The sequence below is a fragment of the Somniosus microcephalus genome, chromosome 3 (genome assembly GCF_052327205.1).
Source record: "Somniosus microcephalus isolate GS21.2 chromosome 3, FLI_Smic_1.0, whole genome shotgun sequence".
Taxonomy (NCBI): domain Eukaryota; kingdom Metazoa; phylum Chordata; class Chondrichthyes; order Squaliformes; family Somniosidae; genus Somniosus; species Somniosus microcephalus.
In genome coordinates, this window is record NC_140989.1 from 209775551 (window position 1) to 210063908 (window position 288358).

Sequence of the window (288358 nt, forward strand, 5' to 3'; positions counted from 1 at the left end):
ACTCTGGACAGGGGAGCACTCTGGACAGTGGAGCACTATGGACAGGGGAGCACTCTGGACAGGGGAGCACTCTGGACAGGGGAGCACTCTGGACAGGGGAGCACTCTGGACAGTGAATCACTCTGGAGAGTGGAACACTCTAGACAGGGAATCACTCTGGATAGGGATCTCTCTGGATGGGTGATCACTGGACAGGGATCACTCGGGACAGAGGATCACTCGAGAGTGTGGATCACTTAAGACAGGGATCACTCAGGACAGGGAATCACACTGGACAGTGGATCACTCAGGACAGGGAATCACACTTGTCAGTGGATCACTCAGGACAGGGAATCACACTTGTCAGTGGATTACTCAGGCAGGGAATCAGACTGGAAGTGGATCACTCTGGACAGAGAATCACTTTGGACAGGAAATCACTTTGGACAGGGTAACATTCTGGACACGGCTCACTGGGGTTAGGGAATCACTCCGAACAGTAGATCACTCTGGGCAGGAAATCACTCTAGGCAGGGATCACTCTGGAAATGAAAACAGTCTGGAGAGGGGATCACTCTGGAAAGTGAATCACTCTGGACGGGGATCACTCTGGACAGGGATCACTCAGGACAGGGAATCACTCTGGAGAGTGGATCACACTGGACAGGGAATCACTCTAGGCAGGGAATCACCCTGGACCATGGATTACTCTGGAAAGGGAATCACTCTGGACAGGGGATCATTCTGGACAGGGGAGCTCTCTGGATAATGGATCACTCTGGACAGGAAACCACTCTGGACAGTCGATCACTCTGGACAGGGATCAATCTGGACAGGGAAACACTCTGTATAGTGGATCCCTCTGGACAGGTAATCACTCTGGACAGTGGATCATTCTGGAACGGGATCACCCAGGGCAGTGGATCACTCCAGACAGGGATCACTCAGGTCAGGGAATCACACTGGACAGTGCCTCACTCTGGACAGGGAATCAGTCTAAGCAGTGAATCACTCTCAGCAGGGAATACTCTTGACAGTGGATCACTCTGGACAGGGAATCACTCTGGACAGGGAATCACCCTGAACAGTGGATAACTCTGGAGAGGTTATCACTCTGGACAGGCGATCATTCAGGACAGGGGATCACTCTGGACATGGATCTCTCTAGACAGGGAATCATTCTGGACAGGGAATCACTCTGGACAGAGGATCCCTCTGTACAGGGAAACACTCTGGACAGTGGATCACTCTGGACAGGGGATCACTCTGGACAGGGGATCACTCTGGACAGGGGATCACTCTGGACAGAGGATCACTCTGGACAGGGGATCACTCTGGACAGGGGATCACTCTGGACAGGGGATCACTCTGGACAATGGATCACTCTGGACATGGAATCACTCTGGACAGTGGATCAATCTGGACAGGGAAACAATTTGGACAGTGGATCACTCTGGACAGTGAATCACTCTGGACAGTGGATCACTCTGGACAGTTAATCACTCTGGACAGGGGATCACTCTGGACAGTGGATCACCCTGGACATGTAATCACTCTGGACAGTGGATCATTCTGGACAGGGGATCACTCGGGACAGTGAATCACCCTAGACAGGGATGACTCGGGAAAGGGAATCACACTGGACATGGGTCACTCTGGACAGGGGATCATTCTGGACAGGGAATCACTCTGGACAGGGAATCACTCTGGACAGGGAATCACTCTGGACAGGGAAGCATTCTGGACAGGGAATCACTCTGGACAGGGATCACACAGGACAGGGGATCACTCTGGACAGGGGATCACTCTGGACAGGGGATCACTCTGGACAGGGGATCACTCGGGACAGGGGATCACTCTGGACAGGGGATCACTCTTTACAGAGGATCACTCTGGACAGGGAATCACACTGAACCAGGGATCACTCTGGACAAGGAATCACTCTGGACAGGGAAGCATTCTGGACAGGGAATCACTCTGGACTGTGGGTCACTTGGACAGGGAATCACTCTGGACAGAGGATCACTCTGGACAGGGAATCACTTTGGAAAGGGGATCACTCTGGACAGGGGATTCCTCTGAATAGTGGGTCACCCTTGACAGGAGATCACTCTGGACAGTGCTTCACTCTGGACAGGGACTCACTCTGGACAGGGACTCACTCTGGATAGTTGATCACTTTGGACAGGGAATCACTCTGGAAATGGAATTACTCTGGACAGGGAATTACTCTGGACAGGGAATCACTCTGGACAGGGGAGCACTCTGGACAGGGGAGCACTCTGGACAGGGGAGCACTCTGGACAGGGGAGCACTCTGGACAGGGGAGCACTCTGGACAGGGGAGCACTCTGGACAGGGGAGCACTCTGGACAGGGGAGCACTCTGGACAGGGGAGCACTCTGGACAAGGGAGCACTCTGGACAAGGGAGCACTCTGGACAGGGGTGCACTCTGGACAGGGGAGCACTCTGGAAAGGGGAGCACTCTGGACTCTGGAGCACTCTGGACAAGGGAGCACCCTGGACAAGGGAGCACCCTTGACAGGGGAGCACTCTGGACAGGGGAGCACTCTGGACAGGGGAGCACTCTGGACAGGGGAGCACTCTGGACAGGGGAGCACTCTGGACAGTGGAGCACTCTGGACAGTGGAGCACGCTGGACAGGGAATCACTCTGAAGAGTGGATCCTTTTAGACAGGGAATCACTCTGGATAGGGATCACTCTGGATGGGTGAGCACCCTGGACAGGGAGTCACTCTGGAACGGGAATCACCCTGGACAGGGAATCACACTTGACAGGGGATCACTCTGGACAGGGATCACACAGGATAGGGAAACACACTGGATAGTGGATCACTCTGGACAGGGAATCACTCTGGACAGTGGATCACTCTGGACAGGGGATCTCTGGACAGGGATCACTCTGGACAGTGAACCACTCTGGAGAGTGGATCACTCTGGATAGGTAATCACTCTGGACAGGGTATCACTTGGGAGTGTGGATCACTTTAGACAGGGATCACTCAGGACAGGGAATCACACTGGACAGTGGATCACTCTGGACAGGGAATCACTCTGGACAGGGCATCACTCTAAACAGGGAAACACTCAGGGCACGTATAACTCTGGACACTGGATCACTCTGGACAGGAAATCACTCTGGACAGTGAATCACTCTGGACAGTGGATCACTCTGGACAGTTAATCACTCTGGACAGGGGATCACTCTGGACAGTGGATCACCCTGGACATGTAATCACTCTGGACAGTGGATCATTCTGGACAGGGGATCACTCGGGACAGTGAATCACCCTAGACAGGGATGACTCGGGAAAGGGAATCACACTGGACATGGGTCACTCTGGACAGGGGATCATTCTGGACAGGGAATCACTCTGGACAGGGAATCACTCTGGACAGGGAATCACTCTGGACAGGGAATCACTCTGGACAGGGAATCACTCTGGACAGGGATCACACAGGACAGGGGATCACTCTGGACAGGGGATCACTCTGGACAGGGGATCACTCTGGACAGAGGATCACTCTGGACAGGGGATCACTCTGGACAGGGGATCACTCTTTACAGAGGATCACTCTGGACAGGGAATCACACTGGACCAGGGATCACTCTGGACAAGGAATCACTCTGGACAGGGAAGCATTCTGGACAGGGAATCACTCTGGACTGTGGGTCACTTGGACAGGGAATCACTCTGGACAGAGGATCACTCTGGACAGGGAATCACTTTGGAAAGGGGATCACTCTGGACAGGGGATTCCTCTGAATAGTGGGTCACCCTTGACAGGAGATCACACTGGACAGTGCTTCACTCTGGACAGGGACTCATTCTGGATAGTTGATCACTTTGGACAGGGAATCACTCTGGAAATGGAATTACCCTGGACAGTGCTTCACTCTGGACAGGGACTCACTCTGGATAGTTGATCACTTTGGACAGTGAATCACTCTGGAAATGGAATTACCCTGGACAGGGAATCACTCTGGACAGTGCTTCACTCTGGACAGGGACTCACTCTGGATAGTTGATCACTTTGGACAGGGAATCACTCTGGAAATGGAATTACCCTGGACAGGGAATCACTCTGGACAGGGGAGCACTCTGGACAGGGGAGCAGTCTGGACAGGGGAGCACTCTGGACAGGGGAGCACTCTGGACAGGGGAGCACTCTGGACAGGGGAGCACTCTGGACAGGGGAGCACTCTGGACAGGGGAGCACTCTGGACAGGGGAGCACTCTGGACAAGGGAGCACTCTGGACAGGGGAGCACTCTGGACAGGGGAGCACTCTGGACAGGGGAGCACTCTGGACAGGGGAGCACTCTGGACAGGGGAGCACTCTGGACAAGGGAGCACTCTGGACAAGGGAGCACTCTGGACAGGGGAGCACTCTGGACAGGGGAGCACTCTGGACAGGGGAGCACTCTGGACAGTGGAGCACTCTGGACAAGGGAGCACCCTGGACAAGGGAGCACCCTTGACAGGGGAGCACTCTGGACAGGGGAGCACTCTGGACAGGGGAGCACTCTGGACAGGGGAGCACTCTGGACAGTGGAGCACTCTGGACAGTGGAGCACGCTGGACAGGGAATCACTCTGATGAGTGGATCCTTTTAGACAGGGAATCACTCTGGATAGGGATCACTCTGGATGGGTGATCACCCTGGACAGGGAGTCACTCTGGAACGGGAATCACCCTGGACAGGGAATCACACTTGAAATGGGATCACTCTGGACAGGGATCACACAGGACAGGGAAACACACTGGATAGTGGATCACTCTGGACAGCGAATCACTCTGGACAGTGGATCACTCTGGACAGGGGATCTCTGGACAGGGATCACTCTGGACAGGGAACCACTCTGGAGAGTGGATCACTCTGGATAGGTAATCACTCTGGACAGGGTATCACTTGGGAGCGTGGATCACTTTAGACAGGGATCACTCAGGACAGGGAATCACACTGGACAGTGGATCACTCTGGACAGGGAATCACTCTGGACAGGGCATCACTCTAAACAGGGAAACACTCAGGGCACGGATAACTCTGGACACTGGATCACTCTGGACAGGAAATCACTCTGGACAGTGAATCACTCTGGACAGTGGATCACTCTGGACAGTTAATCACTCTGGACAGGGGATCACTCTGGACAGTGGATCACCCTGGACATGTAATCACTCTGGACAGTGGATCATTCTGGACAGGGGATCACTCGGGACAGTGAATCACCCTAGACAGGGATGACTCGGGAAAGGGAATCACACTGGACATGGGTCACTCTGGACAGGGAATCACTCTGGACAGGGAATCACTCTGGACAGGGATCACACAGGACAGGGGATCACTCTGGACAGGGGATCACTCTGGACAGGGGATCACTCTGGACAGAGGATCACTCTGGACAGGGGATCACTCTGGACAGGGGATCACTCTTTACAGAGGATCACTCTGGACAGGGAATCACACTGGACCAGGGATCACTCTGGACAAGGAATCACTCTGGACAGGGAAGCATTCTGGACAGGGAATCACTCTGGACTGTGGGTCACTTGGACAGGGAATCACTCTGGACAGAGGATCACTCTGGACAGGGAATCACTTTGGAAAGGGGATCACTCTGGACAGGGGATTCCTCTGAATAGTGGTTCACCCTTGACAGGATATCACACTGGACAGTGCTTCACTCTGGACAGGGACTCACTCGGGATAGTTGATCACTCTGGACAGGGAATCACTCTGGAAATGGAATTACCCTGGACAGGGAATCACTCTGGACAGGGGAGCACTCTGGACAGGGGAGCACTCTGGACAGGGGAGCACTCTGGACAGGGGAGCACTCTGGACAGGGGAGCACTCTGGACAGGGGAGCACTCTGGACAGGGGAGCACTCTGGACAGGGGAGCACTCTGGACAGGGGAGCACTCTGGACAGGGGAGCACTCTGGACAAGGGAGCACTCTGGACAAGGGAGCACCCTGGACAGGGGAGCACTCTGGACAGGGGAGCACTCTGGACAGGGGAGCACTCTGGACAGGGGAGCACTCTGGACAGGGGAGCACTCTGGACAGTGGAGCACTCTGGACAGTGGAGCACTCTGGACAGTGGAGCAAGCTGGACAGGGAATCACTCTGAAGAGTGGATCCTTTTAGACAGGGAATCACACTGGATAGGGATCACTCTGGATGGGTGATCACCCTGAACAGGGAGTGACTCTGGAACGGGAATCACCCTGGACAGGGAATCACACTGGACAGGGGATCACTCTGGATAGGGATCACACAGGACAGGGAAACACACTGGATAGTTGATCACTCTGGACAGGGATTCACTCTGGACAGTGGATCACTCTGGACAGGGGATCTCTGGACAGGGATCACTCTGGACAGGGAATCACTCTGGAGAGTGGATCACTCTGGATAGGTAATCACTCTGGACAGTGGATCACACTGGACAGGGTATCACTTGGGGGTGTGGATCACTTTAGACAGGGATCACTCAGGACAGGGAATCACACTGGACAGTGGATCCCTCTGTACAGGGAAACACTCTGGACAGAGGATCACCCTGGACAGGGGATCACTCTGGACAGGGGATCACTCTGGACAAGGGATCACTCTGGACAGGGGATCACTCTGGACAGGGGATCACTCTGGACAGGGGATCACTCTGGACAGAGGATCACTCTGGACAGGGAATCACACTGGACCAGGGATCACTCTGGACAAGGAATCACTCTGGACAGAGGAGCACTCTGGACAGAGGAGCACTCTGGACAGAGGAGCACTCTGGACAGGGGAGCACTCTGGACAGGGGAGCGCTCTGGACAGTGGAGCGCTCTGGACAGGGGAGCGCTCTGGACAGGGGAGCTATCTGGACAGGGGAGCACTCTGGACAGGGGAGCACTCTGGACAGGGGATCACTCTGGACAGGGGATCACTCTGGACAGAGGATCACTCTGGACAGGGAATCACACTGGACCAGGGATCACTCTGGACAAGGAATCACTCTGGACAGGGAAGCATTCTGGACAGGGAATCACTCTGGACTGTGGGTCACTTGGACAGGGAATCACTCTGGACAGAGGATCACTCTGGACAGGGAATCACTTTGGAAAGGGGATCACTCTGGACAGGGGATTCCTCTGAATAGTTGGTCACCCTTGACAGGAGATCACTCTGGACAGTGCTTCACTCTGGACAGGGACTCACTCTGGATAGTTGATCACTTTGGACAGTGAATCACTCTGGAAATGGAATTACCCTGGACAGGGAATCACTCTGGACAGGGAATCACTCTGGACAGGGAATCACTCTGTACAGGGAATCACTCTGGACAGGGATCACACAGGACAGGGGATCACTCTGGACAGGGGATCACTCTGGACAGGGGATCACTCTGGACAGGGATCACACAGGACATGGAAACACTCTGGATAGTGGATCACTCTGGACAGGGATCACACAGGACAGGGAAACACTCTGGATAGTGGATCACTCTGGACAGGGATCACACAGGACAGGGGAGCACTCTGGACAGCGGAGCACTCTGGACAGGGGAGCACTCTGGACAGGGGAGCACTCTGGACAGGGAAGCACTCTGGACAGGGGAGAACTCTGGAAAGGGGAGCACTCGGGACAGGGGAGCACTCTGGACAAGGGAGCACTCTGGACAAGGGAGCACTCTGGACAGGGGAGCACTCTGGACAGGGGAGCACTCTGGACAGGGGAGCACTCTGGACAGGGGAGCACTCTGGACAGGGGAGCACTCTGGACAAGGGAGCACCCTGGACAAGGGAGCACCCTTGACAGGGGAGCACTCTGGACAGGGGAGCACTCTGGACAGGGGAGCACTCTGGACAGGGGAGCACTCTGGACAGTGGAGCACTCTGGACAGGGAATCACTCTGAAGAGTGGATCCTTTTAGACAGGGAATCACTCTGGATAGGGATCACTCTGGATGGGTGATCACCCTGGACAGGGAGACAATCTGGAACGGGAATCACCCTGGACAGGGCATCACACTTGACAGGGGATCACTCTGGACAGGGATCACACAGGACAGGGAAACACACTGGATAGTGGATCACTCTAGACAGGGAATCACTCTGGACAGTGGATCACTCTGGACAGGGGATCTCTGGACAGGGATCACTCTGGACAGGGAACCACTCTGGAGAGTGGATCACTCTGGATAGGTAATCACTCTGGACAGGGTATCACTTGGGAGTGTGGATCACTTTAGACAGGGATTACTCAGGACAGGGAATCACACTGGACAGTGGATCACTCTGGAAAGGGAATCACTCTAAACAGGGAAACACTCAGGGCACGGATAACTCTGGACACTGGATCACTCTGGACAGGAAATCACTCTGGACAGTGAATCACTCTGGACAGTGGATCACTCTGGACAGTGGATCACTCTGGACAGTTAATCACTCTGGACAGGGGATCACTCTGGACAGTGGATCACCCTGGACATGTAAACACTCTGGACAGTGGATCATTCTGGACAGGGGATCACTCGGGACAGTGAATCACCCTAGACAGGGATGACTTGGGAAAGGGAATCACACTGGACATGGGTCACTCTGGACAGGGGATCATTCTGGACAGGGAATCACTCTGGACAGGGAATCACTCTGGACAGGGAATCACTCTGGACAGGGAATCACTCTGGACAGGGATCACACAGGACAGGGGATCACTCTGGACAGGGGATCACTCTGGACAGGGGATCACTCTGGACAGAGGATCACTCTGGACAGGGGATCACTCTGGACAGGGGATCACTCTTTACAGAGGATCACTCTGGACAGGGAATCACACTGGACCAGGGATCACTCTGGACAAGGAATCACTCTGGACAGGGTAGCATTCTGGACAGGGAATCACTCTGGACTGTGGGTCACTTGGACAGGGAATCACTCTGGACAGATGATCACTCTGGACAGGGAATCACTTTGGAAAGGGGATCACTCTGGACAGGGGATTCCTCTGAATAGTGGGTCACCCTTGACAGGAGATCACACTGGACAGTGCTTCACTCTGGACAGCGACTCACTCTGGATAGTTGATCACTTTGGAAAGGGAATCACTCTGGAAATGGAATTACCCTGGACAGGGAATCACTCTGGACAGGGGAGCACTCTGGACAGGGGAGCACTCTGGACAGGGGAGCACTCTGGACAGGGGAGCACTCTGGACAGGGGAGCACTCTGGTCAGGGGTGCACTCTGGTCAGGGGAGCACTCTGGAGAGGGGAGCACTCTGGACAGGGGAGCACTCTGGACAGGGGAGCACTCTGGACAGGGGAGCACTCTGGACAGGTGAGCACTCTGGACAAGGGAGCACTCTGGACAGGGGAGCACTCTGGACAGGGGAGCACTCTGGACAGGGGAGCACTCTGGACAGGGGAGCACTCTGGACAGGGGAGCACTCTGGACAGGGGAGCACTCTGGACAAGGGAGCACTCTGGACAAGGGAGCACCCTGGACAGGGGAGCACTCTGGACAGGGGAGCACTCTGGACAGGGGAGCACTCTGGACAGGGGAGCACTCTGGACAGTGGAGCACTCTGGAGAGTGGAGCACTCTGGACAGTGGAGCACGCTGGACAGGGAATCACTCTGAAGAGTGGATCCTTTTAGACAGGGAATCACTCTGGATAGGGATCACTCTGGATGGGTGATCACCCTGAACAGGGAGTGACTCTGGAACGGGAATCACCCTGGACAGGGAATCACACTGGACAGGGGATCACTCTGGACAGGGATCACACAGGACAGGGAAACACACTGGATAGTGGATCACTCTGGACAGGGATTCACTCTGGACAGTGGATCACTCTGGACAGGGGATCTCTGGACAGGGATCACTCTGGACAGAGAATCACTCTGGAGAGTGGATCACTCTGGATAGGTAATCACTCTGGACAGTGGATCACACTGGACAGGGTATCACTTGGGGGTGTGGATCACTTTAGACAGGGATCACTCAGGACAGGGAATCAAACTGGACAGTGGATCCCTCTGTACAGGGAAACACTCTGGAAAGAGGATCACCCTGGACAGGGGATCACTCTGGACAGGGGATCACTCTGGACAGGTGATCACTCTGGACAGGGGATCACTCTGGACAGAGGATCACTCTGGACAGGGAATCACACTGGACCAGGGATCACTCTGGACAAGGAATCACTCTGGACAGGGAAGCATTCTGGACAGGGAATCACACTGGACAGGGGATCACTCTGGACAGGGAATCACTCTGGACAGAGGATCACTCTGGACAGGGAATCACTTTGGAAAGGGGATCACTCTGGACAGGGGATTCCTCTGAATAGTGGGTCACCCTTGACAGGAGATCACTCTGGACAGTGCTTCTCTCTGGACAGGGACTCACTCTGGATAGTTGATCACTTTGGACAGTGAATCACTCTGGAAATGGAAATCCCTGGACAGGGAATCACGCTGGACAGGGGATCACAGTGGACAGGGGAGCACTCTGGACAGGGGAGCACTCTGGACAGGGGAGCACTCTGGACAGGGGAGCACTCTGGACAGGGGAGCACTCTGGACAGGGGAGCACTCTGGACAGGGGAGCGCTCTGGACAGGGGAGCTCTCTGGACAGGGGAGCGCTCTGGACAGGGGAGCTATCTGGACAGGGGAGCACTCTGGACAGGGGAGCACTCTGGACAGGGGAGCACTCTGGACAGGGGATCACTCTGGACAGGGGATCACTCTGGACAGAGGATCACTCTGGACAGGGAATCACACTGGACCAGGGATCACTCTGGACAAGGAATCACTCTGGACAGGGAAGCATTCTGGACAGGGAATCACTCTGGACTGTGGGTCACTTGGACAGGGAATCACTCTGGACAGAGGATCACTCTGGACAGGGTATCACTTTGGAAAGGGGATCACTCTGGACAGGGGATTCCTCTGAATAGTGGGTCACCCTTGACAGGAGATCCCTCTGGACAGTGCTTCACTCTGGACAGGGACTCACTCTGGATAGTTGATCACTTTGGACAGTGAATCACTCTGGAAATGGAATTACCCTGGACAGGGAATCACACTGGACAGGGAATCACTCTGGACAGGGAATCACTCTGGACAGGGAATCACTCTGGACAGGGAATCACTCTGGACAGGGATCACACAGGACAGGGGATCACTCTGGACAGGGGATCACTCTGGACAGGGAATCACTCTGGACAGGCATCACACAGGACATGGAAACACTCTGGATAGTGGATCACTCTGGACAGGGATCACACAGGACAGGGAAACACTCTGGATAGTGGATCACTCTGGACAGGGATCACACAGGACAGGGAAACACTCTGGATAGTGGATCACTCTGGACAGGGATCACACAGGACAGGGAAACACTCTGGATAGTGGATCACTCTGGACAGGGAATCACTCTGGACAGGGAATCACTCTGGAAAGTGGATCACTCTGGATAGGTAATCACTCTGGACAGTGGACCATTCTGGACAGGGGATCACTCGGGCGTGTGGATCACTTTAGACAGGGATCACTCAGTACAGGGAATCACACTGGATAGTGGATCACTCTGGACAGGGAAACAGTCTGGACAGGGGATCACTCTGGACAGTGGATCACTCTGGACAGGGGATCACTCTGGACAGGGGATCACTCTGGACAGGGGAACACACTGGACAGGGATCACTCTGGAAAGGGAAACAGTCTGGACAGTGGATCACTCTGGACAGGGAATCACTCTGGACAGTGGATCACTCTGGACAGGGGATCACTCGGGATAGGGAATCATAGAAACATAGAAGATTGGAGCAGGAGTAGGCCATTCGGCCCCTCGAGCCTGCTCAGCCATTCAATGCGATCATGGCTGATCATCCAAATTCAGTACCCGGTCCCTGCTTTTTCCCCATACCCCTTGATCCCTTTAGCCTTAAGAAATATATCCAACTCCTTCTTGAATATATTTAATGAATTGGCCTCTACTGCCTTCTGTGGTAGAGAATTCCACAGGTTCACCACTCTCTGGTTGAATAAATTCCTCCTCATTTCTGTCCTAAATGGCCTACCTCTTATTCTTAGACTGTGACCCCTGATTCTGGACTCCCTGACCATTGGGAACATCCTTCCTGCATCTAGTCTGTCCAGTCGTATCAGAATTATATAAGCTTCAATGAGATCCCCTCTCATTCTTCTAAACTCCAGCAAGTACAAGCCCAATCGACCCAATCTCTCCTCAAACATCATTCCTGTCATCCCAGGTATCAGCCTGGTGAATCTTCACTGCACTCCTTCCATGGCAAGAACATCCTTCCTCAGATAAGGCGACCAAAACTGCACACAATACTCAAGATGTGGTCTCACCAAGACCCTGTACAACTGCAGCAAGACATCCTTGTTCCTGTACTCAAACCCTCTCCCTACGGAGGCCAACATCATATTTGCCTTCTTAACTGCCTGCTGCAGATTCCACATCATCAGAGCTAATATCCTTCCTTACAATTGTGTTAATCCTTTCTTCAACCAGCAATGCTACCCCACCTCCCTTTCCTTTTTGCCTATCTTTCCTGAATATTGAATACCCCTGGATGTTGAATACCCAACCTTGGCCACCCTGGAGCCATGTTTCCGTAATCCCAATCAAATCATATTTGTGCAGCTAATTCATCCACCTTATTACGAATGCTCCACGCAATAAGACACAAAGCCTTCAGGCTTGTATTTTTAACGCTCTTAGACCTATTAGAATTATTATTTATTGTGGCCATGTTTGATTTAAAGCATTGATTTCTCTGACTGCCACTTTTATTTATCTCCTTCCTATCTTATGCTTTTAGCAGAATCACTCTGGATAGCGAATCACTCTGGACAGGGGATCACTCTGGACAGTGGATCACTCTGGACAGTGGATCACTCTGGACAGTGGATCACTCTGGACAGTGAATCACTCTGGAGAGTGGATCACTCTGGACAGGGAATCACTCTGGATAGAGATCACTCTGGATGGGTGATCACTGGACAGGGATCACTCGGGACAGAGGATCACTCAGGAGTGTGGATCACTTAAGACAGGGATCACTCAGGACAGGGAATCACACTGGACAGTGGATCACTCAGGACAGGGAATCACACTGGACAGTGGATCACTCAGGACAGGGAATCACACTGGACAGTGGATCACTCTGGACAGGGAATCACTTTGGACAGGAAATCACTTTGGACAGGGGGTCAGTCTGGACAGGGATCACTCGGGACAGGCATTCACTCTGGATAGTGGATCACTCTGGACACGGGATCACACTGGACAGTGGATCACTCTATACATGGATAACTCTGGAAAGGGAATCACTCTGGACAGGGGATCATTCTGGACAGGGGAGCTTTCTGGACAATGGATCACTCTGGACAGGAAACCACTCTGGACAGTCGATCACTCTGGACAGGGATCAATCTGGACAGGGAAACACTCTGTATAGTGGATCCCTCTGGGCAGGTAATCACTCTGGACAGTGGATCATTCTGGAACGGGATCACCCAGGGCAGTGGATCACTCCAGACAGGGATCACTCAGGTCAGGGAATCACACTGGACAGTGCCTCACTCTGGACAGGGAATCAGTCTAAACAGTGAATCACTCTCAGCAGGGAATACTCTTGACAGTGGATCACTCTGGACAGGGAATCACTCTGGACAGGAAATCCCTCTGGACAGGGGATCATTCTGGACAGGGATCACTCTAGATGGGTAATCACTCGGGACATGGAATCACTCTGGACAGGGAACCACTCTGGAAGGGAATCACTCTGGACAGTTGATCACTCTGGACAGGGAATCACCCTGGACAGTGGATAAATCTGGAGAGGTTATCACTCTGGACAGGGGGTCATTCAGGACAGGGGATCACTCTGGACATGGATCTCTCGAGACAGGGAGTCATTCTGGACAGGGAATCACTCTGGACAGAGGATCCCTCTGTACAGGGAAACACTCTGGACAGAGGATCACTCTGGACAGGGGATCACTCTGGACAGGGGATCACTCTGGACAGGGGATCACTCTGGACAGAGGATCACTCTGGACAATGGATCACTCTGGACATGGAATCACTCTGGACAGTGGATCAATCTGGACAGGGAAACACTTTGGACAGTGGATCACTCTGGACAGTGAATCACTCTGGACAGTGGATCACTCTGGACAGTTAATCACTCTGGACAGTGGATCACTCTGGACAGTGGATCACCCTGGACAGGGGATCACTCTGGACAGGGGATCACTCTGGACAGTGGATCACCCTGGACATGTAATCACTCTGGACAGTGGATCATTCTGGACAGGGGATCACTCGGGACAGTGAATCACCCTAGGCAGGGATGACTCGGGACAGGGAATCACACTGGACATGGGTCACTCTGGACAGGGGATCATTCTGGAAAGGGAATCACTCTGGACAGGGAATCACTCTGGACAGGGAAGCACTCTGGACAGGGAATCACTCTGGACAGGGAATCACTCTGGACAGGGAATCACTCTGGACAGGGATCACACAGGGCAGGTGATCACTCTGGACAGGGGATCACTCTGGACAGGGGATCACTCTGGACAGGGGATCACTCTGGACAGAGGATCACTCTGGACAGGGAATCACACTGGACCAGGGATCACTCTGGACAAGGAATCACTCTGGACAGGGAAGCATTCTGGACAGGGAATCACTCTGGACTGTGGGTCACTTGGACAGATAATCACTCTGGCAGAGGATCACTCTGGACAGGGAATCACTTTGGAAAGGGGATCACTCTGGACAGGGGAGTCCTCTGAATAGTGGGTCACCCTTGGCAGGAGATCACTCTGGACAGTGCTTCACTCTGGACAGGGACTCACTCTGGATAGTTGATCACTTTGGACAGTGAAACACTCTGGAAATGGAATTACCCTGGACAGGGAATCACTCTGGACAGGGGATCACTCTGGACAGGGGATCACTCTGGACAGGGGATCACTCTGGACAGGGGAGCACTCTGGACAGGGGAGCACTCTGGACAGGGGAGCACTCTGGACAGGGGAGCACTCTGGACAGGGGAGCACTCTGGACAGGGGAGCATTCTGGACAGGGGAGCACTCTTTACAGGGGAGCACTCTGGACAGGGGAGCACTCTGGACAGGGGAGCACTCTGGACAGGGGAGCGCTCTGGACAGGGGAGCTATCTGGACAGGGGAGCACTCTGGACAGGGGAGCACTCTGGACAGGGGAGCACTCTGGACAGTGAATCACTCTGGAGAGTGGAACACTCTAGACAGGGAGTCAATCTGGATAGGGATCTCTCTGGATGGGTGATCACTGGACAGGGATCACTCGGGACAGAGGATCACTCGGGAGTGTGGATCACTTAAGACAGGGATCACTCAGGACAGGGAATCACACTGGACAGTGGATCACTCAGGACAGGGAATCACACTTGTCAGTGGATCACTCAGGGCAGGGAATCACACTGGAAGTGGATCACTCTGGACAGGGAATCACTTTGGACAGGAAATCACTTTGGACAGGGTATCTTTCTGGACACGGCTCACTGGGGTTAGGGAATCACTCCGAACAGTAGATCACTCTGGGCAGGAAATCACTCTAGGCAGGGATCACTCTGGAAAGGAAAACTGTCTGGAGAGGGGATCACTCTGGAAAGTGAATCACTCTGGACGGGGATCACTCTGGACAGGGATCACTCAGGACAGGGAATCACTCTGGAGAGTGGATCACACTGGACAGGGAATCACTCTAGGCAGGGAATCACCCTGGACCATGGATTACTCTGGACAGTGAATCACTCTGGACAGTGAATCACTCAGGGGAGCGGATCACTCTGGACAGGGATCACTCGGGACAGGCATTCACTCTGGATAGTGGATCACTCTGGACACGGGATCACACTGGACAGTGGATCACTCTATACATGGATCACTCTGGAAAGGGAATCACTCTGGACAGGGGATCATTCTGGACAGGGGAGCTCTCTGGACAATGGATCACTCTGGACAGGAAACCACTCTGGACAGTCGATCACTCTGGACAGGGATCAATCTGGACAGGGAAACACTCTGTATAGTGGATCCCTCTGGACAGGTAATCACTCTGGACAGTGGATCATTCTGGAACGGGATCACCCAGGGCAGTGGATCACTCCAGACAGGGATCACTCAGGTCAGGGAATCACACTGGACAGTGCCTCACTCTGGACAGGGAATCAGTCTAAGCAGTGAATCACTCTCAGCAGGGAATACTCTTGACAGTGGATCACTCTGGACAGGGAATCACTCTGGACAGGGAATCACCCTGAACAGTGGATAACTCTGGAGAGGTTATCACTCTGGACAGGGGATCATTCAGGACAGGGGATCACTCTGGACATGGATCTCTCTAGACAGGGAATCATTCTGGACAGGGAATCACTCTGGACAGAGGATCCCTCTGTACAGGGAAACACTCTGGACAGAGGATCACTCTGGACAGGGGATCACTCTGGACAGGGGATCACTCTGGACAGGGGATCACTCTGGACAGAGGATCACTCTGGACAGGGGATCACTCTGGACAGGGGATCACTCTGGACAATGGATCACTCTGGACATGGAATCACTCTGGACACTGTATCAATCTGGACAGGGAAACACTTTGGACAGTGGATCACTCTGGACAGTGAATCGCTCTGGACAGTGGATCACTCTGGACAGTTAATCACTCTGGACAGGGGATCACTCTGGACAGTGGATCACCCTGGACATGTAATCACTCTGGACAGTGGATCATTCTGGACAGGGGATCACTCGGGACAGTGAATCACCCTAGACAGGGATGACTCGGGACATGGGTCACTCTGGACAGGGGATCATTCTGGACAGGGAATCACTCTGGACAGGGAATCACTCTGGACAGGGAATCACTCTGGACAGGGAATCACTCTGGACAGGGATCACACAGGACAGGGGATCACTCTGGACAGGGGATCACTCTGGACAGGGGATCACTCGGGACAGGGGATCACTCTGGACAGGGGTCGCTCTTTACAGAGGATCACTCTGGACAGGGAATCACACTGGACCAGGGATCACTATGGACAAGGAATCACTCTGGACAGGGAAGCATTCTGGACAGGGAATCACTCTGGACTGTGGGTCACTTGGACAGGGAATCACTCTGGACAGAGGATCACTCTGGACAGGGAATCACTTTGGAAAAGGGATCACTCTGGACAGGGGATTCCTCTGAATAGTGGGTCACCCTTGACAGGAGAACACTCTGGACAGTGCTTCACTCTGGACAGGGACTCACTCTGGATAGTTGATCACTTTGGACAGGGAATCACTCTGGAAATGGAATTACCCTGGACAGGGAATCACTCTGGACAGTGGAGCACTCTGGACAGGGGAGCAGTCTGGACAGGGGAGCACTCTGGACAGGGGAGCACTCTGGACAGGGGAGCACTCTGGACAGGGGAGCACTATGGACAGGGGAGCAATCTGGACAGGGGAGCACTCTGGACAGGGGAGCACTCTGGACAGGGGAGCACTCTGGACAGGGGAGCACTCTGGACAGGGGAGCACTCTGGACAGGGGAGCACTCTGGACAAGGGAGCACTCTGGACAAGGGAGCACTCTGGACAGGGGAGCACTCTGGACAAGGGAGCACCCTGGACAAGGGAGCACTCTTGACAGGGGAGCACTCTGGACAGGGGAGCACTCTGGACAGGGGAGCACTCTGGACAGGGGAGCACTCTGGACAGAGGAGCGCTCTGGACAGTGGAGCACTCTGGACAGTGGAGCACGCTGGACAGGGAATCACTCTGAAGAGTGGATCCTTTTAGACAGGGAATCACTCTGGATAGGGATCACTCTGGATGGGTGATCACCCTGGACAGGGAGTCACTCTGGAACGGGAATCACCCTGGACAGGGAATCACACTTGACAGGGGATCACTCTGGACAGGGATCACACAGGACAGGGAAACACACTGGATAGTGGATCACTCTGGACAGGGAATCACTCTGGACAGTGGATCACTCTGGACAGGGGATCTCTGGACAGGGATCACTCTGGACAGGGAATCACTCTGGAGAGTGGATCACTCTGGATAGGTAATCACTCTGGACAGGGTATCACTTGGGAGTGTGGATCACTTTAGACAGGGATCACTCAGGACAGGGAATCACACTGGACAGTGGATCACTCTGGACAGGGAATCACTCTGGACAGGGCATCACTCTAAACAGGGAAACACTCAGGGCACGGATAACTCTGGACACTGGATCACTCTGGACAGGAAATCACTCTGGACAGTGAATCACTCTGGACAGTGGATCACTCTGGACAGTTAATCACTCTGGACAGGGAATCACTCTGGACAGTGGATCACCCTGGACATGTAATCACTCTGGACAGTGGATCATTCTGGACAGGGGATCACTCGGGACAGTGAATCACCCTAGACAGGGATGACTCGGGAAAGGGAATCACACTGGACATGGGTCACTCTGGACAGGGGATCATTCTGGACAGGGAATCACTCTGGACAGGGAATCACTCTGGACAGGGAATCACTCTGGACAGGGAATCAATCTGGACAGGGAATCACTCTGGACAGGGAATCACTCTGGACAGGGTATCACTCTGGACAGGGATCACACAGGACAGGGGATCACTCTGGACAGGGGATCACTCTGGACAGGGGATCACTCTGGACAGGGGATCACTCTTTACAGAGGATCACTCTGGACAGGGATTCACACTGGACCAGGGATCACTCTGGACAAGGAATCACTCTGGACAGGGAAGCATTCTGGACAGGGAATCACTCTGGACTGTGGGTCACTTGGACAGGGAATCACTCTGGACAGAGGATCACTCTGGACAGGGAATCACTTTGGAAAGGGGATCACTCTGGACAGGGGATTCCTCTGAATAGTGGGTCACCCTTGACAGGAGATCACACTGGACAGTGCTTCACTCTGGACAGGGACTCACTCTGGATAGTTGATCACTTTGGACAGGGAATCACTCTGGAAATGGAATTACCCTGGACAGGGAATCACTCTGGACAGGGGAGCACTCTGGACAGGGGAGCACTCTGGACAGGGGAGCACTCTGGACAGGGGAGCACTCTGGACAGGGGAGCACTCTGGACAGGGGAGCACTCTGGACAGGGGAGCACTCTGGGCAGGGGAGCTCTCTGGACAGGGGAGCACTCTGGACAGGGGAGCACTCTGGACAGGGGAGCGCTCTGGACAGGGGAGCGCTCTGGACAGGGGAGCGCTCTGGACAGGGGAGCTATCTGGACAGGGGAGCACTCTGGACAGGGGAGCACTCTGGACAGGGGAGCACTCTGGACAGGGGAGCACTCTGGACAAGGGAGCACTCTCTACAAGGGAGCACTCTGGACAGGGGAGCACTCTGGACAGGGGAGCACTCTGGACAAGGGAGCACCCTGGGCAAGGGAGCACCCTTGACAGGGGAGCACTCTGGACAGGGGAGCACTCTGGACAGGGGAGCACTCTGGACAGGGGAGCACTCTGGACAGGGGAGCACTCTGGACAGTGGAGCACTCTGGACAGTGGAGCACTCTGGGCAGTGGAGCACGCTGGACAGGGAATCACTCTGAAGAGTGGATCCTTTTAGACAGGGAATCACTCTGGATAGGGATCACTCTGGATGGGTGATCACCCTGGACAGGGAGTCACTCTGGAACGGGAATCACCCTGAACAGGGAATCACACTTGACAGGGGATCACTCTGGACAGGGATCACACAGGACAGGGAAACACACTGGATAGTGGATCACTCTGGACAGGGAATCACTCTGGACAGGGGATCTCTGGACAGGGATCACTCTGGACAGGGAACCACTCTGGAGAGTGGATCACTCTGGATAGGTAATCACTCTGGACAGGGTATCACTTGGGAGTGTGGATCACTTTAGACAGGGATCACTCAGGACAGGGAATCACACTGGACAGTGGATCACTCTGGACAGGGAATCACTCTGGACAGGGCATCACTCTAAACAGGGAAACACTCAGGGCACGGATAACTCTGGACACTGGATCACTCTGGACAGGAAATCACTCTGGACAGTGAATCACTCTGGACAGTGGATCACTCTGGACAGTTAATCACTCTGGACAGGGGATCACTCTGGACAGTGGATCACCCTGGACATGTAATCACTCTGGACAGTGGATCATTCTGGACAGGGGATCACTCGGGACAGTGAATCACCCTAGACAGGGATGACTCGGGAAAGGGAATCACACTGGACATGGGTCACTCTGGACAGGGGATCATTCTGGACAGGGAATCACTCTGGACAGGGAATCACTCTGGACAGGGAATCACTCTGGACAGGGAATCACTCTGCACAGGGAATCACTCTGGACAGGGATCACACAGGACAGGGGTTCACTCTGGACAGGGGATCACTCTGGACCGGGGATCACTCTCGACAGGGGATCACTCTGGACAGGGGATCACTCATTACAGAGGATCACTCTGGACAGGGAATGACACTGGACCAGGGATCACTCTGGACAAGGAATCACTCTGGACAGGGAAGCATTCTGGACAGGGAATCACTCTGGACTGTGGGTCACAGAAATCACAGAAATCACAGAAACCCCACAGTGCAGATAGAGGCCATTTCGGCCCATCGAGCCTGCACCGACAAATATCCCACCTGATCCCCGTAACCCCTACACCAAGACATGTCACACCCTATCCCCGTAACCCCACGTATTTAATCCCCCTAACACTAAGGGTCAATTTATCATAGCCAATCAACCTAACCCGCACATCTTTGGACTGTGGGAGGAAACCGGAGCACCCGGAGGAAACCCACGCAAACACGGGGAGAATGTACAAACTCCACACAGACAGTCACCCGAGGCTGGATTCGAACCCGGGTCCCTGGCGCTGTGAGGCAACAGTGCTAACCACTATGCCACCATGGACAAGGGAGCACTCTAGGCAGGGGAGCACTCTGGACAGGGGAGCACTCTGGACAGTGGAGCACTTTGGAAAGGGGAGCACTCTGGACAAGGGAGCACTCTGGACAAGGGAGCACCCTGGACAGGGGAGCACTCTGGACAGGGGAGCACTCTGGACAGGGGAGCACTCTGGACAGGGGAGCACTCTGGACAGTGGAGCACGCTGGACAGGGAATCACTCTGAAGAGTGGATCCTTTTAGACAGCGAATCACTCTGGACAGGGAAGTATTCTGGACAGGGAATCACTCTGGACTGTGGGTCACTTGGACAGGGAATCACACTGGACAGAGGATCACTCTGGACAGGGAATCACTTTGGAAAGGGGATCACTCTGGACAGGGGATTCCTCTGAATAGTGGGTCACCCTTGACAGGAGATCACTCTGGACAGTGCTTCACTCTGGACAGGGACTCACTCTGGATAGTTGATCACTTTGGACAGTGAATCACTCTGGAAATGGAATTACCCTGGACAGGGAATCACTCTGGACAGGGGATCACACTGGACAGGGGATCACTCTGGACAGGGGAGCACTCTGGACAGGGGAGCACTCTGGACAGGGGAGCACTCTGGACAGGGGAGCACTCTGGACAGGGGAGCACTCTGGACAGGGGAGCGCTCTGGACAGGGGAGCACTCTGGACAGGGGAGCGCTCTGGACAGGGGAGCTATCTGGACAGGGGAGCACTCTGGACAAGGGAGCACTCTGGACAGGGGAGCACTCTGGACAGGGGATCACTCTGGACAGGGGATCACTCTGGACAGAGGATCACTCTGGACAGGGAATCACTCTGGAGAGTGGATCACTCTGGATAGGTAATCACTATGGACAGTGGATCACACTGGACAGGGTATCACTTGGGGGTGTGGATCACTTTAGACAGGGATCCCTCAGGACAGGGAATCACACTGGACAGTGGATCCCTCTGTACAGGGAAACACTCTGGACAGAGGATCACCCTGGACAGGGGATCACTCTGGACAGGGGATCACTCTGGACAGGGGATCACTCTGGACAGAGGATCACTCTGGACAGGGAATCACACTGGACCAGGGATCGCTCTGGACAAGGAATCACTCTGGACAGGGAAGCATTCTGGACAGGGAATCACTCTGGACTGTGGGACACTTGGACAGGGAATCACTCTGGACAGAGGATCACTCTGGACAGGGAATCACTTTGGAAAGGGGATCACTCTGGACAGGGGATTCCTCTGAATAGTGGGTCACACTTGACAGGAGATCACTCTGGACAGTGCTTCACTCTGGACAGGGACTCACTCTGGATAGTTGATCACTTTGGACAGTGAATCACTCTGGAAATGGAATTACCCTGGACAGGGAATCACTCTGGACAGGGGATCACACTGGACAGGGGATCACTCTGGACAGGGGAGCACTCTGGACAGGGGAGCACTCTGGACAGGGGAGCACTCTGGACAGGGGAGCACTCTGGACAGGGGAGCACTCTGGACAGGGGAGCGCTCTGGACAGGGGAGCGCTCTGGACAGGGGAGCGCTCTGGACAGGGGAGCGCTCTGGACAGGGGAGCTATCTGGACAGGGGAGCACTCTGGACAGGGGAGCACTCTGGACAGGGGAGCACTCTGGACAGGGGAGCACTCTGGACAGGGGAGCACTCTGGACAGGGGATCACTCTGGACAGGGGATCACTCTGGACAGGGGATCACTCTGGACAGAGGATCACTCTGGACAGGGAATCACACTGGACCAGGGATCACTCTGGACAAGGAATCACTCTGGACAGGGAAGCATTCTGGACAGGGAATCACTCTGGACTGTGGGTCACTTGGACAGGGAATCACTCTGGACAGAGGATCACTCTGGACAGGGAATCACTTTGGAAAGGGTTCACTCTGGACAGGGGATTCCTCTGAATAGTGGGTCACCCTTGACAGGAGATCACTCTGGACAGTGCTTCACTCTGGACAGGGAATCACTCTGGAAATGGAATTACCCTGGACAGGGAATCACTCTGGACAGGGGATCACACTGGACAGGGGATCACTCTGGACAGGGGAGCACTCTGGACAGGGGAGCACTCTGGACAGGGGAGCACTCTGGACAGGGGAGCGCTCTGGACAGGGGAGCGCTCTGGACAGGGGAGCGCTCTGGACAGGGGAGCGCTGTGGACAGGGGAGCGCTCTGGACAGGGGAGCTATCTGGACAGGGGAGCACTCTGGACAGGGGAGCACTCTGGACAGGAGAGCACTCTGGACAGGGGAGCACTCTGGACAGGGGAGCACTCTGGACAGGGGAGCACTCTGGACAGGGGAGCACTCTGGACAGGGGCGCACTCTGGACAGTGGAGCACTCTGGACAGTGGAGCACTCTGGACAGTGGAGCAAGCTGGACAGGGAATCTCTCTGAAGAGTGGATCCTTTTAGACAGGGAATCACTCTGGATAGGGATCACTCTGGATGGGTGATCACCCTGGACAGGGAGTCACTCTGGAACGGGAATCACCCTGGACAGGGAATCACACTGGACAGGGGATCACTCTGGACAGGGATCACACAGGACAGGGAAACACACTGGATAGTGGATCACTCTGGACAGGGAATCACTCTGGACAGTGGATCACTCTGGACAGGGGATCTCTGGACAGGGATCACTCTGGACAGGGAACCACTCTGGAGCGTGGATCACTCTGGATAGGTAATCACTCTGGACAGGGTATCACTTGGGAGTGTGGATCACTTTAGACAGGGATCACTCAGGACAGGGAATCACACTGGACAGTGGATCACTCTGGACAGGGAATCACTCTGGACAGGGCATCACTCTAAACAGGGAAACACTCAGGGCACGGATAACTCTGGACACTGGATCACTCTGGACAGGAAATCACTCTGGGCAGGGAATCACCCTGGACCATGGATTGCTCTGGACAGTGACTCACTCTGGACAGTGAATCACTCAGGGGAGGGGTTCACTCTGGACAGGGATCACTCGGGACATGTATTCCCTCTGGATAGTGGATCACTCTGGAAGGGGATCACACTGAACAGTGGATCACTCTACGAGACAGGAATCACTCTGGAAGTGGAATCACTCTGGACAGGGGAGTTCTCTGGACAAGGGATCACTCTGGACAGGGAATCACTCTGGACAGTCGATCACTCTGGACAGGGATCAATCTGGACAGGGAAACACTCTGTACAGTGGATCCCTCTGTACAGGTAACCACGCTGGACAGTTGATCATTCTTCAAAGGGATCACCCAGGGTAGTGGATCACTCCAGACAGGGGTCACTCAGGTCAGGGAATCACACTGGACAGTGCATCACTCTGGACAGGGAATCACTCTAGACAGTTAATCACTCTCAGCAGGGAATACTCTGGACAGTGGATCGCTCTGGACAGGGAATCACTCTGGGCAGGGAATCACCCTGGACCATGGATTACTCTGGACAGTGAATCACTCTGGACAGTGGATCACTCAGGGGGAGTGGGTCACTCTGGACAGGGATCACTCGGGACAGGTATTCACTCTGGATAGTGGATCACTCTGGACAGGGGATCTCTGGACAGGGATCACTCTGGACAGGGAATCACTCTGGAGAGTGGATCACTCTGGATAGGTAATCACTCTGGACAGTGGATCACACTGGACAGGGTATCACTTGGGGGTGTGGATCACTTTAGACAGGGATCACTCAGGACAGGGAATCACACTGGACAGTGGATCCCTCTGTACAGGGAAACACTCTGGACAGAGGATCACCCTGGACAGGGGATCACTCTGGACAGGGGATCACTCTGGACAGGGGATCACTCTGGACAGGGGATCACTCTGGACAGGGGATCACTCTGGACAGAGGATCACTCTGGACAGGGAATCACACTGGACCAGGGATCGCTCTGGACAAGGAATCACTCTGGACAGGGAAGCATTCTGGACAGGGAATCACTCTGGACTGTGGGTCACTTGGACAGGGAATCACTCTGGACAGAGGATCACTCTGGACAGGGAATCACTTTGGAAAGGGGATCACTCTGGACAGGGGATTCCTCTGAATAGTGGGTCACCCTTGACAGGAGATCACTCTGGACAGTGCTTCACTCTGGACAGGGACTCACTCTGGAAAGTTGATCACTTTGGACAGTGAATCACTCTGGAAATGGAATTACCCTGGACAGGGAATCACTCTGGACAGGGGATCACACTGGACAGGGGATCACTCTGGACAGGGGAGCACTCTGGACAGGGGAGCACTCTGGACAGGGGAGCACTCTGGACAGGGGAGCACTCTGGACAGGGGAGCACTCTGGACAGGGGAGCACTCTGGACAGGGGAGCACTCTGGACAGGGGAGCACTCTGGACAGGGGAGCACTCTGGACAGGGGAGCACTCTGGACAGGGGAGCACTCTGGACAGGGGAGCGCTCTGGACAGGGGAGCGCTCTGGACAGGGGAGCTATCTGGACAGGGGAGCACTCTGGACAAGGGAGCACTCTGGACAGGGGAGCACTCTGGACAGGGGAGCACTCTGGACAGGGGATCACTCTGGACAGGGGATCACTCTGGACAGAGGATCACTCTGGACAGGGAATCACTCTGGAGAGTGGATCACTCTGGATAGGTAATCACTATGGACAGTGGATCACACTGGACAGGGTATCACTTGGGGTGTGGATCACTTTAGACAGGGATCACTCAGGACAGGGAATCACACTGGACTGTGGATCCCTCTGTACAGGGAAACACTCTGGACAGAGGATCACCCTGGACAGGGGATCACTCTGGACAGGGGATCACTCTGGACAGGGGATCACTCTGGACAGGGGATCACTCTGGACAGGGAATCACACTGGACCAGGGATCGCTCTGGACAAGGAATCACTCTGGACAGGGAAGCATTCTGGACAGGGAATCACTCTGTACTGTGGGTCACTTGGACAGGGAATCACTCTGGACAGAGGATCACTCTGGACAGGGAATCACTTTGGAAAGGGGAACACTCTGGACAGGGGATTCCTCTGAATAGTGGGTCACCCTTGACAGGAGATCACTCTGGACAGTGCTTCACTCTGGACAGGGACTCACTCTTGATAGTTGATCACTTTGGACAGTGAATCACTCTGGAAATGGAATTACCCTGGACAGGGAATCACTCTGGACAGGGGATCACACTGGACAGGGGATCACTCTGGACAGGGGAGCACTCTGGACAGGGGAGCACTCTGGACAGGGGAGCACTCTGGACAGGGGAGCACTCTGGACAGGGGAGCACTCTGGACAGGGGAGCACTCTGGACAGGGGAGCACTCTGGACAGGGGAGCACTCTGGACAGGGGAGCACTCTGGACCGGGGCAGCACTCTGGACAGGGGAGCAATCTGGACAGGGGAGCACTCTGGACAGGGGAGCACTCTGGACAGGGGAGCGCTCTGGACAGGGGAGCGCTCTGGACAGGGGAGCTATCTGGACAGGGGAGCTATCTGGACAGGGGAGCACTCTGGACAGGGGAGCACTCTGGACAGTGGAGCACTCTGGACAGGGGATCACTCTGGACAGTGGATCACTCTGGACAGGGAATCACACTGGACCAGGGATCACTCTGGACAAGGAATCACTCTGGACAGGGAAGCATTCTGGACAGGGAATCACTCTGGACTGTGGGTCACTTGGACAGGGAATCACTCTGGAAAGAGGATCACTCTGGACAGGGAATCACTTTGGAAAGGGGATCACTCTGGACAGGGGATTCCTCTGAATAGTGGGTCACCCTTGACAGGAGATCACTCTGGACAATGCTTCACTCTGGACAGGGACTCACTCTGGATAGTTGATCACTTTGGACAGTGAATCACTCTGGAAATGGAATTACCCTGGACAGGGAATCACTCTGGACAGGGGATCACACTGGACAGGGGATCACACTGGACAGGGGAGCACTCTGGACAGGGGAGCGCTCTGGACAGGGGAGCGCTCTGGACAGGGGAGCGCTCTGGACAGGGGAGCGCTCTGGACAGGGGAGCGCTCTGGACAGGGGAGCGCTCTGGACAGGGGAGCGCTCTGGACAGGGGAGCTATCTGGACAAGGGAGCACTCTGGACAGGGGAGCACTCTGGACAGGGGAGCACTCTGGACAGGGGAGCACTCTGGACAGGGGAGCACTCTGGACAGGGGAGCACTCTGGACAGGGGCGCACTCTGGACAGTGGAGCACTCTGGACAGTGGAGCACTCTGGACAGTGGAGCAAGCTGGACAGGGAATCTCTCTGAAGAGTGGATCCTTTTAGAAAGGGAATCACTCTGGATAGGGATCACTCTGGATGGGTGATCACCCTGGACAGGGAGTCACTCTGGAACGGGAATCACCCTGGACAGGGAATCACACTGGACAGGGGATCACTCTGGACAGGGATCACACAGGACAGGGAAACACACTGGATAGTGGATCACTCTGGACAGGGAATCACTCTGGACAGTGGATCACTCTGGACAGGGGATCTCTGGACAGGGATCACTCTGGACAGGGAATCACTCTGGAGAGTGGATCACTCTGGATAGGTAATCACTCTGGACAGGGTATCACTTGGGAGTGTGGATCACTTTAGACAGGGATCACTCAGGACAGGGAATCACACTGGACAGTGGATCACTCTGGACAGGGAATCACTCTGGACAGGGCATCACTCTAAACAGGGAAACACTCAGGGCACGGATAACTCTGGACAATGGATCACTCTGGACAGGAAATCACTCTGGGCAGGGAATCACCCTGGACCATGGATTGCTCTGGACAGTGACTCACTCTGGACAGTGAATCACTCAGGGGAGGGGTTCACTCTGGACAGGGATCACTCGGGACATGTATTCCCTCTGGATAGTGGATCACTCTGGAAGGGGATCACACTGAACAGTGGATCACTCTACGAGACAGGAATCACTCTGGAAGTGGAATCACTCTGGACAGGGGAGTTCTCTGGACAAGGGATCACTCTGGACAGGGAATCACTCTGGACAGTCGATCACTCTGGACAGGGATCAATCTGGACAGGGAAACACTCTGTACAGTGGATCCCTCTGTACAGGTAACCACGCTGGACAGTTGATCATTCTTCAAAGGGATCACCCAGGGTAGTGGATCACTCCAGACAGGGGTCACTCAGGTCAGGGAATCACACTGGACAGTGCATCACTCTGGACAGGGAATCACTCTAGACAGTTAATCACTCTCAGCAGGGAATACTCTGGACAGTGGATCGCTCTGGACAGGGAATCACTCTGGGCAGGGAATCACCCTGGACCATGGATTACTCTGGAGAGTGAATCACTCTGGACAGTGGATCACTCAGGGGGAGTGGGTCACTCTGGACAGGGATCACTCGGGACAGGTATTCACTCTGGATAGTGGATCACTCTGGACAGGGGATCACACTGCACAGTGGATCACTCTATACAGGGATCACTCTGGAAAGGGTATCACACTGGACAGGGGATCATTCTGGACAGGAGAGTTCTCCGGACAATGGATCACTCTGGACAGGGAATCACTCTGGACAGTCGATCACTCTGGACAGGGATCAATCTGGAGAGGGAAACACTCTGTACAGTGGACCCCTCTGGACAGGTAATCACTCTGGACAGTGGATCATTCTGGAAAGGGATCACCCAGGGCAGTGGATCACTCCAGACAGGGATCACACAGGTCAGGGAATCTCTCTAGACAGGGAATCACTCAGGGCAGGGATCACTCTGGACAGTGGATCACTCTGGACAGGAAATCACTCTGGGCAGGGAATCACCTTGGACCATGGATTGCTCTGGACAGTGACTCACTCTGGACAGTGAATCACTCAGGGGAGGGGCTCACTCTGGACAGGGAACACTCGGGACATGTATTCACTCTGCATAGTGGATCACTCTGGACAGGGGATCACACTGAACAGTGGATCATTCTACTAAACAGGAATCACTCTGGAAAGGGAATCACTCTGGACAGGGGAGTTCTCTGGACAAGGGTTCACTCTGGACAGGGAATCACTCTGGACAGTCGATCACTCTGGACAGGGATCAATCTGGACAGGGAAACACTCTGTACAGTGGATCCCTCTGGACAGGTAATCACTCTGAACAGTGGATCATTCTTCAAAGGGATCACCCAGGGCAGTGGATCACTCCAGACAGGGATCACTCAGGTCAGGGAATCACACTGGACAGTGCATCACTCTGGACAGGGAATCACTCTAGACAGTGAATCACTCTCAGCAGGGAATACTCTGGACAGTGGATCACTCTGGACAGGGAATCATTCTGGACAGGAAATCCATCTGGACGGGATCACTCTGGATAGGGATAACTCTGGATGTGTGATCACCCTGGACAGGGAATCACTCTGGAATGGGAATCACCCTGGACAGGGAATCACATTGGACAGGGGATCACTCAGGACAGGGATCACACAGGACAGGGAAACACACTGGATTGTGGATCAGTCTGGACAAGGAATCACTCTGGACAGTGGATCACTCTGGACAGAGGATCTCTGGACAGGGATCACTCTGGACAGGGAATCACACTGGAGAGTGGATCACTCTGGATAGGTAATCACCCTGGACAGTGGATCACTCTGGACAGGGGATCACTTGGGAGTGTGGATCATTTTGACAGGGATCACTCAGGACAGGGAATCACACTGGACAGTGGATTACTCTGGACAGGGAATCACTCTAGACAGGGAATCACTCAGGGAAGGGATCACTCTGGACAGTGGATCACTCTGGACAGGAAATCACTCTGGGCAGGGAATCACCCTGGACCATGGATTACCCTGGACAGTGATTCACTCTGGACAGTGGATCACTCAGGGGAGGGGCTCACTCTGGACAGGGATCACTCGGGACAGGTATTCACTCGGGATAGTGGCTCACTCTGGAAAAGGAACCACTCTGGACAGGGGAGTTCTCTGGACAATGAATCACTCTGGACAGGGAATCACACTGGACAGTCGATCACTCTGGACAGGGATCAATCTGGACAGGGAAACACTCTGTACAGTGGATCCCTCTGGACATGTAATCACTCTGGACAGTGGATCATTCTTCAAAGGGATCACCCAGGGCAGTGGATCACTCCAGACAGGGATCACTCAGGTTAGGGAATCACACTGGACAGTGCATCACTCTGGACAGGGAATCACTCTAGACAGTGAATCACTCTCAGCAGGGAATACTCTGGACAGTGGATCACTCTGGACAGGGAATCAATCTGGACAGCAAATCCATCTGGACGGGATCATTCTGGACAGGGATCACTCTCGATGGGTAATCACTGGGGACATGGAATCACTCTGTACAGGGAATCACTCTGGAATGGAATCACCCTGGACAGTGGATCACTCTGGGCAGGGGATCACTCTAGACAGTGCTTAGCTCTGGACAGTTGATCACTCTGGACAGGTAATCACCCCGGACAGTGGATAACTCTGGAGAGGGTATCGCTCTGGACAGGGGATCATTCAGGACAGTGGATCACTCTGGACATGGATCTCTCTGGACAGGGAATCATTCTGGACAAGGAATCACTCTAGACAGGGGAACATCCTGGACAGGGATTCACTCTGGACAGAGGATCCCTCTGGACAGGGAAACACTCTGGACAGGGATTCACTCTGGACAGAGGATCACTCTGGACAGGGAATCACTTTGGACAGGATTTCACTCTGGACAGTGGATCACTCTGGACAGGGAATCACTCAGGAAAGTGATCCCTCTGGACAGACGATCACTCTGGACAGGGGATCACTCTGGACCGGGGATCACTCTGGACAGTGGATCATTCTTCAAAGGGATCACCCAGGGCAGTGGATCACTCCAGACAGGGATCACTCAGGTTAGGGAAGCACACTGGACAGTGCATCACTCTGGACAGGGAATCACTCTAGACAGTGAATCACTATCAGCAGGGAATACTCTGGACAGTGGATCACTCTGGACCGGGAATCAATCTGGACAGCAAATCCATCTGGACGGGATCATTCTGGACAGGGATCACTCTAGATGGGTAATCACTGGGGACATGGAATCACTCTGGACAGGGAATCACTCTGGAAGGGAATCACCCTGGACAGTGGATCACTCTGGGCAGGGGATCACTCTAGACTGTGCTTAGCTCTGGACAGTTGATCACTCTGGACAGGTAATCACCCCGGACAGTGGATAACTCTGGAGAGGGTGTCGCTCTGGGCAGGGGATCATTCAGGACAGTGGATCACTCTGGACATGGATCTCTCTAGACAGGGAATCATTCTGGACAAGGAATCACTCTAGACAGGGGAACATTCTGGACAGGGATTCACTCTGGACAGAGGATCCCTCTGGACAGGGAAACAATCGACAGGGATTCACTCTGGACAGAGGATCACTCTGGACAGGGAATCACTTTGGACAGGGGATCACTTTGGGCAGTGGATTACTCTGGACAGAGGATCACTCTGGACAGGGAATCACTCTGGAAAGTGATCCCTCTGGACAGAGGATCACTCTGGACCGGGGATCACTCTGGACCGGGGATCACTCTGGACAGTGGATCATTCTTCAAAGGGATCACCCAGGGCAGTGGATCATTCCAGACAGGGATGACTCAGGTCAGGGAATCACACTGGACAGTGCATCACTCTGGACAGGGAATCACTCTAGACAGTGAATCACTCTAGACAGTGAATCACTCTCAGCAGGGAATACTCTGGACAGTGGATCTTTCTGGACAGGGGAGTTCTCCGGACAATGGATCACTCTGGACAGGGAATCCCTCTGGACAGTCGATCACTCTGGACAGGGATCAATCTGGAGAGGGATCACCCAGGGCAGTGGATCACTCCAGACAGGGATCACTCAGGTCAGGGAATCACTCTAGACAGGGAATCACTCAGGGCAGGTATCACTCTGGACAGTGGATCACTCTGGACAGGAAATCACTCTGGGCAGGGAATCACCTTGGACCATGGATTGCTCTGGACAGTGACTCACTCTGGGCAGTGAATCACTCAGGGGAGGGGCTCACTCTGGACAGGGATCACTCGGGACATGTATTCACTCTGGATAGTGGATCACTCTGGACAGGGGATCACACTGAACAGTGGATCACTCTACTAAACAGGAATCACTCTGGAAAGGGAATCACTCTGGACAGGGGAGTTCTCTGGACAAGGGTTCACTCTGGACAGTGAATCACTCTGGACAGCCGATCACTCTGGACAGGGATCAATTTGGACAGGGAAACACTCTGTACAGTGGATCCCTCTGGACAGGTAATCACTCTGAACAGTGGATCATTCTTCAAAGGGATCACCCAGGGCAGTGGATCACTCCAGACAGGGATCACTCAGGTCAGGGAATCACACTGGACAGTGCATCACTCTGGACAGGGAATCACTCTAGACAGTGAAATCACTCTCAGCAGGGAATACTCTGGACAGTGGATCACTCTGGACAGGGAATCATTCTGGACAGGAAATCCATCTGGACGGGATCACTCTGGATAGGGATCACTCTGGATGTGTGATCACCCTGGACAGGGAATCACTCTGGAATGGGAATCACCCTGGACAGGGAATCACACTGGACAGGGGATCACTCAGGACAGGGATCACACAGGACAGGGAAACACACTGGATAGTGGATCAGTCTGGACAAGGGATCACTCTGGACAATGGATCACTCTGGACAGGGGATCTCTGGACAGGGATCACTCTGGACAGGGAATCACTCTGGAGAGTGGATCACTCTGCACAGGGGATCACACTGAACAATGGATCACTCTACTAAACAGGAATCACTCTGGAAAGGGGATCACTCTGGACAGGGGAGTTCTCTGGACAATGGATCACTCTGGACAGGGAATCACTCTGGACAGTCGATCACTCTGGACAGGGTTCAATCTGGACAGGGAAGCACTCTGTACAGTGGATCCCTCTGGAATGGTAATCACTCTGGACAGTGGATCATTTTTCAAAGTGATCACCCAGGGCAGTGGATCACTCCAGACAGGTATCACTCAGGTCAGAGAATCACACTGGACAGTGCATCACTCTGGACAGGGAATCAGTCTAGACAGTGATTCTCTCTCAGCAGGGATTATTCTGGACAGTGGATCACTCAGGACAGGGAATCACTCTGGACAGGAAATCCATCTGGACGGGATCATTCTGGACAGGGATCACTCTAGAAGGTTAATCACTCGGGACAGGGAATCACTCTGGACAGGGAATCACTCTGGACAGTGTTTCACTCTAACAGGGGATCACTCTAACAGGGGATCACTCTAACAGGGGATCACTCTAACAGGGGATCACTCTAGACAGTGCTTAGCTCTGGACAGTTGGTCACTCTGGACAGGGAATCACTCTGGACAGTGGATAACTCTGGAGAGGGTATTACTCTGGACAGGGGATCATTCAGGACAGGGGATCACTCTGGACATGGATCTCTCTAGACAGGGAATAATTCTGGACAGGGAATCACTCTGGACAGAGGATCCCTCTGTACAGGGAAACACTCTGGACAGAGGATCACTCTGGACAGGGGATCACTCTGGACAGGGGATCACTCTGGACAGGGGTTCACTCTGGACAGAGGATCACTCTGGACAGGGGATCACTCTGGACAGGGGATCACTCTGGACAATGGATCACTCTGGACATGGAATCACTCTGGACAGTGGATCAATCTGGACAGGGAAACACTTTGGACAGTGGATCACTCTGGACAGTGAATCACTCTGGACAGTGGATCACTCTGGACAGTTAATCACTCTGGACAGTGGATCACTCTGGACAGTGGATCACTCTGGACAGTGGATCACCCTGGACAGTGGATCACTCTGGACAGGGGATCACTCTGGACAGGGGATCACTCTGGACAGTGGGTCACCCTGGACATGTAATCACTCTGGACAGTGGATCATTCTGGACAGGGGATCACTCGGGACAGTGAATCACCCTTGACAAGGATGACTCGGGACAGGGAATCACACTGGACATGGGTCACTCTGGACAGGGGATCATTCTGGACAGGGAATCACTCTGGACAGGGAATCACTCTGGACAGGGATCACCCAGGGCAGTGGATCACTCCAGACAGGTATCACTCAGGTCAGAGAATCACACTGGACAGTGCATCATTCTGGACAGGGAATCAGTCTAGACAGTGAATCTCTCTCAGCAGGGATTATTCTGGACAGTGGATCACTCAGGACAGGGAATCACTCTGGACAGGAAATCCATCTGGACGGGATCATTCTGGACAGGGATCACTCTAGAAGGTTAATCACTCGGGACATGGAATCACTCTGGACAGGGAATCACTCTGGACAGTGTTTCACTCTAACAGGGGATCACTCTAACAGGGAATCACTCTAACAGGGGATCACTCTAACAGGGGATCACTCTAGACAGTGCTTAGCTCTGGACAGTTGGTCACTCTGGACAGGGAATCACTCTGGACAGTGGATAACTCTGGAGAGGGTATTACTCTGGACAGGGGATCATTCAGGACAGGGGATCACTCTGGACATGGATCTCTCTAGACAGGGAATCATTCTGGACAGGGAATCACTCTAGACAGGGCAACATTTTGGACATGGATTCACTCTGGACAGAGGATCACTCTGGACAGGGAATCACTTTGGACAGGGGATCACTCTGGACAGTGGATTGCTCTGGACAGAGGATCACTCTTGACAGGGAATCACTCTGGACAGTGATCCCTCTGGACAGAGGATCACTCTGGACAGGGAATCTCTCTGGACTGTGGATCACTTGGACAGGGAATCACTCTGGACAGAGGATCAATCTGGACAGGGAATCACTTTGGACAGTGGATCACTCTGGACAGGAGATCATTCTGGGCAGGGAATCACCCTGGACCATGGATTACTCTGGACAGTGAATCACTCTGGACAGTGGATCACTCAGGGGAGGGGGTCACTCTGGAGAGGGATCACTCAGGACAGGTATTCACTCTGGATAGCGGATCACTCTGGACAGGGGATCACACTGGACAGTGGATCACACTATACAGTGATCACTCGGGAAAGGGAATCACACTGGACAGGGGTCATTCTGGACAGGGGAGTTCTCTGGACAATGGATCACTCTGGACAGGGAATCACTCTGGACAGAGGATCACTCTGGACAGGGAATCACTCTGGACAGGGAATCACTCTGGACAGTGGATAACTCTGGACAGAGGATCACTCTGGACAGGGAATGACTCTGGACCAGGGATCCCTCTGGACAGGGAATCACTCTGGACAGAGGATCACTCTGGACAGGGAATCACTCTGGACAGTGGATAACTCTGGACAGAGGATCACTCTGGACATGGAATCACTCTGGTCCGGTGATCACTCTGGACCGGGGATCACTCTGGACAGGGGATCACTCTGGACAGGGGATCACTCTGGACAGGGGATCACTCTGGACAGGGGATCACTTGGGAGTGTGGATCACTTTAGACAGGGATCACTCAGGACAGGGAATCACAATCGACAGTGGATCACTCTGGACAGCGAATCACTCTAGACAGGGAATCACTCAGGGCAGGGATCACTCTGGACAGTGGATCACTCTGGACAGGAAATCACTCTGGGCAGGCAATCACCCTGGACCATGGATTACTCTGGACAGTGAATCACTCTGGACAGTGGATCACTCAGGCGAGGGGGTCACTCTGGAGAGGGATCACTCGGGACAGGTATTCACTCTGGATAGTGGATCACTCTGGACAGGGGATCACACTGGACAGTGGATCACACTATACAGTGATCACTCAGGAAAGGGAATCACACTGGACAGGGGTCATTCTGGACAGGGGAGTTCTCTGGACAATGGATCACTCTGGACAGCGAATCACTCTAGACAGGTAATCACTCAGGACAGTGGATAACTCTGGACAGAGGATCGCTCTGGACAGGGAATCACTCTGGACCAGGGATCCCTCTGGACAGGGAATCACTCTGGACAGAGGATCACTCTGGACAGGGAATCACTCTGGACAGTGGATAACTCTGGACAGAGGATCACTCTGGACAGGGAATCACTCTGGACCGGGGATCACTCTGGACAGGGGATCACTCTGGACAGGGGATCACTCTGGACAGGGGATCACTCTGGACAGGGGATCACTCTGGACAGGGGATCACTCTGGAAAGGGATCACTCTGGACAGGGGATCACTTGGGAGTGTGGATCACTTTAGACAGGGTTCACTCAGGACAGGGAATCACAATCGACAGTGGATCACTCTGGACAGGGAATCACCCTAGACAGGGAATCACTCAGGGCAGGGATCACTCTGGACAGTGGATCACTCTGGACAGGAAATCACTCTGGGCAGGCAATCACCCTGGACCATGGATTACTCTGGACAGTGACTCACTCTGGACAGTGGATCACTCAGGGAAGGGGCTCACTCTGGACAGGGATCACTCAGGAGAGTTATTCACTCTGGATAGTGGATCACTCTGGACAGGGGATCACACTGAACAATGGATCACTCTACTAAACAGGAATCACTCTGGAAAGGGAATCACTCTGGACATGGGAGTTCTCTGGACAATGGATCACTGGACAGGGAATCATACTAGACAGTCGATCACTCTGGACAGGGATCAATCTGGACAGGGAAGCACTCTGTACAGTGGAACCCTCTGGACAGGTAATCACTCTGGACAGTGGATCATTCATCAAAGGGATCACCCAGGGCAGTGGATCACTCCAGACAGGGATCACTCAGGTCAGGGAATCACACTGGACAGTGCATCACTCTGGATAGGGAATCACTCTAGACAGTGAATCACTCTCAGCAGGGAATATTCTGGACAGTGGATCACTCTGGACAGGGAATCACTCTGGACAGGAAATCCCTCTGGACGGTATCATTCTGGACAGGGATCACTCCACATGTGTAATCACTCGGGACAGGGAATCACTCTGGACAGTGTATCACTCTAACAGGGGATCACTCTAGACAGTGCTTAGCTCTGGACAGTTGATCACTCTGGACAGTGAATCACTCTGGACAGTGGATAACTCTGGACAGGGTATCACTCTGGACAGGGGATCATTCAGGACAGGGGATCACTCTGGAAATGGATCTCTCTAGACAGGGAATCATTCTGGACAGGGATTCACTCTGGACAGAGGATCCCTCTGGACAGGGAAACACTCTGGACAGAGATTCACTCTGGACAGAGGAGCACTCTGGACAGGGAATCACTTTGGACAGGGGATCACTCTGGACAGTGGATTACTCTGGACAGAGGATCACTCTGGACAGGGAATCACTCTGGACAGGGAATCACTCTGGACAGGGAATCACTCTGGACAGGGAATCACTCTGAACAGTGATCCCTCTGGACAGAGGATCACTCTGGACAGGGAATAACTCTGGACCGGGGATCACTCTGGACAGGGGATCACTCTGGACAGTGGATCATTATGGACAGGGGATCACTCTGGACAGTGGATCATTATGGACAGGGAATCACTCTGGACAGGGAAGCATTCTGGACACGGAAGCACTCTGGGCAGGGAATCTCTCTGGACTGTGGATCACTTGGACAGGAATCACTCTGGACAGAGGATCAATCTGGACAGGGTTCACTCGGGACAGGTATTCACTCTGGATAGTGGATCACTCTGGACAGGGGATCACACTGGACAGTGGATCACTCTATACAGGGATCACTCTGGAAAGGGAATCACACTGGACACGGGATCATTCTGGACAGGGGAGTTCTCTGGACAATGGATCACTCTGGACAGGGAATCACTCTGGACAGTCGATCACTCTGGACAGGGGTCAATCTGGAGAGGGAAACACTCTGTACAGTGGATCCCTCGGGACAGGTAATCACTCTGGACAGTGGATCATTCTGGAAAGGGATCACCCGGGGCAGTGGATCACTCCAGACAGGAACCACTCAGGTCAGGGAATCACACTGGACAGTGCATCACTCTGGACAAGGATTCACTCTAGACAGTGAATCACTCTCAGCAGGGAATACTCTGGACAGTGGGTCACTCTGGACAGGGAATCACTCTGGACAGGAAATTCCTCTGGACAGGGGATCATTCTGGACAGGGATCACTCTAGATGGGTAATCACTCGGGACATGGAATCACTCTGGACAGGATATCACCTTGGAAGGGAATCACTCTGGAGAGTGGATCACTCTGGGCAGGGTATCACTCTGGACAGTGCTTAGCTCTGGACAGTTGATCACTCTGGACAGGGAATCACCCTGGACAGTGGATAAAACTGGAGAGGTTATCACTCTGGACAGGGGATCATTCAGGACAGGGGCTCACTCTGGATATGGATCTCTCTAGACAGGGAATCATTCTGGACAGGGAATCACTCTGGACAGGGGATCACTCTGGACAGAGGATCACTCTGGACAGGGGATCACTCTGGACAGGGGATCACTCTGGACAGGGGATCACTCTGGGCAGGGGATCACTCTGGACAGTTGATTACTCTGGACAGTTGATTACTCTGGACAGAGGAGCACTCTTGACAGGGAATCACTCTGGAACAGGGATCACTCTGGGCAGTGGATCAGTATGGACAGGGGGTCTCTCTGGACAGGGAAGCACTCTGGACAGGGAATCACTCTGGACAGGGGATTCCTCTGGATAGGGGGTCAAACTTGACAGGAGATCACTCTGGACAGTGGATCACTTTGGACAGGTGGGCACTCTGGACAGGGGCTCACTCTGGACAGGGAATCACTCTGGACAGTGGATCATTCTGGAAAGGGATCACGCGGGGCAGTGGATCACTGCAGACAGGGATCACTCAGGTCAGGGAATCACACTGAACAGTGCATCACTCTGGACAGGGAATCACTCTAGACAGTGAGTCACTCTCAGCAGGGAATACTCTGGACAGTGGATCACTCTGGACATGGATCTCTCTAGACAGGGAATCATTCTGGACAGGGAATCACTCTGGACAGAGGATCCCTCTGTACAGGGAAACACTCTGGACAGGGAATCACTCTAGACAGGGAATCACTCTGGACAGAGGATCACTCTGGACAGGGGATCACTCTGGACAGTGGATCATTCTGGACAGTGGATCACTATGGACAGGGAATCACTCTGGACAGGGAATCACTCTGGACAGGGAATCACTCTGGAGAGGGAATCACTCTGGACAGGGGATCACTCTAGACAGTGCTTAGCTTTGGACGGTTGATCACTCTGGACAGGGAATCACTCTGGACAGTGGATAACTCTGGAGAGGTTATCACTCTGGACAGGGGATCATTCAGGACAGGGGATCACTCTGGACATGGATCTCTCTAGACAGGGAATCATTCTGGACAGGGAATCACTCTAGACTGGGGAACATTCTGGACAGGGATTCACTCTGGACAGAGAATCCCTCTGGACAGGGAACACTCTGGACAGGGATTCACTCTGGACAGAGGATCACTCTGGACAGGGAATCACTCTGGACAGTGGATTATGCTGGACAGAGGATCACTCTGGACAGGGAATCACTCTGGACAGTGATCCCTCTGGACAGAGGATCAGTCTGGACAGGAAATCACTCTGGACCGGGGATCACTCTGGACAGAGAATCACTCTGGACAGGGAATCACTCTGGTCAGGAGATCACCCTGGACAGTGGAGCATTATGGACAGGGAGTCACTCTGGACAGGGAATCACTCTGGACAGGGAAGCACTCTGGAATGGGAAGCACTCTGGACTGGGAAGCACTCTGGACTGGGAAGCACTCTGGACTGGGAAGCACTCTGGACTGGGAAGCACTCTGGACTGGGAAGCACTCTGGACTGGGAAGCACTCTGGACTGGGAAGCACTCTGGACTGGGAAGCACTCTGGACTGGGAAGCACTCTGGACTGGGAAGCACTCTGGACTGGGAAGCACTCTGGACAGGGAATCTCTCTGGACTGTGGATCACTTGGACAGGGAATCACTCTGGACAGAGGATCAATCTGGACAGGGAATCACTTTGGACAGTGGATCATAGAAACATAGAAACATAGAAGATAGGAGCAGGAGTAGGCCATTCGGCCATTTGAGCCTGCTCCGCCATTCAACTTGATCTTGGCTGATCATCCAACCCTAGCACCCAGTCCCTACACCGACAACCATCCCACCCAAGCCCTATCCCCATAACCTCACATATTTAATCCCCTCTAACACTAAGGGTCAATTTTTTATCATGGCCAATCAACCTAACCCGCACTTTGGATAGGAAATCACTCTGGGCAGGGAATCACCCTGGACCATGGATTACTCTGGACAGTGAATCACTCTGGACAGTGGATCACTCAGGGGAGGGGATCACTCTGGACAGGGATCACTCAGGACAGGTATTCACTCTGGATAGTGGATCACTCTGGACAGGGGATCACACTGGACAGTGGATCACTTTATACAGGGATCACTCTGGAAAGGGAATCACACTGGACAGGGGATGATTCTGGACAGGGGAGTTCTCTGGACAATGGATCACTCAGGACAGTCGATCACTCTGGACAGGTAATCACTCTGGACAGTGGATCATTCTGGAAAGGGATCACCTGGGGCATTGGATCACTCCAGACAGGGATCATTCAGGTCAGGGAATCACACTGGACAGTGCATCACTCTGGACAGGGAATCATTCTAGACAGTGAATCACTCTCAGCAGGGAATACTCTGGACAGTGGATCACTCTGGACAGGGATCAATCTAGATGGGTAATCCCTCGGGACATGGAATCACTCTGGACAGGGAATCACTTTGGAAGGCAATCACTCTGGACAGGGGATCACTCTGGACAGTGCTTAGCTCTGGACAGTTGATCACTCTGGACAGGGAATCACTCTGGACAGTGGATAACACTGGAGTGGTTATCACTCTGGACAGGGGATCATTCAGGACAGGGGATTACTCTGGACATGGATCTCTCTAGACAGGGAATCATTCTGGACAGGGAATCACTCTGGACAGTTGATTACTCTGGACAGTTGATTACTCTGGACAGAGCATCTCTCTGGACAGGGAATCACTCTGCACCAGGGATCACTCTGGGCAGTGGATCATTATGGACAGGGAGTCTCTCTGGACAGGGAATCACTCTGGACAGGGAAGCACTCTGGACAGTGCTTCCCTCTGGACAGGGACTCACTCTGGACAGGGATCACACAGGACAGGGAATCACCCTGGACAGTGCTTCACTCTGGACAGCGACTCACTCTGGACAGGGAATCACTCTGGACAGTGGATCATTCTGGAAAGGGATCACCCAGGGCAGTGGATCACTCCAGACAGGGATCACTCAGGTCAGGGAATCACACTGGACAGTGCATCACTCTGGACAGGGAATCACTCTAGACAGTGAATCACTCTCAGCAGGGAATACTCTGGACAGTGGATCACTCTGGACAGGGAATCACTCTGGAAGGGAATCACTCTGGACAGTGGATCACTCTGGGCAGGGGATCACTCTGGACAGTGCTTATCTCTGGACAGTTGATCACTCTGGACAGGGAATCACCCTGGACGGTGGATAACTCTGGAGAGGTTATCACTCTGGACAGGGGATCATTCAGGACAGGGGATCACTCTGGACATGGGTCTCTCTATACAGGGAATCATTCTGGACAGGGAATCACTCTGGACAGAGGATCCCTCTGTACAGGGAAACACTCTGGACAGGGAACCACTCTGGACAGAGGATCACTCTGGACAGGGAATCACTCTGGACAGGGAATCACTCTGGACAGGGAATCACTCTGGACAGGGAATCACTCTGGACTGGGAATCACTCTGGACTGGGAATCACTCTGGACAGGGAATCACTCTGGACAGGGAATCACTCTGGACAGGGGATCACTCTGGACAGGGAATCACTCTGGACAGGGAATCACTCTGGACAGGGAATCACCTTGGACAGGGAATCACTCTGGACAGGGAATCACTCTGGACAGGGAATCACTCTGGACAGGGAATCACTCTGGACAGGGAATCACTCTGGACAGGGATTCACTCTGGACAGGGAATCACTCTGGATCAGGGATCACTCTGGACAGGGAATCACTCTGGACAGGGGATCACTCTGGACAGGGGATCACTCTGCACAGTGGATCACTCTGGACAGTGGATCACTCTGGACAGGGGATCACTCTGGACAGTGGATCACTCTGGACAGGGAATCACTCTGGACAGTGGATCACTCTAACAGGGGAAAACTCTAGACAGTGCTTAGCTCTGGACAGTTGATCACTCTGGACAGGGAATCACTCTGGACAGTGGATAACTCTGGAGAGGGATTCACTCTGGACAGAGACTCACTCCGGACCGGGAATCACTCCGGACCGGGAATCACTCCGGACCGGGAATCACTGCAGACCGGGAATCACTCCGGACCGGGAATCACTCCGGACCGGGAATCACTCCGGACCGGGAATCACTCCGGACCGGGAATCACTCCGGACAGGGAATCACTCCGGACAGGGAATCACTCCGGACAGGGAATCACTCCGGACAGGGAATCACTCCGGACAGGGAATCACTCCGGACAGGGAATCACTCTGGACAGGGAATCACTCTGGACAGGGAATCACTCTGGACAGGGAATCACTCTGGAAAGGGAAACAGTCTGGAGAGGGGATCACTCTGGACACTGGATCTCTATGAACAGGGGATCACTCTGGACAGTGAATCACTGTGGACAGGGGATCACTCTGGACAGGGATCACTCAGGACAGGGAATCACTCTGGACAGGGAATCACTCTGGAAAGGGAATCACTCTGGACAGGGAATCACTCTGGACAGGGATCACACAGGACAGGGGATCACTCTGGACAGGGGATCACTCTGGACAGGGATCACACTGGATAGTGGATCACTCTGGACAGGGAATCACTCTGGACAGTGGATAACTCTGGAGAGGTTATCACTCTGGACAGGGGATCATTCAGGACTGGGGATCACTCTGGACATGGATCTCTCTAGACAGGGAATCATTCTGGACAGGGAATCACTCTAGACAGGGGAACATTCTGGACAGGGATTCACTCTGGACAGAGAATCCCTCTGGACAGGGAACACTCTGGACAGGGATTCACTCTGGACAGAGAATCACTCTGGACAGGGAATCACTCTGGACAGTGGATTATGCTGGACAGAGGATCACTCTGGACAGGGAATCACTCTGGACAGTGATCCCTCTGGACAGGGGATCAGTCTGGACAGGAAATCACTCTGGACCGGGGATCACTCTGGACAGAGAATCACTCTGGACAGGGAATCACTCTGGTCAGGAGATCACCCTGGACAGTGGAGCATTATGGACAGGGAGTCACTCTGGACAGGGAATCACTCTGGACAGGGAAGCACTCTGGAATGGGAAGCACTCTGGACTGGGAAGCACTCTGGACTGGGAAGCACTCTGGACTGGGATGCACTCTGGACTGGGAAGCACTCTGGACTGGGAAGCACTCTGGACTGGGAAGCACTCTGGACTGGGAAGCACTCTGGACTGGGAAGCACTCTGGACTGGGAAGCACTCTGGACAGGGAATCTCTCTGGACTGTGGATCACTTGGACAGGGAATCACTCTGGACAGAGGATCAATCTGGACAGGGAATCACTTTGGACAGTGGATCATAGAAACATAGAAACATAGAAGATAGGAGCAGGAGTAGGCCATTCGGCCATTTGAGCCTGCTCCGCCATTCAACTTGATCTTGGCTGATCATCCAACCCTAGCAGCCAGTCCCTACACCGACAACCATCCCACCCAAGCCCTATCCCCATAACCTCACATATTTAATCCCCTCTAACACTAAGGGTCAATTTTTTATCATGGCCAATCAACCTAACCCGCACTCTGGATAGGAAATCACTCTGGGCAGGGAATCACCCTGGACCATGGATTACTCTGGACAGTGAATCACTCTGGACAGTGGATCACTCAGGGGAGGGGATCACTCTGGACAGGGATCACTCAGGACAGGTATTCACTCTGGATAGTGGATCACTCTGGACAGGGGATCACACTGGACAGTGGATCACTTTATACAGGGATCACTCTGGAAAGGGAATCACACTGGACAGGGGATGATTCTGGACAGGGGAGTTCTCTGGACAATGGATCACTCTGGACAGTCGATCACTTTGGACAGGTAATCACTCTGGACAGTGGATCATTCTGGAAAGGGATCACCTGGGGCATTGGATCACTCCAGACAGGGATCATTCAGGTCAGGGAATCACACTGGACAGTGCATCACTCTGGACAGGGAATCATTCTAGACAGTGAATCACTCTCAGCAGGGAATACTCTGGACAGTGGATCACTCTGGACAGGGATCAATCTAGATGGGTAATCCCTCGGGACATGGAATCACTCTGGACAGGGAATCACTTTGGAAGGCAATCACTCTGGACAGGGGATCACTCTGGACAGTGCTTAGCTCTGGACAGTTGATCACTCTGGACAGGGAATCACTCTGGACAGGGAATCTCCCTGGACAGTGGATAACACTGGAGTGGTTATCACTCTGGACAGGGGATCATTCAGGACAGGGGATTACTCTGGACATGGATCTCTCTAGACAGGGAATCATTCTGGACAGGGAATCACTCTGGACAGTTGATTACTCTGGACAGTTGATTACTCTGGACAGAGCATCTCTCTGGACAGGGAATCACTCTGCACCAGGGATCACTCTGGGCAGTGGATCATTATGGACAGGGAGTCTCTCTGGACAGGGAATCACTCTGGACAGGGAAGCACTCTGGACAGTGCTTCCCTCTGGACAGGGACTCACTCTGGACAGGGAGCACACAGGACAGGGAATCACCCTGGACAGTGCTTCACACTGGACAGGGACTCACTCTGGACAGGGAATCACTCTGGACAGTGGATCATTCTGGAAAGGGATCACCCAGGGCAGTGGATCACTCCAGACAGGGATCACTCAGGTCAGGGAATCACACTGGACAGTGCATCACTCTGGACAGGGAATCACTCTAGACAGTGAATCACTCTCAGCAGGGAATACTCTGGACAGTGGATCACTCTGGACAGGGAATCACTCTGGAAGGGAATCACTCTGGACAGTGGATCACTCTGGGCAGGGGATCACTCTGGACAGTGCTTATCTCTGGACAGTTGATCACTCTGGACAGGGAATCACCCTGGACGGTGGATAACTCTGGAGAGGTTATCACTCTGGACAGGGGATCATTCAGGACATGGGATCACTCTGGACATGGGTCTCTCTATACAGGGAATCATTCTGGACAGGGAATCACTCTGGACAGAGGATCCCTCTGTACAGGGAAACACTCTGGACAGGGAACCACTCTGGACAGAGGATCACTCTGGACAGGGAATCACTCTGGACAGGGAATCACTCTGGACAGGGAATCACTCTGGACAGGGAATCACTCTGGACTGGGAATCACTCTGGACTGGGAATCACTCTGGACAGGGAATCACTCTGGACAGGGAATCACTCTGGACAGGGAATCACTCTGGACAGGGAATCACTCTGGACAGGGAATCACTCTGGACAGGGAATCACTCTGGACAGGGAATCACTCTGGACAGGGAATCACCTTGGACAGGGAATCACTCTGGACAGGGAATCACTCTGGACAGGGAATCACTCTGGACAGGGATTCACTCTGGACAGGGAATCACTCTGGATCAGGGATCACTCTGGACAGGGAATCACTCTGGACAGGGGATCACTCTGGACAGGGGATCACTCTGCACAGTGGATCACTCTGGACAGTGGATCACTCTGCACAGGGGATCACTCTGGACAGTGGATCACTCTGGACAGGGAATCACTCTGGACAGTGGATCACTCTAACAGGGGAAAACTCTAGACAGTGCTTAGCTCTGGACAGTTGACCACTCTGGACAGGGAATCACTCTGGACAGTGGATAACTCTGGAGAGGGATTCACTCTGGACAGAGACTCACTCCAGACCGGGAATCAGTCCGGACCGGGAATCACTCCGGACCGGGAATCACTGCAGACCGGGAATCACTCCGGACCGGGAATCACTCCGGACCGGGAATCACTCCGGACCGGGAATCACTCCGGACCGGGAATCACTCCGGACAGGGAATCACTCCGGACAGGGAATCACTCCGGACAGGGAATCACTCCGGACAGGGAATCACTCTGGACAGGGAATCACTCTGGACAGGGAATCACTCTGGACAGGGAATCACTCTGGAAAGGGAAACAGTCTGGAGAGGGGATCACTCTGGACACTGGATCTCTATGAACAGGGGATCACTCTGGACAGTGAATCACTGTGGACAGGGGATCACTCTGGACAGGGATCACTCAGGACAGGGAATCACTCTGGACAGGGAATCACTCTGGACAGGGAATCACTCTGGACAGGGAATCACTCTGGACAGTGGATCACTCTGGACAGGAAATCACTCTGGGCAGTGAATCGCCTTGGATCATGGATTACTCTGGACAGTGAATCACTCTGGAAAGTGGATCACTCAGGGGAGGGGATCACTCTAGACAGGGACCACTCGGGACAGGTATTCACCCTGGATCATGGATTACTCTGGACAGGGAATCACTCTGGACAGGGAATCACTCTGGACAGGGAATCACTCTGGACAGGGAATCACTCTGGAAAGGGAAACAGTCTGGAGAGGGGATCACTCTGGACACTGGATCTCTATGAACAGGGGATCACTCTGGACAGTGAATCACTGTGGACAGGGGATCACTCTGGACAGGGATCACTCAGGACAGGGAATCACTCTGGACAGGGAATCAATCTGGACAGGGAACCACTCTGGACAGTGGATCACTCTGGACAGGAAATCACTCTGGGCAGTGAATCACCCTGGATCATGGATTACTCTGGACAGTGAATCACTCTGGAAAGTGAATCACTCAGGGGAGGGGATCACTCTAGACAGGGACCACTCGGGACAGGTATTCACTCTGGGTAGTGGATCACTCTGGACAGGGGATCACACTGAACAGTGGATCACTCTACTAAACAGGAATCACTCTGGAAAGGGAATCACTCTGGACAGGGAATCATTCTGGACAGGAAATCCCTCTGGACAGGGTATCATTCTTGACAGGGAATCACTCTGGAAGGGGATGACTCTGGACAGTGGATCACTCTGGAAGGCGGATCACTCTGGACAGCAGATCACTCTGGACAGGGGATCATTCTGGACAGGGGATCACTCTGGAAGGGAATCACTCTGGAAGGGAATCACTCTGGATGGTAGATCACTCTGGACAGGGGATCACTCTGGACAGTGCTTAGCTCTGGACAGTAGATCATTCTGGACAGGGAATCACTCTGGAAGGGAATCACTCTGGAGAGTAGATCACTCTGGACAGGGAATCACTCTGGACAGTGGATAACACTGGAGAGGGTATCACTGTGGACAGGGGATCACTCTGGACAGTGGATAACACTGGAGAGGGTATCACTGTGGACAGGGGATCATTCAGGACAGGGGATCACTCTGGACATGGATCTCTCTAGACAGGGAATCACTTTGGACAGGGGATCACTCTGGACAGGGAATCACTCTGGACAGGGAATCACTCTGGACAGGGAATCACTCTGGACAGGGAATCATTCTGGGCAGTGGATCATTATGGGCAGAGGATCACTCTGGACCGGGGTCACTTTGGAAAGGGGATCACTCTGGACAGGGGCTTCCTCTGGATAGGGGGTCACCCTTGACAGGAGATCACCCTGGACAGTGGATCACTTTGGACAGGGGATCAGTCTGGACAGGGATCACTCTGGACAGGGAATCACTCTGGAAGGGAATCACTCTGGACAGTGGATCACTCTGGGCAGGGGATCACTCTGGACAGTGCTTATCTCTGGACAGTTGATCACTCTGGACAGGGAATCACCCTGGACGGTGGATAACTCTGGAGAGGTTATCACTCTGGACAGGGGATCATTCAGGACAGGGGATCACTCTGGACATGGGTCTCTCTATACAGGGAATCATTCTGGACAGGGAATCACTCTGGACAGAGGATCCCTCTGTACAGGGAAACACTCTGGACAGGGAACCACTCTGGACAGAGGATCACTCTGGACAGGGAATCACTCTGGACAGGGAATCACTCTGGACAGGGAATCACTCTGGACAGGGAATCACTCTGGACTGGGAATCACTCTGCACTGGGAATCACTCTGGACAGGGAATCACTCTGGACAGGGAATCACTCTGGACAGGGGATCACTCTGGACAGGGAATCACTCTGGACAGGGAATCACTCTGGACAGGGAATCACCTTGGACAGGGAATCACTCTGGACAGGGAATCACTCTGGACAGGGAATCACTCTGGACAGGGAATCACTCTGGACAGGGAATCACTCTGGACAGGGAATCACTCTGGATCAGGGATCACTCTGGACAGGGAATCACTCTGGACAGGGGATCACTCTGGACAGGGGATCACTCTGCACAGTGGATCACTCTGGACAGTGGATCACTCTGGATAGGGGATCACTCTGGACAGTGGATCACTCTGGACAGGGAATCACTCTGGACAGTGGATCACTCTAACAGGGGAAAACTCTAGACAGTGCTTAGCTCTGGACAGTTGATCACTCTGGACAGGGAATCACTCTGGACAGTGGATAACTCTGGAGAGGGATTCACTCTGGACAGAGACTCACTCCGGACCGGGAATCACTCCGGACCGGGAATCACTCCGGACCGGGAATCACTGCAGACCGGGAATCACTCCGGACCGGGAATCACTCCGGACCGGGAATCACTCCGGACCGGGAATCACTCCGGACCGGGAATCACTCCGGACCGGGAATCACTCCGGACAGGGAATCACTCCGGACAGGGAATCACTCCGGACAGGGAATCACTCCGGACAGGGAATCACTCCGGACAGGGAATCACTCTGGACAGGGAATCACTCTGGACAGGGAATCACTCTGGACAGGGAATCACTCTGGACAGGGAATCACTCTGGAAAGGGAAACAGTCTGGAGAGGGGATCACTCTGGACACTGGATCTCTATGAACAGGGGATCACTCTGGACAGTGAATCACTGTGGACAGGGGATCACTCTGGACAGGGATCACTCAGGACAGGGAATCACTCTGGACAGGGAATCACTCTGGAAAGGGAATCACTCTGGACAGGGAATCACTCTGGACAGGGAATCACTCTGGACAGGGATCACACAGGACAGGGGATCACTCTGGACAGGGGATCACTCTGGACAGGGATCACACTGGATAGTGGATCACTCTGGACAGGGAATCACTCTGGACAGTGGATAACTCTGGAGAGGTTATCACTCTGGACAGGGGATCATTCAGGACTGGGGATCACTCTGGACATGGATCTCTCTAGACAGGGAATCATTCTGGACAGGGAATCACTCTAGACAGGGGAACATTCTGGACAGGGATTCACTCTGGACAGAGAATTCCTCTGGACAGGGAACACTCTGGACAGGGATTCACTCTGGACAGAGAATCACTCTGGACAGGGAATCACTCTGGACAGTGGATTATGCTGGACAGAGGATCACTCTGGACAGGGAATCACTCTGGACAGTGATCCCTCTGGACAGGGGATCAGTCTGGACAGGAAATCACTCTGGACCGGGGATCACTCTGGACAGAGAATCACTCTGGACAGGGAATCACTCTGGTCAGGAGATCACCCTGGACAGTGGAGCATTATGGACAGGGAGTCACTCTGGACAGGGAATCACTCTGGACAGGGAAGCACTCTGGAATGGGAAGCACTCTGGACTGGGAAGCACTCTGGACTGGGAAGCACTCTGGACTGGGATGCACTCTGGACTGGGAAGCACTCTGGACTGGGAAGCACTCTGGACTGGGAAGCACTCTGGACTGGGAAGCACTCTGGACTGGGAAGCACTCTGGACTGGGAAGCACTCTGGACAGGGAATCTCTCTGGACTGTGGATCACTTGGACAGGGAATCACTCTGGACAGAGGATCAATCTGGACAGGGAATCACTTTGGACAGTGGATCATAGAAACATAGAAACATAGAAGATAGGAGCAGGAGTAGGCCATTCGGCCATTTGAGCCTGCTCCGCCATTCAACTTGATCTTGGCTGATCATCCAACCCTAGCACCCAGTCCCTACACCGACAACCATCCCACCCAAGCCCTATCCCCATAACCTCACATATTTAATCCCCTCTAACACTAAGGGTCAATTTTTTATCATGGCCAATCAACCTAACCCGCACTCTGGATAGGAAATCACTCTGGGCAGGGAATCACCCTGGACCATGGATTACTCTGGACAGTGAATCACTCTGGACAGTGGATCACTCAGGGGAGGGGATCACTCTGGACAGGGATCACTCAGGACAGGTATTCACTCTGGATAGTGGATCACTCTGGACAGGGGATCACACTGGACAGTGGATCACTTTATACAGGGATCACTCTGGAAAGGGAATCACACTGGACAGGGGATGATTCTGGACAGGGGAGTTCTCTGGACAATGGATCACTCTGGACAGTCGATCACTCTGGACAGGTAATCACTCTGGACAGTGGATCATTCTGGAAAGGGATACATAGATACATAGATACATAGAAGATAGGAGCAGGAGTAGGCCATTCGGCCCTTCGTGCCTGCTCCGCCATTTAATGAGATCATGGCTGATCCTTTAATTCAGTATCCCGTCCCCGCCTTCTCTCCGTAACCCTTAACCCCTTTTGCCCGTAGAAATATATCTAATTCCCTCTTAAATATATTTAATGAGCTGGCGTACACTGCCCTCTGTGGCAATGAGTTCCACAGGTTCACCACTCTCTGAGTGAAGAAATTCCCCCTCATCTCTGTCCTAAATGGTTTAGCCCTTATCCTTAAATTATGTCCTCTAGTTCTGTTTTCACCCGCCAAGGGAAACATTCCTTCTGCATCCAGTCTGTCTAAACCTGTCAGAATTTTATACACTTCTATGAGGTCCCCTCTCAATCTTCTAAACTCCAGTGTGTACATCCCTAAACTACATAGTCTCTCCTCATAGGTCATTCCCGCCATTCCTGGTATCAGCCTGGTGAATCGCCGCTGCACCCCCTCCATGGCAAGAACATCCTTCCTCAGATGAGGCGACCAAAACTGTACACAGTACTCGAGGTGTGGTCTCACCAGTGCCCTGTACAGCTGCAGCAAGGTATCCCTGTTCCTGTATTCTAACCCTTTTGCTATGAAGGCCAGCATACCGTTTGCCTTCTTGACCGCCTGTTGCACCTGCATGCTCGCCTTCAGTGACTGGTGTACAAGAACACCCAGGTCTCTCTGTACTTCCCCCTCTCCCAATCTATTGCCATTTAAATAATAATTTGCCCTCCCGTTCCTGCACCCAAGGTGGATAACTTCGCACTTGTCCACATTATAGTGCATCTGCCATTTATCCGCCCAATCGCCCAGTCTGTCCAAATCGCTCTGGAGCTTCCTGGTCTCTTCCTCTGAGCCCACCCCACCTCCTAGTTTAGTGTCGTCTGCAAATTTGGAAATGCTGCATCCGACTCCCTGATCCAGGTCATTAATGTAAATTGTGAACAGCTGGGGGCCCAGGACAGATCCCTGTGGTACCCCACTTGTTACTGCCTGCCATTCAGAAAATGAGCCGTTTATTCCAACTCTCTGTTTTCTATCTGACAGCCAGTTCCCTATCCACGCCAAAACTTTCCCCTTTATCCCATGAGCCTCAATTTTCCATGCTAATCTTTTATGTGGGACCTTATCGAAGGCCTTTTGGAAGTCCAGGTACACCACATCTACTGGCTCTCCCCCATCTATTCTACCAGTTACTCCCTCAAAAAATTCCAATAGATTAGTCAAGCACGATTTACCCTTTGTAAATCCATGTTGACTCTGTCCTATCCTGTCCCCATTTGCTAAGTGCTCCGCTATTTCATCCTTAATGATGGACTCCAGCATTTTGCCCACAACTGATGTAAGGCTTACAGGTCTGTAATTACCTGCTTTTTCCCTACCCCCCTTTTTGAATAGTGGGGTAACGTTAGCTACCCTCCAATCCATCGGCACTGTTCCCGAGTCTAATGAATTCTGAAAAATCATCCTTAGTGCATCCGCTATCTCTAGGGCCACCTCCTTCAGTACCCTAGGATGCATGTTATCAGGCCCTGGGGATTTGTCCACCTTCAATCCCTTTAGCTTCCTTAACACCATATCCTTAGAGATATTGATTTGCGTCAGTTCCTCCTTTGCCAATGTCCCTATTTTTCCCGATATCCCAGGGAGGTTTTTTGTGTCTTCCTTCGTAAAGACTGACCCAAAGTATGCATTTAGTTGATCTGCCATTTCCTTATTTCCCATTATATATTCCCCCGTATCTGACTGCAATGGACCAACTTTGGTTTTCACCAGTCTTTTCCTTTTGATATATTTATAAAAGCTTTTGGAGTTAGTTTTTATATTTTCCGCCAGCTTGTTTTCGTAAGCTATTTTGCCCCTCTTGATCATGCCCTTTGCCCTCCTTTGCTCTATCTTAAACTGTTCCCAATCTTCCGCTCTGGCGCTTTTTTTGGCTATTTTATACGCCCTATCTTTGGATTTTATGCTGTCTCTAATTTCCCCTGTTATCCACGGTTGAGTCACCTTTTTAGATTTCCTTTTATGCCAGATTGGTATAAACAATTTTTGCAATTTTGTCATTCTATCTTTAAATGTTTGCCATTGTTTATCTACCTCCAGTCCTCTCAGGAACACCTGGGGCATTGGATCACTCCAGACAGGGATCATTCAGGTCAGGGAATCACACTGGACAGTGCATCACTCTGGACAGGGAATCATTCTAGACAGTGAATCACTCTCAGCAGGGAATACTCTGGACAGTGGATCACTCTGGACAGGGATCAATCTAGATGGGTAATCCCTCGGGACATGGAATCACTCTGGACAGGGAATCACTTTGGAAGGCAATCACTCTGGACAGGGGATCACTCTGGACAGTGCTTAGCTCTGGACAGTTGATCACTCTGGACAGGGAATCACTCTGGACAGGGAATCTCCCTGGACAGTGGATAACACTGGAGTGGTTATCACTCTGGACAGGGGATCATTCAGGACAGGGGATTACTCTGGACATGGATCTCTCTAGACAGGGAATCATTCTGGACAGGGAATCACTCTGGACAGTTGATTACTCTGGACAGTTGATTACTCTGGACAGAGCATCTCTCTGGACAGGGAATCACTCTGCACCAGGGATCACACTGGGCAGTGGATCATTATGGACAGGGAGTCTCTCTGGACAGGGAATCACTCTGGACAGGGAAGCACTCTGGACAGTGCTTCCCTCTGGACAGGGACTCACTCTGGACAGGGATCACACAGGACAGGGAATCACCCTGGACAGTGCTTCACTCTGGACAGGGACTCACTCTGGACAGGGAATCACTCTGGACAGTGGATCATTCTGGAAAGGGATCACCCAGGGCAGTGGATCACTCCAGACAGGGATCACTCAGGTCAGGGAATCACACTGGACAGTGCATCACTCTGGACAGGGAATCACTCTAGACAGTGAATCACTCTCAGCAGGGAATACTCTGGACAGTGGATCACTCTGGACAGGGAATCACTCTGGAAGGGAATCACTCTGGACAGTGGATCACTCTGGGCAGGGGATCACTCTGGACAGTGCTTATCTCTGGACAGTTGATCACTCTGGACAGGGAATCACCCTGGACGGTGGATAACTCTGGAGAGGTTATCACTCTGGACAGGGGATCATTCAGGACATGGGATCACTCTGGACATGGGTCTCTCTATACAGGGAATCATTCTGGACAGGGAATCACTCTGGACAGAGGATCCCTCTGTACAGGGAAACACTCTGGACAGGGAACCACTCTGGACAGAGGATCACTCTGGACAGGGAATCACTCTGGACAGGGAATCACTCTGGACAGGGAATCACTCTGGACAGGGAATCACTCTGGACTGGGAATCACTCTGGACTGGGAATCACTCTGGACAGGGAATCACTCTGGACAGGGAATCACTCTGGACAGGGAATCACTCTGGACAGGGAATCACTCTGGACAGGGAATCACTCTGGACAGGGAATCACTCTGGACAGGGAATCACTCTGGACAGGGAATCACCTTGGACAGGGAATCACTCTGGACAGGGAATCACTCTGGACAGGGAATCACTCTGGACAGGGATTCACTCTGGACAGGGAATCACTCTGGATCAGGGATCACTCTGGACAGGGAATCACTCTGGACAGGGGATCACTCTGGACAGGGGATCACTCTGCACAGTGGATCACTCTGGACAGTGGATCACTCTGCACAGGGGATCACTCTGGACAGTGGATCACTCTGGACAGGGAATCACTCTGGACAGTGGATAACTCTGGAGAGGGATTCACTCTGGACAGAGACTCACTCCGGACCGGGAATCAGTCCGGACCGGGAATCACTCCGGACCGGGAATCACTGCAGACCGGGAATCACTCCGGACCGGGAATCACTCCGGACCGGGAATCACTCCGGACCGGGAATCACTCCGGACCGGGAATCACTCCGGACAGGGAATCACTCCGGACAGGGAATCACTCCGGACAGGGAATCACTCCGGACAGGGAATCACTCCGGACAGGGAATCACTCTGGACAGGGAATCACTCTGGACAGGGAATCACTCTGGACAGGGAATCACTCTGGACAGGGAATCACTCTGGAAAGGGAAACAGTCTGGAGAGGGGATCACTCTGGACACTGGATCTCTATGAACAGGGGATCACTCTGGACAGTGAATCACTGTGGACAGGGGATCACTCTGGACAGGGATCACTCAGGACAGGGAATCACTCTGGACAGGGAATCACTCTGGACAGGGAATCACTCTGGACAGGGAATCACTCTGGACAGTGGATCACTCTGGACAGGAAATCACTCTGGGCAGTGAATCACCTTGGATCATGGATTACTCTGGACAGTGAATCACTCTGGAAAGTGGATCACTCAGGGGAGGGGATCACTCTAGACAGGGACCACTCGGGACAGGTATTCACCCTGAATCATGGATTACTCTGGACAGGGAATCACTCTGGACAGGGAATCACTCTGGACAGGGAATCACTCTGGACAGGGAATCACTCTGGAAAGGGAAACAGTCTGGAGAGGGGATCACTCTGGACACTGGATCTCTATGAACAGGGGATCACTCTGGACAGTGAATCACTGTGGACAGGGGATCATTCTGGACAGGGATCACTCAGGACAGGGAATCACTCTGGACAGGGAATCAATCTGGACAGGGAACCACTCTGGACAGTGGATCACTCTGGACAGGAAATCACTCTGGGCAGTGAATCACCCTGGATCATGGATTACTCTGGACAGTGAATCACTCTGGAAAGTGAATCACTCAGGGGAGGGGATCACTCTAGACAGGGACCACTCGGGACAGGTATTCACTCTGGGTAGTGGATCACTCTGGACAGGGGATCACACTGAACAGTGGATCACTCTACTAAACAGGAATCACTCTGGAAAGGGAATCACTCTGGACAGGGAATCATTCTGGACAGGAAATCCCTCTGGACAGGGGATCATTCTTGACAGGGAATCACTCTGGAAGGGGATGACTCTGGACAGTGGATCACTCTGGAAGGCGGATCACTCTGGACAGCAGATCACTCTGGACAGGGGATCATTCTGGACAGGGGATCACTCTGGAAGGGAATCACTCTGGAAGGGAATCACTCTGGATGGTAGATCACTCTGGACAGGGGATCACTCTGGACAGTGCTTAGCTCTGGACAGTAGATCATTCTGGACAGGGAATCACTCTGGAAGGGAATCACTCTGGAGAGCAGATCACTCTGGACAGGGAATCACTCTGGACAGTGGATAACACTGGAGAGGGTATCACTGTGGACAGGGGATCACTCTGGACAGTGGATAACACTGGAGAGGGTATCACTGTGGACAGGGGATCATTCAGGACAGGGGATCACTCTGGACATGGATCTCTCTAGACAGGGAATCACTTTGGACAGGGGATCACTCTGGACAGGGAATCACTCTGGACAGGGAATCACTCTGGACAGGGAATCACTCTGGACAGGGAATCACCTTGGACAGGGAATCACTCTGGACAGGGAATCACTCTGGACAGGGAATCACTCTGGACAGGGATTCACTCTGGACAGGGAATCACTCTGGATCAGGGATCACTCTGGACAGGGAATCACTCTGGACAGGGGATCACTCTGGACAGGGGATCACTCTGCACAGTGGATCACTCTGGACAGTGGATCACTCTGCACAGGGGATCACTCTGGACAGTGGATCACTCTGGACAGGGAATCACTCTGGACAGTGGATCACTCTAACAGGGGAAAACTCTAGACAGTGCTTAGCTCTGGACAGTTGACCACTCTGGACAGGGAATCACTCTGGACAGTGGATAACTCTGGAGAGGGATTCACTCTGGACAGAGACTCACTCCGGACTGGGAATCAGTCCGGACCGGGAATCACTCCGGACCGGGAATCACTGCAGACCGGGAATCACTCCGGACCGGGAATCACTCCGGACCGGGAATCACTCCGGACCGGGAATCACTCCGGACCGGGAATCACTCCGGACAGGGAATCACTCCGGACAGGGAATCACTCCGGACAGGGAATCACTCCGGACAGGGAATCACTCTGGACAGGGAATCACTCTGGACAGGGAATCACTCTGGACAGGGAATCACTCTGGAAAGGGAAACAGTCTGGAGAGGGGATCACTCTGGACACTGGATCTCTATGAATAGGGGATCACTCTGGACAGTGAATCACTGTGGACAGGGGATCACTCTGGACAGGGATCACTCAGGACAGGGAATCACTCTGGACAGGGAATCACTCTGGACAGGGAATCACTCTGGACAGGGAATCACTCTGGACAGTGGATCACTCTGGACAGGAAATCACTCTGGGCAGTGAATCACCTTGGATCATGGATTACTCTGGACAGTGAATCACTCTGGAAAGTGGATCACTCAGGGGAGGGGATCACTCTAGACAGGGACCACTCGGGACAGGTATTCACCCTGAATCATGGATTACTCTGGACAGGGAATCACTCTGGACAGGGAATCACTCTGGACAGGGAATCACTCTGGACAGGGAATCACTCTGGACAGGGAAACAGTCTGGAGAGGGGATCACTCTGGACACTGGATCTCTATGAACAGGGGATCACTCTGGACAGTGAATCACTGTGGACAGGGGATCACTCTGGACAGGGATCACTCAGGACAGGGAATCACTCTGGACAGGGAATCAATCTGGACAGGGAACCACTCTGGACAGTGGATCACTCTGGACAGGAAATCACTCTGGGCAGTGAATCACCCTGGATCATGGATTACTCTGGACAGTGAATCACTCTGGAAAGTGAATCACTCAGGGGAGGGGATCACTCTAGACAGGGACCACTCGGGACAGGTATTCACTCTGGGTAGTGGATCACTCTGGACAGGGGATCACACTGAACAGTGGATCACTCTACTAAACAGGAATCACTCTGGAAAGGGAATCACTCTGGACAGGGAATCATTCTGGACAGGAAATCCCTCTGGACAGGGGATCATTCTTGACAGGGAATCACTCTGGAAGGGGATGACTCTGGACAGTGGATCACTCTGGAAGGCGGATCACTCTGGACAGCAGATCACTCTGGACAGGGGATCATTCTGGACAGGGGATCACTCTGGAAGGGAATCACTCTGGAAGGGAATCACTCTGGATGGTAGATCACTCTGGACAGGGGATCACTCTGGACAGTGCTTAGCTCTGGACAGTAGATCATTCTGGACAGGGAATCACTCTGGAAGGGAATCACTCTGGAGAGTAGATCACTCTGGACAGGGAATCACTCTGGACAGTGGATAACACTGGAGAGGGTATCACTGTGGACAGGGGATCACTCTGGACAGTGGATAACACTGGAGAGGGTATCACTGTGGACAGGGGATCATTCAGGACAGGGGATCACTCTGGACATGGATCTCTCTAGACAGGGAATCACTTTGGACAGGGGATCACTCTGGACAGGGAATCACTCTGGACAGGGAATCACTCTGGACAGGGAATCACTCTGGACAGGGAATCATTCTGGGCAGTGGATCATTATGGGCAGAGGATCACTCTGGACCGGGGTCACTTTGGAAAGGGGATCACTCTGGACAGGGGCTTCCTCTGGATAGGGGGTCACCCTTGACAGGAGATCACCCTGGACAGTGGATCACTTTGGACAGGGGATCAGTCTGGACAGGGATCACTCAGGACAGGGAATCACTCTGGACAGGGGATCACTCTGGACAGGGGATCACTCTGGACAGGGGATCACTCTGGACGGGGATCACCCTGGACAGGGAATCACTCTGGAAAGGGAATCACTCTGGAAAGGGAATCACTCTGGAAAGGGAAACTCCCTGGACAGGGGGTCACTCTGGACAGGGGATCACTCTGGACAGGGGATCACTCTGGACAGCGGATCACTCTGGACAGGGGATCACTCTGAACAGGGGTCACTCTGGATAGGGATCACTCTGAATGGGTGATCACCCTGGACAGGGAATCACGTTGGAATGGGAATCACCCAGGACAGCTAATCACTCTGGACAGGGGATCACTCTGGAGAGGAATCACACAGGACAGGGAAACACTCTGGATAGTGGGTCACTCTGGACAGGGAATCACTCTGGACAGGGAATCACTCTGGACAGGGGATCACTGGACAGGGATCACTCAGGACAGGGTATCACTCTGGATAGGTAATCACTCTGGACAGTGGACCATTCTGGACAGGGGATCATTCGGGAGTGTGGATCACTTTAGACAGGGATCACTCAGGACAGGGAATCACACTGGACAGTGGATCACTCTGGACAGGGAACCACTGTGGACAGGAAGTCACTTTGGACAGTTGAACATTCTGGACACAGATCACTGGAGTTAGGGAATCACTCTGAATTGTAGATCACTCTGGGCAGGTAATCACTCCAGACAGGGAATCCCTCTAGACAGGGATCACTCTGGAAAGGATAACAGTCTGGACAGGGGATCACTCTGGACACTGGATCTCTATGAACAGATGATCATTCTGGACAGTGAATCACTCTAGACAGGGTTCACTCTGGACAGGGATCACTCAGGACAGGGAATCAATCTGGACAGTGGTCACTCTGGACAGCGAATCACTCTGGACAGTGAATCAACCTGGACTGTGGATTACTCTGGACAGTGAATCACTCTGGACAGTGGATGACTCAGGAGAGGGGATCACTCTGGACAGGGATCACTCGGGACAGGTATTCACTCGGGATAGTGGATCACTCTGGACAGGGGATCACACTGGACAGTGGATCACTCTATACAGTGATCACTCTGGAAAGGGATTCTCTCTGGACAGGGGATCATTCTGGACAGGGGAGTTATCTGCACAATGGATCACTCTGGACAGGGAATCACTCTGGGCAGTCGATCACTCTGGACAGGGAATCACTCTGGACAGTCGATCAATCTGGACAGGGAATCACTCTGGACAGGGATCATTCTGGAGTGGGGATCACTCTGGACAGGGAATCACTCTGGACAGTCGATCACTCTGGACAGGGAATCACTCTGGACAGGGATCACTCTGGACAGGGATCACTCTGGACAGGGAATCAATCTATATAGGGATCACTTAGAACAGGGATCACACAGGATGGAGAAACACTCTGGAATGGGGATCACTCTAGACAGGGACCACTCTGGCAAGGGAAACAGTCTGGAGAGGGGATCACTCTGGACACTGGATCTCTATGATCAGGGGATCACTCTGGACAGTGAATCACTCTGGATAGGGGATCACCCTGGAGAGGGATCACTCAGAACAGGGAATCACTCTGGACAGTGGCTCACTCTGGGCAGGGAATCACCCTGGACCATGGATTACTCTGGACAGTGAATCACTCTGGATAGTGGATCAGCCAGGGGAGGGGATCACTCTGGACAGGGATCACTCAGGACAGGTATTCACTCTGGATAGTGGATCACTCTGGAAAGGGGATCATACTGGACAGTGGATCACTCTATACAGGGATCACTCTGGAAAGGGAAACACTCTGGACAGGGGATCATTCTGGACAGGGGAGTTCTCTGGACAATGGACACTCTGGACAGGGAATCATTCTGGGCTGTCGATCACTCTGGACAGGGATCAATCTGGACAGGGAAACACTCTGTACAGTGGATCCCTCTGGACAGGTAATCACTCTGGATCATTCTGGAAAGGGAGCACCCACGGCAGTGGATCACTCCAGACAGGCACCACTCAGGTCAGGGAATCACACTGGACAGTGCATCACTCTGGACAGGGAATCACTCTTGACAGGAAATCCCTCTGGACAGGGGATCATTCTGGACAGGGATCACTCTAGTATAAACAAACAGTATAAAAAGACCAGTCCTACTGCGAGCAAGCACTGAGTGAAGTCAGCAGAGAGTGCTGTGAGTTTGGGTAAGTGTGAGTTAGGGTAAGTGGGGTGTTAGGTGCTCTTTTCTGTGACGGGGTGGGAGCCACGGGGCTGTGTAGACACGGGGCCGTGCTGTCCGGGTGAGGTAGGTTCTGGACCCAAGTGCAGAAACGAGGCGAGAGGCAAATATACAGTACTTTGTTTGAACTTTACTAGATTCACACATAACTAGATTCACACAAGGAACACAGCAACAAACATAAGAACTTAAGACAAGCTACCAAACGGCTAGTCAAGATAGGAACTCAGGACAGCTTCCATGAGGCAACCCACTTGTCCAAACAGAGCTCGAGATAAGCCACCACAAGGGCAACTGGCTTGCCGAGACGAGACTCAAGACAAGCTACCACAGGGGTAATCGGCTTATCAATACCGAGCTCAAGACAAGCTTCCACATAGCAACACGCTTGTCCAAATAGCACCTTATCAAGACTAAGCAACTTGTCAGAACCTAGTCAAGACCGAGAACAAAAGGCAGAACAACAGACTTAGATACATCTTAAATACAAGCAAGAACCATAGCAACCAGCTTGTCAAGGCAAGCTGCCACAGAGCAAAGGCTAGTCAAGACAGAGCACCTAGTCAAGACAGAGAACCTTGTCAAGACTAACTCCCTTGTGAGGACTGAGCACAGAGGGAAGAAACCATAGAACTTATATACTAACAAAACCAGGTGAAACCCATGAACAGATAACAGGCAGTTAACTAATAAACCCCAATTGACTAGAAACGATTAACCAAGGGAAACAAACAAGTGAAGATGCCATCTGGAGGCTACAGAAGGAACTGACTGGCACCCTCACACTTTTCAAACTTTAACTCTGTGAGTTGTAGTTAATAAGGCCTTTCTGGTGCAGAGTGACTGTTGGTGAACCACTTAACTGGTGTAATTAGAGGGATTGATTTAATTTAAATCCAATTAATTAAAGGGGATATTAGCATCTAAAATCAGGCAGAGGGTGTCCATAACTAACAATAAAAAATTTAATTAATTACATAGAATGGAGCAGGTGATGTGTTACTGTTGCAAGATGTGGGAGCCGGTGGACCCCATTGAGGCTCACGGTGATTACGTCTGTGACAAGTGTCTGCTGCTACAGGAAGACCAGCTCCGTGTTGATGAGCTGGAGTCTGAGCTTCAGACACTGTGACACATCAGGGAGGGGCAGAAGTATCTGGACTCTGTGTATCAGGAGGTGGTCACACCTATGAAGTTAATTAATTCAGATGTAGCCCATGGTCAGGGACAGGACAGTGTGACTACGAGTGAGGCAGGTACGGGGATCCAGGAGGTAGAGCTGGAGGAGCCGCAGCCCTTGCTCTTGTCCAACAGGTTCGAGGTTCTTACTCCCTGTGGGGACAGGAGCAGGAACTGCAGGGAGGATGAGCAACCTGGCCACAGCACCGTGGAATGGGGGGCCATTCAAGAGGGGGGAGTAAATAGGAATGTTGTCGTGGTAAGGGATAATATTATTAGGGGGATAGATAGCGTTCTTTGCAGCCAAGAGTGAGAGTCCCGAAGGTTGTGTTGCCTACCTGGTGCCAGGGTAAAGGACATCTCCTCTGGGCTGGAAAGAAACTTGCAGTGGGAGGGGGTGGATCCAGTTGTCATGGTCCATGTTGGTACAAATGACGTAGATAGGACTAGGAAGCTGATTCTGTTAAAGGAGTATGAGCAGCTAGTGGTCAAATTAAAAAACAGAACCTCAAGGATAATAATCTCTGGATTATTACGTGAGCCACGAGCGAGTTTGGCTAGGACAAATAAAATTAGAGACTTAAATGTGTGGCTCAAAGACTGGTGTGGGAGAAATGGGTTTTGCTTCCTGGGACACTGGCACCAGTACTGGGGCAGGAAGGAGCTGTTCCGTTGGGACAGGCTTCACTTGGCCAGTGCTGGGACTAGAGTCCTGGCGGATCATATAACTAGGGCTGTAGAGAGGGCTTTAAACTAACTAGTGGGGGGGAGGTTCCTAGAGAGCAAATAATAAAAATGACAACAGAGAAGGTCATAGACTTAGTTAGCAGAGGGAAAATTAAAAACCAGAGTGTGTCAGGAAGGGGCACAAGGTATGGAGTAAAAGGTAAAGTAATAAAAAGGGCAAAAGCAGGAACTAAGTGTCACAAAACATATTTGAAAGTTCTCTATCTGAATGCACGTAGCATTCGTAACAAAATAGATGAGTTAATGGCACAAATAACTACATATGGGTATGATCTTGTGGCCATTACAGAAACATGGCTGCAGGGTGACAATGCCTGGGAATTAAACATACCAGGTTATTTAACGATCAGGAAGGACAGGCAGGAAGGAAGGGGAGGTGGGGTGGCTATGTTAATAAAGGAAGGAATCACTGTAATACAGAGAAATGATATTGGGTCAAAAGATCAGGATAATGAAACAGTTTGGGTGGAGATAAGGAATAATAAGGGGAAAAAAACACTAGTGGGCATAGTCTATAGGCCTCCGAACTGTTGCAACTCTGTTGGACGGAGTATCAATCAGGAAATAGTTGAGGCTTGTAATAAGGGAACATCAATAATTATGGGGGATTTTAACTATCATATTAATTGGACAAATCAACTTGGGCAGGGCTGCCTTGAGGATGAGTTCATTGAGTGTATTAGGGATGGGTTTCTTGAGCAGTATGTAACTGAACCGACCAGGGGGCAAGCAACCTTAGATCTGGTCCTGTGTAACGAGACAGGATTAATTAAAAATGTCCTAGTAAAGGATCCCCTTGGAATGAGTAACCATAACATGGTTGAATTCCATATTCAATTAGAGTGTGAGAAGGTTGGATCTCAAACAAGCATGCTAAGCTTGAATAAAGGAGACTATGAAGGTATGAGATTGGAATTGAGTAGAGTGGATTGTGAAAATAGATTAAAGGGTAAGACGATACATGATCAGTGGTGTACATTTAAGGAGTTATTTTACGACTTCCAAAAAATATATATTCCACTGAGAAGAAAAGGGTGTAAAAGAAAAGACAGCCATCTGTGGCTAAGTAAAGAACTTAAGGATAGTATTCGACTAAAAACAATGGCATATAAGGTAGCCAAATCTAGTGGGAGGATAGAGGATTGGGAAAACTTTTAAAGACAGCAAAAAATAATAAAAAGATTGATTAAGAAAGGGAAGAAAAATTATGAAAGTAAATTAGAAAAAATATAAAAACAGATAGCAAGAGTTTTTATAGTTATAGGAATCCTCTGTCCAGAGTGAATCCCTGTCCAGAATGTTCCCCTGTCTAGAGTGATTCCCTGTCCAGAATGATTCCCTGTCTAGAGAGATCCATGTCCAGAGTGATCCACTGCCCTGGGTGATCCCTTTGCAGAATGATCCACTGTCCAGAGTGATTACCTGTCCAGAGGGATCCACTGTACATAGTGTTTCCCTGTCCAGATAGATCCCTGTCCAAAGTGATCGACTGTCCAGAGTGATTCCCTGTCCAGAGTGTTCCATTGTCCAAAGAACACCCCTGTCCAGAGTGATTCCCTTTCCAGAGTGATATCTGTTTAGTAGAGTGATCCACTGTTCAGTGTGATCCCCTGTCCAGAGTGATCCACTATCCAGAGTGAATACATGTCCCGAGTGATCCCTGTCCAGAGTGATCCCCACCCCTGAGTGATCCAATGTCCAGAGTGATTCACATTCCAGAGTAATCCATGGTCCAGGGTGATTCCCTGCCCAGATTAATTTCCTGTCCAGAGTGATCCACTGTCCAGAGTGATCCCTGCCCTGAGTGATTCCCTGTCTAGAGTGATTCCCTGTTCAGAATGATCCACTGTCCAGTGTGATTCCCTGTCCTGAGTGATCCCTGTCTAAAGTGATCCACACTCCCAAGTGATCCCCTGTCCAGAGACAGCCACTGTCCAGAGTGATTATCTATCCAGAGTGAACCACTCTCCAGAGTGATTCCCTGTCGAGAGTGATCCCTGTCCAGAGATCCCCTGTCCAGAGTGATCCACTGTCCAGAGTGATTCCCTCTCCAGAGTGATCCACTTTCCAGTGTGTTTCCCTGTCCTGTGTGATCCCTGTCCAGAGTGATCCCCTGTCCAGTGCGATTCCCTGTCCAGGGTGATCCCCTGTCCAGAGTGATTCCCTATCCTTTTTGATCTTTGTCCAGAGTGATCCCCTGTCCAGTGTGATCCCCTGTCCAGAGTGATTCCCTGTCCTGTGTGACCCCTGTCCAGAGTGATACCCTGTCCAAAGTGATCCACTGTCCAGAGTGATCTCCTGTCAAGGGTGACCCCCTAGCCAAAGGAATCCCCTGTCCAGAGTGATCCCCTTTCCAAAGTGATTCCCTGTCCAGAGTGTTCCTCTGTCCAGAGTGATTCCCTGTCCAGAGTGATTCCCTGTCCAAGTGACCCACAGTCCAGAGTGATTCCCTGTCCAGATTGCTTCCCTGTCCAGAGTGATTCCCTGTCCAGAGAGACTCCCTGTCCATAATGATCCACTGCCCAGAGTGATCTCTTGACCAGAGTGATCCCCTGTCCAGAGTGATTCCCTGTCCAGAGTGATCCCTGGTCCAGAGTGATTCCCTGTCCAGAGTGATCCTCTGTCCAGAGTAATCCACTGTCCAGAGTGATCCCCTGTCCAGAGTGATTCCCTGTCCAGAATGATTCCCTGTCTAGAGAGATCCATGTCCAGAGTGATGCCTTGTCCTGAATGATCCTCTGTCCAGAGTGATTCCCTGTCCAGAGTGTTTCCCTGTACAGAGGGATCCTCTGTCCAGAGTGATTCCCTGTCCAGAATGAATCCCTGTCTAGAGAGATCCATGTCCAGAGTGATCCCCTGTCCTGAATGATCCCCTGTCCAGAGTGATAACCTCTCCAGTGGGAGCAGTTTAGGAGTCAACAAAGGAGGACAAAGGGATTAATTAAGAAAGGGAAAATAGAATATGAGAGTAAGCCAGCAGGGAACATAAAAACTGACTGTAAAAGCTTTTATAGATATGTGAAGAGAAAAAGATTAGTGAAGTCAAGCGTAGGTCCCTTACAGTCAAAATCAGGGGAATTTATCATGGGAAACAAGGAAATGGCAGACCAACTAAATGCATACTTTGGTTCTGTCTTCACAAAGGAGGACAAAAATAACCTCCCAGAGATGCCGGGGAACATAGGGTCTGATGAAAGCGAGGAACTGAAAGAAATCAGTATTTGTAGTAAAATGGTGTTAGGAAAATTGATGGGACTGAAGGCCGATAAAACGCCAGGGCCTGATGGTCTACATCCCAGGGTACTTAAGGATGTGGCCCTAGAGATAGTAGATGCATTACTGATTAGCTTCCAGAACTCAATAGACTCTGGAACGGTACCCATGGATTGGAGGGTAGTTAATGTTACCCCACTATTCAAAAAGGTGGTTGAGAAAAAGCAGGGAATTATAGACCGGTAAGCCTGACATCGGAAGTGGGGAAAATGCTAGAGTCTATTGTAAAAGATGTAATAGCAGAGCACTTGGAAAGCAGTGACAGGATCGGACAAAGTCAACATGGATTTACAAAAGGTAAATCATACTTGACTAATCTACTGGAATTTTTTGAGGATGTAACTGGTAAAATAGATAAGGGAGAACCAGTGGATGTGATGTATTTGGACTTTCAGAAGGCTTTCGATAAGGTCCCACATAAGAGATTAGCGTGCAAAATTAAGGCACATGGGATTGGGGGCAAGGTATTGACTTGGATAGAGAACTGGTTGGCGGACAGAAAGCAAAGAGTTGGAATAAACGGGTCATTTTCCGAGTGGCAGGCAGTGACTAGTGGGGTACCGCAAGGATCGGTCCTAGGACCCCAGCTGTTCACAATATATATTAATGATCTGGACGAGGGAATTGGATGTAGTATCTCCAAATTTGCAGACGACACAAAGCTAGGCGGGAGGGTAAGCTGCGAGGAGGATGTCGGGAAACTCCAGTACGAATTGGACAGGTTGGGTGATTGGGCAGAAACATGGCAGATGCACTATAATGTGGATAAATGTGAGGTTATCCACTTTGGTGGCAAAAACAGGAAGGCAGATTATTATTTGAATGGCAATAGATGGGGAGAAGGGGAAGTGCAAAGAGACCTGGGTGTCCTTGTGGACCAGTCGCTGAAGGTAAGCATGCAGGTGCAGCAGGCGGTTAAGAAGGCAAATGGTATGTTGGCCTTCGTAGCAAGAGGGTTCGAGTACAGGAACAAGGATGTCTTGCTACAGTTGTACATGGCCTTGGTGAGACTGCACCTTGAGTATTGTGTGCAGTTTTGGTCACCTTACCTGAGGAAGGACGTTCTTGCCATGGAGGGAGTGCAGCGAAGATTCACCAGGCTGATACCTGGGATGGCAGGAATGACGTATGAGGAGAGATTGTGTCGATTGGGCTTTTACTCACTGGAGTTTAGAAGATTGAGAGGGGATCTCATCAAAACCTATAAAATTCTGTCAGGTCTGGACAGACTAGATGCAGGAAGGATGTTTCTGATGGCCGGGGAGTCCAGAACCAGGGGTCATAGTCTAAGGATAAGGGGTAAGCCATTTAGGACTGAAATGAGGAGGAATTTCATCACCCAGAGAGTGGTGAACCTGTGGAATTCTCTGCCACAGAGGGCGGTGGAGGCCAGTTCATTAAATATATTCAAGAAAGAGTTGGATATGTTTCTTGAGGCTGAAGGGATCAAGGGATATGGGGAAAAGGCAGGGACAGGGTACTGAATTTGGATGATCAGCCATGATCACAGTGAATGGCGGAGCAGGCTCGAAGGGCTGAATGGCCTACTCCTGCTCCTATCTTCTATGTTTCTATGGTTCTATGTTATCCACTGTCCAGGGTGATTCCCTCTCCAGAGTGATCAACTGTCCAGAGTGATCCCTGCCGAGAATGATTCACTGGCTAGAGTGATTCCCTGTCCAGAGTGATGCACTGTCCAGTGTGATTCCCTGACCTGAGTGATCCCTGTCTGGCGTGATCCACTGCCCCGGGTGATCCCTTTCCAGAATGATCCACTGTCCAGAGTGATTACCTGTCCAGAGGGATGCACTGTACAGAGTGTTTCCCTGTCCAGATTGATCCCTGTCCAGAGTGATCGACTGTTCAGAGTGATCCCTGTCCAGAATGATCCCCTGTCCAGAGTGATTCCCTTTCCAGAGTGATCCCTGCCTAGAGTGACCCACTGTCCAGTGTGATCCCCTGTCCAGAGTGATCTGCTATCCAGAGTGAATACCTGTCCCGAATGATCCCTGTCCAGAGTGATCACCTCCCCTGAGTGATCCACTGTCCAGGGTGATTCCCTGCCCAGAGTGATTTCCTGTCCAGAGTGATCCCCTGTCCAGAGTGATTCATTGTCCAGAGTAATCCACAGTCCAGGGTGATTCCATGTCTAGAGCGATTCCCTGTCCAGAATGATCCACTGTCCAGAGTGATTCCCAGTCCTGAGTGATCCCTGTCCAGAGTGATCCCCTGTCCAGAGTGTTCCCTGCCATGAGTGATTCCCTGTCTAGAATGATTACCTGTCTAGAGTGATCCACTGTCCATTGTGATTCCCTGTCCTGAGTGATCCCTGTCTAAAGTGATCCGCACTCCCGAGTGATCCCCTGTCCAGAATGGTCCACAGTCCAGAGTGATTACCTATCCAGAGTGATCCACTCTCCAGAGTGATTCCCTTTCCCAAGTGATCCACTATCCAGAGTGATTCCCTGTTCAGAGTGATCCACTATCCAGAGTGTTTCCCTGTCCTATGCGATCCCTGTCCAGAGTGATCCCCTGTCCAGAGTGATTCCCTGTCCAGGATGATTCTCATTCCAGAGTGATTCCCTGTCCCGGGTGATCACCCATCCAGAGTGATCCCTATCCAGAGTGATTCCCTGCCTAGAGTGATCCACACTCCAGAGTGATTCCCTGTCCAGAGTGATCCACTGTCCAGAGTGATCCCCTGTCCAGACCTATCCCCTGTCCAGAGTGGTTCCCTATCCAGAGTGATCCACTGTCCAGAGTGTTCCCTCCCCTGAGTGATCCCCTGACCAATGTGATTCCCTGTCTAGAGTGGTTCCCTGTCCAGAGTGACCAATGGTCCAGTGTGATTCCCTGTCCTGAGTGATCCCTGTCTAAAGTGCTCCACACTCCCGAGTGATCCCCTGTCCAGAATGGTCCATTGTCCAGAGTGATTACCTATCCAGGGTGATCCACTCTCCAGAATGATTCCCTGCCCCGAGTGATCCCTGTCCAGTGATCCCCTGTCCAGCATGATCCACTGTCCAGAGTGATTCCCTGTCCAGAGTGATCCAGAGTGTTTCCCTGTCCTGTGTGATCCCTGTCCAGAGTGATCCCCTGTCCAGAGTGATTCCCTGTCCAGGGTGATTCCCATTCCAGAGTGATTCACTGTCCAGGGTGATCACCCATCCAGAATGATCCCTATCTACAATGATTCCCTGTCCAGAGAGATCCACTGTCCAGAGTGATCCCCTGTCCAGAGTGATCACCTGTCCAGAGTGATTCCCTCTCCAGGGTGATTCCCTTTCCAGAGTGATTCCCTTTCCAGGGTTATCCCCCATCCAGAGTGATCACTGTCCAGAGTGATTCCCTGTCCAGAGTGATCCACTGTCCAGGGTGATCCCTGATCCAGATTGATCACTGTCCAGAGTGATCCCCTGTCCAGAGTGATCCCCTGTCCAGAGTGATTCCCTGCCCAGGGTGATTCCCTTTCCAGAGTGTTTCCCTGTCCAGAGTGATCCCCCATCCAGAGTGATCCCTGTCCAGATTGATTCCCTGTCCAGAGTGATCCACTGTCCAGGGTGATCCCCCATCCAGAGTGATCACTGTCCAGAGTGATTCCCATTCCAGTGTGAAGCACTGTCCAGAGTGATTCCCTGTCCTGTCTGATCCCTGTCCAGAATGATCCCCTGTCCAAAATAACCCACTATCCAGATTGATCTTCTGTCAAGGGTGACCTCCTATTCAGAGGAATCCCCTGTCCAGAGTGACCCCCTTTCCAAAGTGATTCCCTGTCCAGAGTGATCCTCTGTCCAGAGTGATTCCCTGTCCAGAGTGATTCCCTGTCCAGAGTGACTCGCTGTCCAGAGTGATTCCCTGTCCAGAGTGAACCCCACTCCAGAGTGATCCCTGTCCAGAGTGATTCCCTGTCCAGAGTGGTCGACTGTCCAGAATGATCCCCTGTCCAGTGTGAATCCTTTTCCAGAGTGATCCCTGTATAGAATGATCCACTGTCCAGTGTGATCCCCTGCCCAGAGTGATCCACTATCCAGAGTGAATACCTGTCCTGAGTGATCCCTGACCAGAGTGATCCCCTCCCCTGAGTGATCCACTTTCCAGAGTGATTCACTGTCCAGAGTAATCCACGGTCCAGGGTGATACACTGTCCATATTGATTCCCTGTCCAGAATGATCCACTGTCCAGAGTGATTCCCTGTCTAGAGTGATTCACTGTCCAGATTGATATCCTGTCCAGTGTGATTCCCTGCCCAGAGTGATCCCCTGTCCAGAGTGATTCCCTGTCCAGAGTGATCCCCGTTCCAGAGTGATTCCCTGTCCAGAGTGTGTCCCTGTCCAGAGGGATCCTCTGACCAGAGTGATTCACTGTCCAGAATGATTCCCTGTCTAGAGAGATCCATGTCCAGAATGATCCCCTGTCGACAGTGATACCCTCCCCAGTGTTATCCACTGTCCAGAGTGATCAACTGTCCAGAGCTAAGCACTGTCCAGAGTGATCCCCTGTCCAGAGTGATCCACTGTCCAGAGTGATTCCCTTCCAGAGTGATTCCATGTCCTGAGTGATTACCCATCTATAGTGATCCCTGTCCAGAATGATCCCCTTTCCCGAGGGATTTCCTGTCCAGAGTGATTCCCTGTCCTGAGTGATCTACTGTCCAGAGTATTCCCTGCTGAGAGTGATTCACTGTCTAGAGTGATTCCCTGTCCAGAGTGATGCACTGTCCAGTGTGATTCCCTGACCTGAGTGATCCATGTCTGGAGTGATCCACTGCCCTGGGTGATCCCTTTGAAGAATGATCCACTGTCCAGAGTGATTACCTGTCCAGAGGGATCCACTGTCCAGAGTGTTTCCCTGTCCAGATTGATCCCTGTCCAGAGTGATCGACTGTCCAGAGTGATACCCTGTCCAGAGTGATCCATTGTCCAGAGAACTCCCCTGTCCAGAGTGATTCCCTTTCCAGAGTGATACATGTATAGAGTGATCCACTGTCCAGTGTGATCCCCTGTCCAGAGTGATCCACTATCCAGAGTGAATGCCTGTCCCGAGTGATCCCTGTCCAGAGTGATCCCCTCTGCTGAGTGATTCACTGTCCAGAGTGATTCACTGTCCCGAATAATCCATGGTCCAGGGTGATTCCCTGTCCAGAGTGATTCCCTGTCCAGAGTGATTCCCTGTCCAGAGTGATTCCCTGTCCAGAGTGATTCCCTCTCCAGAGTGATTCCCTGTCCAGAGTGATTCCCTGTCCAGAGTGATTCCCTGTCCAAAGAGATTCCCTGTCCAGAGAGTTTCCCTGTCCAGAGTGATTCCCTGTCCAGAGTGATTCCCTGTCCAGAGTGATTCCCTGTCCAGAGTGATTCCCTGCCCAGAGTGATCCCCTGTCCAGTGTGATCCCCTGTCCAGAGTGATCCCCTGTCCAGAGTGATCCCCTGTCCAGAGTGATCCCCTGTCCAGAGTGATCCCCTGTCCAGAGTGATTCCATTTCCAGAGTGATCCATGTATAGAGTGATCCACTATCCAGTGTGATCCCATGTCCAGAGTGATGCAGATGGGCTGCTGAAGTTTTTAGTGTTTTTGTCATTTAAGTGGGGAAAAAAGTTACACTTCAAGTTTTAAAAGTTCTAAAAGTTAAATTTAACTTTAGTCTAAGTTAGCTCAGCTTAGTTTAGTTTAAGTTTAAGTTTAGTTTAGTTTAGTTTAAGTACCTAAGAAAAAGACCGCCAAAACGAGCGCCAAAGAGAAAAAAACCCGAAAAAAAGGGAAAAATGAAAAGGCAGCGAGAAAGAGTAAAATAAAACCGGGGGAAACCGGGATAGCGAGGCACCAAAGCAGAGCCCGAGCAGCAGCCGCAGCATGGAGCCTGAAGCCCAGGAAAGGCCCGAGGAGCCGGGCCACCAAAGCAGAGCCTGAGCAGCAGGCGCAGCACGGAGCCTGAAGCCCAGGAAAGGCCCGAGGAGCCGGGCCACCAAAGCAGAACCTGAGCAGCAGCCGCAGAACGGAGCCTGAAGCCCGGGAAAGGCCCGAGGAGCCGGGCCAAGACAGAGGCCCAGAGACCGCAGGGTCAGAGAGGGGGAGCGGCCTGAGCCAGGACAGTGAGTACGTGGCCTGGAGAAGGTGAACCCGGGAACCGAGGCCCAGAGACCGCGGGGTCAGAAAGGGGGAGCAGCCCGGAGGCACCAGGAAACAGCAGCTCCCAGACACAGACCGGGAGGGTCAGCCCGAACCCAGAGAGCGAGGAGGGGACACTAGTGGCGTAGTCTATAGGCCTCCGAACAGTTGCAACTCTGTTGGACGGAGTATCAATCAGGAAATAGTTGAGGCTTGTAATAAGGGAACATCTATAATTATGGGGGATTTTAACTATCATATTAATTGGACAAATCAAATTGGGCAGGGCTGCCTTGAGGATGAGTTTATTGAGTGTATTAGGGATGGGTTTCTTGAGCAGTATGTAACTGAACTGACCAGGGGGCAAGCAACCTTAGGTCTGGTCCTGTGTAAAGAGACAGGATTAATTAAAAATGTCCTAGTAAAGCAGCCCCTTGGAATGAGTGACCATAACATGGATGAATTCCATATTCAATTAGAGGGTGAGAAGGTTGGATCTCAAACAAGCGTGCTAAGCTTGAATAAAGGAGACTATGAAGGTATGAGAGTGGAATTGAGTAGAGTGGATTGGGAAAATAGATTGAAGGGTAAGACGATACATGATCAGTGGTGTACATTTAAGGAGTTATTTTACAACTTCCAAAAAATATATATTCCACTGAGAAGAAAAGGGTGTAAAAGAAAAGACAGCCATCCGTGGCTAAGTAATGAAATTAAGGATAGTATTGGACTAAAAACAATGGCATATAAGGTAGCCAAATCTAGTGGGAGGATAGAGGATTGGGAAAACTTTAAAAGACAGCAATAAATAACAAAAAGATTGATCAAGAAAGGGAAGATACATTATGAAAGTAAATTAGCAAAAAATATAAAAACAGATAGCAAGAGTTTTTATAGTTATATAAAAAGAAAAAGGGTGGCTAAAGTAAATGTTGGTCCCTTAGAGGATGAGACCAGGAAATTAATGGTGGGCAATATGGAGATGGCAAAAACACTGAATGAATATTTTGTATCAGTCTTTACAGTAGAGGACACTAAGAATATCCCAACACTGGACAAACAGAGGGCTATAGTGGGGGAGGAGCTAAACACGATCAAAATCACTAAGGAAGTGGTACTCGGTAGAGTAATGGGACTCAAGGCGGATAAATCACCTGGGCCTGATGGCTTACATCCTAGGGTCTTGAGGGAAGTGACAGTAGGGATTGTGGATGCATTAGTAATAATTTTCCAAAACTCCCTGGACTCAGCAAAGGTCCCGGCAGACTGGAAAACTGCTAATGTAACACCCTTATTTAAAAAGGGCAGTAGACAGAAGGCTGGAAACTATAGACCTGTTAGCCTAACATCTGTGGTAGGTAAAATTTTGGAGTCCATTATTAAGGAGACAGTAACAGGACATTTGGATAATCATAATTTAATAGGACAAAGTCAGCATGGTTTTATGAAGGGGAAGTCATGTTTGACAAATTTGCTGGAGTTCTTTGAGGAAGTAACATAAAGGGTGGATAAAGGGGAACCAGTGGACGTAGTGTATTTAGACTTCCAAAAGGCATTTGACAAGGTGCCACGCAAAAGATTATTGCTTAAGATAAAAAATCACGGGATTGGGGGTAATATTCTGGCATGGATAGAGGATTGGCTATCTAACAGAAGGCAGAGAGTTGGAATAAATGGTTCATTCTCAGACTGGCAATCAGTAACTAGTGGTGTTCCACAGGGGTCAGTGCTGGGTCCTCAACTCTTTACAATCTATATTAACGATTTGGAGGAGGGGACTGAGTGTAACATGTCAAAGTTTGCAGATGATACTAAGATGGGAGGGAATGTAGTGAGTGAGGAGGACATAAAAAACCTGTAAGGGGACATAGACAGGCTAAGTAAGTGGGCAGAGATTTGGCAGATGGAATACAATACTGGAAAGTGTGAGGTTATGCACTTTGGCAGGAAAAATCGTAGAGCAAGTTATTATCTTAATGGCAAGAAACTGGAAAGTACTGAAGTACAAAGGGATCTGGGGGTCCTGGTGCACGAAACTCAAAAGGTTAGTATGCAGGTGCAACAAGTGATTAAGAAGGCCAATGGAATGTTGGCTTTCATTGCTAGGGGGATAGAATATAAAAATAGGGAGGTATTGCTTCAGTTGTACAAGGTATTGGTGAGACCGCACCTGGAATGCTGCATACAGTTTTGGTGTCCATACTTAAGAAAAGACATACTTGCTCTCGAGTCAGTACAAAGAAGGTTCACTCGGTTAATCCCGGGGATGAGGGCATGGACATATGAGGAGAGGTTGAGTAGATTGGGACTCTACTCATTGGAGTTCAGAAGAATAAGAGGCGATTTTATTGAAACATATAAGATTGTGAAGGGGTTGGATCAGGTGGATGCGGGGAGGATGTTCCCGATGATGGGTGAAACTAGAACTAGGGGGCATAGTCTTAGAATAAGGGGCTGCTCTTTCAAAACTGAGATGAGGAGGAACTACTTCACTCAGAGGGTGGCAGGTCCATGGAATATGCTGCCCCAAAAAGCTGTAGAAGCTACATCATTACATAAATTTAAAACAGAAATAGACAGTTTCCTAGAAGTAAAGGGAATTAAGGGTTACAGGGAGCGGGCAGGAATTTGGACATGAGTCTAGGTTCGGATCGGACATGGTCCTGTGGGTAGCGGAGCGGGCCCAGGGGCCGTGTAGCCTGATCCTGCTCCTATTTCATGTGTCTAATTCTGTTAGATTCAGGAGATGGTTCCATGATAGTAGATTGGCGGTTAGGATCAGATCAGCCATGATCTTATTGAATGGCGGAGCAGGCTCGAGGGGCCGATTGGCCTACTCCTGCTCCTATTTCTTACATTCTTATGTTCTTATGGGTAATCACTCGGGACATGGAATCACTCTGGACAGGGAATCACTCTGGACAGGGGATCACTCTGGAGAGGGTATCACTCTGTACAGGAGATCATTCAGGACAGGGGATCACTCTGGACATGGATCTCTCTAGACAGGGAATCATTCTGGACAGGGAATCACTCTGGATAGGGATCACTCTGGATGGGTGATCACCCTGGACAGGGAATCACTCTGGAACGGGAATCACCCTGGACAGTTCTGCCCTGCATGCATTGTTTGTGGTTTTCCTCTGAGTCCGGAGGATACTTTTACAGAATTCTGTATGCAGGATTTCAATTGGGTGTTTGTCCCATTTTGTGAATTCTTGTTGTGTTAGCGGACATAAAGCAGATGCTCAGCATCCTCTGCTCCCGCCTTATGGATCAGGAAACATAATGACTAGCCCTTTTCACTTTTTCACACCTGAAAAAAAAAAGGGGTATGACTGTTGGAAAGAGTTGCAGATATGTACTGTCAGTATTTATAGACGCTTGAGGTGTTCTTTTTTCCCCCATTTAATACGACAAAGACACACACACCTATGACAGTAAAAGACCAAGCTAAACATGAAATCCTTGTGCATCTCAACCTGGAATATCCAAGGCCTACACTCTTCTGTGCTTGGCCTAAAAAGCAGTTTCCCAGAGTTCTGAGATAAAATCAAAGATCTGGACATTATCATTTTGCAAGAGACATGATGTAGAGGAGAAGGGCCCACTGGTTGTCCCCCTGGGTACACAGAGCTAGTGGTCCCCTCCAATAAACTACCAGGAGTAACCCAGGGCAGGGACTCTGGAGGCATACTGATTTGGTTTAAAGCAGAGCTTAGGAATTACATCGAATTTATAAAAAAGGGCGAAAACCACTTATGGCTCAAGATTAAGAAAGACATAATTTCTAGCATGCAAAATGTTTTCATTTGCACAATCTACATCCCCCCTATAGAATCCCCGTACTTCAAAGAGGACACCTTCTCCAACATTGAGAGGGAGATTAACCATTACCAGGACCATGGGAACGTGTTGATCTGTGGTGACCTCAACTCAAGAACTGGTGAAGAACCAGACTTTATCAGTACTCAGGGGAATAATTACATATTTGGGAATAACCAGTTTCATCTCCCTTTGCATTCACACAGGTGTAACTATGACTAACAGATAAATGCAAAAGATTTCCAGAAGGCTTTCGATTCTATTTGGCACGACGGTCTATTCTTGAAACTTATTGAAAGTGGGGTAGGGGGAAAAACATATGATGTAATTAAATCAATGTATACAAACAATAAATGTGCAGTTAAAATTGGAGACAAACAAACAAAATATTTCTCACAGGGGCGTGGAGTGGCGCAGGGCTCGTCTATCTCACCGACACTCTTTAATATTTACATAAATGAATTGGCAAAACTACTTGAACAATCTACAGCACCTGGCCTCGCCCAATATGACTCCACCCTTCAATCTATTTTCCCAATCCACTCTACTCAATTCCACTCTCATACCTTCATAGTCTCCTTTATTCAAGCTTAGCATGCTTGTTTGAGATCCAACCTTCTCACCCTCTAATTGAATATGGAATTCATCCATGTTATGGTCACTCATTCCAAGGGGCTCCTTTACTAGGACATTTTTAAATTAATCCTGTCTCTTTACACAGGACCAGATCTAAGGTTGCTTGCCCCCTGGTCAGTTCAGTTACATACTGCTCAAGAAACCCATCCCTAATACACTCAATAAACTCATCCTCAAGGCAGCCCTGCCCAGTTTGATTTGTCCAATTAATATGATAGTTAAAATCCCCCATAATTATAGATGTTCCCTTATTACAAGCCTCAACTATTTCCTGATTGATACTCCGTCCAACAGAGTTGCAACTGTTCGGAGGCCTATAGACTACGCCACTAGTGTCCCCTCCTCGCTCTCTGGGCTCGGGCTGACCCTCCCGGCCTGTGTCTGGGAGCTGCTGTTTCCTGGTGCCTCCGGGCTGCTCCCCCTCTCTGACCCCGCGGTCTCTGGGCCTCGGTTCCCGGGTTCACCTTCTCCAGGCCTCGTACTCACTGTCCTGGCTCGGGCCGCTTCCCCTCTCTGACCCTGCGGTCTCTGGGCCTCTGTCTTGGCCCGGCTCCTCGGGCCTTTCCCGGGCTTCAGGCTCCGTGCTGCGGCTGCTGCTCAGGCTCTGCTTTGGTGGCCCGGCTCCTCGGGCCTTTCCTGGGCTTCAGGCTCCATGCTGCGGCTGCTGCTCGGGCTCTGCTTTGGTGCCTCGCTATCCCGGTTTTCCCCGGTTTTATTTTACTCTTTCTCGCTGTCTTTTCATTTTTCCCTTTTTTTCGGGTTTTTTTCTCGTTGGCGCTCTTTTTGGCGGTCTTTTTCTTAGGTACTTAAACTAAACTAAACTAAACTTAAACTTAAACTAAACTAAACTGAGCTAACTTAGACTAAAGTTAAATTTAACTTTTAGAACTTTTAAAACTTGAAGTGTAACTTTTTTCCCCACTTAAATGACAAAAACACTAAAAACTTCAGCAGCCCATCTGCATCACTCTGGACATGGGATCACACTGGATAGTGGATCACTCTATACATGGATCACTCTGGAAATGGAATCACTCTGGACAGGGGATCACTCTGGACAGGGGATCACTCTGGACAGGGGATCACTCTGGACAGGGGATCACACTGGATAGTGGATCACTCTATACATGGATCACTCTGGAAATGGAATCACTCTGGACAGGGGATCACTCTGGACAGGGGATCACTCTGGACAGGGAATCACTCTGGACAGGGAATCACTCTGGACAGGGAATCTCTCTGGACAGGGAATCACTCTGGACAGGGAATCACTCTGGACAGGGAATCACTCTGGACAGGGAATCACTCTGGACAGGGAATCACCCTGGACCGTGGATTACTCTGGACAGTGAATCACTCCGGACAGTGAATCACTCAGTGGAAGGGATCACTCTGGACAGGGATCACTCGGGACAGGCATTCACTCTGGATAGTGGATCACTCTGGACAGGGGATCACACTGAACAGTGGATCACTCTATACATGGATCACTCTGGAAAGGGAATCACTCTGGACAGGGGAGTTTTCTGGCCAATGGATCACTGTGGACAGGGAATCACTCTGGACAGTCGATCACTCTGGACAGGGATCAATCTGGAAAGGGAAACACTCTGGACAGTGGTCCCTCTGGGCAGGTAATCACTCTGGACAGTGGATCATTCTGGAAAGTGATCACCCGGGGCAGTGGATCGCTCCAGACAGGGATCACTCAGGTCAGGGAATCACACTGGACAGTGCCTCACTCTGGACAGGGAATCACTCTAGACAGTGAATCACTCTCCGCAGGGAATACTCTGGACCGTGGATCACTCTGGACAGGGAATCACACTGGGCAGGGAATCACTCTGGACAGCGAATCACTCTGGACAGGGTATCACTCTGGACAGGGGATCACTCTGGATGGGGATCACTCTGGACAGGGGATCACTCTGGACAGGGGATCACTCTGGATAGGGATCATTCTGGATGGGTGATCACCCTGGAAAGGAAAGCACTCTGGAACGGGAATCAGCCTCGACAGGGAATCACTCTGGACAGGGGATCACTCTGGACAGGGATCACACAGGACAGGGAAAAACTCTGGATCACTCTGGACAGGGAATCACTCTGGACAGTGGGTCACTCTGGACAGGGGATCACTGGACAGGGATCACTCGGGACAGGGAATCACTCTGGAGAGTGGAAAACACTGGATAGGTAATCACTCTGGACAATGAACCATTCTGGACAGGGGATCACTCAGGAGTGTGGATCACTTTAGACAGGGATCACTCTGGACAGGGAATCACACTGGACAGTGGATCACTCTGGACAGGGAACCACTCTAGACAGGGAATCACATTGGTCAGGGGATCACTCGGGGCAGGGATCACTCTGGACAGTGGATCACTCTGGATAGGGAATCACTCTGGGCAGGGGATCAGTCTGGACAGGGGATCAGTCTGGACAGTGGATCACCCTGGACAGGGATTGCACAGGACAGGGAAACACTCTGGATAGTGGATCACTCTGGACAGGGAATCACTCCGGATAGTGGATCACTTGGGACAGGGAATCGGTCTGGAGAGTGGATCACTCTGGATAGGCAATCACTCTGGACTGTGGACCATTCTGGACAGGGGATCACTCGGGAGTGTGGATCACTCTGGAAAAGGATTCACTCTGGACAGGGAATCACAATGGACAGTGGATCACTCTAGAAAGGGAATCATTCTAGACAGGGAATCACTCTGGAGTGGGGATCACTCTGGACAGGGAATCACTCTGGACAGGGAATCACTCTGGACAGGGAATCACTCTGGAAAGGGAATCACCCTGGACAGGGAATCACTCTGGACAGGGGATCACTCTGGACAGGGGATCACTCTGGACAGGGGATCACTCTGGACAGTGGATCTCTCTGGACAGGGAATCATTGTAGATAGGGATCATTCTGGATGGGTGATCACCCTGGACAGGGAATCACTCTGGAATGGGAATCACCCTGGACAGGGAATCACGCAGGACTGGGAATCACTCTGGACAGTGGATCACTCTGGACAGTGGATCACTCTGGACAGTGGATCACTCTGGACAGGGAATTGCTCTAGACAGGGAATCACCCTGGAATGTGGATTACTCTGGACAGGGAATCACTCTTGACAGGGATCACTCTGGAAAGGGAAACAGTCTGGACAGGGGATCACTCTGGACACTGGATCTCTCTGAACAGAGGATCACTCTGGACAATGAATCACTCTGGACAGGGGATCACTCTGAACAGGGATCACTCAGGACAGGGAATCACCCAGGACAGGGAATCACACTGGAATGTGGATTACTCTGGACAGATGATCACTCAGGGGAGGGGATCACTCTGGACAGGGTTCACTCAGGACAAGTATTCACTCTGGATAGTGGATCACTCTGGACAGGGGATCACACTGGAAAGTGGATCACTATAACGGGGTCATTCTGGAAAGGTACTCACTCTGGACAGGGGATCATTCTGGACAGGGGAGTTCTCTGGACAATGGATCACTCTGGACAGGGCAACAATCTGGACAAAGATCAAAAAGGACAGGGAATCACTCTGGGCAGGGATCAGTCTGGAGGGGGGATCACTCAAGACAGGGAATCACTCTGGACAGGTTATTACTCTTGACAGGGAATCAATCTATATAGGGATCACTTAGGACAGGGATCACACAGGATGGGGAATCACTCTGGAATGGGGATCACTTTGGACACAGATTCACTCTGGACAGTGGATCTCTGGACAGGGGATCACTGGACAGGGATCACTCGGGACAGTGAATCACTCTGGAGAGTGGATCACACTGGATAGGTAATCATTCTGGACAGTGGACCATTCTGGACAGGGGATCACTCGGGAGTGTGGATCACTTTAGACAGGGAAACACTCTGTACAGTGGATCCCTCTGGACAGGTCATCACTCTGGACAGTGGATCATTCTGGAGAGGGATCACCCAGGACAGTGGATCACTCCAGACAGGGATCAATCAGGACAGGGAATCACACTGGACAGTGCATCACTCTGGTCAGGGAATCACTCTAGACAGTGAATCACTCTTGGCAGGGATCACTCTGGAAAGTGGATCACTCTGGGCAGGAAATCCCTCTGGACAGGGAATCATTCTGGACAGGGATCACTATAGATGGGTAATCACTCGGGACATGGAATCACTCTGGACAGGGAATCACTCTGGAAGGGAATCACTCTGGACAGTGGATCACTCTGGACAGTGGATCACTCTGGACAGTGGATCACTCTGGACAGTGCTTAGCTCTGGACAGTTGATCACTCTGGACAGGGAATCACACTGGACAGTGGATAACACTGGAGAGGGAATCACTCTGGACAGGGGATCATTCAGGACAGGGGATCACTCTGGACATGGATCTCTCTGGACAGGGAATCGTTCTGGACAGGGGATCACTCTGGACAGTGGATCACTCTGGACAGGGGAACATTCTGGGCAGGGAATCACTCTGGATAGAGGATCCCTCTGGACAGGGAAACACTCTGGACAGGGAAACAATCTGGACAGAGGATCCCTCTGGACAGGGAATCACTCTGGACAGGGGATCACTCTGGACAGGGGATTACTCTGGACAGGGGATTACTCTGGACAGAGGATGCTTCTGGACAGGGAATCACTCTGGACTGAGGATCACTGGACAGGGAATCACTCTGGACAGGGAAGCACTCTGGACAGGGAATCACTCTTGAAAGGGATCACTCTGGAAAGCAAAACAGTCTGGACAGCGGATCACTCTGGACACTGGTTCTCTCTGAACAGGGGATCACTCTGGACAGTGAATCACTCTGGACAGGGGATCACTCTGGACAGGGAATCACTCTGGAGAGGGAATCACTCTGGACAGGGAATAACTCTGGACAGGGAATCACACTGGACAGGGAATCACTCTGGACAGGGAATCACTCTGGACAGGGAAACACTCCGGACAGGGAATCACTCTGGACAGGGAATCACACTGGACCGTGGATTACTCTGGACAGTGGATCACTCAGGGGAGGGGATCACTCTGGACAGGGATTACTCAGGACAAGTATTCACTCTGGATAGTGGATCACTCTGGAGAGGGGATCACACTGGATAGTGGATCACTCTATAACGGGGTCACTCTGGAAAGGGACTCACTCTGGACGGGGAACATTCTGGAAAGGGGAGTTCTCTGGACAATGGATCACTCTGGACATGGAATCACTCTGGAGAAAGATCTAAAAGGTCAGGGAATCACTCTGGACAGGGATCACTCTGGAGGGGGGATCACTCAAGACAGGGAATCACTCTGGACAGGGTATTACTCTTGACAGGGAATCAGTCTATATAGGGATCACTTAGGACAGGGATCACACAGGATGGGGAATCACTCTGTAATGGGGATCACTCTGGACACAGAATCACTCTGGACAGTGGATCACTCTGGACAGGGGATCACTGGACAGGGATCACTCGGGACAGGGAATCACTCTGGAGAGTGGATCACACTGGATAGGTAATCACTCTGGACAGTGGACCATTCTGGACAGGGGATCACTCGGGAGTGTGGATCACTTTAGACAGGGAAAAACTCTGTAAAGTTGATCCCTCTGGACAGGTCATCACTCTGGACAGTGGATCATTCTGGAGAGGGATCACCCAGGACAGTGGATCACTCCAGACAGGGCTCACTCAGGACAGGGAATCACACTGGACAGTGCATCACTCTGGACAGGGAATCACTCTAAACAGTGAATCACTCTCGGCAGGGATCACTCTGGACAATGGATCACTCTGGACAGGGAATCACTCTGGGCAGGAAATCCCTCTGGACAGGGGATCATTCTGGACAGGGTTCACTCTAGATGGGTAATCACTCGGGACATGGAATCACTCTGGACGGGGAATCACTCTGGAAGGGAGTCACTCTGGACAGTGGATCATTCTGGACAGGGGATCACTCTGGACAGTGCTTAGCTCTGGACAGTTGATCACTCTGGACAGGGAATCACACTGGACAGTGGATAGCACTGGAGAGGGAATCACTCTGGACAGGGGATCATTCAGGACAGGGGATCGCTCTGGACATGGAACTCTCTGTACAGGGAATCATTCTGGACAGGGAATCACTCAGGACAGTGGATCACTCTGGATAGGGGAACATTCTGGGCAGGGAATCACTCTGGATAGAGGATCCCTCTGGACAGGGATACACTCTGGACAGGGGATCACTCTGGACAGCGAATCACTCTGGACAGGGAATCACTCTGGACAGGGAATCACTCTGGACAGGGGATCACTCTGGACAGGGGATCACTCTGGACAGGGGATCATTATGGACAGGGAGACACTCTGGACAGGGAATCACTCTGGACAGGGATCACTCTGGACAGGGGTTCACTCTGGACATGGGATCACTCTGGACAGGGGCTCACTCTGGACACTGGATCACTCTGGACAAGGGATCACTCTGGACAGGGGATCACTCTGGACAGGGGATCACACAGGGGAGGGGATCACTCAGGGGAGGGGATCACTCAGGGGAGGGGATCTCTCTGGACAGTGGATTACTCTGGACAGAGGATCACTCTGGACAGGGAAGCACTCTGGACAGGGAATCACTCTGGACTGTGGGTCACTTGGACAGCGAATCACTCTGGACAGAGGATCAATCTGGACAGGGAATCACTTTGGAAAGGGGATCACTCTGGACAGGGGATTCCTCTGGATAGGTGGTCACCCTTAACAGGAGATCACTCTGGACAGTGGATCACTTTGGACAGGGGATCACTCTGGATAGGGGAACATTCTGGGCAGCGAATCACTCTGGATAGAGGATCCCTCTGGACAGGGATACACTCTGGACAGGGGATCACTCTGGACAGCGAATCACTCTGGACAGGGAATCACTCTGGACAGGGAATCACTCTGGACAGGGATCACTCTGGACAGGGATCACTCTGGAAAGGGATCAATCTGGACAGTGATCACTCTGGACAGGGAATAAATCGGGAGAAGGAAGCACACTGGACAGGGTTTCACTCTTGACAGGGATCACTCTGGACAGGGATCACTCTGGACAGGGATCACTCTGGACAGGGAATCAATCTGGACAGTGGATCACTCTGGACAGTGAATCACTCTGGACAGGGGATCACTCTGGACAGCGAATCACTCTGGACAGGGGATCACTCTGGACAATGGATCACACAGGACAGGGAATCACTCTGGACAGTGCATCAACCTGGACAGGGAATCATTCTGGATAGTTGATCACTCTGGACAGGGGGTCACTCTGGACAGGGATAACTCAAGATAGGGAATCACTCTGGATTGTGGATCACTCTGGACATTGAATCACTCTGGACAATGGATAACTGTGGACAGTGGATCACACTGGACAGGAATTCATTCTGGACAGAGTAGCACTTTGGATAGGGAATCACTCAGGACATTGGATCACTGGACAGGGGACACTCTGGACAGGGGATCACACTGGACAGTGGATTACTCTGGTCAGTGGCTCACTCTGGGCAGGGAATCACTCTTGACAGGGATCACTCTGGACAGGGATCAACCTGGACAGGAAATCAATCTGGACAGGGAAGCACTCTGGGCAGGGTTTCACTCTAGACAGTGGATCACTCTGGAAAGGGAATCACTCCAGACAGGGGATCACTCTGGACAGGGAATCACTCTGGACAGGGAGTCACTCTGGAAAGGGGATCACTCTGGACAGGGAATTAATCTGGACAGGGGATCACTCTGGACGTGGAATCACTCTGGTCAGCGGCACATTCTGGATAGGACATCATTCTGGACAGTGGATAATTCTGGACATGGAATCACTCTGGACAGGGAAGCACTCTGGACAGGTGTTCACTCTGGACAGTGGATCACTCTGGACAGGGACTCACCCTGAACAGTAGTTCACTCAGGACAGGTAATCACTCTGGACAGGGAGTCAATCTGGACAATGGATCACGCTGGACAGGGGAGCACCCTGGATAGGGATCAGTCTGGACAAGGAATCACTCTGGACAGGGTAGCACTCTGGATAGGGAATCACACTGGACAGTGGATCACTCTGGACAGTGGATCACTCTGGACATGGAATCACTCTGGACAGGGATCACTCTGGACAGGGATCACTCTGGACAGGGAATCAATCTGGACAGTGGATCACTCTGGACAGTGGATCACTCTGGACAGGGATCACTCTGGACAGGGAATCAATCTGGACAGGGTATCCCTCTGGATAGGGGTCACACATGACAGGAGATCACCCTGGACAGTGTATCACTCTGGACAGAGAATCACTCTGGACAGGGGCTCACACTGGACAGTGGATTACTCTGGACGGTGGATCTCTCTGGACAGGGAATCACACTGGACAGGGATCAATCTGGACAGGGATCATTCTGGACAGGGAATCAATCTAGAGATGGAAGCACTCTGGACAGGGTTTCACTCTGGACAGTGGATCACTCTGGACAGGGAATCACTCTGGACAGGGGATCATTCTGGACAATGAATCACTCTGGACAGGGGATCACTCTGGACAGTGGATCACTCTGGACAGGGGATCACTCTGGACAGGGATCACACAGGACAGGGAATCACTCTGGACAATGCATCAATCTGGACAGGGAATCATTCTGGATAGTTGATCACTCTGGACAGGGGTTCACTCTGGACAGGGATCACTCTGGACATTGAATCACTCTGGACAATGGATCACTCTGGACAGGGGATCACACTGGACAGGCATTCATTCTGGACAGAGTATCACTCTGGATAGGGAATCACTCTGGACAATGCATCAATCTGGACAGGTAATCCTTCTGGATAGTTGATCACTCTGGATAGGGAATCACTCTGGACAGTGGATCACTCTGGACAGGGAAAGACCCTGGACAGGGAATCACTCTGGACAGAGGATCCCTCTGGACAGGGGAACACTCTGGACAGGGGATCACACTGTACAGTGGATTACTCTGGTCAGTGGATCACTCTGGGCAGGGAATCACTCTTGACAGGGATCACTCTGGACAGGGATCAACCTGGACACGAAATCAATCTGGACAGGGAAGCACTCTGGGCAGGGTTTCACTCTAGACAGTGGATCACTCTGGAAAGTGAATCACTCCAGACAGGGGATCACTCTGGACAGGGAATCACTCTGGACAGGGAGTCACTCTGGAAAGGGGATCACTCTGGACAGGGAATTAATCTGGACAGGGGATCACTCTGGACGTGGAATCACTCTGGTCAGCGGCACATTCTGGATAGGACATCATTCTGGACAGTGGATAATTCTGGACATGGAATCACTCTGGACAGGGAAGCACTCTGGACAGGTGTTCACTCTGGACAGTGGATCACTCTGGACAGGGACTCACCCTGAACAGTAGTTCACTCAGGACAGGTAATCACTCTGGACAGGGAGTCAATCTGGACAATGGATCACGCTGGACAGGGGAGCACCCTGGATAGGGATCAGTCTGGACAAGGAATCACTCTGGACAGGGTAGCACTCTGGATAGGGAATCACACTGGACAGTGGATCACTCTGGACAGTGGATCACTCTGGACATGGAATCACTCTGGACAGGGATCACTCTGGACAGGGATCACTCTGGACAGGGAATCAATCTGGACAGTGGATCACTCTGGACAGTGAATCACTCTGGACAGGGATCACTCTGGACAGGGAATCAATCTGGACAGGGTATCCCTCTGGATAGGGGTCACACATGACAGGAGATCACCCTGGACAGTGTATCACTCTGGACAGAGAATCACTCTGGACAGGGGCTCACACTGGACAGTGGATTACTCTGGACGGTGGATCTCTCTGGACAGGGAATCACACTGGACAGGGATCAATCTGGACAGGGATCATTCTGGACAGGGAATCAATCTAGAGATGGAAGCACTCTGGACAGGGTTTCACTCTGGACAGTGGATCACTCTGGACAGGGAATCACTCTGGACAGGGGATCATTCTGGACAATGAATCACTCTGGACAGGGGATCACTCTGGACAGTGGATCACTCTGGACAGGGGATCACTCTGGACAGGGATCACACAGGACAGGGAATCACTCTGGACAATGCATCAATCTGGACAGGGAATCATTCTGGATAGTTGATCACTCTGGACAGGGGTTCACTCTGGACAGGGATCACTCTGGACATTGAATCACTCTGGACAATGGATCACTCTGGACAGGGGATCACACTGGACAGGCATTCATTCTGGACAGAGTATCACTCTGGATAGGGAATCACTCTGGACAATGCATCAATCTGGACAGGTAATCCTTCTGGATAGTTGATCACTCTGGATAGGGAATCACTCTGGACAGTGGATCACTCTGGACAGGGAAAGACCCTGGACAGGGAATCACTCTGGACAGAGGATCCCTCTGGACAGGGGAACACTCTGGACAGGGGATCACACTGTACAGTGGATTACTCTGGTCAGTGGATCACTCTGGGCAGGGAATCACTCTTGACAGGGATCACTCTGGACAGGGATCAACCTGGACACGAAATCAATCTGGACAGGGAAGCACTCTGGGCAGGGTTTCACTCTAGACAGTGGATCACTCTGGAAAGTGAATCACTCCAGACAGGGGATCACTCTGGACAGGGAATCACTCTGGACAGGGAGTCACTCTGGAAAGGGGATCACTCTGGACAGGGAATTAATCTGGACAGGGGATCACTCTGGACGTGGAATCACTCTGGTCAGCGGCACATTCTGGATAGGACATCATTCTGGACAGTGGATAATTCTGGACATGGAATCACTCTGGACAGGGAAGCACTCTGGACAGGTGTTCACTCTGGACAGTGGATCATTCTGGACAGGGACTCACCCTGAACAGTAGTTCACTCAGGACAGGTAATCACTCTGGACAGGGAGTCAATCTGGACAATGGATCACGCTGGACAGGGGAGCACCCTGGATAGGGATCAGTCTGGAAAAGGAATCACTCTGGACAGGGTAGCACTCTGGATAGGGAATCACACTGGACAGTGGATCACTCTGGACAGTGGATCACTCTGGACATGGAATCACTCTGGACAGGGATCACTCTGGACAGGGATCACTCTGGACAGGGAATCAATCTGGACAGTGGATCACTCTGGACAGTGAATCACTCTGGACAGGGATCACTCTGGACAGGGAATCAATCTGGACAGGGTATCCCTCTGGATAGGGGTCACACATGACAGGAGATCACCCTGGACAGTGTATCACTCTGGACAGAGGATCACTCTGGACAGGGGCTCACACTGGACAGTGGATTACTCTGGACGGTGGATCTCTCTGGACAGGGAATCACACTGGACAGGGATCAATCTGGACAGGGATCATTCTGGACAGGGAATCAATCTAGAGATGGAAGCACTCTGGACAGGGTTTCACTCTGGACAGTGGATCACCCTGGACAGGGAATCACTCTGGACAGGGGATCATTCTGGACAATGAATCACTCTGGACAGGGGATCACTCTGGACAGTGGATCACACAGGACAGGGAATCACTCTGGACAATGCATCAATCTGGACAGGGAATCATTCTGGATAGTTGATCACTCTGGACAGGGGGTCACTCTGGACAGGGATCACTCTGGACATTGAATCACTCTGGACAATGGATCACTCTGGACCGGGGATCACACTGGACAGGCATTCATTCTGGACAGAGTATCACTCTGGATAGGAAATCACTCTGGACAATGCATCAATCTGGACAGGTAATCATTCTGGATAGTTGATCACTCTGGATAGGGAATCACTCTGGATAGTGGATCACTCTGGACATTGAATCACTCTGGACAGGGGATCGCACTGGACAGGCATTCATTCTGGACAGAGTAGCACTCTGGATAGGGAATCACTCGGGACATTGGATCACTCTTGACAGGGGATCACTCTGGACAGAGAACACACAGGACAGGGAATCACTCTGGACAGTGCATCAATCTGGACAGGGGTGCACACTGGATAGTGGATCATTTTAGACAGGTGACACTCTGGACAAGGAATCAATCTGGACAGTGGATCACTCTGGACAGGGGATCACCCTGAACAGGGAATCACTCTGGACAGGGATCACTCTGGACATGGATCATGCTGGACAGGGATTCACTCCGGACAGGGATCACATTGTACAGGGAATCATTCTGGACAGTGGATTACTCTGGAGAGGGAATCACTCTGGACAGGGGATCTCTCTGGGCAGGGAATCACTCTAGACAGGGATTCACTCTGGACAGGGGATCACTCTGGTCAGGGAGTCACTCTGGACAGGGGATTACTCTGGACTTTGAATCACTCTTGTCAGCGGATCACTCTGGATAGGAGATCAACCTGGACAGTGGATAATTCTGGACAGGGAATCACTCTGGACAGGGAAACTCTCTGGACAGGAGTTCACTCTGGACCATCGATCACTCTGGACAGGGAATCACACTGGACAGGAATCACTCAGGACAGGGAATCACTCTGAACAGTAGATCACTCTGGACAGGTAATCACTCTGGACAGGGAGTCACTCTGGGCAGTGGTTCACTCTGCACAGGGGATCACTCTGGACAGGGATCATTAGTCATAGTCATAGAGTTATACAGCACTGAAAGAGGCCCTTCGGCCCATCGTGTCTGCGCCATCCATCAAGCCCTGTCCAATCTAATCCTATTTTCCAGCATTTGGTCCATAGCCTTGTATGCAATGGCATTTCAAGTGCTCATCGAAATGCTTCTTGAATGTTGTGAGGGTTCCTGCCTCTATCACCCTTTCAGGCAGTGAGTTCCAGACTCCAACCACCCTCTGGGTGAAAAAGTTCCTCCTCAAATCCCCTCTAAACCTCCTGCCCCTTACCTTGAATCTATGCCCCCTTGTTATTGACACCCCTACTAAGGGGAAATGTTCCTCTTTATCTACCCTATCTATGCCCCTCATCATTTTGTACACCTCAATCAGGTCCCCCCTCAGCCTTCTTTGCTCCAAGGAAAACAACCCCAGCCAGTCTTTCTTCATAGCTGAGGCGCTCCATCCCAGGTAACATCCTGGTGAATCTTCTCTGCACCCTCTCCAAAGCAATCACATCCTTCCTATAGTGAGGCGACCAGAACTGCACACAGTACTCCAGCTGTGGCCTCACCAGCGTTTTGTACAGCTCCATCATAACCTCCCTGCTCTTATAATCTATGCCTCGGCTAATGAAGGCAAGTATCCCACATGCCTTTTTAACCACCTTATCTACCTGATCCGCTGCCTTCAGGGATCTATGTACATGTACACCAAGGTCCCTCTGACCCTCTGTGCTTCCTAGGGCCCTACCACTCATTGTGTATTCCCTTGCAATATTTTTCCGTCCAAAATGCATCACCTCGCACTTTTCAGGTTTAAATTCCATTTGCCACTTTTCCGCCCATCTGACCAACCCGTTTATATCGTCCTGTAGCCTGAGGCTTTCCTCCTCGCAATTTACCACCCCACCAATTTTCTTGTCATCTGCGAACTTACTGATCATACCTTTTACATTCTCATCCAAATCATTTATGTAGATCAAAAACAGCAATGGACCCAGCACCGATCCCTGAGGTACCCCACTGGACACAGGCTTCCAGTCACAAAAGCAACCTTCGACCATCACCCTCTGCCTCCTGCCACTCAGCCAGTTTATGATCCAACGTGCCAAGGCACCCTGGATCCCATGGGCTCTTACATTCTTGAGCAGTCTCCTATGCGGGACTTTGTCAAAAGCCTTACTGAAGTCCATGTATACCACATCCACAGCATTTCCCTCATCCACACACCTTGTCACCCCCTCGAAAAATTCAATCAGATTGGTCAGACATGATTTACCCTTGACAAAGCCATGCTGACTATCCCCGATTAATCCTTGCCTCTCCAAGTGGAGACTAATTTTGTCCCTCAGAATTTTTTCCAATAATTTCCCTACCACAGATGTTAGGCTCACTGGCCTGTATTTCCCTGGTTTATCCCTGCTACCCTTCTTGAATAATGGTACTACGTTAGCTGTTCTCCAGTCCTCTGGTACATCCCCTGTGGCCAGAGAGGTTCTGAAAATTTGTGTCAGAGCCCCTGCAATCTCCTCCTTTGCCTCACACAGCAGCCTGGGATACATCTCGTCTGGGCCTGGGTATTTATCCACTTTTTGGCCTGCTAAAACCGCTAGTACCTCCTCCCTCTCGATGCTAATATGTTCAAGTATATCACAGTCCCCTTGCCCGATTTCTATGTCTACATCGTCTTCCTCCATAGTGAACACAGATGCAAAAAATTCATTTAAAACCCCGCCTACATCATCTGGCTCTACACACAGATTGCCACTTTGTTCCCTAATGGGCCCTACCCTTGTGCTGGTTATCCTCTTGCCCTTAATATACTTATAAAACATCTAGGATTTTCCTTTATTTTGCTCGCCAGTGTTATTTCATGGCCCCTCCTCGCTCTCCTAATTTCTTTTTTAAGTATGCCCCTGCACTTTTTACACTCCTCTAGGGCTTCCTCCATCTTTAGTCTTTTGTAAATGCCAAAAGCCCCCCTTTTTTCCCTAATGCATTTTTGTATATCCCTTGTCATCCAAGGTTCCCTTTGCTTGTTGGTACCACCCGTGACCTTTACGGGAACAGGTTGGCGTTGTACTCTCTCTATTTCCCTTCTGAAAGTCTCCCACTGCTTTGAGGTGGATTTTCCTATAAGTAGCTGCTCCCAGTCCACTTTGGCCAGATCCTGCCTTATCATATTAAAATCGGCCTTCCCCAATTTAGAACCCTTATTTCCGGGCCGTCTTTGTCTTTTTCCATGACCACCTTAAATCTCACCGAATTATGGTCACTGTCGCCAAAATGCTCTCCTACTGACACTTCCACCACTTGCCCGGCTACATTCCCTATAATTAGGTCCAGTACCGCCCCCTCTCTTGTAGGACTTTCTACACGCTGGCTCAAAAAGCTCTCCTGGATGCACTTTAAGAATTCTGCACCCTCTAAGCCTTTCACACTCTGACTATCCCAATTAATATTGGGGAAGTTGAAATCCCCCACTATTATTACCCTATTATTTTCGCACTTCTCTGAGATTTGCCTACATATCTGTTCCTCTATCTCCCCCTGACTGTTTGGGGGCCTATAGTACACTCCCAGCAAACTGCTTGCCCCCTTTTTGTTTTTAAGTTCTACCCATATGGCCTCATTAGAGTAACCCGCTAATATATCATCCCTCCTTACAGCAGTAATTGACTCCTTAATTAATATTGCAACACCCCCTCCCCTTTTACACCCCCCTCTGTCTCACCTGAAGATTCTATACCCCGGAATATTGAGCTGCCAGTCCTGACCCTCCTTCAACCATGCCTCCGTGATAGCAACAATATCGTACTCCCATGTGTTCAACAACAACTTCAGTTCATCCAGCTTATTTGCAAGACTCCTTGCATTAAAATAAATGCCTTCCAGCCTTGCCATATTCCCTTTTGCCTTCACATATTTGCTCTGCCTTCCCAGCTGACTTGTTTTTTCCTCTGTATTTGGCTGTAATTCACCCCCTACTATAGCTCCACTCTGTACCCCATCCCCCTGCCAAGTTAGTTTAAACCCCCCCAACAGTGCTAGCAAACCTCCCCGCAAGGATATTGGTCCCCCTCTGGTTCAGGTGTAAACCATTCGACTTGTACAAGTCCCACCTTTCCCAGAAGCAGACCCAGTGATGCAGGAAACTAAAGCCCTCCCTCCTGCACCAACTCTTTAGCCACGCATTCATCTGTTCTATCTTCCTATTCCTATACTCACTGGCACGCGGCACCGGGAGTAATCCAAAGATTACAACCTTTGAGGTCCTGCTCTTTAATCTTCTACCTAGCTCCCTAAATTCTTGCTGCAGGACCTCATCCCTCTTTTTACCTATGTCGTTGGTACCAATGTGGACCACGACCTCTGGCTGTTCGCCCTCCCCCTCCAGAATGCCCTGCAGCCACTCAGTGACATCCTTGACCCTGGCACCAGGGAGGCAACAAACCATCCTGGATTCACGTCTACGGCCACAGAAATGCCTATCTGTTCCCCTTACTATAGAATCCCCTACCACTATTGCTCTCCCACTATTTTTCCTCCCTTCCTGGGCAGCAGGAGCGCCCCCAGTGCCAGGAAGTTGGCTGCTGCTGCCTTCCTCTGGTAAGTCATCCCCCTCAACAGTATCCAAAGTGGTATACCTGGTTGAAAGGGGGATGGCCACAGGGGTCTCCTGCACTACCTGCCTGCTTCTATTGTTCCACCTGGTGGTCACCCATTTCCCTTCTGCCTGTGCAGCCCTACCCTGCGGTGTGACCAACTCACTGTACGAGTAATTCGCGACCCTCTCAGCATCGTGAGTGCTCCACAACCCATCCACCCACAGCTCCAGCGCCACAAGATGGCCCGTTAGTAGCTGCAGCTGGATGCATTTCTGGCACACGTGTTGGTCAGTGACACTGGCAGCGTCCCTGAATTCCCACATAGAGCAAGAGGAGCACATCATGGGGCTGGGCTCTCCTGGCATGACTTACCCCTTTAATCAACTTAAATTAACTTAGTTCAATACCACCAGTAAAGTAAGCCTTACCTGGTCTCTGGAGCCCTTTGTAGGCCTGCTCTGCTGCTGAAGCACCCGCCGAAGCTCTGAGGCCTTGCCTCACCAAACTCCCTGACTCACCCAACTCTCAACAACCAGTTAAGACTCCCTGACTCACCCAACTCTCAGCACTCTGTTGAAAATCTCTCTCAGTGCAAAATCGCACTTCAAAGCCTGTTTTTATAGGCCCTGAAACAAAGACTTGCAGAGCTGAGCCCAGCTACAGGAGAACCAGGTTAACCAGATTACTCCAGTTTCCCTTGTTAACGGCCTTCAGCTGCTCTGAGTTGTAGGACTTGTTTATCCCTTTTTAACCCTGCTTAATGCTGGGAAATTTAGATCTTAAACAGTAAACAGTACACAGTAAATGTGGAACAAACAAAAGTTTGATTTCAGCAACCTTCTGGAAAGGGAATCAGCAACCTTCTGGAAAGGGAATCAGTCTGGACAGGGGATCCCTCTGGACAGTGGATCACTCTGGACAGGGAATCATTCTGCGCATGGTAGCACTCTGGATAGGGAATCACACTGGACAGTGGATTACTCTGGACGGTGGATCTCTCTGGACAGGGAATCACACTGGACAGGGATCAATCTGGACAGGGATCATTCTGGACAGGGAATCAATCTAGAGATGGAAGCACTCTGGACAGGGTTTCACTCTGGACAGTGGATCACCCTGGACAGGGAATCACTCTGGACAGGGGATCATTCTGGACAATGAATCACTCTGGACAGGGGATCACTCTGGACAGTGGATCACACAGGACAGGGAATCACTCTGGACAATGCATCAATCTGGACAGGGAATCATTCTGGATAGTTGATCACTCTGGACAGGGGGTCACTCTGGACAGGGATCACTCTGGACATTGAATCACTCTGGACAATGGATCACTCTGGACCGGGGATCACACTGGACAGGCATTCATTCTGGACAGAGTATCACTCTGGATAGGAAATCACTCTGGACAATGCATCAATCTGGACAGGTAATCATTCTGGATAGTTGATCACTCTGGATAGGGAATCACTCTGGATAGTGGATCACTCTGGACATTGAATCACTCTGGACAGGGGATCGCACTGGACAGGCATTCATTCTGGACAGAGTAGCACTCTGGATAGGGAATCACTCGGGACATTGGATCACTCTTGACAGGGGATCACTCTGGACAGAGAACACACAGGACAGGGAATCACTCTGGACAGTGCATCAATCTGGACAGGGGTGCACACTGGATAGTGGATCATTTTAGACAGGTGACACTCTGGACAAGGAATCAATCTGGACAGTGGATCACTCTGGACAGGGGATCACCCTGAACAGGGAATCACTCTGGACAGGGATCACTCTGGACATGGATCATGCTGGACAGGGATTCACTCCGGACAGGGATCACATTGTACAGGGAATCATTCTGGACAGTGGATTACTCTGGAGAGGGAATCACTCTGGACAGGGGATCTCTCTGGGTAGGGAATCACTCTAGACAGGGATTCACTCTGGACAGGGGATCACTCTGGTCAGGGAGTCACTCTGGACAGGGGATTACTCTGGACTTTGAATCACTCTTGTCAGCGGATCACTCTGGATAGGAGATCAACCTGGACAGTGGATAATTCTGGACAGGGAATCACTCTGGACAGGGAAACTCTCTGGACAGGAGTTCACTCTGGACCATCGATCACTCTGGACAGGGAATCACACTGGACAGGAATCACTCAGGACAGGGAATCACTCTGAACAGTAGATCACTCTGGACAGGTAATCACTCTGGACAGGGAGTCACTCTGGGCAGTGGTTCACTCTGCACAGGGGATCACTCTGGACAGGGATCATTAGTCATAGTCATAGAGTTATACAGCACTGAAAGAGGCCCTTCGGCCCATCGTGTCTGCGCCATCCATCAAGCCCTGTCCAATCTAATCCTATTTTCCAGCATTTGGTCCATAGCCTTGTATGCAATGGCATTTCAAGTGCTCATCGAAATGCTTCTTGAATGTTGTGAGGGTTCCTGCCTCTATCACCCTTTCAGGCAGTGAGTTCCAGACTCCAACCACCCTCTGGGTGAAAAAGTTCCTCCTCAAATCCCCTCTAAACCTCCTGCCCCTTACCTTGAATCTATGCCCCCTTGTTATTGACACCCCTACTAAGGGGAAATGTTCCTCTTTATCTACCCTATCTATGCCCCTCATCATTTTGTACACCTCAATCAGGTCCCCCCTCAGCCTTCTTTGCTCCAAGGAAAACAACCCCAGCCAGTCTTTCTTCATAGCTGAGGCGCTCCATCCCAGGTAACATCCTGGTGAATCTTCTCTGCACCCTCTCCAAAGCAATCACATCCTTCCTATAGTGAGGCGACCAGAACTGCACACAGTACTCCAGCTGTGGCCTCACCAGCGTTTTGTACAGCTCCATCATAACCTCCCTGCTCTTATAATCTATGCCTCGGCTAATGAAGGCAAGTATCCCACATGCCTTTTTAACCACCTTATCTACCTGATCCGCTGCCTTCAGGGATCTATGTACATGTACACCAAGGTCCCTCTGACCCTCTGTGCTTCCTAGGGCCCTACCACTCATTGTGTATTCCCTTGCAATATTTGTCCGTCCAAAATGCATCACCTCGCACTTTTCAGGTTTAAATTCCATTTGCCACTTTTCCGCCCATCTGACCAACCCGTTTATATCGTCCTGTAGCCTGAGGCTTTCCTCCTCGCAATTTACCACCCCACCAATTTTCTTGTCATCTGCGAACTTACTGATCATACCTTTTACATTCTCATCCAAATCATTTATGTAGATCAAAAACAGCAATGGACCCAGCACCGATCCCTGAGGTACCCCACTGGACACAGGCTTCCAGTCACAAAAGCAACCTTCGACCATCACCCTCTGCCTCCTGCCACTCAGCCAGTTTATGATCCAACGTGCCAAGGCACCCTGGATCCCATGGGCTCTTACATTCTTGAGCAGTCTCCTATGCGGGACTTTGTCAAAAGCCTTACTGAAGTCCATGTATACCACATCCACAGCATTTCCCTCATCCACACACCTTGTCACCCCCTCGAAAAATTCAATCAGATTGGTCAGACATGATTTACCCTTGACAAAGCCATGCTGACTATCCCCGATTAATCCTTGCCTCTCCAAGTGGAGACTAATTTTGTCCCTCAGAATTTTTTCCAATAATTTCCCTACCACAGATGTTAGGCTCACTGGCCTGTATTTCCCTGGTTTATCCCTGCTACCCTTCTTGAATAATGGTACTACGTTAGCTGTTCTCCAGTCCTCTGGTACATCCCCTGTGGCCAGAGAGGTTCTGAAAATTTGTGTCAGAGCCCCTGCAATCTCCTCCTTTGCCTCACACAGCAGCCTGGGATACATCTCGTCTGGGCCTGGGTATTTATCCACTTTTTGGCCTGCTAAAACCGCTAGTACCTCCTCCCTCTCGATGCTAATATGTTCAAGTATATCACAGTCCCCTTGCCCGATTTCTATGTCTACATCGTCTTCCTCCATAGTGAACACAGATGCAAAAAATTCATTTAAAACCCCGCCTACATCATCTGGCTCTACACACAGATTGCCACTTTGTTCCCTAATGGGCCCTACCCTTGTGCTGGTTATCCTCTTGCCCTTAATATACTTATAAAACATCTAGGATTTTCCTTTATTTTGCTCGCCAGTGTTATTTCATGGCCCCTCCTCGCTCTCCTAATTTCTTTTTTAAGTATGCCCCTGCACTTTTTACACTCCTCTAGGGCTTCCTCCATCTTTAGTCTTTTGTAAATGCCAAAAGCCCCCCTTTTTTCCCTAATGCATTTTTGTATATCCCTTGTCATCCAAGGTTCCCTTTGCTTGTTGGTACCACCCGTGACCTTTACGGGAACAGGTTGGCGTTGTACTCTCTCTATTTCCCTTCTGAAAGTCTCCCACTGCTTTGAGGTGGATTTTCCTATAAGTAGCTGCTCCCAGTCCACTTTGGCCAGATCCTGCCTTATCATATTAAAATCGGCCTTCCCCAATTTAGAACCCTTATTTCCGGGCCGTCTTTGTCTTTTTCCATGACCACCTTAAATCTCACCGAATTATGGTCACTGTCGCCAAAATGCTCTCCTACTGACACTTCCACCACTTGCCCGGCTACATTCCCTATAATTAGGTCCAGTACCGCCCCCTCTCTTGTAGGACTTTCTACACGCTGGCTCAAAAAGCTCTCCTGGATGCACTTTAAGAATTCTGCACCCTCTAAGCCTTTCACACTCTGACTATCCCAATTAATATTGGGGAAGTTGAAATCCCCCACTATTATTACCCTATTATTTTCGCACTTCTCTGAGATTTGCCTACATATCTGTTCCTCTATCTCCCCCTGACTGTTTGGGGGCCTATAGTACACTCCCAGCAAACTGCTTGCCCCCTTTTTGTTTTTAAGTTCTACCCATATGGCCTCATTAGAGTAACCCGTTAATATATCATCCCTCCTTACAGCAGTAATTGACTCCTTAATTAATATTGCAACACCCCCTCCCCTTTTACACCCCCCTCTGTCTCACCTGAAGATTCTATACCCCGGAATATTGAGCTGCCAGTCCTGACCCTCCTTCAACCATGCCTCCGTGATAGCAACAATATCGTACTCCCATGTGTTCAACAACAACTTCAGTTCATCCAGCTTATTTGCAAGACTCCTTGCATTAAAATAAATGCCTTCCAGCCTTGCCATATTCCCTTTTGCCTTCACATATTTGCTCTGCCTTCCCAGCTGACTTGTTTTTTCCTCTGTATTTGGCTGTAATTCACCCCCTACTATAGCTCCACTCTGTACCCCATCCCCCTGCCAAGTTAGTTTAAACCCCCCCAACAGTGCTAGCAAACCTCCCCGCAAGGATATTGGTCCCCCTCTGGTTCAGGTGTAAACCATTCGACTTGTACAAGTCCCACCTTTCCCAGAAGCAGACCCAGTGATGCAGGAAACTAAAGCCCTCCCTCCTGCACCAACTCTTTAGCCACGCATTCATCTGTTCTATCTTCCTATTCCTATACTCACTGGCACGTGGCACCGGGAGTAATCCAAAGATTACAACCTTTGAGGTCCTGCTCTTTAATCTTCTACCTAGCTCCCTAAATTCTTGCTGCAGGACCTCATCCCTCTTTTTACCTATGTCGTTGGTACCAATGTGGACCACGACCTCTGGCTGTTCGCCCTCCCCCTCCAGAATGCCCTGCAGCCACTCAGTGACATCCTTGACCCTGGCACCAGGGAGGCAACAAACCATCCTGGATTCACGTCTACGGCCACAGAAATGCCTATCTGTTCCCCTTACTATAGAATCCCCTACCACTATTGCTCTCCCACTATTTTTCCTCCCTTCCTGGGCAGCAGGAGCGCCCCCAGTGCCAGGAAGTTGGCTGCTGCTGCCTTCCTCTGGTAAGTCATCCCCCTCAACAGTATCCAAAGTGGTATACCTGGTTGAAAGGGGGATGGCCACAGGGGTCTCCTGCACTACCTGCCTGCTTCTATTGTTCCACCTGGTGGTCACCCATTTCCCTTCTGCCTGTGCAGCCCTACCCTGCGGTGTGACCAACTCACTGTACGAGTAATTCGCGACCCTCTCAGCATCGTGAGTGCTCCACAACCCATCCACCCACAGCTCCAGCGCCACAAGATGGCCCGTTAGTAGCTGCAGCTGGATGCATTTCTGGCACACGTGTTGGTCAGTGACACTGGCAGCGTCCCTGAATTCCCACATAGAGCAAGAGGAGCACATCATGGGGCTGGGCTCTCCTGGCATGACTTACCCCTTTAATCAACTTAAATTAACTTAGTTCAATACCACCAGTAAAGTAAGCCTTACCTGGTCTCTGGAGCCCTTTGTAGGCCTGCTCTGCCGCTGAAGCACCCGCCGAAGCTCTGAGGCCTTGCCTCACCAAACTCCCTGACTCACCCAACTCTCAACAACCAGTTAAGACTCCCTGACTCACCCAACTCTCAGCACTCTGTTGAAAATCTCTCTCAGTGCAAAATCGCACTTCAAAGCCTGTTTTTATAGGCCCTGAAACAAAGACTTGCAGAGCTGAGCCCAGCTACAGGAGAACCAGGTTAACCAGATTACTCCAGTTTCCCTTGTTAACGGCCTTCAGCTGCTCTGAGTTGTAGGACTTGTTTATCCCTTTTTAACCCTGCTTAATGCTGGGAAATTTAGATCTTAAACAGTAAACAGTACACAGTAAATGTGGAACAAACAAAAGTTTGATTTCAGCAACCTTCTGGAAAGGGAATCAGCAACCTTCTGGAAAGGGAATCAGTCTGGACAGGGGATCCCTCTGGACAGTGGATCACTCTGGACAGGGAATCATTCTGCGCATGGTAGCACTCTGGATAGGGAATCACTCTGGACAGTGGATCACTCTGGACAGGGAAACACTCTGGACTGTGAATCACTCTGGACAGGGAATAATTCTGCACATGGTAGCACTCTGGATAGGGAATCACTCTGGACAGTGGATCACTCTGGACAGGGAAACACTCTGGACTGTGAATCACTCTGGAGAGGGAATAATTCTGCATATGGTAGCACTCTGTATAGGGAATCACTCTGGACAGTGGATCACTCTGGACAGGGAAACACTCTGGACAGTGAATCACTCTGGTCAGAGGATTACTCTGGACAGGGGAGCACTCTGGACAGGGGATCACTCTGGAGAGGGGCTCACACTGGGCAGTGGTTACTCTGGAAAGTGGATCACTCTGGACAGGGAGTCACTCTGGACAGGGATCATGCTGGACAGGGATTACTCTGGACAGGGATCACTCAGATAGGGAATCAATCTGGACAGATATTCACTCTGGACAGAGGATCACTTTGGACAGGGGATCACTCTGGACAGGGGCTCACACTGGGCAGTGGATTACTCTGGAAAGTGGATCACTCTGGACAGGGAATCACTCTGGACAGGGATCACTCTGGACAGGGATTACTCTGGACAGGGATCACTCGGATAGGGAATCAATCTGGACAGCGAAACACTCTGGACAGTGAATCACTCTGGACAGGGAATAATTCTGCACATGGTAGCACTCTGGATGGGGAATCACTCTGGACATTGGATCACTCTGGAAAGGGATCACACAGGACAGGGAATAATTCTGCACATGGTAGCACTCTGGATAGGGAATCACTCTGGACAGTGAATCACTCTGGTCAGGGAATAATTCTGCACATGATAGCACTCTGGATAGGGAAACACTCTGGACAGTGACTCACTCTGGACAGGGAATAATTCTGCACATGGTAGCACTCTGGATAGGGAATCACTCTGTACAGTGCATCAATCTGGCCAGGGAATCATTCTGGATAGTTGATCACTCGGGACAGGGGGTCACTCTGGGCAGGGATCACTCAGGATAGGGAATCACTCTGGATAGTGGATCACTCTGGACATTGAATCACTCTGGACAATTGATCACTCTGGACAGTTTCATTCTGGACAGAGTAGCACTCTGGATAGGGAATCACTCGGGACATTGGATCACTCTGGACAGGGAAAGACTCTGGACAGGGAATCACTCTGGCCAGGGGATCCCTCTGGATATGGGGTCACACTTGACAGGAGATCACACTGGACAGTGGATCACTCTGGACAGGGGATCACTCTGGACAGGGAACACACAGGACAGGGAATCACTCTGGACAGTGCATCAATTTGGACAGGGGTGCACACTGGATAGTGGATTATTCTAGACAGGTGACACTCGGGACAAGGAATCACTCTGGACAGTGGATCACTCTGGACAGGGATCACCCTGGACAGGGATCATTCTCAATTTGGAATCATTCTGGACAGGGTGGCACTCTGGATAGGGAATCACTCTGGACAGTGGATCACTCTGGACATGGATCACCCTGGACAGGGGATCACCCTGGACAGGGATCACTCAGGACAGGGAATCATTCTGGGCAGGGTAGCACTCTGGATAGGGAATCACTCTGGACAGTTGATCACTCTGGACAGGGGATCACTCTGGACATGGAAGCACTCTAGACAGGATTTCACTCTGGACAGTGGCGCACTCTGGACAGGGTTTCACTCTGGACAGGGAATCACTCTGGAAAGGGAGTCACTCTAGACAGGCGATCACTCTGGACAGGGAATCTCTCTGGACAGGGGATCCCTCTGGATAGGGGGTCACACTTGACAACAGATCACTCTGGACAGTGGATAACACTGGACAGGGGATCACTCTGGACATGGATCACACAGGACAGGGAATCACTCTGGAAAGTGCATCAATCTGGACAGGGAATCATTCTGGATAGTTGTTAACTCTGGACAGGTGGTCACTATGGACAGGATCACTCAGGATAGGGAATCACTCTGGATAGAGGTTCACTCTGGACAGGTAATAACACTGGACAGTCGATCACTCTGGACAGGGGATCCAACTGGACGGTGGATCATTTTAGACAGGTGGGAATCAGGAAAGGGAATCACTCTGGCATTGGATCACTCTGGACAGGGGATCACCCTGGACAGGGATCACTCAGGACAGGGAATCATTCTGGATAGGGTAGCAATCTGGATAGGGATTCACTCTGGGCAGGGGATCACACTGGACAGTCGAGTACTCTGGACAGTGGATCACTCTGGACAGGGAATCACTCTTGACAGGGATCAGTCTGGACAGGGATCATTCTGGACAGGGATCACTCTGGACAGGCATCACTCTGGACAGGGAATCAATCTGGACAGGGAAGCACTCTGGACAGGGTTTCACTCTGGACAGTGGATTACTCGGGATAGGGATTCACTCTGGACAGGGGATCACTCAGGACAGGGAATCACTCTGGACAGGGAGTCATTCTGGACAGCGGATCACTCTGGACAGGGAATCACTCTGGAAAGGGGATTCCTCTGGAATTGGAATCACTCTGGTCAGTGGCTCACTCTGGATAGGAGATCAATCTGGTCAGTGGATAATTCTGGACAGGGAATCACTCTGGACAGGGGAGCAGTCTGGACAGGAGTTCACTCTGGACAGTGGATCACTCTGGACAGTGGCTCACTCTGCACAGAGCATCACTCTGGACAGGGATCATTCTGGAAAGGGAATCACTCTGGACATGGGATCACTCTGGACGGGGGATCACTCTGGAAAGGGGCTCACACTAGACAGTGGATTACTCAGGACAGGGAATCACTCTGGACAGGGATCACTCTGGACAGGGATCATCTGGACAGGGATCACTCTGGACAGGGAATCAATCTGGACATGGAATCACTCTGGACAGAGGATCACTCTGGACAGGGGATCACTCTGGACATGGAAGCACTCTAGACAGGATTTCACTCTGGACAGTGGTGCACTCTGGACAGGGAATCGCTCTGGACAGGGAATCGCTCTGGTCAGGGAATCGCTCTGGTCAGGGAATCACCCTGGGCAGTGGATCATTCTGGACAGGGAAGCACTCTGGACAGTGAATCACTCTGGACAGGGGATCGCTCTGGATAGGGGATCACCCTGTACAGGAGATCACTCTCGACAGTGGATCACTCTGAAGAGGGTATCACTCTGGACAGTGAATCACTCTTGACTGTGAAACACGCTGGACAGGGAATCACTCTGGACAGAGGAACACTCTGGACAGGGTATCACTCTGGACAGGGAATCACTCTGTACTGGGATCACTCTGGACACGGATCACTCTGGGCATGGATCACTCTGGACAGGGATTCACTCTGGACAGGGAATCAATCTGGACAGAGGAACCCACTAGACAGTGGATTATTCTGGACAGTGGATCACTCTGGACAGGGAATCACTCTTGACAGTGATCACTCTGGACAGAGATCACTCTGGACAGGGATCACTCTGGACAGGGGAACACTCTGGACATGGAATCACTCTGGACAGGGAATCACTCTGGACAGGGGATCACTCTGGACAGGGACTCACTCTGGACAGGGGATCACTCTGGACATAGAATCACTCTGGACAGGGAATCACTCTGGACAGGGAATCACTCTGGACTTTGAATCACTCTGGTCAGCGGCTCATGATGGATAGATCAGTCTGGACAGTGGTTCATTCTGGACAGGGAATCACTCTGGACAGTGGATCTCACTGGACAGTGGATCATTCTAGACAGGTGGCACATGGGACAGGGAATTACTCTGGACAATAGATCATGCTGGACAGGGGAACACTCTGGACAGAGATCACACTGGACAGTGGAGTATTCTGGACAGTGGATCACTCTGGACAGGGAATCACTCTTGACGGTGATCAATCTGGGCAGGGATCACTCTGGACAGGGATCACTCTAGACAGGGAATCAATCTGGACAGGGAAGCACTCTGGACAGGGTTTCACTCTGGACAGTGGATCACTCTCGAGAGGGAATGACACTGGATAAGGGATCACTCTGGACAGGGAATCACTCTGGACAGGGGATCACTCTGGACAGGGGATCACTCTGGACATGGAAGCACTCTAGACAGGATTTCACTCTGGACAGTGGCGCACTCTGGACAGGGTTTCACTCTGGACAGGGAATCACTCTGGATAGGGAAAGACTCTGGACAGGGAATCACTCTGGCCAGGGGATCCCTCTGGATATGGGGTCACACTTGACAGGAGATCACACTGGACAGTGGATCACTCTGGACAGGGGATCACTCTGGACAGGGAACACACAGGACAGGGAATCACTCTGGACAGTGCATCAATTTGGACAGGGTGCACACTGGATAGTGGATTATTCTAGACAGGTGACACTCGGGACAAGGAATCACTCTGGACAGTGGATCACTCTGGACAGGGATCACCCTGGACAGGGATCATTCTGAATTTGGAATCATTCTGGACAGGGTGGCACTCTGGATAGGGAATCACTCTGGACAGTGGATCACTCTGGACATGGATCACCCTGGACAGGGGATCACCCTGGACAGGGATCACTCAGGACAGGGAATCATTCTGGGCAGGGTAGCACTCTGGATAGGGAATCACTCTGGACAGTTGATCACTCTGGACAGGGGATCACTCTGGACATGGAAGCACTCTAGACAGGATTTCACTCTGGACAGTGGCGCACTCTGGACAGGGTTTCACTCTGGACAGGGAATCACTCTGGAAAGGGAGTCACTCTAGACAGGCGATCACTCTGGACAGGGAATCTCTCTGGACAGGGGATCCCTCTGGATAGGGGGTCACACTTGACAACAGATCACTCTGGACAGTGGATAACACTGGACAGGGGATCACTCTGGACATGGATCACACAGGACAGGGAATCACTCTGGAAAGTGCATCAATCTGGACAGGGAATCATTCTGGATAGTTGTTAACTCTGGACAGGTGGTCACTATGGACAGGATCACTCAGGATAGGGAATCACTCTGGATAGAGGTTCACTCTGGACAGGTAATAACACTGGACAGTTGATCACTCTGGACAGGGGATCCAACTGGACGGTGGATCATTTTAGACAGGTGGGAATCAGGAAAGGGAATCACTCTGGCATTGGATCACTCTGGACAGGGGATCACCCTGGACAGGGATCACTCAGGACAGGGAATCATTCTGGATAGGGTAGCAATCTGGATAGGGATTCACTCTGGGCAGGGGATCACACTGGACAGTCGAGTACTCTGGACAGTGGATCACTCTGGACAGGGAATCACTCTTGACAGGGATCAGTCTGGACAGGGATCATTCTGGACAGGGATCACTCTGGACAGGCATCACTCTGGACAGGGAATCAATCTGGACAGGGAAGCACTCTGGACAGGGTTTCACTCTGGACAGTGGATTACTCGGGATAGGGATTCACTCTGGACAGGGGATCACTCAGGACAGGGAATCACTCTGGACAGGGAGTCATTCTGGACAGCGGATCACTCTGGACAGGGAATCACTCTGGAAAGGGGATTCCTCTGGAATTGGAATCACTCTGGTCAGTGGCTCACTCTGGATAGGAGATCAATCTGGTCAGTGGATAATTCTGGACAGGGAATCACTCTGGACAGGGGAGCAGTCTGGACAGGAGTTCACTCTGGACAGTGGATCACTCTGGACAGTGGCTCACTCTGCACAGAGCATCACTCTGGACAGGGATCATTCTGGAAAGGGAATCACTCTGGACATGGGATCACTCTGGACGGGGGATCACTCTGGAAAGGGGCTCACACTAGACAGTGGATTACTCAGGACAGGGAATCACTCTGGACGGGGATCACTCTGGACAGGGATCATCTGGACAGGGATCACTCTGGACAGGGAATCAATCTGGACATGGAATCACTCTGGACAGAGGATCACTCTGGACAGGGGATCACTCTGGACATGGAAGCACTCTAGACAGGATTTCACTCTGGACAGTGGTGCACTCTGGACAGGGAATCGCTCTGGACAGGGAATCGCTCTGGTCAGGGAATCGCTCTGGTCAGGGAATCACCCTGGGCAGTGGATCATTCTGGACAGGGAAGCACTCTGGACAGTGAATCACTCTGGACAGGGGATCGCTCTGGATAGGGGATCACCCTGTACAGGAGATCACTCTCGACAGTGGATCACTCTGAAGAGGGTATCACTCTGGACAGTGAATCACTCTTGACTGTGAAACACGCTGGACAGGGAATCACTCTGGACAGAGGAACACTCTGGACAGGGTATCACTCTGGACAGGGAATCACTCTGTACTGGGATCACTCTGGACACGGATCACTCTGGGCATGGATCACTCTGGACAGGGATTCACTCTGGACAGGGAATCAATCTGGACAGAGGAACCCACTAGACAGTGGATTATTCTGGACAGTGGATCACTCTGGACAGGGAATCACTCTTGACAGTGATCACTCTGGACAGAGATCACTCTGGACAGGGATCACTCTGGACAGGGGAACACTCTGGACATGGAATCACTCTGGACAGGGAATCACTCTGGACAGGGGATCACTCTGGACAGGGAATCACTCTGGACAGGGGATCACTCTGGACATAGAATCACTCTGGACAGGGAATCACTCTGGACAGGGAATCACTCTGGACTTTGAATCACTCTGGTCAGCGGCTCATGATGGATAGATCAGTCTGGACAGTGGTTCATTCTGGACAGGGAATCACTCTGGACAGTGGATCTCACTGGACAGTGGATCATTCTAGACAGGTGGCACATGGGACAGGGAATTACTCTGGACAATAGATCATGCTGGACAGGGGAACACTCTGGACAGGGATCACACTGGACAGTGGAGTATTCTGGACAGTGGATCACTCTGGACAGGGAATCACTCTTGACGGTGATCAATCTGGGCAGGGATCACTCTGGACAGGGATCACTCTAGACAGGGAATCAATCTGGACAGGGAAGCACTCTGGACAGGGTTTCACTCTGGACAGTGGATCACTCTCGAGAGGGAATGACACTGGATAAGGGATCACTCTGGACAGGGAATCACTCTGGATAGGGGATCACTCTGGTCAGGAGATCACTCTGGGCAGTGGATCATTCTGGACAGGTATTCACTCTGGACAGGGATCATACAGGTCACGGAATCACTCTGTACAGTGCCACAATCAGGACATAGAATCATTCTGGATAGTTGATCAATCTGGACAGGGAGTCACTCTGGACAGAGATCACTGAGGACAGGGAATCACTCTGGATAGTGGATCAGTCTAGACAGGTAATCACACTGGACAGTGGATCGCTCTGGACAGGGGTGCACACTGGATAGTGGATCATTCTAGACAGGTGATACTCGGGACAAGGAATCACTCTGGACAGTGGAACACTCTGGACAGGGGATCACCCTGGACAGGGATCATTCCGGAGTTGGAATCATTCTGGACAGGGTGGCACTCTGGATAGGAAATCACTCTGGACAGTGGATCACCCTGGACAGGGAACACTCAGGACAGGGATACATTCTGTGCAGGGTAGCACTCTGCATAGGGAATCACTCTGGACAGGGGATCACTCAGGACAGGGAAACACTCTGGACAGGGAATCACTCTGGACAGAGGATCACTCTGGACAGGGGATCAATCTGGACATGGAAGCACTCTAGACAGGATTTCACTCTGGACAATGGCGCACTCTGGACAGGGAATCGCTCTGGACAGGGAATCGCTCTGGTCAGGTAATCACCCTGGGCAGTGGATCATTCTGGACAGGGAAGCACTCTGGACAGGGAATCACTCTGGACAGGGGACCACTCTGGATAGGGGATCACCCTGTATAGGAGATCACTCTCGACAGTGGATCACTCTGGGGAGGGTATCACTCTGGATAGTGAGTCACTCTGGACTGTGAAACACGCTGGACAGGGAATCACTCTTGACAGAGGAACACTCTGGACAGGGAATCATTCTGGACAGGGAATCACTCTGTACTGGGATCAATCTGGACAGGGATCACTCTGGGCATGGATCACTCTGGGCAGGGATTCACTCTGGACAGGGATCACATTGTACAGGGAATCACTCTGTACAAGGATCACTCTAGACAGGGATCACTCTGGGCAGGGATTCAATCTGGACAGGGAGTCACTCTGGGCAGTGGAACATTCTGGACAGGGAATCACTCTGGACAGGGAATCACTCTGGACAGGGAAGCACTCTGGACAGGGAGTCACTCTGGACATGGGATCGCTCTAGATAGGGATCACATTGAAAAGGAGATCACTCTCGACAGTGGATCACTCTGGAGAGGATATCACTCTGGACAGTGGTCACTCTGGACTGTGAAACACTCTGGACAGGGAATCACTCTGGACAGAGGAACACTCTGGACAGGGGCTCACATTGAACAGTGGATTACTCTGGACAGTGGATCATTCTGGACAGGGAATCACTCTTGACAGGATTAACTCTGGACACGGATCACTCTGGATAGGGATCACTCTGGACAGGGAATCAATCTGGACAGTGTATCCCTCTGGATAGGGGGTCACATATGACAGGAGATCACCCTGGACAGTGAATCACTCTGGACAGAGGATCACTCTGGACAGGGGCTCACACTGGACAGTGGATTACTCTGGACTGTGGATCTCTCTGGACAGGGAATCACTCTGGACAGGGATCAATCTGGACAGGGAATCACTCTGGACAGGGGATCACCCTGGACAGGGATCACTCAGGAAAGGGAATCATTCTGGACAGATTAGCTCTCTGGATAGGGAACCACTCTGGACAGTGGATCACTCTGGACAGAGAAAGACTCTGGACAGGGAATCACTCTGGTCAGAGGAACACTCTGGATAGGGGATCACTCTGGACAGAGGTTCCCACTGGACTGTAGATTACTCTGGACAGTGGAGCACTCTGGACAGGGAATCACTCTTGACAGGGATCACACTGGACAGGGATCTCTCTGGACAAAGGTCACTCTGGACAGGGGATTAATCTGGACAGGGAAGCACTCTGGACAGTGTTTCACTCTGGACAGTGGATCACTCGAGACAGGGAATCACTCCGGACAGGGGATCACTCTGGACAGGGAATCACTCTGGACGGGGAATCACTCCGGGCAGGGGATCACTCTGGACCGGGAATCACTCTGGACAGGGAGTCACTCTGGACAGGGAATCACTCTGGACAGGGAGTCACTCTAGACAGGGGATCACTCTGGACAGGGAATCACTCTGGTCGGGGATTACTCTGGACTTGGAATCACTCTGGTCAGCAGCACACTATGGCTAGGAGATCAGTCTGGACAGTGAACCACTCCGGACAGGGAATCAGTCTGGACAGGGGATCACTGTGTTCAGGAGATCACTCTGGACAGGGGATCACACTGGACAGTGGATCATTCTAGACAGGTGGCACACGGGACAGGGAATTACTCTGGACAGTGGATCACTCTGGACAGGGGATCATCCTGGACAGGGAACACTCAGGACAGGGATTCATTCTGGACAGGGTAGCACTCTGGATAGGGACTCACACTGGACAGTGGGTCACTCTGGACAGGGAATCACTCTGGACAGGGAATCACTCTGGACAGAGGATCACTCTGGATAGGGGATCACTCTGGACAGGGATCACACCGGACAGTGGAGTACTCTGGACAGTGGATCACTCTGGACAGGGAATCACTCTTGACAGTGATCACTCTGGACAGGGATCACTCTGGACAGGGAACACTCTGGACAGGGAATCAATCTGGACAGGGAAGTACTCTGGACAGGGTTTCACTCTGGACAGTGGTTCACTCTGGAGAGGGAATGAATCTGGACAAGGGATCTCTCTGGACAGGGAATCTCTCTGGACAGTGGATCACTCTGGTCAGGAGATCACTCTGGGCAGTGGATCATTCTGGACAGGGAATCACTCTGGACAGGGAAGCACTCTGGACAGGGAAGCACTCTGGACATGAAATCACTCTGGACAGGGGATCCCCCTGGATAGGGGATCACACTTGACAGGAGATCACCCTGGACAGGGATCACTCTGGACAGGGAACACTCTGGACAGGGAATCAATCTGGACAGGGAAGCACTCTGGACAGGGTTTCACTCTGGACAGTGGTTCACTCTGGAGAGGGAATGACTCTGGACAAGGGATCACCCTGGACAGGGGATCTCCCTGTACAAGGATCACTCAGGACAGGGAATCATTCTGGGCAGGGTAGCACTCTGGATAGGGAATCACTCTGGACAGAGGATCACTCTGGACAGGGAATCACTCTGGACAAGGAATCACTCTGGACAGCGAATCACTCTGGACAGGGGATCACTCTGGACAGGGATCACACAGGAGAGGGAATCACTCTGGACAGTGCATCAATCTGGACAGGGAATCGCTCTGCTCAGGTAATCACTCTGGACAGAGGAACACTCTGGACAGGGAATCACTCTGGACAGTGGATCACTCTGGACAGGGGATCACCCTGAACAGGGAATCACTCTGTACTGGGATCACTCTGGACAGGGATCACTCTGGGCATGGATCACTCTGGACAGGGATTCACTCTGGACAGGGATCACATTGTAAAAGGAATCACTCTGTACAAGGATCACGCTAGACAGGGATCACTCTGGACATGGATCACTCTGGGCAGGGAATCACTCTGGAGAGGGAGTCACTCTGGGCAGTGGATCATTCTGGACAGGGAATCACTCTGGACAGGGAATCACTCTGGACAGGGAAGCACTCGGGACAGGGAATCACTCCGGACAGGGGATCACTCTGGACAGGGAATCACTTTGGACAGGGGATCACTCTGGTCAGGAGATCACTCTGGGCAGTGGATCATTCTGGACAGGGAATCCCTCTGGACAGGGAATCACTCTGGGCAGGGAATCACACTGGACAGGGGATCACTCTGGACAGGGAATCACTCTGGACAGAGTGTCACTCTGGATAGCGAATCACTCAGGACAGGGAAGCACTCTGGACAGGTATTCACTCTGGACAGTGGGGCACTCTCGACAGGGAATCGCTCTGCAGAGGCGATCACTCTGGACAGGGAATCACTCTTGACAGTGATCACTCTGGACAGGGATCACTCTGGACAGGGAACACTCTGGACAGGGAATCAATCTGGACAGGGAAGCACTCTGGACAGGGTTTCACTCTGGACAGGGGATCACTCTGGACAGGGAATCACTTTGGACAGGGGATCACTCTGGTCAGGAGATCACTCTGGGCAGTGGATCATTCTGGACAGGGAATCCCTCTGGACAGGGAATCACTCTGGGCAGGGAATCACACTGGACAGGGGATCACTCCGGACAGGGAAACACTCTGGACAGGGAATCACTCTGGACAGAGTGTCACTCTGGATAGCGAATCACTCAGGACAGGGAAGCACTCTGGACAGGTATTCACTCTGGACAGTGGGGCACTCTCGACAGGGAATCGCTCTGCAGAGGCGATCACTCTGGACAGGGAATCACTCTTGACAGTGATCACTCTGGATAGGGATCACTCTGGACAGGGAACACTCTGGACAGGGAATCAATCTGGACAGGGAAGCACTCTGGACAGGGTTTCACTCTGGACAGTGGTTCACTCTGGAGAGGGGATGACTCTGGACAAGGGATCACTCTGGACAAGGAATCTCTCTGGACAGGGATCACTCTGGGCAGTGGATCATTCTGGACAGGGAATCACTCTGGACAGGGAAGCACTCTGGACAGGGAAGCACTCTGGACATGAAATCACTCTGGACAGGGGATCCCCCTGGATAGGGGGTCGCACTTGACAGGAGATCACCCTGGGCAGTGGGTCACTCTGGAGAGGGGATCACTCTGGACAGGGATCACACAGGTCAGGGAATCACTCTGTAGAGTGCCACAATCACGACATAGAACCATTCTGGATAGTTGATCACTCTGGACAGGGAGTCACTCTGGACAGAGATCACTCAGGACAGGGAATCACTCTGGATAGTGGATCACTCTAGACAGGTAATCACACTGGACAGTGGATCACTCTGGACAGGGGTGCACACTGGATAGTGGATCATTCTAGACAGGTGAAACTCAGGACAAGGAATCACTCTGGACAGTGGATCACTCTGGACAGGGGATCACCCTGGACAGGGATCATTCTGGAAATGGAATCATTCTGGACAGGGCGGCACTATGGATAGGGAATCACTCTGGACAGTGGATCACTCTGGACAGTGGATCACCCTGGACAGGGGATCTCCCTGTACAAGGATCACTCGGGACAGGGAATCATTCTGGGCAGGGTAGCACTCTGGATAGGGAATCACTCTGGACAGAGGATCACTCTGGACAGGGAAACACTCTGGACAAGGAATCACTCTGGACAGCGAATCACTCTGGACAGGGGATCACTCTGGACAGGGATCACACAGGAGAGGGAATCACTCTGGACAGTGCATCAATCTGGACAGGGAATCGCTCTGCTCAGGTAATCACCCTGGACAGTGGATCATTCTGGACAGGGAAGCAGTCTGGACAGGGAAGCACTCTGGACAGGGGATCGCTCTGGATAGGGGATCACCCAGTACAGGAGATCACTCTCGAAAGTGGATCACTCTGGAGAGGGTATCAATCTGGACAGTGAGTCAGTCTGGACTGTGAAACACGTTGGACAGAAAATCACTCTGGACAGAGGAACACTCTGGACAGGGAATCACTCTGGACAGTGGATCACTCTGGACAGGGGATCACTCTGAACAGGGAATCACTCTGTACTGGGATCACTCTGGACAGGGATCACTCTGGGCATGGATCACTCTGGACAGGGATTCACTCTGGACAGGGATCACATTGTAAAAGGAATCACTCTGTACAAGGATCACGCTAGACAGGGATCACTCTGGACATGGTTCACTCTGGGCAGGGAATCACTCTGGAGAGGGAGTCACTCTGGGCAGTGGATCATTCTGGACAGGGAATCACTCTGGACAGCGAATCACTCTGGACAGGGAAGCACTCGGGACAGTGAATCACTCCGGACAGGGGATCACTCTGGACAGGGAATCACTTTGGACAGGGGTTCACTCTGGTCAGGAGATCACTCTGGGCAGTGGATCATTCTGGACAGGGAATCCCTCTGGACAGGGAATCACTCTGGGCAGGGAATCACACTGGACAGGGGATCACTTCGGACAGGGAAACACTCTGGACAGGGAATCACTCTGGACAGAGTGTCACTCTGGATAGCGAATCACTCAGGACAGGGAAGCACTCTGGACAGGTATTCACTCTGGACAGTGGGGCACGCTCGACAGGGAATCGCTCTGCAGAGGCGATCACTCTGGACAGGGAATCACTCTTGACAGTGATCACTCTGGACAGGGATCACTCTGGACAGGGAACACACTGGACAGGGAATCAATCTGGACAGGGAAGCACTCTGGACAGGGTTTCACTCTGGACAGTGGTTCACTCTGGAGAGGGAATGACTCTGGACAAGGGATCACTCTGGACAGGGAATCTCTCTGGACAGGGGATCACTCTGGTCAGGAGATCACTCTGGGCAGTGGATCATTCTGGACAGGGAATCACTCTGGACAGGGAAGCACTCTGGACAGGGAAGCACTCTGGACATGAAATCACTCTGGACAGGGCATCCCCCTGGATAGGGGGTCACACTTGACAGGAGATCACCCTGGGCAGTGGGTCACTCTGGAGAGGGGATCACTCTGGACAGGGATCACACAGGTCAGGGAATCACTCTGTAGAGTGCCACAATCACGACATAGAACCATTCTGGATAGTTGATCACTCTGGACAGGGAGTCACTCTGGACAGAGATCACTCAGGACAGGGAATCACTCTGGATAGTGGATCACTCTAGACAGGTAATCACACTGGACAGTGGATCACTCTGGACAGGGGTGCACACTGGATAGTGGATCATTCTAAACAGGTGAAACTCAGGACAAGGAATCACTCTGGACATTGGATCACTCTGGACAGGGGATCACCCTGGACAGGGATCATTCTGGAAATGGAATCATTCTGGACAGGGCGGCACTATGGATAGGGAATCACTCTGGACAGTGGATCACTCTGGACAGCGGATCACCCTGGACAGGGGATCTCCCTGTACAAGGATCACTCGGGACAGGGAATCATTCTGGGCAGGGTAGCACTCTGGATAGGGAATCACTCTGGACAGAGGATCACTCTGGACAGGGAATCACTCTGGACAAGGAATCACTCTGGACCGCGAATCACTCTAGACAGGGGATCACTCTGGACAGGGATCACACAGGAGAGGGAATCACTCTGGACAGTGCATCAATCTGGACAGGGAATCGCTCTGCTCAGGTAATCACCCTGGGCAATGGATCATTCTGGACAGGGAAGCAGTCTGGACAGGGAAGCACTCTGGACAGGGGATCGCTCTGGACAGGGATCACACAGGAGAGGGAATCACTCTGGACAGTGCATCAATCTGGACAGGGAATCGCTCTGCTCAGGTAATCACCCTGGGCAGTGGATCATTCTGGACAGGGAAGCAGTCTGGACAGGGAAGCACTCTGGACAGGGGATCGCTCTGGATAGGGGATCACCCAGTACAGGAGATTACTCTCGACAGTGGATCACTCTGGAGAGGGTATCACTCTGGACAGTGAGTCAGTCTGGACTGTGAAACACGGTGGACAGGGAATCACTCTGGACAGAGGAACACTCTGGACAGGGAATCACTCTGGACAGTGGATCACTCTGGACAGGGGATCACCCTGAACAGGGAATCACTCTGTACTGGGAACACTCTGGACAGGGATCACTCTGGGCATGGATCACTCTGGACAGGGATTCACTCTGGACAGGGATCACATTGTAAAAGGACTCACTCTGTACAAGGATCACGCTAGACAGGGATCACTCTGGACATGGATCACTCTGGGCAGGGAATCACTCTGGAGAGGGAGTCACTCTGGGCAGTGGATCATTCTGGACAGGGAATCACTCTGGACAGGGAATCACTCTGGACAGGGAAGCACTCGGGATAGGGAATCACTCCGGACAGGGGATCACTCTGGACAGGGAATCACTTTGGACAGGGGATCACTCTGGTCAGGAGATCACTCTGGGCAGTGGATCATTCTGGACAGGGAATCCCTCTGGACAGGGAATCACTCTGGGCAGGGAATCACACTGGACAGGGGATCACTCCGGACAGGGAAACACTCTGGACAGGGAATCACTCTGGACAGAGTGTCACTCTGGATAGTGAATCACTCAGGACAGGGAAGCACTCTGGACAGGTATTCACTCTGGACAGTGGGGCACTCTCGACAGGGAATCGCTCTGCAGAGGCGATCACTCTGGACAGGGAATCACTCTTGACAGTGATCACTCTGGACAGGGATTACTCTGGACAGGGAACACTCTGTACAGGGAATCAATCTGGACAGGGAAGCACTCTGGACAGGGTTTCACTCTGGACAGTGGTTCACTCTGGAGAGGGAATGACTCTGGACAAGGGATCACTCTGGACAGGGAATCTCTCTGGACAGGGCATCACTCTGGTCAGGAGATCACTCTGGGCAGTGGATCATTCTGGACAGGGAATCACTCTGGACATGAAATCACTCTGGACAGGGCATCCCCCTGGAAAGGGGGTCACACTTGACAGGAGATCACCCTGGGCAGTGGGTCACTCTGGAGAGGGGATCATTCTGGACAGGGATCACACAGGCCAGGGAATCACTCTGTAGAGTGCCACAATCATGACATAGAACCATTCTGGATAGTTGATCACTCTGGACAGGGAGTCACTCTGGACAGAGATCACTCAGGACAGGGAATCACTCTGGATAGTGGATCACTCTAGACAGGTAATCACACTGGACAGTGGATCACTCTGGACAGGGGTGCACACTGGATAGTGGATCATTCTAGACAGGTGAAACTCAGGACAAGGAATCACTCTGGACAGTGGATCACTCTGGACAGGGGATCACCCTGGACAGGGATCATTCTGGAAATGGAATCATTCTGGACAGGGCGGCACTATGGATAGGGAATCACTCTGGACAGTGGATCACTCTGGACAGTGGATCACCCTGGACAGGGGATCTCCCTGTACAAGGATCACTCGGGACAGGGAATCATTCTGGGCAGAGTAGCACTCTGGATAGGGAATCACTCTGGACAGAGGATCACTCTGGACAGGGAATCACTCTGGACAAGGAATCACTCTGGACAGCGAATCACTCTGGACAGGGGATCACTCTGGACAGGGATCACACAGGAGAGGGAATCACTCTGGACAGTGCATCAATCTGGACAGGGAATCGCTCTGCTCAGGTAATCACCCTGGGCAGTGGATCATTCTGGACAGGGAAGCAGTCTGGACAGGGAAGCACTCTGGACAGGGTATCGCTCTGGATAGGGGATCACCCAGTACAGGAGATCACTCTCGACAGTGGATCACTCTGGAGAGGGTATCACTCTGGATAGTGAGTCAGTCTGGACTGTGAAACACGGTGGACAGGGAATCACTCTGGACAGAGGAACACTCTGGACAGGGAATCACTCTGGAAAGTGGATCACTCTGGACAGGGAATCACCCTGAACAGGGAATCACTCTGTACTGGGATCACTCTGGACAGGGATCACTCTGGGCATGGATCACTCTGGACAGGGATTCACTCTGTACAGGGATCACATTGTAAAAGGAATCACTCTGTACAAGGATCACGCTAGACAGGGATCGCTCTGGTCATGGATCACTCTGGGCAGGGAATCACTCTGGAGAGGGAGTCACTCTGGGCAGTGGATCATTCTGGACAGGGAAACACTCTGGACAGGGAATCGCTCTGGACAGGGAAGCACTCGGGACAGGGAATCACTCCGGACAGGGGATCACTCTGGACAGGGAATCACTTTGGACAGGGGATCACTCTGGTCAGGAGATCACTCTGGGCAGTGGATCATTCTGGACAGGGAATCCCTCTGGACAGGGAATCACTCTGGGCAGGGAATCACACTGGACAGGGGATCACTCCGGACAGGGAAACACTCTGGACAGGCAATCACTCTGGACAGAGTGTCACTCTGGATAGCGAATCACTCAGGACAGGGAAGCACTCTGGACAGGTATTCACTCTGGACAGTGGGGCACTCTCGACAGGGAATCGCTCTGCAGAGGCGATCACTCTGGACAGGGAATCACTCTGGACAGGGAATCACTCTGGACAGGGAATCAGTCTGGACTGGGAAGCACTCTGGACAGGGAATCACTCTGGTCATGGGATCGCTCTGGATAGGGGGTCACCCTATACAGGAGATCACTCTCGACAGTGGATCATGCTGGAGAGCGTATCACTCTGGACAGTGGTCACTCTGGACTATGAAACACTCTGTACAGGGAATCACACTGAACAGGGAATCACTCTGTACAGGGATCACTCTGGAAAGGGATCATTCTGGACACCGATCATGCTGGACAGGGATTCACTCTGGACAGGGATCACATTGTATGGGGAATCATTCTGGAGACTGGATCACTCTGGCCAGTGGAACACTCTGGACAGGGAATCACTCCGGACAGGGGATCACTCTGGACATGAAATCACTCTGGACAGGGGATCAATCTGGTCAGGAGATCACCCTGGGCAGTGGATAATTCTGGACAGGGAATCACTCCGGCCAGGGAATCACTCTGGACTGGGAAGCACTCTGGACAGGAAATCACTCTGGACAGGGGATCCCTCTCGATAGGGGGTCACACTTGACAGGAGATCACTCTCGACAGTGGATCACTCTGGAGAGGGTATCACTCTGGATAGCGAATCACTCAGGACAGGGAAGCACTCTGGACAGGTATTCGCTCTGGACAGTGGAGCACTCTCGACAGGGAATCGCTCTGCAGAGGGGATCACTCTGGACAGTGAATCACTCTGGACAGGGAATCACTCTGGACAGGGAATCACTCTGGACTGGGAAGCACTCTGGACAGGGAATCACTCTGGTCATGGGATCGCTCTGGATAGGGGGTCACCCTGTACAGGAGATCACTCTCGAGAGTGGATCACGCTGTAGAGCATATCACTCTGGACAGTGGTCACTCTGGACTATGAAACACTCTGGACAGGGAATCACTCTGGACAGAGGAACACTCTGGACAAGGAATCACTCTGGACAGGGAATCACTCCGGACAGGAGATCACTCTGGACATGAAATCACTCTGGACAGGGGATCAATCTGGTCAGGAGATCACTCTGGGTAGTGGATCACTCTGGACAGGGAAGCACGCTGGACAGGAAATCACTCTGGACAGGGGATCCCTCTAGATAGGGGTCACACTTGACAGGAGATCACCCTGGACAGTGGATCACTCTGGACAGGGGAGCACACTGGACAGGGTCTCACAGTACAGGGAATCACTCTGGTCAGTGCCTCAATCAGGATAGGGAATCATTCTGGATATTTTACCACTCTGGACAGGGGGTCACTCTGGACAGGAAATCACTCTGGACAGGGAATTACTCTGGGTAGTGGATCACTCTAGACAGGTAATCACACTGGACAGTGGATCACTCTGGATAGGGGAGCACACTGGGCAGTGGATCATTCTGGACAGGTCAAACTCAGGACAGGGAATCACTCTGGACAGTGGATCACTCTGGACAGGGGATCACCCTGGACAGGGATCATTCTGGACATGGAAAATTCAGGACAGGGTAGCACTCTGGATAGGGAATCACTCTGGACAGTGGATCACTCTGGAAAGGGAAACACTCTGGTCAGGGAATCACTCAGGACAGGGGATCACTCTGGACTTGAAATCATTCTGTGCAGCAGATCACTCTGGATAGGAGATCAATATGGAAAGTGCATAATTCTGTACAGGGAATCACTCTGGACAGGGAAGCACTCTGGACAGGAAATCACTCTGGACAGGGAAGCACTCTGGACAGGAAATCAATCTGAACAGGGGAATCCCTCTGGATAGGGGATCATACTTGACAGGAGATCACCCTGGACAGTGGATCACTCTGGACAGGGGATCACCCTGGACTGGGACCATTCTGGACATGGAATCACTCTGGATAGGGAATCACTCTGGACAGGGAAGCACTCTGGACAGGTAATCACTCTGGACAGGGAATCACTCTGGACAGGGAAGCACTCTGGACAGGGAATCACTCTGGACAGGGGATCGCTCTGGATAGGGGATCACTCTGGGCAGGGAATCACTCTGGACAGGGGATCAGTCTGGACAGGACATCACTCTGGACAGTGGATCATTCTGGACAGGGAATCACTCTGGACAGGGAATCACTCTGGACAGGGAATCACTCTGGACAGGACATCACTCTGGAAAGGAAATCACTCTGGACAGTGGATCACTCTGGACAGGGGATCAGTCTGGACAGGAGATCACTCTGGACAGTGGATCATTCTGGACAGGGAATCACTCTGGACAGGGAAGCACTCTGGGCAGGGAATCACTCTGGACAGCGGATCGCTCTGGATAGGGTATCACTCTGGGCAGTGAATCACTCTGGACAGGGGATCAGTCTGGACAGGAGATCACTCTGGACAGTGGATCATTCTGGACAACGAATCACTCTGGACAGGGAATCATTCTGGACAGGGTCGCACACTGGATAGGGAATCACTCTGGACAGAGGATCATTCTGGACAGGGAATCACTCTGGTTAGGGAAACATTCTGGACAGGGTCACACTCTGGATAGTGAATCACTCTGTGCAGCAGATCACTCTGGATAGGAGATCCTTCTGGACAGTGGATAAGTCTGGACAGGGAATCACTCTGTACAGGGAAGCACTCTGGACAGGAGTTCACTCTGGACAGTGGATCACTCTGGACAGGGGATCACACTGGACAGGAATCACTCAGGACAGTGAATCACACTGAACAGTAGATCACTCCGGACCGTTAATCTCTCTGGACAGGGATTTACTCTGGACAGTGGTTCACTCTCGACAGTGGATCACTCTGGACAGGGGATCACACTGGACAGGAATCACTCGGGACAGGGAATCACACTGAACAGTAGATCACTCTGGACAGGTAATTTCTCTAGAGAGGGAGTCACTCTGGACAGTGGTTCACTCTGGTAAGGGAATAACTCTGGACAGGGCATCACTCTGGACAGTGGATCACTCTGGACAGGGAAACACTCTGGACAGTGAATCACTCTGGTCAGAGGGACGCTCTGGACACAGGATCATTCTGGACACGGGATCACTCTGGACAGGGTATCTCACTGGACAGTGGATCACTCTGGACAGGGAATCACTCTGGACAGGGAATCACTCTGGACAGGGATCATTCTGGACAGGGATTACTCTGCACAGGGAATCATTCTGGACAGGGAAGCACTCTGGATGGGGTTTCATTCTGGACAGTGGATCACTCTGGACAGGGAATCACTCTGGGCAGGGGATCACTCTGGACAGGGAATCACTCTGGGCAGGGGATCACTCTGGTCAGTAGATCACTCTGGGCAGTGGATCATTCTGGTCACGGAGTCACTCTGGACATGGAATCACTCTGGACAGAGGATCACTCTTGACAGGGATCACTCTGGAGAGGGAATCACTCTGGACAGAGATCACACTTGACAGGGTTTCACTCCTGACCATGGAACCCACTGGACAGGGAATCACTCCGGACAGGGGATCACTGGACAGGAAATCACTCCGGACAGAGGATCACTCTGGTCAGGAGATCAATCTGGAGAGTGGATAATTCGGGACAGGGAATCACTCTGGAAAGGTCAGCACTCTGGACAGGAAATCACTCTGGACAGGGGAATCCCTCTGGACAGGGGCGCACTCTGGAAAGGGATCACACGGGACAGGGAATCACTCTGGACAGGGATCACCTAGGACAGGGAACCACACTGGATAGTGGATCACTCTGGACAGGTAATCACACTGGACAGTGGATCACTCTGGACAGGGGAGCACACTGGACAGTGGATCATTGTAGACAGGTGAAACTCGGGACAGGGAATCACTCTGGACAGTGGATCACTCTGGACAGGGGATCACCCTGGACTGGGACCATTCTGGACATGGAATCATTCTGGACAGGGTAGCACTCTGGATAGGGAAGCACTCTGGACAGGGAATCACTCTGGACAGGGAAGCACTCTGGACAGATAATCACGCTGGACAGGGAATCACTCTGGACAGGGGATCGCTCTGGATAGGGGATCACTCTGGGCAGGGAATCACTCTGGACAGGGGATCGCTCTGGATAGGGGATCACTCTGGACAGGACATCACTCTGGAAAGGAAATCAGTCTGGACAGTGGTTCACTCTGGAAAGTGGATCAGTCTGGAAAGGAGGTCACTCTGGACAGTCGATCATTCTGGACAGGGAATCACTCTGGACAGGGAAGCACTCTGGGCAGGGAATCACTCTTGTCAGGGGATCGCTCTGGATAGGGTATCACTCTGGGCAGTGAATCACTCTGGACAGGGGATCAGTCTGGACAGGAGATCACTCTGGACAGTGGATCATTCTGGACAGCGAATCACTCTGGACAGGGAAACATTCTGGACAGGGTCGCACTCTGGATAGGGAATCACTCTGGACAGAGGACCATTCTGGACAGGGAATAACTCTGGCTAGGGAATCATTCTGGACAGGGTCGCACTCTGGATAGGGAATCACTCTGTGCAGCAGATCACTCTGGATAGGAGATCCATCTGGACAGAGGATATGTCTGGACAGGGAATCACTCTGTACAGGGAAGCACTCTGGACAGGAGTTCACTCTGGACAGTGGATCACTCTGGACAGGGGATCACACTGGACAGGAATCACTCAGGACAGTGAATCACACTGAACAGTAGATCACTCCGGACCGTTAATCTCTCTGGACAGGGATTGACTCTGGACAGTGGTTCACTCTCGACAGTGGATCTCTCTGGACAGGGGATCACACCGGACAGGAATCACTCGGGACAGGGAATCACACTGAACAGTAGATCACTCTGGACAGGTAATCTCTCTGGAGAGGGAATCACTCTGGACAGTGGTTCACTCTGGTAAGGGAATAACTCTGCACAGGGCATCACTCTGGACAGTGGATCACTCTGGACAGGGAAACACTCTGGACAGTGAACCACTCTGGTCAGAGGGACACTCTGGACACGGGATCACTCTGGACAGGGTATCACACTGGACAGTGGATCACTCTGGACAGGGAATCACTCTGGACAGGGAATCATTCTGGACAGGGATCATTCTGGACAGGGATTACTCTGCACACGGAATCATTCTGGACAGGGAAGCACTCTGGACAGGGGTTCACTCTGGACAGTGGATCACTCTGGACAGGGAATCACTCTGGACAGGGGATCACTCTGGACAGGGAATCACTCTGGGCAGGGGATCACTCTGGTCAGTAGATCACTCTGGGCAGTGGATCATTCTGGTCAGGGAATCACTCTGGACATGGAATCACTCTGGACAGAGGATCACTCTGGACAAGGGATCACTCTGGACAGGTAATCACTCTTGACAGGGATCACTCTGGAGAGTGAATCACTCTGGACAGAGTTCACACTTGACAGGGTTTCACTCCTGACCATGGAAACCACCTGACAGGGAATCACTCCGGACAGGGGATCATTGGACAGGAAATCACTCCGGACAGAGGATCACTCTGGTCAGGAGATCACTCTGGGCAGTTGATCATTCTGGTCAGGGAATCACTCTGGACATGGAATCACTCTGGACAGGGAAGCACTCTGGATAGTGAATCACTCTGGACAGTGGATCACTCTGGACAGGGGATCACACCAGACAGGGATCATTCTGGACATGGAATCATTCTGGACAGGGTAGAACTCTGGATAGGGAATCACTCTGGACAGAGGATCACTCTGGACAGGTGATCACTCTGGACAGGGGATCACACTGGTCAGTGGGTTACTCTGGACAGTGGATCACACTGGACAGGTAATCATTCTTGACAGGGATCACTCTGGACAGGGATCACTCTGGAGAGGGAATCAATCTGGAGAGGGAAGCACTCTGGAAAGTGTTTCACTCCTGAACATGGATCCCTCTGGACAGGGAATCACTTCGGACAGGGGATCATTCTGGATAGGGAATCACTCTGACAGTGGATCACTCTGGACAGGGAAACACACTGGATAGAGGATCACTCGGGGCATTGGATCACACTGGACAGGGAATCGCTCAGGAGAGGGGATCACTCTGGACAGGGAATCACTCTGGGCAAGGGATCACTCTGGTCAGGAGATCACTCTGGGCAGTGGATCATTCTGGACAGTGAATCACTCTGGACAGGGAAACACTTTGGACAGGGAAGCACTCTGGACAGGGAATCACTCTGGACAGGGAATCACTCTGGACAGGGGATCGCTCTGGATAGGGGATTACTCTGGGCAGGGAATCACTCTGAAAAGGGGAACAGTCTGGACAGGAAATCACTCTGGACAGGGGTTCACTGGGGAAAGGGAGTGACTCTGGACAGGGAATCACTCTGGTCAGGGAATCACTCAGGACAGGGGATCACTCTGGACTTGAAATCACTCTGTGCAGCAAATCACTCTGGACAGGAGATCAATATGGACAGTGGATAATTCTGTGCAGGGAATCACTCTGGACAGGGAAGCACTCTGGACAGGAAATCACTCTGGACAGGGAAGCACTCTGGACAGGAAATCACTCTGGACAGGGGAACCCTCTGGATAGGGGATCATACTTGACAGGAGATCACCCTGGAGAGTGGATCACTCTGTACAGAGGAGCACTCTGGACAGGGATCACACAGGCCAGGGAACCAGTCTGGACAGTGCATCAATCTGGACAGGGAATCATTCTGGATAGTTGATCACTGGACAGGTTTTCACTCTGGACAGGGATCACTTAGGACAGGTAATCACTCTGGATAGTGGATCACTCTGGACAGGTAAACACACTGGACAGTGGATCACTCTGGACAGGGGAGCACACTGGACAGTGGATCATTCTAGACTGGTGAAACTCGGGACAGGGAATCACTCTGGACAGTGGATCACTCTGGACAGTGGATCACCCTGGTCTGGGATCATTCTGGACATGGAATCATTCTGGACAGGGTAGCACACTGGATAGGGAATCACTCTGACAGTGGATAACTCTGGACAGGGAAACACTCTGGACAGGGATGCAGTCTGGACAGTGGATCACTCAGGACAGGGGAGCACACTGGACAGTGGATCATTCCAGAGAGGTGACACTCAGGACAGGGAATCACTATGGACAGTGGATCAATCTGGATAGGGGATCACTCTGGACAGGAGATCACTCTGGACAAGGAAGCACTCTGGACAGGTCATCACTCTGGAAAGAAAATCAGTCCGGACTGTGGATCACTCTGGAGAGGGAATCACGTTGGATAGGGGATCACTGTGGACAGGGCGTCACTCTGGACAGGGGATCACTCTGGCCAGGGAATCACTCTGTACAGGGGATCACTCTGGACTTGGAATCACTCTGTGCAGCGGATCACTCTGGATAGGAGTTCAATCTGGAGAGTGGATAATTCGGGACAGGGAATCACTCTGGAAAGGGAAGCACTCTGCACAGGAAATCACTCTGGACAGGGGAATCCCTCTGGACAGGGGCGCACTCTGGAAAGGGATCACACAGGACAGGGAATCACTCTGGACAGTGCATCAATCAGGACAGGGAATCATTCTGGATAGTTGATCACTGGACAGGTGTTCACTCTGGACAGGGGTCACTTAGGACAGGGAATCACACTGGATCACTCTGGACAGGGGAGCACAATGGACAGTGGATCATTGTAGACAGGTGAAACTCGGGACAGGGAATCACCCTGGACAGTGGATCTCTCTGGACAGGGGATCACCCTGGACTGGGACCATTCTGGACATGGATTCACTCTGGACAGGGAATCACTCTGGAGAGGGAATGACTCTGGACAGGGGATCGCTCTGGATAGGGGATCACTCTGGGCAGGGAATCACTCTGGACAGGGGATCAGTCTGGACAGGAGATCACTCTGGACAGTGGATCATTCTGGACAGTTAATCACTCTGGACAGGGAATCACTCTGGGCAGGGAATCACTCTGGACAGGGGATCGCTCTGGATAGGGTATCACTCTGGGCAGTGAATCACTCTGGACAGGGGATCAGTCTGGACAGGAGATCACTCTGGACAGTGGAGCATTCTGGACAGCGAATCACTCTGGACAGGGAATCATTCTGGACATGGTCGCACTCTGGATAGGGAATCACTCTGAACAGAGAATCATTCTGGACAGGGAATCACTCTGGTTAGGGAATCATTCTGGACAGGGTCGCACTCTGGATAGGGAATCACTCTGTGCAGCAGATCACTCTGGATAGGAGATCCATCTGGACAGTGGATAAGTCTGGACAGGGAATCACTCTGTACAGCGAAGCACTCTGGACAGGAGTTCACTCTGGACAGTGGATCACTCTGGACAGGGGATCACACTGGACAGGAATCACTCAGGACAGTGAATCACACTGAACAGTAGAACACTCCGGACAGTTAATCTCTCTGGACAGGGATTCACTCTGGACAGTGGTTCACTCTCGACAGTGGATCACTCTGGACAGGGGATCACACCGGACAGGAATCACTCGGGACAGGGAATCACACTGAACAGTAGATCACTCTGGACAGGTAATCTCTCTAGAGAGGGAGTCACTCTGGACAGTGGTTCACTCTGGTAAGGGAATAACTCTGGACAGGGCATCACTCTGGACAGTGGATCACTCTGGACAGGGAAACACTCTGGACAGTGAATCACTCTGGTCAGAGGGGCGCTCTGGACACGGGATCACTCTGGACACGGGATCACTCTGGACAGGGTATCACACTGGACAGTGGATCACTCTGGACAGTGAATCACTCTGGACAGGGAATCACTCTGGACAGGGATCATTCTGGACAGGGGTTACTCTGCACAGGGAATCATTCTGGACAGGGAAGCACTCTGGGCAGGGAATCACTCTTGTCAGGGGATCGCTCTGGATAGGGTATCACTCTGGGCAGTGAATCACTCTGGACAGGGGATCAGTCTGGACAGGAGATCACTCTGGACAGTGGATCATTCTGGACAGCGAATCACTCTGGACAGGGAATCATTCTGGACAGGGTCGCACTCTGGATAGGGAATCACTCTGGACAGAGGATCATTCTGGACAGGGAATCACTCTGCTAAGGGAATCATTCTGGACAGGGTCGCACTCTGGATAGGGAATCACTCTGTGCAGCAGATCACTCTGGATAGGAGATCCATCTGGACAGTGGATATGTCTGGACAGGGAATCACTCTGTACAGGGAAGCACTCTGGACAGGAGTTCACACTGGACAGGAATCACTCAGGACAGTGAATCACACTGAACAGTAGATCACTCCGGACAGTTAATCTCTCTGGACAGGGATTCACTCTGGACAGTGGTTCACTCTGGTAAGGGAATAACTCTGGACAGGGCATCACTCTGGACAGTGGATCACTCTGGACAGGGAAACACTCTGGACAGTGAACCACTCTGGTCAGAGGGACACTCTGGACACGGGATCACTCTGGACAGGGTATCACATGGGACAGTGGATCACTCTGGACAGGGAATCACTCTGGGCAGGGAATCACTCTGGACAGGGATCATTCTGGACAGGGATTACTCTGCACAGGGAATCATTCTGGACAGGGAAGCACTCTGGACAGGGTTTCACTCTGGACAGTGGATCACTCTGGACAGGGAATCACTCTGGACAGGGGATAACTCTGGACAGGGAATCACTCTGGGCAGGGGATCACTCTGGTCAGTAGATCACTCTGGGCAATGGATCATTCTGGTCAGGGAATCACTCTGGACATGGAATCACTCTGGACAGAGGATCACTCTGGACAAGGGATCACCCTGGACAGGTAATCACTCTTGACAGGGATCACTCTGCAGAGGGAATCACTCTGGACAGAGATCACACTTGACAGGGTTTCACTCCTGACCATGGAACCCACTGGACAGGGAATCACTCCGGACAGGGGATCACTGGACAGGAAATCACTCCGGACAGAGGATCACTCTGGTCAGGAGATCACTCTGGGCAGTTGATCATTCTGGTCAGGGAATCACTCTGGACAGGGAATCACTCTGGACAGGGAAGCACTCTGGATAGGGAATCACTCTGGACAGTGGATCACTCTGGACAGGGGATCACACCAGACAGGGATCTTTCTGGACATGGAATCATTCTGGACAGGGTAGAACTCTGGATAGGGAATCACTCTGGACAGAGGATCACTCTGGACAGGTGATCATTCTGGACAGGGGATCACACTGGACAGTGGGTTACTCTGGACAGGGATCACTCTGGAGAGGGGATTAATCTGGAGAGGGAAGCACTCTGGAAAGTGTTTCACTCCTGAACATGGATCCCTCTGGACAGGGAATCACTTCGGACAGGGGATCACTCTGGATAGGGAATCACTCTGACAGTGGATCACTCTGGACAGGGAAACACACTGGATAGAGGATCACTCGGGGCATTGGATCACACTGGACAGGGAATCGCTCTGGAGAGGGGATCACTCTGGACAGGGAATCACTCTGGGCAAGGGATCACTCTGGTCAGTAGATCACTCTGGGCAGTGGATCATTCTGGACAGGGAATCACTCTGGACAGGGAAACACTCTGGACAGGGAAGCACTCTGGACAGGGAATCACTCTGGACAGGGAATCACTCTGGACAGGGGATCGCTCTGGATAGGGGATTACTCTGGGCAGGGAATCACTCTGGACAGGGGATCAGTCTGGACAGGAAATCACTCTGGACAGGGGTTCACTGAGGAAAGGGAGTGACTCTGGACAGGGGATCACACTGGTCAGGGAATCACTCTGTACAGGGGACCACTCTGGACTTGGAATCACTCTGTGCAGCGGATCACTCTGGATAGGAGATCAGTCTGGAGAGTGGATAATTCGGGACAGGGAATCACTCTGGTAAGGGAAGCACTCTGCACAGGAAATCACTCTGGACAGGGGAATCCCTCTGGACAGTGGCGCACTATGGAAAGGGATCACACAGGACAGGTAATCACTATGGACAGTTCATCAATCAGGACAGGGAATCATTCTGGATAGTTGATCACTGGACAGGTGTTCACACTGGACAGGGATCACTTTGGACAGGGAATCACGCTGGATCACTCTGGACAGGGGAGCACAATGGACAGTGGATCATTGTAGACAGGTGAAACTCGGGACAGGGAATCACTCTGGACAGTGGATCACTCTGGACAGGGGATCACCCTGGACTGGGATCATCCTGGACATGGAATCACTCTGGACAGGGAATCACTCTGGACAGGGAAGCACTCTGGACAGGTGATCACTCTGCACAGGGAATCACTCTGGACAGGGAAGCACTCTGGACAGGGAATCACTCTGGACAGGGGATCGCTCTGGATAGGGGATCACTCTGGGCAGGGAATCACTCTGGACAGGGGATCAGTCTGGACAGGAGATCACTCTGGACAGTGGATCATTCTGGACAGGGAATCACTCTGGACAGGGAATCACTCTGGACAGGGAATCACTCTGGACAGGACATCACTCTGGAAAGGAAATCACTCTGGACAGTGGATCACTCTGGACAGGGGATCAGTCTGGACAGGAGATCACTCTGGACAGTGGATCATTCTGGACAGGGAATCACTCTGGACAGGGAAGCACTCTGGGCAGGGAATCACTCTGGACAGGGGATCGCTCTGGATAGGGTATCACTCTGGGCAGTGAATCACTCTGGACAGGGGATCAGTCTGGACAGGAGATCACTCTGGACAGTGGATCATTCTGGACAGTGAATCACTCTGGACAGGGAATCATTCTGGACGTGGTCGCACTCTGGATAGGGAATCACTCTGGACAGAGGATCATTCTGGACAGGGAATCACTCGGGTTAGGAAATCATTCTGGACAGGGTCGCACTCTGGATAGGGAATCACTCTGTGCAGCAGATCACTCTGGATAGGAGATCCATCTGGACAGTGGATAAGTCTGGACAGGGAATCAGTCTGTACAGGGAAGCACTCTGGACAGGAGTTCACTCTGGACAGTGGATCACTCTTGACAGGGGATCACACTGGACAGGAATCACTCAGGACAGTGAATCACACTGAACAGTAGAACACTCCGGACAGTTAATCTCTCTGGACAGGGATTCACTCTGGACAGTGGTTCACTCTCGACAGTGGATCACTCTGGACAGGGGATCACACCGGACAGGAATCACTCGGGACAGGGAATCACACTGAACAGTAGATCACTCTGGACAGGTATTCTCTCTAGAGAGGGAGTCACTCTGGACAGTGGTTCACTCTGGTAAGGGAATAACTCTGGACAGGGCATCACTCTGGACAGTGGATCACTCTGGACAGGGAAACACTCTGGACAGTGAATCACTCTGGTCAGAGGGGCGCTCTGGCCACGGGATCACTCTGGACACGGGATCACTCTGGATAGGGTATCACACTGGACAGTGGATCACTCTGGACAGGGAATCTCTCTGGACAGGGAATCACTCTGGACAGGGATCATTCTGGACAGGGGTTACTCTGCACAGGGAATCATTCTGGACAGGAATGCACTCTGGACAGGGTTTCACTCTGGACAGTGAATCACTCTGGACAGGGAATCACTCTGGACAGGGGATCACCCTGGACAGGGACTCACTCTGGACAGGGGATCACTCTGGTCAGTAGATCACTCTGGGCAGTGGATCATTCTGGTCAGGGAATCACTCTGGACATGGAATCACTCTGGACAGAGGACCACTCTGGACAAGGGATCACTCTGGACAGGTAATCACTCTTGACAGGGATCACTCTGGAGAGGGAATCACTCTGGACAGAGATCACACTTGACAGGGTTTCACTCCTGACCATGGAAGCCACTGGACAGGGAATCACTCCGGACAGGGGATCACTGGACAGGAAATCACTCTGGACAGAGGATCACTCTCGTCAGGAGATCACTCTGGGCAGTTGATCATTCTGGTCAGGGAATCACTCTGGACAGGGAATCACTCTGGACAGGGAAGCACTCTGGATAGGGAATCAGTCTGGTCAGTGGATCACTCTGGACAGGGGATCACACCAGACAGGGATCATTCTGGACATGGAATCATTCTGGACAGGGTAGAACTCTGGATTGGGAATCACTCTGGATAGAGGATCACTCTGGACAGGTGATCACTCTGGACAGGGGATCATACTGGACAGTGGGTTACTCTGGACAGTGGATCACACTGGACAGGTAATCATTCTTGACAGGGATCACTCTGGACAGGGATCACTTTGGACATGGATCACTCTGGAGAAGGTATCAATCTGGAGAGGGAAGCACTCTGGAAAGTGTTTCACTCCTGAACATGGAACCCTCTGGACAGGGAATCACTTCGGACAGGGGATCACTCTGGATAGGGAATCACTCTGACAGTGGATCACTCTGGACAGGGAAACACACTGGATAGAGGATCACTCGGGGCATTGGATCACACTGGACAGGGAATCGCTCTGGAGAGGGGATCACTCTGGACAGGGAATCACTCTGGGCAAGGGATCACTCTGGTCAGGAGATCACTCTGGGCAGTGGATCATTCTGGACAGGGAATCACTCTGGACAGGGAAACACTCTGGACAGGGAAGCACTCTGGACAGGGAATCACTCTGGACAGGGAATCACTCTGGACAGGGAATCGCTCTGGATAGGGGATTACTCTGGGCAGGGAATCACTCTGGACAGGGGATCAGTCTGGACAGGCAAGCACTCTGGACAGGGGCTCACTGAGGAAAGGGAGCCACTCTGGACAGGGGATCACTCTGGTCAGGGAATCACTCAGGACAGGGGATCACTCTGGGCTTGAAATCACTCTGTGCTGAAGATCACTCTGGATAGCAGATCAATATGGACAGTGGATAATTCTGTGCAGGGAATCACTCTGGACAGGGAAGCACTCTGGACAGGAAATCACTCTGGACAGGGAAGCACTCTGGACAGGAGATCACTCTGGACAGGGAAGCATTCTGGACAGGTCATCACTCTGGAAAGAAAATCAGTCCGGACAGTGTATCACTCTGGAGAGGGAATCACGTTGGATAGGGGATCACTGTGGACAGGGCGTCACTCTGGACAGGGGATCACTCTGGTCAGGGAATCACTCTGTACAGGGGATCACTCTGGACTTGGAATCACTCTGTGCAGCGGATCACTCTGGATAGGAGATCAATCTGGAGAGTGGATATTTCGGGACAGGGAATCACTCTGGAAAGGGAAGCACTCTGCACAGGAAATCACTCTGGACAGGGGAATCCCTCTGGACAGGGGCGCACTCTGGAAAGGGATCACACAGGACAGGGAATCACTCTGGACAGTGCATCAATCAGGACAGGGAATCATTCTGGATAGTTGATCACTGGACAGGTGTTCACTCTGGACAGGGATCACGTAGGACAGGGAATCACACTGGATCACTCTGGACAGGGGATCACAATGGACAGTGGATCATTGTAGACAGGTGAAACTCGGGACAGGGAATCACTCTGGACAGGGGATCACCCTGGACTGGGACCATTCTGGACATGGAATCACTCAGGACAGGGAATCACTCTGGACAGGGAAGCACTCTGGACAGGTAATCACTCTGGACAGGGAATCACTCTGGACAGGGAAGCTCTCTGGACAGGGAATGACTCTGGACAGGGGATCGCTCTGGATAGGGGATCACTCTGGGCAGGGAATCACTCTGGACAGGGGATCAGTCTGGACAGGAGATCACTCTGGACAGTGGATCATTCTGGACAGAGAATCACTCTGGACAGGGAATCACTCTGGACAGGGAATCACTCTGGACAGGACATCACTCTGGAAAGGAAATCACTCTGGACAGTGGATCACTCTGGACAGGGGATCAGTCTGGACAGGAGATCACTCTGGGCAGTGGATCATTCTGGTCAGGGAATCACTCTGGACATGGAATCACTCTGGACAGAGGATCACTCTTGACAGGGATCACTCTGGAGAGGGAATCACTCTGGACAGAGATCACACTTGACAGGGTTTCACTCCTGACCATGGAACCCACTGGACAGGGAATCACTCCGGACAGGGGATCACTGGACAGGAAATAACTCCGGACAGAGGATCACTCTGGTCAGGAGATCACTCTGGGCAGTTGATCATTCTGTTCAGGGAATCACTCTGGACAGGGAATCACTCTGGACAGGGAAGCACTCTGGATAGGGAATTACTCTGGACAGTGGATCACACTGGACAGGGGATCACACCAGACAGTGATCATTCTGGACATGGAATCATTCTGGACAATGTAGAACTCTGGATAGGGAATCACTCTGGACAGGTAATCATTCTTGACAGGGATCACTCTGGACAGGGATCACTCTGGACAGGGATCACTCTAGAGAGGGAATCAAACTGGAGAGGGAAGCACTCTGGAAAGTGTTTCACTCCTGAACATGGATCCCTCTGGACAGGGAATCACTTCGGACAGGGGATCACTCTGGATAGGGAATCACTCTGACAGTGGATCACTCTGGACAGGGAAACACACTGGACAGAGGATCACTCGGGGCATTGGATCACACTGGACAGGGAATCGCTCTGGAGAGGGGATCACTCTGGACAGGGAATCTCTCTGGGCAAGGGATCACTCTGGTTCGGAGATCACTCTGGACAGGGATCACTTTGGACATGGATCACTCTGGAGAGGGTATCAATCTGGAGAGGGAAGCACTCTGGAAAGTGATTCACTCCTGAACATGGAACCCTCTGGACAGGGAATCACTTCGGACAGGGGATCACTCTGGATAGGGAATCACTCTGACAGTGGATCACTCTGGACAGGGAAACACACTGGACAGAGGATCACTCGGGGCATTGGATCACACTGGACAGGGAATCGCTCTGGAGAGGGGATCACTCTGGACAGGGAATCTCTCTGGGCAAGGGATCACTCTGGTTCGGAGATCACTCTGGACAGGGATCACTTTGGACATGGATCACTCTGGAGAGGGTATCAATCTGGAGAGGGAAGCACTCTGGAAAGTGATTCACTCCTGAACATGGAACCCTCTGGACAGGGAATCACTTCGGACAGGGGATCACTCTGGATAGGGAATCACTCTGACAGTGGATCACTCTGGACAGGGAAACACACTGGATAGAGGATCACTCGGGGCATTGGATCACACTGGACAGGGAATCGCTCTGGAGAGGGGATCACTCTGGACAGGGAATCAATCTGGGCAAGGGGTCACTCTGGTCAGGAGATCACCCTGGGCAGTGGATCATTCTGGACAGGGAATAACTCTGGACAGGGAAGCACTCTGGACAGGGAAGCACTCTGGACAGGGAATCACTCTGTACAGGGAATCACTCTGGACAGGGACTCGCTCTGGATAGGGGATTACTCTGGGCAGGGAATCACTCTGGACAGGGGATCAGTCTGGACAGGCAAGCACTCTGGACAGGGGCTCACTGAGGAAAGGGAGTCACTCTGGACAGGGGATCACTCTGGTCAGGGAATCACTCAGGACAGGGGATCACTCTGGGCTTGAAATCACTCTGAGCAGAAGATCACTCTGGATAGGAGATCAATATGGACAGTGGATAATTCTGTGCAGGGAATCACTCAGGACAGGGAAGCTCTCTGGACAGGAAATCACTCTGGACAGGGAAGCACTCTGGACAGGAGATCACTCTGGACAGGGAAGCACTCTGGACAGGTCATCACTCTGGAAATAAAATCAGTCCGGACAGTGTATCACTCTGGAGAGGGAATCACGTTGGATAGGGGATCACTGTGGACAGGGCGTCACTCTGGACAGGGGATCACTCTGGTCAGGGAATCACTCTGTACAGGGGATCACTCTGGACTTGGAATCACTCTGTGCAGCGGATCACTCTGGATAGGAGATCAATCTGGAGAGTGGATAATTCGGGACAGGGAATCACTCTGGAAAGGGAAGCACTCTGCACAGGAAATCACTCTGGACAGGGGAATCCCTCTGGACAGGGGCGCACTCTGGAAAGGGATCACACAGGACAGGGAATCACTCTGGACAGTGCATCAATCAGGACAGGGAATCATTCTGGATAGTTGATCACTGGACAGGTGTTCACTCTGGACAGGGATCACTTAGGACAGGGAATCACACTGGATCACTCTGGACAGGGGAGCACAATGGACAGTGGATCATTGTAGACAGGTGAAACTCGGGACAGGGAATCACTCTGGACAGTGGATCACTCTGGACAGGGGATCACCCTGGACTGGGAACATTCTGGACATGGAATCACTCTGAACAGGGAATCACTCTGGACAGGGAAGCACTCTGGACAGGTAATCACTCTGGACAGGGAATCACTCTGGACAGGGAAGCACTCTGGACAGGGAATGACTCTGGACAGGGGATCGCTCTGGATAGGGGACCACTCTGAGCAGGGAATCACTCTGGACAGGGGATCAGTCTGGACAGGAGATCACTCTGGACAGTGGATCATTCTGGACAGGGAATCACTCTGGACAAGGAATCACTCTGGACAGGGAATCACTCTGGACAGGACATCACTCTGGAAAGGAAATCACTCTGGACAGTGGATCACTCTGGACAGGGGATCAGTCTGGACAGGAGATCACTCTGGGCAGTGGATCATTCTGGTCAGGGAATCACTCTGGACATGGAATCACTCTGGACAGAGGATCACTCTTGACAGGGATCACTCTGGAGAGGGAATCACTCTGGACAGAGATCACACTTGACCGGGTTTCACTCCTGGCCATGGAACCCACTGGACAGGGAATCACTCCGGACAGGGGATCACTGGACAGGAAATCACTCCGGACAGAGGATCACTCTGGTCAGGAGATCACTCTGGGCAGTTGATCATTCTGTTCAGGGAATCACTCTGGACAGGGAATCACTCTGGACAGGGAAGCACTCTGGATAGGGAATCACTCTGGACAGTGGATCACACTGGACAGGGGATCACACCAGACAGGGATCATTCTGGACATGGAATCATTCTGGACAGGGTAGAACTCTGGATAGGGAATCACTCTGGACAGAGGATCACTCTGGACAGGCGATCACTCTGGACAGGGGATCACACTGGACAGTGGATTACTCTGGACAGTGGATCACACTGGACAGGTAATCATTCTTGACAGGGATCACTCTGGACAGGGATCACTCTGGACAGGGATCACTCTAGAGAGGGAATCAATCTGGAGAGGGAAGCACTCTGGAAAGTGTTTCACTCCTGAACATGGATCCCTCTGGACAGGGAATCACTTCGGACAGGGGATCACTCTGGATAGGGAATCACTCTGACAGTGGATCACTCTGGACAGGGAAACACACTGGACAGAGGATCACTCGGGGCATTGGATCACACTGGACAGGGAATCGCTCTGGAGAGGGGATCACTCTGGACAGGGAATCTCTCTGGGCAAGGGATCACTCTGGTTCGGAGATCACTCTGGACAGGGATCACTTTGGACATGGATCACTCTGGAGAGGGTATCAATCTGGAGAGGGAAGCACTCTGGAAAGTGATTCACTCCTGAACATGGAACCCTCTGGACAGGGAATCACTTCGGACAGGGGATCACTCTGGATAGGGAATCACTCTGACAGTGGATCACTCTGGACAGGGAAACACACTGGATAGAGGTTCACTCGGGGCATTGGATCACACTGGACAGGGAATCGCTCTGGAGAGGGGATCACTCTGGACAGGGAATCAATCTGGGCAAGGGGTCACTCTGGTCTGGAGATCACTCTGGGCAGTGGATCATTCTGGACAGGGAATCACTCTGGACAGGGAAGCACTCTGGACAGGGAAGCACTCTGGACAGGGAATCACTCTGGACAGGGGATCAGTCTGGACAGGGGATCACTCTGGACTTGGAATCACTCTGTGCAGCGGATCACTCTGGATAGGAGATCAATCTGGAGAGTGGATAATTCGGGACAGGGAATCACTCTGGAAAGGGAAGTACTCTGGACAGGAAATCACTCTGGACAGGGGAATCCCTCTGGACAGGGGCGCACTCTGGAAAGGGATCACACAGGACAGGGAATCACTCTGGACAGTGCATCAATCAGGACAGGGAATCATTCTGGATAGTTGATCACTGGACAGGTGTTCACTCTGGACAGGGATCACTTAGGACAGGGAATCACACTGGATCACTCTGGACAGGGGAGCACAATGGACAGTGGATCATTGTAGACAGGTGAAACTCGGGACAGGGAATCACTCTGGACAGTGGACCACTCTGGACAGGGGATCACCCTGGACTGGGACCATTCTGGACATGGAATCACTCTGGACAGGGAATCACTCTGGACAGGGAAGCACTCTGGACAGGTAATCACTCTGGACAGGGAATCACTCTGGACAGGGAAGCACTCTGGACAGGGAATGACTCTGGACAGGGGATTGCTCTGGATAGGGGATCACTCTGAGCAGGGAATCACTCTGGACAGGGGATCAGTCTGGACAGGAGATCACTCTGGACAGTGGATCATTCTGGACAGGGAATCACTCTGGACAGGGATTCACTCTGGACAGGGAATCACTCTGGACAGGACATCACTCTGGAAAGGAAATCACTCTGGACAGTGGATCACTCTGGACAGGGGATCAGTCTGGACAGGAGATCACTCTGGGCAGTGGATCATTCTGGTCAGGGAATCACTCTGGACATGGAATCACTCTGAACAGAGGATCACTCTTGACAGGGATCACTCTGGAGAGGGAATCACTCTGGACAGAGATCACACTTGACAGGGTTTCACTCCTGACCATGGAACCCACTGGACAGGGAATCACTCCGGACAGGGGATCACTGGACAGGAAATCACTCCGGACAGAGGATCACTCTGGTCAGGAGATCACTCTGGGCAGTTGATCATTCTGTTCAGGGAATCACTCTGGACAGGGAATCACTCTGGACAGGGAAGCACTCTGGATAGGGAATCACTCTGGACAGTGGATCACACTGGACAGGGGATCACACCAGACAGGGATCATTCTGGACATGGAATCATTCTGGACAGGGTAGAACTCTGGATAGGGAATCACTCTGGACAGAGGATCACTCTGGACAGGCGATCACTCTGGACAGGGGATCACACTGGACAGTGGATTACTCTGGACAGTGGATCACACTGGACAGGTAATCATTCTTGACAGGGATCACTCTGGACAGGGATCACTCTGGACAGGGATCACTCTAGAGAGGGAATCAATCTGGAGAGGGAAGCACTCTGGAAAGTGTTTCACTCCTGAACATGGATCCCTCTGGACAGGGAATCACTTCGGACAGGGGATCACTCTGGATAGGGAATCACTCTGACAGTGGATCACTCTGGACAGGGAAACACACTGGACAGAGGATCACTCGGGGCATTGGATCACACTGGACAGGGAATCGCTCTGGAGAGGGGATCACTCTGGACAGGGAATCTCTCTGGGCAAGGGATCACTCTGGTCAGGAGATCACTCTGGGCAGTGGATCATTCTGGACAGGGAATCACTCTGGACAGGGAAACACTCTGGACAGGGAAGCACTCTGGACAGGGAGTCACTCTGGACAGGGAATCACTCTGGACAGGGGATCGCTCTGGATAGGGGATTACTCTGGGCAGGGAATCACTCTGGACAGGGGATCAGTCTGGACAGGAAATCATTCTGGACAGGGGTTCACTGAGGAAAGGGAGTCACTCTGGACAGGGGCTCACTCTGGTCAGGGAATCACTCAGGACAGGGGATCACTCTGGACTTGAAATCACTCTGTGCAGCAGATCACTCTGGATAGGAGATCAATATGGACAGTGGATATTTCTGTACAGGGAATCACTCTGGACAGGGAAGCACTCTGGACAGGAAATCACTCTGGACAGGGGAATCCCTCTGGATAGGGGATCATACTTGACAGGAGATCACCCTGGACAGTGGATCACTCTGGACAGGGGAGCACTCTGGACAGGGATCACACAGGCCAGGGAATCTGTCTGGACAGTGCATCAATCTGGACAGGGAATCATTCTGGATAGTTGATCACTGGACAGGATTTCACTCTGGACAGGGATCATTTAGGACAGGGAATCACTCTGGATAGTGGATCACTCTGGACAGGTAAACACACTGGACAGTGGATCACTCTGGACAGGGGAGCACACTGGACAGTGGATCATTCTAGACTGGTGAAACTCGGGACAGGGAATCACTCTGGACAGTGGATCACTCTGGACAGGGGATCACTCTGGACAGGAGATCACTCTGGACAGGGAAGCACTCTGGACATGTCATCACTCTGGAAAGGAAATCAGTCCGGGCAGTTGACCACACTGGAGAGGGAATCACTTTGGATAGGGGATCACTGTGGACAGGGCGTCACTCTGGACAGGGGATCACTCTGGTCAGGGAATCACTCTGTACAGGGGATCACTCTGGACTTGGAATCACTCTGTGCAGCGGATCACTCTGGATAGGAGATCAATCTGGAGAGTGGGTAATTCGGGACAGGGAATCACTCTGGAAAAGGGAAGCACTCTGGACAGGAAATCACTCTGGACAGGGGAATCCCTCTGGACAGGGGCGCACTCTGGAAAGGGATCACACAGGACAGGGAATCATTCTGGACAGTGCATCACTCAGGACAGGGAATCATTCTGGATAGTTGATCACTGGACAGGTGTTCACTCTGGACAGGGATCACTTAGGACAGGGAACTTCACTGGATAGTGGATCACTCTGGACAGGTAATCACTCTGGACATTGGAGCACTCTGGACAGGGGAGCACACTGGACAGTGGATCATTGTAGACAGGTGAAACTTGGGACAGGGAATCACTCTGGACAGTGGATCACTCTGGACAGGGGATCACCCTGGACTGGGACCATTCTGGACATGGAATCATTCTGGAGAGGGTAGCACTCTGGATAGGGAAGCACTCTGGACAGGGAATCACTCTGGACAGGGAAGCACTCTGGACAGGTAATCATGCTGGACAGGGAATCACTCTGGACAGGGACGCACTCTGGACAGGGAATCACTCTGGACAGGGGATCGCTCTGGATAGGGGATCACTCTGGGCAGGGAATCACTCTGGACAGGGGATCAGTCTGGACAGGAGATCACTCTGGACAGTGGATCATTCTGGACAGGGAATCACTCTGGACAGGGAATCACTCTGGACAGGACATCACTCTGGAAAGGAAATCAGTCTGGACAGTGGATCACTCTGGAAAGTGGATCAGTCTGGACAGGAGATCACTCTGGACAGTGGATCATTCTGGACAGGGAATCACTCTGGACAGGGAAGCACTCTGGGCAGGGCATCACTCTTGTCAGGGGATCGCTCTGGATAGGGTATCACTCTGGGCAGTGAATCACTCTGGACAGGGGATCAGTCTGGACAGGAGATCACTCTGGACAGTGGATCATTCTGGACAGCGAATCACTCTGGACAGGGAATCATTCTGGACAGGGTCGCACTCTGGATAGGGAATCACTCTGGACAGAGGATCATTCTGGACAGGGAATCACTCTGGCTAGGGAATCATTCTGGAGAGGGTCGCACTCTGGATAGGGAATCACTCTGTGCAGCAGATCACTCTGGATAGGAGATCCATCTGGACAGTGGATATGTCTGGACAGGGAATCACTCTGTACAGGGAAGCACTCTGGACAGGAGTTCACTCTGGACAGTGGATCACCCTGGACAGGGGATCACACTGGACAGGAATCACTCAGGACAGTGAATCACACTGAACAGTAGATCACTCCGGATAGTTAATCTCTCTGGACAGGGATTCACTCTGGACAGTGGTTCACTCTCGACAGTGGATCACTCTGGACAGGGGATCACACCGGACAGGAATCACTCGGGACAGGGAATCACACTGACCAGTAGATCACTCTGGACAGGTAATCTCTCTGGAGAGGGAGTCACTCTGGACAGTGGTTCACTCTGGTAAGGGAATAACTCTGGACAGTGAACCACTCTGGTCAGAGGGACACTCTGGACACGCGATCACTCTGGACAGGGTATCACACTGGACAGTGGATCACCCTGGACAGGGAATCACTCTGGACAGGGAATCACTCTGGACAGGGATCATTCTGGACAGGGATTACTCTGCACAGGGAAGCATTCTGGACAGGGAATCACTCTGGACAGGGGATCACTCTGGACAGGGAATCACTCTGGACAGGGGATCACTCTGGTCAGTAGATCACTCTGGGCAGTGTATCATTCTGGTCAGGGAATCACTCTGGACATGGAATCACTCTGGACAGGGGATCACACTGGACAGTGGATTACTCTGGACAGTGGATCACACTGGACAGGTAATCATTCTTGACAGGGATCACTCTGGACAGGGATCACTCTGGACAGGGAAGCACTCTGGACAGGAAATCACTCTGGACAGGGAAGCACTCTGGACAGGAAATCACTCTGGACAGGGGAATCCCTCTGGGTAGGGGATCATACTTGACAGGAGATCACCCTGGACAGTGGATCACTCTGGACAGGGGAGCACTCTGGACAGGGATCACACAGGCCAGGGAATCTGTCTGGACAGTGCATCAATCTTGACAGGGAATCATTCTGGATAGTTGATCACTGGACAGGTTTTCGCTCTGGACAGGGGTCACTTAGGACAGGGAATCACTCTGGATAGTGGATCACTCTGGACAGGTAAACACACTGGACAGTGGATCACTCTGGACAGGGGAGCACACTGGACAGTGGATCATTCTAGACTGGTGAAACTCGGGACAGGGAATCACTCTGGACAGTGGATCACCCTGGACAGTGGATCACCCTGGTCTGGGATCATTCTGGACATGGAATCATTCTGGACAGGGTAGCACACTGGATAGGGAATCACTCTGACAGTGGATAACTCTGGACAGGGAAACACTCTGGACAGGGAAGCAGTCTGGACAGTGGATCACTCAGGACAGGGGAGCACACTGGACAGTGGATCATTCTAGAGAGGTGAAACTCAGGACAGGGAATCACTCTGGACAGTGGATCACTCTGGACAGGGAAGCACTCTGGACAGGTCATCACTCTGGAAAGGAAATCAGTCCGGACAGTTGATCACACTGGAGAGGGAATCACTTTGGATAGTGGATCACTGTGGACTTGAAATCACTCTGTGCAGCAGATCACTCTGGATAGGAGATCAATATGGACAGTGGATAATTCTGTACAGGGAATCACTCTGGACAGGGAAGCACTCTGGACAGGAAATCACTCTGGACAGGGAAGCACTCTGGACAGGAAATCACTCTGGACAGGGGAATCCCTCTGGATAGGGGATCATACTTGACAGGAGATCACCCTGGACAGTGGATCACTCTGGACAGGGGAGCACTCTGGGCAGGGATCACACAGGCCGGGGAATCTGTCTGGACAGTGCATCAATCTGGACAGGGAATCATTCTGGATAGTTGATCACTGGACAGGTTTTCACTCTGGACAGGGATCACTTAGGACAGGGAATCACTCTGGATAGTGGATCACTCTGGACAGGTAAACACACTGGACAGTGGATCACTCTGGACAGGGTAGCACACTGGACAGTGGATCATTCTAGACTGGTGAAACTCGGGACAGGGAATCACTCTGGACAGTGGATCACTCTGGACAGTGGATCACCCTGGGCTGGGATCATTCTGGACATGGAATCATTCTGGACAGGGTAGCACACTGGATAGGGAATCACTCTGACAGTGGATAACTCTGGACAGGGAAACACTCTGGACAGGGAAGCAGTCTGGACAGTGGATCACTCAGGACAGGGGAGCACACTGGACAGTGGATCATTCTAGAGAGGTGACACTCAGGACAGGGAATCACTCTGGACAGTGGATCACTCTGGACAGGAGATCACTCTGGACAGGAGATCACTCTGGACAAGGAAGCACTCTGGACAGGTCATCACTCTTGAAAGGAAATCAGTCCGGACAGTTGATCACACTGGAGAGGGAATCACTTTGGATAGGGGATCACTGTGGACAGGGCGTCACTCTGGACAGGGGATAACTCTGGTCAGGAATCACTCTGTACAGGGGATCACTCTGGACTTGGAATCACTCTGTGCAGCGGATCACTCTTAATAGGAGATCAATCTGGAGAGTGGATAATTTGGGACAGGGAATCACTCTTGAAAAGGAATCACTCTGGACAGGAAATCACTCTGGACAGGGGAATCCCTCTGGACAGGGGCGCACTCTGGAAAGGGATCACACAGGACAGGGAATCACTCTGGACAGTGCATCAATCAGGATAGGGAATCATTCTGGATAGTTGATCACTGGACAGGTGTTCACTCTGGACAGGGATCACTTAGGACAGGGAACCACACTGGATACTGGATCACTCTGGACAGGTAATCACACTGGACAGTGGATCACTCTGGACAGGGGAGCACACTGGACAGTGGATCATTGTAGACAGGTGAAACTCGGGACAGGGAATCACTCTGGACAGTGGATCACTCTGGACAGTGGATCACCCTGGACTGGGAACATTCTGGACATGGAATCATTCTGGACAGGGTAGCACTCTGGATAGGGAAGCACTCTGGACAGGGAATCACTCTGGACAGGGAAGCACTCTGGACAGGTAATCACGCTGGACAGTTAATCACTCTGGACAGGGACGCACTCTGGACAGGGAATCACTCTGGACAGGGGATCGCTCTGGAAAGTGGATCAGTCTGGACAGGAGATCACTCTGGACAGTGGATCATTCTGGACAGGGAATCACTCTGTACAGGGAATCACTCTGGACAGGACATCACTCTGGAAAGGAAATCAGTCTGGACAGTGGATCACTCTGGAAAGTGGATCAGTCTGGACAGGAGATCACTCTGGACAGTGGATCATTCTGGACAGGGAATCACTCTGGACAGGGAAGCACTCTGGGCAGGGAATCACTCTTGTCAGGGGATCGCTCTGGATAGGGTATCACTCTGGGCAGTAAATCACTCTGGACAGGGGATCAGTCTGGACAGGAGATCACTCTGGACAGTGGATCATTCTGGACAGCGAATCACTCTGGACAGGGAATCATTCTGGACAGGGTCGCACTCTGGATAGGGAATCACTCTGGACAGAGGATCATTCTGGACAGGGAATCACTCTGCTAAGGGAATCATTCTGGACAGGGTCGCACTCTGGATAGGGAATCACTCTGTGCAGCAGATCACTCTGGATAGGAGATCCATCTGGACAGTGGATATGTCTGGACAGGGAATCACTCTGTACAGGGAAGCACTCTGGACAGGAGTTCACTCTGGACAGTGGATCACTCTGGACAGGGGATCACACTGGACAGGAATCACTCAGGACAGTGAATCACACTGAACAGTAGATCACTCCGGACAGTTAATCTCTTTGGACAGGAATTCACTCTGGACAGTGGTTCACTCTCGACAGTGGATCACTCTGGACAGGGGATCACACCGGACAGGAATCACTCGGGACAGGGAATCACACTGAACAGTAGATCACTCTGGACAGGTAATCTCTCTGGAGAGGGAGTCACTCTGGACAGTGGTTCACTCTGGTAAGGGAATAACTCTGGACAGGGCATCACTCTGGACAGTGGATCACTCCGGACATGGAAGCACTCTGGACAGTGAACCACTCTGGTCAGAGGGACACTCTGGACACGGGATCACTCTGGACAGGGGATCACACTGGACAGTGGATCACTCTGGACAGGGAATCACTCTGGACAGGGAATCACTCTGGACAGGGATCATTCTGAACAGGGATTACTCTGCACAGGGAATCATTCTGGACAGGGAAGCACTCTGGACAGGGTTTCACTCTGGACAGTGGATCACTCTGGACAGGGATTCACTCTGGACAGGGGATCACTCTGGACAGGGAATCACTCTGGGCAGGGGATCACTCTGGTCAGTAGATCACTCTGGGCAGTGGATCATTCTGGTCAGGGAATCACTCAGGACATGGAATCACTCTGGACAGAGGATAAGTCTGGACAGGGAATCACTCTGTACAGGGAAGCACTCTGGACAGGAGTTCACTCTGGACAGTGGATCACTCTGGACAGGGGATCACACTGGACAGGAATCACTCAGGACAGTGAATCACACTGAACAGTAGATCACTCTGGACAGGTAATCTCTCTAGAGAGGGAGTCACTCTGGACAGTGGTTCACTCTGGTAAGGGAATAACTCTGGACAGGGCATCACTCTGGACAATGGATCACTCTGGACAGGGTATCACACTGGACAGTGGATCACTCTGGACAGGGAATCACTCTGGACAGGGAATCACTCTGGACAGGGATCATTCTGGACAGGGATTACTCTGCACAGGGAATCATTCTGGACAGGGAAGCACTCTGGACGGGGTTTCATTCTGGACAGTGGATCACGCTGGACAGGGAATCGCTCTGGGCAGGGGATCACTCTGGACAGGGAATCACTCTGGGCAGGGGATCACTCTGGTCAGTAGATCACTCTGGGCAGTGGATCATTCTGGTCACGGAATCACTCTGGACATGGAATCACTCTGGACAGAGGATCACTCTTGACAGGGATCACTCTGGAGAGGGAATCACTCTGGACAGAGATCACACTTGACAGGGTTTCACTCCTGACCATGGAACCCACTGGACAGGGAATCACTCTGGACAGGGGTTCACTGGACCGGAAATCACTCCGGACAGAGGATCACTCTGGTCAGGAGATCACTCTGGGCAGTTGATGATTCTGGTCAGGGAATCACTCTGGACAGGGAATCACTCTGGACAGGGAAGCACTCTGGATAGGGAATCACTCTGGACAGTGGATCACTCTGGAGAGGGGTTCACACCAGACAGGGATCATTCTGGACATGGAATCATTCTGGACAGGGTAGAACTCTGGATAGGGAATCACTCTGGACAGAGGATCACTCTGGACAGGCGATCACTCTGGACAGGGGATCACACTGGGCAGTGGATTACTCTGGACAGTGGATCACACTGGACAGGTAATCATTCTTGACAGGGATCACTCTGGACAGGGATCACTCTGGACAGGGATCACTCTGGAGAGGGAATCAATCTGGAGAGGGAAGCACTCTGGAAAGTGTTTCACTCCTGAACATGGATCCCTCTGGACAGGGAATCACTTCGGACAGGGGATCACTCTGGATAGGGAATCACTCTGACAGTGGATCACTCTGGACAGGGAAACACACTGGACAGAGGATCACTCGGGGCATTGGATCACACTGGACAGGGAATCGCTCTGGAGAGGGGATCACTCTGGACAGGGAATCACTCTGGGCAAGGGATCACTCTGGTCAGGAGATCACTCTGGGCAGTGGATCATTCTGGACAGGGAATCACTCTGGACAGGGAAACACTCTGGACAGGGAAGCACTCTGGACAGGGAATCACTCTGGACAGGGAATCACTCTGGGCAGGGGATCGCTCTGGATAGGGGATTACTCTGGGCAGGGAATCACTCTGGACAGGGGATCAGTCTGGACAGGAAATCACTCTGGACAAGGGTACACTGAGGAAAGGGAGTCACTCTGGACAGGGGATCACTCTGGTCAGGGAATCACTCAGGACAGGGGATCACTCTGGACTTGAAATCACTCTGTGCAGCAGATCACTCTGGATAGGAGATCAATATGGACAGTGGATAATTCTGTACAGGGAATCACTCTGGACAGGGAAGCACTCTGGACAGGAAATCACTCTGGACAGGGAAGCACTCTGGACAGGAAATCATTCTGGACAGGGGAATCCCTCTGGATAAGGGATCATACTTGACAGGAGATCACCCTGGACAGTGGATCACTCTGGACAGGGGAGCACTCTGGACAGGGATCACACAGGCCAGGGAATCTGTCTGGACAGTGCATCAATCTGGACAGGGATTCATTCTGGATAGTTGATCACTGGACAGGTTTTCACTCTGGACAGGCATCACCTGGGACAGGGAATCACTCTGGATAGTGGATCACTCTGGACAGGTAAACACACTGGACAGTGGATCACTCTGGACAGGGGAGCACACTGGACAGTGGATCATTCTAGACTGGTGAAACTCGGGACAGGAAATCACTCTGGACAGGGGAATCCCTCTGGACAGGGGCGCACTCTGGAAAGGGATCACACATGACAGGGAATCACTCTGGACAGTGCATCAATCAGGACAGGGAATCATTCTGGATAGTTGATCACTGGACAGGTGTTCACTTTGGACAGGGATCACTTAGGACAGGGAACCACACTGGATAGTGGATCACTCTGGACAGGTAATCACACTGGACAGTGGATCACTCTGGACAGGGGAGCACACTGGACAGTGGATCATTGTAGACAGGTGAAACTCGGGACAGGGAATCACTCTGGACAGTGGATCACTCTGGACAGGGGATCACCCTGGACTGGGACCATTCTGGACATGGAATCATTCCGGACAGGGTAGCACTCTGGATAGGGAAGCACTCTGGACAGGAAATCACGCTGGACAGGGAATCACTCTGGACAGGGACACTCTCTGGACAGGGAATCACTCTGGACAGGGGATCGCTCTGGATAGGGGATCACTCTGGGCAGGGAATCACTCTGGACAGGGGATCAGTCTGGACAGGAGATCACTCTGGACAATGGATCATTCTGGACAGGGAATCACTCTGGACAGGGAATCACTCTGGACAGGACATCACTCTGGAAAGGAAATCAGTCTGGACAGTGGATCACTCTGGAAAGTGGATCAGTCTGGACAGGAGATCACTCTGGACAGTGGATCATTCTGGACAGGGAATCACTCTGGACAGGGAAGCACTCTGGGCAGGTAATCACTCTTGTCAGGGGATCGCTCTGGATAGGGTATCACTCTGGGCAGTAAATCACTCTGGACAGGGGATCAGTCTGGACAGGAGATCACTCTGGACAGTGGATCATTCTGGACAGCGAATCACTCTGGACAGGGAATCATTCTGGACAGGGTCGCACTCTGGATAGGGAATCACTCTGGACAGAGGATCATTCTGGACAGGGAATCACTCTGCTAAGGGAATCATTCTGGACAGGGTCGCACTCTGGATAGGGAATCACTCTGTGCAGCAGATCACTCTGGATAGGAGATCCATCTGGACAGTGGATATGTCTGGACAGGGAATCACTCTGTACAGGGAAGCACTCTGGACAGGAGTTCACTCTGGACAGTGGATCACTCTGGACAGTGAATCACACTGAACAGTATTTCACTCCGGACAGTTAATCTCTCTGGACAGGGATTCACTCTGGACAGTGGTTCACTCTCGACAGTGGATCACTCTGGACAGGGGATCACACCGGACAGGAATCACTCGGAACAGGGAATCACACTGAACAGTAGATCACTCTGCACAGGTAATCTCTCTGGAGAGGGAGTCACTCTGGACAGTGGTTCACTCTGGTAAGGGAATAACTCTGGACAGGGCATCACTCTGGACAGTGGATCACTCTGGACAGGGAAACACTCTGGACAGTGAACTACTCTGGTCAGAGGGACACTCTGGACACGGGATCACTCTGGACAGGGTATCACACTGGACAGTGGATCACTCTGGACAGGGATCATTCTGAACAGGGATTACTCTGCACAGGGATTCATTCTGGACAGGGAAGCACTCTGGACAGGGTTTCACTCTGGACAGTGGATCACTCTGGACAGGGAATCACTCTGGACAGGGGATCACTCTGGACAGGGAATCACTCTGGACAGGGGATCACACTGGACAGGAATCACTCAGGACAGTAAATCACACTGAACAGTAGAGCACTCCGGACAGTTAATCTCTCTGGACAGGGATTCACTCTGGACAGTGGTTCACACTCGACAGTGGATCACTCTGGACAGGGGATCACACCGGACAGGAATCACTCGGGACAGGGAATCACACTGAACAGTAGATCACTCTGGACAGGTAATCTCTCTAGAGAGGGAGTCACTCTGGACAGTGGTTCACTCTGGTAAGGGAATAACTCTGGACAGGGCATCACTCTGGACAATGGATCACTCTGGACAGGGTTTCACACTGGACAGTGGATCACTCTGGACAGGGAATCACTCTGGACAGGGAATCACTCTGGACAGGGATCATTCTGGACAGGGATTACTCTGCACAGGGAATCATTCTGGACAGGGAAGCACTCTGGACGGGGTTTCATTCTGGACAGTGGATCACTCTGGACAGGGAATCACTCTGGGCAGGTGATCACTCTGGACAGGGAATCACTCTGGGCAGGGGATCACTCTGGTCAGTAGATCACTCTGTGCAGTGGTTCATTCTGGTCAGGGAATCACTCTGGACATGGAATCACTCTGGACAGAGGATCACTCTTGACAGGGATCACTCTGGAGAGGGAATCACTCTGGACAGAGATCACACTTGACAGGGTTTCACTCCTGACCATGGAACCAACTGGACAGGGAATCACTCCGGACAGGGGTTCACTGGACAGGAAATCACTCCGGACAGAGGATCACTCTGGTCAGGAGATCACTCTGGGCAGTTGATCATTCTGGTCAGGGAATCACTCTGGACAGGGAATCACTCTGGACAGGGAAGCACTCTGGATAGGGAATCACTCTGGACAGTGGATCACTCTGGACAGGGCATCACACCAGACAGGGATCATTCTGGACATGGAATCATTCTGGACAGGGTAGAACTCTGGATAGGGAATCACTCTGGACAGAGGATCACTCTGGACAGGCGATCACTCTGGACAGGGGATCACACTGGACAGTGGATTACTCTGGACAGTGGATCACACTGGACAGGTAATTATTCTTGACAGGGATCACTCTGGACAGGGATCATTCTGGAGAGGGAATCAATCTGGAGAGGGAAGCACTCTGGAAAGTGTTTCACTCCTGAACATGGATCCCTCTGGACAGGGAATCACTTCGGACAGGGGATCACTCTGGATAGGGAATCACGCTGCCAGTGGATCACTCTGGGCAGGGAAACACACTGGACAGAGGATCGCTCGGGGCATTGGATCACACTGGACAGGGAATCGCTCTGGAGAGGGGATCACTCTGGACAGGGAATGACTCTGGGCAAGGGATCACTCTGGTCAGGAGATCACTCTGGGCAGTGGATCATTCTGGACAGGGAATCACTCTGGACAGGGAAACACTCTGGACAGGGAAGCACGCTGGACAGGGAATCACTCTGGACAGGGAATCACTCTGGACAGGGGATCGCTCTGGATAGGGGATTACTCTGGGCAGGGAATCACTCTGGACAGGGGATCAGTCTGGACAGGAAGTCACTCTGGACAGGGGTTCACTGAGGAAAGGGAGTCACTCTGGACAGGGGATCACTCTGGACTTGAAATCACTCTGTGCAGCAGATCACTCTGGATAGGAGATCAATATGGACAGTGGATAATTCTGTACAGGGAATCACTCTGGACAGGGAAGCACTCTGGACAGGAAATCACTCTGGACAGGGAAGCACTCTGGACAGGAAATCACTCTGGACAGGGGAATCCCATGGATAGGGGATCATACTTGACAGGAGATCACCCTGGATAGTGGATCACTCTGGACAGGGGAGCACTCTGGACAGGGATCACACAGGCCAGGGAATCTGTCTGGACAGTGCATCAATCTGGACAGGGAATCATTCTGGATAGTTGATCACTGGACAGGTTTTCACTCTGGACAGTGATCACTTGGGACAGGGAATCACTCTGGATAGTGGATCACTCTGGACAGGTAAACACACTGGACAGTGGATCACTTTGGACAGGGGAGCACACTGGACAGTTGATCATTCTAGACTGGTGAAACTCGGGACAGGGAATCACTCTGGACAGTGGATCACACTGCACAGTGGATCACCCTGGTCTGGGATCATTCTGGACATGGAATCATTCTGGACAGGGTAGCACACTGGACAGGGAATCACTCTGACAGTGGATAACTCTGGACAGGGAAACACTCTGGACAGGGAAGCAGTCTGGACAGTGGATCACTCAGGACAGGGAAGCACACTGGACAGTGGATCATTCTAGAGAGGTGAAATTCAGGACAGGGAATCACTCTGGACAGTGGATCACTCTGGACAGGGGATCACTCTGGACAGGAGATCACTCTGGACAGGAGAACACTCTGGACAGGGAAGAACTCTGGACAGGTCATCACTCTGGAAAGGAAATCAGTCCGGACAGTTGATCACACTGGAGAGGGAATCACTTTGGATAGGGGATCACTGTGGACAGGGCGTCACTCTGGACAGGGGATCACTCTGGTCAGGGAATCACTCTGTACAGGGGATCACTCTGGACTTGGAATCACTCTGTGCAGCGGATCACTCTGGATAGGAGATCAATCTGGAGAGTGGATAATTCGGGACAGGGAATCACTCTGGAAAGGGAAGCACTCTGGACAGGAAATCACTCTGGACAGGGGAATCCCTCTGGACAGGGGCGCACTCTGGAAAGGGATCACACAGGACAGGGAATCACTCTGGACAGTGCATCAATCAGGACAGGGAATCATTCTGGATAGTTGATCACTGGACAGGTGTTCACTCTGAACAGGGATCACTTAGGACAGGGAACCACACTGGATAGTGGATCACTCTGGACAGGCAATCACACTGGACATTGGATCACTCTGGACAAGGGAGCACACTGGACAGTGGATCATTGTAGACAGGTGAAACTCGGGACAGGGAATCACTCTGGACAGTGGATCACTCTGGACAGTGGATCACCCTGGACTGGGACCATTCTGGACATGGAATCATTCTGGACAGGGTAGCACTCTGGATAGGGAAGCACTCTGGACAGGGAATCACTCTGGACAGGGAAGCACTCTGGACAGGTAATCACGCTGGACAGGGAATCAGTCTGGACAGGGACGCACTCTGGACAGTGAATCACTCTGGACAGGGGATCGCTCGGGATAGGGGATCACTCTGGGCAGGGAATCACTCTGGACAGGGGATCAGTCTGGACAGGAGATCACTCTGGACAGTGGATCATTCTGGACAGGGAATCACTCTGGACAGGGAATCACTCTGGACAGGACATCACTCTGGAAAGAAAATCAGTCTGGACAGTGGATCACTCTGGAAAGTGGATCAGTCTGGACAGGAGACCACTCTGGACAGTGGATCATTCTGGACAGGGAATCACCCTGGACAGGGAAGCACTCTGGGCAGGGAATCACTCTTGTCAGGGGATCGCTCTGGATAGGGTATCACTCTCAGCAGTAAATCACTCTGGACAGGGGATCAGTCTGGACAGGAGATCACTCTGGACAGTGGATCATTCTGGACAGCGAATCACTCTGGACAGGGAATCATTCTGGACAGGGTCGCACTCTGGATAGGGAATCACTCTGGACAGAGGATCATTCTGGACAGGGAATCACTCTGGTTAGGGAATCATTCTGGACAGGGTCGCACTCTGGATAGGGAATCACTCTGTGCAGCAGATCACTCTGGAGAGGAGATCCATCTGGACAGTGGATATGTCTGGACAGGGAATCACTCTGTACAGGGAAGCACTCTGGACAGGAGTTCACTCTGGACAGTGGATCACTCTGGACAGGGGATCACACTGGACAGGAATCACTCAGGACAGTGAATCACACTGAACAGTAGATCACTCCGGACAGTTAATCTCTCTGGACAGGGATTCACTCTGGACAGTGGTTCACTCTCGACAGTGGATCACTCTGGACAGGGGATCACACCGGACAGGAATCACTCGGGACAGGGAATCACACTGAACTGTAGATCACTCTGGACAGGTAATCTCTCTGGAGAGGGAGTCACTCTGGACAGTGGTTCACTCTGGTAAGGGAATAACTCTGGACAGGGCATCACTCTGGACAGTGGATCACTCTGGACAGGTAAACACTCTGGACAGTGAACCACTCTGGTCAGAGGGACACTCTGGACACGGGATCAATCTGGACAGGGTATCACACTGGACAGTGGATCACTCTGCACAGGGAATCACTCTGGACAGGGAATCACTCAGGACAGGGATCATTCTGGACAGGGATTACTCTGCACAGGGAATCATTCTGGACAGGGAATCACTCTGGGCAGGGGATCACTCTGGACAGGGAATCACTCTGGGCAGGGGATCACTCTGGTCAGTAGATCACTCTGGGCAGTGGATCATTCTGGTCTGGGAATCACTCTGGACATGGAATCACTCTGGACAGAGGATCACAATGGACAGTGGATTACTCTGGACAGTGGATCACACTGGACAGGTAATCATTCTTGACAGGGATCACTCTGGACAGGAATCACTCTGGACAGGGATCACTCTGGAGAGGGAATCAATCTGGAGAGCGAAGCACGCTGGAAAGTGTTTCACTCCTGAACATGGATCCCTCTGGACAGGGAATCACTTCGGAAAGGGGATCACTCTGGATAGGGAATCACTCTGACAGTGGATCACTCTGGACAGGGAAACACACTGGACAGAGGATCACTCGGGGCATTGGATCACACTGGACAGGGAATCGCTCTGGAGAGGGAATCATTCTGGACAGGGTCGCACTCTGGATAGGGAATCACTCTGTGCAGCAGATCACTCTGGATAGGAGATCCATCTGGACAGTGGATATGTCTGGACAGGGAATCACTCTGTACAGGGAAGCACTCTGGACAGGAGTTCACTCTGGACAGTGGATCACTCTGGGCAGGGGATCACACTGGACAGGAATCACTCAGGACAGTGAATCACACTGAACAGTAGATCACTCCGGACAGTTAATCTCTCTGGACAGGGATTCACTCTGGACAGTGGTTCACTCTCGACAGTGGATCACTCTGGACAGGGGATCACACCGGACAGGAATCACTCGGGACAGGGAATCACACTGAACTGTAGATCACTCTGGACAGGTAATCTCTCTGGAGAGGGAGTCACTCTGGACAGTGGTTCACTCTGGTAAGGGAATAACTCTGGACAGGGCATCACTCTGGACAGTGGATCACTCTGGACAGGGAAACACTCTGGACAGTGAACCACTCTGGTCAGAGGGACACTCTGGACACGGGATCAATCTGGACAGGGTATCACACTGGACAGTGGATCACTCTGGACAGGGAATCACTCTGGACAGGGAATCACTCTGGACAGGGATCATTCTGGACAGGGATTACTCTGCACAGGGAATCATTCTGGACAGGGAATCACTCTGGGCAGGGGATCACTCTGGACAGGGAATCACTCTGGGCAGGGGATCACTCTGGTCAGTAGATCACTCTGGGCAGTGGATCATTCTGGTCAGGGAATCACTCTGGACATGGAATCACTCTGGACAGGGGATCACACTGGACAGTGGATTACTCTGGACAGTGGATCACACTGGACAGGTAATCATTCTTGACAGGGATCACTCTGGACAGGAATCACTCTGGACAGGGATCACTCTGGAGAGGGAATCAATCTGGCGAGGGAAGCACTCTGGAAAGTGTTTCACTCCTGAACATGGATCCCTCTGGACAGGGAATCACTTCGGAAAGGGGATCACTCTGGATAGGGAATCACTCTGACAGTGGATCACTCTGGACAGGGAAACACACTGGACAGAGGATCACTCGGGGCATTGGATCACACTGGACAGGGAATCGCTCTGGAGAGGGGATCACTCTGGACAGGGAATCACTCTGGGCAAGGGATCACTCTGGTCAGGAGATCACTCTGGGCAGTGGATCATTCTGGACAGGGAATCACTCTGGACAGGGAAACACTCTGGACAGGGAAGCACTCTGGACAGTGAATCACTCTGGACAGGGAATCACTCTGGACAGGGGATCGCTCTGGATAGGGGATTACTCTGGGCCGGGAATCACTCTGGACAGGGGATCAGTCTGGACAGGAAATCACTCTGGACAGGGGTTCACTGAGGAAAGGGAGTCACTCTGGACAGGGGATCACTCTGGTCAGGGAATCACTCAGGACAGGGGATCACTCTGGACTTGAAATCACTCTGTGCAGCAGATCACTCTGGATAGGAGATCAATATGGACAGTGGAAAATTCTGTACAGGGAATCACTCTGGACAGGGAAGCACTCTGGACAGGAAATACTCTGGACAGGGAAGCACTCTGGACAGGAAATCACTCTGGACAGGGGAATCCCTCTGGATAGGGGATCATACTTGACAGGAGATCACCCTGGACAGTGGATCACGCTTGACAGGGGAGCACTCTGGACAGGGATCACACAGGCCAGGGAATCTGTCTGGACAGTGCATCAATCTGGACAGGGAATCATTCTGGATAGTTGATCACTGGACAGGTTTTCACTCTGGACAGGGATCACTTAGGACAGGGAATCACTCTGGATAGTGGATCACTCTGGACAGGTAAACACACTGGACAGTGGATCACTCTGGACAGGGGAGCACACTGGACAGTTGATCATTCTAGACTGGTGAAACTCAGGACAGGGAATCACTCTGGACAGTGGATCACTCTGCACAGTGGATCACTCTGGTCTGGGATCATTCTGGACATGGAATCATTCTGGACAGGGTAGCACACTGGATAGGGAATCACTCTGACAGTGGATAACTCTGGACAGGGAAACACTCTGGACAGGGAAGCAGTCTGGACAGTGGATCACTCAGGACAGGGAAGCACACTGGACAGTGGATCATTCTAGAGAGGTGAAATTCAGGACAGGGAATCACTCTGGACAGTGGATCACTCTGGACAGGGGATCACTCTGGACAGGAGATCACTCTGGACAGGAGATCACTCTGGACAGGGAAGCACTCTGGACAGGTCATCACTCTGGAAAGGAAATCAGTCCGGACAGTTGATCACACTGGAGAGGGAATCACTTTGGATAGGGGATCACTGTGGACAGGGCGTCACTCTGGACAGAGGATCACTCTGGTCAGGGAATCACTCTGTACAGGGGATCACTCTGGACAGGGAATCACTCTGGACAGGGGATCGCTCTGGATAGGGGATTACTCTGGGCAGGGAATCACTCTGGACAGGGGATCAGTCTGGACAGGAAATCACTCTGGACAGGGGTTCACTGAGGAAAGGGAGTCACTCTGGACAGGGGATCACTCTGGTCAGGGAATCACTCAGGACAGGGGATCACTCTGGACTTGAAATCACTCTGTGCAGCAGATCACTCTGGATAGGAGATCAATATGGACAGTGGAAAATTCTGTACAGGGAATCACTCTGGACAGGGAAGCACTCTGGACAGGAAATCACTCTGGACATGGAAGCACTCTGGACAGGAAATCACTCTGGACAGGGGAATCCCTCTGGATAGGGGATCATACTTGACAGGAGATCACCCTGGACAGTGGATCACTCTGGACAGGGGAGCACTCTGGACAGGGATCACACAGGCCAGGGATTCTGTCTGGACAGTGCATCAATCTGGACAGGGAATCATTCTGGATAGTTGATCACTGGACAGGTTTTCACTCTGGACAGGGATCACTTAGGACAGGGAATCACTCTGGATAGTGGATCACTCTGGACAGGTAAACACACTGGACAGTGGATCACTCTGGACAGGGGAGCACACTGGACAGTTGATCATTCTAGACTGGTGAAACTCAGGACAGGGAATCACTCTGGACAGTGGATCACTCTGCACAGTGGATCACTCTGGTCTGGGATCATTCTGGACATGGAATCATTCTGGACAGGGTAGCACACTGGATAGGGAATCACTCTGACAGTGGATAACTCTGGACAGGGAAACACTCTGGACAGGGAAGCAGTCTGGACAGTGGATCACTCAGGACAGGGAAGCACACTGGACAGTGGATCATTCTAGAGAGGTGACATTCAGGACAGGGAATCACTCTGGACAGTGGATCACTCTGGACAGGGGATCACTCTGGACAGGAGATCACTCTGGACAGGAGATCACTCTGGACAGGGAAGCACTCTGGACAGGTCATCACTCTGGAAAGGAAATCATTCCGGACAGTTGATCACACTGGAGAGGGAATCACTTTGGATAGGGGATCACTGTGGACAGGGCGTCACTCTGGACAGGGGATCACTCTGGTCAGGGAATCACTCTGTACAGGGGATCACTCTGGACTTGGAATCACTCTGTGCAGCGGATCACTCTGGATAGGAGATCAATCTGGAGAGTGGATAATTCGGGACAGGGAATCACTCTGGAAAGGGAAGCACTCTGGACAGGAAATCACTCTGGACAGGGGAATCCCTCTGGACAGGGGCGCACTCTGGAAAGGGATCACACAGGACAGGGAATCACTCTGGACAGTGCATCAATCAGGACAAGGAATCATTCTGGATAGTTGATCACTGGACAGGTGTTCACTCTGAACAGGGATCACTTAGGACAGGGAACCACACTGGATAGTGGATCACTCTGGACAGGCAATCACACTGGACATTGGATCACTCTGGACAGGGGAGCACACTGGACAGTGGATCATTGTAGACAGGTGAAACTCGGGACAGGGAATCACTCTGGACAGGGGATCACTCTGGTCAGGGAATCACTCAGGACAGGGGATCACTCTGGACTTGAAATCACTCTGTGCAGCAGATCACTCTGGATAGGAGATCAATATGGACAGTGGATAATTCTGTACAGGGAATCACTCTGGACAGGGAAGCACTCTGGACAGCAAATCACTCTGGACAGGGAAGCACTCTGGACAGGAAATCACTCTGGACAGGGGAATCCCTCTGGATAGGGGATCATACTTGACAGGAGATCACCCTGGACAGTGGATCACTCTGGACAGGGGAGCACTCTGGACAGGGATCACACAGGCCAGGGAATCTGTCTGGACAGTGCATTAATCTGGACAGGGAATCATTCTGGATAGTTGATCACTGGACAGGTTTTCACTCTGGACAGGGATCACTTAGGACAGGGAATCACTCTGGATAGTGGATCACTCTGGACAGGTAAACACACTGGACAGTGGATCACTCTGGACAGGGGAGCACACTGGACAGTTGATCATTCTAGACTGGTGAAACTCAGGACAGGGAATCACTCTGGACAGTGGATCACTCTGCACAGTGGATCACTCTGGTCTGGGATCATTCTGGACATGGAATCATTCTGGACAGGGTAGCACACTGGATAGGGAATCACTCTGACAGTGGATAACTCTGGACAGGGAAACACTCTGGACAGGGAAGCAGTCTGGACAGTGGATCACTCAGGACAGGGAAGCACACTGGACAGTGGATCATTCTAGAGAGGTGAAATTCAGGACAGGGAATCACTCTGGACAGTGGATCACTCTGGACAGGGGATCACTCTGGACAGGAGATCACTCTGGACAGGAGATCACTCTGGACAGGGAAGCACTCTGGACAGGTCATCACTCTGGAAAGGAAATCAGTCCGGACAGTTGATCTCACTGGAGAGGGAATCACTTTGGATAGGGGATCACTGTGGACAGGGCGTCACTCTGGACAGGGGATCACTCTGTACAGGGGATCACTCTGGACTTGGAATCACTCTGTGCAGCGGACCACTCTGGATAGGAGATCAATCTGGAGAGTGGATAATTCGGGACAGGGAATCACTCTGGAAAGGGAAGCACTCTGGACAGGAAATCACTCTGGACAGGGGAATCCCTCTGGACAGGGGCGCACTCTGGAAAGGGATCACACAGGACAGGGAATCACTCTGGACAGTGCATCAATCAGGACAGTGAATCATTCTGGATAGTTGATCACTGGACAGTTGTTCACTCTGGACAGGGATCACTTAGGACAGGGAACCACACTGGATAGTGGATCACTCTGGACAGGTAATCACACTGGACAGTGGATCACTCTGGACAGGGGAGCACACTGGGCAGTGGATCATTGTAGACAGGTGAAAGTCGGGACAGGGAATCACTCTGGACAGTGGATCACTCTGGACAGGGGATCAGTCTGGACAGGACATCACTCTGGACAGTGGATCATTCTGGACAGCGAATCACTCTGGACAGGGAATCATTCTGGACCGGGTCGCAATCTGGATAGGGAATCACTCTGGAAAGAGGATCATTCTGGACAGGGAATCACTCTGCTAAGGGAATCATTCTGGACAGGGTCGCACTCTGGATAGGGAATCACTCTGTGCAGCAGATCACTCTGGAAAGGAGATCCATCTGGACAGTGGATATGTCTGGACAGGGAATCACTCTGTACAGGGAAGCACTCTGGACAGGAGTTCACTCTGGACAGTGGATCACTCTGGACAGGGGATCACACCGGACAGGAATCACTCGGGACAGGGAATCACACTGAACAGTAGATCACTCTGGACAGGTAATCTCTCTGGAGAGGGAGTCACTCTGGACAGTGGTTCATTCTGGTAAGGGAATAACTCTGGACAGGGCATCACTCTGGACAGTGGATCACTCTGGAGAGGGAAACACTCTGGACAGTGAACTACTCTGGTCAGAGGGACACTCTGGACACGGGATCACTCTGGACAGGGTATCACACTGGACAGTGGATCACTCTGGACAGGGAATCACTCTGGACAGGGAATCACTCTGGACAGGGATCATTCTGAACAGGGATTACTCTGCACAGGGATTCATTCTGGACAGGGAAGCACTCTGGACAGGGTTTCACTCTGGACAGTGGATCACTCTGGACAGGGAATCACTCTGGACAGGGGATCACTCTGGACAGGGAATCACTCTGGACAGGGGATCACACTGGACAGGAATCACTCAGGACAGTAAATCACACTGAACAGTAGAGCACTCCGGACAGTTAATCTCTCTGGACAGGGATTCACTCTGGACAATGGTTCACACTCGACAGTGGATCACTCTGGACAGGGGATCACACCGGACAGGAATCACTCGGGACAGGGAATCACACTGAACAGTAGATCACTCTGGACAGGTAATCTCTCTAGAGAGGGAGTCACTCTGGACAGTGGTTCACTCTGGTAAGGGAATAACTCTGGACAGGGCATCACTCTGGACAATGGATCACTCTGGACAGGGTTTCACACTGGAGAGTGGATCACTCTGGACAGGGAATCACTCTGGACAGGGAATCACTCTGGACAGGGATCATTCTGGACAGGGATTACTCTGCACAGGGAATCATTGTGGACAGGGAAGCACTCTGGACGGGGTTTCATTCTGGACAGTGGATCACTCTGGACAGGGAATCACTCTGGGCAGGGGATCACTCTGGACAGGGAATCACTCTGGGCAGCGGATCACTCTGGTCAGTAGATCACTCTGGGCAGTGGATCATTCTGGTCAGGGAATCACTCTGGACATGGAATCACTCTGGACAGAGGATCACTCTTGACAGGGATCACTCTGGAAAGGGAATCACTCTGGACAGAGATCACACTTGACAGGGTTTCACTCCTGACCATGGAACCCACTGGACAGGGAATCACTCCGGACAGGGGTTCTCTGGACAGGAAATCACTCCGGACAGAGGATCACTCTGGTCAGGAGATCACTCTGGGCAGTTGATCATTCTGGTCAGGGAATCACTCTGGACAGGGAATCACTCTGGACAGGGAAGCACTCTGGATAGGGAATCACTCTGGACAGTGGATCACTCTGGACAGGGCATCACACCAGACAGGGATCATTCTGGACATGGATTCATTCTGGACAGGGTAGAACTCTGGATAGGGAATCACTCTGGACAGAGGATCACTCTGGACAGGCGTTCACTCTGGACAGGGGATCACACTGGACAGTGGATTACTCTGGACAGTGGATCACTCTGGACAGGGATCACTCTGGAGAGGGAATCAATCTGGAGAGGGAAGCACTCTGGAAAGTGTTTCACTCCTGAACATGGATCCCTCTGGACAGGGAATCACTTCGGACAGGGGATCACTCTGGATAGGGAATCACTCTGACAGTGGATCACTCTGGGCAGGGAAATACACTGGACAGAGGATCGCTCGGGGCATTGGATCACACTGGACAGGGAATCGCTCTGGAGAGGGGATCACTCTGGACAGGGAATCACTCTGGGCAAGGGATCACTCTGGTCAGGAGATCACTCTGGGCAGTGGATCATTCTGGACAGGGAATCACTCTGGACAGGGAAACACTCTGGACACGGAAGCACGCTGGACAGGGAATCACTCTGGACAGGGAATCACTCTGGACAGGGGATCGCTCTGGATAGGGGATTACTCTGGACAGGAAATCACTCTGGACAGGGGAATCCCTCTGGACAGGGGCGCACTCTGGAAAGGGATCACACAGGACAGGGAATCACTCTGGACAGTGCATCAATCAGGACAGGGAATCATTCTGGATAGTTGATCACTGGACAGGTGTTCACTCTGGACAGGGATCACTTAGGACAGGGAACCACACTGGATAGTGGATCACTCTGGACAGGTAATCACACTGGACAGTGGATCACTCTGGACAGGGGAGCACACTGGGCAGTGGATCATTGTAGACAGGTGAAAGTCGGGACAGGGAATCACTCTGGACAGTGGATCACTCTGGACAGGGGATCACCCTGGACTGGGACCATTCTGGACATGGAATTATTCTGGACAGGGTAGCACTCTGGATAGGGAAGCACTCTGGACAGGGAATCACTCTGGACAGGGAAGCACTCTGGACAGGTAATCACGCTGGACAGGGAATCACTCTGGACAGGGATGCACTCTGGACAGGGAATCACTCTGGACAGGGGATCGCTCTGGATAGGGGATCACTCTGGGCAGGGAATCACTCTGGACAGGGGATCAGTCTGGACAGTAGATCACTCTGGACAGTGGATCATTCTGGACAGGGAATCACTCTGGACAGGGAATCACTCTGGACAGGACATCACTCTGGAAAGGAAATCAGTCTGGACAGTGGATCACTCTGGAAAGTGGATCAGTCTGGACAGGAGATCACTCTGGACAGCGGATCATTCTGGACAGGGAATCACTCTGGACAGGGAAGCACTCTGGGCAGGGAATCACTCTTGTCAGGGGATCGCTCTGGATAGGGTATCACTCTGGGCAGTGAATCACTCTGGACAGGGGATCAGTCTGGACAGGACATCACTCTGGACAGTGGATCATTCTGGACAGCGAATCACTCTGGACAGGGAATCATTCTGGACCGGGTCGCAATCTGGTTAGGGAATCACTCTGGAAAGAGGATCATTCTGGACAGGGAATCACTCTGCTAAGGGAATCATTCTGGACAGGGTCGCACTCTGGATAGGGAATCACTCTGTGCAGCAGATCACTCTGGAAAGGAGATCCATCTGGACAGTGGATATGTCTGGACAGGGAATCACTCTGTACAGGGAAGCACTCTGGACAGGAGTTCACTCTGGACAGTGGATCACTCTGGACAGGGGATCACACCGGACAGGAATCACTCGGGACAGGGAATCACACTGAACAGTAGATCACTCTGGACAGGTAATCTCTCTGGAGAGGGAGTCACTCTGGACAGTGGTTCATTCTGGTAAGGGAATAACTCTGGACAGGGCATCACTCTGGACAGTGGATCACTCTGGACAGGGAAACACTCTGGACAGTGAACCACTCTGGTCAGAGGGACACTCTGGACACGGGATCACTCTGGACAGGGTATCACACTGGACAGTGGATCACTCTGGACAGGGAATCACTCTGGACAGGGAATCACTCTGGACAGGGATCATTCTGAACAGGGATTACTCTGCACAGGGATTCATTCTGGACAGGGAAGCACTCTGGACAGGGTTTCACTCTGGACAGTGGATCACTCTGGACAGGGAATCACTCTGGACAGGGGATCACTCTGGACAGGGAATCACTCTGGACAGGGGATCACACTGGACAGGAATCACTCAGGACAGTAAATCGCACTGAACAGTAGAGCACTCCGGACAGTTAATCTCTCTGGACAGGGATTCACTCTGGACAGTGGTTCACACTCGACAGTGGATCACTCTGGACAGGGGATCACACCGGAGAGGAATCACTCGGGACAGGGAATCACACTGAACAGTAGAGCACTCTGGACAGGTAATCTCTCCAGAGAGGGAGTCACTCTGGACAGTGGTTCACTCTGGTAAGGGAATAACTCTGGACAGGGCATCACTCTGGACAATGGATCACTCTGGACAGGGTTTCACACTAGACAGTGGATCACTCTGGACAGGGAATCACTCTGGACAGGGAATCACTCTGGACAGGGATCATTCTGGACAGGGATTACTCTGCACAGGGAATCATTCTGGACAGGGAAGCACTCTGGACGGGGTTTCATTCTGGACAGTGGATCACTCTGGACAGGGAATCACTCTGGGCAGGGGATCACTCTGGACAGGGAATCACTCTGGGCAGGGGATCACTCTGGTCAGTAGATCACTCTGGGCAGTGGATCATTCTGGTCAGGGAATCACTCTGGACATGGAATCACTCTGGACAGAGGATCACTCTTGACAGGGATCACTCTGGAGAGGGAATCACTCTGGACAGAGATCACACTTGACAGGGTTTCACTCCTGACCATGGAACGCACTGGACAGGGAATCACTCCGGACAGGGGTTCACTGGACAGGAAATCACTCCGGACAGAGGATCACTCTGGTCAGGAGATCACTCTGGGCAGTTGATCATTCTGGTCAGGGAATCACTCTGGACAGGGAATCACTCTGGACAGGGAAGCACTCTGGATAGGGAATCACTCTGGACAGTGGATCACTCTGGACAGGGCATCACACCAGACAGGGATCATTCTGGACATGGAATCATTCTGGACAGGGTAGAACTCTGGATAGGGAATCACTCTGGACAGAGGATCACTCTGGACAGGCGATCACTCTGGACAGGGGATCACACTGGACAGTGGATTACTCTGGACAGTGGATCACACTGGACAGGTAATCATTCTTGACAGGGATCACTCTGGACAGGGATCACTCTGGAGAGGGAATCAATCTGGAGAGGGAAGCACTCTGGAAAGTGTTTCACTCCTGAACATGGATCCCTCTGGACAGGGAATCACTTCGGACAGGGGATCACTCTGGATAGGGAATCACTCTGACAGTGGATCACTCTGGGCAGGGAAACACACTGGACAGAGGATCGCTCGGGGCATTGGATCACACTGGACAGGGAATCGCTCTGGAGAGGGGATCACTCTGGACAGGGAATCACTCTGGGCAAGGGATCACTCTGGTCAGGAGATCACTCTGGGCAGTGGATCATTCTGGACAGGGAATCACTCTGGACAGGGAAACACTCTGGACAGGGAAGCACGCTGGACAGGGAATCACTCTGGACAGGGAATCACTCTGGACAGGGGATCAGTCTGGACAGGAAATCACTCTGGACAGGGGTTCACTGAGGAAAGGGAGTCACTCTGGACAGGGGATCACTCTGGACTTGAAATCACTCTGTGCAGCAGATCACTCTGGATAGGAGATCAATATGGACAGTGGATAATTCTGTACAGGGAATCACTCTGGACAGGGAAGCACTCTGGACAGGAAATCACTCTGGACAGGGAAGCACTCTGGACAGGAAATCACTCTGGACAGGGGAATCCCTCTGGATAGGGGATCATACTTGACAGGAGATCACCCTGGATAGTGGATCACTCTGGACAGGGGAGCACTCTGGACAGGGATCACACAGGCCAGGGAATCTGTCTGGACAGTGCATCAATCTGGACAGGGAATCATTCTGGATAGTTGATCACTGGACAGGTTTTCACTCTGGACATGGATCACTTGGGACAGGGAATCACTCTGGATAGTGGATCACTCTGGACAGGTAAACACACTGGACAGTGGATCACTTTGGACAGGGGAGCACACTGGACAGTTGATCATTCTAGACTGGTGAAACTCGGGACAGGGAATCACTCTGGACAGTGGATCACTCTGCACAGTGGATCACCCTGGTCTGGGATCATTCTGGACATGGAATCATTCTGGACAGGGTAGCACACTGGACAGGGAATCACTCTGACAGTGGATAACTCTGGACAGGGAAACACTCTGGACAGGGAAGCAGTCTGGACAGTGGATCACTCAGGACAGGGAAGCACACTGGACAGTGGATCATTCTAGAGAGGTGAAATTCAGGACAGGGAATCTCTCTGGACAGTGGATCACTCTGGACAGGGGATCACTCTGGACAGGAGATCACTCTGGACAGGAGATCAATCTGGACAGGGAAGCACTCTGGACAGGTCATCACTCTGGAAAGGAAATCAGTCCGGACAGTTGATCACACTGGAGAGGGAATCACTTTGGATAGGGGATCACTGTGGACAGGGCGTCACTCTGGACAGGGGATCACTCTGGTCAGGGAATCACTCTGTACAGGGGATCACTCTGGACTTGGAATCACTCTGTGCAGTGGATCACTCTGGATAGGAGATCAATCTGGAGAGTGGATAATTCGGGACAGGGAATCACTCTGGAAAGGGAAGCACTCTGGACAGGAAATCACTCTGGACAGGGGAATCCCTCTGGACAGGGGCGCACTCTGGAAAGGGATCACACAGGACAGGGAATCACTCTGGACAGTGCATCAATCAGGACAGGGAATCATTCTGCATAGTTGATCACTGGACAGGTGTTCACTCTGAACAGGGATCACTTAGGACAGGGAACCACACTGGATAGTGGATCACTCTGGACAGGCAATCACACTGGACATTGGATCACTCTGGACAGGGGAGCACACTGGACAGTGGATCATTGTAGACAGGTGAAACTCGGGACAGGGAATCACTCTGGACAGTGGATCACTCTGGACAGTGAATCACCCTGGACTGGGACCATTCTGGACATGGAATCATTCTGGACAGGGTAGCACTCTGGATAGGGAAGCACTCTGGACAGGGAATCACTCTGGACAGGGAAGCACTCTGGACAGGTAATCACGCTGGACAGGGAATCACTCTGGACAGGGACGCACTCTGGACAGGGAATCACTCTGGACAGGGGATCGCTCGGGATAGGGGATCACTCTGGGCAGGGAATCAATCTGGACAGGGGATCAGTCTGGACAGGAGATCACTCTGGACAGTGGATCATTCTGGACAGGGAATCACTCTGGACAGGGAATCACTCTGGACAGGATATCACTCTGGAAAGGAAATCAGTCTGGACAGCGGATCACTCTGGAAAGTGGATCAGTCTGGACAGGAGATCACTCTGGACAGTGGATCATTCTGGACAGGGAATCACTCTGGACAGGGAAGCACTCTGGACAGGGAATCACTCTTGTCAGGGGATCGCTCTGGATAGGGTATCACTCTGGGCAGTAAATCACTCTGGACAGGGGATCAGTCTGGACAGGAGATCACTCTGGACAGTGGATCATTCTGGACAGCGAATCACTCTGGACAGGGAATCATTCTGGACAGGGTCGCACTCTGGATAGGGAATCACTCTGGACAGAGGATCATTCTGGACAGGGAATCACTCTGGTTAGGGAATCATTCTGGACAGGGTCGCACTCTGGATAGGGAATCACTCTGTGCAGCAGATCACTCTGGATAGGAGATCCATCTGGACAGTGGATATGTCTGGACAGGGAATCACTCTGTACAGGGAAGCACTCTGGACAGGAGTTCACTCTGGACAGTGGATCACTCTGGACAGGGGATCACACTGGACAGGAATCACTCAGGACAGTGAATCACACTGAACAGTAGATCACTCCGGACAGTTAATCTCTCTGGACAGGGATTCACTCTGGACAGTGGTTCACTCTCGACAGTGGATCACTCTGGACAGGGGATCACACCGGACAGGAATCACTCGGGACAGGGAATCACACTGAACTGTAGATCACTCTGGACAGGTAATCTCTCTGGAGAGGGAGTCACTCTGGACAGTGGTTCACTCTGGTAAGGGAATAACTCTGGACAGGGCATCACTCTGGACAGTGGATCACTCTGGACAGGGAAACACTCTGGACAGTGAACCACTCTGGTCAGAGGGACACTCTGGACACGGGATCAATCTGGACAGGGTATCACACTGGACAGTGGATCACTCTGGACAGGGAATCACTCTGGACAGGGAATCACTCTGGACAGGGATCATTCTGGACAGGGATTACTCTGCACAGGGAATCATTCTGGACAGGGAATCACTCTGGGCAGGGGATCACTCTGGACAGGGAATCACTCTGGGCAGGGGATCACTCTGGTCAGTAGATCACTCTGGGCAGTGGGTCATTCTGATCAGGGAATCACTCTGGACATGGAATCACTCTGGACAGGGGATCACACTGGACAGTGGATTACTCTGGACAGTGGATCACACTGGACAGGTAATCATTCTTGACAGGGATCACTCTGGACAGGAATCACTCTGGACAGGGATCACTCTGGAGAGGGAATCAATCTGGAGAGGGAAGCACTCTGGAAAGTGTTTCACTCCTGAACATGGATCCCTCTGGACAGGGAATCACTTCGGAAAGGGGATCACTCTGGATAGGGAATCACTCTGACAGTGGATCACTCTGGACAGGGAAACACACTGGAAAGAGGATCACTCGGGGCATTGGATCAAACTGGACAGGGAATCGCTCTGGAGAGGGGATCACTCTGGACAGGGAATCACTCTGGGCAAGGGATCACTCTGGTCAGGAGATAACACTGGGCAGTGGATCATTCTGGACAGGGAATCACTCTGGACAGGGAAACACTCTGGACAGGGAAGCACTCTGGACAGGGAATCACTCTGGACAGGGAATCACTCTGGACAGGGGATCGCTCTGGATAGGGGATTACTCTGGGCAGGGAATCACTCTGGACAGGGGATCAGTCTGGACAGGAAATCACTCTGGACAGGGGTTCACTGAGGAAAGGGAGTCACTCTGGACAGGGGATCACTCTGGTCAGGGAATCACTCAGGACAGGGGATCACTCTGGACTTGAAATCACTCTGTGCAGCAGATCACTCTGGATAGGAGATCAATATGGACAGTGGATAATTCTGTACAGGGTATCACTCTGGACAGGGAAGCACTCTGGACAGGAAATCACTCTGGACAGGGAAGCACTCTGGACAGGAAATCACTCTGGACAGGGGAATCCCTCTGGATAGGGGATCATACTTGACAGGAGATCACCCTGGACAGTGGATCACTCTGGACAGGGGAGCACTCTGGACAGGGATCACACAGGCCAGGGAATCTGTCTGGACAGTGCATCAATCTGGACAGGGAATCATTCTGGATAGTTGATCACTGGACAGGTTTTCACTCTGGACATGGATCACTTGGGACAGGGAATCACTCTGGATAGTGGATCACTCTGGACAGGTAAACACACTGGACAGTGGATCACTTTGGACAGGGGAGCACACTGGACAGTTGATCATTCTAGACTGGTGAAACTCGGGACAGGGAATCACTCTGGACAGTGGATCACTCTGCACAGTGGATCACCCTGGTTTGGGATCATTCTGGACATGGAATCATTCTGGACAGGGTAGCACACTGGACAGGGAATCACTCTGACAGTGGATAACTCTGGACAGGGAAACACTCTGGACAGGGAAGCAGTCTGGACAGTGGATCACTCAGGACAGGGAAGCACACTGGACAGTGGATCATTCTAGAGAGGTGAAATTCAGGACAGGGAATCTCTCTGGACAGTGGATCACTCTGGACAGGGGATCACTCTGGACAGGAGATCACTCTGGACAGGAGATCAATCTGGACAGGGAAGCACTCTGGACAGGTCATCACTCTGGAAAGGAAATCAGTCCGGACAGTTGATCACACTGGAGAGGGAATCACTTTGGATAGGGGATCACTGTGGACAGGGCGTCACTCTGGACAGGGGATCACTCTGGTCAGGGAATCACTCTGTACAGGGGATCACTCTGGACTTGGAATCACTCTGTGCAGTGGATCACTCTGGATAGGAGATCAATCTGGAGAGTGGATAATTCGGGACAGGGAATCACTCTGGAAAGGGAAGCACTCTGGACAGGAAATCACTCTGGACAGGGGAATCCCTCTGGACAGGGGCGCACTCTGGAAAGGGATCACACAGGACAGGGAATCACTCTGGACAGTGCATCAATCAGGACAGGGAATCATTCTGGATAGTTGATCACTGGACAGGTGTTCACTCTGAACAGGGATCACTTAGGACAGGGAACCACACTGGATAGTGGATCACTCTGGACAGGCAATCACACTGGACATTGGATCACTCTGGACAGGGGAGCACACTGGACAGTGGATCATTGTAGACAGGTGAAACTCGGGACAGGGAATCACTCTGGACAGTGGATCACTCTGGACAGTGAATCACCCTGGACTGGGACCATTCTGGACATGGAATCATTCTGGACAGGGTAGCACTCTGGATAGGGAAGCACTCTGGACAGGGAATCACTCTGGACAGGGAAGCACTCTGGACAGGTAATCACGCTGGACAGGGAATCACTCTGGACAGGGACGCACTCTGGACAGGGAAACACTCTGGACAGGGGATCGCTCGGGATAGGGGATCACTCTGGGCAGGGAATCAATCTGGACAGGGGATCAGTCTGGACAGGAGGTCACTCTGGACAGTGGATCATTCTGGACAGGGAATCACTCTGGACAGGGAATCACTCTGGACAGGATATCACTCTGGAAAGGAAATCAGTCTGGACAGTGGATCACTCTGGAAAGTGGATCAGTCTGGACAGGAGATCACTCTGGACAGTGGATCATTCTGGACAGGGAATCACTCTGGACAGGGAAGCACTCTGGGCAGGGAATCACTCTTGTCAGGGGATCGCTCTGGATAGGGTATCACTCTGGGCAGTAAATCACTCTGGACAGGGGATCAGTCTGGACAGGAGATCACTCTGGACAGTGGATCATTCTGGACAGCGAATCGCTCTGGACAGGGAATCATTCTGGACAGGGTCGCACTCTGGATAGGGAATCACTCTGGACAGAGGATCATTCTGGACAGGGAATCACTCTGGTTAGGGAATCATTCTGGACAGGGTCGCACTCTGGATAGGGAATCACTCTGTGCAGCAGATCACTCTGGATAGGAGATCCATCTGGACAGTGGATATGTCTGGACAGGGAATCACTCTGTACAGGGAAGCACTCTGGACAGGAGTTCACTCTGGACAGTGGATCACTCTGGACAGGGGATCACACTGGACAGGAATCACTCAGGACAGTGAATCACACTGAACAGTAGATCACTCCGGACAGTTAATCTCTCTGGACAGGGATTCACTCTGGACAGTGGTTCACTCTCGACAGTGGATCACTCTGGACAGGGGATCACACCGGACAGGAATCACTCGGGACAGGGAATCACACTGAACTGTAGATCACTCTGGACAGGTAATCTCTCTGGAGAGGGAGTCACTCTGGACAGTGGTTCACTCTGGTAAGGGAATAACTCTGGACAGGGCATCACTCTGGACAGTGGATCACTCTGGACAGGGAAACACTCTGGACAGTGAACCACTCTGGTCAGAGGGACACTCTGGACACGGGATCAATCTGGACAGGGTATCACACTGGACAGTGGATCACTCTGGACAGGGAATCACTCTGGACAGGGAATCACTCTGGACAGGGATCATTCTGGACAGGGATTACTCTGCACAGGGAATCATTCTGGACAGGGAATCACTCTGGGCAGGGGATCACTCTGGACAGGGAATCACTCTGGGCAGGGGATCACTCTGGTCAGTAGATCACTCTGGGCAGTGGGTCATTCTGATCAGGGAATCACTCTGGACATGGAATCACTCTGGACAGGGGATCACACTGGACAGTGGATTACTCTGGACAGTGGATCACACTGGACAGGTAATCATTCTTGACAGGGATCACTCTGGACAGGAATCACTCTGGACAGGGATCACTCTGGAGAGGGAATCAATCTGGAGAGGGAAGCACTCTGGAAAGTGTTTCACTCCTGAACATGGATCCCTCTGGACAGGGAATCACTTCGGAAAGGGGATCACTCTGGATAGGGAATCACTCTGACAGTGGATCACTCTGGACAGGGAAACACACTGGAAAGAGGATCACTCGGGGCATTGGATCAAACTGGACAGGGAATCGCTCTGGAGAGGGGATCACTCTGGACAGGGAATCACTCTGGGCAAGGGATCACTCTGGTCAGGAGATAACTCTGGGCAGTGGATCATTCTGGACAGGGAATCACTCTGGACAGGGAAACACTCTGGACAGGGAAGCACTCTGGACAGGGAATCACTCTGGACAGGGAATCACTCTGGACAGGGGATCGCTCTGGATAGGGGATTACTCTGGGCAGGGAATCACTCTGGACAGGGGATCAGTCTGGACAGGAAATCACTCTGGACAGGGGTTCACTGAGGAAAGGGAGTCACTCTGGACAGGGGATCACTCTGGTCAGGGAATCACTCAGGACAGGGGATCACTCTGGACTTGAAATCACTCTGTGCAGCAGATCACTCTGGATAGGAGATCAATATGGACAGTGGATAATTCTGTACAGGGTATCACTCTGGACAGGGAAGCACTCTGGACAGGAAATCACTCTGGACAGGGAAGCACTCTGGACAGGAAATCACTCTGGACAGGGGAATCCCTCTGGATAGGGGATCATACTTGACAGGAGATCACCCTGGACAGTGGATCACTCTGGACAGGGGAGCACTCTGGACAGGGATCACACAGGCCAGGGAATCTGTCTGGACAGTGCATCAATCTGGACAGGGAATCATTCTGGATAGTTGATCACTGGACAGGTTTTCACTCTGGACAGGGATCACTTAGGACAGGGAATCACTCTGGATAGTGGATCACTCTGGACAGGTAAACACACTGGACAGTGGATCACTCTGGACAGGGGAGCACACTGGACAGTTGATCATTCTAGACTGGTGAAACTCAGGACAGGGAATCACTCTGGACAGTGGATCACTCTGCACAGTGGATCACTCTGGTCTGGGATCATTCTGGACATGGAATCATTCTGGACAGGGTAGCACACTGGATAGGGAATCACTCTGACAGTGGATAACTCTGGACAGGGAAACACTCTGGACAGGGAAGCAGTCTGGACAGTGGATCACTCAGGACAGGGAAGCACACTGGACAGTGGATCATTCTAGAGAGGTGAAATTCAGGACAGGGAATCACTCTGGACAGTGGATCACTCTGGACAGGGGATCACTCTGGACAGGAGATCACTCTGGACAGGGAATCACTCTAGGCAGGGGATCACTCTGGTCAGTAGATCACTCTGGGCAGTGGATCATTCTGGTCAGGGAATCACTCTGGACATGGAATCACTCTGGACAGGGGATCACACTGGACAGCGGATTACTCTGTACAGTGGATCACACTGGACAGGTAATCATTCTTGACAGGGTACACTCTGGACAGGAATCACTCTGGACAGGGATCACTCTGGAGAGGGAATCAATCTGGAGAGGGAAGCATTTTGGAAAGTGTTTCACTCCTGAACATGGATCCCTCTGGACAGGGAATCACTTCGGAAAGGGGATCACTCTGGATAGGGAATCACTCTGACAGTGGATCACTCTGGACAGGGAAACACACTGGACAGAGGATCACTCGGGGCATTGGATCACACTGGACAGGGAATCGCTCTGGAGAGGGGATCACTCTGGACAGGGAATCACTCTGGGCAAGGGATCACTCTGGTCAGGAGATCACTCTGGGCAGTGGATCATTCTGGACAGGGGATCGCTCTGGATAGGGGATTACTCTGGGCAGGGAATCACTCTGGACAGGGGATCAGTCTGGACAGGAAATCACTCTGGACAGGGGTTCACTGAGGAAAGGGAGTCACTCTGGACAGGGGATCACTCTGGTCAGGGAATCACTCAGGACAGGGGATCACTCTGGACTTGAAATCACTCTGTGCAGCAGATCACTCTGGATAGGAGATCAATATGAACAGTGGATAATTCTGTACAGGGAGTCACTCTGGACAGGGAAGCACTCTGGACAGGAAATCACTCTGGACAGGGAAGCACTCTGGACAGGAAATCACTCTGGACAGGGGAATCCCTCTGGATAGGGGATCATACTTGACAGGAGATCACCCTGGACAGTGGATCACTCTGGACAGGGGAGCACTCTGGACAGGGATCACACAGGCCAGGGAATCTGTCTGGACAGTGCATCAATCTGGACAGGGAATCATTCTGGATAGTTGATCACTGGACAGGTTTTCACTCTGGACAGGGATCACTTAGGACAGGGAATCACTCTGGATAGTGGATCACTCAGGACAGGGGAGCACACTGGACAGTGGATCATTCTAGAGAGGTGACACTCAGGACAGGGAATCACTCTGGGCAGTGGGTCACTCTGGACAGGGGATCACTCTGGACAGGAGATCACTCTGGACAGGGAAGCACTCTGGACAGGTCATCACTCTGGAAAGGAAATCAGTCCGGACAGTTGATCACACTGGAGAGGGAATCACTTTGGATAGGGGATCACTGTGGACAGGGCGTCACTCTGGACAGGGGATCACTCTGGTCAGGGAATCACTCTGTACAGGGGATCACTCTGGACTTGGAATCACTCTGTGCAGCGGATCACTCTGGACAGGGAAGCACTCTGGACAGGTCATCACTCTGGAAAGGAAATCAGTCCGGACAGTTGATCACACTGGAGAGGGAATCACTTTGGATAGGGGATCACTGTGGACAGGGCGTCACTCTGGACAGGGGATCACTCTGGTCAGGGAATCACTCTGGACAGGGGAATCCCTCTGGACAGGGGCGCACTCTGGAAAGGGATCACACAGGACAGGGTATCAGTCTGGACAGTGCATCAATCAGGACAGGGAATCATTCTGGATAGTTGATCACTGGACAGGTGTTCACTCTGGACAGGGATCACTTAGGACAGGGAACCACATTGGATAGTGGATCACTCTGGACAGGTAATCACACTCGACAGTGGATCACTCTGGACAGGGGAGCACACTGGGCAGTGGATCATTGTAGACAGGTGAAACTCGGGACAGGGAATCACTCTGGACAGTGGATCACTCTGGACAGGGGATCACCCTGGACTGGGACCATTCTGGACATGGAATTATTCTGGACAGGGTAGCACTCTGGATAGCGAAGCACTCTGGACAGGGAATCACTCTGGACAGGGAAGCACTCTGGTCAGGTAATCACGCTGGACAGGGAATCACTCTGGACAGGGATGCACTCTGGACAGGGAATCACTCTGGACAGGGGATCGCTCTGGATAGGGGATCACTCTGGGCAGGGAATCACTCTGGACAGGGGATCAGTCTGGACAGTAGATCACTCTGGACAGTGGATCATTCTGGACAGGGAATCACTCTGGACAGGGAATCACTCTGGACAGGACATCACTCTGGAAAGGAAATCAGTCAGGACAGTGGATCACTCTGGAAAGTGGATCAGTCTGGACAGGAGATCACTCTGGACAGTGGATCATTCTGGACAGGGAATCACTCTGGACAGGGAAGCACTCTGGGCAGGGAATCACTCTTGTCAGGGGATCGCTCTGGATAGGGTATCACTCTGGGCAGTGAATCACTCTGGACAGGGGATCAGTCTGGACAGGACATCACTCTGGACAGTGGATCATTCTGGACAGCGAATCACTCTGGACAGGGAATCATTCTGGACCGGGTCGCAATCTGGATAGGGAATCACTCTGGAAAGAGGATCATTCTGGACAGGGAATCACTCTGCTAAGGGAATCATTCTGGACAGGGTCGCACTCTGGATAGGGAATCACTCTGTGCAGCAGATCACTCTGGAAAGGAGATCCATCTGGACAGTGGATATGTCTGGACAGGGAATCACTCTGTACAGGGAAGCACTCTGGACAGGAGTTCACTCTGGACAGTGGATCACTCTGGACAGGGGATCACACCGGACAGGAATCACTCGGGACAGGGAATCACACTGAACAGTAGATCACTCTGGACAGGTAATCTCTCTGGAGAGGGAGTCACTCTGGACAGTGGTTCATTCTGGTAAGGGAATAACTCTGGACAGGGCATCACTCTGGACAGTGGATCACTCTGGACAGGGAAACACTCTGGACAGTGAACCACTCTGGTCAGAGGGACACTCTGGACACGGGATCACTCTGGACAGGGTATCACACTGGACAGTGGATCACTCTGGACAGGGAATCACTCTGGACAGAGAATCACTCTGGACAGGGATCATTCTGAACAGGGATTACTCTGCACAGGGAATCATTCTGGACAGGGTAGCACACTGGACAGGGATCACACAGGCCAGGGAACCAGTCTGGACAGTGCAACAATCTGGACAGGGAATCATTCTGGATAGTTGATCACTGGACAGGTTTTCACTCTGGACAGGGATCACTTAGGACAGGTAATCACTCTGGATAGTGGATCACTCTGGGCAGGGAATCACTCTGGACAGGGGATCAGTCTGGACAGGAAATCACTCTGGACAGGGGTTCACTGAGGAAAGGGAGTCACTCTGGACAGGGGATCACTCTGGTCAGGGAATCACTCAGGACAGGGGATCACTCTGGACTTGAAATCACTCTGTGCAGCAGATCACTCTGGATAGGAGATCAATATGAACAGTGGATAATTCTGTACAGGGAGTCACTCTGGACAGGGAAGCACTCTGGACAGGAAATCACTCTGGACAGGGAAGCACTCTGGACAGGAAATCACTCTGGACAGGGGAATCCCTCTGGATAGGGGATCATACTTGACAGGAGATCACCCTGGACAGTGGATCACTCTGGACAGGGGAGCACTCTGGACAGGGATCACACAGGCCAGGGAATCTGTCTGGACAGTGCATCAATCTGGACAGGGAATCATTCTGGATAGTTGATCACTGGACAGGTTTTCACTCTGGACAGGGATCACTTAGGACAGGGAATCACTCTGGATAGTGGATCACTCAGGACAGGGGAGCACACTGGACAGTGGATCATTCTAGAGAGGTGACACTCAGGACAGGGAATCACTCTGGACAGTGGGTCACTCTGGACAGGGGATCACTCTGGACAGGAGATCACTCTGGACAGGGAAGCACTCTGGACAGGTCATCACTCTGGAAAGGAAATCAGTCCGGACAGTTGATCACACTGGAGAGGGAATCACTTTGGATAGGGGATCACTGTGGACAGGGCGTCACTCTGGACAGGGGATCACTCTGGTCAGGGAATCACTCTGTACAGGGGATCACTCTGGACTTGGAATCACTCTGTGCAGCGGATCACTCTGGACAGGGAAGCACTCTGGACAGGTCATCACTCTGGAAAGGAAATCAGTCCGGACAGTTGATCACACTGGAGAGGGAATCACTTTGGATAGGGGATCACTGTGGACAGGGCGTCACTCTGGACAGGGGATCACTCTGGTCAGGGAATCACTCTGGACAGGGGAATCCCTCTGGACAGGGGCGCACTCTGGAAAGGGATCACACAGGACAGGGTATCAGTCTGGACAGTGCATCAATCAGGACAGGGAATCATTCTGGATAGTTGATCACTGGACAGGTGTTCACTCTGGACAGGGATCACTTAGGACAGGGAACCACATTGGATAGTGGATCACTCTGGACAGGTAATCACACTCGACAGTGGATCACTCTGGACAGGGGAGCACACTGGGCAGTGGATCATTGTAGACAGGTGAAACTCGGGACAGGGAATCACTCTGGACAGTGGATCACTCTGGACAGGGGATCACCCTGGACTGGGACCATTCTGGACATGGAATTATTCTGGACAGGGTAGCACTCTGGATAGCGAAGCACTCTGGACAGGGAATCACTCTGGACAGGGAAGCACTCTGGTCAGGTAATCACGCTGGACAGGGAATCACTCTGGACAGGGATGCACTCTGGACAGGGAATCACTCTGGACAGGGGATCGCTCTGGATAGGGGATCACTCTGGGCAGGGAATCACTCTGGACAGGGGATCAGTCTGGACAGTAGATCACTCTGGACAGTGGATCATTCTGGACAGGGAATCACTCTGGACAGGGAATCACTCTGGACAGGACATCACTCTGGAAAGGAAATCAGTCTGGACAGTGGATCACTCTGGAAAGTGGATCAGTCTGGACAGGAGATCACTCTGGACAGTGGATCATTCTGGACAGGGAATCACTCTGGACAGGGAAGCACTCTGGGCAGGGAATCACTCTTGTCAGGGGATCGCTCTGGATAGGGTATCACTCTGGGCAGTGAATCACTCTGGACAGGGGATCAGTCTGGACAGGACATCACTCTGGACAGTGGATCATTCTGGACAGCGAATCACTCTGGACAGGGAATCATTCTGGACCGGGTCGCAATCTGGATAGGGAATCACTCTGGAAAGAGGATCATTCTGGACAGGGAATCACTCTGCTAAGGGAATCATTCTGGACAGGGTCGCACTCTGGATAGGGAATCACTCTGTGCAGCAGATCACTCTGGAAAGGAGATCCAATCGGACAGTGGATATGTCTGGACAGGGAATCACTCTGTAAAGGGAAGCACTCTGGACAGGAGTTCACTCTGGACAGTGGATCACTCTGGACAGGGGATCACACCGGACAGGAATCACTCGGGACAGGGAATCACACTGAACAGTAGATCACTCTGGACAGGTAATCTCTCTGGAGAGGGAGTCACTCTGGACAGTGGTTCATTCTGGTAAGGGAATAACTCTGGACAGGGCATCACTCTGGACAGTGGATCACTCTGGACAGGGAAACACTCTGGACAGTGAACCACTCTGGTCAGAGGGACACTCTGGACACGGGATCACTCTGGACAGGGTATCACACTGGACAGTGGATCACTCTGGACAGGGAATCACTCTGGACAGAGAATCACTCTGGACAGGGATCATTCTGAACAGGGATTACTCTGCACAGGGAATCATTCTGGACAGGGTAGCACCCTGGACAGGGATCACACAGGCCAGGGAACCAGTCTGGACAGTGCAACAATCTGGACAGGGAATCATTCTGGATAGTTGATCACTGGACAGGTTTTCACTCTGGACAGGGATCACTTAGGACAGGTAATCACTCTGGATAGTGGATCACTCTGGACAGGGGAGCACACTGGGCAGTGGATCATTCTAGACAGGTGAAACTCGGGACAGGGAATCACTCTGGAAAGTGGATCACTCTGGACAGTGGCTCACCCTGGTCTGGGATCATTCTGGACATGGAATCATTCTGGACAGGGTAGCACACTGGATAGGGAATCACTCTGACAGTGGATAACTCTGGACAGGGAAACACTCTGGACAGGGAAGCAGTCTGGACAGTGGATCACTCAGGACAGGGGAGCACACTGGACAGTGGATCATTCTAGAGAGGTGACACTCAGGACAGGGAATCACTCTGGACAGTGGATCACTCTGGACAGGGGATCACTCTGGACAGGAGAACACTCTGGACAGGGAAGAACTCTGGACAGGTCATCACTCTGGAAAGGAAATCAGTCCAGACAGTGGATCACTCTGGAGAGGGAATCACGTTGGATAGGGGATCACTGTGGACAGGGCGTCACTCTGGACAGGGGATCACTCTGGTCAGGGAATCACTCTGTACAGGGGATCACTCTGGACTTGGAATCACTCTGTGCAGCGGATCACTCTGGATAGGAGATCAATCTGGAGAGTGGATAATTCGGGACAGGGAATCACTCTGGAAAGGGAATCACTCTGGACAGGAAATCACTCTGGACAGGGGAATCCCTCTGGACAGGGGCGCACTCTGGAAAGGGATCACACAGGACAGGGAATCACTCTGGACAGTGCATCAATCAGGACAGGGAATCATTCTGGATAGTTGATCACTGGACAGGTGTTCACTCTGGACAGGGATCACTTAGGACAGGGAACCACACTGGATAGTGGATCACTCTGGACAGGTAATCACACTGGACAGTGGATCACTCTGGACAGGGGAGCACACTGGGCAGTGGATCATTGTAGACAGGTGAAACTCAGGACAGGGAATCACTCTGGACAGTGGATCACACTGGACAGGGGATCACACTGGACTGGGACCATTCTGGACATGGAATCATTCTGGACAGGGTAGCACTCTGGATAGGGAAGCACTCTGGACAGGGAATCACTCTGGACAGGGAAGCACTCTGGATAGGGAAGCACTCTGGACAGGGAATCACTCTGGACAGGGAAGCACTCTGGACAGGTAATCACGCTGGACAGGGAATCACTCTGGACAGGGATGCACTCTGGACAGGGAATCACTCTTGACAGGGGAACGCTCTGGATAGGGGATCACTCTGGGCAGGGAATCACTTTGGACAGGGGATCAGTCTGGACAGCAGATCACTCTGGACAGTGGATCATTCTGGACAGGGAATCACTCTGGACAGGGAATCACTCTGGACAGGACATCACTCTGGAAAGGAAATCAGTCAGGACAGTGGATCACTCTGGAAAGTGGATCAGTCTGGACAGGAGATCACTCTGGACAGTGGATCATTCTGGACAGGGAATCACTCTGGACAGGGAAGCACTCTGGGCAGGGAATCACTCTTGTCAGGGGATCGCTCTGGATAGGGTATCACTCTGGGCAGTAAATCACTCTGGACAGGGGATCAGTCTGGACAGGAGATCACTCTGGACAGTGGATCATTCTGGACAGCGAATCGCTCTGGACAGGGAATCATTCTGGACAGGGTCGCACTCTGGATAGGGAATCACTCTGGACAGAGGATCATTCTGGACAGGGAATCACTCTGGTTAGGGAATCATTCTGGACAGGGTCGCACTCTGGATAGGGAATCACTCTGTGCAGCAGATCACTCTGGATAGGAGATCCATCTGGACAGTGGATATGTCTGGACAGGGAATCACTCTGTACAGGGAAGCACTCTGGACAGGAGTTCACTCTGGACAGTGGATCACTCTGGACAGGGGATCACACTGGACAGGAATCACTCAGGACAGTGAATCACACTGAACAGTAGATCACTCCGGACAGTTAATCTCTCTGGACAGGGATTCACTCTGGACAGTGGTTCACTCTCGACAGTGGATCACTCTGGACAGGGGATCACACCGGACAGGAATCACTCGGGACAGGGAATCACACTGAACTGTAGATCACTCTGGACAGGTAATCTCTCTGGAGAGGGAGTCACTCTGGACAGTGGTTCACTCTGGTAAGGGAATAACTCTGGACAGGGCATCACTCTGGACAGTGGATCACTCTGGACAGGGAAACACTCTGGACAGTGAACCACTCTGGTCAGAGGGACACTCTGGACACGGGATCAATCTGGACAGGGTATCACACTGGACAGTGGATCACTCTGGACAGGGAATCACTCTGGACAGGGAATCACTCTGGACAGGGATCATTCTGGACAGGGATTACTCTGCACAGGGAATCATTCTGGACAGGGAATCACTCTGGGCAGGGGATCACTCTGGACAGGGAATCACTCTGGGCAGGGGATCACTCTGGTCAGTAGATCACTCTGGGCAGTGGGTCATTCTGATCAGGGAATCACTCTGGACATGGAATCACTCTGGACAGGGGATCACACTGGACAGTGGATTACTCTGGACAGTGGATCACACTGGACAGGTAATCATTCTTGACAGGGATCACTCTGGACAGGAATCACTCTGGACAGGGATCACTCTGGAGAGGGAATCAATCTGGAGAGGGAAGCACTCTGGAAAGTGTTTCACTCCTGAACATGGATCCCTCTGGACAGGGAATCACTTCGGAAAGGGGATCACTCTGGATAGGGAATCACTCTGACAGTGGATCACTCTGGACAGGGAAACACACTGGAAAGAGGATCACTCGGGGCATTGGATCAAACTGGACAGGGAATCGCTCTGGAGAGGGGATCACTCTGGACAGGGAATCACTCTGGGCAAGGGATCACTCTGGTCAGGAGATAACTCTGGGCAGTGGATCATTCTGGACAGGGAATCACTCTGGACAGGGAAACACTCTGGACAGGGAAGCACTCTGGACAGGGAATCACTCTGGACAGGGAATCACTCTGGACAGGGGATCGCTCTGGATAGGGGATTACTCTGGGCAGGGAATCACTCTGGACAGGGGATCAGTCTGGACAGGAAATCACTCTGGACAGGGGTTCACTGAGGAAAGGGAGTCACTCTGGACAGGGGATCACTCTGGTCAGGGAATCACTCAGGACAGGGGATCACTCTGGACTTGAAATCACTCTGTGCAGCAGATCACTCTGGATAGGAGATCAATATGGACAGTGGATAATTCTGTACAGGGTATCACTCTGGACAGGGAAGCACTCTGGACAGGAAATCACTCTGGACAGGGAAGCACTCTGGACAGGAAATCACTCTGGACAGGGGAATCCCTCTGGATAGGGGATCATACTTGACAGGAGATCACCCTGGACAGTGGATCACTCTGGACAGGGGAGCACTCTGGACAGGGATCACACAGGCCAGGGAATCTGTCTGGACAGTGCATCAATCTGGACAGGGAATCATTCTGGATAGTTGATCACTGGACAGGTTTTCACTCTGGACAGGGATCACTTAGGACAGGGAATCACTCTGGATAGTGGATCACTCTGGACAGGTAAACACACTGGACAGTGGATCACTCTGGACAGGGGAGCACACTGGACAGTTGATCATTCTAGACTGGTGAAACTCAGGACAGGGAATCACTCTGGACAGTGGATCACTCTGCACAGTGGATCACTCTGGTCTGGGATCATTCTGGACATGGAATCATTCTGGACAGGGTAGCACACTGGATAGGGAATCACTCTGACAGTGGATAACTCTGGACAGGGAAACACTCTGGACAGGGAAGCAGTCTGGACAGTGGATCACTCAGGACAGGGAAGCACACTGGACAGTGGATCATTCTAGAGAGGTGAAATTCAGGACAGGGAATCACTCTGGACAGTGGATCACTCTGGACAGGGGATCACTCTGGACAGGAGATCACTCTGGACAGGGAATCACTCTAGGCAGGGGATCACTCTGGTCAGTAGATCACTCTGGGCAGTGGATCATTCTGGTCAGGGAATCACTCTGGACATGGAATCACTCTGGACAGGGGATCACACTGGACAGCGGATTACTCTGTACAGTGGATCACACTGGACAGGTAATCATTCTTGACAGGGTACACTCTGGACAGGAATCACTCTGGACAGGGATCACTCTGGAGAGGGAATCAATCTGGAGAGGGAAGCATTTTGGAAAGTGTTTCACTCCTGAACATGGATCCCTCTGGACAGGGAATCACTTCGGAAAGGGGATCACTCTGGATAGCGAATCACTCTGACAGTGGATCACTCTGGACAGGGAAACACACTGGACAGAGGATCACTCGGGGCATTGGATCACACTGGACAGGGAATCGCTCTGGAGAGGGGATCACTCTGGACAGGGAATCACTCTGGGCAAGGGATCACTCTGGTCAGGAGATCACTCTGGGCAGTGGATCATTCTGGACAGGGGATCGCTCTGGATAGGGGATTACTCTGGGCAGGGAATCACTCTGGACAGGGGATCAGTCTGGACAGGAAATCACTCTGGACAGGGGTTCACTGAGGAAAGGGAGTCACTCTGGACAGGGGATCACTCTGGTCAGGGAATCACTCAGGACAGGGGATCACTCTGGACTTGAAATCACTCTGTGCAGCAGATCACTCTGGATAGGAGATCAATATGAACAGTGGATAATTCTGTACAGGGAGTCACTCTGGACAGGGAAGCACTCTGGACAGGAAATCACTCTGGACAGGGAAGCACTCTGGACAGGAAATCACTCTGGAGAGGGGAATCCCTCTGGATAGGGGATCATACTTGACAGGAGATCACCCTGGACAGTGGATCACTCTGGACAGGGGAGCACTCTGGACAGGGATCACACAGGCCAGGGAATCTGTCTGGACAGTGCATCAATCTGGACAGGGAATCATTCTGGATAGTTGATCACTGGACAGGTTTTCACTCTGGACAGGGATCACTTAGGACAGGGAATCACTCTGGATAGTGGATCACTCAGGACAGGGGAGCACACTGGACAGTGGATCATTCTAGAGAGGTGACACTCAGGACAGGGAATCACTCTGGACAGTGGGTCACTCTGGACAGGGGATCACTCTGGACAGGAGATCACTCTGGACAGGGAAGCACTCTGGACAGGTCATCACTCTGGAAAGGAAATCAGTCCGGACAGTTGATCACACTGGAGAGGGAATCACTTTGGATAGGGGATCACTGTGGACAGGGCGTCACTCTGGACAGGGGATCACTCTGGTCAGGGAATCACTCTGTACAGGGGATCACTCTGGACTTGGAATCACTCTGTGCAGCGGATCACTCTGGACAGGTCATCACTCTGGAAAGGAAATCAGTCCGGACAGTTGATCACACTGGAGAGGGAATCACTTTGGATAGGGGATCACTGTGGACAGGGCGTCACTCTGGACAGGGGATCACTCTGGTCAGGGAATCACTCTGGACAGGGGAATCCCTCTGGACAGGGGCGCACTCTGGAAAGGGATCACACAGGACAGGGTATCAGTCTGGACAGTGCATCAATCAGGACAGGGAATCATTCTGGATAGTTGATCACTGGACAGGTGTTCACTCTGGACAGGGATCACTTAGGACAGGGAACCACATTGGATAGTGGATCACTCTGGACAGGTAATCACACTCGACAGTGGATCACTCTGGACAGGGGAGCACACTGGGCAGTGGATCATTGTAGACAGGTGAAACTCGGGACAGGGAATCACTCTGGACAGTGGATCACTCTGGACAGGGGATCACCCTGGACTGGGACCATTCTGGACATGGAATTATTCTGGACAGGGTAGCACTCTGGATAGCGAAGCACTCTGGACAGGGAATCACTCTGGACAGGGAAGCACTCTGGTCAGGTAATCACGCTGGACAGGGAATCACTCTGGACAGGGATGCACTCTGGACAGGGAATCACTCTGGACAGGGGATCGCTCTGGATAGGGGATCACTCTGGGCAGGGAATCACTCTGGACAGGGGATCAGTCTGGACAGTAGATCACTCTGGACAGTGGATCATTCTGGACAGGGAATCACTCTGGACAGGGAATCACTCTGGACAGGACATCACTCTGGAAAGGAAATCAGTCTGGACAGTGGATCACTCTGGAAAGTGGATCAGTCTGGACAGGAGATCACTCTGGACAGTGGATCATTCTGGACAGGGAATCACTCTGGACAGGGAAGCACTCTGGGCAGGGAATCACTCTTGTCAGGGGATCGCTCTGGATAGGGTATCACTCTGGGCAGTGAATCACTCTGGACAGGGGATCAGTCTGGACAGGACATCACTCTGGACAGTGGATCATTCTGGACAGCGAATCACTCTGGACAGGGAATCATTCTGGACCGGGTCGCAATCTGGATAGGGAATCACTCTGGAAAGAGGATCATTCTGGACAGGGAATCACTCTGCTAAGGGAATCATTCTGGACAGGGTCGCACTCTGGATAGGGAATCACTCTGTGCAGCAGATCACTCTGGAAAGGAGATCCATCTGGACAGTGGATATGTCTGGACAGGGAATCACTCTGTACAGGGAAGCACTCTGGACAGGAGTTCACTCTGGACAGTGGATCACTCTGGACAGGGGATCACACCGGACAGGAATCACTCGGGACAGGGAATCACACTGAACAGTAGATCACTCTGGACAGGTAATCTCTCTGGAGAGGGAGTCACTCTGGACAGTGGTTCATTCTGGTAAGGGAATAACTCTGGACAGGGCATCACTCTGGACAGTGGATCACTCTGGACAGGGAAACACTCTGGACAGTGAACCACTCTGGTCAGAGGGACACTCTGGACACGGGATCACTCTGGACAGGGTATCACACTGGACAGTGGATCACTCTGGACAGGGAATCACTCTGGACAGAGAATCACTCTGGACAGGGATCATTCTGAACAGGGATTACTCTGCACAGGGAATCATTCTGGACAGGGTAGCACCCTGGACAGGGATCACACAGGCCAGGGAACCAGTCTGGACAGTGCAACAATCTGGACAGGGAATCATTCTGGATAGTTGATCACTGGACAGGTTTTCACTCTGGACAGGGATCACTTAGGACAGGTAATCACTCTGGATAGTGGATCACTCTGGACAGGGGAGCACACTGGGCAGTGGATCATTCTAGACAGGTGAAACTCGGGACAGGGAATCACTCTGGAAAGTGGATCACTCTGGACAGTGGCTCACCCTGGTCTGGGATCATTCTGGACATGGAATCATTCTGGACAGGGTAGCACACTGGATAGGGAATCACTCTGACAGTGGATAACTCTGGACAGGGAAACACTCTGGACAGGGAAGCAGTCTGGACAGTGGATCACTCAGGACAGGGGAGCACACTGGACAGTGGATCATTCTAGAGAGGTGACACTCAGGACAGGGAATCACTCTGGACAGTGGATCACTCTGGACAGGGGATCACTCTGGACAGGAGAACACTCTGGACAGGGAAGAACTCTGGACAGGTCATCACTCTGGAAAGGAAATCAGTCCAGACAGTGGATCACTCTGGAGAGGGAATCACGTTGGATAGGGGATCACTGTGGACAGGGCGTCACTCTGGACAGGGGATCACTCTGGTCAGGGAATCACTCTGTACAGGGGATCACTCTGGACTTGGAATCACTCTGTGCAGCGGATCACTCTGGATAGGAGATCAATCTGGAGAGTGGATAATTCGGGACAGGGAATCACTCTGGAAAGGGAATCACTCTGGACAGGAAATCACTCTGGACAGGGGAATCCCTCTGGACAGGGGCGCACTCTGGAAAGGGATCACACAGGACAGGGAATCACTCTGGACAGTGCATCAATCAGGACAGGGAATCATTCTGGATAGTTGATCACTGGACAGGTGTTCACTCTGGACAGGGATCACTTAGGACAGGGAACCACACTGGATAGTGGATCACTCTGGACAGGTAATCACACTGGACAGTGGATCACTCTGGACAGGGGAGCACACTGGGCAGTGGATCATTGTAGACAGGTGAAACTCAGGACAGGGAATCACTCTGGACAGTGGATCACACTGGACAGGGGATCACACTGGACTGGGACCATTCTGGACATGGAATCATTCTGGACAGGGTAGCACTCTGGATAGGGAAGCACTCTGGACAGGGAATCACTCTGGACAGGGAAGCACTCTGGATAGGGAAGCACTCTGGACAGGGAATCACTCTGGACAGGGAAGCACTCTGGACAGGTAATCACGCTGGACAGGGAATCACTCTGGACAGGGATGCACTCTGGACAGGGAATCACTCTTGACAGGGGAACGCTCTGGATAGGGGATCACTCTGGGCAGGGAATCACTTTGGACAGGGGATCAGTCTGGACAGCAGATCACTCTGGACAGTGGATCATTCTGGACAGGGAATCACTCTGGACAGGGAATCACTCTGGACAGGACATCACTCTGGAAAGGAAATCAGTCAGGACAGTGGATCACTCTGGAAAGTGGATCAGTCTGGACAGGAGATCACTCTGGACAGTGGATCATTCTGGACAGGGAATCACTCTGGACAGGGAAGCACTCTGGACAGGGAATCACTCTTGTCAGGGGATCGCTCTGGATAGGGTATCACTCTGGGCAGTGAATCACTCTGGACAGGGGATCAGTCTGGACAGGAGATCACTCTGGACAGTGGATCATTCTGGACAGCGAATCACTCTGGACAGGGAATCATTCTGGACAGGGTCGCACTCTGGATAGGGAATCACTCTGGACAGAGGATCATTCTGGACAGGGAATCACTCAGCTAAGGGAATCATTCTGGACAGGGTCGCACTCTGGATAGGGAATCACTCTGTGCAGCAGATCACTCTGGATAGGAGATCCATCTGGACAGTGGATGTGTCTGGACAGGGAATCACTCTGTACAGGGAAGCACTCTGGACAGGAGTTCACTCTGGACAGTGGATCACTCTGGACAGGGGATCACACTGGACAGGAATCACTCAGGACAGTGAATCACACTGAACAGTAGATCACTCCGGACAGTTAATCTCTCTGGACAGGGATTCACTCTGGACAGTGGTTCACTCTCGACAGTGGATCACTCTGGACAGGGGATCACACCGGACAGGAATCACTCGGGACAGGGAATCACACTGAACAGTAGATCACTCTGGACAGGTAATCTCTCTGGAGAGGGAGACACTCTGGACAGTGGTTCACTCTGGTAAGGGAATAACTCTGGACAGAGCACCACTCTGGACAGTGGATCACTCTGGACAGGGAAACACTCTGGACAGAGAACCACTCTGGTCAGAGGGACACTCTGGACACGGGATCACTCTGGACAGGGTATCACACTGGACAGTGGATCACTCTGGACAGGGAATCACTCTGGACAGAGAATCACTCTGGACAGGGATCATTCTGAACAGGGATTACTCTGCACAGGGAATCATTCTGGACAGGGAAGCACTCTGGACAGGGTTTCACTCTGGACAGTGGATCACTCTGGACAGGGAATCACTCTGGATAGGGAATCACTCTGGGCAGGGGATCACTCTGGTCAGTAGATCACTCTGGGCAGTGGATCATTCTGGTCAGGGAATCACTCTGGACATGGAATCACTCTGGACAGAGGATAAGTCTGGACAGGGAATCACTCTGTACAGGGAAGCACGCTGGACAGGTGTTCACTCTGGACAGTGGATCACTCTGGACAGGGGATCACACTGGACAGGAATCACTCAGGACAGTGAATCACACTGAACAGTAGATCACTCCGGACAGTTAATCTCTCTGGACAGGGATTCACTCTGGACAGTGGTTCACACTCGACAGTGGATCACTCTGGACAGGGGATCACACCGGACAGGACTCACTCGGGACAGGGAATCACACTGAAGAGTAGATCACTCTGGACAGGTAATCTCTCTAGAGAGGGAGTCACTCGAGACAGTGGTTCACTCTGGTAAGGGAAAAACTCTGGACAGGGCATCACTCTGGACAATGGATCACTCTGGACAGGGTATCACACTGGACAGTGGATCACTCTGGACATGGAATCACTCTGGACAGGGATCATTCTGGACAGGGATTACTCTGCACAGGGAATCATTCTGGACAGGGAAGCACTCTGGGAAGGGGATCACTCTGGACAGGGAATCACTCTGGGCAGGGGATCACTCTGGTCAGTAGATCACTCTGGGCAGTGGATCATTCTGGTCAGGGAATCACTCTGGACATGGAATCACTCTGGACAGAGGATCACTCTTGACAGGGATCACTCTGGAGAGGGAATCACTCTGGACAGAGATCACACTTGACAGGGTTTCACTCCTGAGCATGGAACCCACTGGACAGGGAATCACTCCGGACAGGGGATCACTGGACAGGAAATCACTCCGGACAGAGGATCACTCTGGTCAGGAGATCACTCTGGGCATTTGATCATTCTGGTCAGGGAATCACTCTGGACAGGGAATCACTCTGGACAGGGAAGCACTCTTGATAGGGAATCACTCCGGACAGTGGATCACTCTGGACAGGGGATCACACCAGACAGGGATCATTCTGGACATGGAATCATTCTGGACAGGGTAGAACTCTGGATAGGGAATCACTCTGGACAGAGGATCACTCTGGACAGGCAATCACTCTGGACAGGGGATCACACTGGACAGTGGATTACTCTGGACAGTGGGTCACACTGGACAGGTAATCATTCTTGACAGGGATCACTCTGGACAGGGATCACTCTGGACAGGGATCACTCTGGAGAGGGAATCAATCTGGAGAGGGAAGCACTCTGGAAAGTGTTTCACTCGTGAACATGGATCCCTCTGGACAGGGAATCACTTCGGACAGGGGATCACTCTGGATAGGGAATCACTCTGACAGTGGATCACTCTGGACAGGGAAACACACTGGACAGAGGATCGCTCGGGGCATTGGATCACACTGGACAGGGAATCGCTCTGGAGAGTGGATCACTCTGGACAAGGAATCACTCTGGGCAAGGGATCACTCTGGTCAGGAGATCACTCTGGGCAGTGGATCATTCTGGACAGGGAATCACTCTGGACAGGGAAACACTCTGGACAGGGAAGCACTCTGGACAGGGAATCACTCTGGACAGGGAATCACTCTGGACAGGGGATCACTCTTTATAGGGGATTACTCTGGGCAGGGAATCACTCTGGACAGGGGTTCAGTCTGGACAGGAAAACACTCTGGACAGGGGTTCACTGAGGAAAGGGAGTCACTCTGGACAGGGGATCACTTTGGTCAGGGAATCACTCAGGACAGGGGATCACTCTGGACTTGCAGCAGATCACTCTGGATAGGAGATCAATATGGACAGTGGATAATTCTGTACAGGGAATCACTCTGGACAGGGAGGCACTCTGGACAGGAAATCACTCTGGACAGGGAAGCACTCTGGACAGGAAATCACTCTGGACAGGGGAATCCCTCTGGATATGGGATCATACTTGACAGGAGATCACCCTGGACAGTGGATCAATCTGGACAGGGGAGCACTCTGGACAGGGATCACATAGGCCAGGGAATCTGTCTGGACAGTGCATCAATCTGGACAGGGAATCATTCTGGAAAGTTGATCACTGGACAGGTTTTTACTCTGGACAGGGATCACTTAGGACAGGGAATCACTCTGGATAGTGGATCACTCTGGACTTGGAATCACTCTGTGCAGCGGATCACTCTGGATAGGAGATCAATCTGGAGAGTGGATAATTCGGGACAGGGAATCACTCTGGAAAGGGAAGCACTCTGGACAGGAAATCACTCTGGACAGGGGAATCCCTCTGGACAGGGGCGCACTCTGGAAAGGGATCACACAGGACAGGGAATCACTCTGGACAGTGCATCAATCAGGACAGGGAATCATTCTGGATAGTTGATCACTGGACAGGTGTTCACTCTGGACAGGGATCACTTAGGACAGGGAACCACACTGGATAGTGGATCACTCTGGACAGGTAATCACACTGGACATTGGATCACTCTGGACAGGGGAGCACACTGGACAGTGGATCATTGTAGACAGGTGAAACTCGGGACAGGGAATCACTCTGGACTGTGGATCACTCTGGGCAGGGGATCACCCTGGACTGGGACCATTCTGGACATGGAATCATTCTGGACAGGGTAGCACTCTGGATAGTGAAGCACTCTGGACAGGGAATCACTCTGGACAGGGAAGCACTCTGGACAGGTAATCACGCTGGACAGGGAATCACTCTGGACAGGGACGCACTCTGGACAGGGAATCACTCTGGACAGGGAATCACTTTGGACAGGGAAGCACTCTGGACAGGTAATCACGCTGGACAGGGAATCACCCTGGACAGGGATGCACTCTGGACAGGGAATCACTCTGGACAGGGGATCGCTCTGGATAGGGGATCACTCTGGGCAGGGAATCACTCTGGACAGGGGATCAGTCTGGACAGGAGATCACTCTGGACAGTGGATCATTCTGGACAGGGAATCACTCTGGACAGGGAATCACTCTGGACAGGACATCACTCTGGAAAGGAAATCAGTCTGGACAGTGGATCACTCTGGAAAGCGGATCAGTCTGGACAGGAGATCACTCTGGACAGTGGATCATTCTGGACAGGGAATCACTCTGGACAGGGAAGCACTCTGGGCAGGGAATCACTCTTGTCAGGGGATCGCTCTGTATAGGGTATCACTCTGGCAGCAAATCACTCTGGACAGGGGATCAGTCTGGACAGGAGATCACTCTGGACAGTGGATCATTCTGGACAGCGAATCACTCTGGACAGGGAATCATTCTGGACAGGGTCGCACTCTGGATAGGGAATCACTCTGGACAGAGGATCATTCTGTACAGGGAATCACTCTGGTTAGGGAACCATTCTGGACAGGGTTGCACTCTGGATAGGGAATCACTCTGTGCAGCAGATCACTCTGGGTAGGAGATCCATCTGGACAGTGGATATGTCTGGACAGGGAATCACTCTGTACAGGGAAGCACTCTGGACAGGAGTTCACTCTGGACAGTGGATCACTCTGGACAGGGGATCACACTGGACAGGAATCACTCAGGACAGTAAATCACAATGAACAGTAGATCACTCCAGACAGTTAACCTCTCTGGACAGGGATTCACTCTGGACAGTGGTTCACTCTCGACAGTGGATCACTCTGGACAGGGGATCACACCGGACAGGAATCACTCGGGACAGGGAATCACACTGAACAGTAGATCACTCTGGACAGGTAATTTCTCTAGAGAGGGAGTCACTCTGGACAGTGGTTCACTCTGGTAAGGGAATAACTCTGGACAGGGCATCACTCTGGGCAGTGGATCACTCTGGACAGGTAAGCACTCTGGACAGTGAACCACTCTGGTCAGAGGGACACTCTGGACACGGGATCACTCTGGACAGGGTATCACACTGGACAGTGGATCACTCTGGACAGGGAATCACTCTGGACAGGGAATCACTCTGGACAGGGTTCATTCTGAACAGGGATTACTCTGCACAGGGAATCATTCTGGACAGGGAAGCACTCTGGACAGGGTTTCACTCTGGACAGTGGATCACTCTGGACAGGGAATCACTCTGGACAGGGGATCACTCTGGGCAGCGGATCACTCTGGTCAGTAGATCACTCTGGGCAGTGGATCATTCTGGTCAGGGAATCACTCTGGACATGGAATCACTCTGGACAGAGGATAATTCTGGACAGGGAATCACTCTGTACAGGGAAGCACTCTGGACAGGAGTTCACTCTGGACAGTGGATCACTCTGGACAGGGGATCACACTGGACAGGAATCACTCAGGACAGTGAATCACACTGAACAGTAGGTGACTCCGGACAGTTAATCTCTCTGGACAGGGATTCACTCTGGACAGTGGTTCACACTCGACAGTGGATCACTCTGGACAGGGGATCACACCGGACAGGAATCACTCGGGACAGGGAATGACACTGAACAGTAGATCACTCTGGACAGGTAATCTCTCTAGAGAGGGAGTCACTCTGGACAGTGGTTCACTCTGGTAAGGGAATAACTCTGGACAGTGCATCACTCTGGACAATGGATCACTCTGGACATGGTATTACACTAGACAGTGGATCACTCTGGACAGTGAATCACTCTGGACAGGGAATCACTCTGGACAGGAAATCACTCTGGACAGGGGAATCCCTCTGGATAGGGGATCATACTTGACAGGAGATCACCCTGGACAGTGGATCACTCTGGACAGGGGAGCACTCTGGGCAGGTATCACACAGGCCAGTGAATCTGTCTGGACAGTGCATCAATCTGGACAGGGAATCATTCTGGATAGTTGATCACTGGACAGGTTTTCACTCTGGACAGGGATCACTTAGGACAGGGAATCATTCTGGATAGTGGATCACTCTGGACAGGTAAACACACTGGACAGTGGATCACTCTGGACAGGGGGGCACACTGGACAGTGGATCATTCTAGACTTGTGAAACTCGGGACAGGGAATCACTCTGGACAGTGGGTCACTCTGGACAGGGGATCACTCTGGACAGGAGATCACTCTGGACAGGGAAGCACTCTGGACAGGTCATCACTCTGGAAAGGAAATCAGTCCGGACAGTTGATCACACTGGAGAGGGAATCACTTTGGATAGGGGATCACTGTGGACAGGGCGTCACTCTGGACAGGGGATCACTCTGGTCAGGGAATCACTCTGTACAGGGGATCAATCTGGACTTGGAATCACTCTGTGCAGCGGATCACTCTGGATAGGAGATCAATCTGGAGAGTGGATAATTCGGGACAGGGAATCACTCTGGAAAGGGAATCACTCTGGACAGGAAATCACTCTGGACAGGGGAATCCCTCTGGACAGGGGCGCACTCTGGAAAGGGATCACACAGGACAGGGAATCACTCTGGACAGTGCATCAATCAGGACAGGGAATCATTCTGGATAGTTGATCACTGGACAGGTGTTCACTCTGGACAGGGATCACTTAGGACAGGGAACCACACTGGATAGTGGATCACTCTGGACAGGTAATCACACTGGACAGTGGATCACTCTGGACAGGGGAGCACACTGGGCAGTGGATCATTGTAGACAGGTGAAACTCGGGACAGGGAATCACTCTGGACAGTGGATCACTCTGGACAGGGGATCACCCTGGACTGGGACCATTCTGGACATGGAATCATTCTGGACAGGGTAGCACTCTGGATAGGGAAGCACTCTGGACAGGGAATCACTCTGGACAGGGAAGCACTCTGGACAGGTAATCACGCTGGACAGGGAATCACTCTGGACAGGGATGCACTCTGGACAGGGAATCTCTCTGGACAGGGGATCGCTCTGGATAGGGGATCACTCTGGGCAGGGAATCACCCTGGACAGGGGATCAGTCTGGACAGGGAATCACTCTGGACAGGGAATCACTCTGAACAGGACATCACTCTGGAAAGGAAATCAGTCTGGACAGTGGATCACTCTGGAAAGTAGATCAGTCTGGACAGGAGATCACTCTGGACAGTGGATCATTCTGGACAGGGAATCACTCTGGCCAGGGAAGCACTCTGGGCAGGGAATCACTCTTGTCAGGGGATCGCTCTGGATAGGGTATCACTCTGGGCAGTGAATCACTCTGGACAGGGGATCAGTCTGGACAGGAGATCACTCTGGACAGTGGATCATTCTGGACAGCGAATCACTCTGGACAGGGAATCATTCTGGAAAGGGTCGCACTCTGGATAGGGAATCACTCTGGACAGAGGATCATTCTGGACAGGGAATCACTCTGCTAAGGGAATCATTCTGGACAGGGTCGCACTCTGGATAGGGAATCACTCTGTGCAACAGATCACTCTGGATAGGAGATCCATCTGGACAGTGGATATGTCTGGACAGGGAATCACTCTGTACAGGGAAGCACTCTGGACAGGAGTTCACTCTGGACAGTGGATCACTCTGGACAGGGGATCACACCGGACAGGAATCACTCAGGACAGGGAATCACACTGAACAGTAGATCACTCTGGACAGGTAATCTCTCTGGAGAGGGAGTCACTCTGGACAGTGGTTCACTCTGGTAAGGGAATAACTCTGGACAGGGCATCACTCTGGACAGTGGATCACTCTGGACAGGGAAACACTCTGGACAGTGAACCACTCTGGTCAGAGGGACACTCTGGACACGGAATCACTCTGGACAGGGTATTACACTGGACAGTGGATCACTCTGGACAGGGAATCACTCTGGACAGGGAATCACTCTGGACAGGGATCATTCTGGACAGGGATTACTCTGCACAGGGAATCACTCTGGACAGGGAATCACTCTGGACAGGGGATCACTCTGGACAGGGAATCACTCTGGGCAGGGGTTCACTCTGGTCAGTAGATCACTCTGGGCAGTAGATCATTCTGGTCAGGTAATCACTCTGGACATGGAATCACTCTGGACAGGGGATCACACTGGACAGTGGATTACTCTGGACAGTGGAACACACTGGACAGGTAATCATTCTTGACAGGGATCACTCTGGACAGGGATCACTCTGGACAGGGATCACTCTGGAGAGGGAATCAATCTGGAGAGGGAAGCACTCTGGAAAGTGTTTCACTCCTGAACATGGATCCCTCTGGACAGGGAATTACTTCGGACAGGGGATCACTCTGGATCGGGAATCACTCTGACAGTGGATCATCTGGACAGGGAAACACACTGGACAGAGGATCACTCGGGGCATTGGATCACACTGGACAGGGAATCGCTCTCGAGAGGGGATCACTCTGGACAGGGAATCACTCTGGGCAAGGAATCACTCTGGTCAGGAGATTACTCTGGGCAGTGGATCATTCTGGACAGGGAATCACTCTGGACAGGGAAGCACTCTGGACAGGGAATCACTCTGGACAGGGAATCACTCTGGACAGGGGATCGCTCTGGATAGGGGATTACTCTGGGCAGGGAATCACTCTGGACAGGGGATCAGTCTGGACAGGAAATCACTCTGGACAGGGGTTCACTGAGGAAAGGGAGTCACTCTGGACAGGGGTTCACTCTGGTCAGGGAATCACTCAGGACAGGGGATCACTCTGGACTTGAAATCACTCTGTGCAGCAGATCACTCTGGATAGGAGATCAATATGGACAGTGGATAATTCTGTACAGGGAATCACTCTGGACAGGGAAGCACTCTGGACAGGAAATCACTCTGGACAGAGAAGCACTCTGGACAGGAAATCACTCTGGACAGGGGAATCCCTCTGGATAGGGGATCATACTTGACAGGAGATCACCCTGGACAGTGGATCACTCTGGACAGGGGAGCACTCTGGACAGGGATCACACAGGCCAGGGAATCTGTCTGGACAGTGCATCAATCTGGACAGGGAATCATTCTGGATAGTTGATCACTGGACAGGTTTTCACTCTGGACAGGGATCACTTAGGACAGGGAAACACTCTGGATAGTGGATCACTCTGGACAGGTAAACACACTGGACAGTGGATCACTCTGGACAGGGGATCACTCTGGACAGGAGAACACTCTGGACAGGGAAGAACTCTGGACAGGTCATCACTCTGGAAAGGAAATCAGTCCAGACAGTGGATCACTCTGGAGAGGGAATCACGTTGGATAGGGGATCACTGTGGACAGGGCGTCACTCTGGACAGGGGATCACTCTGGACAGGGGAGCACACTGGGCAGTGGATCATTCTAGACTGGTGAAACTCGGGACAGGGAATCACTCTGGACAGTGGATCACTCTGGACAGTGGCTCACCCTGGTCTGGGATCATTCTGGACATGGAATCATTCTGGACAGGGTAGCACACTGGATAGGGAATCACTCTGACAGTGGATAACTCTGGACAGTGGATCACTCAGGACAGGGGAGCACACTGGACAGTGGATCATTCTAGAGAGGTGACACTCAGGACAGGTAATCACTCTGGACAGTGGATCACTCTGGACAGGGGATCACTCTGGACAGGAGAACACTCTGGACAGGGAAGAACTCTGGACAGGTCATCACTCTGGAAAGGAAATCAGTCCAGACAGTGGATCACTCTGGAGAGGGAATCACGTTGGATAGGAAATCACTCTGGACAGGGGAATCCCTCTGGACAGGGGAACACTCTGGACTTGGAATCACTCTGTGCAGCGGATCACTCTGGATAGGAGATCAATCTGGAGAGTGGATAATTCGGGACAGGGAATCACTCTGGAAAGGGAATCACTCTGGACAGGAAATCACTCTGGACAGGGGAATCCCTCTGGACAGGGGCGCACTCTGGAAAGGGATCACACAGGACAGGGAATCACTCTGGACAGTGCATCAATCAGGACAGGGAATCATTCTGGATAGTTGATCACTGGACAGGTGTTCACTCTGGACAGGGATCACTTAGGACAGGGAACCACACTGGATAGTGGATCACTCTGGACAGGTAATCACACTGGACAGTGGATCACTCTGGACAGGGGAGCACACTGGGCAGTGGATCATTGTAGACAGGTGAAACTCGGGACAGGGAATCACTCTGGACAGTGGATCACTCTGGACAGGGGATCACACTGGACTGGGACCATTCTGGACATGGAATCATTCTGGACAGGGTAGCACTCTGGATAGGGAAGCACTCTGGACAGGGAATCACTCTGGACAGGGAAGCACTCTGGACAGGTAATCACGCTGGACAGGGAATCACTCTGGACAGGGATGCACTCTGGACAGGGAATCACTCTGGACAGGGGATCGCTCTGGATAGGGGATCACTCTGGGCAGGGAATCACTCTGGACAGGGGATCAGTCTGGACAGGAGATCACTCTGGACAGTGGATCATTCTGGACAGGGAATCACTCTGGACAGGGAATCACTCTGGACAGGACATCACTCTGGAAAGGAAATCAGTCTGGACAGTGGATCACTCTGGAAAGTGGATCAGTCTGGACAGGAGATCACTCTGGACAGTGGATCATTCTGGACAGGGAATCACTCTGGACAGGGAAGCACTCTGGGCAGGGAATCACTCTTGTCAGGGGATCACTCTGGATAGGGTTTCACTCTGGGCAGTGAATCACTATGGACAGGGGATCAGTCTGGACAGGAGATCACTCTGGACAGTGGATCATTCTGGACAGCGAAAAACTCTGGACGGGGAATCATTCTAGACAGGGTCGCACTCTGGATAGGGAATCACTCTGGACAGAGGATCATTCTGGACAGGGAATCACTCTGCTAAGGGAATCATTCTGGACAGGGTCGCACTCTGGATAGGAGATCCATCTGGACAGTGGATATGTCTGGACAGGGAATCACTCTGTACAGGGAAGCACTCTGGACAGGAGTTCACTCTGGACAGTGGATCACTCTGGACAGGGTATCACACTGAACAGGAATCACTCAGGACAGTGAATCACACTGAACAGTAGATCACTCTGGACAGGTAATCTCTCTGGAGAGGGAGTCACTCTGGACAGTGGTTCATTCTGGTAAGGGAATAACTCTGGACAGGGCATCACTCTGGACAGTGGATCACTCTGGACAGGGAAACACTCTGGACAGTGAACCACTCTGGTCAGAGGGACACTCTGGACACGGGATCACTCTGGACAGGGTATCACACTTGACAGTGGATCACTCTGGACAGGGAATCACTCTGGACAGAGAATCACTCTGGACAGGGATCATTCTGAACAGGGATTACTCTGCACAGGGAATCATTCTGCACAGGGGAGCACCCTGGACAGGGATCACACAGGCCAGGGAACCAGTCTGGACAGTGCAACAATCTGGACAGGGAATCATTCTGGATAGTTGATCACTGGACAGGTTTTCACTCTGGACAGGGATCACTTAGGACAGGTAATCACTCTGGATAGTGGATCACTCTGGACAGTGGCTCACCCTGGTCTGGGATCATTCTGGACATGGAATCATTCTGGACAGGGTAGCACACTGGGCAGTGGATCATTCTAGGCTGGTGAAACTCGGGACAGGGAATCACTCTGGACAGTGGATCACTCTGGACAGTGGCTCACCCTGGTCTGGGATCATTCTGGACATGGAATCATTCTGGACAGGGTAGCACACTGGATCGGGAATCACTCTGACAGTGGATAACTCTGGACAGGGAAATACTCTGGACAGGGAAACAGTCTGGACAGTGGATCACTCAGGACAGGGGAGCACACTGGACAGTGGATCATTCTAGAGAGGTGACACTCAGGTCAGGGAATCACTCTGGACAGTGGATCACTCTGGACAGGGGATCACTCTGGACAGGAGAACACTCTGGACAGGGAAGAACTCTGGACAGGTCATCACTCTGGAAAGGACATCAGTCCAGACAGTGGATCACTCTGGAGAGGGAATCACGTTGGATAGGGGATCACTGTGGACAGGGCGTCACTCTGGACAGGGGATCACTCTGGTCAGGGAATCACTCTGTACAGGGGATCACTCTGGACTTGGAATCACTCTGTGCAGCGGATCACTCTGGATAGGAGATCAATCTGGAGAGTGGATAATTCGGGACAGGGAATCACTCTGGACAGGGGAATCCCTCTGGACAGGGGCGCACTCTGGAAAGGGATCACACAGGACAGGGAATCACTCTGGACAGTGCATCAATCAGGACAGGGAATCATTCTGGATAGTTGATCACTGGACAGGTGTTCACTCTGGACAGGGATCACTTAGGACAGGGAACCACACTGGATAGTGGATCACTCTGGACAGGTAATCACACTGGACAGTGGATCACTCTGGACAGGGGAGCACACTGGGCAGTGGATCATTGTAGACAGGTGAAACTCGGGACAGGGAATCACTCTGGACAGTGGATCACACTGGACAGGGGATCACACTGGACTGGGACCATTCTGGACATGGAATCATTCTGGACAGGGTAGCACTCTGGATAGGGAAGCACTCTGGACAGGGAATCACTCTGGACAGGGCAGCACTCTGGACAGGTAATCACGCTGGACAGGGAATCACTCTGGACAGGGATGCACTCTGGACAGGGAATCACTCTGGACAGGGGATCGCTCTGGATAGGGGATCACTCTGGGCAGGGAATCACTCTGGACAGGGGATCAGTCTGGACAGGAGATCATTCTGGACAGTGGATCATTCTGGACAGGGAATCACTCTGGACAGGGAATCACTCTGGACAGGACATCACTCTGGAAAGGAAATCAGTCTGGACAGTGGATCACTCTGGAAAGTGGATCAGTCTGGACAGGAGATCACTCTGGACAGTGGATCATTCTGGACAGGGAATCACTCTGGACAGGGAAGCACTCTGGACAGGGAATCACTCTTGTCAGGGGATCGCTCTGGATAGGGTATCACTCTGGGCAGTGAATCACTCTGGACAGGGGATCAGTCTGGACAGGAGATCACTGTGGACAGTGGATCATTCTGGACAGCGAATCACTCTGGACAGGGAATCATTCTGGACAGGGTCGCACTCTGGATAGGGAATCACTCTGGACAGAGGATCATTCTGGACAGGGAATCACTCTGCTAAGGGAATCATTCTGGACAGGGTCGCACTCTGGATAGGGAATCACTCTGTGCAGCAGATCACTCTGGATAGGAGATCCATCTGGACAGTGGATATGTCTGGACAGGGAATCACTCTGTACAGGGAAGCACTCTGGACAGGAGTTCACTCTGGTCAGTGGATCACTCTGGACAGGGGATCACACTGGACAGGAATCACTCAGGACAGTGAATCACACTGAACAGTAGATCACTCCGGAGAGTTAATCTCTCTGGACAGGGATTCACTCTGGACAGTGGTTCACTCTCGACAGTGGAAATCTCTGGACAGGGGATCACACCGGACAGGAATCACTCGGGACAGGGAATCACACTGAACAGTAGATCACTCTGGACAGGTAATCTCTCTGGAGAGGGAGACACTCTGGACAGTGGTTCACTCTGGTAAGGGAATAACTCTGGACAGGGCATCACTCTGGACAGTGGATCACTCTGGACAGGGAAACACTCTGGACAGTGAACCACTCTGGTCAGAGGGACACTCTGGACACGGGATCACTCTGGACAGGGTATCACACTGGACAGTGGATCACTCTGGACAGGGAATCACTCTGGACAGAGAATCACTCTGGACAGGGATCATTCTGAACAGGGATTACTCTGCACAGGGAATCATTCTGGACAGGGTTTCACTCTGGACAGTGGATCACTCTGGACAGGGAATCACTCTGGATAGGGAATCACTCTGGGCAGGGGATCACTCTGGTCAGTAGATCACTCTGGGCAGTGGATCATTCTGGTCAGGGAATCACTCTGGACATGGAATCACTCTGGACAGTGGATATGTCTGGACAGGGAATCACGCTGTACAGGGAAGCACGCTGGACAGGAGTTCACTCTGGACAGTGGATCACTCTGGACAGGGGATCACACTGGACAGGAATCACTCAGGACAGTGAATCACACTGAACAGTAGATCACTCCGGACAGTTAATCTCTCTGGACAGGGATTCACTCTGGACAGTGGTTCACACTCGACAGTGGATCACTCTGGACAGGGGATCACACCGGACAGGACTCACTCGGGACAGGGAATCACACTGAACAGTAGATCACTCTGGACAGGTAATCTCTCTAGAGAGGGAGTCACTCTGGACAGTGGTTCACTCTGGTAAGGGAAAAACTCTGGACAGGGCATCACTCTGGACAATGGATCACTCTGGACAGGGTATCACACTGGACAGTGGATCACTCTGGACATGGAATAACTCTGGACAGGGAATCACTCTGGACAGGGATCATTCTGGACAGGGATTACTCTGCACAGGGAATCATTCTGGACAGGGAAGCACTCTGGACGGCGTTTCATTCTGGACAGTGGATCACTCTGGACAGGGAATCACTCTGGGAAGGGGATCACTCTGGACAGGGAATCACTCTGGGCAGGGGATCACTCTGGTCAGTAGATCACTCTGGGCAGTGGATCATTCTGGTCAGGGAATCACTCTGGACATGGAATCACTCTGGACAGAGGATCACTCTTGACAGGGATCACTCTGGAGAGGGAATCACTCTGGACAGAGATCACACTTGACAGGGTTTCACTCCTGAGCATGGAACCCACTGGACAGGGAATCACTCCGGACAGGGGATCACTGGACAGGAAATCACTCCGGACAGAGGATCACTCTGGTCAGGAGATCACTCTGGGCATTTGATCATTCTGGTCAGGGAATCACTCTGGACAGGGAATCACTCTGGACAGGGAAGCACTCTTGATAGGGAATCACTCTGGACAGTGGATCACTCTGGACAGGGGATCACACCAGACAGGGATCATTCTGGACATGGAATCATTCTGGACAGGGTAGAACTCTGGATAGGGAATCACTCTGGACAGAGGATCACTCTGGACAGGCAATCACTCTGGACAGGGGATCACACTGGACAGTGGATTACTCTGGACAGTGGATCACACTGGACAGGTAATCATTCTTGACAGGGATCACTCTGGACAGGGATCACTCTGGACAGGGATCACTCTGGAGAGGGAATCAATCTGGAGAGGGAAGCACTCTGGAAAGTGTTTCACTCGTGAACATGGATCCCTCTGGACAGGGAATCACTTCGGACAGGGGATCACTCTGGATAGGGAATCACTCTGACAGTGGATCACTCTGGACAGGGAAACACACTGGACAGAGGATCGCTCGGTGCATTGGATCACACTGGACAGGGAATCGCACTGGAGAGGGAATCACTCTGGACACGGAATCACTCTGGGCAAGGGATCACTCTGGTCAGGAGATCACTCTGGGCAGTGGATCATTCTGGACAGGGAATCACTCTGGACAGGGAAACACTCTGGACAGGGAAGCACTCTGGACAGGGAATCACTCTGGACAGGGAATCACTCTGGACAGGGGATCGCTCTGGATAGGGGATTACTCTGGGCAGGGAATCACTCTGGACAGGGGATCAGTCTGGACAGGAAAACACTCTGGACAGGGGTTCACTGAGGAAAGGGAGTCACTCTGGACAGGGGATCACTTTGGTCAGGGAATCACTCAGGACAGGGGATCACTCTGGACTTGCAGCAGATCACTCTGGATAGGAGATCAATATGGACAGTGGATAATTCTGTACAGGGAATCACTCTGGACAGGGAGGCACTCTGGACAGGAAATCACTCTGGTCAGTGAAGCACTCTGGACAGGAAATCACTCTGGACAGGGGAATCCCTCTGGATATGGGATCATACTTGACAGGAGATCACCCTGGACAGTGGATCTCTCTGGACAGGGGAGCACTCTGGACAGGGATCACATAGGCCAGGGAATCTGACTGGACAGGGCATCAATCTGGACAGGGAATCATTCTGGATAGTTCATCACTGGACAGGTTTTTACTCTGGACAGGGATCACTTAGGACAGGGAATCACTCTGGATAGTGGATCACTCTGGACAGGTTAACACACTGGACAGTGGATCACTCTGGACAGGGGAGCACACTGGTCTGGGATCATTCTGGACATGGAATCATTCTGGACAGGGTAGCACACTGGATAGGGAATCACTCTGACAGTGGATAACTCTGGACAGGGAAACACTCTGGACAGGGAAGCAGTCTGGACAGTGGATCACTCAGGACAGGGGAGCACACTGGACAGTGGATCATTCTAGAGAGGTGACACTCAGGACAGGGAATCACTCTGGACAGTGGATCACTCTGGACAGGGGATCACTCTGGACAGGAGATCACTCTGGACAGGGAAGCACTCTGGACAGGTCATCACTCTGGAAAGGAAATCAGTCCGGACAGTTGATCACACTGGAGAGGGAATCACTTTGGATAGGGGATCACTGTGGACAGGGCGTCACGCTGGACAGGGGATCACTCTGGTCAGGGAATCACTCTGTACAGGGGATCACTCTGGACTTCGAATCACTCTGTGCAGCGGATCACTCTGGATAGGAGATCAATCTGGAGAGTGGATAATTCGGGACAGGGAATCACTCTGGAAAAGGAAACACTCTGGACAGGAAATCACTCTGGACAGGGGAATCCCTCTGGACAGGGGCGCACTCTGGAAAGGGATCACACAGGACAGGGAATCACTCTGGACAGTGCATCAATCAGGACAGGGAATCATTCTGGATAGTTGAACACTGGACAGGTGTTCAGTCTGGACAGGGATCACTTAGGACAGGGAACTACACTGGATAGTGGATCACTCTGGACAGGTAATCACACTGGACATTGGATCACTCTGGACAGGGGAGCACACTGGACAGTGGATCATTGTAGACAGGTGAAACTCGGGACAGGGAATCACTCTGGACTGTGGATCACTCTGGGCAGGGGATCACCCTGGACTGGGACCATTCTGGACATGGAATCATTCTGGACAGGGTAGCACTCTGGATAGTGAAGCACTCTGGACAGGGAATCACTCTGGACAGGGAAGCACTCTGGACAGGTAATCACGCTGGACAGGGAATCACTCTGGACAGGGACGCACTCTGGACAGGGAATCACTCTGGACAGGGGATCGCTCTGGATAGGGGATCACTCTGGGCAGGGAATCACTCTGGACAGGGGATCAGTCTGGACAGGAGATCACTCTGGACAGTGGATCATTCTGGACAGGGAATCACTCTGGACAGGGAATCAGTCTGGACAGGACATCACTCTGTAAAGGAAATCAGTCTGGACAGTGGATCACTCTGGAAAGCGGATCAGTCTGGACAGGAGATCACTCTGGACAGTGGATCATTCTGGACAGGGAATCACTCTGGACAGGGAAGCACTCTGGGCAGGGAATCACTCTTGTCAGGGGATCGCTCTGGATAGGGTATCACTCTGGGCAGTAAATCACTCTGGACAGGGGATCAGTCTGGACAGGAGATCACTCTGGACAGTGGATCATTCTGGACAGCGAATCACTCTGGACAGGGAATCATTCTGGACAGGGTCGCACTCTGGATAGGGAATCACTCTGGACAGAGGATCATTCTGTACAGGGAATCACTCTGGTTAGGGAATCATTCTGGAGAGGGTCGCACTCTGGATAGGGAATCACTCTGTGCAGCAGATCACTCTGGGTAGGAGATCCATCTGGACAGTGGATATGTCTGGACAGGGAATCACTCTGTACAGGGAAGCACTCTGGACAGGAGTTCACTCTGGACAGTGGATCACTCTGGACAGGGGATCACACTGGACAGGAATCACTCAGGACAGTGAATCACAATGAACAGTAGATCAATCCAGACAGTTAATCTCTCTGGACAGGGATTCACTCTGGACAGTGGTTCACTCTCGACAGTGGATCACTCTGGACAGGGGATCACACTGGACAGGAATCACTCGGGACAGGGAATCACACTGAAAAGTAGATCACTCTGGACAGGTAATTTCTCTAGAGAGGGAGTCACTCTGGACAGTGGTTCACTCTGGTAAGGGAATAACTCTGGACAGGGCATCACTCTGGGCAGTGGATCACTCTGCACAGGGAAGCACTCTGGACAGTGAACCACTCTGGTCAGAGGGACACTCTGGACACGGGATCACTCTGGACAGGGTATCACACTGGACAGTGGATCACTCTGGACAGGGAATCACTCTGGACAGGGAATCACTCCGGACAGGGATCATTCTGAACAGGGATTACTCTGCACAGGGAATCATTCTGGACAGGGAAGCACTCTGAACAGGGTTTCACTCTGGAAAGTGGATCACTCTGGACAGGGAATCACTCTGGACAGGGGATCACTCTGGACAGGGAATCACTCTGGGCAGCGGATCACTCTGGTCAGTAGATCACTCTGGGCAGTGGATCATTCTGGTCAGGGAATCACTCTGGACATGGAATCACTCTGGACAGAGGATAAGTCTGGACAGGGAATCACTCTGTACAGGGAAGCACTCTGGACAGGAGTTCACTCTGGACAGTGGATCACTCTGGACAGGGGATCACACTGGACAGGAATCACTCAGGACAGTGAAACACACTGAACAGTAGATCACTCCGGACAGTTAATCTCTCTGGACAGGGATTCACTCTGGACAGTGGTTCACACTCGACAGTGGATCACTCTGGACAGGGGATCACACCGGACAGGAATCACTCGGGACAGGGAATCACACTGAACAGTAGATCACTCTGGACAGGTAATCTCTCTAGAGAGGGAGTCACTCTGGACAGTGGTTCACTCTGGTAAGGGAATAACTCTGGACAGGGCATCACTCTGGACAATGGATCACTCTGGACAGGGTATTACACTAGACAGTGGATCACTCTGGACAGTGAATCACTCTGGACAGGGAATCACTCTGGACAGGAAATCACTCTGGACAGGGGAATCCCTCTGGATAGGGGATCATACTTGACAGGAGATCACCCTGGACAGTGGATCACTCTGGACAGGGGAGCACTCTGGACAGGGATCACACAGGCCAGGGAATCTGTCTGGACAGTGCATCAATCTGGACAGGGAATCATTCTGGATAGTTGATCACTGGACAGGTTTTCACTCTGGACAGGGATCACTTAGGACAGGGAATCACTCTGGATAGTGGATCACTCTGGACAGGTAAACACACTGGACAGTGGATCACTCTGGACAGGGGGGCACACTGGACAGTGGATCATTCTAGACTGGTGAAACTCGGGACAGGGAATCACTCTGGACAGTGGATCACTCTGGACAGTGGATCACCCTGGTCTGGGATCATTCTGGACATGGATTCATTCTGGACAGGGTAGCACACTGGATAGGGAATCACTCTGACAGTGGATAACTCTGGACAGGGAAACACTCTGGACAGGGAAGCAGTCTGGACAGTGGATCACTCAGGACAGTGGAGCACACTGGACAGTGGATCATTCTAGAGAGGTGACACTCAGGACAGGGAATCACTCTGGACAGTGGGTCACTCTGGACAGGGGATCACTCTGGACAGGAGATCACTCTGGACAGGGAAGCACTCTGGACAGGTCATCACTCTGGAAAGGAAATCAGTCCGGACAGTTGATCACACTGGAGAGGGAATCACTTTGGATAGGGGATCACTGTGCACAGGGCGTCACTCTGGACAGGGGATCACTCTGGTCAGGGAATCACTCTGTACAGGGGATCACTCTGGACTTGGAATCACTCTGTGCAGCGGATCACTCTGGATAGGAGATCAATCTGGAGAGTGGATAATTCGGGACAGGGAATCACTCTGGAAAGGGCATCACACTGGACAGGAAATCACTCTGGACAGGGGAATCCCTCTGGACAGGGGCGCACTCTGGAAAGGGATCACACAGGACAGGGAATCACTCTGGACAGTGCATCAATCAGGACAGGGAATCATTCTGGATAGTTGATCACTGGAAAGGTGTTCACTCTGGACAGGGATCACTTAGGACAGGGAACCACACTGGATAGTGGATCTCTCTGGACAGGTAATCACACTGGACAGTGGCTCACTCTGGACAGGGGAGCACACTGGGCAGTGGATCATTGTGGACAGGTGAAACTCGGGACAGGGAATCACTCTGGACAGTGGATCACTCTGGACAGGGGTTCACCCTGGACTGGGACCATTCTGGACATGGAATCATTCTGGACAGGGTAGCACTCTGGATAGGGAAGCACTCTGGACAGGGAATCACTCTGGACAGGGAAGCACTCTGGACAGGTAATCACGCTGGACAGGGAATCACTCTGGACAGGGACGCACTCTGGACAGGGAATCACTCTGGACAGGGGATCGCTCTGGATAGTTGATCACTCTGGGCAGGGAATCACTCTGGACAGGGGATCGCTCTGGATAGGGGATCACTCTGGACAGTGGATCATTCTGGACAGGGAATCACTCTGGACAGGGAATCACTCTGGACAGGACATCACTGTGGAAAGGAAATCAGTCTGGACAGTGGATCACTCTGGAAAGCGGATCAGTCTGGACAGGAGAGCACACTGGGCAGTGGATCATTGTAGACAGGTGAAACACGGGACAGGGAATCACTCTGGACAGTGGATCACTCTGGACAGGGGATCACCCTGGACTGGGACCATTCTGGACATGGAATCATTCTGGACAGGGTAGCACTCTGGATAGGGAAGCACTCTGGACAGGGAATCACTCTGGACAGGGAAGCACTCTGGACAGGTAATCACGCTGGACAGGGAATCACTCTGGACAGGGAAGCACTCTGGACAGGTAATCACACTGGACAGGGAATCACTCTGGACAGGGTTGCACTCTGGACAGGGAATCACTCTGGACAGGGGATCGCTCTGGATAGGGGATCACTCTGGGCAGGGAATCACCCTGGACAGGGGATCAGTCTGGACAGGAGATCACTCTGGACAGTGGATCATTCTGGACAGGGAATCACTCTGGACAGGGAATCACTCTGGACAGGACATCACTCTGGAAAGGAAATCAGTCTGGACAGTGGATCACTCTGGAAAGTGGATCAGTCTGGACAGGAGATCACTCTGGACAGTGGATCATTCTGGACAGGGAATCACTCTGGCCAGGGAAGCTCTCTGGGCAGGGAATCACTCTTGTCAGGGGATCGCTCTGGATAGGGTATCACTCTGGGCAGTGAATCACTCTGGACAGGGGATCAGTCTGGACAGGAGATCACTCTGGACAGTGGGTCATTCTGGACAGCGAATCACTCTGGACAGGGAATCATTCTGGACAGGGTCGCACTCTGGATAGGGAATCACTCTGGACAGAGGATCATTCTGGACAGGGAATCACTCTGCTAAGGGAATCATTCTGGACAGGGTCGCACTCTGGATAGGGAATCACTCTGTGCAGCAGATCACTCTGGATAGGAGATCCATCTGGACAGTGGATATGTCTGGACAGGGAATCACTCTGTACAGGGAAGCACTCTGGACAGGAGTTCACTCTGGACAGTGGATCACTCTGGACAGGGGATCACACCGGACAGGAATCACTCGGGACAGGGAATCACACTGAACAGTAGATCACTCTGGACAGGTAATCTCTCTGGGGAGGGAGTCACTCTGGACAGTGGTTCACTCTGGTAAGGGAATAACTCTGGACAGGGCATCACTCTGGACAGTGGATCACTCTGGACAGGGAAACACTCTGGACAGTGAACCACTCTGGTCAGAGGGACACTCTGGACACGCGATCACTCTGGACACGGTATCACACTGGACAGTGGGTCACTCTGGACAGGGAATCACTCTGGACAGGGAATCACTCTGGACAGGGATCATTCTGGACAGGGATTACTCTGCACAGGGAATCACTCTGGACAGGGAATCACTCTGGACAGGGGATCACTCTGGACAGGGAATCACTCTGGGCAGGGGATCACTCTGGTCAGTAGATCACTCTGGGCAGTGGATCATTCTGGTCAGGTAATCACTCTGGACATGGAATCACTCTGGACAGGGGATCACACTGGACAGTGGATTACTCTGGACAGTGGATCACACTGGACAGGTAATCATTCTTGACAGGGATCACTCTGGACAGGGATCACTCTGGACAGGGATCACTCTGGAGAGGGAATCAATCTGGAGAGGGAAGCACTCTGGAAAGTGTTTCACTCCTGAACATGGATCCCTCTGGACAGGGAATCACTTCGGACAGGGGATCACTCTGGATCGGGAATCACTCTGACAGTGGATCACTCTGGACAGGGAAACACACTGGACAGAGGATCACTCGGGGCATTGGATCACACTGGACAGGGAATCGCTCTCGAGAGGGGATCACTCTGGACAGGGAATCACTCTGGGCAAGGGATCACTCTGGTCAGGAGATTACTCTGGGCAGTGGATCATTCTGGACAGGGAATCACTCTGGACAGGGAAGCACTCTGGACAGGGAATCACTCCGGACAGGGAATCACTCTGGACAGGGGATCGCTCTGTATAGGGGATTACTCTGGGCAGGGAATCACTCTGGACAGGGGAACAGTCTGGACAGGAAATCACTCTGGACAGGGGTTCACTGAGGAAAGGGAGTCACTCTGGACAGGGCTTCACTCTGGTCAGGGAATCACTCAGGACAGGGGATCACTCTGGACTTGAAATCACTCTGTGCAGCAGATCACTCTGGATAGGAGATCAATATGGACAGTGGATAATTCTGTAGAGGGAATCACTCTGGACAGGGAAGCACTCTGGACAGGAAATCACTCTGGACAGAGAAGCACTCTGGACACGAAATCACTCTGGACAGGGGAATCCCTCTGGATAGGGGATCATACTTGACAGGAGATCACCCTGGACAGTGGATCACTCTGGACAGGGGAGCACTCTGGACAGGGATCACACAGGCCAGGGAATCTGTCTGGACAGTGCATCAATCTGGACAGGGAATCATTCTGGATAGTTGATCACTGGACAGGTTTTCACTCTGGACAGGGATCACTTAGGACAGGGAATCACTCTGGATAGTGGATCACTCTGGACAGGTAAACACACTGGACAGTGGATCACTCTGGACAGGGGAGCACACTGGACAGTGGATCATTCTAGACTGGTGAAACTCGGAGCAGGGAATCACTCTGGACAGTGGATCACTCTGGACAGTGGATCACCCTGGTCTGGGATCATTCTGGACATGGAATCATTCTGGACAGGGTAGCACGCTGGATAGGGAATCACTCTGACAGTGGATAACTCTGGACAGGGAAACACTCTGGACAGGGAAGCAGTCTGGACAGTGGATCACTCAGGACAGGGGTGCTCACTGGACAGTGGATCATTCTAGAGAGGTGACACTCAGGACAGGGAATCACTCTGGACAGTGGATCACTCTGGACAGGGGATCACTCTGGACAGGAGATCACTCTGGACAGGGAAGCACTCTGGACAGGTCATCACTCTGGAAAGGAAATCAGTCCGGTCAGTGGATCACTCTGGAGAGGGAATCACTTTGGATAGGGGATCACTGTGGACAGGGCGTCACTCTGGACAGGGGATCACTCTGGTCAGGGAATCACTCTGTACAGGGGATCACTCTGCACTTGGAATCACTCTGTGCAGCGGATCACTCTGGATAGGAGATCAATCTGGAGAGTGGATAATTCGGGACAGGGAATCACTCTGGAAAGGGAAGCACTCTGGACAGGAAATCACTCTGGACAGGGGAATCCCTCTGGACAGGGGCGCACTCTGGAAAGGGATCACACAGGACAGGGAATCACTCTGGACAGTGTATCAATCAGGACAGGGAATCATTCTGGATAGTTGATCACTGGACAGGTGTTCACTCTGGACAGGGATCACTTAGGACAGGGAACCACACTGGATAGTGGATCACTCTGGACAGGTAATCACACTGGACAGTGGATCACTCTGGACAGGGGAGCACACTGGACAGTGGATCATTGTAGACAGGTGAACTTCGGCACAGGGAATCACTCTGGACAGTGGATCACTCTGGACAGGGGATCACCCTGGGCTGGGACCATTCTGGACATGGAATCATTCTGGACAGGGTAGCACTCTGGATAGGGAAGCACTCTGGACAGGGAATCACTCTGGACAGGGCAGCACTCTGGACAGGTAATCACGCTGGACAGGGAATCACTCTGGACAGGGACGCACTCTGGACAGGGAATCACTCTGGACAGGGGATCGCTCTGGATAGGGGATCACTCTGGGCAGGGAATCACTCTGGACAGGGGATCAGTCTGGACAGGAGATCACTCTGGACAGTGGATCATTCTGGACAGGGAATCACTCTGTACAGGGAAGCACTCTGGACAGGAGTTCACTCTGGACAGTGGATCACTCTGGACAGGGGATCACACTGGACAGGAATCACTCAGGACAGTGAATCACACTGAAAAGTAGATCACTCCGGACAGTTAATCTCTCTGGACAGGGATTCACTCTGGACAGTGGTTCACTCTCGACAGTGGAAATCTCTGGACAGGGGATCACACCGGACAGGAATCACTCGGGACAGGGAATCACACTGAACAGTAGATCACTCTGGACAGGTAATCTCTCTGGAGAGGGAGTCACTCTGGACAGTGGTTCACTCTGGTAAGGGAATAACTCTGGACAGGGCATCACTCTGGACAGTGGATCACTCTGGACAGGGAAACACTCTGGACAGTGAACCACTCTGGTCAGAGGGACACTCTGGACACGGGATCACTCTGGACAGGGTATCACATGGGACAGTGGATCACTCTGGACAGGGAATCACTCTGGACAGGGAATCACTCTGGACAGGGATCATTCTGGACAGGGATTACTCTGCACAGGGAATCATTCTGGACAGGGAAGCATTCTGGACAGGGTTTCACTCTGGACAGTGGATCACTCTGGACAGGGAATCACTCTGGACAGGGGATCACTCTGGACAGGGAATCACTCTGGGCAGGGGATCACTCTGGACACGGGATCACTCTGGACAGGGTATCACACTGGACAGTGGATCACTCTGGACAGGGAATCACACTGGACAGGGAATCACTCTGGACAGGGGATCACTCTGGATCGGGAATCACTCTGACAGTGGATCACTCTGGACAGGGAAACACACTGGACAGAGGATCACTCGGGGCATTGGATCACACTGGACAGGGAATCGCTCTCGAGAGGGGATCACTCTGGACAGGGAATCACTCTGGGCAAGGGATCACCCTGGTCAGGAGATCACTCTGGGCAGTGGATCATTCTGGACAGGGAATCACTCTGGACAGGGAAACACTCTGGACAGGGAAGCACTCTGGACAGGGAATCACTCTGGACAGGGAATCACTCTGGACAGGGGATCGCTCTGGATAGGGGATTACTCTGGGCAGGGAATCACTCTGGACAGGGGATCAGTCTGGACAGGAAATCACTCTGGACAGGGGTTCACTGAGGAAAGGGAGTCACTCTGGACAGGGGATCACTCTGGTCAGGGAATCACTCAGGACAGTGGATCACTCTGGACTTGAAATCACTCTGTGCAGCAGATCACTCTGGATAGGAGATCAATATGGACAGTGGATAATTCTGTACAGGGAATCACTCTGGACAGGGAAGCACTCTGGACAGGAAATCACTCTGGACAGGGAAGCACTCTGGACAGGAAATCACTCTGGACAGGGGAATCCCTCTGGATAGGGGATCATACTTGACAGGAGATCACCCTGGACAGTGGATCACTCTGGACAGGGGAGCACTCTGGACAGGGATCACACAGGCCAGGGAATCTGTCTGGACAGTGCATCAATCTGGACAGGGAATCATTCTGGATAGTTGATCACTGGATAGGTTTTCACTCTGGACAGGGATCACTTAGGACAGGGAATCACTCTGGATAGTGGATCACTCTGGACAGGGGAGCACTCTGGACAGGGATCACACAGGCCAGGGAATCTGTCTGGACAGTGCATCAATCTGGACAGGGAATCATTCTGGATAGTTGATCACTGGACAGGTTTTCACTCTGGACAGGGATCACTTAGGACAGGGAATCACTCTGGATAGTGGATCACTCTGGACAGGTAAACACACTGGACAGTGGATCACTCTGGACAGGGGAGCACACTGGACAGTGGATCATTCTAGACTGGTGAAACTCGGAGCAGGGAATCACTCTGGACAGTGGATCACTCTGGACAGTGGATCACCCTGGTCTGGGATCATTCTGGACATGGAATCATTCTGGACAGGGTAGCACGCTGGATAGGGAATCACTCTGACAGTGGATAACTCTGGACAGGGAAACACTCTGGACAGGGAAGCAGTCTGGACAGTGGATCACTCAGGACAGGGGTGCTCACTGGACAGTGGATCATTCTAGAGAGGTGACACTCAGGACAGGGAATCACTCTGGACAGTGGATCACTCTGGACAGGGGATCACTCTGGACAGGAGATCACTCTGGACAGGGAAGCACTCTGGACAGGTCATCACTCTGGAAAGGAAATCAGTCCGGTCAGTGGATCACTCTGGAGAGGGAATCACTTTGGATAGGGGATCACTGTGGACAGGGCGTCACTCTGGACAGGGGATCACTCTGGTCAGGGAATCACTCTGTACAGGGGATCACTCTGCACTTGGAATCACTCTGTGCAGCGGATCACTCTGGATAGGAGATCAATCTGGAGAGTGGATAATTCGGGACAGGGAATCACTCTGGAAAGGGAAGCACTCTGGACAGGAAATCACTCTGGACAGGGGAATCCCTCTGGACAGGGGCGCACTCTGGAAAGGGATCACACAGGACAGGGAATCACTCTGGACAGTGTATCAATCAGGACAGGGAATCATTCTGGATAGTTGATCACTGGACAGGTGTTCACTCTGGACAGGGATCACTTAGGACAGGGAACCACACTGGATAGTGGATCACTCTGGACAGGTAATCACACTGGACAGTGGATCACTCTGGACAGGGGAGCACACTGGACAGTGGATCATTGTAGACAGGTGAACTTCGGCACAGGGAATCACTCTGGACAGTGGATCACTCTGGACAGGGGATCACCCTGGGCTGGGACCATTCTGGACATGGAATCATTCTGGACAGGGTAGCACTCTGGATAGGGAAGCACTCTGGACAGGGAATCACTCTGGACAGGGCAGCACTCTGGACAGGTAATCACGCTGGACAGGGAATCACTCTGGACAGGGACGCACTCTGGACAGGGAATCACTCTGGACAGGGGATCGCTCTGGATAGGGGATCACTCTGGGCAGGGAATCACTCTGGACAGGGGATCAGTCTGGACAGGAGATCACTCTGGACAGTGGATCATTCTGGACAGGGAATCACTCTGTACAGGGAAGCACTCTGGACAGGAGTTCACTCTGGACAGTGGATCACTCTGGACAGGGGATCACACTGGACAGGAATCACTCAGGACAGTGAATCACACTGAAAAGTAGATCACTCCGGACAGTTAATCTCTCTGGACAGGGATTCACTCTGGACAGTGGTTCACTCTCGACAGTGGAAATCTCTGGACAGGGGATCACACCGGACAGGAATCACTCGGGACAGGGAATCACACTGAACAGTAGATCACTCTGGACAGGTAATCTCTCTGGAGAGGGAGTCACTCTGGACAGTGGTTCACTCTGGTAAGGGAATAACTCTGGACAGGGCATCACTCTGGACAGTGGATCACTCTGGACAGGGAAACACTCTGGACAGTGAACCACTCTGGTCAGAGGGACACTCTGGACACGGGATCACTCTGGACAGGGTATCACATGGGACAGTGGATCACTCTGGACAGGGAATCACTCTGGACAGGGAATCACTCTGGACAGGGATCATTCTGGACAGGGATTACTCTGCACAGGGAATCATTCTGGACAGGGAAGCACTCTGGACAGGGTTTCACTCTGGACAGTGGAACACTCTGGACAGGGAATCACTCTGGACAGGGGATCACTCTGGACAGGGAATCACTCTGGGCAGGGGATCACTCTGGACACGGGATCACTCTGGACAGGGTATCACACTGGACAGTGGATCACTCTGGACAGGGAATCACACTGGACAGGGAATCACTCTGGACAGGGGATCACTCTGGATCGGGAATCACTCTGACAGTGGATCACTCTGGACAGGGAAACACACTGGACAGAGGATCACTCGGGGCATTGGATCACACTGGACAGGGAATCGCTCTCGAGAGGGGATCACTCTGGACAGGGAATCACTCTGGGCAAGGGATCACCCTGGTCAGGAGATCACTCTGGGCAGTGGATCATTCTGGACAGGGAATCACTCTGGACAGGGAAACACTCTGGACAGGGAAGCACTCTGGACAGGGAATCACTCTGGACAGGGAATCACTCTGGACAGGGGATCGCTCTGGATAGGGGATTACTCTGGGCAGGGAATCACTCTGGACAGGGGATCAGTCTGGACAGGAAATCACTCTGGACAGGGGTTCACTGAGGAAAGGGAGTCACTCTGGACAGGGGATCACTCTGGTCAGGGAATCACTCAGGACAGTGGATCACTCTGGACTTGAAATCACTCTGTGCAGCAGATCACTCTGGATAGGAGATCAATATGGACAGTGGATAATTCTGTACAGGGAATCACTCTGGACAGGGAAGCACTCTGGACAGGAAATCACTCTGGACAGGGAAGCACTCTGGACAGGAAATCACTCTGGACAGGGGAATCCCTCTGGATAGGGGATCATACTTGACAGGAGATCACCCTGGACAGTGGATCACTCTGGACAGGGGAGCACTCTGGACAGGGATCACACAGGCCAGGGAATCTGTCTGGACAGTGCATCAATCTGGACAGGGAATCATTCTGGATAGTTGATCACTGGATAGGTTTTCACTCTGGACAGGGATCACTTAGGACAGGGAATCACTCTGGATAGTGGATCACTCTGGACAGGGGAGCACTCTGGACAGGGATCACACAGGCCAGGGAATCTGTCTGGACAGTGCATCAATCTGGACAGGGAATCATTCTGGATAGTTGATCACTGGACAGGTTTTCACTCTGGACAGGGATCACTTAGGACAGGGAATCACTCTGGATAGTGGATCACTCTGGACAGGTAAACACACTGGACAGTGGATCACTCTGGACAGGGGAGCACACTGGACAGTGGATCATTCTAGACTGGTGAAACTCGGAGCAGGGAATCACTCTGGACAGTGGATCACTCTGGACAGTGGATCACCCTGGTCTGGGATCATTCTGGACATGGAATCATTCTGGACAGGGTAGCACGCTGGATAGGGAATCACTCTGACAGTGGATAACTCTGGACAGGGAAACACTCTGGACAGGGAAGCAGTCTGGACAGTGGATCACTCAGGACAGGGGTGCTCACTGGACAGTGGATCATTCTAGAGAGGTGACACTCAGGACAGGGAATCACTCTGGACAGTGGATCACTCTGGACAGGGGATCACTCTGGACAGGAGATCACTCTGGACAGGGAAGCACTCTGGACAGGTCATCACTCTGGAAAGGAAATCAGTCCGGTCAGTGGATCACTCTGGAGAGGGAATCACTTTGGATAGGGGATCACTGTGGACAGGGCGTCACTCTGGACAGGGGATCACTCTGGTCAGGGAATCACTCTGTACAGGGGATCACTCTGCACTTGGAATCACTCTGTGCAGCGGATCACTCTGGATAGGAGATCAATCTGGAGAGTGGATAATTCGGGACAGGGAATCACTCTGGAAAGGGAAGCACTCTGGACAGGAAATCACTCTGGACAGGGGAATCCCTCTGGACAGGGGCGCACTCTGGAAAGGGATCACACAGGACAGGGAATCACTCTGGACAGTGTATCAATCAGGACAGGGAATCATTCTGGATAGTTGATCACTGGACAGGTGTTCACTCTGGACAGGGATCACTTAGGACAGGGAACCACACTGGATAGTGGATCACTCTGGACAGGTAATCACACTGGACAGTGGATCACTCTGGACAGGGGAGCACACTGGACAGTGGATCATTGTAGACAGGTGAACTTCGGCACAGGGAATCACTCTGGACAGTGGATCACTCTGGACAGGGGATCACCCTGGGCTGGGACCATTCTGGACATGGAATCATTCTGGACAGGGTAGCACTCTGGATAGGGAAGCACTCTGGACAGGGGATCGCTCTGGATAGGGGATCACTCTGGGCAGGGAATCACTCTGGACAGGGGATCAGTCTGGACAGGAGATCACTCTGGACAGTGGATCATTCTGGACAGGGAATCACTCTGTACAGGGAAGCACTCTGGACAGGAGTTCACTCTGGACAGTGGATCACTCTGGACAGGGGATCACACTGGACAGGAATCACTCAGGACAGTGAATCACACTGAAAAGTAGATCACTCCGGACAGTTAATCTCTCTGGACAGGGATTCACTCTGGACAGTGGTTCACTCTCGACAGTGGAAATCTCTGGACAGGGGATCACACCGGACAGGAATCACTCGGGACAGGGAATCACACTGAACAGTAGATCACTCTGGACAGGTAATCTCTCTGGAGAGGGAGTCACTCTGGACAGTGGTTCACTCTGGTAAGGGAATAACTCTGGACAGGGCATCACTCTGGACAGTGGATCACTCTGGACAGGGAAACACTCTGGACAGTGAACCACTCTGGTCAGAGGGACACTCTGGACACGGGATCACTCTGGACAGGGTATCACATGGGACAGTGGATCACTCTGGACAGGGAATCACTCTGGACAGGGAATCACTCTGGACAGGGATCATTCTGGACAGGGATTACTCTGCACAGGGAATCATTCTGGACAGGGAAGCACTCTGGACAGGGTTTCACTCTGGACAGTGGATCACTCTGGACAGGGAATCACTCTGGACAGGGGATCACTCTGGACAGGGAATCACTCTGGGCAGGGGATCACTCTGGACACGGGATCACTCTGGACAGGGTATCACACTGGACAGTGGATCACTCTGGACAGGGAATCACACTGGACAGGGAATCACTCTGGACAGGGATCATTCTGGACAGGGATTACTCTGCACAGGGAATCACTCTGGACAGGGAATCACTCTGGACAGGGGATCACTCTGGACAGGGAATCACTCTGGGCAGGGGATCACTCTGGTCAGTAGATCAATCTGGGCAGTGGACCATTCTGGTCAGGGAATCACTCTGGACATCGAATCACTCTGGACAGGGGATCACACTGGACAGTGGATTACTCTGGACAGTGGATCACACTGGACAGGTAATCATTCTTGACAGGGATCACTCTGGACAGGGATCACTCTGGACAGGGATCACTCTGGAGAGGGAATCAATCTGGAGAGGGAAGCACTCTGGAAAGTGTTTCACTCCTGAACATGGATCCCTCTGGACAGGGAATCACTTCGGACAGGGGATCACTCTGGATCGGGAATCACTCTGACAGTGGATCACTCTGGACAGGGAAACACACTGGACAGAGGATCACTCGGGGCATTGGATCACACTGGACAGGGAATCGCTCTCGAGAGGGGATCACTCTGGACAGGGAATCACTCTGGGCAAGGGATCACCCTGGTCAGGAGATCACTCTGGGCAGTGGATCATTCTGGACAGGGAATCACTCTGGACAGGGAAACACTCTGGACAGGGAAGCACTCTGGACAGGGAATCACTCTGGACAGGGAATCACTCTGGACAGGGGATCGCTCTGGATAGGGGATTACTCTGGGCAGGGAATCACTCTGGACAGGGGATCAGTCTGGACAGGAAATCACTCTGGACAGGGGTTCACTGAGGAAAGGGAGTCACTCTGGACAGGGGATCACTCTGGTCAGGGAATCACTCAGGACAGTGGATCACTCTGGACTTGAAATCACTCTGTGCAGCAGATCACTCTGGATAGGAGATCAATATGGACAGTGGATAATTCTGTACAGGGAATCACTCTGGACAGGGAAGCACTCTGGACAGGAAATCACTCTGGACAGGGAAGCACTCTGGACAGGAAATCACTCTGGACAGGGGAATCCCTCTGGATAGGGGATCATACTTGACAGGAGATCACCCTGGACAGTGGATCACTCTGGACAGGGGAGCACTCTGGACAGGGATCACACAGGCCAGGGAATCTGTCTGGACAGTGCATCAATCTGGACAGGGAATCATTCTGGATAGTTGATCACTGGATAGGTTTTCACTCTGGACAGGGATCACTTAGGACAGGGAATCACTCTGGATAGTGGATCACTCTGGACAGGTAAACACACTGGACAGTGGATCACTCTGGACAGGGGAGCACACTGGACAGTGGATCATTCTAGACTGGTGAAACTCGGGACAGGGAATCACTCTGGACAGTGGATCACTCTGGACAGTGGATCACCCTGGTCTGGGATCATTCTGGACATGGAATCATTCTGGACAGGGTAGCACACTGGATAGGGAATCACTCTGACAGTGGATAACTCTGGTCAGGGAAACACTCTGGACAGGGAAGCAGTCTGGACAGTGGATCACTCAGGACAGGGGAGCACACTGGACAGTGGATCATTCTAGAGAGGTGACACTCAGGACAGGGAATCACTCTGGACAGTGGATCACTCTCGACAGGGGATCACTCTGGAGAGGAGATCACTCTGGACAGGGAAGCACTCTGGACAGGTCATCACTCTGGAAAGGAAATCAGTCCGGACAGTGGATCACTCTGGAGAGGGAATCACTTTGGATAGGGGATCACTGTGGACAGGGCGTCACTCTGGACAGGGGATCACTCTGTGCAGCGGATCACTCTGGATAGGAGATCAATCTGGAGAGTGGATAATTCGGGACAGGGAATCACTCTTGAAAGGGAAGCACTCTGGACAGGAAATCACTCTGGACAGGGGAATCCCGCTGGACAGGGGGGCACTCTGGAAAGGGATCACACAGGACAGGGAATCACTCTGGACAGTGTATCAATCAGGACAGGGAAACATTCTGGATAGTTGATCACTGGACAGGTGTTCACTCTGGACAGGGATCACTTAGGACAGGGAACCACACTGGATAGTGGATCACTCTGGACAGGTAATCACACTGGACAGTGGATCACTCTGGGCAGGGGAGCACACTGGACAGTGCATCATTGTAGACAGGTGAAACTCGGGACAGGGAATCACTCTGGACAGTGGATCACTCTGGACAGGGGTTCACCCTGGGCTGGGACCATTCTGGACATGGAATCATTCTGGACAGGGTAGCACTCTGGATAGGGAAGCACTCTGGAGAGGGAATCACTCTGGACAGAGAAGCACTCTGGACAGGTAATCACGCTGGACAGGGAATGACTCTAGACAGGGACGCACTCTGGACATGGAATCACTCTGGACAGGGGATCGCTCTGGATAGGGGATCGCTCTGGATAGATTATCACTCTGGACAGGGAATCACTCTGGACAGGGGATCAGTCTGGACAGGAGATCACTCTGGACAGAGGATCATTCTGGACAGGGAATCACTCTGTACAGGGAAGCACTCTGGACAGGAGATCACTCTGGTCAGTGGATCACTCTGGACAGGGGATCACACTGGACAGGAATCACTCAGGACAGTGAATCACACTGAAAAGTAGATCACTCCGGAGAGTTAATCGCTCTGGACAGGGATTGACTCTGGACAGTGGTTCACTCTCGACAGTGGAAATCTCTGGACAGGGGATCACACCGGACAGGAATCACTCGGGACAGGGAATCACACTGAACAGTAGATCACTCTGGACAGGTAATCTCTCTGGAGAGGGAGTCACTCTGGACAGTGGTTCACTCTGGTAAGGGAATAACTCTGGACAGGGCATCACTCTGGACAGTGGATCACTCTGGACAGGGAAACACTCTGGACAGTGAACCACTCTGGTCAGAGGGACACTCTGGACACGGGATCACTCTGGACAGGGTATCACATGGGACAGTGGATCACTCTGGACAGGGAATCACTCTGGACAGGGAATCACTCTGGACAGGGATCATTCTGGACAGGGATTACTCTGCACAGGGAATCATTCTGGACAGGGAAGCACTCTGGACAGGGTTTCACTCTGGACAGTGGATCACTCTGGACAGGGAATCACTCTGGACAGGGGATCACTCTGGACAGGGAATCACTCTGGGCAGGGGATCACTCTGGACACGGGATCACTCTGGACAGGGTATCACACTGGACAGTGGATCACTCTGGACAGGGAATCACACTGGACAGGGAATCACTCTGGACAGGGATCATTCTGGACAGGGAATCACTCTGGACAGGGAATCACTCTGGACAGGGGATCACTCTGGACAGGGAATCACTCTGGGCAGGGGATCACTCTGGTCAGTAGATCAATCTGGGCAGTGGACCATTCTGGTCAGGGAATCACTCTGGACATCGAATCACTCTGGACAGGGGATCACACTGGACAGTGGATTACTCTGGACAGTGGATCACACTGGACAGGTAATCATTCTTGACAGGGATCACTCTGGACAGGGATCACTCTGGACAGGGATCACTCTGGAGAGGGAATCAATCTGGAGAGGGAAGCACTCTGGAAAGTGTTTCACTCCTGAACATGGATCCCTCTGGACAGGGAATCACTTCGGACAGGGGATCACTCTGGATCGGGAATCACTCTGACAGTGGATCACTCTGGACAGGGAAACACACTGGACAGAGGATCACTCGGGGCATTGGATCACACTGGACAGGGAATCGCTCTCGAGAGGGGATCACTCTGGACAGGGAATCACTCTGGGCAAGGGATCACCCTGGTCAGGAGATCACTCTGGGCAGTGGATCATTCTGGACAGGGAATCACTCTGGACAGGGAAACACTCTGGACAGGGAAGCACTCTGGACAGGGAATCACTCTGGACAGGGAATCACTCTGGACAGGGGATCGCTCTGGATAGGGGATTACTCTGGGCAGGGAATCACTCTGGACAGGGGATCAGTCTGGACAGGAAATCACTCTGGACAGGGGTTCACTGAGGAAAGGGAGTCACTCTGGACAGGGGATCACTCTGGTCAGGGAATCACTCAGGACAGTGGATCACTCTGGACTTGAAATCACTCTGTGCAGCAGATCACTCTGGATAGGAGATCAATATGGACAGTGGATAATTCTGTACAGGGAATCACTCTGGACAGGGAAGCACTCTGGACAGGAAATCACTCTGGACAGGGAAGCACTCTGGACAGGAAATCACTCTGGACAGGGGAATCCCTCTGGATAGGGGATCATACTTGACAGGAGATCACCCTGGACAGTGGATCACTCTGGACAGGGGAGCACTCTGGACAGGGATCACACAGGCCAGGGAATCTGTCTGGACAGTGCATCAATCTGGACAGGGAATCATTCTGGATAGTTGATCACTGGATAGGTTTTCACTCTGGACAGGGATCACTTAGGACAGGGAATCACTCTGGATAGTGGATCACTCTGGACAGGTAAACACACTGGACAGTGGATCACTCTGGACAGGGGAGCACACTGGACAGTGGATCATTCTAGACTGGTGAAACTCGGGACAGGGAATCACTCTGGACAGTGGATCACTCTGGACAGTGGATCACCCTGGTCTGGGATCATTCTGGACATGGAATCATTCTGGACAGGGTAGCACACTGGATAGGGAATCACTCTGACAGTGGATAACTCTGGTCAGGGAAACACTCTGGACAGGGAAGCAGTCTGGACAGTGGATCACTCAGGACAGGGGAGCACACTGGACAGTGGATCATTCTAGAGAGGTGACACTCAGGACAGGGAATCACTCTGGACAGTGGATCACTCTCGACAGGGGATCACTCTGGAGAGGAGATCACTCTGGACAGGGAAGCACTCTGGACAGGTCATCACTCTGGAAAGGAAATCAGTCCGGACAGTGGATCACTCTGGAGAGGGAATCACTTTGGATAGGGGATCACTGTGGACAGGGCGTCACTCTGGACAGGGGATCACTCTGTGCAGCGGATCACTCTGGATAGGAGATCAATCTGGAGAGTGGATAATTCGGGACAGGGAATCACTCTTGAAAGGGAAGCACTCTGGACAGGAAATCACTCTGGACAGGGGAATCCCGCTGGACAGGGGGGCACTCTGGAAAGGGATCACACAGGACAGGGAATCACTCTGGACAGTGTATCAATCAGGACAGGGAAACATTCTGGATAGTTGATCACTGGACAGGTGTTCACTCTGGACAGGGATCACTTAGGACAGGGAACCACACTGGATAGTGGATCACTCTGGACAGGTAATCACACTGGACAGTGGATCACTCTGGGCAGGGGAGCACACTGGACAGTGCATCATTGTAGACAGGTGAAACTCGGGACAGGGAATCACTCTGGACAGTGGATCACTCTGGACAGGGGTTCACCCTGGGCTGGGACCATTCTGGACATGGAATCATTCTGGACAGGGTAGCACTCTGGATAGGGAAGCACTCTGGAGAGGGAATCACTCTGGACAGAGAAGCACTCTGGACAGGTAATCACGCTGGACAGGGAATGACTCTAGACAGGGACGCACTCTGGACATGGAATCACTCTGGACAGGGGATCGCTCTGGATAGGGGATCGCTCTGGATAGATTATCACTCTGGACAGGGAATCACTCTGGACAGGGGATCAGTCTGGACAGGAGATCACTCTGGACAGAGGATCATTCTGGACAGGGAATCACTCTGTACAGGGAAGCACTCTGGACAGGAGATCACTCTGGTCAGTGGATCACTCTGGACAGGGGATCACACTGGACAGGAATCACTCAGGACAGTGAATCACACTGAAAAGTAGATCACTCCGGAGAGTTAATCGCTCTGGACAGGGATTGACTCTGGACAGTGGTTCACTCTCGACAGTGGATCACTCTGGACAGGGGATCACACCGGACAGGAATCACTCGGGACAGGGAATCACACTGAAAAGTAGATCACTCTGGACAGGTAATCTCTCTGGAGAGGGAGTCACTCTGGACAGTGGTTCACTCTGGTAAGGGAATAACTCTGGACAGTGGATCACTTTGGACAGGAAAACACTCTGGACAGTGAACCACTCTGGTCAGAGGGACACTCTGGACACGGGATCACTCTGGACAGGGTATCACACTGGACAGGGGATCACTCTGAACAGGGAATCACTCTGGACAGGGAATCACTCTGGACAGGGATCATTCTGGACAGGGATTACTCTGCACAGGGAATCATTCTGGACAGGGTAGCACTCTGGACAGGGTTTCACTCTGGACAGTGGATCACTCTAGACAGGGAATCACTCTGGACAGGGGATCACTCTGGACAGGGAATCACTCTGGACAGGGGATCACTCTGGTCAGTAGATCACTCTGGGCAGTGGATCATTCTGGTCAGGGAATCACTCTGGACATGGAATCACTCTGGACAGAGGATAAGTCTGGACAGGGAATCACTCTGTACAGGGAAGCACTCTGGACAGGAGTTCACTCTGGAGAGTGGATCACTCTAGACAGGGGATCACACTGGACAGGAATCACTCAGGACAGTGAATCACACTGAACAGTAGATCACTCCGGACAGTTAATCTCTCTGGACAGGGATTCACTCTGGACAGTGGTTCACACTCGACAGTGGATTACTCTGGACAGGGGATCACACCGGACAGGAATCACTCAGGACAGGGAATCACACTGAACAGTAGATCACTCTGGACAGGTAATCTCTCTAGAGAGGGAATCACTCTGGACAGTGGTTCACTCTGGCAAGGGAATAACTCTGGACAGGGCATCACTCTGGACAGTGGATCACTCCGGACAGGGAAACACTCTTGACAGTGAATAACTCTGGTCAGAGGGACGCTCTGGACACGGGATCACTCTGGACACGGGATCACTCTGGACAGGGTATCACACCGGGCAGTGGATCACTCTGGACAGGGAATCACTCTGGACAGGGAATCACTCTGGACAGGGATCATTCTGGACAGGGATTACTCTGCACAGGGAATCATTCTGGACAGGGAAGCACTCTGGACGGGGTTTCATTCTGGACAGTGGATCACTCTGGACAGGGAATCACTCTGGGCAGGGGATCACTCTGGGCAGGGAATCACTCTGGGTGGGGTATCACTCTGGTCAGTAGATCACTCTGGGCAGTGGATCATTCTGGTCAGGGAATCACGCTGGACATGGAATCACTCTAGACAGAGGATCACTCTTGACAGGGATCACTCTGGAGAGGCAATCACTCTGGACAGAGATCACACTTGACAGTGTTTCACTCCTGACCATGGAACCCACTGGACAGGGAATCACTCCGGACAGGGGATCACTGGACAGGAAATCACTACGGACAGAGGATCACTCTGGTCAGGAGATCACTCTGGGCAGTTGATCATTCTGGTCAGGGAATCACTCTGGACAGGGAATCACTCTGGACAGGGAAGCACTCTGGATAGGGAATCACTCTGGTCAGTGGATCACTCTGGACAGGGGATCACACCAGACAGGGATCATTCTGGACATGGAATCATTCTGGACAGGGTAGAACTCTGGATAGGGAATCACTCTGGACAGAGGATCACTCTGGACAGAGGATCACTCTGTACAGGGGATCACACTGGACAGTGCATTACTCTGGACAGTGGATCACACTGGACAGGTAATCATTCTTGACAGGGGTTCACTGAGGAAAGGGAGTCACTCTGGACAGGGGATCACTCTGGACAGGGAAACACTCTGGACAGGGGTCATTCTGGACAGGGATTACTCTGCACAGGGAATCATTCTGGACAGGGAAGCACTCTGGACAGGGTTTCACTCCGGACAGTGGATCACTCTGGACAGGGAATCACTCAGGACAGGGGATCACTCTGGACAGGATTCACTCTGGGCAGGGGATCACTCTGGTCAGTAGATCACTCTGGGCAGTGGTTCATTCTGGTCAGGGAATCACTCTGGACATGGAATCACTCTGGTCAGAGGATAAGTCTGGACAGGGAATCACTCTGTACAGGGAAGCACTCTGGCAGTAGTTCACTCTGGACTGTGGATCACTCTGGACAGGGGATCACACTGGACAGGAATCACTCAGGACAGTGAATCACACTGAACAGTAGATCACTCCGGACAGTTAATCTCTCTGGACAGGGATTCACTCTGGCAGTGGTTCACACTCGACAGTGGATCACTCTGGACAGGGGATCACACCGGACAGGAATCGCTCGGGACAGGGAATCACACTGAAGAGTAGATCACTCTGGACAGGTAATCTCTCTAGAGAGGGAGTCACTCTGGACAGTGGTTCACTCTGGTAAGGGAATAACTCTGGACAGGGCATCACTCTGGACAGTGGATCACTCTGGACAGGGAAACACTCTGGACAGTGAATCACTCTGGTCAGAGGGACGCTCTGGACACGGGATCACTCTGGACACGGGATCACTCTGGACAGGGTATCACACTGGACAGTGGAACACTCTTGACAGGGAATCACTCTGGACAGGGAATCACTCTGGACAGGGATTACTCTGCACAGGGAATCATTCTGGACAGGGAAGCACTCTGGACAGGGTTTCACTCTGGACAGTGGATCACTCTGGACAGGGAATCACTCTGGACAGGGGATCACTCTGGACAGGGAATCACTCTGGACAGGGGATCACTCTGGTCAGTAGATCACTCTGGGCAGTGGATCATTCTGGTCAGGGAATCACTCTGGACATGGAATCACTCTGGACAGAGGATCACTCTGGACAGGGGATCACTCTGGACAGGTAATCACTCTTGACAGGGATCACTCTGGAGAGGGAATCACTCTGGACAGAGATCACACTTGACAGGGTTTCACTCCTGACCATGGAAGCCACTGGACAGGGAATCACTCCGGACAGGGGATCACTCTGGACAGGGGATCACCCTGAACTGGGACCATTCTGGACATGGAATCACTCTGGACAGGGAATCACTCTGGACAGGGAATCACTCTGGACAGGGAAGCACTCTGGACAGGGAATCACTCTGGACAGGGGATCGCTCTGGATAGGGGATCACTCAGGGCAGGGAATCACTCTGGACAGGGGATCAGTCTGGACAGGAGATCACTCTGGACAGTGGATCATTCTGGACAGGGAATCACTCTGGACAGGGAATCACTCTGGACAGGGAATCACATGGGACAGGGCATCACTCTGGAAAGGAAATCAGTCTGGACAGTGGATCTCTCTGGACAGGGGATCAGTCTGGACAGGAGATCACTCTGGACAGTGGATCAGTCTGGACAAGGAAACACTCTGGACAGGGAAGCACTCTGGGCAGCGAATCACTCTGGACAGGGGATCACTCTGGATAGCGTATCACTCTGGGCAGTGAATCACTCTGGACAGGGGATCAGTCTGGACAGGAGATCACTCTGGACAGTGGATCATTCTGGACAGCGAATCACTCTGGACAGGGAATCATTCTGGACAGGGTCGGACTCTGGATAGTGAATCACTCTGGACAGAGGATCATTCTGGATAGGGAATCACTCTGGTTAGGGAATCATTCTGGACAGGGTCACACTCTGGATAGGGAATCACTCTGTGCAGCAGATCACTCTGGATAGGAGATCCATCTGGACAGTGGATAAGTCTGGACAGGGAATCACTCTGTACAGGGAAGCACTCTGGACAGGAGTTCACTCTGGACAGTGGATCACTCTGGACAGTGAATCACTCTGAACAGTAGATCACTCTGGACAGGTAATCTCTCTGGAGAGGGAGTCACTCTGGACTGTGGTTCACTCTGGAAAGGGAATAACTCTGGACAGGGCATCACTCTGGACAGTGCATCACTCTGGACAGGGAAACACTCTGGACAGTGAATCACTCTGGTCAGCGGAACACTCTGGACACGGGATCACTCTGGACAGGGTATCACACCGGACAGTGGATCACTCTGGACAGGGATCACTTGGCACAGGGAATCACTCTGGATAGTGGATCACTCTGGACCAGTAATCACACTGGACAGTGGATCATTCTGGACAGGGGATCACACTGGACAGTGCATCATTCTAGACAGGTGGCACTCAGGACAGGGAATCACTCTGGACAATTAATCACTCTGGACAGGGGTTCAACCTGGACAGGGAGCACTCTGGACAGGGAATCATTCTGGACAGGGTCGCACTCTGGATAAGGAATCACTCTGGGCAGGGGATCACTCTGGACAGTGGATCACTCTGGACAGTGGGCCATTCTGGACATGGAACCACCCTGTACAGTGGATCAATCTGGACAGGGTCGCACTCTGGATAAGGAATCACTCTGGGCAGGGGATCACTCTGGACAGTGGATCACTCTGGACAGTGGGCCATTCTGGACATGGAACCACCCTGTACAGTGGATCAATCTGGACAGGGGATCACCCTGGACAGGGAATCACTCTGGACAGGGATCACTCTGGACAGGGCATCACTCTGGACAGGGAATCTTTCTGGACAGTGTATCATTCTGGACAGCTGATCACTCTGGACAGTGGATCATTCAGGACAGGGACTCACTCTGGACAGTGGATCAATCTGGACAGGGAATCACACTGGACAGGACTCACTCTGGACAGGGATTCACTCTGGACCGGGATCACTTGGGTCAGGGAATCACCCTGGATAGTGGATTACTCTAGATAGGGGATCTCACTGGACAGTGGAACATTCTAAACAGGTGGCACTCTGGACAGGGAATCATTCTGGACAGCGTCGCACTCTGGATAGGGAATCACCCTGGACAGTGGATCACTCTGGACAGTGGATCACTCTGGACAGTGGGCCATTCTGGACAGGGAATCAAGCTGGACAGGGAATCACTCTGGACAGGGAACCACTCTGTAAAGTGGATCAATCTGGACAGGGGGTCACACTGGACAGGAATCACTCGGGACAGGAAATCACACTGAACAGTAGATCACTCCAGACAGGTAATCTCTCTGGACAGGGAGTCATTCTGGACAGTAGTTCACTCTCGACATTGGATCACTCTGGACAGGGGATCACACCGGACAGGAATCACTCGGGACAGGGAATCCCACTGAACAGTAGATCACTCTGGAAAGGGAATCACTCTGGACAGGGCATCATTCTGGACAGTGGATCACTCTGGACAGGGAAACACTCTGGACAGTGAATCACTCTGGTCAGAGGGTCACTCTGGACACAGGGTCACTCTGGACAGGGTATCACACTGGACAGTGGATCACTCTGGACAGGGAATCACTCTGGACAGTGAAGCACTCTGGACAGGGATTCACTCTGGACAGTGGATCACTCTGGACAGGGAATCACTCTGGACAGGGGATCACTCTGGACAGTTAATCACTCTGGACAGGGGATCACTCTGTTCAGTAGATCACTCTGGGCAGTGGATCACTCTGGACAGGGAATTACTGTGGGCAGGGAGTCACTCTGGACAGGGAAGCACTCTGGACAGGGATTCACTCTGGACAGGGGATCCCTCTGGATAGGGGGTTACACTTGACAGGAGATCACCCTGGACAGTGGATCATTCTGGGCAGGGGATCAATCTGGACAGGGATCACAGAGGACAGGGAATCACTCTGGACAGTGCATCAATCTGGACAGGGAAACATTCTGGATATTTGATCACTCTGGACAGAGGATCACTCTGGACAGGGATCACTTGGCACAGGGAATCACTCTGGATAGTGGATCACTCTGGAGCGGTAATCACACTGGACAGTGGATCACTCTGGACAGGGGATCATACTGGACAGGGTCGCACTCTGGATAGGGAATCACTCTGGGCAGGGGATCACTCTGGACAGTGGATCACTCTGGAGAGTGGGCCATTCTGGACAGGGAATCACTCTCTACAGTGGATCAATCTGGACAGGGGTCACCCTGGACAGGGAATCACTCTGGACAGGGATCACTCTGGACAGGGCATCACTCTGGACAGGGAATCATTCTGGACAGTGTATCAATCTGGACAGCTGATCACTCTGGACAGTGGATCACACTGGACAGGACTCACTCTGGACAGGGATTCACTCTGGACCGGGATCACTTGGATCAGGGAATCACTCGGGATAGTGGATCACTCTGGATAGGTAATCACACTGGACAGTGGATCACTCTAGATAGGGGATCTCACTGGACAGTGGATCATTCTAGACAGGTGGCACTCTGGACAGGGAATCATTCTGGACAGCATCACACTCTGGATAGGGAATCACTCTGGACAGTGGATCACTCTGGACAGTGGATCACTCTGGACAGTGGGACATTCTGGACAGGGAATCAAGCTGGACAGGGAATCACTATGGACAGGGAATCACTCTGTAGAGTGGATCAATCTGGGCAGGGGATCACACTGGACAGGGAATCTCTCATGTCAGGGATCACCCTGGACAGGGAATCACTCTGGACAGGGATCACTCTGGACAGGGGATCACACTGGACAGGGAATCATTCTGGACAGGGATCACTCTGGAGAGGGAATCACTCTGGAGAGGGATCACCCTGGACAGGGAATCACTCTGGACAGTGGATCACTCTGGACAGGGAATCACTCTGGACAGCGAATCACTCTGGAGAGGAGGTCATTCTGGACAGGGATCACTCTGGACAGGCAATCATTCAGGACAGGGAAACACTATGGACAGTGGATCACTCTGGACAGTGGTCACACTGAATAGGGAATCATTCTGGACAGGGGATCACTCTGGACAGGAGATCAGTCTGGACAGTGGATCACTCTGGAAATTGGATCTCTCTGGACATGGGATCATTCTGGACAGGTGATCACTCTGGACAGTGGAACACTCTGGACAGGGGATCACTCTGGACAGGGTGTCACTCCAGACTGAGAATCACTCTGGGCAGTGGATCACGGAAAAGGGATCACTCTGGAAAGGGAACCATTGTGGGAACAGAATCACTATGGACAGGGGATCACTCTGGACAGGGAATCATTCTGGAGAGGGAATCACTCTGGACAGTGGATCATGCTGGACGGGGACTCACTCTGGACAGTGGACCACTCTGGACAGGGGATCACTCAGGGCAGGGGATCACTCAGGGCAGGGAATCATTCAGGGCAGCGGGTCACACTGGACAGGGGTTCACACTGGACAGGGAAACTCTCTAGCCAGGGATCACTCGGGACAGATGATTACTCTGGACAGTTGATCACTCTGGACAGGAAATCATTCTGGACAGGGAATCACTCTGGACAGTGGTTCACTCTGGACACAGAATCATACATGACTGGATCGCTCTGGACATGGGATTTCCTTGGCCAGGGAATCACTCTGGACAGTGGATCACTCTGGACAGTGGATCACTCTGGAACGGGAATCACTCTGGACTGGGAATCACTCTGGACAGTGGATCTCTCTGGGCAGGGAATCATTCTGGACAGTGGATAACTCTGGACAGGGGATCATTGTGGACAGGGGTTCACTTTGGACCGTGGATCACCCAGGACAGGTGATCACTCTGATGAGGGGTTCACTCTGGACAGAGGATCACTCTGGACAGGGGATCACTCTGGACACGGAATCACTCTGGACAGGGAATCACTCTGGACAGTGGATCAGTCTGGAAAGGGAATCACTCTGGACAGGGAATCATTCTGGAAAGGATCACTCTGGACAGTGGATCACTCTGGACAGTGGATCATTCAGGAATGTGGATAACTCAGGACAGGGGATCACACTGGACATGGAATCACTCTACACAGTGGATCATTCAGGGCAGGGAATCACTCTGGACAGATCATTCTTGACATGGATCACTCTGGACCAGCAATCATTCAGGACAGGGAATCACTATGGACAGTGGATCTCTCTGGACAGGGAATCTCTCTGGTCAGGGACCACTCTGGATAGGGAATCACTCTGTACAGGGAAACATTCTGGACAGGGGTTAACTCTGGACAGTGGATCACTCTGGACAGGGCATCACTCTGGACAGCGGAGCACTATGGACAGTGGATCACTCTGGACTGTGATCACTCAGGGCAGGAAATCACTCTGGACAGTGGATCACTCTGGACCGGGAATCACCCTTGACAGTGGATCACTCTGGACAAGGGATCACTCAGGACAGGAGAACTCTCATGACAGGGAATCACTCTGGTCAAGAGATCACTCAGGACAGGAGAACACGCAGGAAAGATGATCACTCTGGACAGTGGATCACTCTGGACAGTGAAACAATCTTGAAAGTGGATCACTCTGGACAAGGGATCACTCAGGGCAGGAGAACACTCAGGAAGGGGGATCACTCTGGACAGTGGATCACTCTGGGTGGGTAATCCAGCTGGAGAGTGGATCACTCTGGAAATGCATCACTCTAGACAGGGAATCACTCTGAATAGTGGATCACTGTGGAAAGGGATTCACTCTGGACAGTGGATCATTCAGGGCAGGGGATCACTCTGGACAGGGAATCATTCTGGACAGTGGCCATGCTGGATAGGGAATCATTCTGGACAGGTGAACACTCTGGAAATGAGATCCATCTGGACAGTGGATCATTCTGGACAGTGGATCTCTCTGGAATGGGGGATCACTCTGGACAGGGTATCACACTGGACAGTGGAACACTCTTGAAAGGGGATCACTCTGGACAGGTGGTCACTCCAGACAGAGTATCACTCTGGACAGTGGATCACGGAACAGGGATCACTCTTGACAGGGAATCACTCTGGGAAGGGAATCACTATGGACAGGGGATCACTCTGGACAGGGAATAATTCTGGAAAGGGGCCACACTGGACAGTGGAACACTTTGGACAGGGAATCATTCTAGATAGTGGATCACTCTTGACAGGGGTCACTCAGGCCAGGAAACCACTCTGGGCAGTGGATCACTTTGGACACAGAATCATTCTGGGCAGGGGATCAATCTGGACAGTGGATCACTCAGGACAGGGGTTCACTCAGGGCAGGGAATCATTCAGAGCAGTGGATCACTCTGGGCAGGTGATCACTCTAGACAGGGAATCATTCTGGACAGTGGATCGCTCTGGACAGGGGATCACTCTGGACAGGGAATCACTCTGGACAGTGGATCACTCTGGAACGGGAATCACTCTGGACTGGGATTCACTCTGGACAGTGGATCTATCTGGACAGGGAATCATTCTGGACAGTGGATCACTCTGGACAGGGGTACACTTTGGACCGTGGATCACTCAGGACAGGTGATCACTCTGGACAGTGGATAACTCTGGACAGGGAGTCACACTGGAAAGGACTCACTTGGGACAGGGAATCACTCTGAACAGTAGATCACTCTGGACAGGTAATCACTCTGGACATGGAGTCACTCTGGACAGTGGTTCACTCTGCACAGGGGATCACTCTGTACAGGGATCATTCTGGAATGGGAATCAGTCTGGACAGGGGATCACTCTGGACAGAGGATCACTCTGGACAGGGAATCATTCTGCACATGGTAGCACTCTGGATAGGGAATCACTCTGGACAGGGGATCACTCTGGACAGGGAATCACTCTGGACTGGGAATCACTCTGGACAGTGGATCAGTCTGGAAAGGGAATCACTCTGGACAGGGAATCATTCTGTACAGGATCACTCTGGACAGTGGATCACTCTGGACAGGGGATCACTCGGGACTGTGGATCACTCTGGACAGGGATCACCTTAGACAGGGAATCATTCTGGACAGGGGTTCACTCTGGACAGTGGATCACTCTGGTCAGGGGATCACCCTGGACAGTGGATCACTCAGGACAGGGGATCACTCTGGACAGGGAATCACTCTGGACAGTGGATCATTCAGGGCAGGGGATCACTCTGGACAGATCATTCTTGACAGGGATCACTCTGGACCAGCAATCATTCAGGACAGGGAATCACTATGGACAGTGGATCTCTCTGGACAGGGAATCTCTCTGGTCAGGGATCACTCTGGATAAGGAATCGCTCTGTACAGGGAAACATTTTGGACAGTGGATCACTCTGGACAGGGGATCACTCTGGACAGGGGAGCACTATGGACAGTGGATCACTCTGGACTGTGACCACTCAGGGCAAGGAATCACTCTGGACAGCGGATCACTCTGGACAGGGAATCACTCTTGACAGTGGATCACTCTGGACAAGGGATCACTCAGGACAGGAGAACACTCACGACAGGGAATCACTCTGGTCAAGGGATCACTCGGGACAGGAGAACACTCAGGAAAGGGGATCACTCTGGACAGTGGATCACTCTGGACAGTGAAACACTCTTGAAAGTGGATCACTCTGGACAAGGGATCACTCAGGACAGGAGAACTCTCAGGAAAGGGGATCACTCTGGACAGTGGATCATTCTGGGTGGGTAATCCAGCTGGAGAGTGGATCACTCTGGACAATGGATCACTCTAGACAGGGAATCACTCTGGATAGTGGATCACTGTGGAAAGGGATTCACTCTGGACAGTGGATCATTCAGGGCAGGGGATCACTCTGGACAGGGAATCATTCTGGACAGTGGCCATGCTGGATAGGGAATCATTCTGGAATGGGGATCACTCTGGACATGAGATCCATCTGGACAGTGGATCATTCTGGACAGTGGATCTCTCTGGAATGGGGGATCACTCTGGACAGGGGATCACACTGGACAGTGGAACACTCTGGAAAGGGGATCACTCTGGACAGGTGGTCACTCCAGACAGTGTATCACTCTGGACAGTGGATCACGGAACAGGAATCACTCTTGACAGGGAATCACTCTGGGAAGGGAATCACTATTGACAGGGGATCACTCTGGACAGGGAATAATTCTGGACAGGGGTCACACTGGAGAGTGGTTCGCTTTGGACAGGGAATCATTCTGGACAGTGGATCACTCTTGACAGGGGTCACTCAGGCCAGGAAATCACTCTGGGCAGGGGATCACTCTGGACAGAGAATCAATCTGGGCAGGGGATCAATCTGGACAGTGGATCACTCAGGACTGGGGTTCACTCAGGGCAGGGAATCATTCAGGGCAGTGGATCACTCTGGGCAGGTGATCACTCTAGACAGTGAATCATTCTGGAAAGGGGGTCACTCTGGACAGTGGATCACTCTGGACAGGGGATAACTCTGGACAAGGGATCATGCTGAACAGGAAATCACTCTGGAGAGTGGCTCACTCTGGACAGTGGATCACCCTGGGCAGGGGACCACTCTGGACAGTGGATTACTCTGGCCAGGGATTCACTCTGGACAGGGAATCACTTGGGACAGATGATCACTCTGGATTGTGGATCACTCTGGACAGTGGGCCATTCTGGACAGGGAATCACTCTGGACAGGGAATCATAGAAATATAGAAACATAGAAGATAGGAAACATAGAAGATAGGAGCAGGAGTAGGCCATTCGGCCCCTCGAGCCTGCTCCGCCATTCAATGCAATCATAGTTGATCATCCAAGTTCAGTACCCGGTCCCTGCTTTCTCCCCATACCCCTTGATCCCTTTAGCCTTAAGAAATATATCCAACTCCTTGAATATATTTAATGTATGGGCCTCTACTGCCTTCTGTGGTAGAGAATTCCACAGTTTCATCACTGTCTGGGTGAAGAAATTCCTCCTCATTTCTGTCCTAAATGGCCTACCCCTTATCCTTAGACTGTGACCCCTGGTCCTGGACTCCCCGACCATCAGGAACATCCTTCCTGCATCTAGTCTGTCCAGTCCTGTCAGAATTTTATAAGTTTCAATGAGATCACCCCTCATTCTTCTAAACTCCAGTGAGTTCAAGCCCAATCTACCCAATCTCTCCTCATACATCATTCCTGCCATCCCAGGTATCAGCCTGGTGAATCTTCGCTGAACTCCTTCCATGGCAAGAACATCCTTCCTCAGATAAGGCGACCAAAACTGCACACAATACTCAAGATGTGGTCTCACCAAGGCCCTGTACAATTGCAGCAAGACATCCTTGTTCCTGTACACAAACCCGCTCGCTACGAAGGCCAACATGCCATTTGCCTTCTTAACCGCCTGCTGCACCTGCATGCTTACCTTCAGCGACTGGTGCACAAGGACACCCAGGTCTCATTGCACTTTCCCTTTTCCCAATCTATTGCTGTTCAGATAATAATCTGCCTTCCTGTTTTTGCCACCAAAGCGGATAACCTCGCATTTATCCACGTTATATTGCATCTGTCATGCTTTTGCTCAATCACCCAACCTGTCCAAATCATCCTGGAGTTTCTCGGCATCCTCCTTACAGCACACACGCCCACCCAGCTTTGTGTCGTCTGCAAATTTGGAGATATTACATCTAGTTCCCTTGTCCAGATCATTAATATATATTGTGAATAGCTGGGGCCCAAGGACCGATTCCTGCGGTACCCCACTAGTCACTGCATGCCACTCGGAAAAAGACCCATTTATTCCAACTCTTTGCTTTCTGTCTGCCAACCAGTTCTCTATCCAAGTCAATACCTTGCCCCCAATCCCATGTGCCTTAACTTTACACGCTAATCTCTTATGTGGGACCTTATCAGAAGCCTTCTGAAAGTCCAAATGCACCACATCCACTGGTTCTCCCTTATCCATTTTACCAGTTATAGAGTCATAGAGTCATAGAGTTATACAGCACAGAAAGAGGCCCTTCAGCCCATCGCGTCCACGCCGGCCATCAAGCCCTGTCTAATCTAATCCCATTTTCCAGCATTTGGTCCGTAGCCTTGTAAGCTATGGCATTTCAAGTGCTCATCCAAATGCTTCTTGAATGTTATGAGGGTTCCTGCCTCTACCACCCTTTCAGGCAGTGAGTTCCAGATTCCAACCACCCTCTGGGTGAAAAAGTTCTTCCTCAAATCCCCTCTAAACCTCCTGCCCCTTACCTTGAATCTATGCCCCCTTGTTATTGACCCCTCTACTAAGGGAAAAAGTTCCTTTCTATCTACCCTATCTATGCCCCTCATAATTTTGTACACCTCAATCAGGTCCCCCCTCAGCCTTCTGTGCTCCAAGGAAAACAACCCCAGCCTGTCCAGTCTTTCTTCATAGCTGAAGCGCTCCAGCCCAGGTAACATCCTGGTGAATCTCCTCTGCACCCTCTCCAAAGCAATCACATCCTTCCTATCGTGTGGTGACCAGAACTGCACACAGTATTCCAGCTGTGGCCTAACCAGCGTTTTGGACAGCTCCATCATAACCTCCCTGCTCTTATATTCTATGCCTCGGCTAATGAAGGCAAGTATCCCATATGCCTTTTTAACCATCTTATCCACCTCTTCTGCTGCCTTCAGGAATCTATGTACATGCACACCAAGGTCCCTCTGATCCTCTGTCTTTCCTAGGGTCTTACCATTCATTGTGTATTCCCTTGCCTTGTTAGTCCCTCCAAAATGCATCACCTCACACTTTTCAGGGTTAAATTCCATTTGCCACTGTTCTGCCCATCTGACCAACCCACCTATATTGTCCTTCAGACTGAGGCTGCCCTCCTCGCTATTTACCACCCCAAAAATTTTTGTGTCATCTGCGAACTTACTGATCATACCTTTTACATTCACATCCAAATCATTAATGTAGACCACAAACAGCAAGGGACCCAGCACCGATCCCTGCGGTACCCCACTGGACACAGGCTTCCATTCACAAAAACAACCTTCGACCATCACCCTCTGCCTTCTGCCACTAAGCCAGTTTTGGATCCAATGTGCCAAGGCACCCTGGATCCCATGGGCTCTTACCTTCTTGACCAGTCTCCTATGCGGGACTTTATCGAAAGCCTTACTGAAATCCATGTATACCACATCCACTGCACTACCCTCATCCACACACCTAGTCAACCCCTCAAAAAATTCAGTCAAATTGGTCAGACATGATCTTCCCTTGACAAAGCCATGCTGACTATTCCTGATTAATCCTTGCCTCTCCAAGTGGAGACTAATTCTGTCCCTCAGAATTTTTTCTAATAATTTCCCTACCACTGATGTTAGGCTCACTGCCTGTAATTCCCTGGTTTATCCCTACTACCCTTCTTGAATAATGGTACTACGTTAGCTGTTACATCCTCAAAAATTCCAGTAGATTAGTCAAGCACGATTTACCTTTTGTAAATCCATGTTGACTTTGTCCGATCCTGTCACTTTTTCCAAGTGCTCTGCTATTACATCTTTTATAATGGACTCTAGCATTTTCCCCACTACCGATGTCAGGCTTACCGGTCTATAATTCCCCGTTTTCTCTCTACCACCTTTTTTGAGCAGTGGGGTTACATTAGCTACCCTCCAATCCATGGGTACTGTTCCAGATTCCATCGAATGCTGGAAGATGATCAGCAAAGTATCAACTATTTCTAGGGCCACTTCCTTAAGTACCCTAGGATGTAGATTATCAGGCCCTGGGGATTTATTGGCCTTCAATCCCATCAATTTCCCTAACACCATTTCCCTGCAAATACTGATTTCTTTCAGTTCCTCCCTTTCATCAGACCCAATGTTCCGCGACATTTCTGGGAGGTTATTTGTGTCCTCCTTTGTGAAGACAGAACCAAAATATGTATTTAGTTGGTCTTCCATTTCTTTGTTCCCCATTATAAATTCCCCTGATTCTGACTGCAAGGGACCTATGCTTGAATTCACCAATCTTTTTCTCTTCACACATCTATAAAAGCTTTTACAGTCAGTTTTTATGTTCCCTGAAAGCTTACTCTCATATTCTATTTTCCCTTTCTTAATTAATCCCTTTGTCCGATTGAGTGACATTCCCCAATCAATCCTACCCAACTCACACCTCAGACCATCGTTGTTTCCTTTATTTAAATTTAGGACCCTAGTCTCTGAGTTGACTACTTCATTCTCCATCTGAATGAAGAATTTGATCATATTATGATCGCTCCGACCCAAGGGGCCTCGTACAACAAGATTGCTAATTAATCCTTTCTCATTACATAATACCCAGTCTAAGATGGCCTGATCTCTGGTTGGTTCCTCGACATATTGTTCCAGGAAACTATCCCTTAAACACTCCAGGAATTCCTCCTCCAGAGTATTGTTACTAATTTAGTTAGCCCAATCTATATGTCGATTAAAGTCACCACTGATGACTCATGTGCCCTTATTGCACGCTTCTCTAATCACTCTGGACAGGGAATCTCTCAGGTCAGTGATCACCCTGGACAGGGAATCACTCTGGACAGGGAATCATTCAGGACAGTGGATCATTCTGGACAGGGATCACTCTGGACAAGTGATCATTCTGGATAGGGGGTCACTCTGGACAGTGGATCACTCTGGACAAGGAATCACTCTGGACAGTGGAACACTCTGGACAGTGGACCACTATGGACAGTGGGACACTCTGGAAAGGGAATCAGTCTGGACAGGGAATCACTCTCAACAGGGATACACTCTGGACAGTGGATCACTCTGGACAGGAGATCACTCTGGACAGGGAATCACTCTGGTCAGGGAATCACTCTGGACAGTGGATCACCCTGGACAGTGGTCCTGCTTGATAGGGAATCATTCTGGACAGGGGATCATTCTGGACAGCTGATCACTCTGGACAGTGGATCACTATGGACAGGGATCACTCTGGACAGGGGATCATTCTGGATAGGGGATCACTCTGGATAGTGGATTGCTCTGCACAGGGAATCAATCTGGAAAGGGAATCACTCGGGACAGATGATCACTCTGGAGAGTTGATCACTCTGGAAAGGAAATTACTCTGGACAGGGAGTCGCTCTGGACAGTGGATCACTCAGGACAGTGGATCACTCTGGACAGTGGGCCACTCTGGACAGGGAATCAATATGGACAGGGACTCACTCTGGACAGGGAATCACTCTGGACAAGGATCACTATGGGCAGGGAATCACTCAGGACAGGAAATCACTCAGGACCAGGAATTACTCTGGACTGTGGATCACTGTAGACAGGGGATCACTCTGGACAGTGGATCACTCAGGACCAGGAAACACTCTGGACTGTGGATCACTGTAGACAGGGGACCACTCTGGACAGTGGATCACTCTGGTTAGGGAATCACCCAGGACAGTGGAACACTCTGGACAGGGAATCACTTTGGACAGATGATCACACTGGATAGGGGATCACTCTGGACAGTTGATCATTCTGGACTGGGAATCATTCTGGACAGTGGATCATTCAGGACAGGGAATCACCCTGGACAGGGAATCACTCTGGGCAGCGGATCACTCTGGACAGGATATCACTCTGGCCAGTGGACAGGGAATCACTTTGGGCAGATGATCACTCTGGAGAGGGGATCACTCTGGACAGGGAATCACTCTGGGCAGTGGATCACTCTGGACAGGATGTCACTCTGGACAGTGGACAGGGAATCACTTTGGACAGATGATCACTCTGGATAGGGGGTCACTCTGGACAGGGAATCACTCTGGACAGAGAATCACTCCGGACAGTGGATCATTCAGGACAGGGGGTCATTCTGGTCAGGGAATCATTCTGGACAGGGAATCACTCTGGACAGTGGATCACTCTGGACACTGAATTATTCTGGACTGGATCGCTCTGGACATGGGATCACTCTGGACAGGGAATCACTTTGAAGAGAGGATCACTCTAGACAGGGAATCACTCTAGACAGGGAATCATTCTGGACAGGGGATCACTCTGGTCAGTGGATCATCCTGGACAGGGAATCATTCTGGACAGGGAATCGCTTGGGGCAGTGGATCACTCTTGCAGTGGATCACTCTGGCAGTGGTTCCCCATGGCCAGGGAATCACTGTGGACAGGGAATTACTGTGGACAGTGGATCACTCTGGAACGGGAATCACTCTGGACAGGTAATCACTCTTGACAGTGGATCACTCTGGACAGGGGATCACTCTGGACAGGGAATCATTCAGGATGGGGAATCACTCTGGAAAGGGATTCACGCTGGACAGGGGTCACTCTGTACAGGGGATCACTCTGGACAGGTAATCACTCTTGACAGTGGATCACTCTGGACAGGGGATCACTCTGGATAGGGAATCACTCTGGACAGGGAATCACTCTGGAAAGGGATTCACTCTGGACAGGAGTCAATATGGACAGGGGAACACTCTGGACAGTGGATCACTCTGGATAGGGAATCACTCTGGATGGGGATCACTCTGGACAGTGGATCACTCTGGATAGGGAATCACTCTGGACAGGGAATCACTCTGGAAAGGGATTCACTCTGGACAGGGGTCACTCTGGACAGGGGAACCCTCTGGACAGTGGATCACTCTGGATAGGGAATCACTCTGGACAGGGGATCAATCTGGACAGGGAATCACACTGAACAGGGAATCACTCTGGACAGTGGATCACTCTGGACACTGAATTATTCTGGACTGGATCGCTCTGGACATGGGATCACTCTGGACAGGGAATCACTTTGAAGAGAGGATCACTCTAGACAGGGAATCACTCTAGACAGGGAATCATTCTGGACAGGGGATCACTCTGGTCAGTGGATCATCCTGGACAGGGAATCATTCTGGACAGGGAATCGCTTGGGGCAGTGGATCACTCTTGCAGTGGATCACTCTGGCAGTGGTTCCCCATGGCCAGGGAATCACTGTGGACAGGGAATTACTGTGGACAGTGGATCACTCTGGAACGGGAATCACTCTGGACAGGTAATCACTCTTGACAGTGGATCACTCTGGACAGGGGATCACTCTGGACAGGGAATCATTCAGGATGGGGAATCACTCTGGAAAGGGATTCACGCTGGACAGGGGTCACTCTGTACAGGGGATCACTCTGGACAGGTAATCACTCTTGACAGTGGATCACTCTGGACAGGGGATCACTCTGGATAGGGAATCACTCTGGACAGGGAATCACTCTGGAAAGGGATTCACTCTGGACAGGAGTCAATATGGACAGGGGAACACTCTGGACAGTGGATCACTCTGGATAGGGAATCACTCTGGATGGGGATCACTCTGGACAGTGGATCACTCTGGATAGGGAATCACTCTGGACAGGGAATCACTCTGGAAAGGGATTCACTCTGGACAGGGGTCACTCTGGACAGGGGAACCCTCTGGACAGTGGAGCTCTCTGGATAGGGAATCACTCTGGACAGGGGATCAATCTGGACAGGGAATCACACTGAACAGGGAATCACTCTGGACAGTGGATCACTCTGGACACTGAATTATTCTGGACTGGATCGCTCTGGACATGGGATCACTCTGGACAGGGAATCACTTTGAAGAGAGGATCACTCTAGACAGGGAATCACTCTAGACAGGGAATCATTCTGGACAGGGGATCACTCTGGTCAGTGGATCATCCTGGACAGGGAATCATTCTGGACAGGGAATCGCTTGGGGCAGTGGATCACTCTTGTAGTGGATCACTCTGGCAGTGGTTCCCCATGGCCAGGGAATCACTGTGGACAGGGAATTACTGTGGACAGTGGATCACTCTGGAACGGGAATCACTCTGGACTGGGAATCACTCTGGACGGGGGATCTCTCTGGACAGGAACTCACTCTGGACAGGGAATCATTCTGGACAGGGCATCACTCTGGACAGTGGATCACCCTGGACAGGGCATCACTCTGGACAGTGGATCACTCTGGACAGGGGAACACCCTGGACAGTGCATCACTCTGGACAGGGGTTCACTCTGGACAGGGAATCATTCTGGACAGGGCATCACTCTGGACAGTGGATCACATTGGACAGGGCATCACTCTGGACAGTGGATCACTGTGGACAGTGGATCACTCTGGACAGGGGAACACTCTGGACAGTGCATCACTCTGGACAGGGGTTCACTCTGGACAGGGAATCATTGTGGACAGGGGTTCACTCTGGACCGTGGATCACTAAGGACAGGTGATCACTCTGGGCAGTGGTTCATCCTAGATAGGGAATCACTCTGGATAGGGGATCACTCTGGATGGGGAATCACTTTGGATAGAGGAACACTATGGACAGGGAATCAATCTGGACAGCTAATCACTCTGAATCACTCTGGACAGGGAATCACCATGGACAGTGGATCACTCTGGAAAGGGCATCACACAGAACAGGGTATCACTCTGGGATGGGAATATTTCTGGAGAGGGGATCACTCGAGGCAGTGCATCATTCTGGATGGGGGTTCACTCAGGACAGGGAATCACTCTGGATTGTGGATCACTCAGGGCAGTGGATCACTCTGGCCAGGGAATCACTCTGGCCAGGGTATCACTCTGGACAGTGGATCACTCAGGACAGTGGATCACTCTGGACAGGTAATCACTCTTGACAGTGGATCACTCTGGACAGGGGATCACTCTGGAAAGGGATTCACTCTGGACAGGGGTCACTCTGGACAGGGGATCACTCAGGACAGTGGATCACTCTGGACAGGTAATCACTCTTGACAGTGGACCATACTCGACGGGATCACTCTGGATAGGGAATCATTCAGGATGGGGAATCACTCTGGAAAGGGATTCACGCTGGACAGGGGTCACTCTGTACAGGGGATCACTCTGGACAGGTAATCACTCTGGACAGTGGATCACTCTGGATAGGGAATCACTCTGGACAGGGAATCACTCTGGAAAGGGATTCACTCTGGACAGGAGTCAATATGGACAGGGGAACACTCTGGACAGTGGATCACTCTGGATAGGGAATCACTCTGGATGGGGATCACTCTGGACAGTGGATCACTCTGGATAGGGAATCACTCTGGACAGGGAATCACTCTGGAAAGGGATTCACTCTGGACAGGGGTCACTCTGGACAGGGGAACCCTCTGGACAGTGGATCACTCTGGATAGGGAATCACTCTGGACAGGGGATCAATCTGGACAGGGAATCACACTGAACAGGGAATCACTCTGGACAGTGGATCACTCTGGACACTGAATTATTCTGGACTGGATCGCTCTGGACATGGGATCACTCTGGACAGGGAATCACTTTGAAGAGAGGATCACTCTAGACAGGGAATCACTCTAGACAGGGAATCATTCTGGACAGGGGATCACTCTGGTCAGTGGATCATCCTGGACAGGGAATCATTCTGGACAGGGAATCGCTTGGGGCAGTGGATCACTCTTGCAGTGGATCACTCTGGCAGTGGTTCCCCATGGCCAGGGAATCACTGTGGACAGGGAATTACTGTGGACAGTGGATCACTCTGGAACGGGAATCACTCTGGACAGGTAATCACTCTTGACAGTGGATCACTCTGGACAGTGGATCACTCTGGACAGGGAATCATTCAGGATGGGGAATCACTCTGGAAAGGGATTCACGCTGGACAGGGGTCACTCTGTACAGGGGATCACTCTGGACAGGTAATCACTCTTGACAGTGGATCACTCTGGACAGGGGATCACTCTGGATAGGGAATCACTCTGGACAGGGAATCACTCTGGAAAGGGATTCACTCTGGACAGGAGTCAATATGGACAGGGGAACACTCTGGACAGTGGATCACTCTGGATAGGGAATCACTCTGGATGGGGATCACTCTGGACAGTGGATCACTCTGGATAGGGAATCACTCTGGACAGGGAATCACTCTGGAAAGGGATTCACTCTGGACAGGGGTCACTCTGGACAGGGGAACCCTCTGGACAGTGGATCACTCTGGATAGGGAATCACTCTGGACAGGGGATCAATCTGGACAGGGAATCACACTGAACAGGGAATCACTCTGGACAGTGGATCACTCTGGACACTGAATTATTCTGGACTGGATCGCTCTGGACATGGGATCACTCTGGACAGGGAATCACTTTGAAGAGAGGATCACTCTAGACAGGGAATCACTCTAGACAGGGAATCATTCTGGACAGGGGATCACTCTGGTCAGTGGATCATCCTGGACAGGGAATCATTCTGGACAGGGAATCGCTTGGGGCAGTGGATCACTCTTGCAGTGGATCACTCTGGCAGTGGTTCCCCATGGCCAGGGAATCACTGTGGACAGGGAATTACTGTGGACAGTGGATCACTCTGGAACGGGAATCACTCTGGACTGGGAATCACTCTGGACGGGGGATCTCTCTGGACAGGAACTCACTCTGGACAGGGAATCATTCTGGACAGGGCATCACTCTGGACAGTGGATCACCCTGGACAGGGCATCACTCTGGACAGTGGATCACTCTGGACAGGGGAACACCCTGGACAGTGCATCACTCTGGACAGGGGTTCACTCTGGACAGGGAATCATTCTGGACAGGGCATCACTCTGGACAGTGGATCACATTGGACAGGGCATCACTCTGGACAGTGGATCACTGTGGACAGTGGATCACTCTGGACAGGGGAACACTCTGGACAGTGCATCACTCTGGGCAGGGGTTCACTCTGGACAGGGTATCATTGTGGACAGGGGTTCACTCTGGACCGTGGATCACTAAGGACAGGTGATCACTCTGGGCAGTGGTTCATCCTAGATAGGGAATCACTCTGGATAGGGGATCACTCTGGATGGGGAATCACTTTGGATAGAGGAACACTATGGACAGGGAATCAATCTGGACAGCTAATCACTCTGAATCACTCTGGACAGGGAATCACCATGGACAGTGGATCACTCTGGAAAGGGCATCACACAGAACAGGGTATCACTCTGGGATGGGAATATTTCTGGAGAGGGGATCACTCGAGGCAGTGCATCATTCTGGATGGGGGTTCACTCAGGACAGGGAATCACTCTGGATTGTGGATCACTCAGGGCAGTGGATCACTCTGGCCAGGGAATCACTCTGGCCAGGGTATCACTCTGGACAGTGGATCACTCAGGACAGTGGATCACTCTGGACAGGTAATCACTCTTGACAGTGGATCACTCTGGACAGGGGATCACTCTGGAAAGGGATTCACTCTGGACAGGGGTCACTCTGGACAGGGGATCACTCAGGACAGTGGATCACTCTGGACAGGTAATCACTCTTGACAGTGGACCATACTCGACGGGATCACTCTGGATAGGGAATCACTCTGGAAAGGGATTCACTCTGGACAGGGGAACACTCTGGACAGTGCATCACTCTGGATAGGGAATCACTCTGGACTGGGGTCACTCTGGACAGGGGAACACTCTGGACAGTGGATCACTCTGGATAGGGAATCACTCTGGACAGGGGATCAATCTGGACAGGGAATCACACTGGACAGGGAATCATTCTGGACAGGTGATCACACTGGACAGTGGATCACTCTGGACAGGGAATCACACTGGACATGGAATCACTCAGGACAGTGGATCACTCTGAGAGTGGATCACTCAGGCAGTGGATCTTTCTGGGCACAGAATCACTCCAGACAAGGAATCACTTTGGACAGTTGATCACTCTGGACAGTGGACCTCTCTGGACAGGAATCACTCTGGACTGGGTGTCACTCTGGACAGGTAATCACTTTGGATGGTGGATCACTCTGTACAGAGAATCACTCTGGACAGGGGATCGCACTGGATAGTGGATCACTCTGGACAGGGATTCACTCTGAACAGGGGATTACTCTGTACAGTGAATCACACTGGAAATGACTCCACTATGGCCACTGGGTCACTCTGGATAGTGGGCCACTCTGGAAAGGACTTCACTTTGAACAGTGGATCACTCTGGACAATGGGTCACTCTGATCAGGGATCACTCTGGACAGTGCATCACTCTGGACAGGGGATCACTCTGGACAGGGGATCGCTCTGGACAGGGGTTCACTCTGGACAGGGAATCATTGTGGACAGGGGTTCACTCTGGACCATGTATCACTCAGGACAGGTGATCACTCTGGACAGTGGTTCATCCTAGATAGGGAATCACTCTGGGTAGGGGATCACTCTGATCAGGGATCACTCTGGACAGGGAATCACTCTGGACAGGGAATCACTCTGGACAGGGAATCACTCTAGACTGTGGATCAATCTGGACGGGGAATCACTCTGGACAGTGAATCATTCTGGACATGGGTTCACTCTGGACACTGGATCACTCTGGACAGCTAATCACTCTGGATCACTCTGGACAGGGAATCACCATGGACAGTGGATCACTCCGGAAAGGGCATCACACAAGACAGGGTATCACTCTGGGATGGGAATAAATCTGGAGAGGGGATCACTCAAGGCAGTGCATCATTCTCGATGGGGGTTTACTCAGGACAGGGAATCACTCTGGCCAGGGAATCACTCTGGCCAGGGTATCACTCTGGACAGGGAATCACTCTAGACTGTGGATCAATCTGGACGGGGAATCACTCTTGACAGTGGATCACTCTGGACAGGGGATCACTCTGGACAGGGAATCATTCAGGATGGGGAATCACTCTGGAAAGGGATTCACGCTGGACAGGGGTCACTCTGTACAGGGGATCACTCTGGACAGGTAATCACTCTTGACAGTGGATCACTCTGGACAGGGGATCACTCTGGATAGGGAATCACTCTGGACAGGGAATCACTCTGGAAAGAGATTCACTCTGGACAGGAGTCAATATGGACAGGGGAACACTCTGGACAGTGGATCACTCTGGATAGGGAATCACTCTGGATGGGGATCACTCTGGACAGTGGATCACTCTGGATAGGGAATCACTCTGGACAGGGAATCACTCTGGAAAGGGATTCACTCTGGACAGGGGTCACTCTGGACAGGGGAACCCTCTGGACAGTGGATCACTCTGGATAGGGAATCACTCTGGACAGGGGATCAATCTGGACAGGGAATCACACTGAACAGGGAATCACTCTGGACAGTGGATCACTCTGGACACTGAATTATTCTGGACTGGATCGCTCTGGACATGGGATCACTCTGGACAGGGAATCACTTTGAAGAGAGGATCACTCTAGACAGGGAATCACTCTAGACAGGGAATCATTCTGGACAGGGGATCACTCTGGTCAGTGGATCATCCTGGACAGGGAATCATTCTGGACAGGGAATCGCTTGGGGCAGTGGATCACTCTTGCAGTGGATCACTCTGGCAGTGGTTCCCCATGGCCAGGGAATCACTGTGGACAGGGAATTACTGTGGACAGTGGATCACTCTGGAACGGGAATCACTCTGGACTGGGAATCACTCTGGACGGGGGATCTCTCTGGACAGGAACTCACTCTGGACAGGGAATCATTCTGGACAGGGCATCACTCTGGACAGTGGATCACCCTGGACAGGGCATCACTCTGGACAGTGGATCACTCTGGACAGGGGAACACCCTGGACAGTGCATCACTCTGGACAGGGGTTCACTCTGGACAGGGAATCATTCTGGGCAGGGCATCACTCTGGACAGTGGATCACATTGGACAGGGCATCACTCTGGACAGTGGATCACTGTGGACAGTGGATCACTCTGGACAGGGGAACACTCTGGACAGTGCATCACTCTGGACAGGGGTTCACTCTGGACAGGGAATCATTGTGGACAGGGGTTCACTCTGGACCGTGGATCACTAAGGACAGGTGATCACTCTGGGCAGTGGTTCATCCTAGATAGGGAATCACTCTGGATAGGGGATCACTCTGGATGGGGAATCACTTTGGATAGAGGAACACTATGGACAGGGAATCAATCTGGACAGCTAATCACTCTGAATCACTCTGGACAGGGAATCACCATGGACAGTGGATCACTCTGGAAAGGGCATCACACAGAACAGGGTATCACTCTGGGATGGGAATATTTCTGGAGAGGGGATCACTCGAGGCAGTGCATCATTCTGGATGGGGGTTCACTCAGGACAGGGAATCACTCTGGATTGTGGATCACTCAGGGCAGTGGATCACTCTGGCCAGGGAATCACTCTGGCCAGGGTATCACTCTGGACAGTGGATCACTCAGGACAGTGGATCACTCTGGACAGGTAATCACTCTTGACAGTGGATCACTCTGGACAGGGGATCACTCTGGAAAGGGATTCACTCTGGACAGGGGTCACTCTGGACAGGGGATCACTCAGGACAGTGGATCACTCTGGACAGGTAATCACTCTTGACAGTGGACCATACTCGACGGGATCACTCTGGATAGGGAATCACTCTGGAAAGGGATTCACTCTGGACAGGGGAACACTCTGGACAGTGCATCACTCTGGATAGGGAATCACTCTGGACTGGGGTCACTCTGGACAGGGGAACACTCTGGACAGTGGATCACTCTGGATAGGGAATCACTCTGGACAGGGGATCAATCTGGACAGGGAATCACACTGGACAGGGAATCATTCTGGACAGGTGATCACACTGGACAGTGGATCACTCTGGACAGGGAATCACACTGGACATGGAATCACTCAGGACAGTGGATCACTCTGAGAGTGGATCACTCAGGCAGTGGATCTTTCTGGGCACAGAATCACTCCGGACAAGGAATCACTTTGGACAGTTGATCACTCTGGACAGTGGACCTCTCTGGACAGGAATCACTCTGGACTGGGTGTCACTCTGGACAGGTAATCACTTTGGATGGTGGATCACTCTGTACAGAGAATCACTCTGGACAGGGGATCGCACTGGATAGTGGATCACTCTGGACAGGGATTCACTCTGAACAGGGGATTACTCTGTACAGTGAATCACACTGGAAATGACTCCACTATGGCCACTGGGTCACTCTGGATAGTGGGCCACTCTGGAAAGGACTTCACTTTGAACAGTGGATCACTCTGGACAATGGGTCACTCTGATCAGGGATCACTCTGGACAGTGCATCACTCTGGACAGGGGATCACTCTGGACAGGGGATCGCTCTGGACAGGGGTTCACTCTGGACAGGGAATCATTGTGGACAGGGGTTCACTCTGGACCGTGTATCACTCAGGACAGGTGATCACACTGGACAGTGGTTCATCCTAGATAGGGAATCACTCTGGGTAGGGGATCACTCTGATCAGGGATCACTCTGGACAGGGAATCACTCTGGACAGGGAATCACTCTGGACAGGGAATCACTCTAGACTGTGGATCAATCTGGACGGGGAATCACTCTGGACAGTGAATCATTCTGGACATGGGTTCACTCTGGACACTGGATCACTCTGGACAGCTAATCACTCTGGATCACTCTGGACAGGGAATCACCATGGACAGTGGATCACTCCGGAAAGGGCATCACACAAGACAGGGTATCACTCTGGGATGGGAATAAATCTGGAGAGGGGATCACTCAAGGCAGTGCATCATTCTCGATGGGGGTTTACTCAGGACAGGGAATCACTCTGGCCAGGGAATCACTCTGGCCAGGGTATCACTCTGGACAGGGAATCACTCTAGACTGTGGATCAATCTGGACGGGGAATCACTCTTGACAGTGGATCACTCTGGACAGGGGATCACTCTGGAAAGGGATTCACTCTGGACAGGGGTCACTCTGGACAGGGGATCACTCTGGACAGTGGATCACTCTGGACAGGTAATCACTCTTGACAGTGGACCATACTCGACGGGATCACTCTGGATAGGGAATCACTCTGGAAAGGGATTCACTCTGGACAGGGGAACACTCTGGACAGTGCATCACTCTGGATAGGGAATCACTCTGGACTGGGGTCACTCTGGACAGGGGAACACTCTGGACAGTGGATCACTCTGGATAGGGAATCACTCTGGACAGGGGATCAATCTGGACAGGGAATCACACTGGACAGGGAATCATTCTGGACAGGTGATCACACTGGACAGTGGATCACTCTGGACAGGGAATCACACTGGACATGGAATCACTCAGGACAGTGGATCACTCTGAGAGTGGATCACTCAGGCAGTGGATCTTTCTGGGCACAGAATCACTCCGGACAAGGAATCACTTTGGACAGTTGATCACTCTGGACAGTGGACCTCTCTGGACAGGAATCACTCTGGACTGGGTGTCACTCTGGACAGGTAATCACTTTGGATGGTGGATCACTCTGTACAGAGAATCACTCTGGACAGGGGATCGCACTGGATAGTGGATCACTCTGGACAGGGATTCACTCTGAACAGGGGATTACTCTGTACAGTGAATCACACTGGAAATGACTCCACTATGGCCACTGGGTCACTCTGGATAGTGGGCCACTCTGGAAAGGACTTCACTTTGAACAGTGGATCACTCTGGACAATGGGTCACTCTGATCAGGGATCACTCTGGACAGTGCATCACTCTGGACAGGGGATCACTCTGGACAGGGGATCGCTCTGGACAGGGGTTCACTCTGGACAGGGAATCATTGTGGACAGGGGTTCACTCTGGACCGTGTATCACTCAGGACAGGTGATCACTCTGGACAGTGGTTCATCCTAGATAGGGAATCACTCTGGGTAGGGGATCACTCTGATCAGGGATCACTCTGGACAGGGAATCACTCTGGACAGGGAATCACTCTGGACAGGGAATCACTCTAGACTGTGGATCAATCTGGACGGGGAATCACTCTGGACAGTGAATCATTCTGGACATGGGTTCACTCTGGACAGCTAATCACTCTGGATCACTCTGGACAGGGAATCACCATGGACAGTGGATCACTCCGGAAAGGGCATCACACAAGACAGGGTATCACTCTGGGATGGGAATAAATCTGGAGAGGGGATCACTCAAGGCAGTGCATCATTCTCGATGGGGGTTTACTCAGGACAGGGAATCACTCTGGCCAGGGAATCACTCTGGCCAGGGTATCACTCTGGACAGGGAATCACTCTAGACTGTGGATCAATCTGGACGGGGAATCACTCTTGACAGTGGATCACTCTGGACAGGGGATCACTCTGGACAGGGAATCATTCAGGATGGGGAATCACTCTGGACAGGGAATCACTCTGGAAAGGGATTCACTCTGGACAGGGAATCACTCTGGAAAGGGATTCACTCTGGACAGGGGTCACTCTGGACAGGGGAACCCTCTGGACAGTGGATCACTCTGGATAGGGAATCGCTCTGGACAGGGGATCAATCTGGACAGGGAATCACACTGAACAGGGAATCACTCTGGACAGTGGATCACTCTGGACACTGAATTATTCTGGACTGGATCGCTCTGGACAGGGAATCACTTTGAAGAGAGGATCACTCTAGACAGGGAATCACTCTAGACAGGGAATCATTCTGGACAGGGGATCACTCTGGTCAGTGGATCATCCTGGACAGGGAATCATTCTGGACAGGGAATCGCTTGGGGCAGTGGATCACTCTTGCAGTGGATCACTCTGGCAGTGGTTCCCCATGGCCAGGGAATCACTGTGGACAGGGAATTACTGTGGACAGTGGATCACTCTGGAACGGGAATCACTCTGGACTGGGAATCACTCTGGACGGGGGATCTCTCTGGACAGGAACTCACTCTGGACAGGGAATCATTCTGGACAGGGCATCACTCTGGACAGTGGATCACCCTGGACAGGGCATCACTCTGGACAGTGGATCACTCTGGACAGGGGAACACACTGGACAGTGCATCACTCTGGACAGGGGTTCACTCTGGACAGGGAATCATTCTGGACAGGGCATCACTCTGGACAGTGGATCACGTTGGACAGGGCATCACTCTGGACAGTGGATCACTGTGGACAGTGGATCACTCTGGACAGGGGAACACTCTGGACAGTGCATCACTCTGGACAGGGGTTCACTCTGGACAGGGTATCATTGTGGACAGGGGTTCACTCTGGACCGTGGATCACTAAGGACAGGTGATCACTCTGGGCAGTGGTTCATCCTAGATAGGGAATCACTCTGGATAGGGGATCACTCTGGATGGGGAATCACTTTGGATAGAGGAACACTATGGACAGGGAATCAATCTGGACAGCTAATCACTCTGAATCACTCTGGACAGGGAATCACCATGGACAGTGGATCACTCTGGAAAGGGCATCACACAGAACAGGGTATCACTCTGGGATGGGAATATTTCTGGAGAGGGGATCACTCGAGGCAGTGCATCATTCTGGATGGGGGTTCACTCAGGACAGGGAATCACTCTGGATTGTGGATCACTCAGGGCAGTGGATCACTCTGGCCAGGGAATCACTCTGGCCAGGGTATCACTCTGGACAGTGGATCACTCAGGACAGTGGATCACTCTGGACAGGTAATCACTCTTGACAGTGGATCACTCTGGACAGGGGATCACTCTGGAAAGGGATTCACTCTGGACAGGGGTCACTCTGGACAGGGGATCACTCAGGACAGTGGATCACTCTGGACAGGTAATCACTCTTGACAGTGGACCATACTCGATGGGATCACTCTGGATAGGGAATCACTCTGGAAAGGGATTCACTCTGGACAGGGGAACACTCTGGACAGTGCATCACTCTGGATAGGGAATCACTCTGGACTGGGGTCACTCTGGACAGGGGAACACTCTGGACAGTGGATCACTCTGGATAGGGAATCACTCTGGACAGGGGATCAATCTGGACAGGGAATCACACTGGACAGGGAATCATTCTGGACAGGTGATCACACTGGATAGTGGATCACTCTGGACAGGGAATCACACTGGACATGGAATCACTCAGGACAGTGGATCACTCTGAGAGTGGGTCACTCAGGCAGTGGATCTTTCTGGGCACAGAATCACTCCGGACAAGGAATCACTTTGGACAGTTGATCACTCTGGACAGTGGACCTCTCTGGACAGGAATCACTCAGGACTGGGTGTCACTCTGGACAGGTAATCACTTTGGATGGTGGATCACTCTGTACAGAGAATCACTCTGGACAGGGGATCGCACTGGATAGTGGATCACTCTGGACAGGGATTCACTCTGAACAGGGGATTACTCTGTACAGTGAATCACACTGGAAATGACTCCACTATGGCCACTGGGTCACTCTGGATAGTGGGCCACTCTGGAAAGGACTTCACTTTGAACAGTGGATCACTCTGGACAATGGGTCACTCTGATCAGGGATCACTCTGGACAGTGCATCACTCTGGACAGGGGATCACTCTGGACAGGGGATCGCTCTGGACAGGGGTTCACTCTGGACAGGGAATCATTGTGGACAGGGGTTCACTCTGGACCGTGTATCACTCAGGACAGGTGATCACTCTGGACAGTGGTTCATCCTAGATAGGGAATCACTCTGGGTAGGGGATCACTCTGATCAGGGATCACTCTGGACAGGGAATCACTCTGGACAGGGAATCACTCTGGACAGGGAATCATAGAGTCATAGAGTCATAGAGTAATACAGCACGGATAGAGGCCCTTCGGCCCATCGTGTCCATGCCGGCCATCAAGCCCTGTCTAATCTAATCCCATATTCCAGCATTTGGCCCGTAGCCTTGTATGCTATGGCATTTCAAATGCTCATCCAAATGCTTCTTAAATGTTGTGAGGGTTTCTGCCTCCACAACCCTTTCAGGCAGTGAGTTCCAGACTCCAACCACCCTCTGGGTGAAAAAGTTCTTTCTCAAATCCCCTCTAAACCTCCCGCCCTTTACCTTGAATCTATGCCCCCTAGTTATTAACCCCTCTACTAAGGGGAAAAGCTCCTCAGCATCCATCCTATCTATGCCCCTCACAATTTTGTACACCTCAATCATGTCCCCCCTCAGCCTCCTCTGCTCCAAGGAAAACAAACCCAATCTGCCCAGTCTCTCTTCATAGCTGAAGCGCTCCAGCCCTGGTAACATCCTGGTGAACCTCCTCTGCACCCTCTCTAACGCGATCACATCTTTCCTGTAGTGTGGCGACCAGAACTGCACACAGTATTCCAGCTGTGGCCTAACCAGTGTTTTATACAGCTCCATCATAACCTCCTTGCTCTTATATTCTATGCCTCGGCTAATGAAGGCAAGTATCCCATATGCCTTTTTTACCACCTTATCCACCTGTTCCGCCGCCTTCAGGGATCTGTGTACCTGCACACCCAGATCCCTCTGACCCTCCGTCTTGCCTAGGGTCTTTCCCTTCATTGTGTATTCCCTTGCCTTGTTAGACCCCCCAAAGTGCATCACCTCGCACTTTTCCGGGTTAAATTCCATTTGCCACTGTTCCGCCCATCTGACCAACCCATCTATATCGTTCTGCAGACTGAGGCTACCCTCCTCGCTATTTACCACCCTACCAATTTTAGTATCATCCGCGAATTTACTGATCATACCCTTTACATTCATATCCAAGTCATTAATGGAGACCACAAACAGCAAGGGACCCAGCACCGATCCCTGTGGTACCCCACTGGCCACAGGTTTCCAGTCACAAAAACAACCTTCGACCATCACCCTCTGCCTTCTGCCACTAAGCCAGTTTTGTATCCAATGTGCCAAGGCACCCTGGATTCCATGGGCTCTTACCTTCTTGACCAGTCTCCTGTGTGGGACTTTATCGAAGGCCTTACTGAAATCACTCTAGACTGTGGATCAATCTGGACAGGGAATCACTCTGGACAGTGAATCATTCTGGACATGGGTTCACTCTGGACACTGGATCACTCTGGACAGCTAATCACTCTGGATCACTCTGGACAGGGAATCACCATGGACAGTGGATCACTCCGGAAAGGGCATCACACAAGACAGGGTATCACTCTGGGATGGGAATAAATCTGGAGAGGGGATCACTCAAGGCAGTGCATCATTCTCGATGGGGGTTTACTCAGGACAGGGAATCACTCTGGCCAGGGAATCACTCTGGCCAGGGTATCACTCTGGACAGGGAATCACTCTAGACTGTGGATCAATCTGGACGGGGAATCACTCTTGACAGTGGATCACTCTGGACAGGGGATCACTCTGGACAGGGAATCATTCAGGATGGGGAATCACTCTGGAAAGGGATTCACGCTGGACAGGGGTCACTCTGTACAGGGGATCACTCTGGACAGGTAATCACTCTTGACAGTGGATCACTCTGGACAGGGGATCACTCTGGATAGGGAATCACTCTGGACAGGGAATCACTCTGGAAAGGGATTCACTCTGGACAGGAGTCAATATGGACAGGGGAACACTCTGGACAGTGGATCACTCTGGATAGGGAATCACTCTGGATGGGGATCACTCTGGACAGTGGATCACTCTGGATAGGGAATCACTCTGGACAGGGAATCACTCTGGAAAGGGATTCACTCTGGACAGGGGTCACTCTGGACAGGGGAACCCTCTGGACAGTGGATCACTCTGGATAGGGAATCACTCTGGACAGGGGATCAATCTGGACAGGGAATCACACTGAACAGGGAATCACTCTGGACAGTGGATCACTCTGGACACTGAATTATTCTGGACTGGATCGCTCTGGACATGGGATCACTCTGGACAGGGAATCACTTTGAAGAGAGGATCACTCTAGACAGGGAATCACTCTAGACAGGGAATCATTCTGGACAGGGGATCACTCTGGTCAGTGGATCATCCTGGACAGGGAATCATTCTGGACAGGGAATCGCTTGGGGCAGTGGATCACTCTTGCAGTGGATCACTCTGGCAGTGGTTCCCCATGGCCAGGGAATCACTGTGGGCAGGGAATTACTGTGGACAGTGGATCACTCTGGAACGGGAATCACTCTGGACTGGGAATCACTCTGGACGGGGCGATCTCTCTGGACAGGAACTCACTCTGGACAGGGAATCATTCTGGACAGGGCATCACTCTGGACAGTGGATCACCCTGGACAGGGCATCACTCTGGACAGTGGATCACTCTGGACAGGGGAACACCCTGGACAGTGCATCACTCTGGACAGGGGTTCACTCTGGACAGGGAATCATTCTGGGCAGGGCATCACTCTGGACAGTGGATCACATTGGACAGGGCATCACTCTGGACAGTGGATCACTGTGGACAGTGGATCACTCTGGACAGGGGAACACTCTGGACAGTGCATCACTCTGGACAGGGGTTCACTCTGGACAGGGAATCATTGTGGACAGGGGTTCACTCTGGACCGTGGATCACTCAGGACAGGTGATCACTCTGGGCAGTGGTTCATCCTAGATAGGGAATCACTCTGGATAGGGGATCACTCTGGATGGGGAATCACTTTGGATAGAGGAACACTATGGACAGGGAATCAATCTGGACAGCTAATCACTCTGAATCACTCTGGACAGGGAATCACCATGGACAGTGGATCACTCTGGAAAGGGCATCACACAGGACAGGGTATCACTCTGGGATGGGAATATTTCTGGAGAGGGGATCACTCGAGGCAGTGCATCATTCTGGATGGGGGTTCACTCAGGACAGGGAATCACTCTGGATTGTGGATCACTCAGGGCAGTGGATCACTCTGGCCAGGGAATCACTCTGGCCAGGGTATCACTCTGGACAGTGGATCACTCAGGACAGTGGATCACTCTGGACAGGTAATCACTCTTGACAGTGGATCACTCTGGACAGGGGATCACTCTGGAAAGGGATTCACTCTGGACAGGGGTCACTCTGGACAGGGGATCACTCAGGACAGTGGATCACTCTGGACAGGTAATCACTCTTGACAGTGGACCATACTCGACGGGATCACTCTGGATAGGGAATCACTCTGGAAAGGGATTCACTCTGGACAGGGGAACACTCTGGACAGTGCATCACTCTGGATAGGGAATCACTCTGGACTGGGGTCACTCTGGACAGGGGAACACTCTGGACAGTGGATCACTCTGGATAGGGAATCACTCTGGACAGGGGATCAATCTGGACAGGGAATCACACTGGACAGGGAATCATTCTGGACAGGTGATCACACTGGACAGTGGATCACTCTGGACAGGGAATCACACTGGACATGGAATCACTCAGGACAGTGGATCACTCTGAGAGTGGATCACTCAGGCAGTGGATCTTTCTGGGCACAGAATCACTCCGGACAAGGAATCACTTTGGACAGTTGATCACTCTGGACAGTGGACCTCTCTGGACAGGAATCACTCTGGACTGGGTGTCACTCTGGACAGGTAATCACTTTGGATGGTGGATCACTCTGTACAGAGAATCACTCTGGACAGGGGATCGCACTGGATAGTGGATCACTCTGGACAGGGATTCACTCTGAACAGGGGATTACTCTGTACAGTGAATCACACTGGAAATGACTCCACTATGGCCACTGGGTCACTCTGGATAGTGGGCCACTCTGGAAAGGACTTCACTTTGAACAGTGGATCACTCTGGACAATGGGTCACTCTGATCAGGGATCACTCTGGACAGTGCATCACTCTGGACAGGGGATCACTCTGGACAGGGGATCGCTCTGGACAGGGGTTCACTCTGGACAGGGAATCATTGTGGACAGGGGTTCACTCTGGACCGTGTATCACTCAGGACAGGTGATCACTCTGGACAGTGGTTCATCCTAGATAGGGAAACACTCTGGGTAGGGGATCACTCTGATCAGGGATCACTCTGGACAGGGAATCATTCAGGATGGGAAATCACTCTGGAAAGGGATTCATGCTGGACAGGGGTCACTCTGTACAGGGGATCACTCTGGACAGGTAATCACTCTTGACAGTGGATCACTCTGGACAGGGGATCACTCTGGATAGGGAATCACTCTGGACAGGGAATCACTCTGGAAAGGGATTCACTCTGGACAGGAGTCAATATGGACAGGGGAACACTCTGGACAGTGGATCACTCTGGATAGGGAATCACTCTGGATGGGGATCACTCTGGACAGTGGATCACTCTGGATAGGGAATCACTCTGGACAGGGAATCACTCTGGAAAGGGATTCACTCTGGACAGGGGTCACTCTGGACAGGGGAACCCTCTGGACAGTGGATCACTCTGGATAGGGAATCACTCTGGACAGGGGATCAATCTGGACAGGGAATCACACTGAACAGGGAATCATTCTGGACAGGTGATCACACTGGACAGTGGATCACTCTGGACAGGGAATCACTCTGGACATGAAATCACTCAGGACAGTGGATCACTCTGAGAGTGGATCACTCTGGCAGTGGATCTCTCTGGGCACAGAATCACTCTGGACAAGGAATCACATTGGACAGTGGCTCACTCTGGACAGTGGACCTCCCTGCACAGGAATCACTCTGGACTGGGTGTCACTCTGGACAGGGAATCACTTTCAATGGTGAATCACTCTGTAGAGAGAATCACTCTGGACAGGGAATCACTCTGGACAGGGGATCGCTCTGGACAGGCAATCACTCTGGACCGGTGATCACTCAGGACAGGGAATCATTCTGGACACAGGATTACTCTGGACAGGGTATCAGTCTGGACAGGGGATCACACTGGATAGTGGATCACTCTGGACAGGGATTCACTCTGGACAGTGGATCACACTGGAAATGACTCCACTATGGCCAGTGGGTCACTCTGGATAGTGGACCACTCTGGAAAGGACTTCACTTTGAACAGTGGATCACTCTGGACAATGGGTCACTCTGATCAGGGATCACTCTGGACAGTGCATCACTCTGGACAGAGGATCACTCTGGACAGGAAATCACTCTGGACAGGGGATCACTCTGAACAGTGCATCACTCTTGAAAGGACTTTGTTTTGGACAGGGAACCACTCTGTACTTATGGATTTCTCTGGAAAGAAGTTCACTCGGGACAGTGCATCACTCTGGACAGGTTGTCATTCTGGACAGGGGAATCACTCTGATTGGTGGATCTCTTTCGAAACGATTTTGTTCTGGACAGGGGATCACTCTGTACTGTAGCTTACTATGGAAAGGAATTAACTTGGGACAGTGGCTCACTCTGGACAGGGGGTCACTCTGGCTAGGGGATCACTCTGGATAGTGAATCACGCTTGACAGGGGATCACACTGGACAATGCATCACTCAGGTCAGGCAATCACTCTGGACAGTGGATTACTCTGGACTGGGGATCACTCTGGACAGTGGATCACTCTGGACAGGAGATCACTCTTGACAATGCATCACTCTGGTTGGGGATCACTCTGGACAGGACTTCGCACTGAACAGGGGATCACTCTGAACAGTGGATCACTCTGAACAGTGGATCACTCTGGAAAGGACTTCACTCTGGACAGGATATCACTCTGGACAATGGATCACTCTGGACAGTGGATCACTCTGGGCAGTGGATCACTCTGGACAGTGGATCACACTGGACTATGGATCACTCTGGTCAGTGGATCACTCTGGACAATGGGTCACTCTGGACATTGGATCACTCAGGGCAGTATATCACTGGACAGGACTTTGCTCTGGACAGTGGATCACTCTGGACAGTGCACCATTCTGGATAATGGGTCACTCTGGACAGTTGATCACTCTGGACAATGGGCCACTCTGGACTGTGGCTCACTCAGGGCAGTATATCACTGGACAGGACTTTGCTCTGGACAGGGGATCACTGGGCAGTGGATCACTCTAGAAAGGACTTCATTGTAGACAGTGGATCACTCTGGATGGTGGATCACTCTGGACAGTGGGTCATTGGACAGGACCTCACTCTGGAGAGTGGATCACTCCAAATAGGTGATCACTCTGGACAGGAGATTACTTTGGACAGGAGATCAATCTGGACAGGGGCTAAACCCCAAGTCTTATGGAGCATCAAAGGTTGAGAGATTTGATAGAGGTGTTCAAAGTCATGAGAGTCTGGAAAGAGCAGATAGAGAGAAAATGTTCCCATTGCCTGAAGAGTCAAGAACCAGAGGACACAGATTTAAGGTGATTGGCAAAAGAACCAAAGGCGACATGAGGAAAAACTTTTTTACACAGCGAGTGTTTAGGATCTGGAATGTACTGCCTCAATCTTGGTTTTCAAAGAAAGATAGACCTGCATTCCTATAGCACCTTTTACGACCACCGGACATCTCAAAGCACTTTACAGCCACTGGAAAACTTTTGAAGTGGAATCACTGTTATGATGTAGGAAACGCCGATTTGAGCACAGCAAGATCCCACAAACAGCAATGTGATAATGACCAGACAATCTGTTTTGGTTATGTTGGTTGAGGCATAAATATTGGCCATGACACCAGGGTAATTGAATTGGGGGAAGGGGCGAAGGGGATTTAGGGACTGGAGTCCGAAAGGAGGGTGCAGAAAGGGAGGTTTGTGAAGCGGGATCAGACTAAGCGAGCAAAGTAAAAATCACAAGAGCTGGCTTCAGAACATCAAAAGGTAATTGGATAAGTAACTGAAGGAAAAAATTTGCAAGGCTATGGAAATGGAGGGGGAGTGGGACTAGCTGAAATGCTCTTGCAGAGAGCCGGAATGGTCTCAACAAGCCTAATGGCCTACATCAGGGCTGTAACCATTCTATGATTCTGTAGCGGTTCGTGTAGATCGCCACTAAATAAGAGTTTGACTTCGACGAACTATTAACAAGTTGTTTATTTACAGGAACAGACTAATTACATCAGGTAAGATGGCAGGTAAGATGGCTGACTGTAGGAGCACTGTGGTATAGATCTTGTCCCAGCGTGGACTCCACGAGGACTGAGTTCGCAGTCCTGTGGGGAGCGTGATGACATCATCGCGTTTGTGTTGTGACGTCATCACGTTGTTCGCATTTCCCGCACTTAGGGCGTCACGTGCTGCGCGTCGTTGCGTCACTGGCCGTTGAGGCCGAAGTTGGGAGGCCGGACTGTGCCGGTGCTTGTCGCGGGAGCGGAAGATCGCGTCGCTCCCGTCGGCTGGCCGTTGAGGCCGAAGACGCTGGCCGGGCTGTGCCGGCAGCCGTCCTGGAAGGCCGAGTCGGGCCGGCAGCCTCCGCATGCACGTCACGTCGTACGTCGTACGTGACGTGATGTCAGCGCGCTAGGGCGCATCTTAAAGGGGCAATGGCCCCAACAGTTAAGTTAAAAGGGCAACGGCCCCAAAAGGTAAGTTAAACATACAGTAAGGTAAGTTAAAGGGAATTATGTGTCTTTATGTAAGGTACAACCGGTGGTACCGCCACATGGGCCCCCCCAGAATTCACTTTAACGAAAGTCCAAGGATGAGATGGTCTGACGAGCTGGTGGTCACGACGGTCGTGCTGTCTCGACTTGGTAGGCGAGGTATGAAGATGCTGCTCGTGAGCGGATCCTTACGCGCGCCGTGGTGAATAAAACGTATCCGTCAGGCGAAGGACCATGGAGACGTGCGAAACAGCAGGCCTTGTCAGAGTGACGGGCAGGTTGGGTGGACACAGGCGATGTCTCCGTTGACGTTGAAACAAGTCCTTGTTCCGATGAACTCTGCAGGAACGCCAAACGAGCGATCCAGAAGGACTTGACAGGCGAGGTCGGTGAACTCGCTGACAGGTGAGCGAAACCTTCGGGAGGCTGGAACGCACGGAACGGTGCATGCCATAGTGCTACGACGATAACACAATGGAGGGTGAAGAGTTGCTGCGTTGATCAGTGATCGGTGAGGCCAGCAACTTTCACGTGGCTGATCGCGGCGGCAGGATGCCCGTTGGACCCGCCCTCGATGTGTGCAGCGTCAGTAGACGTTTGCGTTTGTTAAAGGGAAAACTGGAGAAAGGGCGGCAACGGTCCAGGTTGTTGTTGCTTTCAGGAGGGGTTAACTCTGCTTGGAGGGCGGCAAAACTTGTAACAGTTGTAGATTTAGGAGAAAACAGCCGGGAGGGCGGCACGCCTTTTGTTCACGCTGAATCGTGTAGTAGGTAACACAACCAGCAGGCTGAAGGGCTGGTGCGTTGTCGGCGGAGAAGGAGTCATCGTTTTTCATGAGGGATGAGTCGTCGTGGTTCGTGAGGGATGGGTCCTCGTGTTTCACAGGGGTGAGTCCTCGTGGTATCCCCGAGGGGCGCGCTCCGATCTTGTGGGCCCGAACATGCTGTACCCCACGCTTGGAGAGATGTATACTTGCTGTTGCTTTGGACGTAGAGGCGGACGATCCGTGTGGCGGTGGAAGAGTCGAATACGGAGACCGTGAGCACGTGCGTGGTCTGTGCCGCATCGATGTTCTCGGCGAACAGGGCTTCTACCTTCATAAAGCACGAGGGAGACCATGGCTCCCTGGATTGCGGTAGCGACAGCGGAACAGCTGATGCTTCCATAGCGTGCTTCGTTTGTGAAAGACGTTCACAAACCCACCAATTGTAGCGCTGGTGGACGACGGTTACCGTTGGTTGTGCTCTACCTCTGTGAGATCATTCATGAAAAACGGGCTCACCTCCAAGCTACGCTTCCGTTGCGAATACGTACACAAAGACGGGGTCGTTTTTGGTGGAATCGATGTTAGGCGGTTGCTGTTTCATGGTTGTTCATCGGTTGTGCGTTGGTCGTCTTGAGGGAAGACGAGGTTCAGGCGCGCGTTGCTACCGTGAAAATCATTCACGGATACGGGTTCACCAATTGTAGCGTTGGAATTGATGAGCTCCCGTACTCACGTCGTTGGGTCACCAATGTAGCGGTTCGTGTAGATCGCCACTAAATAAGAGAGTTTGACTTCGACGAACTATTAACAAGTTGTTTATTTACAGGAACAGACTAATTACATCAGGTAAGATGGCAGGTAAGATGGCTGACTGTAGGAGCACCGTGGTATGGGTCTTGTCCCAGCGGGGACTCCACGAGGACTGAGTTCGCAGTCCTGTGGGGAGCGTGATGACGCCATCGCGTTTGTGTTGTGATGTCATCACGTTGTTCGCATTTCCCGCGCTTAGGGCGTCACGTGATGCGCGTCGTTGCGTCGCTGGCCATTGAGGCCGAAGTCGGGAGGCTGGACTGTGCCGGTGCTTGCCGCGGGAGCGGAAGATTGTGTCGCTCCCGTCGCTGGCCGTTGAGGCCGAAGTCGGGAGGCCGGACTGTGCCGGTGCTTGCCGCGGGAGCGAAAGATCGCGTCGCTCCCGTCGGCTGGCCGTTGAGGCCGAAGACGCTGGGTGGGCTGTGCCGGCAGCCGTCCTGGAAGGCCGAGTCGGGCCGGCAGCCTACGTGACGTGACGTCAGCGCGCTAGGGCGCGTCTTAAAGGGGCAATGGCCCCAACAGTTAAGTTAAAAAGGCAACGGCCCCAAAAGGTAAGTTAAACATACAGTAAGGTAAGTTAAAGGGAATTATGTGTCTTTATGTAAGGTACAACCGATGGTACCGCCACAATTCAATGATTTAAAAGCCACCAGTTCCCATCCGGAAGGTGTTAGTATCGGGAGTTTTACTCTGAATCTAACCCGTGCCGTACCTGCCCTGGGAGTGTTTGACGGGATAGTGTAGAGGGAGCTTTACTCTGTATCTAACCCGTGCTGAACCTGCCCTGGGATTGTTTGACAGGATAGTGTAGAGGGAGCTTTACTCTGTATCTAACCCGTGCTGTACCTGCCCTGGGAGTATTTGATGGGCCAGTGTAGAGGGAAATTTACCCTCTATCTAACCCGTGCTGAGCCTGCCCTGGGAGTGTTTGATGGGACAGTGTAGAGGGAGCTTTACTCTGTATCTAACCCGTGCTTTACCTGCCCTGGGAGTGTTTGATGGGACAATGTAGAGGGTGCTTTATCCCAGAAATCCCAGAAACCCCACAGTGCAGATAGAGGCCATTTTGGCCCATCGAGCCTGCACCGACACATATCCCACCCGATCCCCGTAACCCCTACACCAACACATATCCCACCCTATCCCCGTAACCCCACGTATTTAATCCCCCTAACACTAAGGGTCAATTTATCATAGCCAATCAACCTAACCCGCACATCTTTGGACTGTGGGAGGAAACCGGAGCACCCGGAGAAAACCCACGCAAACACGGGGAGAATGTGCAAACTCCACACAGACAGTAGCCCGAGGCCGGATTCGAACCCGGGTCCCTGGTGCTGTGAGGCAACAGTGCTAACCACTATGCCACCGTGCTGCTCTGTATCTAACCCGTGCTGTACCTGTCGTGGGAGTGTTTGATGTGGCAGTGTAGAGAGAGCTTTACTCTGTATCTAACCCGTACTGTACCTGCGTTAGATCCGTGTATCTTGATGTTGTGTCCTGCAATAATTAGACAAGAGACTGCAGGGAACAATCAACAGCTGTTTACTGAATGAGGGTTACTCTAAAACTAACTGTACAGATCCCTACTCAGGGTTTATATACAGGTGTGGTCACTGCCGGTACTACAGTATACAGGAGCTGTAAAAAGTAGTTCTCCCCTTAAAGGTACATACATTACAATTCCTCCCCTTTTAGATTAACAGTACCATAACATTCATTTAACAATTAAATATCAACTAATTACAATTAACACTTTTAACATGCAACATTAACTGAAAATAGTCTATTTATAAATTCAGTCTTTGGGGAGGCTTCCTGATCCTTTCTGGATAGCGCCTTTCCTGAGTGTCTTGCTCTTGGTGCGGAGGCGATTCTGGCCCCCTGTCGTCGGTTGGTTCATCTGCTTCCGATGCTACTGTTTCTGGGGTAGATGCTACCGGTACGTCGGGTTCATCACCAGGTACGTATGGGTGAGACATGGGGTTGACTTGTTCCTGTGACTCTAGGATCTGGTAAACATGGCATTTCACAATGTTTTCCCCAACATCCACAGTTTACATTAGTGGCCCCTGCCGTGTGCATATCGTTCCTGGTTGCCATTTCTCTGTTCAGTAGTCGCGGGCCAAGACTGGTTGCCCTACATTGAAGCTCCTTGTCGGCTTCTCATTGATGTGCTGGAATTGCTTATTCTCAACATCTCTTCGTACATTTGGTCTGAGCAAATCCAGACGTGATCTCAACCTTCGGTTAAAGAACATCATGGCCGGGGTCTGGTTGGTGACTGCATGTGTCGCATTTCTGTAGGCTAACAGGAAATTGTCCACCTTATGCTGCAGTGGAATGTCGTCATCGCACATGGCCCTTACTGCTTTTTTAAAGGTTTGTATGAACCTCTCAGCCAATGCATTTCTGGCTGGATGATACGGGGCAGATGTGTAGTGCCTTACCCCATTCCTTTTCATAAATCGTCGAAACTCTTCGGACACAAACTGTGGTCCGTTATCAGAGCAAATCTGCTCTGGCAAGCCGTTCCTGGCAAATATGGTCCGTAGGACTGCAATAGTTTTCTCCATGGTGGTGGAGGACATTTTGATCACCTCAGGCCATTTTGAGTGCGCATCCACGGCTATTAAAAACATTGGGCTAAAAATTCAGTTTGGGGCGCCCAGCTCGCCTGGCCGCCGGAATTACCGCTGCGCACGGAGCCACTTGCGCCATCGGGATATTCAGTTTCAGCGCCCCAAGTGGAAGCCGGCTGCTAAACAAGGGTTTCGGCGCCCCGCTTGGGGCGCTGAAACTGAATATCGGCGCGCAAAGTGCCTCAGCGCCACCCGCTGTGGCACGGCAGGCTGCGGTACTGCAGGCCTTCCTCCCACTGTTAAGGGGGAGGTGCCTGCAACAGCGCGGTCCCCGCTCGCGAGTGCCGGCAAATGAGCCCGGCATCAAGGAGAAGTGCCGGGCTCTCGGGAAACAGCTGGCAATGCCGCGGGGGGGGGGGTGTAGGAGGCCGGGGACGGAGGTGCGAGCAAGCGGCCGCCGAAAAAGCGGCCGGCAGCACCTCCACCTTAACTCGCCCCACTACCGCCACAGGTAGGCCCCTGTGTACCGGTCGCTATTTGCGGCCGGCGCGGAGGAGGCGGGCGCGACCAAATATGGCCAGCGGGGCGCTGCGCACACCGATGACATCATCGGTGGCGGCGCAGCGCTACAGGCTACGCCGCCATTAGCGCCCCGCTAAATATTGCGGTGGCTGTGGCCAGAGGCGCTAAAGCCTCTGAGTGGCCTCTTTGGGCGCAAACTGGTGGCGCAAGCAAGTGAATTTCTAGGCCATTGAGTCCATGAATGGACCAGCAAAATCAATATGCACCCGTTGCCATGGAGATGAGGGCCACTCCCATGGGTGTAGAGGGGCATGTGGTGGTGCATTTTAGACCTTCTGTCATCCTGAGCAGCTCTTTGTCAGGTCCTCGATTTGCTGATCGATCCCTGGCCACCACACATAAGCCCTAGCAAGGCTTTTCATTTTCACCCCTCCCAGATGACCTTCGTGAAGCTCATTGAGCACTCTCTCCCTTAACTTGGGTGGAATTACCACTCGGGATCCACACATCAAGGTCCCCTGGCATACTGACAGCTGTTCTCTTCTGGATGAGAATGCTGGCAACAGTGAGTCACCATGTGTTGGCCATCCCTTCACCATCAAGTCATATACCCGAGACAGTGTCGGGTCATTTCGGGTCTCCTTCTCTATACCAGCGTTAGTTACTGGCAAGCGTTCAATTATAGTCGAATGAAATATTTCGACAGGGTCCACTGCTGGTGCTTCCTCCGCAGTAGGCAGTGGCAGGCGTGATAGCCCATCAGCGTTTCCATGCTGTTTCATGCCCTTATACTCGATTTCATATTGGCTTAAAATGGCATCTCCCGCACCTCTCTCTCCCGTTAACGCTGCTCGGCCCTTGAACACCGGCTGCGCTCTGCGCGTTTTCCTCTGCGCCTCTCTCTCCCGTTGACGCTGCTTGGCCCTTGAACACCGGCTGCGCTCTGCTCCCTCTCGTTGACGCCGCTCGGTCCTGAACACCGGCTGCGCCCTGTGCGCTCTACCCTCTCTCTTTCCCCCGTCGACGCTGCTCGGCCTTTTCCTGTGCCGTCGGTCGCCTCTAGCCGCCGCTGTCCGGGAAGGGTCTGCGCAGTGCCTGTTGCCAGCCCATTTCGCTGCACCACCGTGACCGGAGAACCAAGCCTGGCTCTCGACAGCCTCCCCTGCGATGCTCAAATCTCCGCTGGATGACTGTGGGGTTTCCCGTGGTCGACGCCCATGCTTCTGGACTCGGCCTTCTTCTTTCACTGTTCTCCAGGAGCGAATCCCTGGGAGGTGATGCAGAGTTGCAGGTAGGTTTGAATCTTCTCGTCGCCAATGTTAGATCCGTGTATCTTGATGTTGTGTCCTTCAATAATTAGACAAGAGACTGCAGGGAACAATCAAAAGGTGTTTACTGAATGAGGGTTACTCTAAAACTAACTGTACAGATCCCTACTCAGGGTTTCTTTACAGGTGTGGTCACTGCCGGTACTACAGTATACAGGAGCTGTAAAAAGCAGTTCTTCCCTTAAAGGTACATACATTACACCTGCCATGGGAGTGTTTAATGGGGCAGTGTAGAGGGAGCTTTATGCTGTATCTAATCCGTGCTGTACCTGCCCTGGGAGTGCTTGATGGGGCACTGTAGAGGGTGCCTTACTCTGTTTCTAACCCGTGCTGAGCCTGCCCTGGGAGTGTTTGATGGGACAGTGTAGAGGGAGCTTTACTCTGTATCTAACCCGTGCAGTACCTACCCTGGGAGTATTTGATGGGACAGTGTAGAGGGAGCTTTACTCTGTATCTAATCCGTGCTGAGCCTGCCCTGGGAGAGTTTCATGGGGCAGTTTAGAGGGAACTTTACATTGCGTTGTAGGAGTCTACCTACTCCTAGCAAAAAATACTGAACTCGGAGAGGTTCAACAGAAAAGGTTTAATTGTTGAGGCTGCATGCTGAACACAAAAAGGAGTCAGAGACTACACAAAGTACAACTGTCTTTCATCAGTGCACAGCTACGACTCCTCCTCCCCCGCTCTGGGCTTAACTATGTTGCAGATCAAGTTTCTTAAAGGTGTGATCCTTCTTAAAGGCATGACGCCTGATTTATAGACTATGGACCGGAAAACGGATTGTGTCCGTTCTGTGCTCGGTATGCCACAGCATCTAACCCATGCTGTACCTGATCTGGGAGTATTTGATGGGGAAGTGTAGAGGGAGCTTTACTCTGTTCCTAACCCATGCTGTAACTGCACTGGGAGTGTTTGATGGGGCAGTGCAGAGGGAGATTTACTCTGTATCTAACCCGTGCTGTACCTACCCTGGGAGTGTTTCATGGGGCAGTATAGAGGGAGCTTTACTCTGTATCTAACATGTACTGAGCCTGTCCTGGGAGTGTTTGATGGGGCAGTGAGGTGGGAGCTATACTCTGTATTTAACCGGTGCGTAACCTGCCCTTGGATTGTTTGATTGGACAGTGTAGAGGGAGTTTTTGTCTGTATCTAACCAGTGCTGAGCCTGCCCTGGGAGTGTTTGATGGGACGGTGTAGAGGGAGATTTACTCTGTATCTAACCCGTGCCATACTAGCCCTGGGAGTGTATAATGGGACAGTTTAGATGTAACTTTACACTGTATCTAACCCGTGCTGTACCTGATCTGGGAGTGTTTGATGGGACAGTGTAGAGGGATCTTACTCTGTATCTAACCCGTGCTGTACCTGCAATGGGAGTGTTTGATGTGACAGTGTAGAGAGAGCATTACCCTGTATCTAACCCGTACTGAGCCTGCTCTGGGAGTGTTTGATGGGACAATGTAGAGGGAGCTTTACCCTGTATCTAACCCGTGCAGTACCTGCCCTGGGAGTGTTTGATGGGACAGTGTAGAGGGAGCTTTACTCTGTATCAAAACCGTGCAGTACCTGCCCTGGGAGTGTTTGATGGGGCAGTGTAGATTGTGCTTTACTCTGTATCTAACCCGTGCTGCGCCTGCCCTGGCAGAGTTTCATGGCGCAGAGTAGAGAAAGCTTTCCTCTGCATCTAACCAGTGCTGAGCCTGCCCTGGGAGTGTTTGATGGGACAGTGTAGAGGGAGATTTACTCCCTATCTAACCCGTGCTATACCAGCCCTGGGAATGTTTGATGGGACGGTGTAGAGGGAGATTTACTCTGTATCTAACCAATGCTATACCAGCCCTGGGAGTGTTTAATGGGACATTTTAGAGGGAACTTTACATTGTGTCTAAACCGTGCTGTACCTGATCTGGGAGTGTTTGATTGGACAGTGTAGAGGGAGCTTTTGTCTGTATCTAACCAGTGCTGAGCCTGTCCTGGGAGTGTTTGATGGGACAGTGTAGAGGGAGCTTTACTCTGCACGTAACCCCTGCTGAACCTGCCCTGGGAGTGTTTGTGGGGACAATGTAGAGGGTGCTTTACTCTCTATCTAACCCGTGCTGTACCTGTCCTGGGAGTGTTTGATGTGGCAGTGTAGAGGGAGCTTTACTCTGTATCTAACCCGTACTGTACCTGCCATGGGAGTGTTTAATGGGGCAGTGTAAAGGGAGCTTTACGCTGTATCTAATCCGTGCCGTACCTGCCCTGGGAGTGTTTGATGGGGCAGTGTAGAGGGTGCCTTACTCTGATTCTAATCCGTGCTGCGCCTGCCCTGGGAGTGTTTGATGTGGCAGTGTAGAGGGAGCTTCATTCTGTATCTAAAACATGCTGGAACTGCCCTGGGAATGTTTGATGGAACAGTGTAGAGGGAGCTTTACTCTGTAGCAAACCCGTGCAGTACCTGCCCTGGGAGTGTTTGATGGGGCAGTGTCGTTTGTGCTTTACTCTGTTTCTAATCCGTGCTGAGCCTGCCCTGGGAGAGTTTCATGGAGCAGAGTAGAGAGAACTTTCCTCTGTATCTAACCAGTGCTGAGCCTGCCCTGGGAGTGTTTGATGGGACGGTGTAGAGGGAAATTTACTCTGTATCTAACCCGTGCTGTACCTGATCTGGGAGTATTTGATGGGACAGTGTGGAGGGAGCTTTACTGTGTATCTAACCCGTGCTGTAACTGCCCTGGGAGTGTTTGATGGGACAGTATAGAGGGAGCTTTACTCTGTATCTAACCTGTACTGAGCCTGTCCTGGGAGTGTTTTGTGGGGCAGTGAAGTGGGAGCTTTACTGTGTATCTAACCCGTGCTGTAACTGCCCTGGGAGTGTTTGATGGGACAGTATAGAGGGAGCTTTACCCTCTATCTAACCCGTACTGAGCCTGCTCTGGGAGTGTTTGATGGGACAGTGTGGATGGAGCTTTACTCTGTATCAAACCCGTGCAGCACCTGCCCTGGGAGTGTTTGATGGGGCAGTATAGATTGTGCTTTACTCTGTATCTAACCCGTGCTGCGCCTGCCCTGGGAGTGTTTGATGGGACGGTGTAGAGGGAGATTTACTCTCTATCTAACCCATGCTATACCAGCCCTGGGAGTGTTTAATCGGACATTTTAGAGGGAACTTTACATTGTATCTAACCCGTGCTGTACCTGATCTGGGAGTGTTTGATTGGACAGTGTAGAGGGAGCTATTGTCTGTATCTAAACAGTGCTGAGCCTGCCCTGGGAGTGTTTGATGCGACGGTGTAGAGGGAGATATACTCTGTATCTAACCCGTGCTATACTAGCCCTGGGAGTGTATAATGGGACAGTTTAGAGGGAACTTTACACTGTATCTAACCCGTGCTGTACCTGATCTGGGAGTGTATGATGGGACAGTGTAGAGGAATCTTACTCTGTATCTAACCCGTGCTGTACCTGCAATGGGAGTGTTTGATGTGACAGTTTAGAGGGAGCATTACCCTGTATCTAACCCGTGCTGTGCCTGCCCTGAGAGTATTTGATGGGACAGTGTAGAGGGAGCTTTACCCTCTATCTAACCCGTACTGAGCCTGCTCTGGGAGTGTTTGATGGGACAATGTAGAGGGAGCTTTACTCTGTATCAAACCCGTGCAGCACCTGCCCTGGGAGTGTTTGATGGGGCAGTATTGATTGTGCTTTACTCTGTATCTAACCTGTGCTGCGCCTGCCCTGGCAGAGTTTCATGGGGCAGAGTAGAGAAAGCTTTCCTCTGTATCTAACCAGTGCTGAGCCTGCCCTGGGAGTGTTTGATGGGACGGTGTAGAGGGAGATTTACTCTCCATCTAACCCATGCTATACCAGCCCTGGGAGTGTTTAATCGGACATTTTAGAGGGAACTTTACACTGTATCTAACCCGTGCTGTACCTGATCTGGGAGTGTTTGATTGGAGAGTGTAGAGGGAGCTATTGTCTGTATCTAACCAGTGCTGAGCCTGCCCTGGGAGTGTTTGATGGGACGGTGTAGAGGGAGATTTACTCTGTATCTAACCCGTGCTATAGTAGCCCTGGGAGTGTATAATTGGACAGTTTAGAGGGAACTTTACACTGTATCTAACCCGTGCTGTACCTGATCTGGGAGTGTTTGATGGGACAGTGTAGAGGTATCTTACTCTGTATCTAACCCGTGCTGTACATGCAATGGGAGTGTTTGATGTGACAGTTTAGAGGGAGCATTACCCTGTATCTAACCCGTGCTGTGCCTGCCCTGAGAGTATTTGATGTGACAGTGTAGAGGGAGCTTTACCCTCTATCTAACCCGTTCTGAGCCTGCTCTGGGAGTGTTTGATGGGACAATGTAGAGGGAGCTTTACCCTGTATCTAACCCGTGCAGTACCTGCCCTGGGAGTGTTTGATGGGACAGTGTAGAGGGAGCTTTACTCTGTATCAAAACCGTGCAGTACCTGCCCTGGGAGTGTTTGATGGGGCAGTGTAGATTGTGCTTTGCTCTGTATCTAACCCGTGCTGCGCCTGCCCTGGCAGAGTTTCATGGGGCAGAGTAGAGAAAGCTTTCCTCTGCATCTAACCAGTGCTGAGCCTGCCCTGGGAGTGTTTGATGGGACAGTGTAGAGGGAGATTTACTCTCTATCTAACACGTGCTATACCAGCCCTGGGAATGTTTGATGGGACGGTGTAGAGGGAGATTTACTCTGTATCGAACCAATGCTATACCAGCCTTGGGAGTGTTTAATGGGACATTTTAGAGGGAACTTTACATTGCATCTAAACCGTGCTGTACCTGATCTGGGAGTGTTTGATTGGACAGTGTAGAGGGAGCTTTTGTCTGTATCTAACCAGTGCTGAGCCTGTCCTGGGAGTGTTTGATGGGACAGTGTAGAGGGAGCTTTATTCTGTACGTAACCCCTGCTGAACCTGCCCTGGGAGTGTTTGTGGGGACAATGTAGAGGGTGCTTTACTCTCTATCTAACCCGTGCTGTACCTGTCCTGGGAGTGTTTGATGTGGCAGTGTAGAGGGAGCTTTACTCTGTATCTAACCCGTACTGTACCTGCCATGGGAGTGTTTAATGGGGCAGTGTAAAGGGAGCTTTACGCTGTATCTAATCCGTGCCGTACCTGCCCTGGGAGTGTTTGATGGGGCAGTGTAGAGGGTGCCTTACTCTGTTTCTAATCCGTGCTGCGCCTGCCCTGGGAGTGTTTGATGTGGCAGTGTAGAGGGAGCTTCATTCTGTATCTAAAACATGCTGTAACTGCCCTGGGAGTGTTTGATGGAACAGTGTAGAGGGAGCTTTACTCTGTAGCAAACCCGTGCAGTACCTGCCCTGGGAGTGTTTGATGGGGCAGTGTCGTTTGTACTTTACTCTGTTTCTATTCCGTGCTGAGCCTGCCCTGGGAGAGTTTCATGGAGCAGAGTAGAGAGAACTTTCCTCTGTATCTAACCAGTGCTGAGCCTGCCCTGGGAGTGTTTGATGGGACGGTGTAAAGGGAAATTTACTCTGTATCTAACACGTGCTGTACCTGATCTGGGAGTATTTGATGGGACAGTGTGGAGGGAGCTTTACTGTGCATCTAACCCGTGCTGTAACTGCCCTGGGAGTGTTTGATGGGACAGTATAGAGGGAGCTTTACTCTGTATCTAACCTGTACTGAGCCTGTCCTGGGAGTGTTTTGTGGGGCAGTGAAGTGGGAGCTTTACTCTGTACCTAACCCGTGCGAAACCTGCACTGGGAGTGTTTGATTGGACAGTGTAGAGGGAGCTTTTGTCTGTATCTAACCAATGCTGAGCCTGCCCTTGGATTGTTTGATTGGACAGTGCAGAGGGAGCTTTTGTCTGTATCTAACCAGTGCTGAGCCTGCCCTTGGGAGTGTTTGATGGGACGGTGTAGAGGGAGATTTACTCTGTATCTAACCCGTGCTTTACTAGCCCTGGGAGTGTATAATGGGACAGTTTAGAGGGAATTTTACACTGTAGCTAACCCATGCTGTACCTGATCTGGGAGTGTTTGATGGGACAGTGTAGAGGGATCTTACTCTGTATCTAACCCGTGCGGTACCTGCAATGGGAGTGTTTGAGGTGACAGTGTAGAGGGAGCATTACCCTGTATCTAACCCGTGCTGTGCCTGCCCTGAGAGTATTTGATGGGACAGTGTAGAGGGAGCTTTACTCTGTATCTAACCCGTACTGCACCTGCCATGGGAGTGTTTAATGGGGCAGTGTAAAGGGAGCTTTACGCTGTATCTAATCCGTGCCGTACCTGCCCTGGGAGTGTTTGATGGGGCAGTGTAGAGGGTGCCTTACTCTATTTCTAATCCGTGCTGCGCCTGCCCTGGGAGTGTTTGATGTGGCTGTGTAGGGGGAGCTTCATTCTGTATCTAAAACATGCTGTAACTGCCCTGGGAGTGTTTGATGGAACAGTGTAGAGGGAGCTTTACTCTGTAGCAAATCCGTGCAGTACCTGCCCTGGGAGTGTTTGATGGGGCAGTGTCGTTTGTGCTTTACTATGTTTCTAATCCGTGCTGAGCCTGCCCTGGGAGAGTTTCATGGAGCAGAGTAGAGAGAACTTTCCTCTGTATCTAACCAGTGCTGAGCCTGCCCTGGGAGTGTTTGATGGGACAGTGTAGAGGGAAATTTACTCTGTATCTAACCCGTGCTGTACCTGATCTGGGAGTATTTGATGGGACAGTGTGGAGGGAGCTTTACTGTGTATCTAACCCGTGCTGTAACTGCCCTGGGAGTGTTTGATGGGACAGTATAGAGGGAGCTTTACTCTGTCTCTAAACTGTACTGAGCCTGTCCTGGGAGTGTTTTGTGGGGCAGTGAAGTGGGAGTTTTACTCTGTATCTAACCCGTGCGGAACCTGCACTGGGAGTGTTTGATTGGACAGTGTAGAGGGAGCTTTTGTCTGTATCTAACCAGTGCTGAGCCTGCCCTGGGAGTGTTTGATGGGACGGTGTAGAGGGAGATTTTGTCTGTATCTAACCAGTGCTGAGCCTGCCCTTGGATTGTTTGATTGGACAGTGCAGAGGGAGCTTTTGTCTGTATCTAACCAGTGCTGAGCCTGCCCTGGGAGTGTTTGATGGGACGGTGTAGAGGGAGATTTACTCTGTATCTAACCCGTGCTATACTAGCCCTGGGAGTGTATAATGGGACAGTTTAGAGGGAACTTTACACTGTAGCTAACCCATGCTGCACCTGATCTGGGAGTGTTTGATGGGACAGTGTAGGGGGATCTTACTCTGTATCTAACCCGTGCTGTACCTGCAATGGGAGTGTTTGAGGTGACAGTGTAGAGGGAGCATTACCCTGTATCTAACCCGTGCTGTGCCTGCCCTGAGAGTATTTGATGGGACAGCGTAGAGGGAGCTTTACCCTCTATCTAACCCATACTGAGCCTGCTCTGGGAGTGTTTGATGGGACAGTGTAGAGGGTGCTTTACTCTGTATCAAACCCGTGCAGCACCTGCCCTGGGAGTGTTTGATGGGGCAGTATAGATTGTGTTTTACTCTGTATCTAACCCGTGCTGCGCCTGCCCTGGCAGAGTTTCATGGGGCAGAGTAGAGAAAGCTTTCCTCTGTATCTGACCAGTGCTGTGCCTGCCCTGGGAGTGTTTGATGGGACGGTGTAGAGGGAGATTTACTCTCTATCTAACCCATGCTATACCAGCCCTGGGAGTGTTTAATCGGACATTTTAGAGGGAACTTTACACTGTATCTAACACGTGCTGTACCTGATCTGGGAGTGTTTGATTGGACAGTGTAGAGGGAGCTTTTGTCTGTATCTAACCAGTGCTGAGCCTGCCCTGGGAGTGTTTGATTGGACAGTGTAGAGGGAGTTTTACTCTGTATCTAACCCGTGCTGTACCTGTCCTGAGAGTGTTTGATGTGGCAGAGTAGAGGGAGCTTCATTCTGTATCTAACACATGCTGTAACTGCCCTGGGAGTGTTTGATGGAACAGTGTAGAGGGAGCTTTACTCTGTAGCAGACCCGTGCAGTACCTGCCCTGGGAGTGTTTGATGGGGCAGTGTAGTTTGTGCTTTATTCTGTTTCTAACCCGTGCTGAGCCTGCCCTGGGAGAGTTTCATGGCACAGAGTAGAGAGAACTTTCCTCTGTATCTAACCAGTGCTGAGCCTGCCCTGGGAGTGGTTGATGGGACGGTGTAGAGGGAAATTTACTCTGTATCTAACCCGTGCTGTACCTGATCTGGGAGTATTTGATGGGACAGTGTGGAGGGAGATTTACTGTGTATCTAACCCGTGCTGTAATTGCCCTGGGAGTGTTTGATGGGACAGTATAGAGGGAGCTTTACTCTGTCTCTAAACTGTACTGAGCCTGTCCTGGGAGTGTTTTGTGGGGCAGTGAAGTGGGAGTTTTACTCTGTATCTAACCCGTGCGGAACCTGCACTGGGAGTGTTTGATGGGACGGTGTAGAGGGAGATTTTCTCTGTATCTAACCAGTGCTGAGCCTGCCCTTGGATTGTTTGATTGGACAGTGCAGAGGGAGCTTTTGTCTGTATCTAACCAGTGCTGAGCCTGCCCTGGGAGTGTTTGATGCGACGGTGTTGAGGGAGATTTACTCTGTATCTAACCCGTGCTATACTAGCCCTGGGAGTGTATAATGGGACAGTTTAGAGGGAGCTTTACCCTCTATCTAACCCATACTGAGCCTGCTCTGGGAGTGTTTGATGGGACAGTGTAGAGGGTGCTTTACTCTGTATCAAACCCGTGCAGCACCTGCCCTGGGAGTGTTTGATGGGGCAGTATAGATTGTGCTTTACTCTGTATCTAACCCGTGCTGCGCCTGCCCTGGCAGAGTTTCATGGGGCAGAGTAGAGAAAGCTTTCCTCTGTATCTAACCAGTGCTGTGCCTGCCCTGGGAGTGTTTGATGGGACGGTGTAGAGGGAGATTTACTCTCTATCTAACCCATGCTATACCAGCCCTGGGAGTGTTTAATCGGACATTTTAGAGGGAACTTTACACTGTATCTAACCCGTGCTGTACCTGATCTGGGAGTGTTTGATTGGACAGTGTAGAGGGAGCTTTTGTCTGTATCTAACCAGTGCTGAGCCTGCCCTGGGAGTGTTTGATTGGACAGTGTAGAGGGAGTTTTACTCTCTATCTAACCCGTGCTGTACCTGTCCTGAGAGTGTTTGATGGGGCAGAGTAGAGGGAGCTTTACTCTGTATCTAACCCGTACTGTACCTGCCATGGGAGTGTTTAATGGGGCAGTGCAGAGTGATCTTTACGCTGTATCTAATCCGTGCTGTACCTGCCCTGGAAGTGTTTGATGGGGCAGTGTAGAGGGAGCTTCATTCTGTATTTAACACATGCTGTAACTGCCCTGGGAGTGTTTGATGGAACAGTGTAGAGGGAGCTTTACTCTGTAGCAGACCCGTGCAGTACCTGCCCTGGGAGTGTTTGATGGGGCAGTGTAGTTTGTGCTTTATTCTGTTTCTAACCCGTGCTGAGCCTGCCCTGGGAGAGTTTCATGGAGCAGAGTAGAGAGAACTTTCCTCTGTATCTAACCAGTGCTGAGCCTGCCCTGGGAGTGGTTGATGGGACGGTGTAGAGGGAAATTTACTCTGTATCTAACCCGTGCTGTACCTGATCTGGGAGTATTTGATTGGACAGTGTGGAGGGAGCTTAACTCTTTATCTAACCCGTGCTGTACCTGCCCTGGGAGTGTTTGATGGGACAGTGTAGAGGGAGCTTTACTCTGTATCTAACCCGTGCAGTACCTACCCTGGGAGTATTTGATGGGACAGTGTAGAGGGAGCTTTACTCTGTATCTAATCCGTGCTGAGCCTGCCCTGGGAGAGTTTCATGGGGCAGTTTAGAGGGAACTTTACACTGCGTTGTAGGAGTCTACCTACTCCTAGCAAAAAATACTGAACTCGGGGAGGTTCAACAGAAAAGGTTTAATTGTTGAGGCTGCATGCTGGACACAAAAAGGAGTCAGAGACTACACAAAGTACAACTGTCTTTCATCAGTGCACAGCTTCGACTCCTCCTCCCCCGCTCTGGGCTTAACTATGCTGCAGATTGAGTTTCTTAAATGTCTGATCCTTCTTAAAGGCATGACGCCTGATTTATACACTATGGACCGGAAAGCGGATTGTGTCCGTTCTGTGCTCGGTACGCCACAGCATCTAACCCATGCTGTACCTGATCTGGGAGTATTTGATGGGACAGTGTAGAGGGAGCTTTACTCTGTACCTAACCCATGCTGTAACTGCCCTGGGAGTGTTTGATGGGGCAGTGCAGAGGGAGATTTACTCTGTATCTAACCCGTGCTTTACCTACCCTGGGAGTGTTTGATGGGGCAGTATAGAGGGAGCTTTACTCTGTATCTAACCTGTACTGAGCCTGTCCTGGGAGTGTTTGATGGGGCAGTGAAGTGGGAGCTATACTCTGTATTTAACCGGTGCGGAACCTGCCCTTGGATTGTTTGATTGGACAGTGTAGAGGGAGATTTTGTCTGTATCTAACCAGTGCTGAGCCTGCCCTGGGAGTGTTTGATGGGACGGTGTAGAGGGAGATTTACTCTGTATCTAACCCGTGCTATACTAGCCCTGGGAGTGTATAATGGGACAGTGTAGAGGGATCTTACTCTGTATCTAACCCGTGCTGTACCTGCAATGGGAGTGTTTGATGTGACAGTGTAGAGGGAGCATTACCCTGTATCTAACCCGTGCTGTGCCTGCCCTGAGAGTATTTGATGGGACAGTGTAGAGGGGGCTTTACCCTCTATCTAACCCGTACTGAGCCTGCTCTGGGAGTGTTTGATAGGACAATGTAGAGGGAGTTTTACCCTGTATCTAACCCGTGCAGTACCTGCCCTGGGAGTGTTTGATGGGACAGTGTAGAGGGAGCTTTACTCTGTATCAAAACCGTGCAGTACCTGCCCTGGGAGTGTTTGATGGGGCAATGTAGATTGTGCTTTACTCTGTATCTAACCCGTGCTGCGCCTGCCCTGGCAGAGTTTCATGGGGCAGAGTAGAGAAAGCTTTCCTCTGCATCTAACCAGTGCTGAGCCTGCCCTGGGAGTGTTTGATAGGACAGTGTAGAGGGAGATTTACTCTCTATCTAACCCGTGCTATACCAGCCCTGGGAGTGTTTAATGGGACATTTTAGAGGGAACTTTACACTGTATCTAAACCGTGCTGTACCTGATCTGGGAGTGTTTGATTGGACAGTGTAGAGGGAGCTTTTGTCTGTATCTAACCAGTGCTGAGCCTGTCCTGGGAGTGTTTGATGGGACAGTGTAGAGGGAGCTTTACTCTGTACCTAACCCCTGCTGAACCTGCCCTGGGAGTGTTTGTGGGGACAATGTAGACGGTGCTTTACTCTCTATCTAACCTGTGCTGTACCTGTCCTGGGAGTGTTTGATGTGGCAGTGTAGAGGGAGCTTTACTCTGTATCTATCCCGTACTGTACCTGCCATGGGAGTGTTTAATGGGGCAGTGTAAAGGGAGCTTTACGCTGTATCTAATCCGTGCCGTACCTGCCCTGGGAGTGTTTGATGGGGCAGTGTAGAGGGTGCCTTACTCTGTTTCTAATCCGTGCTGCGCCTGCCCTGGGAGTGTTTGATGTGGCAGTGTAGAGGGAGCTTCATTCTGTATCTAAAACATGCTGTAACTGCCCTGGGAGTGTTTGATGGAACAGTGTAGAGGGAGCTTTACTCTGTAGCAAACCCGTGCAGTACCTGCCCTGGGAGTGTTTGATGGGGCAGTGTCGTTTGTGCTTTACTCTGTTTCTAACCCGTGCTGAGCCTGCCCTGGGAGAGTTTCATGGAGCAGAGTAGAGAGAACTTTCCTCTGTATCTATCCCGTGCTGCACCTGATCTGGGAGTATTTGATGGGACAGTGTGGAGGGAGCTTTACTGTGTATGTAACCCGTGCTGTAACTGCCCTGGGAGTGTTTGATGGGACAGTATAGTGGGAGCTTTACTCTGTATCTAACCCGTGCGGAACCTGCACTGGTAGTGTTTGATTGGACAGTGTAGAGGGAGCTTTTGTCTGTACCTAACCAGTGCTGAGCCTGCCCTGGGAGTGTTTGATGGGACGGTGTAGAGGGAGATTTACTCTTTATCTAACCCGTGCTATACTAGCCCTGGGAGTGTATAATGGGACAGTTTAGAGGGAACTTTACATTGTAGCTAACCCATGCTGTACCTGATCTGGGAGTGTTTGATGGGACAGTGTAGAGGGATCTTACTCTGTATCTAACCCGTGCTGTACCTGCAATGGGAGTGTTTGATGTGACAGTGTAGAGGGAGCATTACCCTGTATCTAACCCGTGCTGTGCCTGCCCTGAGAGTATTTGATGGGACAGTGTAGAGGGAGCTTTACCCTCTATCTAACCCGTACTGAGCCTGCTCTGGTTGTGTTTGATGGGACAGTGTAGAGGGAGCTTTACTCTGTATCAAACCCGTGCAGCACCTGCCCTGGGAGTGTTTGACGGGGCAGTATAGATTGTGCTTTACTCTGTATCTAACCCGTGCTGAGCCTGCCCTGGGAGAGTTTCATGGAGCAGAGTAGAGAGAACTTTCCTCTGTATCTAACCAGTGCTGAGCCTGCCCTGGGAGTGGTTGATGGGACGGTGTAGAGGGAAATTTACTCTGTATCTAACCCGTGCTGTACCTGATCTGGGAGTATTTGATGGGGCAGTGTGGAGGGAGCTTTACTCTGTATCTAACCCGTGCAGTACCTACCCTGGGAGTATTTGATGGGACAGTGTAGAGGGAGCTTTACTCTGTATCTAATCCGTGCTGAGCCTGCCCTGGGAGTGTTTGATGGGACGGTGTAGAGGGAGATTTACTCTCTATCTAACCCATGCTATACCAGCCCTGGGAGTGTTAATCTGACCTTTTAAAGGGAACTTTACACTGTATCTAACCCGTGCTGTACCTGATCTGGGAGTGTTTGATTGGACAGTGTAGAGGGAGCTTTTGTCTGTATCTAACCAGTGCTGAGCCTGCCCTGGGGGTGTTTGATGGGACAGTGTAGAGGGAGCTTTACTCTGTATCTAACCCGTGCTGTACCTGTCCTGAGAGTGTTTGATGTGGCAGAGTAGAGGGAGCTTTACTCTGTATCTAACCCGTACTGTACCTGCCATGGGAGTGTTTAATGGGGCAGTGTAGAGGGAGCTTTACGCTGTATCTAATCCGTGCTGTACCTGCCCTGGAAGTGTTTGATGGGGCAGTGTAGAGGGAGCTTCATTCTGTATCTAACACATGCTGTAACTGCCCTGGGAGTGTTTGATGGAACAGTGTAGAGGGAGCTTTACTCTGTAGCAAACCCGTGCAGTACCTGCCCTGGGAGTGTTTGATGGGGCAGTGTAGTTTGTGCTTTATTCTGTTTCTAACCCGTGCTGAGCCTGCCCTGGGAGAGTTTCATGGAGCAGAGTAGAGAGAACTTTCCTCTGTATCTAACCAGTGCTGAACCTGCCCTGGGAGTGTTTGATGGGACGGTGTAGAGGGAAATTTACTCTGTATCTAACCCGTGCTGTACCTGATCTGGGAGTATTTGATGGGACAGTGTCAGCGGAGCTTTACTCTGTATCTAACCCGTGCTGTAACTGCCCTGGGAGTGTTTGGTGGGACAGTATAGAGGGAGCTTTACTCTGTATCTAACCTGTACTGAGCCTGTCCTGGGAGTGTTTTGTGGGGGAGTGAAGTGGGAGCTTTACTCTGTAGCTAACCCATGTGGAACCTGCCCTGGGAGTGTTTGATGGGACGGTGTAGAGGGAGATTTACTCTGTATCTAACCCGTGATATACCTGCCCTGGGAGTGTATAATGGGACAGTTTAGAGGGAACTTTACACTGTATCTAACCCGTGCTGTACCTGCAATGGGTGTGTTTGATGGGGCAGTGCAGAGGGAGATTTACTCTGTATCTTACCTGTGCTGTACCTGCCCTGGGAACGTTTGATGGGACAGTACAGAGGGAGCTTTACTCATTATCTATCCTGTACTGAGCCTGTCCTGGGAGTGTTTGATCGGGCAGTGTAGTGGGAGCTTTACTCTGTATCTAACCCATGCAGTACCTACCCTCGGAGTGTTTGATTGGACAGTGTAGAGGGAGCTTTTGTCTTTATCTAACCCGTGCTGTACATGCCCTGGGAATGTTTGATGGGACAGTGTAGAGGGAGCTTTATTCTGAATCTAAACCGTGTTGCACCTGCCCTGGGAGTCGTTGATGGGGCAGAGTAGAGGGAGCTTTACACAGTTTCTAGTCAGTGCTGTACCTGCCCTGGGGGTGTTTGATGGGACAGTGTAGAGGGATCTTTACTCTGTATCTAACCTGTGCTGTACCAGCCCTCGGAATGTTTGATGGGACAGTGTAGAGGGAGCTTTACTCTGTATCTAACCTGTACTGAGCCTGCCCTGGGAGTATTTGATGGGACAGTGTAGAGGGAGCTTTACTCTGTATCTAACCAACCAGTGCTGTACCTGCCCAGTGAGTATTTGATGGGACAGTGTAGAGGGAGCTTTAATCTGTATCTAACCAGTGCTGTACCTGCCCTGGGAGTGTTAGGTGGGACAGTGTAGGGGGAGATTTACTCTGTATCCAATCCATGCTCTACCTGCTCTGGGGGTATTTGATGGGACAGTGTAGAGGGAGCTTTACTCTGTATCTAACGCATGCTGTACCTGCCTTGGAGTGTTTGATGGGACCTTTTAGAGGGAGCTTTACTCTGTATCTAACCTGTGCTGTACCTGCCCTAGGCGTGTTTGATGTGACAATGTAGAGCGAGTTTTACCCTGTAACTAACCTGTGCTGTACCTGCCCTGGGAGTATTTAATGGACAGTGTAGAGGGAGCTTTACCCTGTATCCAACACGTGCTGAGCCTACCCTGGGAGAGTTTCATGGGGCAGAGTAGAGAGAGCTTTCCTCTGTATCTAACCAGTGCTATACCTGACCTGGATGTATTTGATGGGAGAGTGTAGAGGGAGCTTTATTCTGTATCTAACCCGTGTTGCACCTGCCCTGGGAGTCGTTGATGGGACAGTGTCGAGGGAGCTTTACTCTGTATCTAACCCGTGCTGTACCTGCCCTGGGAGTGTTTGATGGGGCAGTGTAGAGGGTGCCTTACTCTGTTTCTAATCCGTGCTGCGCCTCCCCTGGGAGTGTGTGATGTGGCAGTGTAGAGGGAGCTTTATTCTGTATCTAACACATGCTGTAAATGCCCTGTGAGTGCTTGATGGAACAGTGTAGAGGGAGCTTTACTCTGTAGCAAACCTGTGCAGTACCTGCCCTGGGAGTGTTTGATGGGGCAGTGTAGTTTGTGCTTTACTCTGTTTCTAACCCATGCTGAGCCTGCCCTGGGAGAGTTTCATGGAGCAGAGTAGAGAGAACTTTCTTCTGTATCGAACTAGTGCTGAGCCTGCCCTGGGAGTGTTTGATGGGATGGTGTTGAGGGAAATTTACTCTGTATCTAACCCGTGCTGTACCTGATCTGGGAGTATTTGATGGGACAGTGTGGAGGGAGCTTTACTCTGTATCTAACCCGTGCTGTAACTGCCCTGGGAGTGTTTGATGGGACAGTATAGAGGGAGCTTTACTCTGTATCTAACCTGTACTGAGCCTGTCCTGGGAGTGTTTTGTGGGGGAGTGAAGTGGGAGCTTTACTCTGTATCTAACCCGTGCGGAACCTGCCCTGGGAGTGTTTGATGGGACGGTGTAAAGGGAGATTTACTCTGTATCTAACCCGTGATATACCTGCCCTGGGAGTGTATAATGGGACAGTTTAGAGGGAACTTTACACTGTATCTAACCCGTGCTGTACCTGCAATGGGTGTGTTTGATGGGGCAGTGCAGAGGGAGATTTACTCTGTATCTTACCTGTGCTGTACCTGCCCTGGGAACGTTTGATGGGACAGTACAGAGGGAGCTTTACTCATTATCTATCCTGTACTGAGCCTGTCCTGGGAGTGTTTGATCGGGCAGTGTAGTGGGAGCTTTACTCTGTATCTAACCCATGCAGTACCTACCCTCGGAGTGTTTGATTGGACAGTGTAGAGGGAGCTTTTGTCTTTATCTAACCCGTGCTGTACATGCCCTGGGAATGTTTGATGGGACAGTGTAGAGGGAGCTTTATTCTGAATCTAAACCGTGTTGCACCTGCCCTGGGAGTCGTTGATGGGACAGAGTAGAGGGAGCTTTACACAGTTTCTAGTCAGTGCTGTACCTGCCCTGGGGGTGTTTGATGGGACAGTGTAGAGGGATCTTTACTCTGTATCTAACCTGTGCTGTACCAGCCCTCGGAATGTTTGATGGGACAGTGTAGAGGGAGCTTTACTCTGTATCTAACCTGTACTGAGCCTGCCCTGGGAGTATTTGATGGGACAGTGTAGAGGGAGCTTTACTCTGTATCTAACCAACCAGTGCTGTACCTGCCCAGTGAGTATTTGATGGGACAGTGTAGAGGGAGCTTTAATCTGTATCTAACCAGTGCTGTACCTGCCCTGGGAGTGTTTTGTGGGGCAGTGAAGTGGGAGCTTTACACTGTATCTAAACCGTGCGGAACCTGCCCTGGGAGTGTTTGATTGGACAGTGTAGAGGGAGCTTTTGTCTGTATCTAACCAGTGCTGAGCCTGCCCTGGGAGTGTTTGCTGGGACGGTGTAGAGGGAGATTTACTCTGTATCTAACCCTTGCTATACCAGCCCTGGAGTGTATAATGGGACAGTTTAGAGGGAACTTTACACTGTATCTAATCCGTGCTGTACCTGCAATGGGTGTGTTTGATGGGGCAGTGCAGAGGGAGATTTACTCTGTATCTAACCTGTGCTGTACATGCCCTGGGAACGTTTGATGGGACAGTATAGAGGGAGCTTTACTCATTATCTATCCTGTACTGAGCCTGTCCTGGGAGTGTTTGATCGGGCAATGTAGTGGGAGCTTTACTCTGTATCTAACCCATGCAGTACCTACCCTTGGAGTGTTTGATTGGACAGTGTAGAGGGAGCTTTCGTCTGTATCTAACCCATGCTGTACATGCCCTGGGAATGTTTGATGGGACAGTGTAGAGGGAGCTTTATTCTGTATCTAACCCGTGTTGCACCTGCCCTGGGAGTCGTTGATGGGACAGAGTAGAGGGAGCTTTACACAGTTTCTAACCAGTGCTGTACCTGCCCTGGGGGTGTTTGATGGGACAGTGTAGAGGGAGCTTTACTCTGTATCTAACCCGTGCTGTACCAGCCCTCGGAATGCTTGATGGGACAGTGTAGAGGGAGCCTTACTCTGTATCTAACCCATGCTGAACCAGCCCTCGGAGGGTTTGATGGGACAGTGTAGAGGGAGCTTTACTCTGTATCTAACCTGTACTGAGCCTGCCCTGGGAGTATTTGATGGGACAGTGTAGAGGGAGCTTTACTCTGTATCTAACCAGTGCTGTACCTGCACAGTGAGCATTTGATGGGACAGTGTAGAGGGAGCTTTAACCTGTATCTAACCAGTGCTGTACCTGCCCGGGGAGTGTTAGATGGGACAGTGTAGGGGGAGATTTACTCTGTATCCAATCCATGCTGTACCTGCTCTGGGGTTGTTTGATGGGACAGTGTAGAGGGAGCTTTACTCTGTATGTAACACATGCTGTACCTGTCCTGGGATTGTTTGATGGGACCTTATAGAGGGAGTTTTACTCTGTATCTAACCCGTGCTGTACCTGCCCTAGGTGTGTTTGATGTGACAGTGTAGAGCGAGCTTTACCCTGTAACTAACCCGTGCTGTACCGGCCCTGGGAGTATTTAATGGACAGTGTAGTGGGAGCATTACCCTGTATCCAACACGTGCTGAGCCTGCCCTGGGAGAGTTTCATGGGGCAGAGTAGAGAGAGCTTTCCTCTGTATCTAACCAGTGTTATACCTGACCTGGATGTATTTGATGGGAGAGTGTAGAGGGAGCTTTACTCTGTAGCTAACCCGTGCTGCACCTGCCCTGGTTGTGTTTGATGGGACAGTGTAGAGGGAGCTTTACTCTGTATCTAACCCGTGCAGTACCTGCCCTGGGAGTGTTTGATGGGACAGTGCAGAGGGAGCTTTACTCTGTATCTAACCCGTGCTGTACCTGCCCTGGGAGTGTTTGATGGGACAGTGTAGAGGGACCTTTACTCTGTATCTAACCCGTGCTGTACCTGCCCTGGGAGTGTTTGATGGGGCAGTGCAGTGGGAGCTTTACTCTGTATCTAACCCGTACGGTACCTGCCCTGGGAGTGTTTGATTGGACAGTGTAGAGGGAGCTTTTGTCTGTATCTAACCCGTGCTGTACCTGCCCTGGGGGTGTTTGATGGGACAGTGTAGAGGGAGTTTTGCTCTGTTTCTAACCCATGCTGTAACTGCCCTGGGAATATTTGATGGGACAATGTAGAAGGAGATTTACTCTGTATCTAACCAGTGCTGTACCTGTCCTGGAAATGTTTGATGGGACAGTGTAGTGGGAAATTTACTCTGCATCTAACCCGTACTGAGCCTGCCCTGGGAGTATTTGATGGGACAGTGTAGAGGGAACTTTACTCTGTATCTAACCCGTACTGAGCCTGCCCTGGGAGTATTTGATACGACAATGTAGAGGGAGCTTTACCCTGTACCTAACCCGTGCTGTACCTGCCCTGGGAATGTTTGATGGGACAGTGTAGAGGGAGCTTTACTCTATATCTAACCTGTACTGAGCCTGCCCTGGGAGTTTTTGATGGGACAGTGCAGAGGGAGCTTTACTCTGCATCTAACCAGTGCTGTACCTGCCCTGTGATTATTTGATGGGACATTGTAGAGGGAGCTTTACTCTGTATCTAATGCATGCTGTACCTGCCCTGGGAGTGTTTGATGGGACCGTGTAGAGGGAGCTTTGCTCTGTATCTAACCCGTGCCGTACCTGCCCTAGGAGTGATTGATGTGACAGTGTAGAGGGAGCTTTACTCTGTATCTAGCCCGTGCTGTACCTGCCCTGGGAGTATTTGATGCACCAGTGTCGAGGGAGCTTTACCCTGTATCTAACCCCTGCTGAGCCTGCTCTGGGAATATTTGATGGGACAGTGTAGAGGTAGCTTTCATCTGTGTCTAATCCGTGCTGTACCTGCCCTGGGAGTGTTTGATGCGACAGTGTCGAGGGAGCTTTACTCTGTGTCTAATCCGTGCTGTACCTGCCCTGGAAGTGTTTGATGGGACAGTGTAGATGGAGCTTTACTCTGTAACTAACCCGTGCTGTACCTGCCCTGGGAGTGTTTGATGGGACAATGTAGAGGGTGCTTTACTCTGTATCTAACCCGTGCTGTCCCTGTCCTGGGAGTGTTTGATGGGGCAGTGTAGAGTGAGCTTTACTTTGTATCTAACCCGTACTGTACCTGCCATGGGAGTGTTTAATGGGGCAGTTTAGATGGAGCTTTACTCTGTAGCTAACCTGTGCAGTACCTGGCCTGGGAGTGTTTGATTGGACAGTGTAGAGGGAAATTTACTCTGTATCTAATCCATTCTGTACCTGCCCTGGGAGTGTTTGATGGGGCAGTGTAGAGGGAGCTTTACTCTGTATCTAATCTGTGCTGTACCTGTCCTGGGAGTGTTTGATGGGGCAGTGTAGAGGGGGGCTTACTCTGTATCTAACCCGTGCTGAGCCTGCCCTGGGAGAGTTTGATGGGGCAGAGTAGAGAGAGCTTTACTCTGTATCTAACCAGTGCTGAGCCTGCCCTGGGAGTGTTTGATGGGACAGTGCAGAGGGAGCTTTACTCTGTATCTAACCCGTGCTGTACCTGCCCTGGGAGTGTTTGATGGGACAGTGTAGAGGGAGCTTGTAGGGGTTGCAAAATTTCCCCTATTTCCCTGAAGATTGAAAATATTGGTCCACATTGTGGACGAGGAATTGGGTGATGTGACTGGTCTACAGTGTTTTAAAATGTGCCGAGAACCACAAAAGACTGCTCTGAGATGGAAAGAACGTGGAAAACATGGGAGTCGAGGAGCTTTATGGAAAATATTCACATACCTTAAGACAGTACTTTATTAATAAAATCGTTCCCTGGAGTTTGGGCAATCACAAAAGGTTTTAAAATGGCCACAGATAGCTTGGCCCAAAAGGACAAGGCAGCAAAACAGCTCGCAGCAAGTTGTCTGTGTGAAAAAGTGGGAGGATACAGGGGCTGTGAGTCAGACCTGCCAATCAAAGGGAGTTTCCCTCTCAGCACTTGAAGTTGTTTATTGACTTAAGCAATTGCCCACTTGAGAATTGACCGCAGGACAATCGATTTGTAACTGCTATGTTTACACAGCAATTCAAGGCACTCACAGTCAATGAGACATTGAAACCATGGAACCGGATCTTGAATGGGAACCGTTTAAGAATTGAATGTGTTTAAATCACCCATCATTCTGGACAATAGGGCTGTTGAATTTCACTTTTGTTTTAGCCCAGGTGGGCTCCTGATGTGGGCGGGAACATTTCGGCCCCACAATGCAGACACACTAACCCAGTCCAACCACTTTGAGTTAGCCAATCACAGCTTTTCTCTTGTGAATTGGAACTTTTTGTGCGCGAATTTTCCAGACAGGCAAACAGCAGAGGGCGGGGGGGCTCACAAGGTATATATGATAGCTCCTGAGAAACTAGCGCTCTCTTTACTTCCTGGGCCCACAGGTGAGCCTCTCTCTCCCTCTCTCTCTCTCTCTCTCACTTCGCCGGACCACAGGTGAGCTTCTCTCTCTCTCTCTCCCTCTCTCTCCCTCTGTCACTTCGCCGGACCACAGGTGAGCCTCTCTCTCTCTCTCTCTCTCTCTCTCTCTCTCACTTCGCTGGACCACATGTGAGCCTCTCTCTCTCTCTCTCTCTCTCTCACTTCGCTGGACCACATGTGAGCAGAGTTTCTGACTCCTCAGCAAAGCAACCTAGTAAGGAGTTGGGGGATGGTAATTAAGGGGATATTGCTAAGATTGTTTAATTACATTGTAGTGACTTGCCCCTCATTTTTACCGTCTGCATTCCCCCATTTAAGCAATTTTACTGTAATTACTGTGTTCATGTGGTATAGTTTGATATTTGATTATAGTTTCTTTTAGTTAATAAAACTTGATTCTTCTCTCATCCAAACCACGTGTCCGTTTTTAATATCATTAATTATAAGTCCTGCAGTCAGAACTGGAAGGTGGGGTAGCGATTCGAAACCGCTGTTTGAAAATTGGTTTATTGGAAATTGGTTTACAGTGTAGCAGCAAGGCTGCAGACCAGGTGAATTACCTTAAACCAGTTAAAAGAAGCACCCCTTACAAGCTTTATTCTCTATCTAACCCGTGCAGTACCTGCCCTGGGAGTGTTTGATGGGACAGTGTAGAGGGAGCTTTACTCTATATCTAATCCGTGCTTTACCTGCCCTGGGAGTGTTTGATGGGGCAGTGTAAAGGGTGCTTTACTCTGTATCGAACCCGTGCTGAGCCTGCCCTGTGAGAGTTTCATGGGATGGTGTAGAGGGAGATTTACTCTGCATCTAACCCGTGCTATACCACTCCTGGGAGTGTTTAATGGGAGAGTTTAGAGGGAACTTAACACTGTATCTAACCCGTGCAGTACCTGATCTGGGAGTATTTGATGGGACAGTGTAGAGGGAGCTTTACACTGTATCTAAACCATGCTGTATCTGCCCTGGGAGTGTTTGATGGAGCAGTGCAGAGGGAGATTTACTCTGTGTCTAATCCGTGCTGTACCTGCCCTGGGAGTGTTTGATGGGACAGTGTAGAGGGAGTTTTACCCTGTATCTAACCCGGGCAGTACCTGCCCTGGGAGTGTTTGATGGGAGAGTGTAGATGGACCTTTACTCTGTAACTAACCCGTGCTGTACCAGCCCTGGGAGTGTTTGATGGGACAATGTAGAGGGTGCTATACTCTGTATCTAACCCGTGCTGTACCTGTCCTGGGAGTGTTTGATGGGGCAGTTTAGATGGAGCTTTACTCTGTATCTAATCTGTGCTGTACCCGCCCTGGGAGTGTTTGATGGGACAATGTAGAGGGACCTTTACTCTGTATCTAACCTGTGCTGTACCTGTCCTGGGAGAGTTTGATGGGGCAGTGCAGAGGGAGCTTTACTCTGTATCTAACGGGTGCTGTAGCAGCCCTGGGAGTGTTTAATGGGACAGTGTAAAGGGAACTTTACTCTGTATCTAACCTGTGCTGCATCTGCCCTGGGAGTGTTTGATGGGGCAGTGCAGAAGGAGCTTTACTCTGTATCTAACCCGTGCTGTACCTTTCCTGGGAATGTTTGATGCGACAGTGTAGAGTGAGCTTTACTCTATATCTAACCTGTACTGAGCCTGTCCTGGGAGTGTTTGATGGGGCAGTGCAGTGGGAGATTTACTCTGTATCTAACCCGTGCGGTACCTGCCCTGGGAGTGTTTGATTGGACAGTATAGAGG